Here is a 263,225-nt window from a genome sequence, read left to right as displayed (position 1 = left end):
ATAAGCATCTAGGAATAGCTGGCGTATATTCAGGCCGTCTATAAGTAGTCTCTTCCTCGCGTAGCACCGTGTACTCTCTGTGGATATATCTATATCTTAGGACCTAGCCGCTAGAGATATTTTGCTACCCGGTATAGCGATAAGCTCGAAGAGCAATTAGAGAGCGCCGTACGCCTAGCTTCTACAATGCCAGCAGGAGAAATACAAGGCATCTATAAGTTTAAGGAGCTTGTCCTAGAAAAGCACCTACTAGGGCAGTCGGTGGTAGATATTGCCGGAGGAAAGCGTAGGAGGGACGGCGATATAGGCGAGTATATAGCACTAGCCGCCAAGCGCACGAAGGTTGACGGCGATAGGGAGTGCCTCGCCGCAGCCGCTAGGCGTATAGAGAGCAACGGCGACGGAGAGTGCCCCGCTCTACCTATTAAGCGCAAGAGGGCCGCCAAGCACAATATGGCGTGTAAGAAGGAGCTCTCCCCCGTTGTGATATTCGATACCGATAGCGACCTATATAAGGATATAATTATCTGCGTATCGGCTATCGACAAGCAGTAACTATACTATCTCACGAAGAACTATATAAGCTTAAGTATAGCTCTAGATCCTGATTTTCTAAAGTATATCGACCCTGCCCTTCTCGCTTTATAGCGGCCAGCCGGTGCTGCCTATCCCACTACTACGGTATTCTCAGACCCTCAAACGCAAGAAGCGCTTAGGTGGCCGCAGCGACGCCGTGGCTACTGCTATAGCTAATCGAGAGGACCTTAGAGTTTCGGTCTTATAGCTGGACGACGGGATAGTTATAGAACTATATATGCTTAACGTGCATTATAAGCGAGCCGAACATATAAGCGAGTCGAACACTCTCCACTACACTACCAATAATATCCTCAATTACAAAACAACAACACTAGGAACTAACAATAATTATATCAGAAATAGCTGAATCTGAGGCTTCTGCAACCTCCTGGCAAGTGCGGGCATTATGACTAGGCTTGCCGCACACACCATAGCACCGAACCTTCGTACGACCCCCACCAGCACCACTACCATCCAGCTGTGTTTCTTGCATTGCCTCCCCACCTATAGCCCCCTGGCTTACCACCTGCTGTGCCTCCTGTACAGTAAGTGATCCTCCAAGCCGCACACGTATTTTTTTGGCTCTCCGGCGCTTGCTTAGCGCCTCGTTAGCCTTGCGGAGCGAAGACACCTCTGCCTAAAGGAGGGCCACCTGGTGCATTATAGCCATCGTACCCTTGGTAAGCTGGTCCACAGCAGCCAATATTGAAGTCGGGGAGCTATTTTGATAGTTAGCAATGCGAGTCTTAATAAGCGTTGACTGTGACTCAGCTTCTCGAGGGTTGTGTGGTGTCTGGAAGACCTATGATTATAGGGTGTTGGTGTACGAAGCTTGATATCTAGCTTCGAAAGTACCCTCTCTAGATCGTATAGTATAAGGCCAGCCCCTACAAAACCGCCCTATATATTCCTCTTGGTGATAGAGGCAAAGAAGGCCATGCGAAAGGTATAAAGAAACTCGAGCTTGCTTATATGGTTGATATACGCGCGTACTAAGTCCTCGATCTAGCGACTGTACGCCTACTTCAACGGCCCAAAGTAGCTAATATCAAGTAGCTAGAGGAGGTGGGAGGAATATAGAGGTATATAGAGCGTGATAATATTGTTCTGCTGGCAGTAGAGCTCGAACTCGGTCGAGTAGTGGCTTTCGTGGCCATCGAGGATCAACAACTAGTATTTACCCTTTGTCTAAGGCGCTATATAGTAGTCGAAGTGCTTGATCCAATCAAGGCCTACCATATTGGTAGTCCAGCCATTCTCGGTAGTTGCGATACGCTAGTCGGCTAGGAGGTTGTACTCTTGATACTAGTTGGCGAGGTGGTACTGCGCCGCTAAGATGATAAACGGAGGGATAGCCTAGCCAAGGGCATTGACGCCTTAGATCACCATCGCCCATTCGCGGTTGCCAGGCTAGGCTAGCTTCGCCTTGCTATAGCCATCTAAGGTTATAACCACTATACCTAGGAAGATAATGCCTATTATAAACTCAGTCTTATCGAAGTTATAGATATCATTATCTATAATGCCGTACTTGGCCTTAATATTCCGTATAAGAGCAAACTATTCGCCAATAACCTTCGGATCCTCGCACTTGGCTCTCTGGTAGTCGTATCTATATGTATAACGCGTCCGGAGCTCTAGCTGGCGTTTGATAAAGTTATACGCCCAGAGCTTGCCGATAGGGGGCGCGTCGCGTACGCGTAGCAGTTGGTTGGCTATATCTTCTACACCACGCAGTCTCGGCGGAAAAGCTCGCTCAGATAGCTCAATTATATACTGAACAAGGGCCTTCTCTTCGGAATTGGTGAGCCGGCGCGAGTTGAGCGTAGTGTCGCGTCGTGCAGGTCGGCCAGCGCGCCGGTCGTAGAGGGTCGTAACTGGCACGTTATAGAGCTTAGCTACGCCTCGAGGGCTTAGTTCCTTGTCGTTTTAAAGAGCTTTGAGGGCTAAAATTACCCTGGCTTCCTTTGAAGTAGAAGATATATTGAGTTGTAGAAAAACTAATGTTTAGGTGGAGGGAAGACGCGTTGTGCCAAGAAGTGTTCGACTCGCTTATATATTCGGCTCGCTTATAATGCACGTTATAGATAGTGTTATCTCTAAAAAACAAAGCATATATATACTATAATAGCTAGCTTACATTCGGCTAATAGTGCTATATAATTCTCTTAAGCCCGTTATAAGGGCTGAGAGAGAGAATAGAGAAGTCTACTAGGAGCGGGGTGATCGTGATATCAATACTGTTATTGATATATACAAGAACGCCCTGAGACTTTCGGATAGGCGAGGGTTGAGGGATATAATAGTGGAACAGCGGCGGACCGGCAAACGTATAAAGTCGCTTATAGGCCTATCACCCCTATTTCTCCTTATCTACTTGGACAAAGCTGAGACAGTTATATATAGTCTCCTATATATCGCAGTAGCTTTTCTTTCCTATACTAATTATACTTTAGTAGAGACTTTAGACAGATAGATAACCGGACTTTAGCGCTAGTTGCGGCTAAAATTCTCTAGAGGCATCCTACTCAATTCGTCCGCTTTTATACTCGTCTTGCCGAGGAAGCAGAATAGGTAATTAGATCGAATCGTTCAGCAAATATACACGATATCTGGAATATCGCGCGTCGAAAAGAAAATAGATAGCTTGGAGAGTATTGGGAACTCAGGCACGTTTTTCGGTGGCGGCGATATTGTTGTGGCTTTATAGTAGGGTGATCTTATAGAGGCCTGGATTTCCCTGTGGCTTGGCTTGGCTTGGTTTGGCTTGGAATTTGCTATGGCTTGGCTTGGGCTTGGATTTTCGCTATAGCTTTGCCTGAGCTTGGATATTCTCTATAGCTTAACTTGGGCTTGGGATTTCGCTAGCGCTTGGGATTTCGCTGGCGCTTGGGTTTTCGCTATCGCAATGGTTTTCGCTGGCGTTTAGGTTTTCGCTAGCGCTTAGGTTTTCGCTGGCGCTTAGGTTTTCGCTGTCGCAAGGGTTTTTTACTATCGCAAGGGTTTTCGCTGTCGCAGGGGTTTTCGCTGTCGCAGGGGTTTTCGCAAGGGTTTTTCACTATCGCAAGGGTTTTCGCTGTTGCAAGGGTTTTCGCTGTCGCAAGGGTTTTCGTTATCGCAATGGGTTTTCGCTGCTGCAAGGGTTTTCGCTGTAGCTTAACTAGCTTGCGTTGGGCCTCGTTCGTGTTTCCTTATTCACGTCGCTGCTTCACGTTCCCGCTTCGCGTTTGCGGCAACCCCAATAGCATATATATGCCCTGGAAATCAGACTCTTTGTCTTCTTGAGTTCGTTTTTAGGAGAAGAGTAGATCACAAACACAGTCTTCCGGGGGATCTCGGAGCTAAGTTTTGGGAGTTTGAGGGAGCTGGGCTTGGATCTTGATGTGGCAGCCCAGCATAGAGTCTAGCAGAGCAGCCACAGTGTAGTAATTCTAGTAGTTCGGCAGAGCAGCTCAGCTACAACGGCTGCTCGGCAGCAGTGGCTCGGCAGCGGTACTGCAGCTTAGCAGGGGCACTGTAGCTCCGCAGCGGGCGGTAAGAGGCTGCTTCCTGTCGCTTCTGTGCTGAGCTAAGCTGCAGTGCCGCTGCTGGGCTACCGCTGCTGAGCTACCGAGCTGAACCTGCTGAGCTACCTAGCTGAGCGAACGTGCCGAAACTGCCTGGCTGAGCTACCCTGCCGAGCTGGAATGCCCGCCATACCCAGTTTTGCTTAGTATTGGAGCGCAGTGCGAGTTGGCAGTTCAGTAGATAGGATAACGTATCTTATAAGCGAGCGACGCATATAAGCGAGCGACGCATATAAGCGAGCGACGCATATAAGCGAGCGACGCACTTTCCATTATACTCTGACAATTATCCTCCATTGCAAGACAACAACACTATGAACCTACTATTATTATATCAGAAACAGCTGAATCAGACCCTTCTGCAACCTCCTGGCACGTACAGGCATTATGGCCAGGCTTGCCGCACATACTACAGGACTGAACCCTCGTACGACCCCCCCTGCACTACCACTATCCGGCTGCATCTCTTGCGTTCCCTCTCCACCTACTGCTTCCTGGACCACTAGATCCTTGGCATCTCGTACTGCAAGTGATCCTCCAAGCTGTATGCATGTTCTTTTGGCTCTCCGGCGCTTACTAAGTGCCTCGTTGGCCTTACAGAGAGAGGCGTTCTCTAACTGAAGGAGGGCTACCTGGTGCATTACAGCTATTGTACTTTTGGTAAGCTGGTCCACTGCAGCTAACATCGAGGTTGGGGAGCTGTTTTGATGGTTGTCAATGCGAGTCTTAATGAGCGTTAATTGCGAGGTCGCTTCTCGAGGGTTGTGTGGTGTCCGGAAGACCCAAGGTTGTAGTGTGCCGGCCCGCAAGCTCAGGGGTGTTGGCGTACTAAGCTTGATATCCAGCTTGGATATTACCCTCTCTGGGTCGTACAGCACAAGGCCGGCACCTGCAAAGCCACCTTTGATATTCCTCTCCGTTATCGAGGCAAAGAAGGCCTCGCGGAAGCCGCAGAGGAACTCGAGCTTGCTGATATGGTTAATATGCATCCGCATTAAGTCCTCGATTTGGCGACTATACGCTGTCTTCAGCGACTTAAAGCAGCCGACATCGAGTGGCTGGAGGAGGTGGGAAGAGTGCGGAGGCATGTAGAGTGTAATTATCTTACTCTCCTGGCAATAGAGCTCGAATTTGGTCGAGTGGTAGCTCTCGTGGCCGTCGAGGATCAACAACCGGTACGTGCCCTTTGCCTGGGGCGCCGTATGGTAGTCGAAGTGTTTGATCCAATCCAGGCTAACGGCATTGGTAGTCCAGCCATTGTCGGTAGTTGCGATACGCCAATCGGCCGGGAGGTTGCACTCGGTATACCAGCTGGCGAGGTGGTATTGCGCGGCCAAGACGATGAATGGAGGGATGGCCTAGCCGAGTGCGTTGACGCCTTGGATAACCGTCGCCCATTCGCAGTTGCCGGGTTGAGCCAGCTTTGCCTTGCTACAGCCATCCGAGGTCGTAACTACTATGCTCGCGCAGATGATGCCCATCATGAACCCCGTCTCGTCGAAGTTGTAGATATCGTCATCTACAATGCCGTACTTGGCCTTGACGTTTCGTACAAGGGCAAACCACTCGCCAATGACCTTTGGATCCTCGCACTTGGCCCTCTAGTAGTCGTATCGACGCGACTAACGCGTACGGAGGGCTAGCTGGCGTTTAACGAAGTTGTGTGCCCAGAGCTTACCGACAGGGGACGCGTCGCGTATGCGTAGCAGTTGGTTGGCCATATCTTCCACACCACGCAACCTAGGTGGAAATCCTCGCGTATCTAGCTCGACGGTATATTGAACAATAGCCCTCTCTTCAGAATCGGTAAGCTGTCGCGATTTGGGCGTAGAATCGCGTCGTGCATGCCGGCCAGCGCGTCGATGGCGAAGGGTTGCCTCTGGGATGTTGTACAGTCTAGCTGCCTCCCAAATACTAAGTTTTGTATCGTTTTGAATGGCTTTAAGGGCCAAAAGAAGCCTGGCTTCTTTTAAAGGGCTGCCCATTGCTTGTTGTGACAGGATTTGGTAGGAAAGGTAGAGGAGACGCGTCTGGGTGGGGAATGCGTCGCTCGCTTATAAGATACGTTAGGTAACTACATAATTATTTGCTTTGCTAAGCAAGCTCTTGTGCCTTAGCCCCTAGCTCCAGCAAGTGGCATTCAGGTCGTTCGACAAACAGAAGGTCCATCAGCAGCTGGAGGTGTACAAGACTACTTTAACGTTAAGTACTAATTGCATGGTATTAGCATTGCAAGAGCTAAGGGGTATTCTATTCGCACCAGAGCGAGACATCTCTTGCTTTCTAATCATACTTAATCAAATAGCCTACATCTCAAAAAGGTTGCGCACCTACACATACAATGCTGTTTGGCTGCGCCGCATTAGCCGCTAGCCCACCCTGCTTGGGCGGCTCGATCGAGCAAAAAGCGGCGATGCTCAACTGGCTCATCGGCTCAACCCTCCTCCGTTCCCCACAATCTCAGCATTGGTACCTCTAGTTGTTTGGTTCCCCTTCCATCCGTTCCGCCACCATCTGGCACGGCCTGTTCCAGTTGTCGATGGCCTCCATTGGGGGAATCTATTTGCGCCGGTTTTGGCAGGACTCTAGACAGGAGTCGTTACGTGGAGGGCAATATGCTGCGGGTGAGCCTTCGCCGAAGGAGATAGATACGCATCAGCGTGTCCCTATGGCCCTTGTCGACTGCTCTTGCAGGCACATTTGGCTCGAATAGCTCGCACTGGACCTCGTTGACTGAAGGACACGCGGCCAGCGAGGCAAACAGCCATGACGGATAGTGTCGTGGCATGCTGCTAGTTTGCGTGTCTCCACTTTGCTCTCAGCACTGCGATGCCCGGGAGTGCCTGGGAGGTCTAATGCATGAGAGGACTTTGGAGGCCGTAGATCGGATCAAAGGAATGCGACTGACCACCGGGATCCACGAGTAGAAGCTCCAGGTTTAGGCGCAGGAATTTGATGGACGGAGACGGAGACTGATTGGTACCGTTAGCTGAAGCCAGCTCAACTCAGATCACACAGCCGCCTCACCCAGTAGAGACCGAGAAGCTCCCGCAGACGCCTGCATTCGTACTATAATTTGAGGTGGCGTGCTTGATTGAGTGACAATCCGCGATTGCTCTGTTTTCGGTACTCTGGCAGTGTCACCTTGCACTACCGGAGGCTCTGCAAGTAGCTACGGCGACGACTGTCCTACAAAACGTACTTGAGCATCGCCCTGTCCTCTACGGTAATAGACAGAGAGCGAATGATGGCACTTTCAGCGGCGTATTTCCATGGCGTGAAATTGCTGTGTATGTTGAAGATTGGCTTCGCAACCTCTCGATGTCCGAGACGTCTATGATCGAGTCAGAATTCTCCTGAAGAAGCTTGTTCATTTTGCGGAGCAACTAAGCATACGTGAGACATGCGTAAAAATCCAGCTACTACAACACCAAGATCAGCAGGGTCTCCCATCTCAAGCAGGTATCGGCTTTTATCAGGGGCCATCAAGAGCCATCGTCATATTGCTGTTTCCCAAACAAACGCGAGTCAGCTCGCAAAAGGTAACTGATAGGAACGATACATCCACAAAAGTGAGACCAAACACGGTTATGTTAGGACAACATGTTAGGAGCGCCAGCAAAACCACAAGGGGGTCATCGCGAAATAACCTAGATATGATTGAGTTCCTAGATCCGGGAGGTAACTCCTCCCTGAGGACGTTGCGCTCCAATCCGTGCTAAGTCTGTCTATTCTTAGCAGATGACCTCCATCGCTGCATTGGGCATCACCGGAGGAAGGTGAGAGGCTTACTTGGAAATGGCGTGCTCCTTGCCATGGCAATCACCGAGTGATATTATGGTTCTGGGCACTTCACAGCCAACAGTTGCACCCGCGTTTTTATTCAACGTGATTTGTCAACCGAAAAGCGACAATTGAAGGATTACGTGAATAACTACGGAAGCAGATACATATCTTGAACTGGGTATTTTGTCGGTTGCACCCAGACTGTCGTAGATGAGTGCAGAAAAACATATTGCTGCAATTAAGGTAGTACCTACCACCTTACCTCGGACCTGTGCTAATTTGGACTAGGACAGACACGGCGGGGATAAAGTACCCCGACCCCTTTTCACACCTTCACGCTTCGCGTGGGTTCATGTCAATGCTTGTTCAGCAGACACTCGATTAACGGCAGCATATCCTTCAAGAATTACCCAAGAGATAACGGCTAAGATCCATTGGGGCCAGTTGATCAACACAGCCATGAAGCTCCTCCAACATGCCATGCTGCTGGCAGCAGGCGCTACAAGGCAAAGGCAGAATGGACATATGCAAAGTCAAATGGACATGTGGTGAATTCAACTACCCGAGCTCATTCATCATCCGCCAGCACAACGAATCCAGAACTCCCTAACACACATGAACATGGAACATCCGACGAGGACATATCCTCCCCTCCCATTAGATCACGACCTCAAAGTCGGTGCCCTTCTCAAACCACTCCCACGTCTTGGCCGCAATGTTAGCCGGGTTCCCCACGGCATCAGTAGGCGCCACAGGCCCAGCGACGTTGATGACGCCGACGAAGACGCCCTGCGAGCCGTACGTCATGTTGAGACTTTGCACCAGGTTGCGCTGGGCCGCTTTGGCCAGCGACAGGACAAAGAGCTGTGGGATGGGCTCCATTGGCAGCATCGAGCTGATTACGATGAGGGCGGGGTTGGACGCGGCCTTGTCATCCGACGCCTTGTTGGCGAGCTGGACCAGATGCGGGATATACCGCTGCGCGACTGTGTACAGCGCTGAGACGTTGATCTGGATTGATGCGGTCAACAAGTCTGTTGTTACATCCAAATGAAGAGGGGCTTTCTGTTAGACAGACCTTGAGGTCGTACTCGATGTCCTTGACGCTGTGCTCGAGGAGCACCGAGGGCAGAACCCGCGCTGCGTTGAAGAAGACGCACTCGGGCTTGCCAATGGCTGCGTCTGCTTCGGCTAGGGCTTTGAGGAGGGCGTCGGTGTCGGTGACGTCTACGGCGTAGGTCTTAATGGTGACGTGCTGGCCAACCGCCTGCTCCAGGGCAGCTTGCTCTTCCTTCAGCTGCTCCGCCCGCCGAGCAACGAGCACGACGCTGTTTTAACCCTTGGACGCGAACAGCGTGGCAACTGCGCGGCCAATGCCGGGGCCGGAGCCAACTACAAGCAAAGTCTTGCTCTGGGGTGCCATGGCGGTGTCTGCTTGTGGTTTGACAGGGTGTGATCAGCCGGAGTCAAAGAAAGGGGTTTGGGAAGGAGTAGAATAAAGTTGCTGAAGCCTCGCGTCTGGTGAGGAAGAATCGATAAAGTCAAGCAGTGTTCGAGCACTGGCCTTAAATACCGGATAGTCCCTGGGCAAGTATGGCAGGCTGGGTTGGGAGAAGCTAAGAAGAGGTCCAACTGCTAACCTGGAGCTGATGACTGTGTGAAGACGTGGTCCATTTCCCTTCCCGCTCACCGTAGTACAGCCGCTGCTTGTCCGTTGGTTGATAGGGTTCCATTCTTTGGCTTGTTTGTTGCAGGTGCCACCATGCACAATATCTGCTGCAGTGCCAGTCCCTCGGTGGGCCTGCACGACGTGAAGATATTGTACTACGCCGCCTTCAGAGGACAATATGCAGGGGCTGCATATAACCAACAGCCTTGTTCACCGCTTATTACTACTTCAGCGCGCAGGGTGGCGGCGCGGGGGTTGGGCGCTTAAATCATATATGGCACGGGCCGGGAGGTCGATACGACTGTGATAGGGCCAACAGTTCAACTGCGCCACCCAAGCGTGTAGAATGCATGGGCTCGGTTCGAAATGCCCCATGCACCTGCGAGCTTACCAATATACGCGACGCCATAGCGCAGCTTTCCGGGAATACACTGATTTAGCATACATTATAATAATGGATTGTGCGTCAACAGTACAGAGAGAAGAGCTTCCGGATATGGCAGGTCCAGGTCGGCTCAATGAATTTTGAGCCAACCAGTACGCAGGTACATGCAGAGCGCGCCAAGGAAGAGAAGTGCGACCGGGGTCAAGTCCCTTTGTGCCGACAAGACTACGCCCAGCGCAGAGCAGCTCCGGGTTTCACTTACATGTTTCCTTTCAAGGCTTCTTTTGGAAGTGGCCTGGGTAACAACCCAACGATGAACCCCTGTCACCAACCACGGTATGGAAGCCTAGGTGATATTAGGGGTTGATGCCAACATAAGTCTCTCGCAGGTGCTCCACCTCTAGCATGCAGCATTTTCACAGACGAAATGCCGCCATTTTTTGGCAGTCCTCACCACCTCTTGCCTCTCCCCGGCACTCGCACCCTTCCGTAAGAATGATTCGGAACGCTTTCTTTGCCGCAAATGCTACTTATGGGCAGACGGAAGGGAATCCAATGGATAGAACCGTGTGTCAACGAGCATCCGGGGGAAGTATCGGAATGCTTGGAATAGTCCTCGTCAACCGTGAGGGTGTGTTGTCTATGGAAGCAGCTGAGTGTGCCTGATTGCAGCTGAGTGTGCCTGATTGCAGCTGATCATGCCTGCCCATCCTGTTGCGGGAGACGGTATATCTACCTTCCGTTGCGACAAGGTTCCCTAACGGGAACCGGTTTCCGTTTTGGTTCCTCCAACACGTCCACTAACGCTTACGTGTTTTACCTTACCTGCACGCAGCCCTGAGTTACTGCGTAACCTGACGGTAAGGTACCGAAGAAAGCTGGAAATACGAAGCCGAGGCTACGGCATGGGATGATGACTTCAGTTGCTGCTGCCTGCAGTGAGCGCTCCTCCATGTCTTACCATGCAATCCTTCGTAGTGACTTGTCTGGTCAGCAAAATACCCGATATCCATTTGTGTATCGTATCACCCGCAACGTATTCAGGCTGATAATATCTAGCTAGACACTGGTCATAGAGGTCCATCTGCGCTGAAAGATTCTCCTGCGCGCGCAAAATATCCTCCTAGTCGAAGTACTTGTCAAACTCGCTGCTCGGCAGCAACTTCACCTTGGCAGCCTCGTCCGCGTACTCCCCCTGCGCCGGCTGCTCCTGATCCGGCGCCTGCTACTTCACTTCTCCTCCAGTTACTGAGCCGTCTGCGGCCCGCCGCCGCCAGCAGTAACCTCGGGGGCCACCGGGGGGGTAGCTGGAGCCCGAGGCAGCGCTGAGACTGCGCGTGATCGAGGCCGCCCTGCCTCATCAGTCTTAGGCGCTTCTTCGACAGTCGTCGGGCTACCCTTCCGGCGTCGGCTGAGGCTGGGGAGGCTCAGATGGTGGTGCCAGCGCTTCCAGAGCTGCCGCCCAGTCCACACCCTCCACGATGTCCGGCGCCTTCATCATGTCCGGTGAGATTCTCGGTTCCGACAATGTTGGCATCACCAAGGTTTCCAGAAACTCTTTTAATATCCGCTCTTCTTGTGATCCCCGCGTTTGCGCCGGCTGCACCACTTCCACCACCACCTGGTGTTCCTCCACCACCCCCTCTCCCGCGCGCGACGACCGAAACTTGAACACCCCTGTCGACCGCAGCCACGCCACCACCAGCAACACAGTCGTCAGGAACCGAGGCCGGGTACAGAAAGTGAGAGGCCTCAAACAGCGTCGCGGAAACGGCGAGTATCTACGCCTTGTATTCCTCTTTAGGTTGCCCCGAATACCGAGGCGACTCCGGCGCTGTGGGCCGGGTGCGGCGATGAAAGCATCCAGTTGACGAGGTTGCGGCGGCGGCGATGCTCCTCGGCCCATTGCTGTCTGGAGACTTCTCTCGCGCCCCAGCTCGTCCGGCGTCTTTTTCTTGGGCGCCGCGTTCTTCTTGGCACCGCTGTGAACAGGTTTGCGCCTTGAGGGAGGTCGGCCATCCCTACTGCTGCTGCGCGAATGCCGGCAGGGAAGAGAGGAAGCAGCGGCAGGAAGCCGGGGCTGGGGCCGGTCGATGTCATCGTCAGCTGACAAAGATGGGGAGCCTGCGCAGCGCTGGGGGGAAAGGGGAGAGGTCGTTGCCCTACCCAGCAGGCCGTTGCTGGCAGCGAGGACGGGCGCGGCAAAGGCGGCAGCGGAGCCGGGCCCTGCCAACGGGCAGGAGCGGAGAGGGGACGAGCGGAGGGGGGAACAGCGGAAGGGAGAGCGACGTGGGCCGGTCCTACGAGGGCGGACCAGAGAGCAATGAGCTGGCAATGGGCATGGTCTGTTGGGACATTGCTGCTGCTAGGAGTTGCTCCCTGGGTACCAATTCGGACGAGTGAAATCAAAGGAGACAGGTCTCAGAAGCGTTCAGAGATTACTGGCCGGGCCACGCCTCATTTTTTATCCATCTAAGCGTTGCCACGGCAGCGTCTAGTGTTTCGACTCAGATCCTTTGCTATTGTTGCTTCGGGGAAGTTTTCTCTTTAAACTCGGGGGAAGAGTCATCTCGCATGCAGAGGCGTTCATCCGAACATACCTACAAAAAAACAACCCCCAAATTTACTCTATTAACCAAGAATACTGAAATAAAACTTTGATTAACTTCAGCAGCTAGATAGTCATTCTAGTGATTAAATACTGCAGTTACTAACAGTAACAGATATGAACAGTAACGGGCTAGTCCCGAGGTGGGCGCTGGTGGCCTTCGGCCGATCATGTACAAGGACAGACCACTTGACTCCTGAGCCCCTGGATGAAACTATTCCCAGATTGCACTTTGGTAGGCCCGTCCGCTGAGACCGCCTCAGCGCATTAGCGGCCTACGGGCCGCCAAGTTCGCTCTTCTTCCTTTTCTCGGACGCAACCGTTACGGAAGGTTCTGATGATCAACGAAGCGGCCAAACGGCGCTAGCGTCGTCAACGAGACCGACCGCGTTCTACGGTGACGTAAGATACACGGTAATTTGAACCGGTTGAGCGAAGGGCAAGATCTCAGCGACGCCACCGGATGAGTTGCGACGTCGCCCTTAAGAATACCGACTACTGGGCCGAGTTAAGCCGTACGTTGTACCGTTACGCCCTCATATTATACAAGACTGTCCATCCGACGAGACTAAGGTCGCAAATGGTATACAGCTCTAATATCCGTTTCTTAAGACAGAAGTTGTGTTGCGCGGGCAGGCTGGCAACAAGTTGGTTGTTCGTCGTTGTGTGTAGCTATCTCTCCGGTGGAAGACTGGGGAAAACCCTGCATATGGAATGCAGGTTTGTTGCGTGGGCCTATTGGTCCGAGCACTCCAGGCAGCCCCACCTCCGGCCTGCATTTCCACCTGCAGGGTTTTTCCGAGTGTTCTACTAGATAGCTAGACATCAACAACAACAATACCACCAACTGAACCCTGTTGCTCAGGCTGTCCCCAGCAACAGAGGCCGACAGCTCACCATTCACATTTCACTTTATTATGGCGTGGCCCTTCGAGTCACTCATTCATGTTTCTGAAATGCATTTACCATGTTTTAGCATAGCTCAAGTAATGCCAGACGAGCACCGGCCCCCATAACTCATTCGATTTGTTCAGTTTGCCTCCCTCACTTTGCAACTCAAAATACATGAGCCAACTGGCTCCCGTACATCCTTGTCGTTCAGCAACGCCATCATTTCTCCGCCATGACACCCCTCCCAGGTTTCTCTGACAACCGCTTCCAAACCCGCTTCGATCTTGTCCGGGCCGTGGCCGCCCTCCTCAGGCCTCTCAGGCAGTACCGATCTCCCGGCAAAGCACGCATCCGATTTGCAGCCGGCACGGGCGCCGGTTTCAGCGAGACCGCCGCACAGCTAGAGGGCTTTGCCCGCCCTCTATGGGTAGTCTCAAGCTTATTGCTGGAATCTGAGTCCCGCACGAGCACGGAGTCCAATGCAGACGCTGAAGTTCACGGATTAGAACTCCAAGCGTGGCTGGAGGGGCTCGTGAATGGTACCAACCCCGCGTCGCCCGAGTACTGGTGCGATGTCGGCGATTTTGACCAGCGCATGGTCGAGATGGAGTCTATTTCCTTTGCATTGCTGATAGCGCCGGAAAAATTTGCGCCGCGACAGCCCCTGGCGAGGGACAGGCCGGCCGGGTGGCTGCGACAGGTCAACGGCCGGGACATGCCCGAGAACAACTGGCGCTGGTTTCGTGTGTTTGTAAATCTCGCGCTGGTGAAGGCATTCGGCGTGCCGATGGAAGAGGTGCGCGAGCCGATCGAGCGGGATTTGGCGCTTTTGGACTCGTTCTACCTTGGCAAGGGTTGGTCCAGCGATGGGCCGTGGGGAGACGAGCGGAAGCAGGCTGACTACTACTCTGGGAGTTTTGCTCTGCAATTTGCCCAGATGCTGTATGTTCGGCTGTCGGATGGGTTCGATGACAAAAGGGCAGAACGGTACAAGGCACAAGCCAGCCAGTTTGCCAGCGGCTTTTGGAGATATTTTGACACTAATGGTAAGCGAACGGATGCAATTTGATCTATGAAATATCTGACCTGCTTCAGGTGCCGCAATCCCCTTCGGACGCAGCCTCACATATCGTTACGCCTTTGCTGCCTTCTGGGCAGCTGTCGCCTTCGCCGACGTACCACTCCCACCACCGCTCAGTCACCCCGGCGTAATCAAGGGCCTGCTACTACGACACCTCCGCTGGTGGTCCAAGCATCCCGACATCTTCAACCCAGACGGCACGCACAACATCGGCTACACATACCCCAACATGTACATGTCTGAAAACTACAACTCCCCCCAGTCCGTCTACTGGTGTCTAAAAAGCCTCATCGTACTCCATCTACCAAACCACCACCCCTTCTGGACCGCGCCAGAACTCCCCCACCCCCTAGCCGCCAACCTTTCCCTGCGCAGCAGCACACTTTCCACCGTGGCACCCTTACATCCGCCGCACCACATCCTCTGCAACCCACCAGAGCGTCATTTCCTGCTGTCCGCTGGGCAGTGCACCAAACGCGACCACAAAGCCCGCGAAGCCAAGTACGGCAAGTTCACCTACTCCTGCGCCTTTGCTTTCAGCGTACCGACTGGCCCACTTCTCGAGCAGCTCGCCCCCGACAGCACGATGTGCCTGAGCCGTGATGGCGGGGAGTCGTGGAAGGTTGCTTGGGAACCGTACGACGTCCGTTTTGAGACATTTAGACTTGGAGACGAGCGGCTGCCGGCGTTGGTCAGCAAGTGGAGACCGTGGTGGGACGTCGAGCTAGATGTTGAGACCACGCTCGTGTCCCCGAGTAAGGAGTGGGCTGGGTGGCATTTTCGGGTGCACAACCTACCTGGCGTCCGGGAGCTTTGGCGGTGAACAATGTGCGGTCTGTGGAGTGCATTGATGCGGGGTTCTCTATTTCGGCTCAAGAGGGCGGTCTTTCCATCTTTGAGAGACCGTGCCGTCGGATGGAGTCCCTTCATGCTGAGGGACCATCTCTGTCTGGGTGGTGGGCGGATGGCAATGCCTCCTTGGTTATGTCCGAGGCTGGCGCTAGTGGCACCAGGGCGATGAGTGTTCAAGGCCTTGCGTCGCAGGTAGGGTCGCTCAAGGACGGATGCACACACATGTGCCAGGCTAAAATCCTGCGGCCTGACGCTAACACAAACCTCATCGCACCAAGGACACTCTTGCCCTGCGTCCGGCATAGGTTTGTATTTGCTTATGATACGCAGCAAGGACCGAGAGAAGTTGATCAACCAATGTCGGCAACGTTTGGCCTCGGGGTATTTGCCATTGCTGCGTCTCCCGAATTTGGCAAGGAAAGTCAGCGAGCTGCCTGGACCAGCGGGCCAAGTGAGATAATCTTCCTGGACACGACGACATTGGATATCAAACAGATCAAATAGAGACAGTGATGGCTTTGACGCGCTTTTCCGCAACCCTCCTGTGTTGTGCTGTCCGTACTTTATGCCCATCAGTCCATTTCATACACTTGAGGATAACAGGGGTAGAAGAAGAAAAAATGGGTAGGGGCGCAATGGCAGTTAGCGATCACAGCAGCAAAAAGGACTTGGAAACCTAATCTAGTCTGTCTGTTAGTTGTTTTCATGGCCTGGCCAAATGCCACACTGTGACGAAATGCCAAAACATCCGGGTCATCCCTGCCCACAGGGCATGATCAGCTTGGGGCATCTCCCCTGTCTTTTATCTGCTTCCTCGAGAACTTTAAACATTTAACGTCTTTTGCATTCTTCGGATCTACCACAGGTGACCACCAACCTGACAAGAAGTCGATGGTCAGCAATCTCCTCCACTACTTCCGCCATCAACCTCCTGGTCTCATAGTAGGCGAACGCAGCATCTTGAGCTTTGGCTACTACGCGATATGCATCGTCTTAGCTGAGTGGAACCTCTATACGCACCTGATTAGTCGCTACTTTAAATCTTTACAAACCTTGTCTACACAATAGCGAGAACCCACTGTACAACAGCAACATCATCGACCTCTAAAATTGGCAGTGGTAGAGCCTACAAGCCAGCACAAACTGGTTCTTCTCTCCAAGTTCATTAACTATTGGTTGCACCAAGAAGCCAACAAGCAGCCGTAGGATCTAGTACTAAAAGACATCAAGTATGTGTTGGCGTACGCAAAGGCCACGCAGTTATTGCGGTAAGTCGAATCAATGATGAACGAAGTTATAGTGCTGATGCCATACAACGCTCAGTCAACATGGCCCCTCTCATCACTGCCCACGCAGCTATCTTCTCCACTCTAGGTTGATGGCAGCTCTCAGGCTAGTCATATTCGAATCAGCCTAGCCCAGCTCAGCTCAGGCTGTCCCGGCCCCAAATCTGGCACAATTGGCTCGTATTTACCAACTTGAGACAATTTGGCGACATACTCTCCACTTCGATACAACGCGAAGAGGGGTAGCGACCAGTCCAGTTGGGGCGTGTCAGAAAACGGCCCTAACAAAAGGGTCAAAGTGCGACCAAAAGGGGCAAAACTGGGGCATCTCCTGGGCTGGCCCAGCCGGTTCAAGCACTCTTGGGGACAAGCTTTGAATGTTTTGGGGGGCTGTGCACCTGCTTCCTCAAAAACGGTGAGCAAAGTCTCTCTTCTGCGACTTTTCCCATCGGAGTAGGACCCTTGCAATCTGCCAGGTGGTGACGGCTGGTTTGCGTGCACATCTTATCGAGCAGCCCATTATTAACATTAGCAGCGCCACATTCGGAACAGACTGTGACTGTTGCCGTCGCTTCGGATTACCAGAGTCGGCTAGAGGATGCCATGTCAACTGTCCCATATAAATAGGTCACGCACTGCATGCGCATCTGAGGGCCCGAGACCGCGACTTCTCATCGTACCTGGTCACCACAAAGGACCTTCCCACCTTGCAACTTTCGCGCTTCCCGCGTTCAGGAAGCTATCGCTTTTGGTCCCTTGTAGTGCCTTCCACTAAACAATAATTTAATTAGCCGATACCTAGGCAGGTACTAGGCACCTAAGTTGCAGCTACATTACTGGTTATATCTACAAGCACCCGTCATAAGACCCACTTCTCTTTTTCACGATGTCCGACGGTGGATCTGGTATGTATTGCGGCCTCTTTGTTCCAAGTTGGTGCATGATACAAATGACGGAAAACAGTGCCTGGCAGCGCGTGGTTCTACCAGCCCTCGTTTGCAACACCAATGATGTATGCCGGGAACTATGCATTGATAGGGGCATACCACCTTCACCGATGCATGTCAGTTCTAAGGTTCGAACGTTTTTGTAGCTTCATTTCGCTGACACTACGCTCCAGCCGCTTCAATTGGTCTTGGGTAAACTGCTGCTTTTTCGTGAGCTGCGTCCTCTACTTCCAAGGGTATATGGTCCGTCAAGTAGCCAGGTACCTCCTGTGCTACAACAACGTCTATGCCTACCTTGCGAGCACTCTCCCGATCGACTTGGCTGCGTACGTTCAGTTCCCACCTGCACTCCGCAGACCGACTTGCAAGGCAACCCTCCTCGACTGACTGACTGACTGACTATTCACAGTCCCATCCTCATTGTAGCTAACTGCTGCATCCTCGCCGGCACCTTCTCCTACGTCCCCCACCTCTCCCCGATCCACCCGGACCGCATGGTTCCTGTCCTCGGCACGCTCACCGCCGTTGTCGAGACCATCCGTGTCTACCTGACCCTCCGCGCGCCCTCCAACCCGTCCTACTACGCCCCGCACAGCTTGGAACTCACACGCGCCTCCCTTGCTCTGCAACTCAGCGCCATCACACTCTTTTACCTGCTCGCTGCGCGCTTCCACTACCGTGTTGTCCAAAGCGTCCGTGTCCCGTACTACAATCGGGTGCGCGCTGTGCTGCGTACCCTGTATGTCTCCATGCTGCTAATCCTGGTGCGAACGCTGTACCGCAGCGCCGCGCACTTCGGGGGGGCGGATGCGTATGCGTTGTTAGTCCTCAGCAGCGGGAGTGCGGCGGAGCAGCCAGAGAGTCTGTGGCAGGAGTTATTCCTTTTTCTGTTTGAGGCCGGTGCAATGATGTTTAATGTGATAATGTGGTATCTCAGGCATCCGAAGGACTTTTTGCCGCCGCCTGGGTGTGGGAGGTATCTGGCGCCGGATGGGAAGACGGAGGTGGATGGGTCTGTGGAGGGGGCGGCAGAGAAGCGGAAGATGTGACACGCTAGGTCCCTTCAGGGTAGGCAGGTACCTATGTAGCTATTTGGGGACCGGGAAGGAAGAGAGAGGCGGTATGGGAAAGATAAATCCAGCCTATGGGGGTGAACTTGGAACAAAGCAATTCTCTCAGGGTATGCGTTTCAACGACAGTTGCGAGTGAGGTAAAGTAGGGATATTAGCCTGAGGTTCAGCCTGTACCGTCTCGAGATCCCAACAGCTTTGCCAGCGATCTTGTTCTAGTAGATATATCGGAAGCCCGGGGTTTCCCGATCCGTCAGGTCCGCAAAGGCAGTGGTTGCATCCGTCTCCGCTGTTCCCGGGATGCTCTGCCGCTTGTCTCTCCTGTCGTTCTCCCATTTCAGCAAAAACCGAAGCAGGATGACGACAGCCACCTCGATGAAAAGCACAGTGACCATGCTCCATATGCCCAGAGTGTACGTCGGTGCCTGATCCGCCCTGTAGAAGAACGGCCCGGCAATGTTGCCTGTGCAGTAGCCTACGAATAGGCACGCCGAAGTCACCAGCTTCTTGGTATGGCCGGCCGTGTTGGCCGTTTGGAGAGAGAGGAGGAGGACGAATGATGCGTTAATTGATCCGGTCAACCAATAAGTGGGGAACCAGAGAGTGAGTGACGCATGTGAGAGTAGAGTAGATATATCAGGAAGACAAATATATATCATAACAGATAAGTCGTCCAATTCGTTGATCGTCAGGAATATAATGCAGCCCGAAAGCCCCGATAATATTGGGAATCAGAAATATGACGATTATAAAGCATAGATTATTGGGTGGCAGTCTATCGTTGACGAAGGCGTATAAGAGGATGACGAGGAAGATAAAGACGCCATACGGAACCTAGAGGACGGAGGTAATCACTAGTAGGAAGACTGGTTAGTTGGGGCAAATGTAACCGGTTCTGTGATGATAGGGTGACTGATGCTTACGCGACGAGAAGTTTAGGCCCTTGATGATCAGGGTGCTGAAATTTGAGATTCCGGCATTGACGATGCTCTATATCAAGACGACGGTAAAGAAACAGTAAAGCTTGTAATCCGTGAAGGCCTCTAGGATCTGGTGCCACTTGATATGCTTATTCTCTACTCCAGTCAGATTCTATCGCAACCGGGCTACCAGGAGCACTTTCTCTCTTTGGGTCAACCGCTTGGAATTGATCGGATTGTCGGGCAAGAAGAGGAAGATGACGATACCCTAGGCGCTGCAGAGCGCCCCGATAATGATGAACTCGTATTTCCACGACGGCAGGGCGCCGTGGATACTGCCAATACCGTAGCCCAGCAACCCGCCTAGTGCGATGCCGATGCCATTAGCTGTATACCACAGGCCAATTTTGACGGGTTGCTCCTTTCTCGTATACCATATACTGTATATGTCTAAGTCAGTAGCTACTTAAGTGAGGAGCTGGAATCGATTGCCCAGGTAACAGAGACGACTACCTTACCTAGTGATAAGGATGAAGGCTGGGTCGGCGCAAGCTTCGGCAGCGCCACCCAAGGCCCGAAGTACGGCGAGAGCTGCGAAACTAGGTGCAACGGCCTGCAGGATAAGAAGAGCACCCCAGAGAAAAATATTGATCCCAAGGTACTTGGCAACCGGAAATTTCTGGAGCATCAGGTTGGTCGGCAGCGCCCAGAAGAGAAAGCCAAAGTAAAAGACGGACGACAGCCAGCTGTACTGGTTTCCCTGGAGGTCTAGATCCTGCTGAATCCCAAAAACGGCGGCATAGGACAGCGACGTCTTGTCAGTCTGCGAGAATACTACGGCGGGTACGGCAGAATCAGCCCGTCAATCTTCCTGACCAGCCTCTTCTCTTCTTCAGGATGGACAGATCCATCCAGTACTTCGACATCATGGAACAGGGCGAGAGCGACATCGCCGGCTTCTCCTGCAAAGTTTGCCTTCGTGGGATGCGTGCTCTCGATGTCCACCTCCTCGAGCTACAAAACCTCTGGCTTAGAGTCTACAGCTATTACCGCAGGGGCCGAAGAGGTTGGCTTTTCGATATCTCCGGCAGTGTGCGACGAAGGACTAGTTGGCTCCATTTTTCTCAGTTTTTAGCTGGAAACCAGACTGAGGGTGTACCGGGCAGCTTTGCGCAAGAGAATAAGTACTATGTACACCCCTGGACGCCAAGTTCGGAGTTTGGTGGTGGCCCTCCACAAGGCGTGCTTCTCCGCCTCCGCAAAGCTGGGGAAGCACCATTCGGGGAGCTGGGGGTTCCGAGTTTGACCCAGCTGCTTTTCCGTTGCGAGTACTCTGTCTGGTCTTTCACATGTAAGTAGCTTCCGCCCTTTCTCCGTCGGTTTGCTACTTGGATATCCGTCAACCTGCTCTTCAGCGGTAACGTCTTTGCGCTATTACTACCAAATCAGCGCACGGAAACCAGCAGCGCACTCATCCGCCCGGCAAAACATACTTGACCGGTTTGGCGGGGACAGCCTTGCCAGCACCTAAGCATGGAATACTGAGTACGTATCATCAGCCAGGCTTAGGCCGACAAATATGTCCATGAAGCCCTCAAAATATCGATAGAGCACACAAAGAAATAGATCCAATCGGTGGCATTGGACGTGAGGATTCTCAACGTAGGTAAGCAGGATCGAAAAATGCTGCCTTGTATCTCATCATGAAAGGAGAAAGTATAAATCTATATAAGTGTAAAAACAGTTCAATTTTGTCCAACAGCCATAACCTCCATACAGTTTGCGCATCCCATACGGTTTTCCAGTAGTCAAGTGTCTTTTTGATCAGTCCACTGCCGATCACATCGTAGCCATTCCTCACCACTTTGCTGTCCAGGCTAGTCCTCTGGAGTAGGTACGTGAGGCCGGACCGTCCGGGCTTATCGTTGTCATATTTCTCCGTGAAGAAGTCGAGGAGTTTGATGGCCGGGTTTTTCTGCGGGTCTTGTTCCCTATGGTGGCGTAGCCTGTTGACCTATTCCCGCTGCGGGACAACTTCGTCAACCGGGATCCACGAGGGTGTCTGAAGAACGGTTAGTTCTTGTGAACGGTGTTATCAAAGAATTTCAACCAAACCCGTCCTTTTGCTTCGCGTTGGAAGTAGGAGAGAGCTGTAAGGTAATAGCAAGTGGTGATTTATATGGATTTTTCTTACCTCGTCCAGCGCCGGGAGAGCGCCAATGGTCGTCGCGCTCTAGATCATCAGCGATATAGCCTCGGTCTCGTTCTATATCCCGTACTTAGTATCTGCAACAATCTGACCGAGTCGCAATACTTAGGCGACTATCCCCGTATTCTCAGCGGCAGTCTTGACGATATATTTCGGTCACGTACTTAGATCTCGCGTAGCCAATATATTGTACATGAGACGGAGTCGGCACGTAGGTCTCGGCAATAGTAGCTGGTAGCGGCGTGCTGCCGCGGTCGATGCCGAGAAGCAGAAGAAAAGGCTCGCGGGGTGGACGGTCCGGACGCTGAGGCAGAGGTTCAGGAGATTGTGGGTTCCCTTGATATGATGGGACTCAAAGCTCTTTACCCCGAGATTGAAGTTGACTGCCTAGGCACTGTGAATAACAGTGGTGAGCGTGCACTTGAGCCGATCAAGCACCGCAGGCTCAAGACCTAAATCGACCCTGCTGAAGTCCGAGGGAAGACAAATAAGCTTTGATTTCTCCTGGTCTGTGAATTTATCAATCTTCTTTGCAGAAAGCGTGGAGAGGATTCGAAATTCGGCTTCCTGTCGAGATGATGCCCGTACTAGCCAGTAGATTGACTGGACGTTAGGCAGCTTGACGAGCTGTGCTAAGATGTGGGCACTAAGAGACCCTGTGGTCCTGGTAGCAATCTTGAAGCTCTTAGCTCTCTTACTCTTCTCCTCGCGGCGTATATCGCTGGCAATGGCGTCGCCGTGGCACTAAAAACTATCAAAGGAGCCACGATCGCCAGCAGCGCCGCCCTAGCCGCTTCTATCAACCTAATCCCGCTGCTGCTCGGGGGCCGCACAAGTCGTATTGCCGATATCATCGGGGTATCCCGCCCCGCGTACTACATCGCATACTACTAGATCGGCCGTATAGCAATTATCGAAGGCCTAGTCTATACTGCGATTCGTCTAGATGAGGCGAGACAGAGCCAACGCTTCGGCCCGATCGCTGTATCCGGCTGCATTATGAGGCTATTCTTCTCGTTGCAAGGTCCCTGAGCTGACGCCCTAGGCAGCTTCCTTATTATCCTCTTACTGTCCTTGCCATAGTTGAGATACATACCGGGAGCGGTGTTTCACAGTGTACACCGCATCCTCTATCTCGCAGGTATAGCAGGGCTGATCTAGCATATCCTGCTTACGCAGAGCGTCTTGTATAAGATCCTCGTCTTTATTGCCTATAGGTTATGGCTTTTATCGCACGTCTATCGGGTCGTAACACGCTAGTGGTCAGCCATAGTGACGGAGATATAGAGCGACTCAGAGGCCATCCGACTCCGGCTCAGGACGCAACGACCCGTTGCTACATTCCTAGGCAGCTACTTCTACCTCTATCTGCCCGGCTCCTATCTCAATTATAACCTGCTGCGCAGCAGCCCTATCATAATACTGTAGAGCGATGTGAAGTAGACCGTCACCGGTAAGACGACCGACTTCCATATCCTTGCGGATCGGCAGAGCCAGTACTTATACCAGCTCCGGACTATCGAAATAGGAGATCGGATGCTGCTAGACGGCCCGTATAGATAGGACCTACAGCTATATAGGTACGAGACTGTGATCCTTATAGCCAAAGGAATAGGTATAGTATCTGTCCTCCCGATAGCACTCCACTTAGCGGCGCGTAAAGCCTACGACGATTCCGTCCGCGGCTAGTCCAACTAGGACGAGGATCTGACTGTAGGCCTCGCGGCCCCCCCCGCGGCTACGACCGTCTTCCGCGACGCCACGCGCCGGGTTGATTTGCTGTAGAGGCTGGAGCGCAACGATCAGGACCAATAGGTCGCGGATCAGCTCAAGACCCTCTAGAATCTCGACCCTAAGGGGTTGATATTGCTGGTCTGGTGTATCTACCCGAAGCCCCGAACGAGGGATCCCCCCTTCTAAGAAGCACTATATTAGTCGGCTGTCTATCCTAAAGGAAAACAGTCGATAGCCGAGGCCGAGGCGCCTTACTCGTTCGAGGAGGCCCTGAGCTATAAGGTCCTTATACCAGGCAAGTGCATCGTAGTTGGTATGGACCCTCTCCTCGCTATTATACTCTAGCGCTAATCATCGAAGCCTATAGTGACCGTGCTTTCACAGATGAGAGGAGGGCTTCGGTGATTCGCAACACCTCAAGGGATTGGCCTATTGAGTTTGTAGAGGCCGAGTATCGACCGAAGCACAACGAGGATCGGCTACGGTACGGCCGGGGTCGGCCGAGACACAGCGAGGACCAACCCAGGCATACCTCACGAGCTGTCCCAATGCGCCTTAGGAGGAGAGACCGACCGGCGGATCGGATCCATAGCTGGAGCAGCAACGTTCCTCTCCACATGGTTTGAGAGCCTCGTGGCGTTCACAGCAAAAGACCGGGTATAAAATCGTACGCCTATAAAATGCCTCTGAAGCTTGCCCTTCCAAATATACAACAGACTGTCACATAATATAATTGCCTTTTGCGATGAATCGGTCATTACTTCTTTGCTATGGAGCATTGGACCACTCGTCCATGTCTCAGGGCGGCCCTTCTATAGGGAGGGAGGAGGTGACGGCTTCTAGACAGAGTGTTGTGCATGAACCAGTGCTGCTCGCCAAGAAGCGCGCCAATGGCCATGAACGCCTTTGCGCAAGTCTTTCCCTTCGCTGCCAACGAGGCCCAGCCTATCACAATTCTACCCTACTCTAGCAAGTTATACACCGGCCGCTATCCTATCCACCGAACGCCTATCACTTCAAGTCCTCCCGCTCCTTCCGAAGAATTTCTCTTATTCGAGAGTAGAGCATCTCGTCTTCACGTTTCTATAGCTTGTCTCCAGAGAAGACTACCTTCTGTAGGCTGTTCATCAATGGCGTAAGGGGCTGGTAGTACTGCGTGAAATATTTGGTAGTCGTCTTTATAAATATCTCCTCCTTCGATATAACGATGAGCTTTATCCTAGCCAGGTCCTCTGTACGTTTGTCCGTATCGACGTAGTTCTAGTTATTAAACCGTAGAACGACTCTGTCCTTCTTTAGCCCGTCGAAGTAAATATATATCCAGAACAGCACCTAAAAGAATGACTCAAGGTCGTATATAAATGAGTATAGCTCGCCCTGAAGTGCCCTAACGGCTATGAAAGCCTATATGCCAGTCTTTCCTTTTGCTCCCGAGGTACTGGTATATTGCTTATCGATAGCGAGATCCAAATCAATCAAAAATCCGCGATTGTCCTTATCGATTATGAGGTTATTGAGAGAGATATCCCTATAAAGTAAACCGGCCTTGCGCCGCAACGACTCATGCCCTTCAATATAGTCAGCTAGCGCGCCGAGGAGAGTTTCTCGAGAGCCCGCCTCGTAGATAGGGATTCTATAGTCGCGAAGGATGATACGCCGATGCACTCTATTGGGCAGTGTGTTGGTGCTGGTTTTAGTCGGAGAGGCTGAATGAGATCGCTTGTTGGGCGGCAAGGGAGCATCGGTTTCGTGAGACGGCCGCTTCGCGCCAGTGACGCTGCTGCTTCGACCGGCGTATAATAGACCTGCTATACTTGTGCTTACGCTCGGTGTATATCGCGATCGATTCTGCCGGTAGTTCGTAGCGTTCGTGGTATCCAACCCCTTCCGGACATTGTTTCGGACGTCGTCATCTATATCCCGTACCCGAATAGTTTCGTAGTGATAATGCCGGGCTATATGAACTATACCCTTACTAGTCGCTTCACGGAGCAACTCGCCCTTATTATTGCGCTCCGGGTATTGCTATAAATCTTTGATAATAAACAGGACGCGCGGGTCTTCTTCGCGGTGTGCTTTCCAGCAGGTTATTGCTCGGCCAGCGATATATCGTATACGCTTCATTAGCCCGTCGAGGATAAGCCGCTCAGTCGTACTATCCTGCTAGATCTCGATAAACCATTGGCCCTTTGCTATAATAATCGTCGGGTCGAACCCAAGCTCTTCCTCGCTTATCTAGAAGAATCCGAGGATTATAGACACGAACCGCAGCCTATCCTCGTTAATATCGAATTGCTCCGAGGCGATACCCCCGAGCCGGTCAAACACCTATATCCTTATAAGAGATCCGCAGAGGGTAAAGCCCAGGACGAAGCGACGGGTATCCTAAGCGGCGAGCACTTCCCTAGCGTACCTGCTAAGATCAAGGCGCGCTTCTGAAGATATATCGGCGGATAGGTTACTCTTCAGCTCGCCGGGCACCAGAATCTAGGTCTAGTAGCACCTGGAGCTTTTCCTAGCGCTAGGGTCGTCTATAAAGCCGATATCTATCTTCCGTTTTACGATAGAGCCGTCAATTGGCTTATCGGGCTTCGCTAGTAGTCTACGTATATATACCGGAGCGGAGTTATAGCTCTCTATAAATGCCGCCAGCTTCTTAGTAAAGTCCGCGAACCAGCTTAGTATATTATCCTGCTTCGCTTCTTTCAGCCAACCCCTCTAGCTATCGCCGAAGAGAGGATCGCTGCCTTCTAAACATTTATTAAAGAACGTCTTTGATACGGTGTCACGAATTAAGCCAACAGGACAGCTGCAGGTGGGACAACCCGACGGGTGGCGCAGGGCGCACCCGAACCAATCATTTAGGACCAATGAGAAGGAGCTCTAAGGTGCTCTAGAGAGCAGACGAGAGCTTCAGGAGCTAAGCCAATCAACGCGAGGAAATGGAAGCTCTCGATGGAGTCAACAGAGCACCGAGCTCTAGGGAGCTCTATAGAGCACATGAGAGCACCCAAAGATAGCCAGTATATAGTCACTCGTTCTGGAGGACTCTGGGAGTTCTCCAGTGAGCAATACAAGCAATAGCCCACACCTATTGTGCAGACATTGCGACAAGCATTGTTGTGAACCCTTTGGCTTCACCGAGACCTACAGTCCGACCAGCAGTTACCTTCGACCGGCGAACCCTTTCAGAGGCAGGACTGCCTGTGGTTTCGTCACATACGGTCTCCAGGTTTGATACAGAGCCGAAATACATCTTGTGGAAGTCCTAGAGGTCGATATATATAGGGCCGAGCTCCTCCTTAAGGACACTATCCACATATCTATAGTATTCGGACGAATTGGCGAAGCTGCCAGTATTATATAGCTATGGGGTTTGCTAGAGAGAAGACGCTATCGGTTAGGGGGGGGGGGGGTGGATTCGACGATGGCAGTAACGGTAGTGACGGCATCGTAGACTCGGCTCTAGACGAGCGTATCGTCTGAATCGTAGGCGAGTGCTGCTTTTAGGAGAGGCTTGATGCGGTCGAGGTCGGAGTCGCCAGACTCTAGGGAGAGCTCGAGTCGCAGAAGGTCGCTCTGAAGGGTGCTACGGCTAGCCCTCGCAAGCAGCAGACGGGCGACAGCAAGGTTCTACGCCGCTGATAAAAAGGCAAGTGCGAGGTTCCGGAGATCTATATAACAGTCAGAGGAGGATATACAACGGAGGCAGCTGGCCAGACCTTCGTCGTCGAGCAGATCAAGCGTGTCTGGCGTATACGGAATGCTCTTACTATTGCAGACCGATATATAATAAGTTCGAAAGCCCTCGAGGCCGTTCCCGATCGGATTTTGCTCGATGATTTCTAATTGCAATTGGTTGTCTGCCATTGCGCTTAGCAGGCGCGTCTCAATTGAAGTGGGCGGAAGCGTATTTCTTCCGTGTTTGTTCGATGGCAGTTTGAGCCAGCCCACCCCAGCCGTTAGCTGTTGCAATCATTAGTCAGCATTTGCTTGGCCAAGGCACGTGAAGACCATGTTCAAGTTGGTCGCCCGAGTCACAACCCGTGCACGAGCGATAAGCGAGCCTCTCGATCTACCTGGGAGAAAAGCGCCGGGCCCAAAGGAATAGTCACCAGATATAAAGGCAGTCCGGGCAACGATCAAACTCGCAATGGCAACAGGAAGACTGGAGCTAACGAAGAGGAGAGACTGGATCAATCACAGTAGAAGAACACGACCAACAATATACCACCTCGCAGCCTCAACTGGCAGACTCCGCTTTAGCTGCTGAGGATAGGACTTTGCAGAACGTAACCTCCAAGCCACCTGCTGACAACGCAAGAGGCAAAATCTTGCCTTTCGCACAACTGCAATTGATGACTCAGCGAGGACGGACCAGCGCCTCGCCCGAAGTTTTGCCGGCCAAAAACCCGTTCGCGTTCCCGGAGTGGGGCCGGCTCCGTAACAACTCCAAACGGCGCCGGCGACGGAGGCCGGAAGGCGTCGCCCAATCTACTTGGTTCACACCCCATCCGGTCCCTCAGCTCGCACCCCGTGCAATCGCGATGGCGATGTATTTTAGGCGCCAGGATCCCGTTCCCGGTTCGGGGACGCGAACCAACTGCGCCCAACCCCCGAGCCTCGATGTGCTGGCCTTGCTGGCCTTGCTGGCCTGGCTCGCTTATGCTATCGTTACCTCCCTTTTCTCCCCCCCAACTATAGAACTCCCTTCCTCCCTTATCTTTTCCTTATTCTTCTTGCTCCTAATATACTTCTTAACTTACCCTCTCTAGAGAACTCTCTTCCTCTGTCATGAACCAACTATATATGTGGGCCGGCGGGGCTGCAGCCAGGCATAGGGCACTAATCGGGGACGGGACGTAGTGCGGACCCTGGGCGGCTTATTGCTTGGCAACGTAAGCGGAAGGCTCATTACTTAGCATCATGAGTAGGCTTAGTACGATCAGTAGTAAGCGCAATAAGCAGCTCATCTAGATCATCAATAAGGTAGATAATCCAGGTACAGAGTGTCATGAACTAACCTGCAGAGGCCGATGGGGGCCGACCTGCATGGCCGGCGGGCGGCGCCCGCGACCAATCATTATGAGCCAGGAAGGACCAATGAGGATTGGGGAGATTGGGAACAATGCCAAGAACAATTGTTCCCAATGGAACAACGCCAAGGAACGTTGTTCCAGACGGAACAATGAGAACAACAATTGTTCCAAATGTTCCAGAGATCTAGGTACAAGGATACCTAGGGGAGGAAGCTGTATATAGTTCTACCGTTCTGTCACTCATTCAGATAGCTAGCTTCCTCAGTGAGCAATATTACAAGCAGTAGCCTTCACCTACTGTGTAGACATTGCGGCTTGCAGTGTTGTGAACCTCTTGGCTTCACCGAGACCTACAGTCCAACCAGCAGTACCTTCGACCGGCGAACCCTTTCAGAGGCAGGACTGCCTATGGTTTCATCATACAGAGGTACCTAGGGAGGAAGCTATATATAGTTCTACTATTCTATCACTTATTCAGATAGCTAGTTTCCTCAGTGAGTAATACAAGCAGTAGAGTAGCTACTATCTTACTATATAAATATTGCGGCTTATATTATTATAAACTTTTAGCTTTACCGAACTTTACCCTATTGTTAAAATACCTTTAGTTGTCCCTCTTAGAGGATTGGGGCAAGAGATTCGTCATATGTTACTCACTCCCTTTGATCTCTGTTACGTGTAACGGTGGAACGCACCAACTATGATGATGACATCATTTGCATACATGGTGATTCATTATACCAAGTGATGATTCATTATGCATGTTCCATTACATCATGCATGCAAGCTTAGACCTACTCGCATCCTATATCTAAAGCCTACCTTGCAGTCTCGAGGATTTCTTTCCTCCTACAAGTTCAATATTCTTGCAATGCAGTCAGTTTACCACTAGAGGCTTGACCCTAGCCTTGAACGACGGCGCTCGTGACAGCTAGTAGGTAATAGGAGTATTAACAAGATGGATAAGTGGTTTAGCCTAGCTGCTTTTTGTTAGGATAGCGTAGCTTAGAAAACAGCGTAGCTTTAATTAAATACACTCAACAAAAATATCGTTCATTCCAACCTTCCAATCTCCTCTCCCACTAAGTGTATGAAAGAATCCTAAACATCAACTACCTCCTTTGCATCTCTATCACATTCATAAAATAAAGGCCCCTTAAGACTATTATACCCTATATCATAGATACCAAGCTTGTAGCTAAGTTTCATCAGCATTATACCTAACTGAATATTATTAGGGTCAATACTGACGGGGCTCTTAAGTTTCTCTCTTAGACAAGTCTAGCACTTCTCCTACTTTATCTGTCTGGTCTCCGAGTCAGCCGAATCTTAGATAGTACACTCGATTCGACAAGTACTTCTTACAATAGCAAATATTCTACCTCGGACAATGAAGTAGAATATAACGTACATTATATGCGAGCCGAACATATAAGCGAGCCGAACACTCTCCACTACTCTATAACAACTACCCTCAATTGCAATGCAACAACACTAAAAACCAACTACAATTACATTAGAAACAGATGAATCAGACTCTTCTGCACCCTCCTGGCAAGTGCGGGCATTATGGCCAGGCTTGCCGCATATACCACAGCACCGAACCTTCGTACGACCCCCCCCTAGCACCACTACCATCCAGCTGTATTTCTTGCATTGCCTCCCTACCTATAGCCCCCTGGCTTACTACCTTCTGTGCCTCCTGCACAATAAGTGATCTTCCAAGCCGCACACGTATTTTTTTAGCTCTTCGGCGCTTGCTTAGCGCCTCGTTAGCCTTGCGGAGCGAAGACACCTCTGCCTGAAGGAGGGCTACCTGGTGCATTATAGCCATCGTACCCTTGGTAAGCTGGTCTACAGTAGCCAACATTGAAGTCGGGGAGCTATTTTGATGGTTGGCAATGCGAGTCTTAATAAGCGTTGACTGTGACTTGGCTTCTCGAGGGTTTTATAGTGTCTGGAAGACCCAAGATTATATAGTGCCTGGCCGTGAGGTTAGGGGTGTTGGTGTACGAAGCTTGATATCTAGCTTCGAAAGCACCCTCTCTAGATCGTACGGCACAAGGCCAGCCCCTATAAAACCGCCCTAGATATTCCTCTTGGTGGTAGAGGCAAAGAAGGCCGCGTGAAAGGTACAAAGGAACTCGAGCTTGCTGACGTGGTTGATATACGCGCTGTGACGAAACCATAGGCAGTCCTGCCTCTGAAAGGGTTCGCCGGTCGAAGGTAACTGCTGGTCGGACTGTAGGTCTCGGTGAAGCCAAAAGGTTCACAACAATGCTTGCCGCAATGTCTGCACAATAGGTGTGGGCTATTGCTTGTATTGCTCACTGGAGAACTCCTAGAGTCCTCCAGAACGAGTGACTATATACTGGCAATCTTTGGGTGCTCTCATGTGCTCTATAGAGCTCCCTAGAGCTTGGTGCTCTATTGACTCCATCGGGAGCTTGCATTCCTTCGTGCTGATTGGCTTAGCTCCCTAAGCTCTCGTCTGCTCTCTAGAGCACCTTAGAGCTCCTTCTTATTGGTCCTAAACGATTGGTTCGGGTGCGCCCTGCGCCACCCGTCGGGTTGTCCCACCTGCAGCTGTCCTGTTGGCTTAATTCGTGACACGCGCGCATTAAGTCCTCGATCTGGCGACCGTATACCTGCTTCAACGGCCCAAGCAGCTAACATCAAGTGGCTGGAGGAGGTAGGAGGAATATAGAGGCATACAGAGTATGGTAATATTATTCTGCTGGCAGTAGAGCTCGAACTCGGTTGAGTGGTGGCTTTCGTGGCCATCGAGGATCAACAACCGGTATTTGCCCTTTGTCTGAGGTACTATATGGTAGTCGAAGTGCATCTAGGCCTACCGCATTAGTAGTCCAGCCATTCTCGGTGGTTGTGATACGCCAGTCGGCCGGGAGGTTACACTCTTGATACCAGTTGGTAAGGTAGTACTGCGCCGCTAAGATGATAAACGGAGGGATAGCCCAGCTAAGGGCATTGATACCTTAGATCACCGTCGCCCATTCGCGGTTGCTAGGCTAGGCTAGCTTCGCCTTACTACGGCCATCCGAGGTTGTAACCACCATACCCGGGAAGATAATGCCTATTATAAACCCAGTCTTATTGTGACGAAACCACAGGCAGTCCTGCCTCTGAAAGGGTTCGCCGGTCGAAGGTAACTGCTGGTCGGACTGTAGGTCTCGGTGAAGCCAAAAGGTTCACAACAATGCTTGCCGCAATGTCTGCACAGTAGGTGTGGGCTATTGCTTGTATTGCTCACTGGAGAACTCCCAGAGTCCTCCAGAACGAGTGACTATATACTGGCTATCTTTGGGTGCTCTCATGTGCTCTATAGAGCTCCCTAGAGCTCGGTGCTCTGTTGACTCCATCGAGAGCTTCCATTTCCTCGCGTTGATTGGCTTAGCTCCTGAAGCTCTCGTCTGCTCTCTAGAGCACCTTAGAGCTCCTTCTCATTGGTCCTAAATGATTGGTTCGGGTGCGCCCTGCGCCACCCGTCGGGTTGTCCCACCTGCAGCTGTCCTGTTGGCTTAATTCGTGACACTTATCGAAGTTATAGATATCATCATCTATAATGCCGTACTTGGCCTTAACATTCCGTATAAGGGCAAACCATTCGCCAATAACCTTCGGATCCTCGTACTTGGCCCTCTGGTAGTCGTATCTATACGTATAACGCGTCCGGAGCTCTAGCTGGCGTTTGACAAAGTTATACACCTAGAGCTTGCCGACAGGGGGCGCGTCACGTACGCATAGCAGTTGGTTGGCCATATCTTCTATACCACGTAGTCTCGGCGGAAAAGCTCGCTTAGATAGCTCAATTATATACTGAACAAGAGCCTTCTCTTCGGAATCGGTGAGCCGGCGCGAGTTGGGCGTAGTGTCGCGTCGTGCAGGTCGGCCAGCGCGCCGGTCGTAGAGAGTCGTAACTGGCACGTTATAGAGCTTGGCTACGGCTCGGAGGCTTAGTTCCTTGTCGTTTTGAAGAGCTTTGAGGGCTAAAATTATCCTGGCTTCCTTTGAAGTAGAAGACATGTTGGGTTGTAGAAAAACTAATGTTTAGGTGGAGGGAAGACGCGTTGTGCCAAGAAGTGTTCGACTCGCTTACATGTTCGGCTCGCTTATAATGCACGTTATAGTTCCTCGTATAAGGGCGATACCTTAAGGGACTTTTATCCCGCTAGTAGTGTCGTCTATATACTTTCTTTAGTTGGGCCTCATTTATTATTAATAAATATAGCAGGCTCCGACGTATGCTAGTCGCTATAATCTGAGGTCAGGTGGCAGCCACACTAGGAAAGGCGTCGTCGTTGGTTAGGTCGGCGTTGACAGCAGCTCTCCTAAGCGCGTCTGGATTTTTCTCTGCGCTCTGTGCGGACAGACAAGAGTTTTTAACGGTGGTGACGAGCTCGTTGACGTCTTGATAGGGGTCTAGCGTCTGGAGAAGGATGGTCGTGTCCAATGTGAAAGTCGAGCGCGGCGATTTCAAACGCTCCGACTCCGGATCCGCGTCATTCATCGCCCCGACCACTACCCGATCGCCGAGAGCCTTCTCCACGTCAAGCCTCGGCAGTACCGTATCGATCAGTTCCGCTGTCTGTTCTCCGCCAGGCAGAAGCTGCAGGCTCGGGCGCGGACGAGCGTGAAAGTCGGCTAGCACAGCAAGCTTGAACGCGCGGACGATGCCGTGGAGGCTCTCGGCACCGATTTCATCGACTCCACCACGGTCCTGTAAGCCCTCGTGGTCATCCTCGACGGGCAGCCCGCCACACCGCCCTCACTCTACATCGACCTCGAGGAAGTCAACGTCTCCCGACACGGCACAATCTCCAATTGTGCAATCTACGTTTCTTCCCCTTCACCAAACCTATCTCATCGATATCCACGTCCTCAACGACAAGGCCTTCTCCACCCCCAGCCCAACCACAGGCCACGCCCTCGAGCACGTCCTCGAGTCAGACAGCACCCAAAAAGACTTCGGCGTGCGCAACGACTCCAACGCCCTGTCCAACCTCTTCCACATCCGCCTAACCGGCATCATAAACCTGCAGCGCATGGAGCTCGCCAGGCGCACCTTCCCCCGGGGTGTTGTCTCCGGACTGGCCAGGTGCATCGAGCGCGATTCTCTCCTGAGCAAGACAGAGCAAAGCGTTGGGATGGTTGCCAAGAGGAGGGGACGCAGGCTTCTTCGCGCCAGAGCACGGTGGGAGGAGGTATGGAGTATTTTAGGAGCGGCTGCTTTCTGAGGAGATTTGGAGGTACGTGTCCAGGGTATTCCGTTCCTCCCGCGTCTGTGGGTGTATTATGCCGCGAGGCTCACCGCGGCTTAGAGGATGAGATTGCGCGAGGCGTCGTGGGAGAGGATGGCACGGTCCCAGATGCCGGAGGTTCAATGGTAACGGGCAGCATATGGCGTAGGCGCCGGCTGGTTGGCGTTTGCTGTGATCTGGTTGGGTTGGGTCTGGGTCATAGTATTTGGTGGTCTGGTTAAAAAAAAGCAATGTTTGAGACCTGTAATACTAGACCCGTGATCACCCGTTTATAGCCGCTCAGTGGCAATCATGGCGACATCACAGAAAAGTCATCCTAGTCTTCCGGCAGCGTGAGCACCGCTATATTTCTACCGACTGCGAGTAGAAGGTCAGCCCTATAATCGATATCCTCGTCTTCCCGTGTAGGGATGCCCTCCGACATTGTCAAGTCCGTCTTGAAAACCCTCTGCCATCCGCAAGCAGCCAACTCAATGATTCGGGATTCTTGGTTCATGAAGAGAAGGGCCAAAGTGAAGTGGCATCAGCTCTCTTTTCATCGTCATTTCCTCTCCCGTAGGACATAAGTGGCGCCTTTACTTCTTCCCAGTAGTCCGGGATTTAGTGCCTGCGGCCGCTCCGGCCAACGGACCCATGATCGTAGAGGCACTCCGCACACTGGCCATTGAATTGGCCGGGGTTGGCTGCGTAAGTTCTCGTAAAGCAGTTGGGGGCATAGTTGCAAGCTATAAGGAGCACGTCAGGGCCAACGTGACCTGCAGGGCAAAAAGTATGCTGCCAGTGGCACATCTTCGGTTGACTTTTTAAGTGAAAGCTGAGAGAGTCTTTTGTTAGTTAGTATAAAAGATCATAAGATATAAAGGAGAGGTATCGGGTGATTTGTGATTTCCCCCTATCTCCAGGTTGCTTTGGGCGTCAGTACATACTGTAGTGAGGAGTTGGTTTGTATCCTAGGCTTTGCTTGATTGAATGCGGCTGTTGATAGATATCCTGCCGACTCTTCAATTCGAGATAGGAGGGAGTTGGGGAACTTATATATCTGACTAGCTGTTGTTCTCTACGCCAACCCAACCGACCTCCTGCGTCGGACTTTGTTGTGGGTAGAAAAGAACAGTTTCTATGTTCTCTCTGTCATGATGTATTAGCTCCGCCATGGCTCACGCATGCGCGTGATATATTCGCCACGCGAACGTCATAGATCGGTATCTATAGCTAGATCGAACTTCTGATAACGTTGATTATAAGAGAGTGAGCCATACAAGCGAGTGAGCCACTCTACTACATTTTGGTGAGGGCTGCATGCTAATGCATGCTAATGGCGTTAAAGAAATTGTTAAGGTGCACTAACAATTTCTCGGTACCCTCCTCGCATGTCTAAAGCAAAAAAGTACCTACGTGGCTCACTCGCTTATATGGCTCACTCGCTTATAACATATGTTATAGAGTTTTCTAGATCATTGCCAATTCACCGTGGAGTCACTGGTGCAGCACCTTCTATTTAGATCAAGCATCTTCCTTGGGGACGTCTAAGAGCGGTCCTAAGACCGACGCTCTCGGTTGTGTTCAAGACTAATTATGTGGAAATCATTACGACATAACTATGTGAAGCGCGTGATATAATCGTCACCCGAACGTCATAAATCGGTACCTATAGCTAGATCGGACTTCCGGTATAGATATTATTAGGGAAGGGCTAGACCGCACATCGCCACGGCCATATAGCACCGCGCTATCCCTGATTCCGGAAAGTTCCCGCGTCGCCCTGCAACAGTACAAGAGTGAATTTCCTGAGAGCTGCCAAGCGGGCACACAGCAGCTGCCACAGCTTAATCAACCTGTTCAATGAAGTCAGCGTCGTCCTTATAGGGAGGGCGAGAATGCAAATCTAGACCTGGTCGTTTATATTTTTCTGGTCTAAAATGCTAACTTAGCAGAGTTTGAGCCTCGTGCTAAAATGTATTCTAGGGATTAAACGGTAGAGAACGCGTACTTGCTTAGGTTTTATTATTCCGTTTCCTAACTCCGTTTCCTAACTCCGTTTTCTAAATATTTCCACGTTATGTTCCTAACATCGCCTTGGTAACTACACATGCCACCAATGCGTTATATAACTTATTATTCTTAGCTAACTAAACGCGTTTGCGGCCCTATACTATATGACTTGGCAAGTTGCAAGGCGTAGTAGCTGAGTTGCCACTTGGGTATACGGGGTGAATTCACAACGAGAACGGCCCTACCTTCTTTTATAGGGCAACCCCGTCGAGGCAGAAGTGCTGACCGCCTTCGACCAGCCCAACCCGACGGCCGCAACGGCGGGCGACCTGCCGACCTTGGTGGCCTAGGAGGGTGAGCCCTTCCCTAGACTGACTATTCGTCGCCGACCGCTACGTGCAGGCACAGGGCTGGACATACTCGGCACTCCATCACGTCGATCTAGTCTTCGCGATCCCAGTTGCATGGGCTGCCTATTCTCGCCGTCCACCAGCGATTACTTGGCCTATAGCAACCTCAAACAATTCATCTATACCGCTACCGGCGCGCCACCACCGAGCAGCGGGCGTGATCGCCAACGGCCCGATCTATTCCGCACGGCGTCGGCGGTTACCCCCTGGCGAATTGGTAATTATACCGATCACTTTGGGTATGTGGGTAGCAAGGCAGTGAGCTTGAGTGAAGGTCGTATCCTCAGCAGATAAAGCGGGGTCTGCTAGTTGAGGCTACAAGGTGATGTGTTGTAGGTCGAGTTCTTCTACTATGACTGTTCCGGTCTCTGCTCCTTGTCCAGCTCCAGTCTTCCGTTGCCATTGCGAATTTGATCGTTGCCCGGACTGCCTTCATGTCTGGTGACTACTCCTTTGGGTCCGGCGCTTTCCTCTCAGGTAGATCCAGGGTTTCGCTCGTCGCTAGTGCATGGGTTGTGCCTTGGCCATCATCTATCATCTTGAACATGGTCTTCACGTGCCTTGGCCGACCGATTGCTGCCTAATGACGGCAACGGCTAATGGCTAGGGTCGATTGGCTCAACTGCCAGCGAACAGATACAAAACACGCTTCTATCCACTTCAAATTAGAAGTGTATGCTGAGCGTAATAGCAGACCAATCGCGATCGGAGATCATCAAGCAAAATCCGATCGGGAACGGCCATGAGCGCTTTCGAGCTTTGTATAGATCGATCTGCTATAGCTAGAGTATACCCTACACGCTAGACACGCTTGATTAACTCGACGACGAAGGTCTGGCTAGCTGCCTTTGTTGTATATCCTCCTTTGACTATTATATAGATCTTTGGAAACTCGCGCTTTCCTTCTTATTAGCGGTGTAGAACCTTGCTGCCGCGCGTCTACTACCTACGGGGGCTGGCTATAGCACTCTTAGAGCGATCTTTTATGACTCGAGGTCTGCTAAGAGTCTAATGACTCTAACCTCGACTATATTAAGCCTCTCCTAAAAGTAGCGCTTACCTATGATCCGTGGTGTTCGGATGAATTGGCGAAGCTGCTAGTATTATACAGCTAAGGGGTTTGTTAGAGGGAAGATGCTATTAGTTAAGGCGGCGGTGTAGATTCGATAACGTGCATTATAAGCGAGCCGAACATATAAGCGAGTCGAACACTTCTTGGCACAACGCGTCTTCCCTCCACCTAAACATTAGTTTTTCTACAACCTAACATGTCTTCTACTTCAAAGGAAGCCAGGGTAATTTTAGCCCTTAAAGCTCTTCAAAACGACAAGGAACTAAGCCTCCGAGGCATAGCCAAGCTCTATAACGTGCCAGTTACAACTCTCTATGACCGGCGCGCTGGCCGACCTGCACGACGCGATACTACGCCCAACTCGCGCCGGCTCACCGATTCCGAAGAGAAGGCTCTTGTTCAGTATATAACTGAGCTATCTAAGCGAGCTTTTCCGCCGAGACTGCGTGGTATAGAAGATATGGCCAACCAACTGCTACGCGTACGTGACGCGCCCCCTGTCGGTAAGTTCTGGGTGTATAACTTTGTCAAACGCTAGCCAGAGCTCCGGACGCGTTATACGTATAGATACGACTACCAGAGGGCCAAGTGCGAGGATCCGAAGGTTATTGGCGAATGGTTTGCCCTTGTACGGAATGTTAAGGCCAAGTATGGCATTGTAGATGATGATATCTACAACTTTGATAAGACTGGGTTTATAATGGGCATTATCTTCCCGGGTATGGTGGTTACAACCTCGGATGGCCGTAGCAAGGCGAAGCTAGCCTAGCCTGGCAACCGCAAATGGGCGATGGTGATCCAAGGCGTCAATGCCCTTGGCTGGGCTATCCCTCCGTTCATTATCTTAGCGGCGCAGTACCACCTTACCAACTGGTATCAAGAGTGTAACCTCCCGGCCGACTGGTGTATCGCAACCACCGAGAATGGCTGGACTACTAATGCGGTAGGCCTAGATTGGATCAAGCACTTCGACTACCATATAGTACCTCGGACAAAGGGTAAATACCGGTTGTTGATCCTCGATGGCTACGAAAGCCAGCACTCGACCAAGTTCGAGCTCTACTACCAGTAGAACAATATTATCACGCTCTGCATACCTCCACATTCCTCCCACCTCCTCTAGCCACTTGATGTTGGCTGCTTTAGGCCGTTGAAGCAGGCGTACGGTCGCCAGATCAAGGACTTAGTGCGCGCGTATATCAACCATATAAGCAAGCTCGAGTTTCTTTATGCCTTTCACACGGCCTTCTTTGCCTCTATAACCAAGGGGAATATACAGGGCGGTTTTGCAGGGGCTGGCCTTGTGCCATACGATCTAGAGAGGGTGCTTTCGAAGCTAGATATCAAGCTTCGTATACTAACACCCCCAACCTCACAGCCGGGCACTATATAATCTTGGGTCTTCCAGACACTATACAACCCTTGAGAAGCCGAGTCATAGTCAACGCTTATCAAGACTCGTATTGCCAACCATCAAAATAGCTCCCCGACTTCAATGTTGGCTGCTATGGACCAGCTTACTGTCATGAACTAACCTGCAGAAGCCGGTGGGGGCCGACCTGCATGGTCGACGGGCGGCGCCCGTACCCAATCATTACGAGGCAGAAGGAACCAATGAGGATTAGGGAAAACAGGAACAATGCCAAGAACGATTGTTCCTGGGGAACAACGCCAAGGAACGTTGTTCGAGATGGAACAATGAGAACGACAATTGTTCCAAATGTTCCAAGATCTAGGCACGGGATACCTAGGGGAGGAAGCTGTATATAGTTCTACCATTCTGCCACTCATTCAGATAGCTAGCTTCCTCAGTGAGCAATTACAAGCAGTAGCCCACACCTACTGTGCAGACATTGCGGCAAGCATTGTTGTGAACCTTTTGGCTTCACCGAGACCTACAGTCCGACCAGCAGTTACCTTCGACCGGCGAACCCTTTCAGAGGCAGGACTGCCTGTGGTTTCGTCACACTTACCAAGGGTACGATGGCTATAATGCACCAGGTGGCCCTCCTTCAGGTAGAGGTGTCTTCGCTCCGCAAGGCTAACGAGGCGCTAAGCAAGCGCCGGAGAGCCAAAAAAACACGTGTACGGCTTGGAGGATCACTTACTGTGCAGGAGGCACAGGAGGTGGTAAGCCAGGGGGCTATAGGTGGGGAGGCAATGCAAGAAACACAGCTGGATGGTAGTGGTGCTGGGGGGGGGGGGGTCGTACGACGGTTCGGTGCTATGGTGTGTGCGGCAAGCCTGGTTATAATGCCCGCACTTGCCAGGAGGTTGCGGAAGCCTCAGATTCAGCTGTTTCTGATGTAATTATTGTTAGTTCCTAGTGTTGTTGTTTTGTAATTGAGGATATTGTTGGTAGTGTAGTGGAGAGTGTTCGACTCGCTTATATGTTCGGCTCGCTTACAATGCACGTTAATAGTAGTGACAGCATCGTAGACTCGACTCTAGATGAGTGTATCGTCTAAATATATAGATAACGTCCTTAGGGAGAAACTTGGCCCTATGTATATTGATCTCTGAGATTTTGATAAGATATAACGTATCTTATCAGCGAGCGCCGCATATCACCGAGCGCCGCACCTTTCTACACTACATGTCACCTCTGCACTTAACACCAATTTTTCCATCAACCCAATATACCTCCTACTTCAAATGAAGCCAGGGTAATCTTGGCCATTGAGGCTATTCAGAAGAACCCGGAACTAAGTATATGCGCCATAGCAAAGATCTACAACGTTGCCGACCGAACTATCCGCTGTCGACTTGCCGGCCGTATTGCAAGACGCGATCTTCCAGCCAACTCGTATAAGCTCACCGATCTAGAAGAGAGGGCAATAGTACAGTATGTGATTGACCTCTCTATACGCGTATTCCCACCTAGATTAAGTGGTATAGAAGATATAGCCAACCATCTACTACGCGAACGCGACGTGCCGCCTGTTGGCAAGCTCTGGGCGCATCGGTTTGTCAAACGCCAGCTAGAGCTCCGAACGCGTTATACGCGTAGATACGACTACCAGAGGGCGAAGTACGAGGATCCAAAAGTCATTGGCGAGTGGTTTGCCCTTGTATGGAACGTCAAGGCCAAGTATAGTATTGTAGATGACGATACCTATAACTTCGACGAGACTGGGTTTATAATGGGTATCATCTTTGCGGGCATGGTAGTTACAACCTCGGATGGTCGTAGCAAGGCAAAGCTGGCCTAGCCTGGCAACCGTGAGTAGGCAATGGTGATCTAGGGAGTCAATGCCCTTGGCTGGGCCATCCCTCCATTCATCATCTTGGCCGCGCAATACCACCTCACCAACTAGTATACCAAGTGCAACCTCCCGGCCGACTAGCGTATTGCAACCACCGATAATAGCTGGACTACCAATAAAGTAGGCCTAGATTAGATCAAGCACTTTGACTTCCATATAGCACCTCGTACAAAAGGCAAATACCGGTTGTTAATCCTCGACGGCCACAAAAGCCACCACTCGACCAAATTCGAGCTCTATTGCCAGCAGAACAACATTATCACACTCTACATACCTCTACAATCGTCCTACCTCCTCCAGCCACTTGATACTGGCTGCTTTGGGCCATTGAAGCAGGTATACGGTCGCCAGATCAAGGACTTAATACGCATGCATATCAACCACGTAAGCAAGCTCGAGTTCCTTTATATCTTTCGCAAGGCCTTCTTTGCCTCCATCACCGAGAGGAATATCCAGGGCAGCTTTGCAGGGGCTGGCCTTGTGCCGTACGATCCAGAGAGGGTGCTTTCCAAGCTGGATATAAAGCTTCGTACGCCAACACCCCCAACCTCCCGGCCTGGCACTGCGCAACCTTGGGTGTTCCAGACACTATACAACCCTCGGGAAGCCGAATCGCAGTCAACCCTCATCAAGACTCGCATTGCCAACCATCAAAATAGCTCCCCGACTTCAATGTTGGCTGCTATGGACCAGCTTGCTAAAAGCACAACGGCTATGATGCACCAGGTGGCCCTCCTTCAGGCAGAGAACGCTTCGCTCCGCAAGGCCAACGAGGCACTAAGCAAGCGCCGGAGAGCTAAAAGAACACGCGTGCAGCTTAGAGGATCACTTACTATACAGGAGGCACAAGAGGTGGTAAGTCAGGGGGCTATAGGTGGGGAGGCAATGCAAGAAACACAGCTAGATAGTAGTGGTGCCGGGGTGGGTCGTACGAAGGTTCGGTGCTGTGGTGTGTGCGGCAAGCCTGGCCATAATGCCCGCACTTGCCAGGAGGATGTAGAAGGATATGATTTATCTGTTTCTGATGTAATTATAGTTGGTTGCTAGTGTTGTTGTATTATAATTGAAGATGGTGTTCGTAGGGTAGTAGGGAGTACGGCGCTCGGTGATATGCGGCGCTCGCTGATAAGATACGTTAACATATTTGCATAGCGAGTTGTGCAGCATAGCGAGTTGTGCACTTTTCTCACTTTTACAACTTCCTAACTTCGTCGCTAATTTTTTCCACAAAACAACATAGAACCTCTTCCAAAAGAGAGTCGTCTAATCCTTGCACTTGAAACACTCAAAAAAGACTCAAAACTTTCTATATGAAAAGCTGCTACGATCTACGAGGTCCTGTGACGAAACCTAGGCAGTCCTGCCTCTGAAAGGGTTCTTCTGTCGAAGGTAGTGCTGATCGCACTGTAGGTCTCGGTGAAGCCAAAGGGTTCACAACAAATGCACAAGCAAGTGTCTGCACAATAGGTGGAGGCTATTGCTTGTATTGCTCACCGGAGAACTCCCAGAGTCTTCTAGAACGAGTGACTATATACTTGCTGTTTTCCTGGACGCCTACGCTCGCCAGCGCCCTTGGGCGTCCTTGGCCGCCGGTGCCCGCCAGCGTCCCTTAGCGTCCACACGGTCGCTCCTGGACGCCGTCGTCCACTGGCGTCCACTTGCATCGTCCTGCAGCACCCTGCGTATCCTGATTGGTGTTCCTATCGGCTACGCAGCCCCACCAGGTCGGGCTATATGGTTGGTTCGTGACAGAATGCTATAGGATCGTGACAAGGATTAAGATCTAGGATCAGGACGTTCGTCCAAGCGTCAATAGCTATTTATAAGTAGTAGAGTCTCGATATGCTTTTAGCAGCTAGTTAATCTGCGTCGTAGCGACTATACAATAAGTATAAAACACTAGTTAATGCCTATATAATTTGTAAAATAGCGTGGGGACCACTTGCTTGAACTGAGCGGGGCTATAACGGTCTTAGGAGTGTATTTCAACTAACTGATGACGAATCTACGAGTATATCCAATCTTGAAGAAAAAAGGGAAAAGAAGAGGAGGAAGAGGAAGAGGAGGAAGAGGAAGAGGGTTATCCCCAATCTGATGACGTGGCCTTGCTGCCTAAGCAGAGGAGGCAACAACCCGAAGAGGCAGGCACGATGAGGGTTGCTGCCCATGATGTTGGTGTTGACGTTCAGGGGCAGGAGTGCGCAATGAGGGTTAGGGTTGGCCGAGGGTTGCCGAGGCTACTTCAGCGCTCAGCCCGTTATAGGGGCAGCTGCCCTTGCGGTGTAAGAACGATAATAATAACTTCTCAGGAGGAAAAGGGAATACCAAAGAGGTCGAATTTGAAATGTTATTTTGACGTGAACGCTCATTGGAAAAGGATGTCTAAATCAGATCAGTAACGTACTTGCATAACGAGTCGGACAGAAAAGCTAACCGGACATTTTCCCCAGAACCCATCGCCTTTCAACCTTACTATAGATATCTCCAGCAGAACACAGTGGAGTCTCTTCCGAAAGAGAATCTCATTATCCTTACGATCGAAGCCCGAATGCAGAATCACACAAGCGAGAATGGCTAGACTACGAATGAGATTGGTCTCGACTGGTTAAAACATCTGACCAATCCACCAAATGTCGTATTAGCGAGATATATCGGCTACTCATTCTCGACGGCCACGAAAGCCACCACTCAGTCGATTTCAAGGGTTTCTGCAAGGTCAACAAGATCGTTTCACTTTGCATGTCTCCCCATTCATCCCACTTCCTTCAACTTATCGATATTAGGTGTTTCAGTCCGCTCAAGGTCTCGTATGGCAAGCAAATCGGGCAGATGACGCGGATGCAGATCACCCATATTACAAAGGAAGACTTCTTCGACACGTTGGTCGAGGTATTCCACGTCTCTATTACGGTAACGATATACGAGTAGGCTTCAGACTAGTTGGCCTTGTCCTTTTTGACCCCGAATTTGTGGTGTTCCTCGCCTCGATCCTAAGCCAGTCATGCCATCTCCTCCAATGTCGTGTCCCGGAATAGCCTCGTCCCGGAAGATCGAGAACTGTCAAGGTAGCTCTCCCATTCACATCTTTGACGTCATCGACTTGCAGGCGAAGAGCATTTCGAAATTGGCGCATAAGATAGTGTTGCTTCGTACCGAGGATGAAGAGCTACGTAGGGCAAACGAGCTGTAAAGCAACGTAAGGCGAAAAAACACGTTTGTAGGACGGAGGATCACTTAGTTTGCGAGCTACAACCCCGCTATAACTTCAGTTCATGCGGACTGCGAGGTTTTGAGTCCTTCATAGATTTCTCAGATTCTCCTAATCCTGTTTGCTAGATTCATTCTAAGCATCTCGTTGCAGATCGCCCTCATGCAACATCTCATCTCGTGAGCCGTGAGAATGGTATTTCCGAGCGTGATCAAGATTCGCAATTACTTCAGTCATCTCGGGGCTTCGGACCGCCCGCTTCAGTCACTCTCAAGGTCCAGCTGCAACTGTTGGGATAACCCTTACCCCCTGACCAAGCGGCGGCATGCTTATTAGTTAAATTGATGTACCGTGCCATTCATCAGCTGAAAAGGCTGAGGAGTTCTAAGCGCTTGGAATCGCCCCACCCCCTCCCCCCACCCGGCAGGACGAGGCTGGCCGATCAATGGAGGCCTGCGCCGAGAACAGGGGCCTGGAACGTCTATTGTCAGAGCAACCCCCTGTGGTGATGCGTCGATGGAAGTTCAGTGGCAGCATTTGTTTGGAGTGTGGTACATGTGAGAGACAATGACTGAACTCAGATCATTTGCATTGACACCCGCTTAGTGCATGGTGTGGCTGTGGAGGTCGTTCGCGCAGCCGGAATGCAGGGGCTTTGCCGTTGGCTGAGCACCTACCTAACCCCCTTCTGACCACAAATCGAGACAGTAAACAACCTCTTGCACCCACCTTTTCACTAAAATGTCTCACCATTTTGTCAGGGTTTAGCTTACCCAATTAATCGCATGGTGCAGGACAAGGCTGGAGAAGTGGCAGTACCGAGCTGTGCCACAGTGGTTGGGAGGCCGCTCTCATTCAGCCAATATTTGGAAACTGAGAAGAACAGGTTCAGCAGACACTACAATAAGGAGATAGTTATTAGTAGACTGTGCGTTGGATGATAACAGTACTCAGCCCATCAGACTAACAATCCAGCCCTTTGATCGTATCACGCCAAGTCCCGTCTTCCAAACACACTTCGCCATGGGGGTATGGAATCCAGATGTCATCTTTAATTTGATAAATCCCGAGAGAGAATACGACACCTGCACCGGTCATGCCTCTACCTATGGCCGCCGATGTCGACGCCGTGTAGCAGCCGCCAGTATGGCCGATGCTCGCTCTTTCCTCCGCAAGCTCGCCACAGAAAACCCTATAACGGCATCGAAGTCACCAGATTTCGAAGCGGCGGCAAAACTTACGCTGTGTTACCAACACAAAGACCAAGTCTATGCGCTGGTGAACGAATGGAGAGCGTGCATTCAGCTGTACGCCGCTTCCACTGCCGGCGGATCGACGAACGACAGGGGTGCGTCGAACCAACAGAAGAAAGAGAAGAAGCAGAGGACAGAGGGAGGAGCACAATGGGAACAGCATAAGAAGAGGAGGGCGGAGCAGGCTGGAAGAGGTGAGAAGGCCGAAGCCGACGGGAGTCAAGCGCGGCGAAAAGCGGAGGACCGGAGAGAAGAGCAGCAAAGAGCGAAACAAAGTGCTGGGCAGAAAGAGCAAGAAAAAGTGAAAGCGGAACAAGAACACGAGAAGAAAACGGCACGCCAGCAGCAGAACAGTCGACAGCGGGCTGAAGAACGGGAGGCCGCGGAGAAGCAAGAATGGGCAGATGCGTGGAGCAAATACTGCAGGGGTTGGATGTCGCTTGAGATGGACAAGACAAAGGTATAGTTGCCTTTCCCATCGTTTGGCTAAGATTTAAACCAGAAGAATTCATCAACTGAAGGTCGACACTCGCTGCAGATCACCCCGTCTAAAATACCTTGGCCAGTCAAGTCCGGAAGCTGGCAGGATGTTAGCGAATCAAGCGTCCGGTTGTTCTTTCTCAAAGCTGTCCCAGTCTACTTGGCGGATCATCAAGGGGATGAAATGTACCGAACAATCTGCAATGAGAATAAGAGATGGCATACGGATAAGATTATGAGCAGATTCGGACCTGACATCCTCAAGGTGCCGTACGGAGATGCCCTGAACATGATCGCCAAGCTTATGGTTCAGCTACGGGTTGAGGCTAAGATGGAGAGGAAGAGATAGCGGCTATGAGTGCAATCGGCGGTTCTGGGTTTCGTAACCGAGTTGTTTCTTGGGCGAGGCTTCTGTGGGATAGAATCCTCCCTCCGCCATTTGTACAATACTGTAAGGTTCGACGTAAATAGTAATTAAAACCTTCAACTTACTTGTCTGGCTTGATGGTTTTACTATCTACTATACCCTATCTTTGTTACCTCAAGCTTACGATGCAAGCTCTCCGGGTATACAGTTGGATAATGTACGGCAACGTTCTGCTGATTCACGTCGACGGTGCCTATGTCAGCCTATTCTCCACTGTGCCGACATCCACCGCAGGTGTTTGGACTCTGGAATGGGACGACACCGACGCTTCGGCAATCCCGGTGACTCTGAAGAACGTTCCTCCCTCAGTTCCACCACCTCCTCCTTCTGGAGCAGCCACGGAGACTAGGGCTCAGTGAAGCCAAGATGATGCGGGCATGGACCAGGGTGAAAGAGGCAGCTTTGGGGACAGTGGTTTCGCTCGTTCGTCTGCAACAGATTGCACTTTGACTTTGTGAATATTTCGCACGACACGCTGAGCTCCTGCATTTTTGTTCCATAGATATCGTGCATTCAAGACATATCGAAACTTTTGACCAGTATATAAAGCAAGGTGTTGAACTTGACCGTATACGGGATATTTCCAGGGCCAGTGTTCAGCCCAAGGGCCTGGCGAAGGCTCTAACAAAGGCACAAAACCAAAGCCTTCGTGGCCTACAAGGCCACCCCTACCTGATGCTTGGAGACCGAGATTTTGGGTACCACCCCTGGACCTCTACCTTAAGAAGAGACTAGCCGACTTCGGAGAAAGACTCGACAGGCCAGTACTACAAGCAGGGGTTGGCCCAGGCACTCCAATGACCACGACCCGGATCCTGATTCGGGAAGCCTGCCGCAGGATCTATGTCAGGTTCAGCAGGATAAAGAAGGGCAGGGGCAGACGGCCACATCCACGGCCACAGGACCCTACAACAGTCGAACGCTCGGCCGCTACAGTGGCCCAGTGGATAGCTTGTTCAATCTCTTTATAATGTCTCGGCGTGGTTAGCACGGCATGTCGTGCTGCCAATATGTATATCCATTACGTCTAGACTCGTCTCTGGTTTCTCCGTCAATTGGTATAAAGACGATGGACTCGCTGATGATGCAATCGACTCCTACAATCGATGCTGCACAGTTTGCGCAGCGGAAGTTGCGGGCCATTCGAGGAGTCGCACCTCAGAGAGAGGGAGCTTTCGGCATAGACCATCAACATCCGCTGGTCCTCTAAGCGCACATTCAGGCCTTTTCGTGGTCCCATGACGCTATAGGTGCGCTTGTGACAAGCATTCGGTTGATTGGAGAAGATCGCCAGGTCGCGCGAAGTTTCATTTAGGGTCTGCCACTTGTGCGCTTGCATGCGTGTGATGCACTACATGTATGAATCGCGGAATCGGTCGTAGGGCGTGCTGCAGCCTCGTCGTCACGGATCCCAAACTGTAAAACGGAGGACTCGGGCAGGGAAGCTGCGGGATTTATGGGCTTTCCACAGATAGGGTCGTCAAGTGGTATACGTAGGTAAACATTCTGGTCACTAGCGAGTCAATGAATAGTCGCAAATACCTGCCGAAGTGCCTAGGTACCTAGACTTGCAGAGGTAATTAGGGTTTTAAACCAGTGATAATAAGATGACAGACTGGAGCGGATATTGATGTCTCCGTACCCCTGCCTCACCCACCTCGGTAAATATAAAATGTGAGTCATTTCAGTACCTACTGAATAGAGCAATGGGACTACAAGTGACCATTCACGGTTGATACTGATTGGTAATGATTTGGCTGGCTTCCCTGTCTCATTCGCAAGTCCCCTTCCATACCCAAAGAACGTTAGTACAGAACTCCTGTTTGCTTGAAAGATGCGGAACTCACGACAGGGTTGTGTAAACGGGAGGCAAAGGCTGGCCATTACCTTGATGCTACAGTTGTCGTTTCCGCAGGTTAAGATGGACTTGACGACTGCACGACCAACTTTGGTGGTCGCAGTGACAGCGTCGACGAAGTAATGGTGCCCTGTGCAAACTTGACAGTATGCCCGCGGTACTCACGCCCGACCAGTCCTCTTACTGAAAGCGTCACTGTTGTCGAGATTGCTGAAGCGACCGCCTCATTCACGGAGATCTGACGGATACTATCACAACCAGACACTGCTGGTCCACCGAGACCACGGCTCTCATGGCGAGCCAGATCGATCCCAGCAAGGTCGTAATTATTAATCGTTACCACGACTGACGTGCAGCAATCCGCCACCACTGTCACGACCACTTCGACCAACTAATTATCACGGGTCCGCAACGTTGAAGTCCCGCTGGACAGCGTCCGCCTTGTCCCTTCTAGGCTACACCTTGGGAGCGTGCGCCGACTGGGATCAGTACACCAATGCATGCAAGTGCGCCGGCCACAACCCTCAACCTCTACTTCACTGCCGCCGAGGATTTCGGGGTTAAAGTCCAGCCACGCGCAGCTCCTACGCAGAGCAAGAAGGCCAACGACATTACCATTGCTTACGTTCACCACGCCAGCAACAAGAGAAAAGCGCTGTGCCTTCTGGAGAACAAGCGCGTCGAGTACGAGGGCCAGGGTGCGGTTTGGACGAACGCCAAGCGCCAGCTCACCGAGTATATGATCATGCAACGAAAGACCACCAAACAGGCGGCCGAGCACATCGACGGTGTCGTGACCGTGGGCCGCTACTCTCGCTTTTATGTTCTGCCGGCCGGACGGGACGATGTTGTCTCCCATCCCGGCACCAACGATGCCACAGCTCGTCATCAAAACGCCATTCCCTGAACAATGACTCTGATGTTGATGAAACTGTTTCACATACTCGACTACGCTGCCGGGGGTTTGGGGTTTTAGCTCTTTCAGGGAGGTGTGCAAGTGGAACCGGGGTTGGAGAGATCTCGCAGTTCTTTGGTAGTTACTAATGTATGGTTTTGGGATTGGTGATAGGTTGCATCTTACCAACGCACCTTAGCTAGTTGGCGAATAACCTGAATGAACTCAGCTGGTCTGAGGCTGGCATTAACTCGATTCTCGAAGAGTGATATGGAGTAAGTTGAGTTATGGCACGCTTCTGAGCTTGGTGGCATGGACCTCTGCCATCCAACCGTGCCTCAAATGTCCATCTCAAACGTACTACCAATCCCGCAGGTGCTAAGGGTCTACGGCGGGCACCGTATCCATACAATTGTTGATAGGAAAAGGAGGATTGTCTGTGTGTCTTTGCAATCCTGTTAACATCTAGACTACCTACCTACTTTTCAGTTTCCAGAACCGGCTCAGTTATCACACCGAGTGATATGATACTAGATCCCAGGTGGCGGTACTGTCACAGTTACATATGAGTCCCTGCATTTTCGATCATGAGAAGAAAATGGTTAACGAAAAATTCAACGGGGAAACATCTACACACCTGACAACCGTAAAAGCCGGTGATTGATGGTGCGGAAAGTTCCTTTCGCACGACATGCCGTTTGCGGGATTCGGATTTTAGGCCGACCTCACACATCCGCCCGCGGTTCGTATATATCTGTTCTCCTTCTTAGTAGGGTAGACATTAAGGATGCTTCCACGCGCTCTTGAGAAGATTATGTGGGGGGAGGGGGGAAGGGGGAGGGATGTGTGAAGAGAACAGTAGATACCTTGAGCCAAGTGAGTTGTCCCTCTTTACACAGCCAATCAGCAGCGCCAGATTCCTCCGGGAAAAGCTCTTGGAGGAGTTCGACCCGGTCAAGGACCTCACCGCCAGGTCCATCAATCGGAAACTCAACGACTCCGTCATTATCGTCAATCTCGTCGTCCTCCCAATCCCCCATCCGTCCAAAACTGCGGCATTCGGCTGGAACCTCCTGGATGTCAAAGGAGAACTCTATGCGATCAATGACCCCGATGATGGTAATCTTCACCAGATTTGAAAGGTAAATCCCACCAGGACCGCCAAAGCAACTCCAAAACAATGGCCTATAACCCGACGTGTATTCTTGAGGCTCTACCAGGAAACCTTCATTTAAATCCAGACTCGCATGTGGTACCTCAGGATACCATATTGCTGAACTTCTGAGACTACGGCCAGTCGACATATGTGGTGTCGGCAGTTGAGCTGCTAGACTGACCATCCTGAAACCCTGGATTTCGGGATGAAGCTGATCAGCAAGCAAAGAAGGAGCAAAGACGCAAGGGGAGTTCGCTTACATCAAAGCCGAACTCCAAAACCATATTCTGGCCAATGACGCTCAGCCGCTCTGTCTTGGGCGTATCGTCAGGGCACCCGAGCCAAGAAGACAATTGCCTTGCCGTACTAGTGCCGCTAATGCATTGAAGAGCGTGTATTCCGCCCAGGCCCACCGCAACGTTGAAACCGGTGAATGCCGCTTCGAAGATTTGCACAGGATGCCCGCTGCCTTCGGTTCCGTAACCTAACCGCAAGACTTTCCCATTCGTGGCGGTGAGTGACAAGCCCGCAATGTACACGATGCTACCGAGGCGGATCGTCGAGACGGCTACGCGCGAGACGCCCTCCGCCGGGATGGCCACCCGTTGAATCTTGAGGCGCGCACAACCCGTCTGCAGCGGGCTGAAGTCTTGTCCCCAACCTCTTACATTTCCCGCAGTGAGTACCCATGACGGGCCTGGGCTTGGTTCCTCCAAGAGGGCTGGACGTTGCCAGGGTGATTGTAACTCCGAGGGGAGCTCGGTCCAGCAGGCGTCTAAGATATCCGCTAAATGGTGGATGAGACCCCAGACCCGTTTCCGATTTCGGGCCGCTCGGCCGAGGCGCGCGTCGGCCGTACGATGATACAACCAGCGCCAGTCTCTGTGTCCGACGCCGCCAGTACGTTCAAGGTCTCGCGCTGCTTCAAACAGCCACGAGCGCTCCGAACTCTTCCCCCTGAAACGCGACGCCCAGAACGATTGGCTGTTGAACACACGACAGAAAGAGCGCGACGCGCGGCGGGCGTTCAGGACATCCGAGGTTGGAAGATGCGTGGCGATGATCAAACACAACTCTTCTGGAAGTTTGTTGAATGGATCTTGACCACGGGTGGGTAGTTGCGCGTTCCAAAAGGGCGGTGATTGCGCAGTTTCGGCCAAGATTTCCTCTACCTCGGAAATGGCAAGAGGGTCGGCGCTGTATGAGGTGTCAAACCACCCATCTCGAAATGTCCGGTCGGCAAAGCGTAGATGTTCCCAAGGGTAATAGTAGTTTTTCTCCCTGAGAATGGCAAGCCCTCCGTAATCGTGGCCCCAGTCCACACTACCCCCTGCCCATACCATGGGGAGGGAGTCCAGGACCTCGAGCAATCTCTTAAGAGGGACCGGGGTGGGTTGATATGCCTCTTGAAGAAGGGACCAACACGCGTCGTGGAAGACGAAGCCGTGCCTCCCGTTGACCTCGGCCTGCGACATCGCCCCGAACTGATCTTCACCTGGGTTTCCATAGCTAGGGTCGTCCCACCGGGCGCTCGAGTCCCGGGGTGCGACGAAGGCTCCTGACTGAGGGTCGGCGTAAAGGCCGACTCCGGTCAATATAATTCCTTCCTCTGAATCTGAGTACACTGGAATATCACATCATCAGCCATTGTTGCTCTGCGAGGTGCAATGAGATTTGCCTCATCTCGGACGATAGTACTCACAACCGCGAAACTGGTTCATCCAGGAGACAGACCCGTCTTCATCACAAATCATCCACCCGCATATTGGACACTTGAAAATACACGGACTCATGTTTGGCTGCAGAGCAATTCCCTTTTCTCGTGGAAGTCGTCGCTGGATGAACTGCACGGCCGTGTTGCGAATAAAGGCCCTGGACTCTTTTGGGAAAAGGACTGGGGGAAGATCAACGCTGAGACGTACCGCGCACGAACTGTCCCTGTCATTTATGGCTGGATACAGATGTGTAAGGCACAGCTTGGTGAAGATCTAATCTTGATGCAAGATAGTGCTCCAGGGCATATAGCTGCAGAGACGAAGGAGGATCTCAGGGAGAGAGGCATTGTTGTGATGGAGTAGCCACTTTTCTCACCAGACTTGAACCCAATCGAGTCCTGTTGGAATTGGATGAAGGACTGGATTGAAGACCGGTATGGCCTTGAAGAAAGGCCCTCGTATGACAAGCTTCGCGAATATGTTAAGGAGGCTTGGGAGGCATTGCCGGACGACTACTTGAAGCAGCTGTTGGCCTCAATGCCAGAGCGCTGCAAAGCTGTTATTGCAGCCAACGGGATGCATACAAAATACTAGCTAGTGGTTTGGTATATTTAGTGTAGAAATAAGCGGGTATCATTGCCTGAATCAGCGAGGGTACCCCGCATGGAGGTTTTTATTACCCATCATACCACAGTAAAGGTTTACACATACACACACCCCCGCGTTATTGCATTTGCGCTCCAGAGGGGAAATATCTCTGGTGCACAGCAGCTAAACATTACTAATGACGATGCTTAGGATATGCACAGTTGGCGCCAGCCGTTCAGGCGCCAGCGCCAAGAAAACGTCCAGCAATGCGGGGTTGGTCTAGGCCCTCTGATAACACCATCGAGGAGCTTTCAACATCTTTCATCGAACCCACCGAGATATGCGCCGCGCACCTCGATAAATACTTACGATAGGTGATTCATTTCTGATGGCCATCAACTGACCTCGTTCAGCGACTGATACTTTATGCCCGCAGATCCCGCGAACGCTGGTGAAGTCTGCCCGCGCATCCCGTCGCCTTTACCCGCTCCCGAATACAAGTATAAACAGCTGTCGAGAGCTGAGCTCTGTGGTCTTATGCAATGCGACTCTTGGAACGTGACGATACCGGCGGGATCCGCCTGACAGAGGATTTTCCCAACGACAAGATTCCGCCATATGCGATACTTTCACACACGTGGGGTGCCGAGGAGGTCCTCTTCAGGGATATGACAGACGATACAGGCAAGAGCAAAGCGGGCTACGCCAAAATTCGGTTTTGCGGCGATCAGGCCGGGCGCGATGGGCTCAAATTCTTCTGGGTGGACACATGCTGCATCGACAAGTCCAACAGCACCGAGCTTCAGGAGGCGATCAACTCTATGTTTCGTTGGTACCATAATGCGGCCAAATGCTACGCCTATCTTGCCGATGTGTCTACCCTTTCCCTTGACGTTGGCGATGAGTCTATCTGGGTACCAGCTTTTCGGGCGAGTAGGTGGTTCACCCGCGGATGGACTCTCCAAGAGCTCATTGCTCCAATATCCGTCGAATTCTTCTCAAGGGAGAACGTGCGCCTCGGCGACAGGAAGTCTCTAGAACAGCATATTCACGATGTGACGGGGATCCCCTTGAGAGCCCTCCATAGTAGCCCTCTATCTGAGTTCAGCGTCCCCGACCGGATGGCATGGGTCGAGAAGCGTAATACAACACGCGAAGAAGATAAAGCGTACTCGCTATTCGGCATCTTCGACGTACAGCTACCGCTTCTTTACGGTGAAGGAGAACAGAAGGCATTTAGACGGCTGCGAGAGGAGATCAGGAAAGCCTCAAGTCGCGAGCAGACGTATGATCAATCAGAAGATCGCTGCCTGGCTGACCTACGCTCGACTGACCCGCGCCACGACAAGATACGCATTGAAGACGCAAAGGGCGGCCTATTACGAGACTCGTACCGGTGGGTGCTCGACAACGCCGAATTCCAGCGATGGCGCGACGACGAAAACAGCCGGCTACTTTGGATCAAGGGCGACCCCGGCAAGGGCAAAACGATGCTAGTCTGCGGCATCATCGACGAGCTGAAGACGTTATCTCCGTCCTGCCTTCTGTCTTTCTTTTTGTGCCAAGCCACCGACTCGCGCATCAATAACGCTACGGCCGTCCTACGTGGTATGATCTACCTCCTCGTCAGCCAAGAACCCACGCTCATCTCCTACGTGCGGACAAAGTACGATCATGCAGGCAAAACGCTGTTTGAAGACGCGAATGCATGGGTTGCTTTGTCAGAGGTCTTTACCAACATTCTGCAAGACCCCTGTTTAGGAACAGCCTACTTGATTATTGATGCGCTCGACGAATGCGTGACAGACCTGTCGCGGCTTCTCCGGTTGATCGTCAAGAATTCAACCATATCTCCTCGTATAAAGTGGATCGTGTCGAGTCGCAATTGGCCCGAGATCGAAGAGCAGTTGGAGACAGCTACGTACAAAGCTAGGCTGAGCCTCGAGCTCAACGCCGAGTCTATCGCTACTGCTGTCGACACATATATCCGAAACAAGGTAGATCAACTGGCACAGTTGAAGAACTATGATACTGGCACGAAAGACATGGTTCGGGACTACTTACACTCCCACGCAAATGACACGTTTCTCTGGGTGGCGTTGGTCTGCCAGGAACTCGCCACTACCCCGGGATGGAAGGTTAAAAAGAAGTTGGCGTTATTTCCGCCTGGGCTTGATGCACTCTACAGACGGATGATGGACCAGATCTGCAAGTCTGAAGATGCTGCGCTTTGCAAAGACATACTTGCCGTCGTCTCAGTCGTATACCGGCCTATCACATTGGACGAACTAACGGCCCTCGTCGATACGCTTGACGATGTCTTTGATAATCACGAAGCTCTCGCAGAGATCGTAGGGCTTTGCGGCTCTTTCCTGACACTGCGCGAACGTACGATATCTTTCGTCCATCAATCCGCCAAAGACTTCTTACTTAAGCAGGCACGCGATGAGATCTTTCCTGCTGGGATAGAAGAAGTACACCGTACTATCTTCTCGCGATCGCTTCGAGTTATGCGGGAAACACTGCGACGCGACATCTACAACCTTGGCGCTCCTGGATTTCCCATCGACAAAGTCAGACCACCCAATCCAGATCCGCTAGCCGCAGTACGGTACTCGTGCGTGTATTGGATTGACCATCTACGTGATTGTGATCCCAAGAAGAATGCGAACAAGGATATCCAGAATGGCGGATCAATCGATACCTTTCTGTGCGAGAAGTATCTCCACTGGCTCGAGGCTCTTAGCCTTCAGAAGAGCATCTCAGAGGGAGTAGCTTCAATGCTATGCCTCGAGGGTTTGCTTGAGGTTAGCTTTCAATGCTACGATTAGGAGCTACGCTAACGTTTTGGTTAGGTAGGAAAAGACACATCGCTTCTTATCGATAGAGTCCGAGATGCATATCGGTTTATCCTCTACCACAAGTGGGCGGTTGAGAACAGCCCTCTTCAGGTGTATGCTTCGGCGCTTGTATTCAGCCCGGCCCGTAGCATAACCAGGAGTCAGTTCGAAAATGATGAACCTAAATGGATCATCCGGAATCCAACAATAGCAGACAATTGGGGCGCATGCCTACAAACGCTCGAGGGCCATCGCGACCGGGTCTACTCCGTGGCCTGGTCGCCCGATGCGAGCCGGCTGGCGTCGGCGTCCGACGACGAGACCGTCAAGATCTGGGATCCAACGACTGGCCAGTGCGTGGCGACGCTCGGGGGCCATAGCGACTCGGTCTACTCCGTGGCCTGGTCGCCCGATGCGAGCCGGCTGGCGTCGGCGTCCGGCGACGACACCGTCAAGATCTGGGATCCAGCGACCGGCCAGTGCGTGGCGACGCTCGAGGGCCATCGCGGGCCGGTCATGTCTATAGCCTGGTCGCCCGATGCGAGCCGGCTGGCGTCGGCGTCCTACGACGAGACCGTCAAGATCTGGGATCCGGCGACCGGCCAGTGCGTGTCGACGCTCGAGGGCCATCGCGGCCGGGTCTACTCTGTAGCCTGGTCGCCCGATGCGAGCCGGCTGGCGTCGGCGTCCTACGACGAGACCGTCAAGATCTGGGATCCAGCGACCGGCCAGTGCGTGTCGACGCTCGAGGGCCATAGCGGCCCGGTCTACTCTGTAGCCTGGTCGCCCGATGTGAGCCGGCTGGCGTCGGCGTCATACGATAACACCGTCAAGATCTGGGGTCCAACGACCGGCCAGTGCGTGGCGACGCTCGAGGGCCATCGCGGGCCGGTCTACTCTGTAGCCTGGTCGCACGATGCGAGCCGGCTGGCGTCGGCGTCCTACGACGAGACCGTCAAGATCTGGGATCCAGCGACCGGCCAGTGCGTGTCGACGCTCGAGGGCCATAGCGGCCCGGTCTACTCTGTAGCCTGGTCGCCCGATGCGAGCCGGCTGGCGTCGGCGTCCGGCGACAACACCGTCAAGATCTGGGATCCAGCGACCGGCCAGTGCGTGGTGACGCTCGAGGGCCATAGCGGCCCGGTCACCTCTGTGGCCTGGTCGCCCGATGTGAGCCGGCTGGCATCGGCGTCCGGCGACGAGACCGTCAAGATCTGGGATCCAGCGACCGGCCAGTGCGTGTCGACGCTCGAGGGCCATAGCGGCCAGGTCGACAGTCTCCAGTTTCATGAATATAACCCCGACCTTGTACATACCGAACTTGGCATATTCGACTTGAAAACCGTCGGAATCTGTACGGCCTTTGACCCTACCTCTACTGATCGTTCATCACCAGTCGCTATTGGATACGGCTTGAGCAGCAACGGTACCTGGATTACGTATAAAGGAGAAAACCTGCTATGGCTGCCGCCTGAGTATCGGCCATCATCTTCTGCTATATCTGGAACGGCTGTGTCAATCGGCTGTTCTTTAGGCCGTATCTTGTTCTTCATCTTCACAGACAGCAATCTGATTCAGTAGTGGTGCTCTTTACTTTTGACGTTCTGGCTCCTTGCACTTTCTCTATTTTTCTTTTCACAGCGTGCCACAGGAAGGGTGTGGGAGAACCGGTTAATTTGTAGCTTCCTATGCTAATTTCTGGCACTTTCGAGAAGTTTCCTCAAAGCTAGAAGTCAATTCGGCACCGTAACGGTCAGGGGGTATGGACCCTTTATATATTGCTAATAAAGGTCTTATTTTAAATGGGCAAAGAGGCGGCCGCGGATTATACTATACCAGTTGAACTCGGCCCAGATACTGGAGTTGGAGCCCCGGGTGCTCATCACATTTCATTAGCTTGGCTGCAGGACACTCAGACGACATCATCACCATTTGCTGTTACCCTCAATTGATTGCTAATTAGCTGCCTGTGCGCAGCGACCCTCTGTTCACCTACTCCGTGCCACACTGCAACGATGCGACTTGCGGATGTTGACTTTGCACACCTGCGAGTAGGTCCTCGGTCGAGGAGCTATAAGTTGACTACGGTGAGTGCTGGGGAAGAATGTTTGAATTCAAACGGTATGCGGATATAGGGGTAGAAGGCAGTAGCAGGGCGATAAGCAAGATGGCTAGCCAGGACCTGTGGCAAGTACAGTACCACCTAGAAGAGGTACAAGAAGGGGCCCCGATAGGGGCCCCATGAGTACCAAAAATGGCTTATAGTCCGTGCGCTGAGAATTCAGCAGCGTGCCAGGGGGCGGAAGGCGATTTCGCTAGTGACAGTAGCAGACAAGGCACGACAAGGGAACTGCCTGCCACGGCTTCAAGTGGACGCTCGGTCACCACTCGGTCACCACTCGCCAGTACGACCAACCCCACCATTCTCATCGCGACAAGCCCGTTTTCTCGGCTCCCAACATCCACAGCTATTCTTCATAAACGCTGACACAGCTATCCACTCCCTGCGAGGAGTATGGACAGACCGGCAGCTTGAGAGGATCACACCCAGGGGCTTAGTAGAATGGGGTGTCGAGGCTCTCAACTGGGTCTTTGGAGCCTGAGATCTCATGTACTTCACCTAGCCTGCAAGTCCCGAGCTATACTAAGAAGCCGCTATACACGAGCTATGACCGAAAGGGTCGCGCGACGACTCCAAGGAGCTTGGCGGCATTTTCTCTATATCTACAGACAACGATAGCCTTGGCACGTCCGCACCCGGCCCAGGGGACCGAGAGGACAATGCATTAGAAGAACAGAGCTTACAATAACGATCGCCCTCGGCCACGGTAGTCCTGTTTCCACACGCAAGGTGCGCATGTTCAAATTGTCTTGTATATAACTATGTGCCGAAAGAGATAGTCCGTGAGGGCCTTTCTAAGGCTGATTACAATGATCTTCATCCCCTGGTAGAGAACCACTTGTATCGTCCAACCTCCTTACTCTTCTTCACTGTGCTTGGGAGCTTCGCTTTAGTTAGTGGACTTTAGGGCATTGTCAGTCGTACTCCCTGTAAATGTGATTTAATTCAGGCACTGAGATAAAGGCGCTTATATAGGGGGACGCCGAACAAATAGCCTATAGAGTAACTATATTGAATATATAGCCCTTGATGCCCACCCTATAGTCGACCGGCGCTTTGAAGGGCGTCCTGCTTGCTAGAAGTGCAGTAGGTTAAGCCTTGCAAATAAAAGCCGAGCGTTCAGGTCGTCGCTTTGTACGGTGTCTATATAAAACCCTCCGCTTCCTGTTATAGGTCACTAGTGACGTGTAACGCGGCCAAACCACGACTTTTCTCCTCCTTTTTAGCCAAGCGCGTCCTCTGGTTCGGCCCGGTTACCCGCCTACAATAACACGGTTCCTGCTCCGTACAGCATAGCCCGGTTCTCCGACTGACCTCCAGTAGAAAGAAGTGTGGTCACGGCACACACAACCCTAGCATGTCTGGTTTCGTCGATAACCCAAACTCGGGCTTCTGGCCCACCATCGGCGGCTTGAGAGTTTTACCTGACAGCTCTGGTATAGGCGAGATCCTGAGACCGCCCTACAACGACCCTCAGGTCCGGTACCATACCTCCAGGTCGTGCGATGAAAAAGCGAGCCTGCCCGAGGTAGAAAGCCCAGAAACTGCGTTGCCTGCCCCGGACAGTGGAGTATGTCTTCCCAACTGATAGAGTACGTAGTGCTGATTTTCTTATTCTCGTGCTGCGTAGGGGAACCCACCAAACTAGTCTGGCAGAACCGGCGAGGTTGCCATCGAAGATGCCGAAGTTATTCATCGAGACCCCGAGCCTAGCGGAACCACCTACGTTGATGTCTTTCGCGCCTTCTTTCCGTAACTGACAACTAAAGAGCTTGAGGGCGTCTTGGAAATAGCGTAGGAGCCACACTCTAGCTACGTCATTGTTCCTAGTGCCCCTGGGCACTAGGAGCTGTACGGGGAGCATGCTCCAGAGCGCCCCGAACCGACCACCGCCTACGAACTATTATACGCTGTATATCGTGTTTTCAGAGTAGACGAGCGTAGAACAACGGGTAAGTCGAGACATCCACTTCTTACTTACCCCTTTGCGTTTGTAAATTGGGCAAGCCCAGGTTCTCCAGGCTGACTTCTAGGCGCCTGACAGCCCCGCCTGCCGCCTCCGACATCCGTCCTACCGAGTAGAGCCTGGGGGTTGGCTGTTCGAGAAAGCGCACCGTATCGGAGACGAGCAGCGCTGGCCACAATGCATTCCTCGTACATACGAGCCCACCGGAGAAGCGCTCCCGCTACGAGTATACCTCCCCGAATCCTAGCCCGCTTCGTGACGACGGGCGCGCGATTTGCCTCAGGAACGTTGCGATCGTGTTGGACCTGCCCTCCGGACATCAGCGGTTTCTCGGTCTCCTGCCGACCTGGCCCAGCCGGGCGAGGCACAACGAAGCCGAGGACCTGGTGCCAGAGTGCATCGACGTCGACGCCGTCATCAAGGCGCTCTGGAGGCCACGGTAGACGGCCTGATAGCCACCAGTTCTGCCGCCCAACCCGACGCGGCCGCGGATCCCCACGGCTGGGTGCTTCATGTAAACATCGGTCCCCGTGGCATCAACCAGAGATGCGTGGAAGCCAGCGAGTCGCCGCTTTTCCGCCGGGCTCTCAATAGCGCATGTCAGCTCGGCCTGGATCGGGACGACGAATTCGGCGACTGGATTCTAACCTGTCGCTATTCGCGTGAAACGTTCGAGGGCAACTCCATCTCGGGTGGCGCCGTTGGCGACGCGGCTGGCGCCACAGGCGGCCGTCCTCCCCTGCAACCGCAACCTCCTAAAGTTGACAGAGCATTCGGCATCGGTGCGGACCCGGCGGCCGGAACTCCCAGCCAACCCAGCGATCAAAAGCCGAATGCCGAAGCGTACGACAGCGACACTCTCGCCCCAGAGAAGCCACAATCTGGTTCTCTCAGAGACGGAGAGGCTGCTCCTCCTGTTTCCCTCACCTCAGAGTTGCACCTCACCCGGCACGAGAAGAGAGACGAGGAGTTCCGGCGCATTCTGGCGGGACCGGCAGGCGATACGGGAGAGTTCGCGGGTGGAGGCCTGGAGCTCTGATGTTAAGGTTGCAAACAGTATGCTGGATCTGGGTTGATATCCGTGTCGCCTTGGTCCGTTAAACCCAGGACGAAGGGAGGGTTGGCCGGGGCCAAGTAATCCTCAATCAACGAGACCAGCCCCTCGGTTCTTTCATCCCCCTCTGCTTCTGTGTCACCCATCCCATCATGACCATGGTTTGGAAGAGACTCATGAGGGCTGGTCGCAACGTTGCTCAACCATCTCTTGACCTGAACCAGTGATCGTTTACGCGGGGTACTCGATTTCTCAGGCACTTCGGAGCCTGCGGTTGAGTTCAGGGGTAAGTAAACAATCTCACGTGATAGCGAGTGCCTAGGACGCCGTCGGGTGATGGTGAAATGGCCCGCACTCTGGGTGCCATAATGTGCCGGTACGAGAAGGCTTGTTTCCGCCATATATGAATGGCATTTCTGTCTTCTCAAGAGCTCGCGCCAGTGTTGATAGGCGAGGGCTAGCGATACACAACTTGGTCGTGGGTATAAGAGCACCTCTCGGAACAAGCGGGAACTAACGGCTAGGGTTTTCAGTGTGGCCAAGTGTATGTGAAGTGGATTGCTATGACTCCCAAGCCATGAGGAATCCCATTCTTACTGCTAGACTGCATGGCGAGGCATTTTGGCTAAGCGCATTAGAGATGAACCCCTAGCATGCTGGTCCCGGCTACTCCCAGATTGTCTCAGGCCGCTTAGCACATTATCACCAAAACGCAGCGAAACGCGCTCGACGACAGATTGAAACTCCTCCGTGAAGTCGTCTTCGTCTTTTCCTTGCTTCTGCGCCAACCAACCGGGCTTCCTCTTCCGACCTTGGCCGTTTGGGCTGATCAAGCCAAGAGGTTGGCGACCGCGTAACTCTGCCCGCTCAAAATCGATAGCCATAAGAGCCCCGCTGTGTACGTCGTATAACAGGTTGCGAAGCTCTACATCAACGTGGAGGACTTGCAGCTGATGAAGTTCGGAATAGGCCTTAGTTGCCAAATCTATGGCGGTTGTCTTGTTGGTCCCATCGATGGACCTAGACAAGGGCCGCCCGGCCTACCTAACCAGCAGGAAGTGCTCGAATACACCGCCATCATAGTAGTATGGCAGAACCAGATGTATCAGGCCAAGACACACAGGGACGTAGTTTCCCTGTATATGTTGCAACTGGTTGTACACGTCCTTTTCATACGACAAACGGTCGAGGTGTCCAGTCTCCACGCCTTTGGCAACAAGCGTATATCCGTAAGCCGACAGTCGAAGTTTGAAGAGCGACCCGACAGACCCAGACAGGTACATCAGGGTAGAGTCCGCATCAGGGCCGCGGTCTTTGGCCAGCTAAGCTTGAAGGGAATGCAGGAAATCCGCCTCGCTAATGTATCTTGATCCGTGTTTACTAGCGTTAGGGCAGGCCTAGTCTAATGGCCCTCCTGATACCACCCCTAGGAGGCATTTATGCGTGCAGTACGGCTGGTCTTGTATCCTTTGTTGCATTGCCCCGCCCTGCCGGCCTCCCCCTCTGCCACGCTGGCCCCGTCTGTTGCCGGAACCGGTGCCAGACGTCGTAGCCTTCCTTCCTAGGCGATTTAGCCGGTCCGCACTAGGAGAAGGAGGAGCATCTTCTTTGTCGTCATCATCTCGAGGATGGACTTAGGTGTCGATCTGGGCGCAATGCGAACGGGCCGAATTGGCGAGCGCGTAAATCCCTGCCAACGCTGGGGCTTGTATAGGGAAACGCGACACTTATCTTTGCGGACAGAAGGGGGGATTCTGCTCAGCATGTCATCGTACTCTACGGCCCAGGTATCAAGGCCCGCAGCAGCGTCGTACCAAGCCAACAGAGGAGGCGACGCACGGAACGCTTAGACGATGAAGGGGAAGACTTATGCGACGGCCGTACGGTAAAGGCTGTTCTCGTCGTCATCGAGAACGTCTTAATTGGGCACAAATACGTAGTAGTAGACCATGGCCGGGTCATCGGGGATATGCAGAAAGACGAAGGCCTGCCCTATACAGACGTAGCCGTACTGAATGCCCCTCCCGACCATATAGGAGAAGAGTTGGGTGACGACGGCAGTAGCAAGCGCCTTAGCTGCGAATGCAAAGTCGTCACCGTCTTTGTTAATCACATCTCGCTCCGGTTGGATCTCAGACACTAGACCCGTCACCAACTCGTCCTGGCTGAGCTTGTATGGCGCCTTGTACTCGATCGCTGTCGCTGGTACGTTTGCACCATCGAATGTTCTATAGATGCAGAACTGGTCCGCCCGGTTGCCTTTGCCCTTGCCCTTCCCTTTCGCAACATGGAGGCGTTTGCAGTCCGCTGCAGGCGGTACGAGCGCGGCCTCCTTAGTACTGGTCCCGGAGGGGGGCGCGGAGTCGGAAGGTTCGGAGAGACCGCCATCGATGGGGCCGAGACTGGTGTGACTCTCAAACGTCACGGTTCCATACAGGCCCACGCTGGCTCGAAGGACCGGGTTCTCGTACACCGTATCAACTAGCCTTTTCACCGCATTCTCTACGGTATCGTGCTCGTAGTACCGGAGGCCGTGTTCGCTGCTGATGGGTGTAATGAGAGATCGCACATAGTCCAGCTAGTGTTGGGATGGGAACGTATGCCGGGAGGCAAAGGACAGATCGAGCAGCCGATTCCAGATGTCCTCCTGTCTTGCGGGAAAGTCATCCCACGGAACGATTCGCCGGGGGTATACTCGACCGGCAGGATTGGTGGTGTCGCCTTGTGTGGTCAAGGAGCGGTCGGTGACTACCTTGATGGCAAGATTGAGAGCGTGACAAGCCTCAAGATAAGGCTCCAGTTGCAATGGCGCCACGATCTTTTCCGCTTCTTCGCGTCGGCGTTGCTCCTCCGACGCACGGCTCTCGGCTTCTTCGCGGAGGCGCCGCTCATTTTCAAGAGCCTGTCGCAGTCTCGCAATCTCCTCCTCCATCGCGACCCAGATGTTAAGGCCCTGCGATACGGGCGATGATGATGGAATCTTTGTTGGGTTGGGATTCCAAGGGATTCGGTGCCGGGCGAGGCTCCTTGTTGAGCGAGTCAAAACAACGGCAGCGAGCCAATGTTTGCCGCGTGGTCCACTCCAAGCACCTAGACGCCACTGGTGGACTGCCGCGTTTGCCCGTGGTTACACCGAAACAGGCAATCACCCCTAACCCTGAGCCGACCATCTTGAGGATGCTCGGGGTACAATTGAACGATGATGCGATTGTGTGCAACGGTGGGTCAACTGCAAAAAAAAAAAAAGAAAAAAAAATAATAATAACGTACATGATAAGCGAGCGACGCAGATAAGCGAGCGACGCACTTTCTACCACCCTACAGCAACTATCCTCAATTATAATACAACAACGCTAGCAACCAACTACAATTACATCAGAAATAGATGAATCAGATGATTCTACAGCCTCCTGGCAAGTGCGAGCATTATGGCCAGGCCTGCCGCATACCCCACAGCATTGAACCTTCGTACGAGCCCCCCCTGAACCGCTACCATCCGGCTGCGTTTCCTGCACTGCCTCCCCACCTACGGCGTTCTGATCTAGTAGATCCTTTGCATCTTGCACAGTAAGTGAACCTCCAAGCTGCACACGTGTTTTCTTGGCACGCCGGCGCTTGCTTAGTGCCTCATTGGCCTTGCGAAGCGAAGAGACCTCTGACCGAAGGAGGGCCACCTGGTGCATTACAGCCATCGTACCCTTGGCAAGCTGGTCTACAGCATCCAACATTGAAGTTGGGGAGCTATTTTGATGGTTCGCAATGCGAGTCTTGATGAGCGTTGACTATGCGTCGGCTTCTCGTGGGTTATGTGGTGTCTAGAAGACCCAGGGTTGCGCAGTGCTGGGCCGTGAGGTTGGGGGTGTTGGCGTACGAAGCTTTATATCTAGCTTAGAAAGCACCCGCTCTGGGTCGTATGGCACAAGGCCAGTCCCTGCAAAGCCACCCTATGCGTTCTTCTCTGTCATAGAAGCAAAGAAGGCTTCTCGGAAGGCACAGAGGAACTCAAGCTTGCTGATGTGGTTGATATGCATGCGCATTAAGCCCTCGATCTGGCGACCGTATACCTGCTTGAATGGCCCAAAGCAGCCAACATCGAGAGGCTGGAGCCTATGGGAAGAGTGTGGAGGCATGCAGAGTGTGACGATGTTGTTCTCCTTGCAGTAGAGCTCGAATTCGGTTGAGTGGTGGCTCTCGTGGCCGTCGAGGATCAACAACCGGTATATGCCCTTTGTTCGAGGTGCCGTATGGTAATCGAAGTGCTTGATCCAATCCAGACCTACTACATTGGTAGTCCAGCCATTATCGGTGGTTGCAATGCGCCAGGTAAGTGGTAGATTGCACTCCCGGTACCAGTTACTCTGGTGGTACTGTGCGGCTAGGATGATGAACGGAGGGATAACCCAGCCAAGGGCGTTGACTCCCTGGATCACAGTCGCCCACTCCCGATTACTAGGCTAAGCTAGTTTTGCCTTGCCATGCCCATCCGAGGTCGTAACCACCATACCCGCGAAGATAACACCCATCATAAACCCAGTCTCATCAAAGTTGTAGACATCGTCATCGACAATCCCATATTTAGCCCTAGTATTCCACACAAGTGCAAACCACTCGCTGATGACCTGTAGATCCTCGCATTTAGCCCTCTGGTAGTCGTACTTGCGTGTATACCGCGTACGGAGCTCTAGCTGGCGTTTGACAAAGTTGTGAGCCCAGCGTTTGCCGACAGGGGGCGCGTCGCGTTCGCGTAGTAGGTGGTTGGCCATATCTTCCATACCACTTAATCTAGGTGGGAATGCGCGTGTAGATAGCTCAGTTATATACTGAACTATTGACTTCTCTTCTAGATCCGTGAGCTTACGCGAGTTGGCTAGAACATCGCGTCTTGCAGCACGTCCCTTGCGCCGGTGGCGAATCGTTGCTTCTGGAACGTTGTATAGCTTGGCTACCGCCCGGATACTGAGATTCTCGCTCTGTTTGATAGCTTCGAGGGCTAAAAGAAGCCTGCTTCTTTTGAGGGGCTACGCATGGCTTGTTGCGGTGGTATTTGGTGGAAAAGTTTAGAGGAGGCGCGTCGCACTGAAAGTGCGTCGCTCGCTTATCTGCGTCGCTCGCTTATCATGTAACGTATCTTATAAGCGAGCGGGACATATAAGCGAGCGGGACACTCTCCACTACTCTATAACAACCATCCTCAATTGCAATATAATAAGACCATTAACCAACTACAATTACATCAGAAACAGCTGAATCAGACCCTTCTACAACCTCCTGGCACGTACGGGCATTATGGCCAGGCTTGCCGCACACACCATAGCACCGAACCTTCGTACAAGCCCCCCCTGCACCACCACTATCCGGCTCCTTTTCTTGCACCATCTCCCCAACCACGGCCTTCTGGTCCAGTAGATCCTTTGCATCTTGTACCGCAAGCGATCCTCCAAGCTGTACGCGTGTTCTTTTGGCTCTCCGGCGCTTGCTGAGTGCCTCGTTGGCCTTACGGAGCGAAGAGACCTCGGCGCGAAGAAGAGCCATCTGGTACATTATAGCCATTGTACCCTTGGCCAACTGGTCTACAGCAGCCAACATCGAGGTTAGGGAGCTATTTTGATGGTTGGTAATACAAGTCTTGATGAGTGTGGACTGTGCATTGGCTTCCCGGGAGTTGTGTGGTGTCTGGAAGACCCAAGACTGTATAGTGCTAGGCCGTGAGGTTAGGGGTGTTGGTGTACAAAGCTTGATATCCAGCTTAGAAAGTACCCTCTCTGGATCGTACGGTATAAGGCCAGCACCTATAAAGCCACCCTGTATATTCTTCTCCGTCATAGAGGCGAAGAAGGCCTCGCGGAAGGCATAGAGGAACTCGAGCTTGCTTATGTGGTTGATATGCATGCGTATCAAGTCCTCGACCTGGCGACCGTACGCCTGCTTTAGCGGCCCAAAGCAGCCAACATCGAGTGGCTGGAGGAGGTGGGAGGAATGCGGAGGCATATAGAGTGTGATGATATAATGCTCCTGGCAATAGAGCTCGAATTCGGTCGAGTGGTGGCTCTCGTGGCCGTCGATGATCAATAACTGATATTTGCCCTTTGTACGGGGTGCTATATGGAAGTCAAAGTGCTTGATCCAATCGAGGCCTACGGCATTAGTGGTCCAGCCGTTCTCGGTGGTCGCGATACGCTAGTCGGCCAGGAGGTTGCACTCTTAATACCAGTTGGCGAGGTGGTATTGCGCGGCCAAGATGATGAAGGGTGGGATAGCCCAGCCGAGGGCATTGACTCCCTGGATTACCGTAGCCCACTCGCGGTTACCAGGCTGGGCCAGCTTTGCCTTGCTACGGCCATCAAAGGTCGTAACTACCATGCCTGGGAAGATGATACCCATCATAAACCCAGTCTCGTCGAAGTTATAGATATCGTCATCCACAATGCCGTACTTGGCCTTGACATTCTGTACGAGCGCGAACCACTCGCCAATAACCTCTGGGTCCTCGCACTTGGCCCTCTGGTAGTCGTATCGACGTGACCAACGCATACGGAGAGCAGGCTGGCGTTTAACGAAGTTATGAGCCCAGAGCTTGCCGACAGGGGGCGCATTGCGTACGCGTAGCAGTTGGTTGGCCATATCTTCCACACCACGTAGCCTTGGTGGAAAAGCTCGCTCAGATAGCTCAGTTATATACTGGACTATAGCCTTCTCTTCTAGATCGGTAAGCTTCCGTAAGTTGGCTGGAAGATCGCGTCGTATAGGCCGGCCGGTACATCAGTAGCCGAGGGTTGAAACTGGCACGTTATAGAGCTTGGCCGCGGCTCGGAGGCTTAGTTTCGTATCATTTTCAAGAGCTTTGAGGGCCAAGGTTACCCTAGCTTCCTTTGAAGCGGAAGACATCTTTAGTTGTAGGAAAAACGCGTTGTTGGAGGTGGATAAAGAAGGACGCGTCGTGCCAAGAACTTAGTGTCCCGCTCGCTTATATGTCCCGCTCGCTTATAAGATACGTTACGTTAGTTAATAGAGTCGATCTATATACTGTAGCATTGTGAAGCTCTGTTAAGTTTACATAGCTTATCAATTGCACTAACTTACCATTAGATCTTAGTTTTGATTCGGAGCTTCTTTCTAGTATATAATGACTGGTGCTAATTAAGCTAGGCGATTGAAGCGACGAAGTTATAATGGCTCGGTGATAATTAGTGGGGGTAATGTCGCCCGTGATTGACCTCGTGGTAGAGCTACCTATTTAGCAACGCAATTTGAACATCTTCTTTAGTTTCTTGTATGGTCCCCACCATGCCGGTCAAGCCCCCCGTTCGCTTTCGCTTTTTGGGTCGTTGATCTGTTTCTGGCCTTCGGCACACCACTATAGTCTTTGTCCTGTCCATTGTAACATACTCATAACAAAGCTGAGGGATAAGTGCATAACCTTGTTTATCGTAGATTCCGTATCCGCGCTTAAGACATTGCCGGGCTGTGCGCTCCACCTCTGCACCAAGGACTATTTGCTCGCGTGTTTCGCCTTCCTCCTCAAACCTGAAGGTGATTGGAGAAAGTCCATTGGTCTCCATACTGTCTTCTCCCTCGTCGATCATAGCATCCTGGTTTTTCGCTTCCATTCGCTTCCGCCATTTATCATCGAGAATGCGTTTACGCCACTTTCCAGATTTCAAGGAAGTAGGTTGATCTTCCGGTAGTTCATCGATCTGCGTTGTATCTAGCCTCGGCGTCTTCTCGTTTGGTTGCGGTTCATCCTCTCTGCTATTCTGACTCCGCTTTGTTTCGACAGTTCCTGATTTATCCAATCGCCGCCGCTTCTCTCTTTCAACGCTCTCACGACGTTCGGGTTCTCGCGGAAGAATCGTACCATTTGCCCCAGAGTTAGCACCGGGCGGCGTACTTCCATTCGTGTCCCCAGATATCCCAGAAAAGGTAAACACGTTCCTTTCTCGTAGCAATTCCACAAACTCGCGTCGGATCTGTTCGTTTGCCTCTTCTGCTTCCGCTTTCTCTTTAAGAATCCTCTGTTCCTTCTCATTCAGCTCGTTCCTCTCCTGTGCCATCTTTTGCATATTGTCTCGCAGCTGACTCATCTTCTCTTCAACCTGCCTCTCCTTTTCAGACGCCTCTGTCTCTCTCTGTTCCACCAGCCCCATCTTCTCTTGTTGCTCGAATTGTTGTACAGGTTGCACCTGCTTCTCTTTCTCTCGTTCAAGTTGTTGGAGTCTTTTCTTAAGTTCCTTAACTTCTTCTTTTAATTGTTCCGACTCTTCTTGTTTAGTTTGTTGGATCTCCTCTAGAAGCTCGTATTGCTGTTTGAGTTCATCGTACTCATGTTGTAGTTTCCCCATATTCTTCTGGTGTACCTGGGCCTCGGACTTAGAGCTATCTATCTCCTCGAGCTGTTTCCTTAGCGCCTTGTATTGGTCTTGGAGCGCTGATAAGTCTCTCTGGGAGATCTGATCTTTGCGTTGTAGTGCCTCTAGTTGCTCAGCGTTACCCTGGCTTTTTTCCTTCTCTAATTGTAACTGTTGAACTTCGTTACTTAGCCTTTGCTTATCATTGGAGAGTTGGTTAACCTGTTGCTCCAACTCTTTTGTAGTTTGCTCCTGCTTTTCCTTTTCTCCTTCAAGTTCTTGGAGCTTCTCCTTGAGTTCGCTGATTTCTCCTTTTTGTTGTAGGCATATTTCTTGATCCCTTGTCCTCTCCCGTTCCCATTCTTCTTTGGCTCGTTGGAGCTCCTCCTTCTCTTCTCGGAGGCCGTGTTCAGCATCCTCTCTCTCTTTCTCTTTTCCGAGCTGTTCCTCGAGGGCTAGGCACTTCTCTTGGAGTCCTTTGATTTCTTCTTGTCGGCGGTATTCTGCCTTGTCTCCATCGGCTTGTTGTTGCCGCAATTTAACTTCGCTCCTCTCCTTCTCCCTTTTGAGCTGTTCCTTGAGCGATCGGCATTTCTGTTGGAGCCTTTCGCTCTCCGCTTTCCTACCGGCCTCTTTCTCAAGCAGTTGTCGCTCGTTATTGCGCTGACTCTTCTCATTTTCCACTTGGAGCCGTTCAACTTGTTGATCTAGCCTTTTATTTTCATCCAGGAGTTGTTGGGCCTGTGTTTTCAATTGTTGTTCAGCTTCCCGCTGCTTCTCCGTCCCTTCTTCTAGTCGTCGGAGCTTCTCCTTGAGCTCCCTGATCTCTCCTTCTTGGCGTAGGCGGATTCCCTGTTGCTCTGTCCTCTCTTTTTGTAGTTGCTCCTGTGCAATCCGCTGGACCTCATCCGACTTCTGTTTTATCACCTCTTTAAGTGTTTTATTGTCTTCTTCGAGCTTCCGCTGCTGTTTCGTAAGCAATTTCTCTTTTTCAACATGCTCGCCAAGCCGTTTCTTAAAAAGCAGGTCTTGCTTTTCTTTGTACTTGTCAGCCTCTTTCTTTAGAAGTGCATACGCTTCCTGCACTTGGTCATTGAACTTTAAGTCCAAAATTTCCACTCGTTCCTTACACGCCCGGTTGGTTTGCTCGATAAGCTGCTTCTTCTTCTCCTTTAGTTCCTGAGAGTGCCTTTTCTTCTCAGTTTCAAATATCTGCCATGCTTCTTCCAGCTGCCTCTTTCTATCTTGTAGATGTTCGTCCTCGGCTAGATATGTGTGTCTCTGCCCAGTTTGTCTGATCTCCAACCTCTCCCTCCGCCCAGGTATGATGTTAGCGTGATCGAATTCCGGCATGCCGAAGAATGTGAGATACACCGATTTGCGTATTAGAAAAGGTGTCATGGCATCAAACTCTTCTATCCGCCTGTGCAGTCTGTTCGCGAACAGCAGTGGCTTGGTTTGCTTCCGCTCAGCCTCGGAGGGCTTTCCATATCTTGTGGGAGTCCCCACAAAGTTGTCCAACTCTGCCGCCGAGATTACGTTTTCTGTCGGCAGCTCTCTGGCTGTTATGAAAAGGTCCATCATCTGAATCTTGCATTGAGCAAAGGCATCATAGGTGAAATGATCAGGAGGTCTGGCCTCCAGCAGTGCGTTATGCGCGATAACGCTGTCCGCGGACTGATGTATCGAGTCGAGGATTTGGTCAGACTCAAATCCCAGCCGAAAGAGGAGAGCAGCCATGTCATGCACGGCCTTAGGGCTCTCCTTGTATGTTGGGTTTGCCCGTCGGACACTTTCTTTCTTTTTCCGTAGGGGAGGGATATCCGTGAAATTTCGCATAGCGCACATCCATGCCTGTCGTACCCCGAGTTCTGCTCAATTGGCCTTAGTTCCGGGAACAAACGTCATTATGGATTCGGACTCCTGTATCTTGACCTGATCGGGCTCCTGATTTATATCCTTGTAAGCTCGCAACAGGGCGGCCGAGATTGTCTCCTTCCGAGAGAGTGGCACTAATCTCTTCAGGCTTTGCAGGGGACCCTCTAGATAGTTGAGGTCCTCAAAAAATGTGAACAAGGAAGGGATCAGCCGGGTGGTGCTGGCTGAAAGGACTCGATCCCATATGATCTGTCGTTCTTGCTCCGCAAAGGCCGAGAAAATCTCTCCGCTCTGTAGTTTTTTCCACAGGTCTTCTCTGTCTTTCTTGCAGCACCCTGGAGCAGTGTGCTGTAAAGCTTTTACTGTCGACCGGTCGATCTTCTGCATCGTCTCCGGATTCTTCTCACAGATCTCATCCTTCCAGACCTTCTTGATATGCCCCAGATACTTCAGGGCCAACTCCCAGGTGTTAATGTTGGCTTTAAGGTGTGGGGGTCGGGACTTACCTCGTCACACCGCATGGTGAACATTTTGTGAATTACGCCGAGCTCCATGCCGTCGCCAAGAGCTAGAATATCCATTTGGATATCAAAGGCGGCTTTGTAATACGGATCGTCGAGTATTCCCTTAAGGTTTTTCTTCTTTTGTTTCGAATTGTACTTTAGAAGAGCCCACCACCGGCTCTCGAGAAAGGGATTTGCCGGCCCATGATGTCCCTGGTACGTGCGAATTCTGTAATATACTACACCGTCATTGGGTTCCTTTTCTGCTGAGTACCCTTCTCTCAGCTCTGCGTCCAAGTCGGGGTCGATATCTAGTGGCAGTGATCAGCACTTGGATCTTAGCATCGTTGCTATTCAGTGTCGTACCTGAATCGTACAAGTCGATCGACCAGCATCTCTCTCCTGGCGGTAAGATTCGCGCCGCCGCTCGGGATCGATGAAGTCCTTGGCAACATTTCAAGCGGAAGCCGGCCGGAAACTTCAGCTCGGGATAGCCACGGATGCGGTCCGGAGCCTCTTTCAGTTTCTGGAAGGTGAGTCCCGACAATGCTAAGGCAGCATCCAGTTGATGCTTGTCAATCTTTGCGGGAATGCGGTATCGCGGATTCAGTCCTCTGTAATCATTTTGGAATAGCTCGACCAGCTTGTCAATATTTTCTTCCTCTTCCTCATTGGGAAACTCTAGGATGTCGATGTCGACACTAACAGTACCCCAATACTTGGTGCTTCTCTCCACCGCTACTCTGCGCTCTCTTTCGATGCAATTTGACCGCTGCATCTTGCCTGGTATCTGCTTAAACAATTTCCTGTTGCGATAGAAGGACTTATATCGCTGCGCTTCGCCTCGCTGGTGTTCCGGCCAACAGCGGGATTTCCGCAAATAGTCATCTAGTCCCGTTTCGAGCCCCTGCCTCGTAATATCTAAAATTAGTTAGATCTGCTGCAACTAAAGGTCTTGGGTAGGATTTCGTTCTATGGATAGGGCATTTGGGACGCGACGATGTAGCGAGTGCCCCGTCTTTTCGGTCAAAGGGGATACTGTCGCGTTGATAGGTAATATGCAGTGAGTCTCATTAAAAGCGATACGTTGCGAGCCTTAAAGGGGGATACCTCTCCAAGTATATCTAATTGACGTGTCTGTAATACTCCGACTTGATGAGAGCTGGGGCCGGCAGAAGGAGGGGGTTCCAGCGTGCCCGCGTCTCTCTCCGGCACCTGTTCCTTTCAGCACTCATCCCTGGCGTCTCCAGTACCGTAACGTTAGGTTCTATTGCCAGTCCCCCAATGGTCTCCGCTAGCCAGCATTATTTCGTGCTATCGTTACATTTTGGTTCGGTCATAACTACGTAACAGGAATTTACTAGTCTCTGTGAAATCTATTGAGATACGTGAAGATCCACTTTCAGATTATAATAAGAGTCCGGTTTCCCATCCGCTATCTACGCCATGTTGGCGACTCCCACACGCTCCGCTTAACGCCGTCCATCACGATAGCTAGTGTTTCGTTGCCTGGCTTCGGTCCAGACGCCGCCTCGGGGCGGATCAGCGTGGTTTTTGCCGAGTATATAACCCTCTTCCCATCATGGCTGCGGCGCGAAAGTACGAGTCGGCGACAGCGATCTTGTCAACCCTGAGCGCCTGTAACTCGCTTGTGCCCCGAGAGGACGACTCGAAAGCTAAGGAGGACTATATCAACTCTCATCCGCTTACTCGTTCTCTCAGGTCGGACCCGAACTTCACAGAGTCGCGCGACCACGAGAAAATACCGCCGGCGTGGCGGAGGCAGAACCTGACGGGCGGCCCGCTCATGGGGCCTGGCAGGATAACTATTCCGCCGTTCAGCTGGACCGAACGGGGCGGCAAGAGCTATGTGCAGATAGCCCACATCGGGACAGATCTGTGCGGCCACCTGGGAATAATCCACGGCGGTTTCCTGGCTACTATGCTGGGATGAAGGCCTTGCGAAGTGCTGCTTCCCAGCGCTGCCCTTCAACGTGGGCATGACAGCGAAGCTGGAGATCAACTACATGCAGCCCGCCGTAGCCAACCAGTACCTGGTGCTTCGCGCCACAACCGTCAAGGTTGAGGGCAGAAAAGCGTGGGTTGAGGGCCACATTGAGACCCTGCCGACAGGAGAGGGCCAACAGCCAACCGTCTTGACGACAGCTTCTGCTCTCTTCATCTCGCCCAAGCAAGCATCGGTGCGTGAGTCGTATTCTTATATTACCCTGTCCCTCGTACTTACCGGGGAATCAACAGAGAATGGGAAGGGTCTACCCGGTATAACAGCACGCAAAGGCGGTCTCTCTCGCGGTCGGGCGAAGGTGGCCTTATTGAGTGGCATGCAACGGCTGTAGAGCTTTAACAGGTTGCTGGGCAGCACCACCCCCACCATGCTCAGATAGGCAGTTTAGTTTCAACCTGCAGTCCCCTCGTGCTTCTTTAGGTTGCTCTTGCCTTTGTGGTCCCTAACCTGCACGACATGGCACTCCAAGTCCGCAGAAATCGGCCCATGGTCGTGGGTGGCTGTTATCAGTATGGACCCCGACGAGTCCCGGAAGCGGCTTGTGGGATTGCCTCCCTATTAACCCTATGAAGTGCGCTATATCTTAAAGACTTTGGTTATATTCGTGGCATCTACACCAACCAACACAGAGTCGAAGAGCAGCTTGCTCTGCTCATGCCGAGCGGCCTGCCCTCCTCCACGAGAAGAGTCTTGCACGGCAGTTTCATCCTTGCAACGGGACGGTATGCGTGGACGTCGCCCCGGGCCACCAGCCTCTACGGCAGGGGCATCCGCAGCGACGGCTTTTGTGTTGGCTGCAGACTTATGCTCAGCAGGGCTGACGCAGAAACCAGCACCTCACGAAATATCCGGAACACGTTTTGCCGGTATAGCGTCCCTAGCATGATAATGGCGCTCGCCCATTTACGGGTATGTCTCTGCATCTGCGCAGGAGCCGGCGGAATCTACGGCCAGATCCCGGTATTGACCTAGAACACCCACGCTAAGCAGTACTTCAATCATATCCGTACAATAACTATGCACACTCTCAGGAGCGGTTCGCTTCCACCTCTATGTACGATCTACCTGTCTCTCGCTGCTTTTGACCGCTCTCGCTACGTTTTCTAGGCTGCCCTTCCGGTCTGGGATGTAGGGCGCTTCGCCACAACGCCGTTCAGCCCCTGCAAAACCAAGACGCGTTAGAAGCATCCATCTGCTGTAAAAGTAGCTGTATTCTTTAGCCCTTCGATGATGGGTATCATCTTCCTGATACCCTCGGCATATCTGTAGCTTGCGTCCCGGAAATAGGCTATTTCAAGCGCCTTCTTTTGTATCTCCTGCCTCAATAGGCGGTTCGTTTCATTGACAAGTTCTATCTCACCCTCCAATCTCTCTTTGGTAACCATCGCGGACGCAACGCGTTCCTGGAGCTCAGAGATTTGACTGGCTAATTCGGCGTTCAGCTCTTGAAGTTCGTCGATGCGAGAACTGAGAGATGTCTGCGCACTACTACTAGAGAGCTTACTGTTCGTTAGAAGTAGAACCGGCTGTTTTCCCGATCAACTTACGCGGACTGGCCCACCTTCGATGGATGGTGTGATGCTCATTTCCTCATTTCGAGGCACGGCGTCGAACGTTTTTCCGAGTCCCTGGCAGAGAGCTTTAAACGCTCCAACGTCGTGTTCACTAAGCTGCTTCGAGAAGAGATGGCCCACGGGCGGATGCACCCGCCAACGGTATTGGTCGTCCCTGCCAGTGATCAATCGAACTTGAGATGGCTCGATGGCAATGCCGACACGCTCCACTGGGTTTCCAATTTAGTAACGCCTAGGTGAAACGCAATCTCACTTACTGATGTGGCCTGCTAACTTTCTGCGACACTTGTCTCGCCATTGTGCCTTTTCCTCGCTGCTCGCCCGCATGGCTTTTGGTGGAGGCTTGAAGAGAAGGTAATAGGGTAGGACGACTTGATACTCTAACCGGGAGCCAGGAATGGTTATGGCCGAATGTGGCATCCTTTAATACATAGACAGGGGTTATGTTTATCCCCAGCGAAAGCTTGAAATGGACTGCTAATTATAAAACGGGTCCTCCGTCATAGCCCTGCAACCCCTGCGGACCTTCGCAATACTGAAATTCACCAACCCGACCAGACTCACTTCTCTCCATTCGAATTGTAAGAGGGGATGCTAGGCGACTGCGGGTTAGAAGAGAATGATCTCACTGTATGACTCTGCCATACCTGTAAGACGTCGGCCGTCGAAGTCGCGCGCGCGACCTCCCGTTCAAAATCCAACGACTTGGACCAACCCTCCAGGACTGTTTCGTCATCCTCGCAGTCCCCAGTTATCAGATCTCTTACGATTGGGCCTAGCGACCTGACGTCATCGCGAGCCGATTGCCCAAGGTGCTTTCGGCATTTCTCTTGACCACCTGACCCGTGCATTAGCTGTCGTCATACCTCATTGGCGAGTCTTCTTACCGATCTTTACAATGCCATCGTAGCCTAAGAAGATGTTAGAGCACGTCAGAGAGCCGTGTTCCAGTCCCCACTGTTCCAAGTAAGAAAGACCGTCGAGGACCTATGAGAGAGTGATGTCAGGTATGGAACTCCTATAAGGCACGGCGCACTTGCCTGTCCGACTATTGCGGCAAGTCGTGGTTCAGTCAGGTGGTCGTTAGCGCGAACCTCGTATAGCGAGCAGGGCATATATTCCAAGACGACAAAGCAGATGTTGTCTGTCCAGAATATCTCATGGGTAGGTACAAAGCTGTGGTGCCGAATGTTTTGAAACATGTCCAGGAACGTATCCTGCCCTGTCTTTACATCGGAAGCTGCAAACTGCTTAATAGAATAAACTGTGGCGTGCTTTGAAGGGACCTTCTTCTCCGCTACTATAGCCCGATGATCGATTCCCAGGCGTAGTTTATACATCCACTCGTAATGCTCCCATATCGATTCTCTTTTCACAGCAACTGAGGCGTTAGTCCCGGGTGCCCCGAGTCCCGCGGGTTTTTTACCCGTAAGAAGCCCATAGAAATCGAGATGCGTAAGGCGTTTGCTTCGCTCCGAGGTCATTGTGGATATGAGACGATAATGTAATCTAGCTCGGCTCGGGTTGACAAAGCCTAGGTTTAGCGATACTCGATGGCCCCTGTATAAGAGCTTCCTAGGGCTGGATTCGGCGCCCTCTAATACGTAGTATAATTAGAATTGGGTGCTATAAAAGCTGCATATACGGAGCCTCACTATTAAGCGAAAGCTCACGCATATTATTTTTAGTGTCAAAGGCACCAAAATGACCCAAATATTCCCTTCCCCCCAAAGCGTAGGCAAGCTCGAATTTCTACCCCCGGGCCTGACAGGGCTCCTTGTTTTTGGGACCTCGGTGTCAGTCCGCGGCCTCCCTATGTTCTGGATTGGCAGTTTTGGGATCCCACGACAATGTTTGCTTAGCCAAATACAATCAGGAAGCATGACAGTGCTCCATTGGGGTGCTGCGCACTGCCCAGACGGCGCCCCCACATTCACGTCGGCAACACGTCGCAAGACCGCCGTCATGGTTCAGATGCAACTTAGCAGAGTCACATGGGAGCCACTCTGTGCAGATTACTCCTGCCATTCACGTCTGGCACCCATTCCTGTGTGTGCACTCGTAGGGCTGGGTAATCTGCACCACGTGGCTCTATACGGATTATGACTCCGCAGGTCCACGCAAAACCTATGTAAAGTTGCATCTAGAGCACATCCGGAATAAGGCTATGCGTGGTTTTGGGCAGTCAAGAAAACCTAGGTAATTTTGCAGCGGCACGAGTGCTGCCCATGTGATTTTACAGCAGTCCAAGCAGAACTTAAGGTAATCTTGCAGCAGACTCCAGAGTGCTGCGGAGCAAAAACAACCCATGCGACTTTACAGCAGTCCAATGGGAACCTCGGTACTCTTACAGCTGATCCACGACTGCTCAGGAAAAGGAACATGGGCTGTGACTTAACCGCAGTCCAATCAGAACTTGGGTAACTTTGCAGCGGCACAAATGCTGCGGAAAAATAACAGCCCGTGTGACTTAGCAGGCATGCAAGCGGAACCTAGGCAATTTTGCAGCAGCACGGATGCTGCCCATGTGACTTAACAGCAGCCCAAGCAGAACCTAGGTAATCTTGCAGCGGGCCCACGAATGCTGCAGGAGAATAACAGCCCGTGCGATTTAACAGCAGTCCAAGCCAAGCCTAGGTAATTTTGCAGCAGCACGAGTGCTGCCCATGTGACTTAACAGCAGCCCAAGCAGAACCTAGGTAATCTTGCAGTGGATCCATGAGTGCCGCGGGAAAATAGCAGCAGCCAAGTTAGACTGTGTGCAACAGAGCCGGGATCTCACATTAGAAAGCAAGGGTTTTAACTTCTAGTTACTATGGGTAGAATCTTGGCCAGGCATCGAGCTTCTATGGCAGATGGTCTTTTTATCCCCGGTAGGACCTTATTCCTTCCGTTGAGCCTTCTTGGGCAGCTCCGTCTTCCTTGAGCGTCTGCTCCAGCTCCTTCATCTCACGTAACTTGGCCGGGAACGCTTCGTGGAAGACGGCACCCTTACTGTTTGAGAGCAGCGATGTGGCTGGCCAGCTTGACCATTTCGATGCCGTGGCGCAGTCGAGCACGCATGTGCTAAGCGCGCACCTCAGGCAGTAGGTTGTGCTCCATCGCGGTCTCGCCGCGCAGCCAGGTGTGGGCGAGGGCTTGCTGGAGGGGGAGGGCATGTTAACGGGCGCGTTGCCATATGTGGTAACAACAAGGGGCGGATAGCCGCCTCACCTCGCTGGTCAATCGGTCTTGGGGTTTCGGCCGCAGTAGTTTCAGGATAAAGTCCTTGGCATCGTCGCTGACATCCTTCCAATGCTTTTCGTGGAACACCACGCGGCAGGTACAGCACTCCTCGATTAGGTCTTGGACGTGTTTGGAGCGGAAGGGTAAGTAGCCACAGAGCAGTGTATAAGTGATGATGCCTAGTGACCATATATCAACGGGTTTGCCGTGGCCATAGTTAAGCAGCACTTCGGGCGCTGTATAGCCGAACGATCCGGCCATAGTTGTGAGGACCTCGTCCTCGCTGCCGAGCGTCTTCGCGATGCCGAAGTCGGCTACGACCAGATCTGAATCTTTGTCCGCCGTGAGGTAGAGGAGGTTCTCCGGCTTAAGGTCTGTATGATGACTATCAGAGAGTACGCCGGACAGAGAGGCTCGGAATCCTCACCGCGGTGGACTACGTTGTTCTGGTGCAGGTAGTTGACCGCGCTTAGGATCTGCTTGACCGTCTGAGATGCGTCCTTCTCGGTGAACTGTCCCCGCAGGCAGATTCTATCGAACAGCTCTCCTCCAGTCGCGAGCTCTGTGACGATATAGTATTCGTTCTATACATCGACTATATTAGCCTTAGAAGTCCGTACTCGAGATATGAATGCTGCAATCCACTTTTGATTTGAACCAGTCGATAAGCTTGACGATGTGCGGGTGCTTAAGACGCTGGAGTATCTCCAGCTCCTCTTTCGGTACGACTTTGACGGCAACCAGGCCACTAGGGCCTTCCGCCTCCCAGACAGTGCCATATATGCCGGCGCCTAGAATGCGCCCGAACCGGTACTTGGACCTCAATCACGGCGTGTCAGTGCCGTACGGGGGGCATGTGTGGTTTCGAGGGGTCAGAGTGCACACTTCTTCTCGTGGTTCTCTGGTTGCCTATGTAGACGGTTGAGCAGTCTCGTAACTAGAGAACACCGTCAGCTCCGTATGCCTACAGTGAGACTGGAAGCCACAGACGGAAGCTTGGGACCATCGCGACTCGTCCACGTTAGCCTGGCCGTAGGTAGCAGGGATGGAATAGGCGGTGCAAAATTTCGGGAGCTAAGGGTTGAAGGCCCCAGGGACAACATAGGTGGATAGCTCACGGTTTATAGGTGTATCTTATTTTTTATCAACGCGCCGAAAGTGGGGGCCGAAGCCAGAGGTTTCGACTCATCCCCTAGTTAGGAGACGGAACAATAATTAACTAGTGACTGGGTGGCCGGCTGCAACCATACGTCGCTGCCAGTTGAGGAGCTTCCAGGCCCATTCTGACCCTGACGAGTGAAATTTCACTTTCTCCCGCACGACACAGCCAAAGCCGCCACACGCTTTCTTACGGCATGTTTGGCCTATATCTTTGATTTGCGGAGAGAAATGCACAATAGTGCTTTTTAGTCGTGTGGTCGGACAAGGCTGCAGGCATGTTTCTCAAGCTTTTGAGCTGACTGCACGAGGGTCTGCCATAGGGTGCTGTCATCTTACGAAAGCACTACCCCCCGATATCCTATCTTCTGCGATCCGGTTTTCATGAGTCGCAAATTTGTAGCATCCGCCGCCGAACGACTGAAGAAGACAGTTATTTGGCCGTCCTCGACTGACTAAGGAAACCAACGGCAATGTGACGTGCCTTTACATACGTAGCAGGAACGCACGTGGTGAAACTTTCACTGGCAGGTCTCCCCCGAAACCGGAGCCCATGTACGCCACTGCCCCAACGTGGGACTAATCTCCATTTTTGCCTCAGTCGCGTACCCCGCGATCGCCGCCCTCCTGCTCATCTCCTCGCGCCTACGCACCGCATTTCCCGCCCGAGTCCTACGCGGCTGCACGTCCTCATCCGGGGCCGGCGTAGATGCGGTGGCCGGAGAGCTAAGGCCGCGAGTCTGGATTTGCGGTTGGAGTGGCGGCCCTTGGGGCTGGGGTTGGGCGTTACGTGTACTACTCAAGCCCAAAGACGAGCGTTCGGCCTGGTCCTGCGCCGGGTTCCAGTTATGGCTGAGAGGCTGGCCCCAGTCGTACGCGGCCGGGGCGTAGCCACCTTCTGTTTCTGGGTTGGAGTTGGCGGTTTCCGTGACCTGTGTTTGGATTGGGGCTGGTGTCGGTGCCTTTTTCTTGCACGGTTGGACCCGTTCGGCAGTTTTCCTCTTTGCGGCGCGGGTAGGCTGGATGCGGGTCGGCTGCATACGGTTCTTTAGACCAGTCGAAGATTGTGGTCTGGATGCTCCATTGCCGTGTCCGGGCGCCATTTCGGCAGACTCACTCTGTCACTGACGTTGACCGGTACTTTCCTGATATGTAATGATCACAACGTGCGTTGAGACATTGGTCCGGCCTTTCTCAGTTGCAGTAACCTGCCTCGATCCTCTTATGAGGAAGCGCTTGTATTGCTTGCTTTCTAGATCTCCAGAGTAGACCTAGGGTCACTCACCTGGCAAGAGTTTATGTAACGTTGCTTGATAAGTCTTTGTTGCCCAGTGTGCTCAATTGGTCCCATATCTTGACCACACTAGCACTTCCAGCCCCTCCTGATTGGTTTACTGTTGTTTATAATGACCGGCTCCGGGCGCCCCACGTCCGTGGGACCCATGCGTCTCGTGCATGAACCTTCCTGTCAGCTCGATTCGAGACGAGCGTGCTGTCTTCGGGCCGAGGTATTCTTTTATGTCAGAGAGGACTAATTTCTTCTGCTTCTCGCACAGGACCACTGTCTGTATTGGGCAAATACGGCAGTCGGCAACGATCCCCCAAGAGTTCAAGCCGCGTACAGACTTTGTTAGTATCGGCCGTGATCGCCCAGGCACTAGGTCTACGTATCCTCAACTCGGGAACAATCCCGTATAGTATGGTTATCATTCAGTAGGCCTTGCAAATAAATGCAAGCACACAATCCAAGCTGGTTGAGAGACAGTGCTTTCGAAGCTCGAGCTTGCCGAAGGTTGCTGGCAAGCAAGAAAGAAGTCCTGGTGCTCGTAGAGCGAGGTGCAATATAGAGCAATCGAAGCCCGCCATCAATGGTTGTTGGGCTCGGTGGCAAAGCCGTTTTGCGAACTCTGGTGGTTGTCTATTTCGCTTGCTCTTGAGTATCACAAGACTTGTGCAAATGTCCTTGGCCTTGGCCAAGAGCCGCTCCTGGGAGATGGGCCGGAGCATCTCGCGAGAATTTGCACCTGGATTATGCTGGTACAATGCTCGTTCTCGACACGGAGAAGCGCCCATAGGCCTCGACGGACGACTTCGCAGAGTGAGACTATGAAGGAGACAAGAATGCCGTACTGGGTGTTGTGGGTAAAGATTCCGTAAAAGACCCAGGAGAAGCGTAGGATGGGGTCGGCTAGCATAGTAACATAGTAGATCCAGATTGGGCGGAGCGCCGTGATGTCACGGAGGAGTTTTTGGCTGGGCCTTCCTCGGACGAGGGAGAAGTCAACAAAGACGTCCTAGATAGCTAGATACGTTGTTAGTTACAGTTACAAGTCTGACAAGCGTGGGGTAATTGCAGCAACATACTGCGTTCATAGCAGCGAATGTAACAAAAAAGCTCAGTTTAGTCTGTAAGTCCTCGATACGGTAGAGACTCAGGCTGACAGCTGATAAAAGGGTCATTGTATATTTCCCGAAATTAAAGAGGTGCGGAAATATATTCCGTGTGTCGTAACAACTTCTAATGCATTGTATAGCGCGCAATGTCGGCGGAAGAGCGAAGAATTCAAGAAGCCGTGAATGTGATGAATTGCAATAGTCTGCATCATGCCAAGAAGAGGTGTATAAACAAAAAAGAAGCTCGATATTCTGTAATAGATCAGTATGATGCAAGGTATTGATTAGAAGGAAGATAGTGACTTACACTGGTCGTATATGTTAGCGAACACCAGGCTTCCCTAAGAAAGACATCCCGGAACTCGACTGGCTATAATCCCGATACAAGTAACCTATACCGAGTTAAGGTTAGTAGATCTAAGAGTAATTATAGTTCATCGCAAGCAATAGACGCGTACGTGTGAGTATAAGAACCACCTCCTAGACCTGTAGTGCAAGACTCGTGCGGGCAAAAAGAGAATGACGAGGGTTATACAGAGGAGGACGACTGGATAATGAATATACATCTCTTCCCAGGCCCCGAACTTTAAGAAGTTGAGCCGAATGAGAATTCCAAAAATAGCGAAAAAGAAGCTGAGGAACTCAGCGAGCTGGTTCCAGCCTAAAAGGTTACTCTAGTTAAACTCAAAGATGAAGAAATAGTCGACCTTATACTTTGTCTATATTTTGCAGTCTAGCGTAAACAGGACAAAGAGGAGGAGCGCAAGGAAATATCCTCCGTACAGGCGTTAGATAGCTCGTCTGTTCTGCAAAGTCCGGGTCACGGAGGCTCTCGGAGCCGTAGATCAGTCCCTGAACCGCGAAGATGGCGCCAACTCCAATTAGCAGGCCACTGCGGAACGCCCTGCTAGATATATCCCTCGGGCACTTCCGTAGCCCCAAAAGCTTATCGTTGCACTCCCGCCGTGGTCTGCGAGGTGTCAGCCTCTGCATCTGATGGTGGTGCACGTGAGGGTTGTCGGAGCGCTCCATCGTGAGTTCCGGCTTTTCACAAGTGACCTTGACCTCTACGCGATTCTCCTCTTTAGATCTCGGTGCGGTATACGGTGTTGAGACAATCGAAGCCCCCGGTCTCCGCAGTGAGCAGGACGCTAGAGCAGAGGTATACTTTAGACAACGACCAACGACCATTGCAGTATTATAACCTAATGAATGAACTGTCTAGTTAATATGGGAGGAACAGCACAGTTAGTATTTAACGGCATATAGTAGAGACCGAAATCAGTGTCCAAATTTTCAGTGTTGAAAGATTGTCCGCACAGGCACAATCTCAGAGGTGATTGTGACTCACACAGTGCGCAGCAGCTCACTTTGAAGAGTGACTAACGTACATGATAAGCGAATGACACAGACAAGCGAATGACACACGACATCGGACTCACGTATCTCCCAGCTTCTTCCTTGATTCTCTTTACAGTACAACACAAACATGCATCACAAAAACGATGATGCCCAGTTGATCTTAGCCATTCAGGCGATGCAAAATGACCCGAATCTAAGCGCTCGAGCTGCTGGCAAGATCTACAATATAGATCACCAAAAAATAAGTCGTCGCAAACGCGGCATGAAATCACGACGCGATATTCTAGCTAACTCGCGGAAGTTGACTGATTTGGAAGAATCAACAATTGTTCAATACATCCTCGACCTAGATGCGAAAGGATTTCCTCCCCGCTTGTCTGGTATAGAAGATATAGCCAACCGACTACTTGCCGAACGCGACGCGGGACGCGTCGGGACGCGTTGGGCTTACAACTTCGTCAAACGGCAACCATAACTCACTACGCGTTTTAATCGGCAATACGATTACCAGAGGGCCAAATGCGAAGATCCAGAAACCATTCATGGCTGGTTCGCACTTGTGCGGAACACAATCGCGAAGTACGGCATCCAGGAGGCAGACATCTACAACTTTGACGAGACCGGGTTTCAGATGGGTGTTATCTCAACCGCAATGGTTGTCACAAGCTCCGAACGGCGTGGCAGGGCAAAGTCGAAGCAGCCTGGCAATCGGGAATGGGCAACAGTGATCCAGGGCATCAATGCAACTGGCTGGGCGGTCCCACCATTCATCATCGTCCAGGGCAAATATCACCTCTCCTCTTGGTACGAGAACAGCCCATTGCCAAAGGACTGGGTTATCGCGACATCTGAGAATGGTTGGACGACCAATGAGAGAGGCCTTGAATGGATTCAACACTTCGATAAGCATACTAGAGCTCGAACAGCCGGGGTTTATCGCCTCCTCATCCTCGACGGCCATGACAGCCACCACTCGACCGACTTCGAGGTCTACTGCAAGGAGAATAACATTATTACTCTCTGCATGCCTCCCCACTCATCTCACATCCTCCAGCCAGCTGATATTGGGTGTTTCAGCCCACTTAAAGTGGTATACGGAAAGCAGGTTGAGGAGATGATGCGGGCCAGTATAACCCACATCACTAAGGAGGACTTCTTTCCCGCCTTCTTCGCAGCTTACCAGGCGGCGATAACACGCGAAAACATTCAAGGAGGTTTCCGAGGCGCCGGACTTGTTCCTTTTGACCCCGACAAGGTGATCTCCCAGCTCGACATCCGGCTTAAGACGCCATCACCCTCGAACTCTCGGCCCAGCAGTGCCCACACCTGGGTCTCTAAAACGCCAAACAACCCGACTGAAGCCTTCTCACAGACCAATCTCATCAGAAATCGAATTGCCCGGCATCAGAATAGTTCGCCGACTGAGATTCTAAGAGCTGTTGATGTCCTTGCGAAAGGGACGTCCAAGATAATGCATCAGTTGGCATTGTTGAAGGCAGAGAACCAGAGCCTTCGAGCAGCAAATGAGACGCTAAGCAAGCGCCGGAGGGCAAAGAAACAACGTCTTCGGCAAGGAAGATCACTTAGTGTACAGGATGCACAGGATTTGCAGGGCCAGAGAGAGGTGGAGGTGCAGATCAAGGAGGAAACGCAGGCGGGTAGTGGTCGGAAGCCGAGGACCGAGACGCGCGCGCGGCGTTGTGGCAACTGCGGGGAGCCCGGCCACAATGCGCGCACCTGTCAGATAGTTGTGGAAACATCTGAAGAAGATGAGACTAAGTACAGTCACTAGCGAAATCGGCTTCCGCTTTTCTCTCACACATCTGTCTAGCGCACGGACCATTTATGCATCTAACCATCCACACCGTGTGCCCTCGCACGCGCTTGTGTACCCGGCAGGATATATACCATAGTGCAACAACACAGTATTATGATGACCGTCAGCCGACCTGGACCGTCAGCCAGAAGTAGCTGCCGCAAGAAATGGCTATCCTTACGATGACGGCCGTCAAATGATAAGGCGAATCCGGCTCCATTGCAGATTCCACCAACGGTTAAACATAAGAGAGGACAGGGCTGGTTCTTTCACCAAGTGCCTTGCCATTGCGGATACGGGTAAGGTCTCACAGAATTACGTATAGCTGCCTCAAAATATTATCAACACCGCCGGGCATAAGTGCAGCATAAGGTGTCCACTACAGGGCTCGGTGGGTGTGTAGTCCCGGCATACCGCCTCAAATCGTCTGATATCCCGCAGAGTGGCAAGGTGTATTTGTCAACATTTACATGAGTGGCGAGAACTAAGTAGTATAAAGCAAGCATTTTTCCCAGACCCTTCATTTCAGCAAAGATATCAGATATATATAACACTAGTTACTGCATTACTAAGCGGAAACAATCTGCAAGAACGTCACTTGCCCAGAGGCATGTCCCATGACCAGTGTATGATCGTACACTGATGTGCACGATGCCCGGTAATCGGGAGGAAGCCAGAGAAGATACTTTCCACCTTTGGTGATCCATTCGCCATCGACCCAGAGAATATCACTCTGGTTTTGGGAAGCATCCGAGCCTGAGTTGATACTTAAGAGGCCATGGTTTGTCTTGAGCGTTTTCCCATCCAGCGAGAACACCACCGCCCAGACGTAATCGCTATGCCCCTTGAGCGTCTGTTGGTGCGTACCTGTCGCCGCATCCCAGAGCCGGATAGTGCGATCCCACGAACCTGACGCGAGCGTTTTCCCATCCGGTGAGAACGCCACCGCCCTGACGGAACCGCTATGCCCCTTGAGCGTCTGTTGGTGCGTACCTGTCGCCGCATCCCAGAGCCGGATAGTGTTATCGTCCGAACCTGACGCGAGCGTTTTCCCATCCGGTGAGAACGCTATCGCGATGACGGAATCGCTATGCCCCTTGAGCGTCTGTTGGTGTGTACCTGTCGCCGCATCCCAGAGCCGGATAGTGTTATCGTCCGAACCTGACGCGAGTGTTTTCCCATCCGGTGAGAACGCTACCGCGTTGACGGCATAGCTATGACCCTCGAGCGTCTGTTGGTGCGTACCCCAGTGGGTTTTGACACCTGCGGCCGATTTGATAAATGACAGCCTCCTCTTCCACTGCTGCTTTCTGACCTCACTTAAGGTTGGACTGAAGACAAGTGCAGAACCGTATATCTGTAATGGAGCCCGTTCCATAATCGTTCCATGACTGCGAATAAACTTTTCTGCATCCTTTAGGAATTCAACAAAATTAGAGGCTGTGTCCGGCTGTAGCTAGCAACAATTAGTCTCTTTACAGCATTATAACGGTGCTATTAACTGACCTGGGTAGCGTTCAGAAGCGTTCTTATCAACAATACCCCATCTGAGAGTCTTCCCAGGAGAGACAAAGCCTCAAGCCAGTGGAGGAGATGGCTTGTCAGGAAGGTGTGGACTAGACCGTCGTCCTCTATACTATGTTTGCTTTCTTTTAGGTGGTGGACCCAGTACCGACAGGCGTACTGAACTTCAGGCGGTAGGTGGGCGTTGATAGTCTGCTGGCCGACCTCTGACCGCAGTATTCCCGGCACCCTTAAACCGCAAATATCTCGTTTCAGGTGTTGGCCCATAACTTGGATACATTTTTCCGCAAGCGTCTTGTGATATTTTACCTCGTCGATCCAAAACTCATTCGTAGTACGCTTGGCCGGGTCAACGAGGAAGTCGCGGAAGGACAGATGAAAAAGCCTAACTGGGGCATCGTCCTCCGAGCGGATATCTAGGACGGAGTGGAGAGAGTTGAGCGTTCCATGTATAGTCGTAGGGGGGATGTTGAGAAGCCGTGCAAGCGATAATACTGAGAGGGGCTGAGAGAGGAGAACAATAGGGCCAACGACATCCTGGAACTGAGCTAATATGCGGCTCCTCTGTAGATCAGTTCGTCCTACGGTAAGCTGGTCGAGGATGGGGAGATATGTCGCGTCGAGCTTGTCGAGCTCGGAATCGAACGTTGTCGCCTGGTACTGCAGGACTTTCTTTAGCTGATCGCCGGGATTAAACCATGCCTTATCCTCAACAAATCGACAAACGGTCGCGGCAAAAATGAACAATGGAACGGCCATCTGAGCGAGAGTCCGAATGACATCTTGGCCGGGCCAACCCAGTGGTAGTTTGGAGTACTGGAGAGCTTGTCCGTTGTATTCATCCCTGATTCGCGCGAGCTCATACCCCAAAAATGTCGATATGTCCTGTTCCACGACGGGTTCTGGGATTTGGTGTAGAGCTAGGCCCTGATACTTTCCCTGGACGTTCTTAAAACCGAGGCGAATAGGCAGCTCAGGCCGACTGGTGATGAAGACCCTCAAACGTACGGAGCATACCACATTTGCTTGCGCGAGCAGGGAGATGATGGTCTTTACATCTTTGTCTCCATCACATTCGTCGAGAGCGTCAATGACAATTACAACTGCCGTGGTGCGGTGAATGCTGCCAAGAGGCTGGAGGATGAGCTTTTCGAGCTGGTCTCTCAGTGCCTTCTTGGGAACGTCGGCATCGATGGCCTTTCTGACGGAAGGCTCTAGGGCAGGGATTTGGCGCACAAGCTGACTAGCAATAGTAGGGAAAAGCAAGCTAGCTTTGCCACGGTCGCTTTCTCCCCTCTTGAAGAAGAAGCTCGCGCCAAGCAGGCCGTCTTTGGCGAACGAGGTGGCCACGGTTCGAGAGATGGTGGATTTCCCCGTCCCTGCCATGCCATTCAGCCAGAATATGCTCTCGGCTTGAGGATCGTTTGCCCACTCCTGGATCTGGCGAAGGAGCTCGGTTCGGGTGTCGGGGTGGCATCGTGCGTTGTGCTCCTCGGCGTGCGAGTCGAAGGCTGCGCCGCTTGCGACCGGGAACATTGTTAGGTCGATCTTACGGCCGATATCGAGGATTTCCGCCCTATACATCGAGGTTAGCTGCGGATTGACGCCATGTTTAATAGTCTGCGCATACGCTTGATCGATCTGAAGGGCGGCCGTAAAGGCGTCCTGATCTCGTTGAAGGTTCGCAATGATCTTGTCCACGTCCTTGCTCTCGAACGGCCATTTTAAAGCTCGCAGCCCCACGCGTCTCATTGCCGATGCTGTACGACCCGTATGCAACTTCGCTTCCAGCTTCGTAGCGACATCACCAAGCTGCGAGTGGGTGTTGTTAAGGGTTTCGCGCAGCTTCTGCGAAGTCCCGAGCCGAGCTCCATGTGGACCCTGGAGAAGCTTTTGCGCGCCTTCAGCGGTTGTCTTCAGGCTGTCGGTATGTTTTTTCAGGCGCTCGATGTCGGACCTGGCGCTCTTGACGGCGGACGAGTATTCGAGACAGAGAGAGCCGACCTTGGCGGCCAGCTCGACGACCGCGATGATGCTTGCGGCGGCCCCGAGCCCCTCCATCGTGTCGCCAAACCACAGGACGATTGATGTATGGTACGAGTTGAGGAATTCGTTCGGAAAAGCGACGGAGAATCGTGGTTACAGTATTCTGTCCGAAGATCGCAAGGTTTGGAGAGAGGGGCGTCGAGCTGCCCAACCGCGGGCCGACGCACTGCCTCGACCCAATGGCGCGGGGCTGGCGCATTGCGGGGTTCGCCGAGGCCGCTTCAAGCCACCCATTGTCGACGAACCACCAGCTCATCGACGCGAGAGTGCCATCGTTCACAAGATGGCAGCTTTCGGCTTTCCCTTTGCGGAAGGGAGTCGCCGCATTCCGCCATGGAGCCGATTAGATTGCTTGATCCCGGATCGTGTGGGGTCCGCCAAGTCTGAATGCGCACAAGGGCCGTCCAGGGCCTTGGGTTGCCACCAAGCATGAATTCTGGTGCAAGCTAAATTCAGAAGCGACTGACTCCTCACGTGGCCGCATGGATGCTGAACGTGTTCGACAAACCCAAGGCCCACCCACTCATTTGTCCGCTTCGTCGCAACCCGCGATCGATCCGGTTTCTTTCCATCACGTACGTCCTGGCACTAGCGGCAAGCAACGTCGTCTGTGGATAATACTACAAGGTAAACCCAACTCCCAGTCGTCATGCAAAGGCGAGCAATAGTTCACAATGTCACAGAACCTAGGTCATTGCGTCCTACCGATTGCCCTGCCTGAGCAAGCAGCCATGACACATCCAAACTCTTTCGCATTTGACGACTTTGTCGTTTGGCCGCCGTCCGAGCCTCCCGATTCGCTCGCCAATTACACGACTGACACCCCGACGGACCGTTTATCGTCCGGGACCTCTCCGTCAACGGACGTCGATGTCGACGATGTCGCCTTGGCTAGCCAAAGCACAGCGCGACGCGATCGGGCGCTGTCATTTGTACAGCTGGCTGACTGGCATGCAGCCTTGGCATACGACGAACATCCACCTACCTGTATCCACTATTCAATCGAATGGAAGTTGACAGTCAATAATAGAATGGCCGCGAAAGACACCGAGCAGGACCTGGTTCTTGTGCCTCACGCTTTTTGGGATACATTTCTGCAGCCCAAGCTCGAGAAGCTTCTCGATAAAAAGCTCCCACCGAATAAAGCATACAAGGCCGAAGAAACCAATGTTGTGCTATCCGTCACGGATCGCTCAGAGCGGGACCTCGTCAAGCGGTTTGACGAACTGGACATCGAGTGGCCCATCCTGGAGAGGCAGCTCCAGGCATGGAGTATGCTGTTTCGTGCCGGGAAGAAGCTCAGAATCCAGATGTCGTTCAAATACGTCGAGACGAGCCGATCACGGAACGCGACAGCGCGGCAGGGTACCAAACGAGTGTTTTCGTCCACCTCTGAGCAGATGCTCTCCGAGCGAGCCATGCAGCTTGATGCTGAAGAAGTCTCAGGCCATCCGCCCATCTGGCGTGAAGTGTATAATCTGATGCGATGCCCCGGGCCACCCTGCCACCTAGGACCTTACTGCTGGCGTGACTCCATTGGAAAGAGGCACTACAAGCTGAAGACCCACCACCTGAGAAACCTCATCAAATGCGTAGAACAAGGATGCAGTTTACAAACCCACGACGATATGCCACATGAAATCCGCGAACAACTGTATGCTGAGGAGGCGCAGTATACGGAGCGGCAAAGGAAGCAAGGGGCCTCCCACGCCAACTTTCCGCCCATTAACATCACCAACGTCATGCCCACAGCCCCTCAGGCCTCAATGCTGAGTTCGGTGCCGGCAACACCCGAATCCACAGGGCTAGTATCATGTGATCATTCCACTCGGCTTGAAATACCGGGGCTGCGTGATATCGCAGTCAAGCGGTATTGCGATTGGCAATGCTCGCAGGTTGGTGATGAAGCTTTGAAGATGGAGTACTGGAAGGCTTGTGATTTGACACTGGCCGATGGTCTGGACCTTGAGCAGGTTTATAAGGATCAAGATGCTGCGTTTTATATTGACAACGGCGTGAAGAGAGGCATTGCTCGGCGGTTTGTTAGTGACATTGGTACGTGGGCTCAGCAACAAAGCCTCTAGTCTAGATGCAAGTGTTTGTTTAAAGATAAGGTAGTCTATGAACTGTACGATATGTGTACTACGGTTCTTCAATGCAAAGCCCGGCGTTGCGAAAATGTCCTGCTGCGCTTGACTCCCTTGCTCCCACGGTGTCAACACACCACTCCAGGAATGCTCCAAAGCTTTGATGTGGAAGATCCCCATAAAGCTGCCAGTTACGCTTAATGAATGCCTTCAGCTCCGCAAAGAACTCCTCGATTGGGTTTAAGTCTGGTGAGTAAGGAGGTAGATAGAGAAGTTTCACTCCGGCGGCAGCACAAAGCTGGTCAATTCTATTAGAGCGATGGAATGAAGCGTTGTCCATTATAAGAACCGATTTCGGTTCGGGCCATTTCCCGCAACGGGGCAGCAGCTGCTCAATAAATTGCTCGAACAAGGTACTGTCTGTGGAGCCTTGGAACACCTGAGCGAGAACAATACCGTCCTGCGCGTATGCTGGGAGAATTTGGTATCTTCGGCCACGGTGGAATCGAGCAATTTGTACCGGCGATACTCCCAAGGGAGACCATCCAGTACGCCTGAATCCAACCCTCCTGTCACAACCAGACTCATCAATGTAGACCAGATGGTAAGAGCGAAACTCGGAGAGATTGTGGAGGTAGATGTCTCTTAGATCCGCGTTTCGTTCTTGCGCAACGCGGCGTGCGGCTTTTTTGGACCAACCCACTCCTTTCAGAGCTCTGCCGATGCTGTGCGTTGTTACCAAGATCTCGAACTCGTCCCAGAGGAACACAACCATCTCGTCCTGGTACATGTGCGGCTTCTCGATCAACCGGTCGCATAATGCGCCTAACATAGGCGGCGTGATACTCTTAGGACGTCCAATCCCGTTCGCCGGCGCTTTAGTTGTTCCAAAGCATCGAAGGTTGGTTCGGATCGTGCGGACGGAGCGCGTGCTACAGCCAGCTACGCCGGCAATCTGAACACCGGTCAGCGAATTACTCAGGATCATGTCTTGGATCTGATGATGCTGAGAGAGCGAAAGATTGGGCGCCATGCTGCGGAATGCTGTACAGATCGTTCTCGCAGAGAGCGCACTGCGGGATGCAGCAAGACACCGGGGCAGGAGCTGTTACGCTGGAGTGGAAGTCCTCACCTCGACTGAATGAGTCAAAAGGGTCACATGACTATTAGCGGCGCGTCAAAAATAGCACGATCGGGCGGCTAAATTGGCCAATAGTGAGTGTGCCCTGATTTAGGCGCTGAAGATGGAAAAGCAACGGCGCTCCTGCGTGGCGGCTGGATCAAGGATACCCCACCTTAGAACGCCCCTGACAAATACCGACACGGAGACCGTACCCGCATCGTCCGAAATGCGGCGACAGGCAGACGACCTGACAGACGGACGGGCAGTCGAGCAGCAGCAACCGGAACCACCGCAATCCGGCACTTAATCAAGGAACCAGCCCTGCCCTCTCTTATGTATTAGCCGTTGATGGAATTGCAATGGAGCCGGATTTGGCTTATTGTTTGACCACGGTCATCGTGATGACGGCCATTTCTTGCCGCAGCCATTTCTGGCTGACAGTCCAGGTTGGCTGACGGCCATCGTAATCCTGCGTTGTTGCATTACCGTACAGTATATCTGCCTGGTACACAAGCGCGTGCGAGGGCACACGGTGTGGCTGGTTAAATGCATAAACGGTCCGTGCGCCAGAAAGATGTGTGAAAGAAAAGCGGAAGCCGATTTCGCTAGTGACTGTAGTTTCAATTGTTTTGAGCTATTGTGGTGGGACAGATAGAGATTTGGTTGCGAAGGTTCGATTTTGTGTGTCATTCGCTTGTCTGTGTCATTCGCTTATCATGTACGTTAGTCTGCCGCAAAACTGGCTGCATTGTGTACAAAATGCACTAACCGTTTCCGGCTTCAAAAAGGGTACCCGCAACTACAAAGGCTCACCGACGGCTGACAAAGAATGCCCAGTTAATAGGGTATATGGTTATATACATAATCCTCACTCTCCTAAATCGGGAACTCGCCCTCCATTCTCCACCACCATTGCCCTCGAGCCAAAAATGATCAACGTACTTGAAGTCACTTGGTGAGACTGGCAGTCATACAATCGAAAGCTACGACGACCTCGCAAGCTAGAGCCCCTCTCGCCGCCCTCCCTCATTGGTCTGCAATACCCCCACCTCCCAGCAACCGGGAAGAGGATGGGGAAGAAGAGTTGAGTTTGCAACCTGGTGACAGCCTGAATTTAAGGCAGTGGCCAATTATATCTGGGGGCAAAAGGCATTGACGACCCAGGTGCGAAAGGTGGTATCGATCCAAGCCCCGAGGAAGCCAAGCACGGTAAGCAGCTGGTAGATGTTTGGAAGGTTGTCAGTCATACCAATCTGCATAGGGCCAAAGACCTCGATCTTTTCGAGACGATCGACTGCAAAGTAGAGAGACCACTCATGATCGTGGGCCAGCAGGTATTGCAACTCCTGCAGCTGGCTGACTGGGACTCCTTTGCCTGACCATTTCCTACCAAAAGTCACTAAACATCGCTGATGCCTTCGCGAGCGTATAGTGCCTTCATCAAATGCCCCGGCTGGGGCGTGGAGTACTGATTACACTGCGGGCACTGCACTTGGCGGATGCTGCCCCTGAAATTGGCGAGAGGTACGTTGTCGTGGCAGTGGGGACAGCGCGCCTCGAGCTCAAGGATGCTCGGATACTGGGCGGCGCGGCAGCGCAATTCCTCATCCACTTTAGCGTTGTATGCTTGGCGCTCCGTCACGGTCAACTCGCTCTCCAACCAGTACACGTCGTAGAAGTTCACCGGATACTTCCCGGATGTGCCATCTAGCTCCAATACGGTATGGTCCTCGACGCTGAAGCTGCCCTTGTTGCCCCACTTGTTACCCCACGAGTTGAGGAAAGTGAGCGAGTCAGGATTGCAAGTAGTCAACACGACAGCGTGGCCACCGTCGCTGTGCAGTGAGCGGTGCGCTGCCATCTGAGCACGTCTGAGTGCAGGTAATGGCTCTTCAGGAGGAGAGGATCGCTCCCTGAAGTGCTCGGCGAACACATCCCAGCCGGACTTTGAGAGATGAAACGTTGTAAGCACCGGACGCCTGCGTAGCACTGCCTGGCGCGCACCATCCTCGTCTACCATGCGGAATCGGAGGGGCGGGTACCAGGTAGTAGCTGCCGTCAATACCTCCACGGTGCTGCGTCCGCCTGGCTTAGACGGGAACTCGTCTTCAATCCGTTTCCGGACTTCTTCGATGCTGGGGTAGCCATCTTCACGACCGACGATGCGAAGGAGTGCCATATGGACTACGGCGGCGGTGGCATGTGCGTAGCAGGTGGCTGACTGACCCTGGTCAGAGGGATCTTTGCATCTGAGGATGTGTTCATCATTGATATATGAGTCGTGACTGATGCGGCCAATGACGTCTAGCAATGCGTCTGCGGAACCAAAACGTGCCGACAGTAGCAGCGAGCAGAACTCATCGAGGGCTGCGGAGCTGGACACTGTGGCATGTAACGCGACCTCGCCAGCTGAGGGAACTTCCCAACCCACAGAGGTGAGTACCGGGATCGGATGCGTAACGCCGGCCACTCTAGCCGCCATGCCAAAGAGAATACGTTGGCCGGGATCCCAACTGTCAGCCGGTTGGTAGTACAAGCGGCGAGGAGCTTCTGTTTTATTGCTGGCGAGGTAAACTGTCGCTATGCTCACTTTTGCCTGCTGCAGGTCGAGCGCAAGCGGTAACGGATCGCCGTCGGTGGAGAGGCCGTCCGACACAAGAACGAGGACGCGGTGTTCGGCGCCGAGATGCTCATTAAATACCATCAACGACCGGCTCAACGCGTCTCGCATCGGCGTGCAACCATACATATACCGGCGAAGTGTGTCGAGCAAAGTGGAATCACCCGTGTTCCCATTCTTGCTGCTTTCGTCCACTTCCGAGCGCTTCTGCAGTTGCTTCAGCAAACGAATGACGTCGTCAACTGGTCGCGGTACAAGCGTGGTGAAGTCTTGCAACCATTCCGCGCAGATGCGGCGCGCAAGATGCATCGCTTCCGACCTCTCGACCGCGTTGTCTTCAATCTTGTCCGCGACTTTGTTCCCGACAGCCCCACCACCGATAGCACTGGCAGCACTGGCAGCACCCAGGAGTACAGGGCCTGCTCCACCGGTAGCCACACCAGCGGCAAGAGCCGCGCCAACGGCTGCGCCTGTGATAACCCCGAACCCTCGACTCGCTGTTTTTGCGTTCTCTACCGTCTGCTCAGGCGGGATCGCGTCGACGAATTCCTTGACCCGCTCCGGATGTCGCCCCAGGTGCGCGTCGACGATACGCGCCTCGTCGTCAGTAAGCTTCTCTCGAATATACTTCGTGATGTGTGACACGTTTTCCTCGCTGGCCCGCTTTATGAGAAGATCATGGCCTGACCCGTGATTGCCGGGGTTCCGAAGGAGCGCATCGGCGGCTCCGCAAAGATCCGCTACGGGGGGGCACCCATTGTTTGTATCCAACCCAAAAACGCCCACGAAGACGAGGGCGTTGGGATCATGCCGCTGCTCTGCCTGAGCGAGCTTCAAGGCTGCGCGAAGCACGGCACGGAGGCGTTCAATTGCCCGCTCATCGGAACGGCCGGCCTCGAGGGCCTCGCGCATCGAATCGGACACGTCGAGGAGGCAGCCGACGACTGCAGCAGGCGACGTACTAGACATTGCAAGTACGGATATGGCGAGTCAGTTAAAATATTATAGAATTTGTACAGACAAAAGTTCGAAGGACGACGATCCGAAGTTTGGTCGATTGATGTAGAATGCTGCGATTCCTTAGGCCCCTCCCATAAGAATTGTGCATGATCCCGCTGCCTGACGAATTCGACCCCAACTCACGTGTCAGCGATCGAGTAAAAGCCGCAAATATGCAGTCGAACGAGTAGTATACACGTAGGCCATATAAGATGCTCTGTTATAAGAATAAGTTACGACAATATGTTATCAGCGAGGGGCCATTTTGCCGCGATGTCTCAGCTGCAGCCAGTTTTGCAGCTCACTAGTCACTGTACAAAAGTGGGTTGCCGTGCACTGTGTAAGCTACAACTGGCCCTCGCACTGGTCTGTGCGGACAATATTTCAACATCGGAAATATGGACACTAATTTCAGTCTCTACCAGTATAGGAATGTCGCCTCATCGATTTTACACTAACGCATCCACGGCTCGTGCAGGTATTGAGCATATTGACGTCATTTCGGTAACTTTGTCTGTAATTAATAAAGGGGAGGACCGAAAGCATACTGGGTTGGTGCTTCTCTAATACGTCATTGATACGTAGCCCGGTGTCTGCCATTTTTCTGCTCACTGCTCGCGGTGGAACTCCCTTCGCATTCGGCATTCACCTGACATAACGGAGTACTGATCCTCAACAACTGTAACGGTCGTAGGCAAGGTGTTGCATTGGCTACGGACGGCTCTTTGAGGAGGGGATCTAGGAGGGTTGGTTTTTTCATCTGCCCCGACGAGGGGGGTAAGTCCCAAGGGGATTGATCTTCGGGAGGCGGTTTCCGAATGGGCCGCGGTGGTCGCGGAGTGTCCGCGGGGCCCACGCGGAGGGAGTCAAGGCTCTCTTGCGCGCCTTACCATTGCTTGGTTCGCTTCGCATTCTTGGGCTTGACGCGCTTCCATACTGTCGAATGGCCGAGCAAATTACGCCGCTCCATTAGCCTGTTTCGACTGGCCGGACAGCTATCCGATGTCTTTCCCAACAGGGCGGCCTCCTAGGGTTGGCCAAGGGTTACCGAGTGCCCGCAAGGATCAGCTCGATACAGGAGGCGTTCCAAAACATAGCTAACGATGTGTTATCTATCTGGGACGGCACTGAATGCGGATCCTTTACACTATAAAAACATACGGTAAACTTATTCAGAAGCAAACAAACACTTATAGACTATTACTAATGAACTAGTTAACCTACTGTAGCCTCGCAGCCCTATGGCCGTTACATGTCTAGCTTACCTCAGGCGTCCACCGCCTTGTTATATAAGCTGCAGACGGCTTGCCCATCTCTATGTATCCGAGTCTGGCTGATATTCTAGCTCAACGACGTCAACCCCATCACGTACGTATCGTTGAGAGATCTTCCGCAGCTCAACTCGCAGACCTTCGGTCGCCGATACTAAACGGAGTTAGCATGCTTCATGGCCCCGGCTACACGCTGCTTCGGCTACCTAAGACCAGCATTTCTTCTTTGGCATCTTCTTCTTTCTGTGCCCTCTTGATGTTTTCCTCGGTTCTCTCGTTCTTGAAGATTGCTTCTAAGTTAGGAAAGCCGCTGTGCACTATAGTACGTTTGCCGAACCGATGCTCTGCGCCGCCCGATTCGACGTAGATAGTGATACCCAGTATCTAAATCGTCTTAGCTCCGATACACTCCTACAGCTCCGCAGAGCATCTTACCCGACCGTCGTCCAACGCATCTTCGGCTAGGGCTTCGTTCAACATGTCCTGGAAGAGGTATGGCAAGTCTATGGCGTAAGCAGAAGGATTCCGACAGCAATCCCGTAGACTTACCGAGAGTTTTCACTAGCCACACGAGGCAGATTCGGCGCGTCTGTGTCCGGCGTGCGTTGTAATCGTGTATAAGCCGCTTCAGGTAAGGTATATGTGACACTATGCCGAGACCGGCGGCCACTAGGAGTACGATTCCGTATTTGCGGGTAGGCACGCTAAGTCCGTATGGCCCTGTGAACAGAGCTCGGCAGGGCTCGCCATTGGGTTTGAGTCTCGTATAGCGGAGTAATTTCTTGGTCCAGCCGCGACGAGGGTCCACCAGAACACTTAATCGGTTGGAACACCCATCCGACCACGACGTAACCATAAAGGGGTGGACCTGGAGGAACGACAACCTACTGACGGCAGGGATCCATAGGCCAATGTACTGTCCCTCTTGAATTCGTATAGGGCGCGGAAGGGCTAGCTCTATTTGGATAATATCACGGTCTAGAATCCGCTCGTCTAAGCTCTTCTCATAAGCGGTTTGTTTTAGGCGCGTCTGAACAACGTCCTTGAGATTGGTGATTGTCGCCATCACTATATCGGGGTCTGCCTTCTCACTAATTTTCGACTCCTCGACGGCATTTGTATGCTCACTCTTTCTTGTACGAAGCACAATAGCGTTTCTATAGAACACGTTGCCTAGCTGGGCTAGTAGCATGAGGGGGAACGATCCCAAGAAAATGAAGAAGTAGACGTTTACCTCAGGGGTTAAATGTTGCCAGATCAGAAATGGCAGGGCGACTGACAGCAATTGGTGCGTGCGGGCGAACAGCTCGTATGGTCCCCGGAGCCATGGAAGGGATAAGAATATCAGAGCCACCAGCCATACCACGGCCTTTAGCAAACGATTAGAGGTTATCTAAAGCATAAGCTGCAAAGCAGGCCATTTACTCACAGCCAGAGTCCACACGTTCCTCACTACCTGCAGCGAAAATCCTCGCCGCGCCACGATCGCAGCGATGACATGGACGAGTAATAGAAGCGTGGAGACGACCGCCAGGGAGCGGTGGACTTTCTGAAAGGTCTTGAGGGAGACGCCGAAAAACGTAGAGGCTAGAAAGCTCTGGCTCGGCCCCGCAATAACAGGCACAAGGTTGATTAGCGAGAGGTTCGCGGCCCGGATGCTCGCCTCTTCGACGAAGACCGGCTTAAACAAGCCGTTAAAGAATGTTAGATAGACATTAACGCCCAGAAATAATGCGATGATGAGGATAGTATAGAGGTGCCACGGCCCGATGCGCTTGAATCGGGAAAGCACGCGTATATACGAGAACAACCTGGTCAAGAGAAGACGCGGACCACGGACACACCACCTAAGAGTCGAGAGAAGACGGAGACCACGGACACACCACCTGACAGTCCGGCGGTAGCTAGCGAGGACACACCACCTGACAGCCCGGCGATAGTTAGCGAGTACCAGAGCAAAACAGACGCCGCCAAGGGCGACAGCGTAATTATCTGTGATCCGGTCCATAGGGGGCAGAAATGAGAAAACGCCTGTCTTGAGGTTACGGAGTATAGTACTACTTGTACCTGTTCCTATTACAAGTAATAGGAAAACGAGTTGTATAGGGAGAAATATCCGACTACGGAGCCAAAAATAGAAATAATCAAGGTGGGCCAGATTGGCTCCCAAATTCTGCTGTTCTAAATATATCATAAACTAGCTTCTGATTGTACAAAATGATCCTAGATTTATCTTCATATGGCTATATAAGCTGAAGCTCTATCTAGCCATCAACCGCAGTACCCAAACTAGTTGCCAACTTGAAACTTCAACTATACATATCCCGCTACCTGTTCATTCACCTACGAGACCATCAACGATGTTTAAAACCTGCACTTAGGCATTTCTCACTCAACTAAGAGCCATGGGCCAAGTACTCGCGAACCCCGCTGGGCGCTGTCTCGGGCAGCCAAACAGAAGCGAGATAGAGGCTTAAAAGATTCTACTATCTAAGTCTCTCAAAAAGATCGCTGATAATAGCAAAAGAGAAAAGACCCAACCACTCTAAATCCGAACAGCCAAAAAGAGGTCTCATCTCTGAGGTTTCAACAAGCTCCGATGATGGACTCACTACCGAAGCTCAGCCCGGCTGAGCTCAACGCTGCAGCTCTGGAGCGTTTTGTCGCCCAGCCCGTCGACGAGGAAATGATCAGGTACCTGGCAAAGGCCGCCACCGGTCTGACCGGACACGGTGTCCTTGCCGGTGCAGACGAGACTCTCCCAACAGTAGCAGGACGGGTTGGTAGGGGTCTGCCTACGATCGAGAGGTTCATCATGCAGCTAGTGGTTTCGTCCAACGTGCCAGTACCAACGCTGATGTCCTCCTTGGTGTATCTGCGTCGTCTGAAACCCCGCGTCCAGCCTATGGCGAAGGGTTTGCGCCAGACCCACCGCATTTTCCTGGCCTCGCTCATCCTCGCGGCGAAGTACCTCAACGACAAGAGTCTCAAGAACGCGGATTGGGCCGCGTATAGTGTCATCCGGACACAAGCCTACAGCTTTGGCTTCAGTAAAACTGAAGTCAACGTGATGGAGAGCCAGCTATTGTCGCTTCTCGACTGGGACTTGGGTATTAGTGACGAAGATCTCTACCTCGAGCTGGACTACTTCCTCGCCCCCATCCGCGCAGATATTCAGCCCGGCGCAAAGTAGAGGTCTGCTTCGATAGCGTCGACGCTCTGCTCCGACGGTGAGCTGCGTAGTCGAGCCCCCCTGTCCTGTATCAGGAGCGCCTTGTTTCCCTCTAAGCGGAGATTGTGAGGAGCACTGTGGGGCTAGGGTTGATCAAATAGATAGAGAAGAAGCCGAGAAGGAACTATTCGCTCCGCTTTCTAGGTCCTTTCAGATAGTTATCCGAGGGAGTCATTGGATCCTACAGCAACTCCACTACTATAACTTGGTTCCGGCGGAGATGTGCTTGGTAGCGTCATCAATTCTGTAGCGTAGATTTTTAATGGGGATATAAGTTGCCATATAGACGGTATAGTCCTTAGTTGGGTGTAGCTCAGTACGCATCTCGCAGTCACCATACTCCGGAATTGCGGGCTCTACTAATTCTCATCCTCGCCCGAGTCGAGACCGAAGTCGCTCAGCGAGCCCTCGGATATAGATGCTACCTTGTTAGCAATCAACGGTCTGTAGAGCAGGAGAGCTGAAACTCACTGAAATAGTACTTAATCGCATCGGGCCACAAATGATTCACAATGACCATGGCGATCGCATCCCCCCCGGGGAAGATTTCCAAGTCCTCATCTTGCGCGTATGCGTAGTCCTCGGCCGTATTGTTGTCCTCATCCCCATTCCCAGCAGCCTCCTCGTCAGCTGCCCTCCTCCTCCGCTCCTCTTCCTCCTCAATCACCCTCTTGCTTTCCTCAGCGGACACGTGCTTACCAACGTAGCCAAACCAGGCGAAAAAGCTGACACCGCTAATGTCGGTGCCTTCGATCTTCTTTTTGAGGGCGGTCAACGCCACGTTCCTCGCAACCTTCGTCTGCTGCTCGTTATAGACCGCCTTTACAAGGCTCAGCAGGCCATTCGTTAGATCCTTGCTCTTCTTCCACGCTATCTCCACGGGCTCGCTGACCAGGCCGGCGAAGCCGTCCTTGCTCTGGCGCCACCAGAACTTCTTCTCTAGCACCTTGTCCTCAAAGTGCTCGTTCTCGGCGAACTCGAAACGGATAGCGACACTACGCGGGTCGCCCTTCTGCTCGTCCTCGTCGAGTTCGAAGCGGGTTACGGAGAGCGACCTGAGCGAGTGTAGCAGTAGCGCCGAGTCGGAAGGCTGAATATACTCGTCAATGTCCATAGGCGCCTGCTTGAAGACGAGCGGCCAAAAGTTGGGGATTTTGGCGACCAGCTCGGCGCGCTTGGAGTAGAGCGGCTTGGAGCGCAAGTAATGCTGGCGGACTGTACGCGGCCATTAGTGTCCCTCTGCAATCGATTGGTTTGAAAGAGTTCAAGACTTACTGATTCCCTTCTCAATCTCAGAAAAGTTATCCTCGAGATCGGCCAGCTCCTTGTAGCTGACCGCGGTTTCTTCTAAAGAGGCTGTCATCTTTTCGAGTGTTCACTGTGAACAATGGCTTGTCTGGTGGGAGAGCGAGATCCACGGCGGATATATAGGTAAACAATTAGGATGGGAGGGAGAAAAGTCTCCCCGATGACCACCGACCTATAGTCAACGGGCCACAGAGCCAGCGAACCCGGCATCGACAGAGAGCCCCATTACGCTGCTATGCGAGAAAACATACCCCAGTCCCGCGGGTGGATTGGGATGAGAGGGTTGGGTGGGGGGTGGGGGCGCCTGGAATGCGTTCGGCGTTGATGCCATGGATGCGGATGGGCTATAGCGTAGTAGTGGCGATCTATAAGGAGCTTACTCGATCTGCAATAGAAAACCCGTGATTTGGGCGGGGCGCGGTCACGCAAGACTTGATGATTGGCTTCGAGATGCAAAAGGGGAGGTTCCACAATTTTGGCTGGTGAGGCTGATTCTAGGCACGTGCAGGCGCTGGCGAGCCACCAGCTGGCGCCGCAAGCAGAAGCGCCGCTAGTCCCCGCCAAAAGGCTATACATACCTGGGCGATGAACTATATAGTTCTAGACTTACAGTACCAACGTGGACGCTTGCGTACGTAAAGTTTTAAGGCAACACACTTCTTGAGTAAGTTGCTGTCGTGATATGATCCCACTGACAGTGAGTGTATTTTGGTTTCGAACGAACCGGTGAACGGAGAGTAGAGTTACGCATCGACTTGGCCCGGGGGCAAAATACCATTCTGCCTTGGTATGAGCATAGGAGATATGGCTTACCCGGGTACGGGCTACGTCCCCGTATCGCCCGTAGCTTCCACCTGTAGACTCTCCTCCATCAGAACGCGCGCTCCTCGCTAAGCTACTGTCGCAAGGCCTGTTGGTAATACCCCACAACATAAAACAAGTCAACCCCATAAACAGTAACATACATTCGGGGTTCAAGGGCGTGGAGGACAGTGACTTCAAAGCACGAAGTGCGGGAGACAGCGTATCAGGCTAGCACATCGGTGCTACGCAGTGCCGATGGGGTGGTTACATAGATCCTCGGATCGCCTCCTGCTCTCGGAACGAGAAAGCTGGCAAACTAGGGATGGTAATGCCTGTGGTTTAAGTGGAACTGAAAGGAAGAAGGACATCGAAGAACGGTCCGTGGCCGCTGCAACCTATGGTGGAAAAGTCCTAGGCCTTAAGCTTGTAACGTTAACATATTTTCCCGGCTTAGACCGCCCGTCCCGGGACCGTCTGAGGTCGAAACCCGCCGACTCGGCTGATTTTGAACCCGCCCGGCGCCAGCCGCTGGAACACGCCGGCCGGGTCGTACTTCTCAGCGACGTGCCGGATGAATCGGACGTTGTCCTCGCCGTAGGCCCTGATGGGGTCCTGGAATTGCGCTGCGAGATTGAGGTAGAGGAACTCCTCGTGCGTCCCCAGAAGTCTGGTAGCCTTCGTGACCATGCCCACCCATTTTGCAGCGAGGGCGTACATGTCCCGGTCATACGCCGCGTCCAGCCATCGGGGACTGATGCAGGCGACTGCCGGCAGCCGTCAGCGGTACCATACATGCCAACCGAAACGAATGTCCTCACCAATCTGGTCGTCCCGCGTATGCTGCCGTCCTAGGACGTTGCCCCCGTTGCGGAGACCGTGCAGGTCGATTGCTTTGGGCTGCGGGCTGTAGAGCAAGATCCAGTCCATGTCGGGTACCGTGGCACCCGCCTCTATGTAGATATGGTCGGTGATTCGCTGCACGGTCTGCAGAGTAGCGAGATTGTTCTTAAAAGTCACTGTCGCCCAGAGATTGCTAGGAGGTGCTATTAGGAAAATCCGCTAAACGCTGTAGAGTAATGCGTGGAAACCAACCGGTATCCCCGGGGCTGGGTCGGGATGATCTCCCTAACAAAGCTCGTCAGCGTCCGCGATGACACTGTGCTTGCCATCTGCGGCGACATTCCCGTAAAAGGGTGGAAGATCTCGGGGTTTGTCGCGTTATCGGTCGCCGCCAGCACAAAGTCAATGACGGCGGTGCCGTTACTATAGTAGAAGAAGGCGGTCTGCAGCATCGCATCCACGTTCGCGTTGTTCTGCCTTGTATAGTTGCTAGTTGCTTCGAGCGCCGTCTGCGTCGTGGCTGGTGTCGCTTGGACCACGATCTCGCCACCCCACAGCTGGTTGGAATGATCGAATGCCGCCATGTCGATCCGCGTTACGACGCCAAAGTTGGAGCCGCCGCCTTTCTGGGCGCGGAATAGATCGCTGTTATGCGTCGCGTTAGCGTTGACGATCTTGCCGTCGGCTAGCACCAGCTGAAAGTTTAGCACGTTGTCGACAGCCCAGCCCACCTTAGCGCTGAAGGGAGACTGGCCGCCGCCGATGGTAACACCGCCGACGCCCGTGGTGCCGCATAGGCCGCCGGGGAAACCAACGCCGTGGTTCGCGAAGGCGTGGTAGGCGTTAACCCAGTTGCCGCCGGCGCCCAAGCTGACGAAACTGCGGTCCGGCGCCAGGGTGGTCTGGTTCAGATACCGCAGGTCGATAGACACGCCGTCGTTGATGTCGTTAGCTCCGGGAGTGGGGTTGTGCCCGCCGGACTTGATGGCGAACTGGCAGTTTCCCGCGGAGAGCGCTTTTACCGCCGCTGAAACGTCCTCTACATAAGACGGCAGAAATATGCAGCTGGGCGAGAGGATCGACGTCTTGGACCAGCGGTCTAGATGGACCATCTGGAATTCGGAGACCACATCCCCGTCAGACGTGGTAGGAAAGAGCACCCCATCCGGGAATAATCCGCTGAGTATATTGCACTTCGCGATGGGTTAGAGGACGCTGCTAGCTATGACCAACGAGTAGCTTAGGGCATACACAGCTAATGGGGCCACTATACTATAGCGTGTAACAGGCCGGTGGAGATGCCTCCGTTGATGGAAGCAGGACGCTCCGCGTCCAGTTCTGCAGTCCTAGCATTTTGTCGTAGTACTGTCTGTTTCAGCGTCCTATGGCGAGGGATTTTATCGACCGTGTCCGGCCACTGCTGTAGTGCCCTAGTGGTGAAGGGCTAAAGTAGGCAGTTATGACCGGCCGGTGGGAGCGAGGAGGACCAGCCCTTGATTTTATACATACGATGCCATCTTTTAGAATATATATACCTAAGCCCTTATATGGCGTCACTACCGATTTATTGACCCCACTCCTGCGTTTGCGTAGAATTATAATGCCGGGATCAATGACACTTGAAATGATAATATACAGTCTTCGCGTTTCCATTGACAAGCACTAACTAATCCTACATCGTAGCTAAGCTTAAGTCATCCAAGTCTGTTTCTTCTTGTTGGTCGACTGGCTCGCTGCGAGAGCTGATCCAATGCGATAGAAATGCGGAGGGGGGACTGGCAAATTCCCCTTCCCCTTGCTGGGCTACCGTGATGGGGGTTGGCGCCGCCGCCGCCTGTAGCTCCCGGATTTCTGCCTGCAATTGGACGATCATATCATCCCGCTTCCTAATCTCCATACTCATCTGGGAATTATTAACCATGGCTTTCCTATAATCGTTATAGAGACGATCGTGTATGTCCTTCCAGTACGAGGTGAGTTGCTGGAGTTCGTATAGACGCTTTAGTGCTTCGGCGAAGTCCGATAGCGTGTTGGAGAAGTCTAGGCTCCGTCTCTCTCTCGTCTGTGGAGCTTGTAGCAACACTTGAGGAGGCAAGGTAGCTAGTGCGACTTGCTGCGTACCATCTCTAACGCTGTTGACGGGCTCGGGATATAGCTTGCCCTGTAAAGCGTAAGTACGATTTTCGAACTTAATAGGAGTCACGTACGTTATATACAACATCCCTAGTACTATGGGCAAAGGCTAGATTAGGCATAGACATTGCGATATTGAACGAAATAGACGACTTCTATAGCGATGCTATCTGGTCTTCGTGCTTACGTCGATTAGTCCTTTATACTCTTATGCAATCCTAGTTATATTAAAGATAGAATTGTCGCCAGTTACCTAAGGCAAGCTATAAAAAGCACGTAGTATTTATAGCTAATGGCAGTGCTCGTAGGCTATATAACGTTCGTCTTAGCAGGTTGCACTAAACATAGGAGTCCTAAAAGTCTAAATTTTACACTGCTAACTAGCCCATTCTCCATCCATCGCCCGCTCCCAGGCTATACCCCGAACTTCCCATCTCCCATAGTGCAATGACAGCCGATTTCGTTATTACGCACTTCGCCCGAACTTCTTTGACGGGGCCTATTGGCTTACTAAGGAAGCGGGCAGGGCGCTAATCTATCTGGCGGTGTCTCGCAGACAGATTCGTTTTTTTTTTTTTTTTTTGTTTATAAAAAAAAGAAAACTCGTTCTCGGCCTACTTCGCCTTCTTCCCGCCGCAGAACCTAGCCTTATAGCGCCTTGTTCTTTGTTATCCTCCTTGCTCTTCTTTTTCCGAAGTTTCATTGTATAGATACCTATAAAGCCGTTATCAGATGATTGCGGTATCCTCCTAAAACCGTCCCATGAATCTTGGTGTCTGGTAGCGCGAAGAACAGACTCCCCGTTCGGGAGGCCATATGTGAGATTAATCAGTTGGGTGTGGAGTGGTGAAGCTCGTGACTACTATATGCTTGATGCAGAAAGATCACCAAGTACCTGTTCGAGCAGCAGACTCTCAAGCTCTGGCTTTCTTTGCATAGAAATAGCTTAATACCGAGGTTCCTAAGCATCAGATATGGGCTGCGACGAATCTCGGGACTCAAGTCTGAAAAGGGTTGCTAAAGCTGCTGACAATAGGATAAAACTGGGTGAAGCTACAAAACGTTTACAATAGCTTAGTCAACGGTCTGAATATTCCTGCGATGCTTTAAGAAGGCAAGAATGACTATATTCCATGCAATTCTTCCTGCGCATATAATCGCTCTCTTATGTTACCCTGTGGTAAGTCCGTACCCGCGGCTCACTCTCGGAGTTTGAGTCTCCAATATCTGACGTAGAATGATAGCTAGTCTAGGCGACAACATATCCCGTTATACATAGTTGGTGTCTTATTTACCGACCATGCCTTATCCTCGACCATGCCAATACCTCCTATCTAGGGTTAACCGCGCACAAGACTACCTAGTAAGCTAGTAACTATGCCTGTATGCCCCAAGAGGATGAACACAACTCTGGGCCAAGGATCAAGGCACCGGCAATTTCGCCCCGTATGGTTGATTCCGTCGTGGCAGGAATCGCGCTACTGCTGTCGCACGTGGGGCTTTCCGTGGCCGTGGACTCTAGGACGGACACGGGCAAGCTAGCGCTGCCCTCAACCTTGACGAAGCTAGCGCAGGTAATCCGCGTCTTGTTGGGATAGTGGATCGCGATGCTGCGGTTGCCGAAGAAAGCGCCGATACCCTCGAGAGTCGAGGCGTACAGTTCGACATACGAGGTCTCCCAGGAGTCCTGGTCGGCAGGGATGGCGCCGTGCTTGCCGCTCAGATCGCCCACTTGGCAGGTTGCAGGCACAGCGGCGTTGCACGCCGGGGTCTCGCCGCGGATGAAGGGGTCAAGATGGTCGAGGGTCTCCGTGCAGTTTCCATTCTCGGGGACCGGGCCGACGTGGATATGGTAGGCTTAGGGCCGGGGTGAGCGGATATCTATAAGGGGATGCCAAGTATCTCTACTTATAGAACGGCCCACCGGTCCTCGGCAGATTGCTAAGCTTCACACTAAAGACCACACCTATGCCAAGGGGGTTCGCGACAGCGATGACTTCGCCCTGGATGTTGCCGCCATTGGGGTAGGCAGGGTCGAAGAACGCCGAGTCGGGCAGTGTTGCCCTATATACGACTCCAGGGGGATTATTAGTTACTGCTATAGCGTCACCTAGCTTCTATTTATTATAGTTAGCATAGGGTCTTGCAGGACGGAAGTGCGGATATCATATACGCCAGTGTCCCACCTCCTCTGCGTGCCTGTGCTGGTCGGGGTTGCGATAGTGCAAGGAGAGGCCTGAGAGGAAGCTTGGGCGGCCGCGGCAGCTAAGACAAGCGGTAGACTGTCCGCGACGCGCATGATGGCTGATGATATGTGGAACCTAGCACTGCTCCGAATCTTCTCCGTTTATTTAGGGTACGTGAGTGGTGTATAATAGGTAGAGGCTGATTCCCTTTAATATAGCGTTGGCTAACGGAGTGGTAAAATCAAACTTCGGGAGGTTGCCTGGTCAGTTGCCAACAACGTTTGCCAAGGTATCGTGGATGACATGGACGTCGAGCTTGAGGTGAAAGGCAGGTGATATATATACTTCCTAAGACGTCGGGCTTGGGCGGGGTAGATAGGGGGGCCTAAGCGAGGAAACTAGACAGGTTAGCTGTGCGGTTCTTGTCTCCAACCTTGGGGGGTGCAAGGATCGGGAAGGGGAGGCGGACTCGTGGCTAAGCCAAGGAGGGTTCAGATGACTTGTAGAAAGTGGAACCGCTCTAATATACCTTGCCTACTTGGCCTTCTACTGTACCCCTAGTTATACCTACCGACCGGACCGAGCTAGGGAGCAATCGATATAGTTCCAGACCGCTAATTACAACGCCGCGTTATCCGTCGGACGGTTATCACGCCTGGTATATCCCGTCAGATCGCCTATACCTACGATTGCGGAAGAGCGCGTCAGGAGCTGCTAATCTCTGATTGCTATAATTAATTAAGCGACAGAGGCCTAGTTATGTCGTACTGCTTTCCTAAATCACCCGGACTGCAGGTGGGTGGAAGGTAGGGTCTCTACAGACTTCCAACCTCAACTCGGCTAAGACTATTGACGCCACTAGGCTTAGACGTTTGTTCCTTAGCTTTGCGAGCTTCGACGGCGATCCTCCGGTCATCTCCTTGAATCTTACCACTAGGGTAATGACCTTAAGTCTGGGAAATCGCCGAACAAAGTGGACACCGTCTGCCAGTGTGCTCGAGCACCAATAGGGCCGTAGACCCCAATCCATCCTTAAACGACGGAGATTCTGAAGCTGCTCAAACTGGAACGCCCCTATAAGATCTATAGTAGGTTGTTAGCCTGCTCAAGAAACTCGGCGGGCATCTGGAACATGCATGGTCGACGGATGTATACCTCGTCTTTTATCCAATCCAAGTAGATGGATCCCTCCTCATTCTCTCGTTGACGTACGCTCTGGTATCTCCGCATACCGCAAGAGCGAGCCTCTCGACATACGTGTAAGACGGTAGGAACGGGACGTCGAAGAGCGAAGTCAAACTTAGTATTATTCCAAGTGCGGCAGACGATGGCTACGCCAGCTGACGCATATTCCCAGACTCTTTCACGCAATTCCGGGGCTAGAAAAGGGAAGAGATAGAATTTCGACGATCGGTTATCGTTGGCGTCTTCAACCAATTGTATCTGAAATAAGTCAGGACAAGACGGGTAATCCTCAACCTCGCGGGAAGCCATGATTCCCTCATGACAATAGTCGATACTCGGCCAAGAGGGTGCGCTGAAGGGCGGGCGCTTTTATACGTTTGCACTTCTATGCATGCTATGAAAGAGGCCTGGCCTGACCTGCTTCTCGTCTATAACGCAGGTCTCCTCAACTATCGTCACCGCAACTTATCTTAGGTGACCAGTCACATATTATAGCCGCGCAGTAGGCCGTCTCTTTTCGATTCCTCGTACAACCGCTAGTATATATTATCAGACCGCTGCTTTCAGCCTGCTATCCCGATAAATCTGCTAAGCAGTCAGGAGAAAAGAGGCGTCTGTTTCAGTGAAGCTCGTGCTGGCAAGAGAGGGGCTTTGTACCTCGAGATTTGTTGCTACTTGTGATCCGTCTACCCTAGTTCGTCTGCCAATATATATCCAAGAAGAGAGATCTTAGTCACTAGGGACGTCAACATCTAGGATCTACAGACTCCTTTTCCAATCAACTTTTCCGTGATCAGTCCGCTATATTCGCAGCACTCGGCGTGCTGTAGTAGCTCCGCCTTAAGGCGGAAGACTTCGTCCTGAAGTTTGTCCCGGCGTTCCCGCAACGTAGCCTATGTGTCGCGGAGATGTCGGAATCGAGCTTCAAGCTGTGCGACTTGTTCCCGCTTTTTAATGCGGTATCTTTCGGCCGCGGCTCGATTTCTGGATCTTTTAGCCGCGGTTAGGTCGCGGTGCCTATTGCCCGCGGTGGGAGTGCGATGCCGGCGTGTGGTCTGTCCTGTTTCGTTACACAGAGGTGTATCCTCAGCTGAGCGCGCCGGCAACGGCGCTTGTCCCATGCTGTAGTCGCATATGTCGAGCTTAGGGGCGCTGCGACTCTGTATCGTGGCAGGATAGGTAGGGTCGGAAAAGGTGTATGGTGGGCTGGGATGTGGCATGCTGGGCTCAAAACCCGCATTTTCAGTACCGCCGCTTGCTGAGTCAAGAGGCAGAAAGGCACTGTATAGAAATGATGGGTCAAACGGCCATGTCGCAACAGTGTTTTGGAGAACGCCAATGTCTGAGCTATCAGAACTGAATACTGATGTGAAAGAGGTATAAAAGTCCATTTCAAGCTGTGCGAGTAAAGTCGGTTGGCCTGTCAACCTTCGAACTCCGCCACGAATGCGTCTATATAGGGCCGCGGACGACGCTGATGGTCTGTGCCACGATGTCATGAAGGCCGAAACCCTGACTTCCAACACTTCCGTAGTTCGGCTGGCGAAAGCCTCAGCTCCGCCGGGTAATGATTAAGCACATATTGTATCCGTATTTGACTGCCGTGTACATTTATAAAGTGTATATGCCTTGCGGCCGTCTCCCTAAAGGCCCACGATCCTATAGTAACACCGACATCGACAAAGCCCTCCCTCCTAACACTGGCCGCAACCGCCCGCCCACCAAAGTTCCATTTTCTACCTCCTAGCCAATCGGCTGTCGAAGCCTCCTTCGTGGCCCCTATACAAGCCCAGGGGTAAAAGGGACAGCGTTGCAGTCCACCACCTTGGAAACCTTAATTCTAGCAGCGCGGCTCCCTGAGACGCCGAGTGGCTGGCCTTTAGCACTTACGGAATCGGTTGCGCAGCAAGACCTTGTATACCCGCCCCAGCAAAAACGCGTTAGCGGCCCTGGAGACCAGACAAATTGACAGGTCACCTCCTGCTCCACATATAGCGCTTCCCCGATGTGGGGCACGGGAACCCGACCGGATGTCGTTGCCCACCTCAGCCACCCACCTCCCGCTCGCTTCTGCGCACGGTCCAACTGAGAGTTGGATCCTCCAACTCTCAGTTGGACCGTGCATACTCGCGGGATCCGCTGTGGGCCACACGACTATCCCCAGTTCTGGATTCCTCGCCCATCCTCCCTTCTATCACCAACCAGCTGAAGCCAATTCTGCGTTGGGATCGGAGGCCAAGGCGGCAGCGCAAACGGCAACGAGGCAACGTCGCATACCCAATCTCCAAATGCTCTAGACTTAGGCCAAGTCTACCACAATCAGATTGGTAGTGGCCAAACAACGACAGGGGAGAGCTCTCCCTAAAGGCGTGGGTAAGTTCTTCAAAGGCTATCGGATGTAGACGACGCGCAAAGACAAGGCTTACGGGGTCGGTCACCAGTATGGGAACGCCACCAACACCACCGACAACACCCCGCCTCGGCCAGCAGATCCCACTTTAGCTGCTAAAGGTGGGATGCTGGACACTTAGAAAATGCAACCGCCAAGTCGATCTGTAATAATCAAGCAAGAGGCACGAGGTACTAGAAGCTTAGCGGGAAGGCCAACTCAAAGGACTTGTGCGAGATAATGGGAGAAGCGGTTCATATTGGACGTATTTAGCGTGCCAAGCTCCTTTAGGCTCAGTGCCTCTAGGCGAAATCAAAACTATCAATCTAGCCGCCTAATGCAAGGGTAGCTGCTTGTGTTCAGTTATAGTGTATCGAGCCATACGGAGTGGTAGGTAAGGGGTTATAACAGAAGCAATTTGATTTGTCTTTGTCTTCTGTTTTCGAGAGATATAAACACTGCTAAATCCTCTTTCCGTCAGTTACCTGTCACGTAAGGATCTTTTTCCCTATATAAGCACGGTCCAAATCAGGATCCTCTAGCTTACGAAGCGGGTGCCACACTGCGAAGGCATACAAGCCCTCTTTCCTATCCCGTATCTAAGTTTATGCCTTGCGCAGACGCATAAGAGCCAGTCCCCAGAGATAAGCATCGTGCAAGACTCCCGCTTATTCTTTCTTAGGGAGAGGAGGCAGAGGGCGGTTCGGTGGCGGCCCGGGGCAAGGAGGGAGCGGAGTTGGCTTCGGAGCAGGTGTCATTGTGGATGAACGCCGATGATGCCGGTAGGTACTTAGCTAATACACAGGGTGAGGGATGGAGTCTCGCCAAGTGCAGGTGGAGGGCTAGGCCACCCTATATACGGAGCAGATAACCGGCTTACTCCGCCTCGTCTATCTACCTGCCGAACGCTCGTGTGTCACTGCCTCCCGCTCCATTCCAAGTCGAGGAGGCGCGGGAAGGACTTGGCGATATTGTAAGCTAAGAGGTCTATTTTTGGACTCTTCTAACTGTTCACTAGGTCAGGGTATCGTCATGGATGGCTGTGAGCGCCAGTGCTTGTTTGATGCAAAAGCAGGAGGAGAAGCAGACGGCACGAAGCTGCACCTTGGGGGACCGCCTAAAGAGTCTGGCAGTGCCAGAACCTCCAAAAGCACTCCTTTCATGCCAGCAAAAGGCGTGCAGTGGTGCTTACAGCGGAGCATAACGGCTTGCTACAGGGCTTGCCGGCAGTCAGGACCGTCATGGAACAGGAGTGGGACGGAGGACGGTTGATTCAGGGGTAACTTAGTAGTATATGCGGGGGAGGCTCGAGAGCATGTCCAAGTCATTGGTTATGCCACACTACACTGTGGCTGGAGCACCACTACGGCTGAAGGATCAACCGGCGGGCGACAAGCAACAGCCAAAGGCGAATCGGATGTCGATAAACTTATAGTTACTGTGTGGTCGCGTGCATAAAGAACACCCCCAAGTCAGCGTGTTATGCGACCACTTTGCCAACATACTTCTACGCCCGAGTTTCGCCTCCGGTTCCAAGCTCGTGGAGCGTGCTACAATCGATGTCAGGAGTGCCAAATCCGCTTCTCATTTCCGTTTACGCCCAGCGGGATCCGCACTTCTTGAACTACCTCGGGGTTTGCCAACCGACAGATACTCGCGCGCTGGCGCAGACTTACACCCAGGCATCGGAACCAACAAGCATCGCATCACCACACGCTCTGTCGCACTATGCTCAGCTTCTCGATCACAGATCAGTCATACAGTCGTCCTCGCCCTCCACCCACGAGTCTAAGGATCCAAATGGTGACCAGTCCAGGCTGGACCGACGTTCCTCCAGCTTTGCAACGCACAACGGAAAATATGGTTACCATAGGGTCCAATGCGAAGATCCAGAGATTATTCGCGGCTGGTTTGAGTACGGCATCCAGGAGGCAGACATCTACAACTTTGACAAGACTGGGTTTCAGATGGATGTTATCTGGGCTGCAATAGTTGTCACATTTCCGAACAGTGTGGCAGGGCAAGTCAAAGCAGCCTGGCAATCGGAGTGGGCAATAGTGATCCAGGGCATCAATGCTATTGGCTGGACGACACCAGATCAGTAACTTGACTTGCAGGACATATCCGCGTGCGGGGCTCGTACGGCTGGGGGGAGGCTGCCTTTACTGTAGGCTGTCGCGATATGCTCAGTGGCTACTGCGATGGTAATCAGATGTAAACATCCCAGGAGCTTAAGCATTCCACGTCGCTAGGAGCCTAGACGCTCGATGCCGTTAGCGACGGCGAGGCCTGCAAAGTCCATGAGATGACCCAACTTGTTTTCACGAACCTGCAGCCCCTAGGTCTGATCGATATTTTCCGCTTTGCGGGATTCCCTTTGTCACCAAACAGCTCCTTGCCATTTAACGCTAAAGGGGGAATGTAAACAAACCTGTGATTGGCCTGGAAATGTGCCAAGCAGGAGTCGTTCGGCTTGGCGGCGAATGAGGTACAGTATTTACGTTATGGCGCTCTTTCCAGCCAACCATCGTGCCCAGGCTTGGGCTCTTCCGCACGGTAGCAGCTACCTTCCCACCAGGGAGCTCCTCGTCACTGGGCTTTCCAAAGGCGGCCGGTGAATATATGGGGAGCCTTTCGAACTGTACCCGTGTTGTTCTTAGTTCTCCAGTACCTCTTACGCACTTAGTTAGCCTTGCACAACTCCAAGAGACCTCTGCGAGAAGAGTCACCTGGTACGTCACTGCCGTTGTACCTCATCGCCTTTTCCACAGCAACTAACGTCGAGATTCGCGAACAAGGTGGAACCTCCTTCTCCCTGTTTAGAACACTCTTCCTCAGAGCGCTTGTTAGTAATACCTCCGTGCTTTGTAGAGGTATACTTTGGCCTTAAGTTCCATGTTAGACGCCCTCGTTCCGCAGTAAGGATCTGATGCCCTAGCAGCACCGCCTTCTAAGCCAAATAGATATAGTATAACTGTTGCTAGTAGTGACTAAAGAATGATTCTATAGATCCAGACTAAAGAGTCAAAAAGTAGACCATCAGGCTACAAGCGAACCAATCATCTCGGCTCAGGAATTATTGCGGAACTGTTCCCGCTTGTACCTGGAGGCTGCCTACGAGTGCTGCGAGGAGTCCCCTTATCTCGGCTATATTCGTCTTTATCTCCGTTGTCGTCTCCTCGAACTTGTTCATCCTTGCCGTCGCCTCAGCCATTGTTGTTTTCAGCCCGGTCACCTCTTCATCCATCTTTCCCTGCATCTCGGTCATCTTCACCTCCATCGTTCCCTGCATCGCAGTCACCGTTAGGGTTAACTTCTCCATTCTCGCTTCCACGTCCTTCATCCTCTTATCGTCTTGAGCAGGTGATGGCGAGCGAGATGTAGTATCATTACCAGGCATGGTGGCTCCCGTGTTTGCTGGCAAGACCACAGCCGGGATACCGTGCTTGATACGCCCGTCGTCGTCATCATCATCCGAAGTAGCTGGATTTGTCTTTTTGTATACAGCTAATGGCTCCCTCTTCCATGGCGGCGGGATACCCAACTCCTTGCATTTTTTTCCCACTTTGTTCTTATAATCTGTCTCGCCCAGGACTCTCAACACCTCGCTCGCTTGAGCAACGCGTATACCGCCTTTAAGTCTTACCGTGCACCTCGTCCACGGGGCACGAGAACGTGAGTCCAAGTTTTGCATCTGAACCCTTCCGTCCGAGACACAGAGTAGTTCCTCGAAATCATCACGGTCCTTATATGTCAGAGGGGGCCCTTGTCGTGTCAGGTCTTTGCAGTTGCCTTGCTTGATGTGGCCGCCGACTAGCCAGAGTCCCACTTTTGATGCAGATTCAAACTTCTGATACGGAATCCCATTCTTCCCGCGGCTCATGCTTTCCAATAAGACAAAATTGTTTCTACTCTTGCCTGTCTTATCTTTTCCTCCCGTCGGCACTATACCGACAATTTCCCAGTCGCTGTCTTTTGTCGGTACTGTGCGCCACGGGTAATCCCAGGGTCGCTTCACTGCCGTGCTAGGCGTAGACGGGCTTGCTGCCGCGGCGGGCTTTGGGGCCTGTGCGGTTTGTGCGGGTGTAGGAGCCGTGCTCGGCGGGGCCGGCGGGCTTGCTGCCGTGGCGAGCTTTGGGGCCTCTCGTTTTCGTGCGTTTTCAAGAAGTTCCCAGGCGTCGTGTAGGAAACCTTCTACAGCTGCCGCTGCTGTCCTGACCTTCGCATGAGCTGTTTTTGCAGCAGAGAGTTTTTCGTCACGTACTGCTGCATCTCGACTTATGAGTACCTCCCTACGCGCGTCCTGCACTTCTTCCGCGGCGTCAGCAGCTTCGCGAAGTTCAGCCTTTGCCTGATTTTCAAGCGCAGAAGCGGCCTCTTGTGGCATGTTCTGCTCTTCCTTGTCGTGGAGGTATTTTTTGATCCGCACTTCAAGGTCTGACATCGCCCGAGCAGCATCGTCAGCAACCCAGTTAGCTTCTTTCCGCTGTCGATATTCTTCTAAGAATTCCTCAGCTGTTTGGATAGTCCACTCCGTAGGGAGGTGACGTCGTTTGATCACTTCATCGAGTTGGCTTTTTAGAGAATTTAGCTTGTTTTTTGCCTCCTGATCGTTCGGCTCCTCCTGGAGCTTGGTATAGTATGCTTGTGACATCCCGTAGTGAGGTACAAGCTCGGAACTCGGAATTATCCAAGTATCTTGTGATCTTCCCTCCGCGTCGTTTCGGCTCCGAATTTCATTATTCCAGGACTCTAATCCCCCTCTAACCATAGGGTCTGCTGCGTCGCGCTTGAGTCTATCGATCAGCTCCTCCGCTTGCGCTGCCTTATATATATCTGTAACCCATTCCGGGGGTGTAGGCATAGACACCTCCTCTGGCTTGGGTCGCTCGCCTTCGCCATCGTCATTCGCATCGCCAGTCCATTCTTCTACGAGGCCGATGTAATAGTCATCTACACCCTTGGCCTCGGCGGCGGCTTTGAGTCCTATCAAAAACCCAGGTCAGTAGAATTTCCGAGAAATGGAATGGTGATAGCGTTTACTCTCAAATGCTTTCGAAGCATCCTCCAGCGGCTTCATCCGATCTGGGTTTATCAGACGTCCGCGGGTTTTCCAGGCGTTTATTACGTCTTCCTCGGTAGCCCGCTCAGAGACTCCTAGGATTTTAGCGTGTTCATCTGGCTCGCAGCTGTTAATGGCCTCGATTGCCTCCTTAGCGGCAAGGTAATCCCCTGGCGTGGGTATTCCCCATGCTGATGGATAGTGTTGCCTTCCGATCTCCGCATCGATTAGGGTCTTCAGTGTGTTTAAAGTTTCCATTGCCTTCTCACGCTCTGGACTGTCTTCGGGGCCGCTAATGATCTCGTACATTTTTTTTGCCGCGTCGTACTGAGGATAGAAAAAGGACCGTTTAATGATCCAGTTCCATCTCTCAATTCCCCGCATCTTTTCCTTTCCGTTTCCTTCTATGATTTTAAAATTCAAGGCGTCAATCCTACCCGTTACTATTTCGTCGTCCGGGTTCGATCCTAATTTACGAAGCACATCAGTTGCTTCTTCCGAGTTGTAAATCCCCTTTACTCGGTCAGGTGGTTCGGGAACGTTGGCTTCCTCCAGCATCTCATTGACGTCCTCGCTGTCGTTATCGTACTTGCTCAAGTCTTCCTGTCCGTCCCACCTCATAACCTCTGAAATCGAGAGGATATCAACCTTTAATTTGCTCGCGGCATTATAGAGTCCTAAGTAAATTGAGTTAGTTGGGACATCCTATACAAGAACAAGCTTTCCGTTATTACGCTGCATCGCCTAGTAGGCATTCTTATCCCGGTGCATCCATGGCTGCACCGAGCATCCCAGCTTCCTCCAGGCAAATAAAATGTCCTTCTCTGAGGCATCCTCGGAAACGCCCAAGAGTTTGCGGTAATCATCTGGAGAGCAAGATATGATTTCGTCGATGACTTGCCGCGTGGCCTTGTTAACTGCTGCCTTTTTCGTATTTCTCCTGCTTGTCCATTCCTCGCCGAGTTTTTTGAAAGCGACGTCGAGAGCCTCCTATAGTAGGTCTTTATAAGCAGCTACGTCGCTACTACCAGGCTTTCCGAGAATGTCCTCAGAAGGGGCAGCAATTGCTAGGACCGCCATGGTGCTTGATTAGGGCAGAAGTGCGGACGTTTGGGTGCTTGTGCGTCAATGAATACGTAGTGGTAGATGTTTCAAGTGAGCAATTGCTTTGAGTAGAGCGGTCGGTAGCTAGACGGAGCTTTGGCTTATATAGCTAATGTGACCCTAAATATAGACGGCCGCTTTGCTATTCTTAGACGAAAGGTTCTTGTCCATATTTAGAACAGACTTCGGAGGGCAATTGCAGTGACTAAGATGTATCTAATTTTGGCTCCGCAGTCATACATTGCGTCCCCGGGCGCCTCCCGTTTCCCTACCATCCTCCAAGAGGTATTAGTTGTCCTATATTATGCTCAATGCCCTCCGGGCAAACGCTTTTGCATTATTAGCCGCCATGGAGGTTCCAGAAAAGTTCGCTATCGCCTTTGGGGGCGGATGTTTTAATCTCATCCTTATGAACCCCCCGAAGTTTGTCAGGTCCTTTGTCCGTGGTCTGCGCCTTTTCTTCACTCGCATTTCATACATACGCGTACTTCACCGATACAAGCGCATCGGACCATGGCATCTCGGCACCATCCTCGTCGTCGCGCTGTTCCTAAGCGTCAATGCCTATCTAACCTTTTTTAACCGCCTCTTTAAACCGGCCTCTGCCGAAGAGGCGAGCATTCGCGCGGCGGATCTTTCGCTGGTCAACCTCGTGCCTGTCATCGCTGGGCCGAGTCAGAGCTTTCTGGCATCTACGATTCTTGGCATCTCCCTCAAAGCCTCCCAGAGAGTTCATCGGTCCCTGGCGATTATATCCGCGCTTCTCTTATTCTTCCACATCGTCTTGATCGTGGTGCGGCGATCTTTCCCCTTGCAGGTCACAAGCAACGCATGGGCAACAGCTGTAAGTGGACTACCTGCCATATAGCGTGCGCGCTAATCGCGTCTGATAGTCCCTCTGAAGACTGCAGAGATCCCACCTATTTAGCGGACGGTGTTTCAGTGCCAGCCCAGCAATGGCCCTCGAGCGAGTACCTGCCCAGGGGGGGCAGGGTGGAATCGGGTCAGCTCGACCGTGAAAGCGGAACTAGGCGCGTCCGACGTGGTTACCATCCGCGCAGTTGCCATTCGTTTACTGCTATGTGTCTGAACGACCTGAGATGCAGGGCCTGAAGTACTGGGGACGCGGCAGACGGCGGTCTTTGCTGTTGGGTAACCTTGATGAGGTTCAGATTGCGAGGCCAATTCGACCATTTCGCTATCTTCTTGACTCTTTCTGAAACCGCGGAGACAACCCCGGTTGTACTACTAAGAACCTCATCCGCCTCATGGAGGGCTGCCAAAATGCCGAGCGATCTGTCGTCGAGAGAATGCAGCAAGGGTTGGGGTTGAGATTCGGTGTTGCCAAAAGGTACACAACAAGCAATCAAGCCGTATTAAAAGCTAGCACAGAACTTGAGATCGCATTGCTTACTGAGGAAGCATCCGGAATGCCCATAGGCGTAGAGAGTGTGATCTACATACAAGCTTCCTCCCAAGTCCTGGTTCGCGAGGAACGGTGCCCGTTCTTCCCGTTCCTTGTAGACCGTTGGGAACGTGAAGCGTTTCCCATCGTTCCAACTTACATGCATCTGGCGCCTTCCCGATTGGTCAGGCTGCTGCACTTAACGATTGGCTGCAGGTGCGTCCCGTGCTTGCTCCCCGTATAACTTTCCAAATGGCTCCGAGCGTGCCAGGTTTCAGCGCCTGGTCCCTCTTTGGCATACGTCAATCGTTCGGGCATCGGGTTCAGCAACGACAATACGTAGTTTACTTAGGACTATTGCAATGTCGTATAGCTGCTGCCGACATACCGACCAGGAGTGTTCGATATAACAACAAGAAGCATGGCTATCGGATGCCCTGCGGGACGAGTCTTTTATTTGGAGTCGTCTAGTTTCGCGCTTATCATCTAACTTGCCATCCGCTATGCAGCATTATTCGCTACATTTCATTGTCACGTTATTTTTTTTTTTTCCCTTTAACGTACATTATCAGCGAGTGACCCATATCAGCGGATGACCTACTCTCTACTACCCTACAAACATTGTCCTCAATTACAAAACAACAAAACTATCAACCAACTATAATTACATCAGAAACGGCTGAATCAGATGCTTCTACAACCTCCTGGCAAGTGCGGGCATTATGACCAGGCTTGCCGTATACACCACAGCACCGAACCTTCGTACAAGCCCCCCCTATACCACCACCATCCGGCTGCATTTCTTATGCCACCTCCCCAACCATAGCCTTTTGGTCTAGTAGATCCTTTGCATCTTCTACTGCAAGTGATCCTCTAAGCTGTACACGCGTTCTTTTGGCTCTTCGGCGCTTGCTTAGTGCCTCATTGGCCTTGCGGAGCGAAGCATTCTCTGCCTGCAGGAGAGCCACCTGGTGCATTATAGCCATTGTACTCTTTGTCAGCTGGTCCATAGCAGCCAACATCGAAATCGGGGAGCTATTTTGGTAGGTGGCAATGCGAGTCTTAATGAGCGTTGACTGTGAGTTAGCTTCTCAGGGGTTGTGTGGTGTCTGGAAGACCCAAGATTGTACAGTGCCTGGCTGTGAGGTTGGGGGTATTGGTATACAAAGCTTGATATCTAGCTTCGAAAGTACCCTCTTTAGATTGTACGGTATAAGGCCAGCCCCTATAAAACCGCTCTATATATTCCTCTTAGTAATAGAGGTAAAAAAGTCCGCGCGAAAGGTATAAAGGAACTCGAGCTTGCTTATATAGTGTCACGAATTAAGCCAACAGGGACAGGCTGCGCATGCGGCACGGAGCGCGGGACGCTTCGGACCAGTCATTACTGCAGGGGACGCAGCCAATGGCGCACAAGTACGAAGGCTGCTCAGTGGGGAACGAGCCAAGCCTTCTGAGCAGGTGCTCAAAGTGCTCATCGTGAAGGGGCGCGAGCATCGCGAGCACCCGATAATCATGCTGCTCATGGCAAAGGGCCATGAGCACTCTGAGCAACAGTATGTAGATACTATATAGCCACTCGTTCTGGAGGACTCTGGGAGTTCTCCAGTGAGCAATTCAAACAGTAGCCTTTACCTATTGTGCAGACATTGCGGATTGCATTGTTGTGAACCTTTTGGCTTCACCGAGACCTACAGTCCGACCAGCAGTACCTTCGACCGGCGAACCCTTTCAGAGGCAGGACTGCCTGTGGTTTCGTCACATATAGTTAATATACACGCGTATTAAGTCCTCAATCTGGCGACCATACGCCTGCTTCAATGGCGCAAAGCAGCCAACATCAAGTGGTAGAGGATGTAAGAGGAATATAGAGCGTGATAATGTTGTTCTACTGGCAGTAGAGCTCGAACTTGGTTGAGTAGTGGCTTTTGTAGCCATCCAGAATCAACAATCAATATTTGCCCTTTATCTGAGGCGCTATATAGTAGTCGAAGTGCTTAATCTAATCAAGGCCTACCGTATTAGTAGTCCAGCTATTCTCGGTGGTTGTAATACGCTAGTCGGCTGGGAGGTTATACTTGGTATACTAGTTGGCGAGGTAGTACTACACCGCTAAGATGATGAATGGAGAGATAGCTTAGCCAAGGATATTAACGCCTTGGATCACCGTCGCCTATTTGCGGTTACTAGGCTGAGCTAGCTTCGCCTTACCACGGCTATCCGAGGTTATAACCACTATATCTGAGAAGATAATGCCTATTATAAACCCAGTCTCGTCGAAATTATAGATATCGTCATCTATGATACCGTACTTGGCCTTAACATTCCATACAAGGGCAAACCACTTGCCAATGACCTTCGGATCCTCATACTTTACCCTCTGGTAATCGTATCTTCGCGAATAACGCGTACGGAGCTCTAGCTGGCGTTTGATAAACGGATACGCCTAGAGCTTGCTGATAGGGAGCGCGTCGTATATACGTTGTGATGGTGGAACCTACCGTACCATAGCATAGGCCATTGCTTAGTCATGTGCCCGGCTTCCGGTGCATGCATGCATGATTGGTCGATCTGGTTGGTGCCCCGCCTTCTACATCTAGGCACATGCCCCACATCCTGTATTTAGACTTCTTTGCACCTTGCAGTCTTTGAGGATTTCTTTCCTCCTACAAGTTCAGTATTCTTGCAATACAGTCAGTTGCCTACCAGAGCCTTGAGCCTAGACTGCGACGACAGTCTCTATGACATAGGTCTCCTATATAATACCTATTATCTATATTGTTACCTATTATACAGCTATATATTTCAGCTCTATATATATCGTTAAAAGTATATCCTTCACGCAGATATATAGTAAGATGCTCGACTGGCTTGCTCGAGTCATAGAGAATTTCGAAGATATAGGTAGCATCGTCATTATACCACCAGCTCCGTAGCGGATTAGTAATATATTGACGTCCAACTGCGACAACGCAAAAAGGGTTCTTGGGAGCGCTTAAGAGTGTCATTGCCGAAAAATATAGCTAGTAGCGCGGCGCGGTTGGCAGTCCTTATTTGTAGTTATATACTCTACTGTCACGAGGGCTGTCATTCAAGGTCAGGGTCAAGCCTCTAGTGGTAAACTGACTGTATTGCAAGAATATTGAACTTGTAGGAGGAAAGAATCCTCGAGACTGCAAGGTAGGCTTTAGATATAGGACGAGAGTAGGTCTGAGCTTGCATGTATGATGTAATGAAACATGCATAATGAATCATCACTTGGTACAGTAAAAGGCGAAATGGGTGTCGCTTTTTGAATTAGTTAATATCCTGTAGCGAGATCCACTTGCGGGCCCTTGTGGCTTTTCACAATTGAGGAAAAGTACTCCAGATGTACCGCAGCGAATTGTCATAACGTTATCATATCACAACCAGTTTCTACGCGAGGGCCCCACCGGGCTTAGCCCGTTACAGTACGTAGCTATCCCCGTGCTGGTCCCGAATTCGCTGTTTTATCTCAGCTTGATGAGTCTACGGTACCGAAGTATGAAGCTTCTTTACGCAGTCATCCAAAAACATACTCTATCTTTCCGTTCATCGCGCTCAATACAGAGCTATGCCTTCGTTTTCCTAATTGTACCTTGCATAATTGCAAGTGCAATACCTGTGGCAAATCTCAAAGTGACAACAGAGGAAGACGTAGGTAGCGAAACCTAAATGGCATAAGGCCATCGTCTCTCCCGGGCCCTTCGTTTAAAATAAAGATAACGTACATTATCAGCGAGCGAGACATATCAGCGAGCGGGACACTAAGTTCTTGGCACAACGCGTCCTTCCTTATCTACCTCTAACAACGCGTTTTTCCTACAACTAAAGATGTCTTCCACTTCAAAGGAAGCTAGGGTAACCTTGGCCCTCAAAGCTCTTGAAAATGATATAGAACTAAGCCTTCGAGCCGCGGCCAAGCTCTATAACGTGCCAGTTTCAACCCTCGGCTACTGACGTACCGGCCGGCCTATACGACGCGATCTTCCAGCCAATTCGAAGAAGCTTACCCAATCTGAAGAGGAGGCTATTGTTCAATATATTATTGAGCTATTTGTACGAGCTTTTCCGCCGAGACTATGTAGTATAGAAGATATGGCCAACCAACTGCTATATGTACGCGATACGCCCCCTGTCGGCAAGCTCTGGGTATATCGGTTTGTCAAACGCCAGCTAGAGCTCCGTATATGTTATTTGCGAAGATACGATTACTAGAGGGCAAAGTGCGAGGATCCGAAGGTCATTAGCAAGTGGTTTACCCTTGTACGGAATATTAAGGCCAAGTACAGTATCGTAGATGACAATATCTATAACTTCGACAAGACTGGGTTTATAATGGGCATTATCTTCCCGGGCATGGTGGTTATAACCTCGGATGGCCGTAGCAAGGCGAAGCTAGCCTAGCCTGGCAACTGCGAATGGACGACGGTGATCCAAGGCGTCAATGCCCTTGGCTGGGCTATCTCTCCGTTCATCATCTTAGTAGCATAGTTCTACCTTGCCAACTGGTATACTAAGTGCAACCTCCTAGCCGACTGGCGCATTGCAACTACCGAGAATGGCTGGACTACCAATATAGTAGGCCTTGATTGGATCAAGCACTTCGACTACCATACAGCACCTCGGACAAAGGGCAAATACTGGTTATTGATCCTCGATGGCCACGAAAGCCACCACTCAACCAAGTTCGAGCTCTACTACCAGCAGAACAACATTATCACGCTCTACATGCCTCCACATTCCTCCCACCTCCTCCAGCCACTTGATATTGGCTGCTTTGGGCCGTTGAAGCAGGCGTACAGTCGCCAGATCAAGGACTTGATACGCGTATATATCAACCATATAAGCAAGCTCGAGTTCCTTTGTACCTTTCACGCGGCCTTCTTTGCCTCTATCACCAAGAGGAATATCCAGGGCGGTTTTATAGGGGCTGGCCTTGTACCGTACGATCCAGAGAGGGTACTTTCAAAGCTAGATATCAAGCTTCGTACACTAACACCCCCAACCTCACAGCCAGGCACTATACAATCTTGGGTCTTCCAGACACCATACAACCCCCAAGAAGCCAACTCACAGTCAACGCTCATCAAGACTCGCATTGCCAACCATCAAAATAGCTCCCCGACTTCGATGTTGGCTGCTATAGACCAGCTTACCAAGGGTACAATAGCTATAATGTACCAGGTGGCCCTCCTTCAGGCAGAGGTGTCTTCGCTCCGCAAGGCCAACGAGGCGCTAAGCAAGCGCCAGAGAGCCAAAAAAAACACGTATACGGCTTGGAGGATCACTTACTGTGCAGGAGGTACAGGAGGTGGTAGGCCAGGGGGCTATAGGTGGGGAGGCAATGCAAGAAACACAGCTGGATGGTAGTAGTGCTGGGGGGTTCGTACGAAGGTTCGGTGCTGTGGTATGTGCAGCAAGCCTGGCCATAATGCCCGCACTTGCCAGGAGGGTGCAGAAGGGTCTGATTCATCTGTTTCTGATGTAATTGTAGTTGGTTCTTAGTGTTGTTGCATTGCAATTGAGAGTAGTTGTTATAGAGTAGTGGAGAGTGTCCCGCTCGCTGATATGTCCCGCTCGCTGATAATGTACGTTATTATAACGTAGCGTTTAAAACAAAGATATTTGTACTAATTACTATACAACACCTGTTGCTTACGGAAATCCATTAGTCGGTGAAAGCAAAATGAAAGAAGGTTACTTGACCAGAGGAATGTCCTAGGATGAGTGTATGACCGTGAACCGCCACACATGTTGCCCGATAGTCCGGAGGAAGCCAAAGAATGCGCTTGGTGTTTCTAGTGACCCAATTGTCGTCGACGAAGAGAAAGCCACTGGCTGGCTTCTCATCCCCAGGACTGCTTGAAATCTTAGAGTTTGCATTAACGCGGAGCAGTCCTCGATTTGTCTCGAGCCAGAGACCATTACTGGAGAATGCTATTCTCGTGACCGTACCGCAATACCCCTCGAGCGTCTGCCGGTGTACGTAGGTCGCCGCGTCCCAGAGCCGGACCGTTGCGTCTTCTGACGCCGACGCGAGCGTCTTGTTATCCAGCGAGAACGCTACTGCCGTAACCCAACCGTTATGCCCCTCGAGCGTCTGCCGGTGCACGCCGGTCGCCGCGTCCCAGAGCCGGACCGTCTTGTCGCTTGATGCCGACGCGAGCGTTTTGTTGTCCTGCGAGAACGCTACTGCTAAGACCATATGGCGATGCCCCTCGAGCGTCTGCCGGTACGTGCCGGTTGCTACGTCCCAGAGCCGGACTGTTGTGTCGCTTGACGCCGATGCGAGCATCTTGCTATCCTGTGAGAACGCCACTGCCCAGACTAAATCGCTATGCCCTTCGAGCGTCTGCCGGTGTACGTAGGTCGCCGCGTCCCAGAGCCGGACCGTCGCGTCGCTTGATGCTGACACCAGCGTCTTGCTATCCGGTGAGAACGCTATTACTGTAACCGAATCGCTATGCCCCTCGAGCGTCTGCCGGTACGTGCCGGTCGCCGCGTCCCAGACTCGGACCGTTGTGTCTTCTGACGCCGACGCGAGCGTCTTGTTATCCGGCGAGAACGCTATTGCTTTAACCCTACGGCGATGCCCCTCGAGTATCTGCCGGTATACGCCAGTCGCCGCGTCCCAGAGCCGGACCGTTGTATCGCTTGACGCCGACGCGAGTATCTTATTGTCCGGCGAGAATGCTACTGCCGTGACCGAATCGCTATGCCCCTCGAGCGTCTGCCGGTACGTGCCGGTTGTCGTGTCCCAGAGCCGGACCGTCTCGTCGCTTGACGCCGACGCGAGCGTCTTGCTATCCGGCGAGAACGCCACCGCCGTAACCGTACCGCCATGCCCCTCGAGCGTCTGCTGGTACGTGCCAGTCGCCGCGTCCCAAAGCCGGACCGTCTCGTCGCTTGATGCCGATGCGAACGTCTTACTGTCCGGCGAGAACGCCATTGCCCAGACCGTACCATCATGCCCCTCGAGTGTCTGCCGGTACGTGCCGGTCGCCGCGTCCCAGAGCCGGACCGTTGTGTCGCTTGATGCCGACGCGAGTATCTTATTGTCCGGCGAGAATGCTACTGCCCAGACCGAATCGCTATGCCCCTCGAGCGTCTGCCGGTACGTACCGGTCGCCGTATCCCAGACTCGGACCGTCTCGTCTTCTGACGCCGACGCGAGCATCTTACTATCCCACGAGAACGCTACTGCCGTAACCCAACCGTCATGCCCCTCGAGCGTCTGCCGGTACGTACCGGTCGCCGCGTCCCAGAGCCGGACCGTCTCGTCGCTTGATGCCGACGCAAGCATCTTGTTGTCCCGCGAGAACGCCACTGCCCAGACCTTACCGCGATGCCCCTCGAGTGTCTGCCGGTACGTGCCGGTCGCCGCGTCCCAGAGCCGGACCGTCCCGTCGCTTGACGCCGACGCGAGCGTCTTGCTATCCAGCGAGAACTCCACTGCCGTGACTATACCGCGATGCCCCTCGAGCGTCTGCCGGTACACGCCGGTCGCCGCGTCCCAGAGCCGGACCGTCCCGTCGTTTGACGCCGACGCGAGCATCTTGCTGTCCCACGAGAACGCCACTGCCGTGACTACATCGCTATGCCCCTCGAGCGTCTGCCGGTGCGTGCCCCAGCGTTCTTTAATGCCTGCGGTCATTTCGATAAAAGACAGCCTTTCCTTCCAATGTCGATTTCTAATCTCGCTCAAAGTCGGGCTGAACACAAGCGCAGAGCCATATATCTGTAACGGGGCCCGCTCTATGATAGATCTAAACCTGAAGATAAACTTCTCCGCGTCTTTCAAAAGCTCAATGAGCCGAGAGTTTAAATTCGGTGATGACTAGCAATGTTAGTATACTTCGCGCCATTAGAGGGCTTTTAACATACCTGAGCGACATGCAGAAGTTTTCTGATTGAATGGAGCCCACTAGAAAGGCTCCCTAGGAGAGACAAACTCTCAAGCCAACGGAGGAAGTACTCCTTCAAAAAGCCAAACACTTTGCCGACGTCCATCGGTTCACCCGGGCGGATAGAGTTATCGTCGTCCAGTGAGCAAAGATGTTCGGCCCAGAAAACACAAGAGTATCGTACTGGAGCCAGCGGATCTGGATCAGGCGGTGCCATATTTTCCGGTTTGAAGCCGAGGTCGAGGTTGTACAGGTTTGGCCTCAGTATTGAGGACATCGCATCAATCGAGCGCCTACCAATCTCGGCATGCCCTTGAGCGGGCCCGGCTGGCTGAAGTCTGGACTCGTAATTCTTTTCCAGGTAGTCTTTAGCCGACTGGTGGATCAAGTTGACTATTCCCTTGGCGATCGTGAGAAATGAGCCGCACATCTCGATAGCCGTCTCTGCAACGTCTAGTGGCAAGTCGGAGAGCACGGAAAGCTCAGGGATAGACAGCGGCCGGAAGGCAAGAGACGTAACCACCAAGACTGTCTTACAGTCCTGGGGTTCGATTATTTGGCCTGCCTCAATCCGGTTCATCATATGATTATACAACTCCGACAAGCCAGGAGGCATCTCTGTAATACGTTTGACGGCATACCCTCCGTGTATTGTTTCGAGAACTCTAAAGGCGAGAGCCACCCAGAGGAAAGTGTTCTCTGCTCGTTGGCGGACTTCACGAGACACCTCGGCCAAAACGCTGTCGTTGTATCCTTTCCTGCGCCTGAGGATAGTGAACTTGTGATCGATATATGCATTAACAGGATCTGCCAGACGTTGAGGATCCAGCTCGATAAGGGTTTTAGAAGCGTCCGGGGAGTTGGTGTCTAAGTCACTGAGTTCAGTGAGAAGGTCAACTTCTGGGCGGCTAGAAAGCAGCCATTTCACCTTCCGGGAAAGAGTGAGAGAGGTTGAGATGAGACGGATGAGGTCCGACCGCCCCGGTTGCCCCTGCGCACACTCATCAAGAGCGTCGACCGCGAGATACACAGGCGTCAGCTGAGGATCCCTCAACATATTCCGAAACGCCTCGGATAGAGCGTAAAAGGCATTTTTATCCCTAAAGAGATCGGCGCCTGACTCTTTGTACTTCTGAAGTAGGTGAGATATGAGATATGGCTGCTGAAGAAGAAGAAGCCAGATCAAGGACCGGAGGACGGCGGTGGCGTTGTTCAGGGCGGCATCTGTGCCCTGGCAGAAGAAAAAGGAAAGCGCTGGCGCGAGAATGACCGGTTGATCAGAGAGTTGGCGGATGAGACCAATCATGAGCATCGTCTTCCCCGTACCGGCGTGTCCTTTTACCCAGAGCAATCGACGCGGCGGATAATTAGATTCGCTGTCGTCCCAGTTTGTGAACCCTATATACTCTGGGGTACGTAGGATCCACTGGTACGCGTCGTCGAGCAGCTCATCTTTACCCCTCTCTATCCGCTCCATATCGTGCTGCGGATCAACAACGCGGAGATCTCTGCGGCATGCTGCTTCCATATCATCCTTACGGACATCCTTTTGGAGCGATATGAAATCTTGAAGCGTCTGATGGATGTTGCCGAGCTGTGTCTTCATCCCCTCAGCATGCTTGACGAGTTCCCCAGGGAGGTTTTCGTCTGTTCTTGGAAGTACTGCGCAGCATCGTGCTCAACGGCGGTCTCCGCGTCAGTGACTAATTTCAGATCGCCGTCCCAGTTGTCCAAACTCAGCATGCCGCGAAGAAAGACGAGACCTTGGTTACGATAGTAGGAACAAACGCTCCTCATCTGGTATAGGAGAAGAGCTTTATAAAGCTTGATAATCCTCTCTTCCAGCTGGCGCAAGACTGCTTGAAAGTCGTTGCCGGCAGCAATGTTGTTCTTCTTTAAGAGGTGTTCGGTCAAGGCGCAATACCAGTCCATTCTGGAGATGACGTGGGCAATACCAGCAAGGTTGGATTTTGTTGCTTGTGCTGGATTCCGGAGAATCTGGGTGTATTAGCAGGGTTAGGGAAAGGACCTTGGAAGGACGATTCTTACTTGAAGCCCAAGGCAAACACCCGCCCATGGAAGCGCAGCCGGCGCAGCTTGCGGCACGCTCTGGAGTACCAGGTCGACCATCTTCTTAGCTTTCAGGATGAAATCGGCGACCTCGCCAACTCCAGTCGTTATCCTCGAGGCTCTGGATATTTTCTCCTGCCCCTTCTCAACCAACTCCCTCATATGCTTTTGTCGGTTGGTAGGATTTCCTAGTCTGGCCGAAAGGTCGGTAGTACAGTGTTCAGGGGTCTCGTCTCCGAGACTCCTCTCCAAAGTTTCCACGTACAACCTCACAAGATCTCTATGGTCCGTTGTAAGGCTGTCGTACGCAGCGTTCCACAGTCTCTCAGAGATGGAAATGATAGGGGTCTGTTGCTCGGTGGATTCGGTCGCCGTCGGCTTGGGTGGAAGTTCAACCGGCGGAGGTGGAGGCAACGCTCGCGACGCTGCAGCTGGCTGGTGACGGACTGCCGTTCCCGCGTCTACGCTCGGTCGCGCCGCCTGAGCGTCGGCGGGGGATGGGAATGGAGGAGTGCATGACTCTGTCGCGACAATGGAAGACGCGTCCGGTCGGTGTTCTACGTCTCCCTGCTGAGAAGACTGCACCTCTGCGAGAAATGTCAGTTTTGAAAGGTATACAGCGCCGAGTGGTAACATACCCGTGCACTGCGCGGCAGGTGGAGTCGAAGAGGCTGTATGACGATCCTTGGAGAACTTCGCAAGCAACCTTCCGAACAATTTAGGACAGTCTTTCGTAGGCATGGCTTGAGCGAGAACATCTATCGATAGTAAGAGACTATTAAATGTCAGCGACAACGTACAGATTGACAGCTGTGTTCTGCGCGATCATCATACAACGAAGCTGAAGTTGCGGGCGCGGCTGGCTTGTTGGCCGTTGATCGTCCAGAGGGGGCCGCAGGCAGTCGTGACATCTCCTGCGCCCTACTTTTTCATCCGAGGGCAGCGAGTATGGTTTTCATCGTCAGCTACAAGCACTGCACCCAAAATTTGACGCCAATCATATGGGAACGTCATTGCCCTTGGCACCGCACGCATCGCACTGGCAATTGGGCGGCCGGATGCTGCGATGGTCGTCTTTCACGAGGTTAATGATGTCATTGTTGTATCGTGTCTGCCCCTCCTTGCAGAGGCGTGCCGGAAAACCCGTCGCTGTCGTCATACCCTGCGTGACCTCGTCCCACTTGACCGTCCCAATTCCCACTTTAGCGCCAACAGGGCACGGGGCGCGCCCGGAACCTAACAGCCAGTTCTGCCTTCGTTAGGTATTGTTCCTGAAGTACCTCTTCGCTACAGGTGCATTCCGTAAGCCACACAAGCCACAGGCCTATCCCGCAGCCCTTAGAACAGTTAAATAAACAAATCAGCCACATCCAATTCGCCTTCTACTATATGATGAATCATTATGCATACAAATGATATCATCATTATAGTCGGTGCGTTCCACCGTCACATCTACCTACCGCCTAGCGCCTAGATTTCAGGCCCCTAATTTAGGTTCCCGGGGACCAAACGCTATATAGGGACTGAAACATAGATTGTAAGTCAGGGCCAGCTCTAGCTTGCGCTCTCAGAATTGCTCTTAGGGCTTACCGCTTTTGATTCCCAAATTAGACAGCCTGTATCAACTTCTAAAAATCGCTCCTTTGTCTTAATAGCTTAGGGTTCTAGTTTTGTAGTAGAGGAACTAGGTGATATTATGGATAGGTTATGTTAGAAGTCAATAAAGTGCAAATATAAGTAGTGTACATTTCCCAACGTGGTTAGAATCTTACCTATGTCGAGGCTTTATATAGAAGTCAGAGCATTACCTCTAGTGCTCTAGGAGGTCTACAAATAGTATATTCTAATCTTAGCACTCTATCGTTAAATGGGTTATTCTAATTTTAGCACTCTATAAATAGCGCGTTAAATGGATTTATTTCGCCCGGAGACACGGAGCTTAAAGAGCCTTGGCACGCTAACTACTATACATCCGGTTCGTTGAAGTTCGGTCATCAGCTCGTACAAGCCCTCTACTCTTTCCCTTTTTCTCACGGCACCCTTTGCCTCTTGACTTAGTTTGTAGCAGATCGACTTGGATGCCGCGTTCTCCAAGTATTCAGCAACCCATCTTCAGCAGCTAAAATGGGATCTGCTGGTCAAAGCTGTTTAGCGTCGTTACTCGAGTGCCTCTACTGCGATTGATCCAGTCTTTCCTTCTCGTTCAGCGCCAGTCTCCCTGTTGCCATTGCGTATCTAATTGCTGCCCGGACCGCCTTGATGTCTGGTGGCCAATGAGTTAAGTCCGACGGCGCTTTCCCTCCTAGGTAGAATGAGAGCCTCCCACGTCTTGCCACTAAGCATCGTAGCATATCTTCTCTTAGAGCTGTCCACCTTTCGCATCGCAATTAGGAACCCATTCAGCCTTGCCATTCCTGTTCGGAGTTGGGATAGTACGCCAGCTTCTTTCCGCTTCAGCTTGTCGTATAGGTCCCGCGTGTGTTTGCCAGGCAGAGCGATGTCTAGGGCCTTCGAGAACTTGCCAAGCCCTTCGGGTTCGCTGCTGTTTGGCCATCACTAGCCCTAGTAAGGTTGCCTTGGCCTGGTGCAGTTGGAGGCGTGGCACGTGTCCTTGTTTTGTAGCCCGTTGTGCTGCTGTTTTGGCGTCTGATCCTAGCGCAAAGGCGCTCTCTGCGAGCGCCCATTGGAAGTAGAGCGAGTTCCCTCTTTGGGTGAGCCGTAGTCGTCTCGTATATTTCTTGTATGATAGCTTGGCCCGACTGCTGCCGTGGTTGCCTGATCGCTGCGAGTGCTGACTGATTCTTGGTAACAACAGACCAATGCATTCCCCAAAAGTTGCCCTCAGCGATTTCCGTTGTTGTGCATTGTCCTGAGCTGCGGCTGCTTTAACCTGAGCAAAGGTGAGCCTGGTGGACCTGAGCCAGAGTGAGCCTGGTGGAACTGAGCCAGAGTGAGCCCGGCTAAAATTGCCCTTTGAGACTGCGGACCGCTAAAACCAACAGCCAACCGTACATACAGGGTTACTGCTCGGACCCCACTGCTGGGACCGCTATTGGACACGCCCCGATCCTTCCTTGGTCCCGTATAAACTACCCATGACACGTAATCTGTCGTCACTCAAGTCCCGGTCCCATGAATGTTTAAACTGCGAGAGCCATTGGTTGCATTGGGCTGGAGTATGAACACTTCTCGAGCAGAACCGGATTGCGAAAGACCGAAAGCATTGCCCAAATGTACACGAAATGGTAACTACTTCCATGACTGAATACATTCCGACAACCTCTTGGATTCCGGCACCTCTGGGTCGACCCAAACCGCAAGAAAAATGCCTCGCCACGGCGACGCAGAGCAAGCGCATACGATACGAAAGGATCAAGGGGCTCGAGCATCGTTCACGCGTAGCATCACGGAGGTGCCACACCGGCGGTACAGCCTGTGACGGACATTTACTGCGTGATGGAGGGTCGGCTACGCGGGCTGGTGTCGGAGGCGTATGGGAATGAAGCTCCACGCCCATGCTGTACGCCCCGGGGGATAGGAGGCGAGGTGGCAAGCAGGGAGGGAAAACGAGAAACAGCCCAGACCCGCAGGGCGGCGAGGCCTACGAGAACCAGGTCATCTGCAGATGAATGCTGTCGTCTAGGTCGGTGCCTGGCGAGGCGTCGCCAATCAGATTCGCCGTCACAGCCATGGGGTTCAAGGGAATCGAAGACCCTCCACCGCACGCAGTACAAGCAGGAAGCGCACACCACGGTCGAAAGCTCGTTGCTACCGGCTCAGGGCGCGAGGCAGACAATCACCGGCGCGGCTCGATCACGAAATGCCCTCACCGGTCTCTGCCTCCTGGATACTCCTTTCCAAGTCTGCCTCGTCAGTCACGGCGATCCCGAGGGAGGTCAATATGCTGGTCTGATACTCGACGAGACAAGGCCTGCTAGGGCTCGGCTGCCGTAAGAGGAAACAAGGACCGAGGGGTTCATGCAAAGAAATTGGCCAACACTGCTACCCGTATGACGACCTCGGACGCAAGCTAGTCCCATCCATATGGCGTACGTTCGTTTGAATCTGAGGCGAGGCAGGCACGAACCTAGGAAGACAACGAGGTAGAGCGGCCGCCCGTACGAGATAGCTCGGAGAGAGGTCGTTTCTTACTGGTTGTTCTAGAAGCGAGACGACGGTTGGAAGCGGCGAGCTCATCTGCAGCTTAGCCGCCCTGGTCAACCTTCAGCGACCCCTTGAATCATGCGGCATTAAGTTACGGTCGTAATCTGTGGCGGCACGATGTCTCCTCGGGGCCTCCCTTCTCCGGGCGTTTCCTTTCCGCCTCGGCCATCGCGCGATTGGCGAAAGTTCGAGGAACCCGGTGACCGGATGGTCTTGGCTACAATGCGAGGCGGCACGATAGAAGTACGTTTTCCTTGGCTAGCCGCTGGGATAGGGTAAGGTGAACGAGGCAGTGGAAAACTAGGACCAGGACGTCGATAATGTTGCGGTTGGAGGCTTTCTAGGCACGTAGATATTTTTCGTCTTTCGTCCTGCATTATTGCCTCTTCTCCTGACCCTCCTTGCTCTGCGGAGGATACTATACCGAGCAGTGCCAAGCCTTGACAGCGTCATAAAGGATCGGCAACGCGGGTTGATGTCTGAGGCGTACGGGCCAATGCGTGAAGTGCTACGCTTATACACCCATAGGGGGTGGGGGAGGAGGAGGGCGGGAAGGCGAGAAAGGGGCTCACCACAGGATTGCCCGGCCTACTTCTCGGCTCGTTTGCAAGGAGTCACCGATCCCTGCGCTTCTTCCAAGGATCTCAGAGGTAGGCCGGTTTCATCCATGCCTTGAATTGACGGCGAGGCAGACACGACTCGGGGAAGCCGATGGGCTAGGCGGCTGCCCGTATGCGACAGCTAATGAGATAACCAGGGGAAGAGACATATGGTGGGGGTGGGGGAGGAGATGGTGCCCCTGCATCGCAGCGGCTAGCCGCTCCCTGGACCATGCGGGATTACGATCGGAGTCGTGGTTCGTGGCGACACAATGTCTGCGAGGCCTCCCCTTTCCGGGCGTCTCCTTTCAGTCTCGGTGGTTGCGTGATTAGCAAAGACTTGAGGAAACGGTGGATCGACTCTCTTGGCTACCATGCGAGGAGGCAGGACCGAGGAAGGAAGAGGTGGCAGCGGAGCGTTGGGACAAGCACTTTGGCGCTGTTGCGGTCGGAGGCCTTCCACGCACGCATATATATTTCGCTCATTTCCCCGTGTCCGGGAAAACAAGATGCTCGTCTGCGGACTTCTGCTCTCTTCGATTTCTACTCAAGTATCTTAAAACTCCTGCGAACCAACTGCGCCGTCCACTCACAGCACGATGGCAACCGTCTGTCTTGACCACCCAGCGTTCGCGAACCCTAGTGTCTCGGTTCGAAATACGGACCCCTCTGCAGCTACATCTGAAGCTCCTCTACATCCACCGCCGCTGCAGGAAGCACGCTACCCTCCTCATAGCGATTCTAGGCATACGTTCCCAGTTTGTCGCGTCCCCCACGACGGTCGTCCCAACGTTACCGTCCCGCCATTGGTTGGTATGTGCCTAACTTACCATCACGGGGGGGAAAACCAATCACGCTGACACCCGAGCAGACAAGAATGTCGACGCCCCACCCGGTGTCAGTGCCGAAGATACGAAAAAGTCATCGGCCACCGGTGCACTCGGTCTAGACAGGAAGTTTGCATCAACTCAACAGCATGAGGCACGTAACCCGAACTCTTTACATGCGAAGGACACCTCAGGTTCGGCGAGCTACGCCGGCAGTGAGCCAGGGCAGGCACTCCCTTCTGACAGCACTGTTTATGACAAGGCTTGGTCTGTTCGGGCTGTTCCCGGGAGAGTCCCCGCATCCCCTGCTGGGAATGTGGCCCAAGGGCATGGTCTTGGATTGCGGCCTGATCCTCGCCCCTCCACAGAGGTATGCAGAATGACGTCTAATCGAGATGGCACCCTGAGCCTTCCGAATGACGAGTGGGATAGGAGGTTCCCGTATTCAGTTCAGGCGATACGACGGCGCCTGCAGGCCAGCCGTGCCCGGGAAAGCGCACATAAGGCTGCAAAACTCCATCAGTCCAACATTTCACGCAATCCCTCCTCCAGCTGTGGACCCGAAACGCAGCAGGGAGCCGATAGCAGCTGCTTCTCACAGCACAATGATCACTACGGCGGCAGCAATCGAACGAGCGACCCAAAACACTGTCATCCTCCGCTTCCGGACCACAGACGAGAGCAGACCAATGAAAAGGGTTCTGTCGTGCCACCACAAGGGCAGGAATGTCAGACAAGCATACGCAGACTGTCAGACAATGAGAGCGAAAACGAATGGGGCTGTAACCTGCCCAATGCCGAGCCACCCATACCTTTATCCGCCAGCCAAGACCGGGCCAACCTTCAGCACAATATCGATCGTCGTCGGCATTGCGGTATCGATGGAGAGGACAGCGGTCCTATCGAGAACGGCGCTACAGAGCAGGCTCGGGATGACGCCGCCACCCAACTACCGCGCAAACGCCGCAGGATGAGCCCTTCGACTCCTACAACTCATGAAACGGCGTCCAGGCCGCAGACACGTCTGTATTGCGCCGGCTTACAGCCGCCACGGGCTCAACCCTCAAAGCACCGCCGAAGTCAGCGCGGCCTTTTCATCCCACCATCTTCAGGGACGTCCACTTCGAAAGATGAGACAAAGGCACCCGTCGCGAAGGTCGAGGAGTGGCCACTTGACGGTGCAGTTCTCAGGCGCGTTATAGTGAAGGGCGTCACGACGTTCCAGCTACAGTGGGATGCTTCGGCAAATCGTGAACAAAAGCAGCGCACGCCTGGAATCCCGCGGCGCAAGTCAGCAGCGGAGAGAACGTCCTCAACAGGGCGTATACACCCTTCAAGAGTCGTTCCTATGGCCGTAGTCCAAGACAATTATTTTGAGGTCGAGGACATCCTGGACTCACGACAACGGGGAAAGCAGATAGAATACCTTGTCAGGTGGGAAGGGTACGGGCACGAGCACGATAGTTGGGAACCGGCTAGGCATTTCAACAGATGTCCTGAGATACTACGGGAGTTCCATCAGCGGAAGGGATTGTCCGCACCAGGTCAATGAGAATCTCGGGCTGAACTTAGGTGGAGGAATGGCAAATGTTCGCGGCCCGCACGGACCCGAGTGCTTCTCATGGGGGGTGCTTGCGTGGTACGCCGCAGACATGGTCATCCTGGGCGTGCTTCGGCCGTTGCGAGTAGGGCTTGGGAGAGTTCCTGCTGAAGCGCAGCAGTCCAAGGCGGTCAATCAAAGCCGCGGGTCCAGGTTGTTGCTTTGCACCATGCCTTCATAGAAGCCCTTTGCTCTCTTTCTACGCCCAGTTAACTATCAGACATTTCTTTTCCACCGGCTCTCTTATCAATCTAGCCAAACAACCAGGACCTACAGCCCCTACCAGCTTTCTTTCTCCTTTTCTCAAGTTTAGTATACTCAGAGAGTTTATCACCAGTTAGTTGCAATAGACTTCTAGAGCCATTACAAATTAAGCAGTCCGTGGAACATAATGACTGTTTAGGAAGGTGGTGAGATATACAGCTTGCACCTTACCTAATTTGACCGCATCTAGCTCATTAGCCTTGCTTACCGGATTCTTCACCACCTTGTCTAGACCGCCTTCTCACCGCCTTGCTCACCGCCTTGCTCACCGCCTTCTTACTAATCTACTCACCGCCTTTGCTCACTACCCTTGCTTACCACCTTGCTCACCGCTTTGCTTACTAATCTACTTACCGCCCTTATTCACCGCCTTGTTTACCGCCTTGCTTACTAATCTGCTCACCGCCTTTGCTCACCACCCTTGCTTACCACCTTGCTCACCGCCTTGCTTACTGCCCTTGCCTCCCAAGAGCTTCGGTTTCCACAACTTTGTCCAACAGCATACAGCTTGTGTCCGGCGGTACAGTCTCTAGCGAAATCGCCTTCCGCTCCAAACATCTTGCTGAATTCTTAGCGCAACGGTCTATAACCCATTTTTAGCGTTGCGGGTTATCGCCATGGAAACTCTCTTGTACCTTGCTGACGCGGTACTTGTCATATAGTCAGGTCGGTCTTGATCATCTGTTTAAATTCATACATTCTTCTATCTAGCATTTACTGGAATTATGACTTCCTTAGAATCTGAAAGATTTCCAAGCACAAACCGGGACTACCTTGGAGAAATTCAGAAGCACAAGGTAACATCCGCGTAACTGCTGCAGCTTCACCCGCATTTCATCCGCTAATATTTGATCCCGCCTACGGTACGCAGCTATCCAGTGCTAACCTGGCAATTCCTCCTTCCACTGTCTATTTAACTAGTGAAGGTATAATTTTCCTTAATCATCACAGGGCGTCATTTCGATTACCCACTACGTCGCGCTCATATCAAATCTATTCCATGCCTCCAGCTGGAAAATGCATAGCTGCAATATCACTGTTGCAAAGTTACGGGAAACGCCACCAATGAGAAGCCTGCCGGCTTCGCACAGCCGAGTTTGTGTAGCCGGGCTCGCGTGCCACACTCAGAACAACCCAACATGCGGGGTTGCTGATCCAAATGAGAAGACCGAGCCCAAAGGTTGCCAAAGACGGTATCAACTACCTTTGAACTTCCATACAACAATCAAGCCCCATGGTTTGCACGACATTGATCGTCCGCTTGCAGCTCTCCGTAGCCGCCGGCGGTTTTGTCTAGGACAGCAAGGAGGCTTTCTCCAAATCCGCCATTGGCCCCTCTTCGAGATCTCAAGGCTCTCAACCTACTTCAGGAGACACCTCCAGCGTCTTCCACATCTCTTAGAAGTTGTTTGTAATAGCCAATCCCTATATATCCTATAATCGTAGCTATAGCAGTACCGTCTTCTAACCTATACGTGCCCGCAGATCCCATGACTACCAATCTCCTCTGTCGCGCATCCCGCCCGCCTCTTCTGCTCAACACCAATATATAGCTGTCTCTCAGCGAAACTGCGGAGAGAGCCCGGAGCCCGGCATTCCTGAACGATGCGTCTTCTCGAACGCAACGCCGCCGGCGATATCCGCCTGACCAAGTTCTTTACCAGCAACGTTCCCCGATATGCGATACTTTCGCACACCTGGGGTACGGAGGAGGAGGAGATCAGCTTTCAGGATCTGATGGATGGTATAGGCGAAAACAAAGTCGGCTATAACAAGATCCGATTTTGTGGAGATCAAGCATGGCGTGACGGTTTGCAGTTCTTTTGGGTAGACACATGCTGCATCAACAAGCCGGACAACACGGAGCTCCAGGAAGCTATCAATTCCATGTTTCGCTGGTACCGTGATGCGGCGAAATGTTATGTTTATCTCGCAGATGTCTCGATCCCCTCCCTCAGCGCTGACGACAACTCCAGTTGGGAGGTTGCTTTTCGAAGCAGCAAATGGTTTACCCGCGGATGGACCCTTCAAGAGCTCATCGCTCCATCGTCTGTCGAATTCTTCTCGAAAGAAGGCGTACGTCTAGGGAACAGGAGATCTCTAGAGCAAGATATTTACGATACAACGGGAATCCCTGTCGGAGCCCTTCGAGGTAGCCCTCTATCTCAGTTCAGCGTCTCCGAGCGAATGGCATGGATAGAGAAGCGCAACACCACACGCAAGGAAGACAAGGCATACTCGCTACTGGGCATTTTCGACATCCACATGCCGCTCATCTATGGCGAAGGGGAAAACAATGCATTCAGACGGCTGCGAGAGGAGATCAATAAGGCTTCAAGGGGCGAACGGGTCTACAATCAAGCGGAAGATCGCTGTCCGGCCGACCTGCGCCGTACAGACCCGCGGCACGACAAGACGCGCATCGAGCAGACCAAAGGCGGCTTGCTAGCAGACTCATATCGCTGGGTCCTCAACAACGCCGATTTCCGACAATGGCGCGACGATGGACAGAGCCGGCTGCTCTGGATCAAGGGCGATCCCGGCAAGGGCAAGACTATGCTGCTGTGCGGTATCATCAACGAGCTGAAGGCCACCTGTGACTCCGGCCTTCTCTCATTCTTCTTCTGCCAGGCCATCGATGCGAACATCAACAATGCCGCGGCTGTCCTGCGCGGCCTGATCTACCTTCTTGTGGACCAACAGCCATCGCTTATCTCTCACGTACAGAAGAAGTACGATCCTGCAGGGACTCCACTCTTCAGGGATGTGAATGCGTGGGTAGGCTTGTCGGAGATCTTTACCGGCATTCTGGAGGACCCAAGCCTGCCTCGCACCTACCTGATCATCGATGCGCTTGACGAGTGTACTCAAGGTCGGGAGCTGCTTCTTGACCTTGTAGTCCAGACGTCGGCGGCTTACTCGAGTGTCAAGTGGGTCGTATCCAGTCGCAACTGGCCGAGCATCGAGAAGGATCTTGACGCCGCAGCGCAGAAAGTCAGGCTGTCGCTTGAGTTGAATGAAGCGTCCGTCTCCGCGGCTGTTACTGCATACGTCCGGTTCAAGGTGGATGGGTTGGCGAAGCGAAATGAATACGACAACGATACAAGGAGCGCTATCGAACGCTACTTGTCTACGAACGCACATGGCACCTTCCTCTGGGTGGCTTTGGTCTGCCAACAGCTCGCCAACATCTCGGGATGGGAAGCAGAGGAAATGTTGACAACATTTCCACCTGGACTCGATGCACTCTACAGACGGATGATGGACCAGATCTACAACTCGAGACACGCTAAGCTACTTCAAAGAATACTGGCTGTCGTCTCAGTCGTGTACCGACCTATCACATTGGACGAACTACCGGCACTCGTGGACACGCCCAACCGTGTCTCTGGCAATGGCAAAGCTCTAGCAGAGATTGTAGGGCTTTGCGGCTCTTTTCTGACACTTCGAGAACGCACGATATCTTTTGTCCATCAATCCGCCAAGGACTTCTTGCTCAAACAGGCACGCGATGAGATCTTTCCATCTGGGAGAGAAGAAGTACACCGTACTATATTCTCGCGATCGCTTCGAGTTATGCAGAAAACATTGCGACGCGACATCTACAACCTTGGCGCTCCTGGAGTTTCTATCGACAAAGTCAAACCACCCGGTTCAGATCCGCTAGCCGCAGTTCGATACTCGTGCGTATACTGGATTAACCATCTGCGTGATTGTGATCCTAAGAAGAACGCGAAGAGTGACCTCCAGGAAGGCGGATCGATCGATACCTTTTTGCGTGAGAAGTATCTTCACTGGCTCGAGGCGCTTAGCCTTCAAAAGAGCATATCAGAAGGAGTCGCTTCAATGCTAGGCCTTGGGGGTTTGCTCGAGGTAAGCTATCAGTGGTGCGACATAGAGGCTACACTAACTTTTTGTTAGGCAGGAAAAGAGGCATCACTTCTCCTCCGTCGAGTCCGAGATGCATGTCGGTTTGTCCTCTACCACAAGCGGGCAATTGAGAACAGCCCTCTGCAGGTGTATGCTTCAGCACTTGTATTCAGCCCGGCCCGTAGCATAACGAAGAATCAGTTCAAAAATGAGGAGCCTAAATGGATCATCCGAAAACCGGCCATGGCGGACAATTGGAGTGCATGTCTACAAACACTTGAGGGCCATAGCAACAATGTCAGGTCTGTGGCCTGGTCGCACGACGCGAGGCGGCTGGCGTCGGCGTCATACGACAAGACCGTCAAGATCTGGGATCCGACGACCGGCCAGTGCGTGGCGACGCTCGAGGGCCATAGCGGCTCGGTCAACTCCGTGGCCTGGTCGCCCGATGCGCGCCGGCTGGCGTCGGCGTCCAGCGACGAGACCGTCAAGATCTGGGATCCGACGACCGGCCAGTGCGTGGCGACGCTCGAAGGCCATCGCAACTCGGTCAACTCCGTAGCCTGGTCGCCCGATGCGAGCCGGCTGGCGTCGGCGTCCGGCGACGAGACCGTCAAGATCTGGGATCCGACGACCGGCCAGTGCATGGCGACGCTCGAGGGCCATCGCAACTCGATCAACTCTGTGGCCTGGTCGCCCGATGCGCGCCGGCTGGCGTCGGTGTCATACGACAAGACCGTCAAGATCTGGGATCCGACGACCGGCCAGTGCGTGGCGACGCTCGAAGGCCATCGCAACTGGGTCAACTCTGTAGCCTGGTCGCCCGATGCGCGCCGGCTGGCGTCGGCGTCAAGCGACGAGACCGTCAAGATCTGGGATCCGACGACCGGCCAGTGCGTGGCGACGCTCGAGGGCCATCGCGACTCGGTCAACTCTGTAGCCTGGTCGCCCGATGCGCGCCGGCTGGCGTCGGCGTCCGGCGACGAGACCGTCAAGATCTGGGATCCGACGACCGGCCAGTGCGTGGCGACGCTCGAGGGCCATCGCGGCTGGGTCAACTCCGTAGCCTGGTCGCCCGATGCGAGCCGGCTGGCGTCGGCGTCATACGACGAGACCGTCAAGATCTGGGATCCGGCGACCGGCCAGTGCGTGGCGACGCTCGAGGGCCATCGCGGCTCGGTCAACTCCGTGGCCTGGTCGCCCGATGCGCGCCGGCTGGCGTCGGCGTCATACGACGAGACCGTCAAGATCTGGGATCCGACGACCGGCCAGTGCGTGGCGACGCTCGAGGGCCATCGCGGCTCGGTCAACTCCGTGGCCTGGTCGCCCGATGCGAGCCGGCTGGCGTCGGCGTCATACGACGAGACCGTCAAGATCTGGGATCCGACGACCGGCCAGTGCGTGGCGACGCTCGAGGGCCATCGCGACTGGGTCTACTCTGTAGCCTGGTCGCCCGATGCGCGCCGGCTGGCGTCGGCGTCCGGCGACGAGACCGTCAAGATCTGGGATCCGACGACCGGCCAGTGCGTGGCGACGCTCGAGGGCCATCGCTACTCGGTCAACTCCGTAGCCTGGTCGCCCGATGCGCGCCGGCTGGCGTCGGCGTCATACGACAAGACCGTCAAGATCTGGGATCCGACGACCGGCCAGTGCGTGGCGACGCTCGAGGGCCATCGCTACTCGGTCTACTCCGTGGCCTGGTCGCCCGATGCGAGCCGGCTGGCGTCGGCGTCATACGACGAGACCGTCAAGATCTGGGATCCGGCGACCGGCCAGTGCGTGGCGACGCTCGAGATCGGTCGCATCGACAGTCTCCAGTTCCATGAATATAACCCCGACCTTGTACATACCGACCTTGGCACATTCGACTTGAAAACCGTCGGAATCTGTACGGCCTTTGACCCTACCTCTACTGATCGTTCATCACCAGCCGCTATTGGATACGGCTTGAGCAGCAACGGTACCTGGATTACGTATAAAGGAGAAAACCTGCTATGGCTGCCGCCTGAGTATCGGCCATCATCTTCTGCTATATCTGGAACGGCTGTGTCAATCGGCTGTTCTTCAGGCCGTATCTTGTTCTTCATCTTCACAGACAGCAATCTGATTCAGTAGTTGTGCTCTTTTACTTTTGACGTTCTGGCTCCTTGCACTTTCTCTATTTTTTCTTTTCATAGCGTGCCGCAGGAAGGGTGTGGGAGAACCGGTTAATTTATAGCTTCCTATGCTAATTTCTGGCACTTTCGAGAAGTTCCTCAAAACTAGAAGTCAATTTGGCACCGTAACGGTCAGAGGGTGTGGACCCTTTATGTATTGCTACAGTAATAAAGGTCTTATTTTAAATGGGCAAAGAGGCGGCCGCGGATTATACTGTACCAGTTGAACTCGGCCCAGATACTGGAGTTGGAGGCCCGGGTGCTCATCACATTTCATTAGCTTGGCTGCAGGACACTCAGACGACATCATCACCATTTGCTGTTACCCTCAATTGATTGCGAATTAGCTGCCTGTGCGCAGCGACCCTCTGTTCACCTACTCCGCGATTGCAGTGAGCTTGCGAAGTTATCCCATCTTAAACTCGACGATATTCGTCACGGAATTGAGAACGCCAGATCAAGATCCCTGGACAACGAGGCAGAGAATATAATCCTCTGACTTAGCCCCCAGACCTATCGCCCCCGGCAGCTCGGCATTCTCGAGAACGTTCAGTCGGGGACGGGCACTTGGTTCCTTGGCCACCCGAGCTTCAAGCGATGGCTTTATGGCGACGTGGAAGTGCTTTGGTGCCCGGGAATATGTATGTCCATCCCATTGCTGCCTTGCGAGTACTTGGCATTAGCGCGTGCTGATATTCCACGCCATAGCCGGAGCCGGCAAGACATGTCTGATGTCGGTATCCCGACCGTTATTGCTCTGGCCCCGAGAAGGATGCTGACTTAGACCAATGCCGAATAGGTCACTAGTGATCGATCACCTGGAGCGGCAGAACGCGGCTCCTGGCAATGTCTGGGCTTACATCTACTGCGACTACAGTCGGAGGCAAGAGCAGGCCCCAGCTGCGTTACTCTCGAGCATGCTCCAGCAGGTTGTACAACGCCGTACAACCAAAGCCTTACCTGCTGAAGTGCTTTCACTGCATCAGGGACACAAGAAGCACGGCACCCGCCCGACTCTAGCCCAGGTCACCGCGACACTTCGAGCCCTGACAGCGCCCCTGGCCACATTCCATGTCGTTGTTGATGCCCTGGACGAGTGTACTGAATCCGAGGAAGATGCTCTCCGCTTCATCTCTGCGGTTCGGTCGCTGGGCTCGAGCGTCAAGCTCCTCTGCACTTCCCGCTTCTCTTCTATTTTCGGGAACTATTTCGACAGCGCAGTGAAACTCGAAATATCAGCCCAGAGCGGAGACATCGGGATCTTCCTCGAGTCTCAACTACAGGCTCGCACCGTACTCATGTCAATCGTGACTCCCTCGGCAGCTCAACATCCCTGTTCCGCACATATCTTGCCGCCAATAACCAACACGCACTTTCCTCGGTCCTATCACAGAACCAGAAGTTTGAAAGGTGGGATAAAAAAGGAATTTCGGCATATAAGCGAAGTTCGTCAGAGCGCTTGCGTAAAGGTGCCGAGATTAAACGCCTGAAGCATATATAGGAGCAATCGGACATCCCTCTGTTCCCAAAGCACTCGAAGCATAGAATCCACAAGCCTACCAAAATGTCGCAGTATCCAGGCTTCGAAGCATTCCGAAATCTCAACTACAATGCACCCGGCACCCATTGGCCGACCCAGTCTCCTGCCTACACGAGCGCGCCAACAGCGGTTAGCAAGAACCCTGCAGTTGCTGCCACTTATGAGGGGCATCTGCTTTCCTTTCCGATAGCGCAAACGCAGGCTCAAATGCCGGCTGCGGATCACGAAACCCTGCTCAGACGGCTCCTTGCTTTGGAAATTTCGATGCAGTGGATGATCGAAAACCAGCATAAGTTGCTTGAGAAGATGGAACGGATCATGTCAAGTCAAGCCAACGCCGAGAAAAGAACGGAGAAAAGGATGGTGACCTTGGAGAGCAGTGTTTTGAAGTTTTCGGAAACCTTCAATGATTGGAAAGATATAGCAGGACATGAAGTGGATCTGGATTCTTGTAATGAGTGTGATTGCGAGGAAGATCGGTATACCGGCGCTACCGTCGATGACAGGGACCTGCCTTAGCAACATACCTGTACAAACGCCAAACAAAAGACACTGTTTTATTCCTTTACTTCGAGTCCGCTAGTTGGATAGCGAATCCAACGTTTCTGGCCCAATTCGGCAACTCTTCTTGGACCACGACGTCCAGGAGCGGCTCGGCGTCGTCTTGCTGCACAAACACTTGGACATTGGACCGACCGAGCGTCTGGTCGAGTACGGGTACACTTCGAGCCCGTGGGATGTCGGCGACGCTACCAGTCACGTCATCACCAAGTATGAGGAGAGAATAACTAGTGCGGGTGCATTGGGCAGAAAACACAGACATACCAGGCCGAATGTGGTCTTAAGCTCCGGAGTACTAGTGAACACAGTCCCGAAAGCACGAGATACCTATCTGATACAAAATACAACACAATGGTAGTACTACCGAAAAGACGTCACACAAAACAGCGTAGATATATACACAAGCCAGCTACGTCTCTGCCACATTCTCGCAGAATTCCTATGTCTCCTCTCCCCTTCAGAGTCGCGCAGTCGAGTTTACCGCGGGATACCGGAACGGATTGGCCGTCCTTCGTATGCGACTCGGGGTCACGACGGCTACGCCTTACTCTTGGGCGAGTTAAGAGACGTCGATCAGGTGCTGCCTTCTATCGGTAGGAATCAGCTGTGCAGGCGTCTCAGTACCGTCGACGACGTTTCCGCGGCGGTGCCAGCATTGGTTTTTCCCCGTTCCGTAACTTATAAAAATGAAGTCCCCATTTCTCGAGCTAAAACCCGAGGTGAGTATAGAATAAGCAGATAGGCAAGAGAAGACATACCTTTGCTTGCCTTGACATCTCAACTCGCTGCCGCTGGTTGGTTGTCCGATTCATATCGCTCATGATTAGGTCGGGCAAGCCCTGCAACCACTCGCCACGTTTATGCTCAATATGGCCGACTCTGAAGCTCTTAAGGCGAAAACATTCAAGCACAGATTTATGATATTTGGCGATTGGCCACCTGAAAGTAACAATCTCCAAGCTCTCAAGCGAAACACACCCAACCAGGAGATCAAGCCCGTGTATTAGATTGTCGGTGTCCGAGCAGCGGATTTGCACCCGACGAAGAGAGAGAAATGTGGATTCTTGAAGATTCTGGAGAAAAAGAGGAAGGCTGTTGTATGGGTCCTGATCAAAGCAGAACGTATTCCAGCCGTATAATATGGGGATCGTTGCGTGATAGTTGGTTCGGCAGCTCAACATCAGGCTTTTTGCACCGTAGGTGCGTGGACCTTTCCAGGGCTTAGGGTATGGGTAGCGAACTGTAAGGACTTGATTGGTGGGTATGAGAAGCTGAATGATGTTCTGGAGAATCTCCAGTGGTAGTGCTGTCAGAGTCCGAGTGCTTCCCCTACGGCTCGTCCCCATCGGCGCGACCGGGCGCTCAATACGATCATCGTCTGTCGTGATAATCGCGCTCCGGACAGGTGTCAGAATGTTGGTGTATCCTGCCGCACCTGTCGGAAGTCCCGTCATTGCAGGGGATGTTTGCCGACGTCGCCGCCTTCCCCTATCTCGAGCGAAGGGCAGTTGCTTGATTAATCTAGCAAGACCTGCCTAGTTAGCGGGCCGCAACGCGCCAATAATGCCTTCGCACAAACTTCACCAACCTATCGCGCGAGCCGGAACGTTTTCAGCGACCTTGCTATCGAGAAAGGGCGAAAAATTGAGCTAGGTCAATGCAAATGCCATCTTGGTCAAGATGCGCCGAGGAGGAGAGAGGAAGAGGAGCAGAGGAGAACGAGGAGCAGAGGAGAGGAGCAGAGGGGCCCGGTTGAAAAGCGGGTCGCTCTTTTCTCCCGCTCGGCAGAGTCTACCTAGTGACATAAGTACCTGACTCGCTAGGCCTCCTAAACGGCCAACCCAGCTTCTCACCTACAGTAGCTTTAGACAAGTCTTGGCTTACTGGGAAGGTGGCAGCCAATCAAGAGGGGACTGCGGTGCCATGCGTTGGGGAGCTAGACAATGCCGTTGGTGCGGGCTAGGGCCAGCGCAGGGGGTCTTGGGAGCTGTGATTGCTTGCTGCAGGATCGCAATGTGTTAGTGCAGCCGGAGTTTGGCACTACGAGGGTTAGGGTAGTGGTTAGAGCGCTCGGAGTCGTCGGGCCCTCAGGACCGGCTTGAATGCGGACCAGGAGCCCATGCTGCCGGTGCCCCACATTGCCGTGCGATGGTGGTTCGTGCGCAGGTCGGGGCCGATGCCTTCCGAATAGGCCCCATTGATATATGGAGCTCCTTCCATTGTTGGAAGGTGGGGTAGAAGTGCCTTGCGCCTTGAGGAACGAAAGCTTCTTTGCCCCACCCCGGAAAAGAAACCCCATGCCAAAAACGTCACGTTTTAAATCACGTTGCAACAGACTCCACTCTTCCATTGCATCGGCATCCCCAGAAGTGGCCAATGCGTGTGATACGCGACACCGACCACCGACCATACGGAACCCCTCAACTCAGCCTCGACTTTGACTCTGCCACCTTCCATTCAATCGCCGTGTTGAGGTCTGTTTTCGTTTTTCTGAGATCCATACCGCTGTTACCCGCTAAGCGCGTAGCGTGTTGCACAGGGTCTGGTGCAAGAGGGTCGGGAACTAGGTAAGCCGAGGCACAAGCATCATTCCGCAATCTTCCCCTCAGGATTGCAATTGTACGACATACTAACCGACTCGAATAGTAGTCACACCTTGGCGCGCTCAGTATAAAAGACCCGGCCGATTGTCAGCACTCGGTTCACTTCCTATATGGGCGGCAGTCTTCTTCATTAGCCAACCTGTTGCGCGAGGCAAACGGCGCCGCCAGGTAAGCACCGCGCGTTGAGCTTCCATAAGGTCCTACACAGACGACCGGACGCTTACAGTGATAGTACAGCTTACCGCACGTATACACCCGACCACTGCCACCGTTGGGGACACCTGGCCGCCGACATGGACGATCAACCGCGCGCCGGAGCTGCAAAACGGATGATGCCAGCTCTCTGTCTGGGCACGGCCCACAAGATAGACGAGGACGTGAAGCGCAGACGATTAACGCTCGGAGATTAGTGCTCTCCGGGCCAAGAAAGAACTACCAGGCGCCTCAATTTGCGGGATGTCCAGGTGCTACTGCGAAAGGAAAACCCCGACGGCAGCCGACAGACATTGTTCGCCGACATTTTGGCCCACTGGGTTGTCAATCACGCGGCGGCGGCGACTAGCGACCGGCTACTGCCGGAATACGTCGACTGCGATAAGATGTTTCAGGACCTCGTCGCCCGCAGCGCAGCGCACGGCGATGCCGAGGTTCAGACGCACGTTCTGGCGGCGCACGTGGAGCCGGCGGCCGGCGGTAGTCCTGGGATGGGCAATGGCTATGACGAAGACTCTGACTGCGACGACGGCTTAGGCGACGGCATTGCCTCGGGTCGGTACGACATTGGATCGGCCGGTGATCTGCGGGTTCTCCTTCTCCACCTCGACAAGTGCGCAGCTACCCGATAGGACGGGAGCGCGAGTCTTCCCTTGCTCGAGCTCGTTGTGCGGAATGTCTCCTCGGCCGCAACAGCCGAGCCAAGCTCTGTAGCTGATATCAACGATGCTAACAATACCACCGTACTCGGGCGGGAGGGGGAAGATTATATGACGACCGAGGCGAGCCCTGCAGCTAAGACCAGCCATGCGGACGACAACATTATAGCTGAGCGAGAGGGCCTTGCAGCTGGCATCAGCAATGCAGTCGACGCAGCCATGTCCAAGAAGGCTGGGAAAGATAATGCAATGACTAAGACGAGCTCTACAGCCAAGGCCAGCGATATGGATAACACCATGTTCGAGCGGGAGGGTGCAGGCTATCGCCAGAGCGATGATTGCCCGGATTGCTCCAGAGATGAACCGCTTGCGACTCAACAGGTCGTGCCCATGCACGCCAAGGCTGCCCACAAGGATATCACGAGGGGTGCCGAGAATGAAGACGGCAACCAGGACAACGACGATAGGGACGGGTACCGCCCTGAAGGCGAACAGGAAGACGCGCCGACGGACTCGGGTGACGACGCGGATGTGCAGTTTCTATTCGAGCGGCGTTCTACCCTCAAAGGGCGCGATGAAGCAGAGTCGGGCCCGGACGAAGATGGCCCGGGCAGCGAGGCAGACGATAACGACGCAATCCCCGACGAGATGAACCCGCTACGGGATCTCCGTGCCGTTCTTCATGTTGCGGACGATTCGGAGATTTGGGAGAGGACGTGCAGGTTCTTCTGTCACGACAAAGCACATACGGCATACGACCAGGGCGTCAAGCTGCTCGGAACGACCCTGTGCCTTCACCCTCACCAGATGGAGGCGGTCTACGCGCTGTTGCAGCGGAGCTTTGGCGGGCACTTCAACGGCGGCATCGTGGCGCTCGACACTGGGCTGGGAAAAACCATCGTCAGCCTGGCTGCGGTCGCCGTCATAAGGCTGGTGGAACTCAACCACTACGAGGTTAGACAGGAGTGGAGCACCACCGCGGCCGACAACGCGCGAGTCACTATGCATCGCCGGCATAACCCCCAGGGCGTCACAGGCCCTTGTCCCTCGGGCAACCCATGGAGCATCGAGTGCTGCTGCGTAGCCGACTCATTCAGCTCGGACATCGCCCGGCAGCTGGGACCCGGTCCGTCGCTCGTTTTCACGCCGTCTAGCGTTGCCGGCCAGTTCGCCAAGGAGGCCAAGCGGTATTTGGAGCAGGAGATAGAGCGGCCTGGATCGGATAACGGCCAGCATAGCCGTCAACGGTTTTCGTTCGTAGATACTATCGACCTAAGCACAGGCTCCACCCTTTCACGAGACATCCAAAGCGACATCTTGACGCATTTCCTAGGTGCACGACCGGTTTACGCTCTACCCAAGAAGGGGTACCACGGGATGGCGCCTATGCTTGTCCCGGGTTCGGGTTCCGAGATGGGGTATACAGCAAACCAAGCGCAGCGGCTTTTTCTCAAGCACCGGCTCGTGGTCGTAGGTAGCAGCCCGGCATCGCTCTCGTCAAAGGGCGGTAGCCGCAACTACTTTGCCCGGGCCTACAACTTAGCGCAGCAGCAGAGAAAGTCGCTACGACTATACCTTGCCTCATGGGCGGTGGCGCCTAGGTTCGTCGTCCTAGACGAGTTCCACCTTGTTAAGCATACCTCGACTGTCGTCTACCAGACATTGCAGCAGCTCCGGAGCCAAGCCGGCCCATCTAACCGCTTCAAGCTGGCAGCACTAAGCGCAACGCCGATCTCTGTATCGCTACAGCAAAGCCTGAAGGAGGTACTGTCACTCATCGTATCGCCCGACGACTTGACTGCGTTCTGTACCGCCGCGCAGACGATCGACGCTGCTACGAAGGCCGGCCTACCGAGAGACATGGACAGATACCAGGAGGCAATGAATACGTGCTCCGACCTGCTCGGGCGAGTCATGACGCTCCGCACGACAACCGACCTCTTCCACGGTCAGGTGCTGCTGCCGCTCCCGCCGCTCCGCCACGAACGGGTCCCCTGCAGATCTGCGAGGGCACAGCAGGAGGATTTCAAGCGCAAGATGGGCTTGCTGACGACCGCATGGAGCCAGGAGGCCCGCGCCACGCTTGAGAAACAAACGCCCGCAACTAACGCGGCGATGCGGGATCGCTTCTTTCAGTTCGCCCGCTTCAACCAGTCGTTCATGCGGACGCTCTGGCTCGGGTCGTTTCCGGGTATCGTCGACCTGCCCAACGATATCTCGTCGGACCCAGCCGCATGGTTGAACAGCAACACGATAAACCGTGCCATCACTACGAAGGAGGGCCGTGACAACCACGTTGTCGGCCAATACATCGACGTCATCACCCGCGGCAGCGGAAAAATGGAGCAGCTCCAGCGCTGCCTCGATCGAGCTCTCCATGACATGGATATAGGCGATACGGGAATTGCCGGCCCAGTGCCGCTGAAGAAGCACGCCTGCGTCTTCGCCTCGCGTCCGGGAGTCGCACTCATCATCGCCGCGTACGCGGACAAGCACTGGTCGAGCCAGTGGGAAGTTGTCCTGGTGCTCTCGGCGGCTACCGTAGACGGAAAGAAGGCCATCGAGGGTGCTTTCCGAGACATTCCGATTGGCTGCCCGGCAAAGCCTACGCTCTTCATTGCCACTGTCGGCACCTGCGGCACCGGTCTCGACAGCCTCAAGAAGGCGAACCACGCCATCCTCTTCGACCTGCCGTTCGTCGAGTCCGATTCGAAGCAGGCCTGTGGCCGTGTCTGGAGACCCGGCCAGCGGTTTCCTTGCTACTGGACCGAGCTCTGGGCAGAAGACAGCGAGGCTGAGACACTGATCAACGAGCGCCACGAGAAGCGGACGGACGCTTTTCGGCGCATTCTGGGTCATCGAGGTGGCAACAGCAGTAAGGCAGAAGGTGGCGGCCAGTGATGGAGGGGGTGTGTGTCAGGAAGTGGGCTCGAGGGATATCAAGGGCCACTGCGTCGAGGGTCTAGGTAGTAGCTACGTCACTTTGAGAAATAAACATTGGCTCGCACTGTCCCTCCCAGACACCCACCCCAACTAAGTTATTAGACGGTCGGACCTAAGGTATAGCTGATAACTATCTAACTTTCTCAGTGAACGTATTAGAGCAGCCCAAAGCGTCGCATTTAAACAGCGTTTTAGCAGTGGGTGCTGTCGTTTATGACCCCTATGAGCAGCCCGGCAGCGGTCCTGTACCAGTTTGTCGGAATTAATGGTGCGGAGGATATTTGCGTCGTCGGCACGTTTTCTTCCATCTAGTATCCTATTACCCCATGTTTTCTGCCTCGGGATCCTGTCTATGGATTCCAGGCAGTGTCCGGGACTCTGTTTGCGGGTTTCACCCATTTCCATTGCTCCGGACAGCGCATTTATAGGAGGGCTTCGGGAGACGGCAATGATGGAGTCACTCTAGCAACGGCTCAGGGCTGTCCATCTGTGTCTCTGCAACCTAATATTACAGTAGAGACAGCTCCCTGTTTGCAGGACAACACCGAGAAATCTGGCGAAGTGCTGCCGCGAAGGGAGGTCCACAGGGATCTTCAGCAGATGAGGTCACGTGGCTAGGGGCCGTTTCAGCTCGCTCTGAATTGGGTAAAGGTTGGGTTGCAGAGCGGGGATCCGGAACTTGAATCCTTGCGCTCAACCCCATAGAGCAGTGGATCACGATCTAGCGGACCGAGACACGTTTCCATTCACGGCGGTATGCTACAATTCTTCCGCCGGCGGCCGAAAGCCGGGCCGGTAGCTGAGCACAACATTCCGGATCTCAGATCTCGATCCCCTGGATGTAACAAGATGATATCATAACCCCACTTTAATACAGGTTGGAGAGATTCTCTAAATATAGTAGCAACGGTCACTTTTATCCAAATCTGCGACTGCACAAAGCGCGCGCTTTAGACACAGCGATGATTGGCTCACGGTAGGTTAGTAGTTTGCTACGTTATCGGGATATAATATCTCGTATATGGGAATCTGGCAACAGAAAAGAAGTTTTCCTCTCTCCATCTACCCCTCCCCCCTTATTTTGGTCAACCACATACCCCTGCTTGCCCACTCTTGGTCAGTCAACCACAAACCTCTGCTTGTCTACTCCTAGCCAACCAGAGACCCCTGCTTGCCTACTCCTGGTCAACCAGAGACCCCTGCTCCCTCTTCTAGCCCCACTGTTATTTTCAGTCACTTTTGGCTTCCTTGAGTCCATTTTGGGCTGCAGTGGCTGTTAACAAAAGTCCACCGCCTAAAACGGAACTCACTGCGCCTTGCTAATTGCGGCCACATCTGGCTTCCTCTGTGTTGGCTACTTAAGCTGTCACTTCCTGCTTCCCTGCATGTGGAGTCTATTTCAGGGGTTAAAGGGGCGCCTAATCATCTTATCTCTGTGCACCAGGAATCTGGGTGCTGAAAGCCGAGATCTTGGATCCGGGATCAGAAACCCAAACCTCGGATCGTTAACGGCCTGCAGTTAGTATTAACTTATAGTGCTCGATGTTCGAATGAGACCTGCCGCAAGCAGGCACCTCTCTTTTACAAACACTTAGAGAAACCGATACTAACTATGGACCAATCTGCGCAAGAAATGCTAGAAGGCTCTGGATGTAAAAAGCACTCACTATATAAGCAACCACGGAAAAGGGACAGAAGCGGCGAAAATTTCCGGAAGCGATGGCAGACCCTAGCCAAAACTGGTTATGCTCTTCATCAGGCCTACGGCGCTAGGATCTATTTCTCGATATCTATCCCGAGGACACGAAGAGACTTCGTCTTCCGTTCAGAGAGGGATGTCGTGCCCATCTAGCCGGGTGATTTGGTATGTAGTGTGCCCCTTATGATGCAACAGCTGCTAATAATAAAAGGAAACGATGTATCCCCAGCCAGTTATAGTTACTGGGGATGAGACTGAGGAGGCTTGAAAGCCCGACTTGAAGTCTACAGAGAAGTAGGGAGGAGGGAGATTCTTATTCTATATACGACATCTATAGGGAAAAACTGAACACGACTGTTGAAACAGCCCTGGTACTGTACTTTATAGAGACAGCAAATATAGAAGAGATTGTAAGGAAGTTTACAGCCAACGGCTAGACCGCCTCCCCACAAAGAGGGAGCCTGTAAACGGTGGAACCCACCGTCCTGTGTTGGCCTTATCTTATCAGTGGTGGGGCCCATGTCCCACCTTCCATGGCACAAAGCCCCACTTCCTGTATTTAGACTCCTTCGCATCTTGCAGTCTCCAGAGGATTCCTTTTCCTCCTGCAAGCTCAGTATTCTTACAATACAGTCAGTTGCCTACCAGAGCCATTGAGCCTGGCCTGCAGCTACTGATCCGTGACAGAGCCGGTTCTTGCTGGCGTTCCCTCTATCTTTAGGTCTGAACAGTGTTCCCATGCTTCCAGCGGGTAATTTAAATGTCAATGATGACTTAGAATGAGCAGTATGTAGTCCTAGGGCATTCTGTCCCTAGGACATAGTTAGTCCTAGGGCTAGCTAGCCGTCTTAGGACGTATTTGGTCCTGGGACTAACTAGCTGTCTTAGGACGTGTCCAGTCCTAGGATACGCTATTCCTAGGACGTATTTGGTCCTAAGACACTCTATTCCTAAGACATATTTGGTCTTAGAGCACTCTATTCCTAGGACGTATTTGATCCCGGGACTAACTAGCTGTCTTAGGACGCATCAGGTCCTAGGATACTCTATTCCTAAGACGTATTTGGTCCCAGGACACTTCGTTTCTAGCCAGTCCGCTCAGATCTCCCGCGATTTCGACCGCCGAAAACATCGCGCTCCTCTCGCTTCTCCATCCCATTTCGGTTTTGCCGTCTGCCAATCCCGCCGATCGCCTGCCTGTACACCGGCGAGGCTATGTTATATCCTTCGATAGAGAACGCAGCTTAGCGACCGTGCTCGCGTTCCTCTCTAGTATTACCGACGATCCCAACCACGTCGCTGCGGTATGTGTCGCGGCGGACCATAGGACAACCTCCTTAAAACATGCTACCCGCTGTCAACAAAGCCAAAGCAACAACCCTACGCGAATCGGTTCTTCAGCAGCCCGCCTCATCTTCTGCATAACTGGGCTGTCATCCCCCTCGTCGTATATTCTTTCGGGCTCAGGAAGTCTACTGTTCCTGCTGTATTGGCTCAGTTTCGTCGTCCCTGCGCCAATGCTCCCTAGACAAGCCCGGAGGCCGAAGAGGACTTCTCTAGAGTAGGGTCCTTAGGACTAAATGCGTTGAAAAGGATAAGGAAGGAGAAATATATTGTGAGCAAAGGGACTAAACAGCGAGAGAAATATTGTAAAGGCACCCAATTACGCCCTCCGTACACCATTTTCTAACATATTCCCTTCAAGGAAGTCCCCTGAATCCAAACCAGCTGTTCCAAGTACACTAATCTCTAGCTCTGCCCGAAGGGAGTTGCCGAGAAAGCTGACGTATAAAGTCTTGGCAGCTACAGCATGCCTCCCAGCCATTCCCAAGTACATGCTCTGACCGACGCTCACAAACAGTCCACGCTTTGATCTCCTTGCCATCAGACTCGCAGAGGGACCAGCCATCCTCTTTCCCAGGCTCGGGTTCGGGCTTAAACATCTTCCCCTTCTTCTTCTTCTTATGCTTCCTAGAGACACCGGAGCCCCCGAAGTCATCCTCCTCATTCTTTTCGGGTTCGGGCTCCGTTGCTGGTTCCTTGACAGGCTCGGGTTCGTGCTTAGACTCAGGCTCGGTGTCGAGCTGAGACGTCTGTGCCTTCTTCTTTGCCTTCTTTCCCTTGCTCTTCTTGGAGATGGGGAGCGCCCAGGGGTCATCCTCGTTCTTTTCGGTTTCGGGCTCCAATACTGGTCCCTCGGGCCCGGGCTCGATTGCTGGTTCCTCGGGCTCGGGCTCGTATACCTGTGTCCTAATGGCAAACCGGCCCCAGAAATCATCATCCCTATTCTTGTCAGATTCGAGGCCTGGCTCTGGCTCAGTCTCGGCCTCGCATAGTTTCGGTTCAACTTCTCCCGGCAGGTCCTGCTCACATGTCTCCGGTAGGCCTGGTGATCCGAGCGCAGGCACTGGCATCACGAAAGCAGACTCTTCGAGCGCCTCGGCTTGCGGAGGAGCGTTGAGGCCCCGAGGTAAAATCTTGTGGTCGCGGACCAACTCGACCAGGTTTTTGAAGAGCAAGTCGGCCACCGATATCGTTTTGCGCTTAGCATTCGGTATACCATAATCTGATAGCTCTGATCGATTGCGCAGAAGCGACTCGAGGCCTGACTTCAAATAGCCGCTGAACCATACGTCGTCTGCGCTGGGCTCTGGATATGCATCCCGCACAATCTCAAGGACCACAGAGAAGGGTAGTCCGTTTCCAAGCCTCTCAATCTCGAGTTTGGCAAGTTCCTCGAGCGAGGACAGCTCATATTCTCGAGCCAAGGCGTAGACCTGGATACTTGTCGTAAACTCCGCAGCGGCCTCTTCATGAGGAGACAGCCCTTTTGGTTTGAGGCACTGGTAGGTGTCGGTGAAGAGGTAATGGGCAAGAACATGTCCAACTTCCTGAGTAATCTCGAGCCGCGGGGTTGTGCTCCATATAGAGGTACAGGGCAGCTTTGGGCACCTGCGAAGAAGGGGACTTGGAATGTTGAGTGCTGTCCCGTCCTTTAACAGCAAGCTGACGATGTCGGCTGTATACGGGCTGATATTTTGTTAGCGTAAAACGTGGTGTAGCCCGCTAGAACACACTTACGATGATTCGGGTCGCATGTCGACTTCCTCAGGGAAACGGTCTGCACCGGTGGCCGACTTTTTCTCTTTTGCCATATTGTCAATTGGGCGGCGGGCAGATGTATGAACAATAGGCTCGTAGAATCGTCTGCGTAGTGCGGCCACTGTAGCGGAGGATTGAAGAGCAAAGCCGAGATCAGTGGGCCTGTCGTCTCCTTTATGCTCATTGACCAAAGTGCGGGGTTGAGGGCTACCAGCTGTAGGCTGATGCGCCTCTTGCGTATGCAGCGCCAACTCACGAGCTGCACCATTGGCCACGGACTCGACTGCGTTGGCTTGCCATATGCAAAGCCTTCGTTGCTTTGTCGTGTCGGTTCTCCGGTTCGCACTACGCACCAGGCCAGGAAGCCGCGTTGCACGCAGTTGTGACGAAGTTACAGCCCGACACGGCGTGCGGAGATGATTGAGCGGCCCCACGGCCCCGGCAGAGTCCGCAAGCGGGGCACAGCGGAGCCACGTTGCGGACGTCAGATTCCGGCGGCCGAGGCAATGAATCCGTCAGGTGCCAGCCGCGTTCTATTCCTCGTCGTCGTGGCGACAGGCTTTGCACCATTGACTCCGAAGACCTGGGCATTCTGGGTCTGCCTCGTCCCTCCAGGCGAGGCGCGGTTCCCGCCACGGATGCGGTGCCGGAAACCCCGACGCATGCTCTACGACAGGCCCTCTCAAGTCAAGACAATAGGATTGTTGAAACTCGAACCGGGCTCATCCTTCGCCTTCTTCCCCAGCCTTCTCATGGGCTGTCTTGACACGCGGCCACCGAGCGTACCTGCAAGCGGCCGTCTCGGGACAGAGCCAATGCACTGCTGCCGCAGAGGCTTTATGTTGTGCACGGACCGACTGCGAGTTAGAAAATCCAAACTCTCAGTTGGTCCGTGCCCTGCTACACTGTGGGGCCACGCCGGGCCTCCACGTTTTTCAGGTAGGGAGGGCAGTGCATTGGTAAGGCATTTTCCGGGGGCACTGAATTGGGATGTCCGCGTCCGTGCGTAATGCGTTGCAGGCAGCAGCCGCACGGGTATAAAGGTTGTGACCAAGGACTTGTACGTTCCAGGTTCTCTTTCCCCTACGACCGCTAACAGCACGCTTCTACTGCTGGTCTGGGAGTTCCCCTACACGCACGCACAGTCGCGATGAAGCATCAGGAGGACGACCCGAGGAGGTGGCTGTTCTACCACGGACCGATTCCCTACCAGCCGCAGTCACCTGTGGATGAGCTGCCTTGCAATGTACGACGAGTCTGGATGGAGTTCTGCAACAACTACTCGATTTCTAGCCCGACGACAGAGTTCAAGAACTATTCACGATATGAGGACATGTTCCTACGATATCTGAAGCAAAGCCACTTTTGCGACGATACGACGTTGGGTTGCTGGCAGCGCTTTTTCAGCTGTCTGGCCGAGCAGGGCTTTACCAATGCCAATGTCTGGTGTCCTTTCCACTGCGCTGTGACCCAAAATCCGGTCATCAGGCTTGTCGTTCTGAGTTGCAGCTACCTCTGTCAGGCTTGCTGGGAGGTCGTGGACTCTCTTCTTCGCATGGTTCCTCCTGCACCTGCGAGTCCTTCGTCGTCGTTGTGGACTTAGTGGGTTTCGGGCCCCTCGGAGGGCCCTGGCCCTTTCCCCGACTCCTGATGTTCTTCGTGAGGGGCGTCCCCCTCCAGTTCTTCTTGACCAGCGTCCAGCGCGTCAAGCTGCGGGAGTTCTTCTAGTTTCGTCCGTTGGGTCCACAGTCCATTGCGATGGGCTTCCCTGAGTTTCTGCCCCATATGCATGATGCAGTCTGGGCTTTCGCACATGCCATCTACTGTAGCCCGTACGCAGGCTTCCGGCCATGCTCTCTTGGGCACTGCGTAGATGACGCCGTCGTAGGTGTTCCTGATTTCCCACAGGCGCGAGTCCTCGTTTCGTCCTGCGTCCCAAAGCCACCATACTGGCTGTGGTTTGGCGTCCTTGTCAACTGGGCGTATAGGCCAGTGATCGTTGTCGAACTTCGACCGGAAGTGGTACCGGCATCCATGCGCGATACACTGGAACCAAGGGTGCAGTCGAACAGCGTCTCCTTTCTCGTACTAGAATACCTCCCCATATCCCTGTTGCTCCACCTCATATGTCTTGAGGCCTCTGCTAGTAGTAGGGTGCTTGTTCCAAAACTTCCGCCACGTTGGCTCTTCCTTGTTGCGTTCCCGTGCTTGTCGTAGGGCCAACTAGTATTCCCATTCCGGGTTCCGGACTTCGTCGGGTTTCCCATTGTCAAGGTATTCTTCTAGTCCGTCCCAAGAGTTTTCGTACCCTTCTTCTTCCATTCTCCTCAGCTTAGTTTTGACGAATTCCAACTGGTTCATCAGCCGGGCTTTTTCTGCCCCTAGGTTTCGGATAGTGGTTCGGAGCTCGGCTTGTCCTTCTTCTAGCTCCATGACTTGTTGCGCGAGAAACACAGGGTTGGGTCCAGCTGGTTCGTCAGCCGATTGGCGCGTTCTCCATCGCCCGTCTTCGTCCTGGGTCAACTGGAGCCCCCATGATTCTGCGAGTTGTCGTGCGGCTTCAGTGGCGATGTCGTAACCAGCGACAGGTTCCTTGAACGTATCGTGCTGGTCTGATCCTTCTAACTAAGAGGTGTCATCCGACCCTCCTATAGCCAGGTATCGTTCGATATCGTCGTCGTAGTCGCTCTATATATAGCTTGCTACAGCAACCTCGGTGATTCGCACCTTCGTAGTTGACTCGATCGTAGCATTTTCCTTGCCGGATACTGGTCTCCAGTCCTTTTTCTGGCTGCGACACTCCCGCTTGAAGTGCCCCTTTTTGCCGCAGTTGAAACAGGTGATCTGGGATTTGTCTTTCGATCCCTTCTTTGTTTCGCGTTGGGTGGCATCCACGTCCATAGGTCCTGCATGGGTGCCATACGCCGTGCTGGGGTACTGGCGCTTTTTGCCGTGGTTAGCCTAGTTGCGACCACCATTGTATTGTCCCCCGATGATGAGTCGTCCATAGCCTTTCCGTTGCTGCTTTCTAGCATACAATCGGTCGTCGATCCATACTGCTCTAGCGATATATTCATCGAGAGTCGCAGGTCGGTCTTCCTTATACAGCTCGTCCTTCACATCCTCCTTGAGGCCATTATAGAACAACTGCATCAGGCGCACCTCGTTGATACCGGCCCTAATAGCGTCTTGTCGGAACAGGGTCGCGTATATTGATGCCGACTTCGTCTGCCGTAGGCGTGCGAGCCGATCCTAAGCGTGGGTCGTCTCGTCTTGGTCCCCGAACACCCTAGTGAGTTCCTTCTCAAACTCCTCGTAGTCGCCAAACACCCGCTACGTGAACGACTGCTGCTTCTTGGCTTCGTTCTTAACGTAATCCTTGAGGGTGGGCTCGAACCATCGGGCGGCTCGGCCCCCGAGTCGAGAGGCTGCGTACCGGGTCTTGGTATCTTCGTCAGGGAAACGAACATCGTAGTGCTCGATGTAGGAGGACATCTCCGTGAAGAACCGCGAGAGGTCCTCCTATTCCCCATAAAACTTGTCGGGTGCTTCGATCTTGAGTTTAGCTCTCTCGGCGTCATCGAGCTTACTATAGACTTCATTGATGAGGCTCTGATGGACGGCCGCCTCCTTCTCCAGCTCAGCGATCTTAGCTTGGAGCGTGGCAACAATGCTGGCAGTGTCGTCCGTGGGTGCAGAGCCTATGCTGACGTTGGAGCTGGCGCGACTCATGGCGTCGGATTGGTACCTTCGATCTGAACCGTGACAAAGTCAAAGGGAGTGAGCAACGTGTGACGAAACCCAGGCAGTCCTGCCTCTGAAAGGGTTCTTCTGTCGAAGGTATCGCTGGTCGGGCTGTAGGTCTCGGTGAAGCCAAAAGGTTCACAACAATTGCACAAGCAATTGCCTCAATAGTAGGTAAGGTGAACTGCTTGTATTTCTCACTGGCGAACTCCCAGAGTCCTCCAGAACGAATGACTATATACTGGCTTGTTTTCCCAGAGTCCTCCAGAACGAGTGACTATATACTAACTATTTTCTGTGGACGCTCGTGCTCGCCAGCGTCCCTGGGCGTCCATATGGTCGCTCCTGGGCGCTGTCGTCCCTTGGCGCCCTCATGAATCGTCCGCGACATTCCGTGTGTCCCGATTGGCGTTCCTGTCGGCTGCACAGCCCCACCTGGCTGGCCTATATGGTTGGTTCGTGACAATACTTCTAGTGCTATAATTATAGTCGCCGTGGCTGTCGGGGAGTGTGACCGACCGTACAGGACCCGCGCGAAGGATTCCACGTTTAGTGACAGGCTGCCGATCGAGTAGGTTGTAGATAATGCAGCACCCCACGCAGCTCGCGTAACCAGGGCGTTGCTGACAGTCCATGGGATTGGGTGCATTGTGTGGCTGGCACGGAGCCCAGACTTCGGTCCTATAGAAAATGTGTGGTTTTGGATGAAAAACTGGATCGAGGAACGCTATGATGTTCAACGGTTAACCCGGGCACAGCTTCGCAGGGCTGTTCAGGAGGTTTGGGATGCGGTTCGAACAGAATTCTTACGGCAGTTGGCTCACCCAATACCCCGACGACGGCTTAAGACAGGTCATTGCAAATGAAAGGAGGAGAATTGGGTATTAGGTACTTTGGCTGCAGTAGAAAAGTGTATGTGCTTGACGGTATCTTGACTTGTTCCTGGGCCGTGCAGTGGTTTTTCCAGCTCTGGTTAGTCGGTGGGGCAAGTCGACCACTAACTTCCAATATCCAGTGACGAGGTACTGGCCCGTCCTGTGTCGCAACCGGGCAAAACACATCGCAAGCCTCAGATCCACCACACCCAGTGGTCCCACCAAGCCATCAATGAAGGCATTACAGGCGAGGACGTTGATTGGGAGAGATGATGGCGAGGCCAATGCGTCATACGCATGGTAAATGTTGTATTAAGGCAATCACCTGGTTCCAACCGAACCTACAGTACCTGACGGCCTACCAATACTTCGTCTGCAATATAATGATGCTATCACCAACACAAGCCCCACACACTCTCCCCATCTCTCAGGGGTTGGCCGCCGCCGCTTCCATTAACAGTTGCCCGGCTGGGCTACCCGTTTCTAGCAGTTGAGAGCCATTGCCTCTTGATCCTAGCTGCGCTCTCGCCGTTGCCACCCTACGGACTATCAGCGACGATTTGACGCGAAGCAACCTCGACCAGTTCACCTGTACCGCTACCGGTATGCCACAGCCGGGCAGCGGGTGTGATCGCCAAGGACCCGATCTACTCCGTCCTCTTCACCCTTTCAGCACCCTTTGCCGACATGGACCTGGTGACCCGCCCAACAATCTCTTGGGCCCTTTTCGGTCTCTTCACCCTTTCAGCACCCTTTGCTGACATGGACCTGGTAACCCGCCCAACAATCTCCTGGGCCCTTTTCGGTCTCTTCTCCTGCTCGACTTCCTCCATCTGCTCCTCTTCTTCCTGCAATCTCTTGACCATCCGCTCCTGCCCGTTTTCCTCCAAGATGGGCCATAGACGCTTCTCCTCGTCCTCACGGCCAATATAATCTGCTAGAACCTCTCCGTCACGACACCATGGCGCGAAAACTCGCATTATTTGTTGGGGCCAGCGCTTGAAGTCCTTCTCGTAGCCTTCCCAATCCTCGCCGCTGATTACCAGCATCGGATCGCTGACAAGCTGCACTACACGGACAGGCCGCTCACCGGGCGGGAGCTGAGAGATTTCCGGTGTCCCTACCACACTCATCCAGTCACGGTCGACCGGAAACCCCCAGAGACTATTGCTGCCAATTGGAATGAACCTAATCGTGTAGCTGGGAATCATGCCGTGGATAAAAAACCTCAGCTCCAACGCGTGGTAGAGCATGTCTTTGATCATGTCGCACACTTCATGCTCCTCATCGTCGGGGTCCTCGCACCTAAGATCCCAATTCACGTCGTGATCCCGATCCGGAATCTTGGCATGTCCGTCGTCGACGAGGAGCCTGAGCGACTTCTTGAAGTGAGGAATAAAATCGGCGGCCGTAACATATTCCTTCAGCCCCAGTCCGTCCACCACTAGGGATTCTATGAGGCGCCTCAGCATATGGAACTGGCGGCATAGTGTTTCTGGGAACATTGACTCCTTTTCGCCGGTACGCAATCCTGGGATATGTCGTGTCAGCATGGTTTGGGGCTTGCGAAGAGGGCACGAGGGAGAGGTCCTCACCATCCAGGGCCCGACGAAGCGCTCGAACATGCTCCCAAACTGGAGATGCGCAGGGGACAAGTTCGTCGCCTTGTGCGTCCCCCGAGAACGAGAAGATGTTGTCATCAAGATAATGCCAGATCCAAGCCCGGACCATGGCCTCTTGATGGTCAGGGAAAGGCGAGTCCCAGAGCTGCCTGGCGAGGGGAGACCAACGGCTCATCCTCTCTCGGACTGTAGGATGCAACGTATCCCAGGCCGCAAGGCCGCGCCTCACCATATCCATGGCAACTTCGGGAACGGAACCTCGCAAGGGAAACAAAGCCCCTAGCAACAAACATCACGTCAGGATCCAGGAACAGAAAGGCTTAGGATAAAGGGGCGGGTTAATGATAACGAATTGTTGCTTACAGTCATCCAAGAACTCCTCGGATGGCTCACCCCGGTACTCGTCGAGATCCAGATGGAATCGGACCCAGCCCTCGCCGGACTTGCAACACACAGCGGGGCATGTCGGACTGGCATAGACCACGTTCCAGGGGTCACAGGGGATGCGGGCCAGCCTGCTCCGCAAAGTCTCTTGTGTTTGACTGCCATCGCCGCCTCCGATGGCCGAGGCCGAACGTGCTTTGGCCCAGACCGTGCCCAAGGGGGCCCAGCCCGCACTGGACAGCGAAGTCTCTCGTGTTTGACTGCCAGCGCCGCCTCCGACGGGCGAGGCCGAACGTGCTTTGCCAGCCGAAGCGTCCTCCTCTTTGGATGTCATGTTTTAGCGAGGGTACCGGTAATATGATGAGTCGTTGAGGAGAATCCGAGTGCATGCGTCTCTGCCGTGGCCTCTGCGCTGCCATTTTGAAGGATTATCAGCTCATATTTCAAACAAAACCACCAGGTCGGGGTCACGCCCGGGGGGTTGGGCGCAAGTGAAACCCCGTCAAAGAGGGGTATCTTTTTCTTTCTCCCTCAGCCGGGGCTAAGCCGCCGGAAGCGGAAACACCAGAGCGTTGAGTCTGCCGCTGCCCAGGTGTTGCGGCAAGACAATTGGATCGGCCGCCTGGAATGCCCGGAGCCCCGGACACGGGCTGTTGCGTAGTAACTTGGTAGGTATGCGTGTGGCGTGGAGTGGGCAAACGAGACAAAGATTCAATTGGCTAATATTAGTGTGCTTGGCTGCTTCCGGCATCCGCTTCTCCCTAAACTGGACAAAGGGCAACGGCTGGCTTGGTTGGCATATTGGGTAACTTTCAGATGCAGCCGTAAGATTTAGAGAGCCTGGGCTGCCAGGCTTTGCAATGTGTCTCATGTCGGATGCTTCACCGCCGGCTAGTGTCACCTTTTGCAAACGCACAATCAGATCGTTCAGGGGCTTCAGATGCAGTTATCAGATAACTTACCTTACAGAGAGCGGCAGGCTTTGCAATATGTCTCTCAGCTCTTACAGGACGCTTCACCGCGGGCTAGCAGTCATTTTGCAAACGCATAATCATTTGTTTTAAGGGCTTCAAGTGCAGTCGTCAGATACAGAGAGCGGTAGGATTTGCAATGTGTCTCACAGCAAGATGCCTCACCGCCGGCCTGCAGACACCGTGCAAATCCGCGAGCAAGTGGAAATGACATCTAACATTGGAGCTGATCCATAAAGGTTGACGGCCGGGATTGGATCGTTGGAAAATCTCAAGCAGGTTACCTCTCAGGCTTCTCACTCTGTTACTCAAGCCCTTGTTCAGATTCCACGACGACAAGCGACTGACTGCCACTCTATCAGCATTCAGCAGTCCGCTGCCAGGCAACATGACGACGCCGTACAGGCTCTCTATCGGCATCGATTTCGGCGTGTGGTGAGTCTTGATCTTGCCCTTCGCTCGCGCTTGCGAGATTTCCCCTGGCATCATGATCCCGAGACGCAAAGGGCGGCGTCTAACACGGCGCCTCTTCCAGCACGAGCGGGGTTTCGTACTGCCTGTTGGGCCCAAATGAAGCGGTGTCGTCGGCCGTCGAAATCCTGTTCGGCAACAAACGCAAGAATCTGGTGCCGTCCGCGTTGGGCGTCAATGGCAACTGGGGTAACGACATCGCAGCAGGCGAAGACAAATTCACGCTGTTCAAGCTTCAGCTTCTCCACGCCGACGATCTACTTCAGAGCTATCGCCAAACACCAGAGCAGCTTGCATTCGTCCGGGATGCCCTTGGGAAGATTGAGATAGCGAGTAAGACCGGCGTCGACGTCGTGGCAGAGTACCTGCGCCGCTTGTGGGCCTCTGCGGCCGACTCTCTTTCCCGCATCTTGAGACGCAAGGGCCTGAGCCTTAGTGATGTAGACGTCCGCTTTGTCTTTGGTATCCCTGCTGTCTGGCGTGTGGGTACTCGCTCGCGTATGGAAGAGGCCATCCAGCACTCGGGGCTTCTCGAGTTAGGCGATAGGCCTCCGGCACCACTCGACTTCATTGCCGAACCCGAAGCTGCTGCTATCGCCACGTTTCCTCGACTTGCTCCGAGCTATAATCTGCAGGATGGGCAGACTATTGTGATCTGCGACTGCGGTGGCGGTACAGTGGTAGGGGGAACCCTGGTACTAGCCCCCTTTCTATGCCGCCTCTTGCTAATCCAAGTATCCGCAGGATGTGATTTCGTATAAGATCACCTCACTCGAAACCCTGACCGTCAGGGAGATTGTGTCCGGAGAGGGGCAACTATTGGGCGATATGTTTATGAAGAGCGCCTTGGTAGCACTGATCAAGTCGCGCGTCCAAGAGGACTACCGTGACAATGCAGACCTTGACCTCGCTGACCTTGATAATGAAATTGAGGCGGCCTGGGCCAGAGTGTCTAGAATCCAGGGCAATACTATGAGGAGAGCGGGCTGGTGCCACCGGTTGGACATCACATACGTCGGTGGCCGCCTCGGACGGCAAGTCGTGCTTTCCGGGTAGGCATCCTTTTCAAGCTTCAGAGGTCTTGACCTGCTCCGAGGCAAGCTAACTAGACTATACCTAGACGAGATGTTCTACGCGCTCTCAACACCTGCACTGACAGCATCGTCAGACTTCTTCGGACGTAAATGGACGGGGTGGAGGAGAAGACCGGTAGAGGGCCCGATGTAGGTCTCCCTGTTCGCCTCCCCCCCCCCCCCCCCCCCCCCCCTGGCGCTATACTACAGTCCACCTGGTATAGCTGACTCAATCACTACCTTCTTCTCCAGCTCATTGTGGTTGTCGGCGGCTTTGGCCGCAGCGAATTTCTGCAATCGGAGCTCCGCCGTAATTTAGGTCGTAACAATGTCGCATTTACTGGGCGAGATGGGTATGTCTTCTGGGCCCTATCAAAGTGGTTTCACGGATAGTAACTTAGCTGGTGTCATTTTGCAGGATGATTGCAGTCAAGCATGGCGCAGCGATGCACGGTGCCCTCGGAAATTTCGTCGCCATGAACCAACATGAAGCGGACCAATTCAACCTTCCACAGGTCACCAATGTCCCCCCCACCATTCATATCCGCTCGCGGGTTGCCCGATATAGCTACGGCTATTCCGTTCCTAACGGGGCCTGGAACGCCATCACCTGGTTCGTCACAAAGGTTGGTCCCGCCTCGGCCGCGCCCTTCCCCCCATTTAATCCGCATTCTTCAAGCAGCTATTAGTATGGACAGTTCACTGATCTTCTGCACCCCGAACGCTCCAGGGCCAAGACGTCGACTTCTCTGCCACCTTCACGCTTCCCCGCAACGCATTCATTTTCACGATCCAGAACAGGCCTTGCGCAGTGATCTACCGCTCGCCTCAGTCTGCACCTTCCAATGAAGAAGCCCGGCAGGAGTGCCGAATCAAGTGTGAACGCCCTGATATCCTGGGCCAGTTGCAGTCGGTGCCGGTCAGAATGCGACTGATGGGCTCCGGGATGCAGTTCGAGGTCCATGGCGCAGGAAATGAGCAGGAAACCACATTCACTGTGCTATATCCGTATTGAGGCGTCTTCTGGCACCAGCCGTTTTACCAGATTGCTCACTTGATGTCTCCTCCGGCGTAGAGACCTCCCTGTGCCTAGAGATCTATTTGCTTATAGGAGAACCACTTAGCAGAATGGGCCTATTTCTTGCAACAGGCGAAGCAGAAACGTTACCATTGCGGCGCCCCCGGATCTGCTAAGACGTTTTCCCGGCCGTGTGACCGTAAGAAACACCAACGATTCCATGCTAGCACACTTACTTTTATATTATATGCCCGGAGTGCCGCAAGGGGTTCCGTTCGCTACCACACCTCGCCAGGCACAAAGTAACACACATCCGGAGGGAGTTGAGGGCGCGTTAGGTGTGTAGGCTCAGAAGCTGCACCAACAGCCATCTCCGATAGCGACCCTGATCACTCAACAGCCGGGGGTGCACCGCAGCCTCTCCTTCTACGGCATGCGCAACCCGGCTAGCGACAGCATGAGCTGGCCGCACAATGGACGCCTGAGCGTATGGACTCGATCTTTGTCAGTTATTTTGTTTTTAATCTAGGAGGATGGGTAGGTGGTTTGTAATATCTATATTTGTTTCCGTTTCCCTTGTAATCTACACCATTACCTAGAAACCAACATCGTGTAGCAACTTAAGAACGACGCATCCGGCCGAAAGACGTAGCAAGCAGATTGGTTTAGCAGTGTCAACGAATCTTCCCCTGTCCGTAGCAAAACACCCCTGATGCGACTATCAAGAACTCTACAATCCAAAATTTTCTTCGCGCCATACAATATTCCAGAGTTGTTCCAAGTTACAAATGCCAGTAATAGCTGCCTATTCTGCTCCCTGAGCAAGTCGAACACATAGCCGAATAAACTATGGCGGATAGCTTCTACTGACTTGATCGCCAACCAGCTCCAAACTTGAGTTGCTAACCCTTAAATCATGACTAAAACGATTAGCTGGTATTATCCCTTCGCTTAAAGAAATTAAGACTTACACGATTCTTTGAGTTTAAGTCGAGTAAACAAGAAGCAGGAGGGAAGACAGCTTAGAAAGTAGTCACCATCTTTTACCGATCCGACGGCGTTCGACGATCTTGCGTCGTTGAACCTGGCCTTCCAGCGCGTCTTGGTAGATGTTGATAGCAATGCTATCGGCACCAACGCCTCGTTTCCGCTGAAACATCCCACTTCTTCGTTCCCTTGCGATTATCTCTTTTAAGAAGGCGAAGAGATGTACTAACCGGGCGTATGCCAGCCACTGGATCACGCCATCTGTCGTAGAAATCGTTCGTTCGATCGTCTAGAATGCGAGAATAAAGCGTGAGTCTTGGCTTGATATCGTAGAGGGGAGAGTAGTTTGAGAAAGAATTTGGACCCAGCTATCCCAGATACTGGCACAACTCAAGGCAAAGTCATCAAGGGTCTTGTGTTGAACGAATTCGTTATGAAGGAGTTGTGCCATGGCTATCCTCTGATCATCAATGCTTGTATTCTCGTCCATTTTAGGAGAGAACATTGCGCATACTATAGATCTTAAACGATAAAAAGTCTATACTATTAAATAGCAAGCTTTATGCGGCGCAATGTCGCCTCTACGCCATGGTCAGACATTCGAAATAATTACATTTCTAATACATATTTAGCAATACCTACCTTCTAAGAATAGCGCTTAAGCCATCGCCATTAGACCGAAAGCAAATTCGGACCAACGCTAAATCACTCCGATTCTACGGCAGAGGTCGGGGCGAGTTGCCGGCTTGGCGGGTTCTCCGGCTTGGCATAGGTAGTTAGCTCGGGCGGCACCTCGGCCGCACAACTCGGGCGGCACAGCTCGGGCGGCACGGCCTATGTAGGTTAGGCAATTATAGTAAACGGCGCAACCACGGCAAGCATGGCGGCGCACCGGACAAGCATGGTGGCGCAACCCGGACAAGCATGGCAGCGAGCATAGCAGCACAAGCAGAACCTGATCTGTGAAACAGCAGCTTCAAGTATATACTAAGGCTTCATGCTAGCTTGCTTGCCAGTATTGCTACAGCCTAATTAACATGGCACCCACTTGTACCAATGTTCATCGCTCCCAGGAACAACCCTTGGCGTCCGGTTAGTTGGAGATGATCCCCATCTCGAACGAAGTCTAATCGATTTGACAGGTCATCACAAGGAGATGCAAGCCCTCGAAGAATTACCGGCGGATATCGCGGTATGGATAGCTGAGCAAATAACAGCAATGGCTCGCTGAGATGGCCACGGAGCATGCTCGGCTCCAGCAGAACAAGGAGGTCAGAACGTTGTCGCCAGATTTCAGCAAGCCCTCTTGTTGGGTGAGTGTTCTGAGCTCAGTCAGCCATCGGGCATAGATGCCCTCCGCATGGTATACGTCGAGGAACCAGGTGAGTGGCCTGTGGTCAGTGTGTATGGTAAATGGCTCTAGGGCGAGGAAGTAGTGGGAGCTGTCCAGAGTGCTGTCCAGTCTCGAACCCAGGTTAAATCCATGCTGGCCTAAGGCCCACAGTCAGGTGACCAGGTGGATGACCGACTGCCAGATCTCAGGGAAGTGTGACAGTGGAACCCACCGTACGTACCATGGCACAGGCCATTGCTTAGCCATATGCCCGGCTTCCGGTGGGTGCATGCATGATTGGTCGACCAGGTTGGTGCCCCACCTTCCACATCTGGGCATGTGCCCCACATCCTGTATTTAGACTTCTTCGCATCTTGCAGCCTCGAGGATTCCTTTCCTCCTGCAAGTTCAGTATTCCTGCAATACAGTCAGTTGCCCACCAGAGCCATCGAGCCTAGCCTGCGACGACGGCTCCCGTGACAACCTACCAGGATGTCCTGAAGAAATCCACGACACAACCCCTGACCTGGGACGACCCAAAATCCCGTCTTCGGCCTGAGCATGCGACGAACTGTTACGCGGCTGCTGCCCCGGCGAGACGGGGGCAGTGAAAATCCACTCAGAAAACGACAATTAGTCGAACCTGCGACCTGAGCATGCTTTGAACTGCTCCCCGATGGACAGGTCCTTTCACCGTCAGTGTTACAGGAGGAGATGTCCGAAAGGACCATAGCCAGCCGCATAGGCGGAGAGCTCGACATGGTGTACCTCCGCCTGCACAAGGGGTACCACCTGCCCGGCAAGCCCAGCCGGAAATGGTCGTCCCAGCGGGCTGGTCCCTTCAAGATCGTCCGGAAGGTCTATAACCTCGCATACAAACTGGACTTTCCGAAATCCTGGAAGGTTTGGCCGGTCGTTTCGGCCGCCCAGCTCTACAAGGTGCCCCAAGAACCGGACCCCTTCGAACGCGTGACGCCGCCCCCGCCGCCGGTCATAGTGAACGATGAAGAGCAATGGGAGCTCGAGAGGATTGTTGACCGCCGCATTCGCTAGAGAAACAAGAAACCCGCTGTTGAGTACCTTGTCAAGTACCTCGGCTGGGAGGACATGCACAACCAGTGGGTCCAGAGAGTTTACCTTGTTGACGGCGCCCGAGAAATGGTCGAGGAGTACGAAAAGAAACACCCTATCGACTGAAACAAGGAGTATAAGGAGAAGGGCATCAAGCGCAAAGAATACGAGGCCATCAAGGAAATCCCGAAGCTCGAGAACCAGATCCGAATCGACTTGCCGGTCAGGAAGGATTTGGGCGAGTTCCAGAAAATCGATGTCGAATGACGGCCACGCCATCTGCCAATTCAACACTTAAGAATCGGGGACGATTAGGTCTTTTCCACAAAGAAGGGCAGTTTATATGTTTTCCTTACCTATCGCCTGTTTTCTCCATTGCAACTGTTTCCATTACCTTTCCTACCCTCGTTACCGCGCGCCTCCCTGCGTTCATCACGTTCGTTGCTAAGGCTAAGCATGCCCATGACCCCAGAAACCTTCCCGGCATGAGAAAGAGGGTGTAATACTGATCATTTTGCGCACCTGCCAAACGGTCACGGGCCAGGACCGACTCTGCCTACAAATTCTATTCAAAATTTCGGTGGCTTCCACCATTTCTTCCCTTTCTACGACATCATTTCTTCCACAGCCGGTCGTCAAACCCAACTTCAAGCCCACAACACCTGTTTCTGAGCCCTGTGATAATTTTTCCTTGTCTCTACTTATTTCTTCTATTCGGAAACATACCCGTCATCCTGTCACAAGTGTTATTTTCCCGGCGAGCAAGAAAAAACATGCCCGGCGCTCGTCAAGGTCCAAAGCGTAAGGCGAAACCTACCACGCCTGGCAACGAAAAGCCGGCGCGAGGCGAGAAGAAGAAGGAGTTGGCCACTCCGATTGAGATCTCTGACGACGATGAGGAGCAAGACATCGTCGACCTCAGCCCGATCAATGATTCGGTCCATACTAGCAGCATGGCTCTCCAGCGGGAGGTTAGCGACGCCAACACCGTTTACGACACGCGCAACCACTGGGAGCGCGACGAGTTGGTCTTCACGCGCTTCGGTACCTACGAAGACATCTTCGGGAAGACGGAACAGCCGCTCGTGAAACTGAGCCCTGCTACCGGGGACATAACCTGGAAGCTGACCGAAGGGGTCTCCATTAAGACACCCCACGCGATGGTCAGACAAGTCCGGAACTCCCCTCATCTCCCGGAAGCCCTCTTCGATTTTCGGTTACAGCAGTGGTGTGACGACAACCGACACCGCGGGGAAACGATCCGAGCTGACAACTGGAAGCGTTTCGTCTGGTCTGACGAAGAACTGCGGAGCAGTGGCGTACGGATTCCACGTCTCGAGGTAGAATATGCCTTTATTAAGAGCAAGGAGCAACGTCAAGGCTTCGCATACACCGTGCTCGCTGGAACAAACATTGCCGTTGACGAAGAGGAAGCCATGGCGTACATCGGGGTGAACCCCCAGTACATCACAGTCGGTGCCTATGCCCATGAGTACCACGCTTTCATCAACCCGCACGGTGGGCATTCGGGACGATGGAAGGATCAGAACATGAGTGAGGACATCGGGGGCCACTACCCGATTACCTTTTCGCTTGGAGCGGTCAGCGGAGAGTGGCGAGAATTGGAGGCCCGCGATTACGAGGAGTTTAAGCGCCTGCCCAACCAGGAGAAAGTAGAGAAGCGACGGACCTGGAGCACCCCCCTGCAGCTAGTGCAAAAGGCAGTTGGCAAGGCCATCGCGAGATTTTCCTCGACTTCACGTCTTTCATTGGCCCAGCCTGTCCAGGCCTCGGCGTCTGATCGCCCCAAGATGCGGCAATTTGAGACGAGTCAGTTCGAGCCAATCCATGGCAGCACGCCCACACCGGTCACGCCGCTCGGAAAGAACGTCATTCCAGAGAGCCCTGACGCTGGCCCGGTCACCCAGGCCAAGGAACCCTCCACCGAAGCAAACATGAGCGACGACGACCACGATGACAGCCTGAGCCTCGCATTTCACGACGCCGACCTCTCTGACCCCGAGTCTGAATCGGGCAACGACTTCGAGGTTGAGGCCGAGCCTGAACCCGAGACTGAACCCGCCGCCAAAAAGGTAGAAGGCTTTGAGGGTAAAAGAGGTAAACCCGTGGTGCCCTGCGAGGGCCTCGTGGGGACCGAATACGACCCGTTTAAGTCGGATAAGATGGTGCAAAGCGGTGCGCTGCATGCCATCCCTGACGAGCCCTGGGTGCACAAGAAGGTCATCGCGCCCATCGAGCTGTCACTCGCCCGAGCAAGGTGGGAGTGCCGCCACCTCGAGGATAGGTCAATCCTCTGGAAGATCGCGGCGTTCGTCAAGCAGTTCAACGACGACGTCTCCAAGGATCCGAATCGGACCTGGGGGCACAATGCCGCTGGTCGCCGGCTCAGAGACCGGCTCAAGGGCACGCTTATCCAAAAGGTTGAGACTGGCGTCGTACAGGGTCTGCCGGACCCGGCAGAGATTCTTGCCTATCGATACTGCGCTCCGAATGGCACCTGCAGCGGTATCATCGACACCTACCTCGCGGAACTCGGGATCCTCCACTATGGCCAAATCAACCATGCTGCCCCGGTTGGAGCTAAGGACGTCGATCGCGCCAAGCAGGCACGCGAGCTCGAGGAACTGCGCGCGCAAGTTGCTCAACTTAATGAAGCCATGGCCCAGAGGGTCACCCAGGATGAAGTGCTCACGGCCCTCAAGGCCGTGGCTGACAGGCAGGATCGGGGCAATGCGGAAGCCCTGGATCGTCACGAGGTGCTCAAGAAGGAGGTGGAGCGCTTGGTCAACGCCGAGAAAGACCGGGATGCCAAGATTGCCGAACTCGTCACCAAGGTTGCGGCACTGCAGAAGGAGCTGAAGGACGTCAAGACCCAGCAGAAGGAAACGAAGGAGGTCAAGACCTCGCCCCCCCCCGCAACTCCTGCGGCCAGACGTACCGCAATCAGCCAGCCCGCCGCCGCGGCTAACCAGGGCTCTCAGTCCACGGCCACCAGGAAGAGACCGCGTGAGGCGGAGACTCCAGCCACGGGCACGCGCACCACCAGGGGAGGAACGGGAGCGAATGCAGCTGCCGAAAATGAGCGGCCTGCCACGCGGGCGCGCACGATGCCTGCGCCGGCGCCCCCGCGCACGAATATCATTGACTGGGCTGCGCAGATCGGACGGAAGAAGTGATGGGGACAAGGACTCGGAACATTGGGGCACGGAGTTCACGGGAGACTGATTGTATGTGTATGATGTTTGGTGACGACGAGGACGTCGTCTTTTCTTTAAAGGAGGGGCACTTGTTACAGGAGGAGATGGATGTCCTGGAGGACCATAGCTAGCCGCATGTACGGAGAGCTCCTCATGGTGTATTCGGCCCGACTCCATGGGTCGCGCTCCCATGGCTTTGTCTCCGTCACCGCGGACCAGCGCGCAGTCCTCACGCCCCGCTCACGTATTATAATAATGCTCGCTTCCGTCATCGCAGACCGGTGGCACTTCCAACAAGGGTCGCCAGCCTGCCACCCCATCTGTACTGCACGAAGATATACCTGCACTCAGTTCCCTTACGGAGATCGACAACAGATCTGCTACGTGGTAGTAGATAAAGAAACGATCCAGCTAAACTTAAGAAACTGCTCTATATAGTGAAGGACTGACTAAGAGCGCTGGACGCTTACAATGCCCCGAGAAGCTCCAGGAGTTCCCCCGACGCCCTGACCGCCCACGAGCGCTAGCATCGACAAAGAAGACCCGGGCTCGGCGGATAAACTAAGAAAAGAAGGGTCAACACGGTTACAAAAACTACCGATAGCAATCACAATAGCGACTCGCGACTCCCATGTGATTGTTGGCAAAGCGATGAGTGGGATTTGAACCCACGACCACTCATTCCAAGGAAGGAGTGTCCTGCCAACCGCGCCGCCAGATCTCCGTTGGGAACAGGACAGAAAGACTCACTCTTGTGCCAGGCAGGCGCGCAGGGTGGTCGAAGATGCCGGAGGGTTGCGAGGGTACACAACCCCATTATCCATCTCTGAATTTAACAATTTGGACCAGAGGGCTAACTGGTCGTTATTGAGCTCGGGGATCTCCGCCTGAGCAGGGGTTGGCTGAGCAGTGACCGGTCCAGCTTGGGAGGGAGGAGGAGACGGTCCGGTTGACTGTGAGGGCCTCATAAAGGTCTGAACGATGGTTTTTTGGCGCAGAAAGGTAGCTTCCCACTCCAGAATCAGCGCCGCAATTTTGGACGGCAGTTTGAACGAGGTAGAGTCGAAATCTAGGCCGGTGAGTTGCATCTCAGTAACGATAGCAAGGATTATACGGCCGCTCGCAGCCGTCTCTTGACCGACGCTTGCCATCATCTGTTGCCATTTGTCCTCGTCCATTTTATGGGGCGAGTAGGTTGGAGAGCGGCTGTAGGAGTAGCAGATAGGAGGAGATTTAAAGGCGTTAAGGAAAGGGCGGGAGGGTTAGGAAGATAATTGTGGCCGGGACCTCCAGAAAGAGGGGTTGGCCGCTTATAAAGGCCTAGCGAGCGCCAGGCAAGCACTATGGACAGTGTTACACTGTGTTAATAGTCCAAAGTTGAGCTCTGGCCTGCTGGTCGAATCTTGGCGGGCGACATGATAGGTTTAAGAAAGGTAAGGATACTTTGTCGCGCTGATCCGAACGGCACATCCACATAGAGCGACTTCAAAATATAGCACAGCTGTTGTAACGTGTTAGTGCGGCTTAAGATGGCGAGGTGGTAGAAGAGACAGTCTATCGTTGGAGCTTTTTCGGAGGCCCTAGAGTACCGGTCCCGGCTAACGGCGGCCCAACCCTCCCGGTCCTGAATATCGTTGCCATCGACCGCCATCTGATAACGCCCGACATCGCCGAAAATCACGATCCAGCAGTCTTGGAGCACAGGTACTGTCGCATAGAGCACAGCTACCATTGAGCAGGGTACGTAAAGAAACGTCAGCATGCACTCAAGACTAGAGGGGAGGCGGGCCCTTAGGAGCTCAAGAAAGCTGTCGACTTCACATTATAGTAGACAAAAATCCTTGTCGAAGCTATATCTGCTAAATACAGACAAGCCGAAATCGCGGAAAAAGTGGCGGAAGGAGGTCTTCCGGGGTCGTCATGCAGCCTCCCCGGCTGCGTCTGCCCCGCCGTCCGCCTAGCATCGCAAGGCTTCTTATAGCTAACATTCTCCGGCAGACGTCCACTCATCCGATCATGGAAATGCAGAACACGGATCGAAAGCGTCTTCCATTATCGCGACTGAGCCATGTGTTCCCCCTCCGCGTCCGCTGCCGCCGCAAAAGCATGTGGGCCGACGTGAACTTGGCCCGTGAAGTAGCGCTTCTCCGTCATGGCATAAAGCAGCCCGGTAAGTTGCGAGTCGGTCCCTGGGAGTTCTCAGCACCATGGTCTAATCCCAGGTCCACCAGAGGAGAGAGCTGCCTACTCGCACCGCTCATCAAGGAGGTGGAAACGGGAAGCTCCTGCTGGCCCCTAGTGACCTTTGACGGCTGCGAAATCTGGCCGACTGTTCCGGTTTATCAGGTTTTCGCAATATTTACCTGTTATTCCAAAGGCCGAATACCTATTTTGGAATAACGATGCTTGGGATCGATATGGTCTGTACTAATTATTTCTCTTCGTGTGTTTAGAAGCAGGCTTGAATAGTGAAGAAACAGTGCTATTGCGAGTTTCTTGGCAGTCCCATCTAGTCTCGCACTGCCCGAGGCTCGGCGGCGATTATAGACCCGGGCGGCTCTCCATCGCTCTGTGCAAACCTTGTCCGAACACCATCGCCGTGCTCTAGCTGCAGGCAGGCTTCTTCTGCAGACGGAAAGTGTTGTGTTCATCGCCGTCCTCGCGGCTTCCCCAGGACGTCTGTACTTCGAAGTCAGAACTATCCATTATAGCCTGTATGTGGGGCGGGTCTGGAAGGGCGCTCGTGACTTACTTCATTCAGTGTAAAAAGCGCATAGAGCTTGATCAGGCCGTGGAAGTAGCCGAACAGGATGGACACCGGTAGGAACATGATGTCACCCGGATTCCTGCGGAACAGGCCGACCAGTTTCACTACTTTGGTAAAGCCGAACATGAATGCGATCTCCGCCCCGAGCAGGATGCACCGGTTTCTGGGCTCCCAGTTTTCTGTAGCCCACCAGCACGAGAAGAGCAGAAGCGGGTCGACCACGAAGGCCAGCGAGGTGAAAGTCGCCATATGCAGCGTGTAGGTGCACTACGGCTGTTGACTGCAATGTTTGAAAACAGTTAGCGTGAGGATCGCTTATTGTATGGGGAGGAAAAGCCGGCGTGACATACGTCAGCACGTATCTGTCGCGCACCAGACTGGTCCAGTTGCTCCTCCAGTTGCTCCTTGCCTAGCGCAAGCACTGGTAGAGAAACTTCTTGCTATTCTCGAGCGTCGTCTCAATTTCGCACGCGCGCTCGTACTGTATCCAGGTCTTCCACTGGTGGGCCACTAGCCATCGTGTCACAAAATTGTCGTCGTCGGCATTGAGGATGTACCTTCCCCATTTCTCGTTCTTGAAGTTCTTCAAGAAGTCATAGCTCCTCAGGATCTCGGTGCGATAGGCGCCCGTGCGCCCAGACATGCAGGACGTGCCGCCGTCGATGTTGTGCGTTGCCGAGATCTCGAAGTTGCGTCGCTCGATGTACGCGGCCCCGAGCCAATTGAAGATGCGAGTCGTAAGATCCCCGTCGACGACGCGCTTTACCCTTTGACACGTTCCGACTCCGCCCATCCGGTCGTCCTCGAACGGTGCGAGCAGCCACGGCATCAGGGTGGACGGCCACTCTACGTCGTCGTCAGCCATGACCGTGATGGCCGTCTTGACGTGGTCATCCTCCAGCGCCTTGCAGACTTGTAAACGTTTGTTTGCCTTGTCAACGTGCAGCACGTCGATCTCGACGGGAGACGCAGCATCCGGTATTCGCAGCGTCGTAGCTACTCGGCTCAGTGCCTCATGCTTGTTCCACGTAGTCACGAGAATCAGCTTGGCCGGCTTGCAGGCCAGGATGCTCTCGAGGGAGGGACGCAGCTCCTTGGGGCGGTTGTGGATAGTCGGTATAATCACTGTGACATCTCGGGACGTGTACCTTGGCTTTTCCCAGTTTGGCACTTTGGACTTGTAACGCCAATGGCTGACGCAGTGAATAAGAAGCCGCATATAACGATAAAGCCTGGAAGAGCATTAGCCAACCTGGAAAGCCGCAGACCGAGTCAAAAGATTACGCGGCATGCGGAGACCGAGGCACGCTGGCATCCTCGAGCAGAAAAGCCATACCAGAGGAGCGTGTGAAAAACAGCCCAGGATCCCGTTGAGCGGGAAAAGTCGAGTCTCGGAATCATGATATCCATTAGGTTTCACTAACAGACTAAAGCGATGCAACGAGTAGCTGGAAATTGCTGTGCCGGTTGAAATGCTCTTTCCTTTCTCTGTTTTTAGGGAAGGAAACAAGCCCTGTGATTGTAGGTAAGTTGGGGGAGAAGGGGAGGGAAGGCGTTTCTTATACTTGCCGTGCTGTTCTCGGCGCCCGGGGGTCCGGCAGCTCATTTGTAAGAATGTGCTTGCCAGTCGGATGGTCCATTGGACGGCGTGGATGCACGACTCCGGGTCGGTCTGCGTCTTCGGGCCACTATCGGCCCACCATTCTACGATCTGCCATCTCGCTCGCTTATACCGCTAGAAGGAGGTGGTAGACAAAGACAAGTGATGAAGAGAAAAGGAGGTGGGGAGCGTTAGCAACTGAAGCTGGAACTGCCTTTTATCTGCTTAGTTGATTCATCACCTGGACGGGAATAATTCTGAAGTCTGGGTAAGGGAATAGACCTGTGCTAGCAGCTATATAGCGCGGGCTGCTATATGGTCGGAAGGAAGGTGCAATAGAAAGTGGCTGTTCCTTTAGAAACATTTATATTATCTAATATGTGATTACTTTTATTTGCTGTATTTAAGAGTGAGCGGGAATGGTAAAGAAATATTACCATTGCAAGTCGCCCGGCTCAGAAGTACCGTCAGTCGTGCTCTCGCTCCGGCTCCCGGCCGTTGGGTCATGGATTCTCGGGCCCCACTCCGCCACGGCGGTTCCGATCCGCAAACCTGTCTGCCGACCGACTCCGCGCCAACGCCTCGCCTGACCTTAACCCGACCCGCAATCCCGAGCAAAAATATAGCCTCAGTCTATCAATCCAACCCAACACTCAAAGCACCTCTCCTGTCTACGCTCCGCACACGGTAGCTTGTTAATCACTCGCTGCTCCTTGCACTGATCATAAGATATCCTATTTCCACTGTGTTCCCGAGTACCCTACAACAAACACAACTGTCGCACAACAACCTTCGTTTGCCGAACACCCAAGCAGCGCCTGACAGCGGTACCTATACTGTAGCTCCGGAATTCAACACCAACCTACCCTAGCAGCAGTCCATGCCCCGAGCAATGGCCGTCCAGTTTCTGTGAAACCTGCGGCCTCATCATCCCTGACCCCTTTGCTCACCGCCAAGGGGTTTCGCAGCCTCCAGCCACCTCAAGCAACGCCGGCAGGACGTGCATAGGCTCGGCAAGGGAGGAGAAAATGGGGAGTACACCGTGGCCGGGTGCAAGAATCAGTATAATAGGTGGGATAATTGCAAAAGATAGTGTCGGAAGCGCCATCCGCTTCTTGATATTGGGCTGGTCAGCTTGTGATTTGGCTCTATATTTTCAGCTCGTGGAGGCTGTAGAGTGTATAGGAGTAGGATACTGTGATAATATCTGGTTTGTGATTGTGTCTGTCCGGGTTGAACACCGGGCGCCCTTTCCCCGTTGCTTCGGCAAGCTTGGACAAGGACACAATGACTACCCTTTGACTCGAAATGTCGACAAATCAGACCGACAACATACCATACCCATCACCCAGAGCAACGGCCTCCTCGATTAGGCACTGTGGCGGCAGAGTGGGGCCGGAGAATGCATGTCCCTAGAGCACGGGTAGGAAAGGAGATGTATTGGCAGTCCACCACTGCATGATCTCGGGCGGATGGTCGGTCGCTTTGTGTGGCAAACGCATTGTCAATCAGCCAATCGTCTATGTTAAACTGGTCTAAAGGCAAGTCTTTAAAGAGTGTCAGCGTTATATCGGAGGTCAGAGGCAATACTTACCCATATTCGAAGATCTTCTGGAGGCTCAACCGCCTTTGGATCTGGCAGCCAGCGATGGTGAGGGGTTGAGACTCGTCGAAGCTTCTAAAACCACCGCCAAGGGCGGATTGATGCATCTTCGGCCGCCTGCGGAATCAGATTAATGTCATCAGCCGACTACGACCTTGTCTGGTATAGCGTCGCTTATCCCGGAACGAATGAGACATGTCCTCGCGCGTGTTCGTCGCGCTTCATACGGCGAATTTTCTTTCCTAGCGATCGCTGATTCCCAGCGGTATCGACATCGACCAGCGATAGCGTCGATGTGGCTCAAGATCGCAATGAAGAGTAATGGTCTAGTTAGTCGCTAGACAAATCCTATATCCCGCTCTTTGAGATCCCAAAGGTGCCTCGCGCAATGCTCCCACCTGTTACAACATCTTTCTTCAACAAACTTAAAGTAACTACATAACTAATTGACATATTATAGAACTGCTGACGGTCCGCGCGACTACGCTAACACTACTTCAGTCCTCCGTCTCTCTGCTTGCCACCTCAAAACTGCCCCGACCCTCTTCAGCTTTCGTTCTAGCTGGCCCCATTGCACAGCTGATAAAAGCAATACCAGAAACAGTACTGGCAGTGCAGTAGCAAAATACACCCAGAAATTCCTGTGTCCTGGAGAGTAATCATCTGCACATGCTGAAAAGGCTTGCGACCCAAGACAGCGGCACAAACACCACCGCGATGAAAGTGAGTCGGCTAACGTTGGCAGCCTCTAGCATCGAGCGCCGCGAGTCGAGCAGCTGCACCATCGACGTTGCCATCGGGACCATGTGCTCGAGCGAGCGGCTATATTGCTCCAGCTGTGATAACATATGCTTGATATCCTTCTGCACTGAAACCCACGGCTGTTTGTCGGCTTCCTGTTGCAACCAGTAGTCGATGAACTCGGAGAGAAGGATCAGTTTGTGCCGGCTTTGCAGATACCGCCGCCGCCAACGCTGGAGGTCAATGATGTCGCCATCGTGTAGTCGGTTCTCGATGTCGTGTAGAGAATATTCGTAATACTTAAAGTAGCGACTCGTCACATGTATGTAGAGGATCCACTCAGCTAAAACGATACGTATTGGGTAGTAGCCAAGGCTTAAGGTGCGAGGCTTGGCTACCATGAACCCAGGAGGTTGGTGGCGGAAGTAGTGGAGCAGGTCGCTGAGCATCGACTTCTTGTCAGGTAGGCGGTCACTCGAGACAGATCCGAAGGATGCGAAAGACGTCGAATGCCCAAAGTCTTCAAAGCCTCCATGCAAAAGCATACTTGGATGTGACTTTCGACCGCCCGATCCCAAAGTCTCAACTACCATCTTTATAGGGGGATCGACGAGGACCAGGCCTATGGATGTCAGAAACGTCGTCAATACTATAGTGAATATATCCGAGTAGGACTTACAAATCCACGAGTCCTTGATCTTTTTCACCAGAATGGAACAGCACGCTCGGGCAAGAGCAAGCTGTCGGCCCGATAGATGGGGTAGACGCCGGACATTCCGAGGAACGTTGGAGTCCGATTTCAGGCTGTACGAAGAAGATTTGAACGCGCCTGAGCTTCTCAGGTCTAGCACCTGCTGATAGTGGAGATGGAGGTAGCCCTTCTCAGCGATCTGGGAGGGAAAGAACGCAAGAGAAGGAGGAAGAGGTGCTTTCTCAATGTCTTGGAAGTCGGTGGTGACATGGCCGGCAAAGAAGATTGGATCCACATCCAAGATCTCGCCGAGAAGACTGATCAGATGAGGTTGGATGTTCTCGACGAGCAGAATCCGCCCAGCGGTTGTAGGGGTGGTATCGATTAGCTCGGCCAAATCCACCTGGGCTACCGTTCGAGGATTTGGTGCCGATTGTCCGCTCCGAGGGTAGTCGAGAGTAACAATGGTACTTGCAGCCCCAGGTCTACATCTCAAATATTCGGCTAATCCAGTGACGCAAGGATTGGTTTGGCATCGAGACTGGACAAAATTTCTGTATGATCCTTTGTCGTGGTTCATACTCGTGGGCCGGTTGATAATAGCAATCTAAAGGAGAGGGAAGGAATGAATACAAGAATCAGCTCAACATTTGCGGATCCCTATGTATTACAACTTAACCTAAGAGTGTGAATCTCTGAAACTTCGGATTGCGCTCTGCTGAGAACTTTCGATGCCCGCTGTAGATGCTAGTATGCCTTGTTGAACCGCCTTATGCAGTGCGATGTATATGTAGCCAATTACAGGTGCAGCTTGAGATATTTATGCACCTCATCTATCTCCTGCGCCACGTGAGATTGCTGTGCCACGTGAGGTTGCTGCTGGGTTCTCTGCCCATCCGTGGCCGCCTCGCAAAGTGCCTCTTCCAGGCCGGCCATTGGTGTCGCGAAGCGCGGCAATGAAAACCTAGCACAGCCCCCAAGTTCGTCCTGCTACACTGTGATTGGATCATATAAACTAATAGGCATACGGAACCGCAAGAGCCGCTTGACGCCCAACGCAACCGCCCGCCGGACGTCGTCTCTCCCGGAACAATTGGCTTCTCATCACCTTTGGCCCAGCCCTCTGTTGATGATGCTCACTCACAAGCGCATCGTCTTTTGAGAAATAACCCTATCACAACTTCAACTCGGCTATTCGCACCCTCCAGTCATATTTTCTGCTTCACCTCAATTTTCCACCGTCTGTGCAGGCGGTTATGCCAGCTTCATCACGGCCACGATCGGCACCTTGTTCGGTTGATTGGTGAAAACACCCACCACGCCGGCTGCATACCATGGATTCACACTCGCTAGCTCCAGCCAGAGCATGCGACGGCGATGTTCCAAATCAGCCATTGTGGACGAAACGCGATCAGATGATTCGTGCGTCGATCAATCCAGATTTCAGAGGCGCTTTCTTCCACGACATCTGGCCTGCGTTACAGAGTGAATACAAAGTCATGATGAGAGGATTGAAGGAATTTTGCGAAAATGCCCTCAAGCATGAAGGTATTGCTGGCCAAGTCACTGGCAGAATCAAGACGGTGGATTCCATCCAGAAGTCACTCGATCGGCGCGAAAAGGCACGCGGAGAGCAAAACCAATTCAAGAGTCTCTCCGACATCTTCCATGAGATTCATGACCTTGTCGGGCTCAGGATTGTGCTGGAATTCCCCGACGACATGGAGCGAGCCGTAGGTTTCATCAAGAAGGGTTTTCGGGAGGAGAGGGAGCCAGCTATCTTCCGTCCTGATCGTGAAGTCGGTCGATTCTGGAAAACATGGTTTGGTGCCTACCAAACCCGCAATTACCGTCTCAGCCTGGAAGACGGGAATTGTGGAACCCTCTCTCAGTTCTGCAACGTCATGTTCGAGATACAGCTCACGACTATCGCAGAGAGCCTGTACAACCGAATTGCGCATCCTCTGTTGTACAAGTTTTCCTCCGGGCCTCATACTCGCCAAGATGAGATTGTGATGGATATGTCTCACGGTATCTCTCTCTGCTATACACTCTGCCTGATGTATATGAAGGAGAAACTGGGGACATGCTCCGCCAGGGTGGGCAACAATGATGAGTTGGTGCCGGCAAGCGACATTCTCGAACATCGGGCGGCAAGTTCCGTTGTCAAAGACGGTTCTAGGTTCCACGACAGTTTGATAAGAGGCGCCTACTTCGACACCACTTCCCCACAAGGTCTTACGAAAGCACTGGAGATTCCGCCGGAGGGAGACAACTCCGTTGATGATTTTAAACGGTGGATCAGCGCGAAGATAACGTATGTTCTACCCCTCAATTTCGAATCCGAAGGTCTCTAACTATCAATAGTGGTGTCCTTGACGAGATACGCTCGAGTTCACAGACAATCCGCGATGCCGTCCTTTCCAAGCTCCCCATTGCAAAGGATGCTGCCTTTGACTCCCATGCTGATGAGCACGATGCGCGATGTCACCCCGATACCAGAGTTGACCTCCGGCGGGAGATAATGTCATGGGCGGACGACCCAAAGGGCGAATGCATCTTCTGGCTGAACGGCATGGCAGGGACTGGGAAGTCCACCATATCACGCACAGTCTCCCAGTCGTTCGCCGACAATGGAGTTCTTGGTGCTAGTTTCTTCTTCAAGAGAGGCGAGCGCGACCGGGGTAACGCGGCGCTGCTGTTCCCAACCATTGCCTCTCAGCTTGTCGTTAAGGAGCCTGCTGTGGCAGCACACATCAGAGCTGCCATCAATGCCGACCCACACGTCACAGAGAAGCCCCTGGAAGAGCAGTTCGACAAGCTTGTTTTGGAGCCGCTTGGGAAGCTGAAAGGCGACCTAAACAAATCAAGGACTATTGTACTCGTCATCGATGCTCTTGACGAGTGCGACAGAGATAAGGACATTCGACTTATTATTGGCCTCTTGTCGAAGGCAAAGCCGCTGACCTTGGTGCGGCTGAAAGCTTTCGTGACGAGCAGGCCCGAGCTGCCAGTTCGACTCGGCTTCACCGATATCAAAGGAAAATACCAGGACCTGGTCTTGCACGAGATCCCAAAGCCAATCATCGAACACGATATAGCAGCATTTCTACGATTCAGATTTGCAGAAATTCGAGATGACTATAACGCTCTATCCCCCAACGAGGGACAACTTCCACCAGATTGGCCGGGGTTTGGAGTGGTCGACGCTTTGGTCCAGATGGCCGTCCCTCTCTTTATCTTTGCAGCCACCATTTGTCGTTTCATCCAAGATCCGGCATGGCGCGATCCCGCTGGGCAACTGGCAAAAGTCTTGGAATCTCAGTCAAGGACGCAGCAATCCGAGGTCGACAAGCTAGATGCGACTTACTGCCCGGTCCTTGACCACTTGCTTACGGGTTCACAAGTGACGAAGAGATCCCTTGTCAATGAGTTTCGTACAGTCGTAGGCTCGCTTGTACTCCTCGCCGAACCTCTCTCGAAACGATCTTTGGCCCGTCTCCTTAGTGTTCCCGAGAACGTCGTGGTTCGCCGGCTCGAGCCACTTCATTCTATCCTTAACGTACCGACCTCCCCTGAGTCTCCCGTCAGGATGTTCCACCTGTCTTTCCGCGACTTCCTCGTCAATTCTGATAAGACCGATGAACAAGAGAAGTACCCGTTCTGGGTTGACGAACAAAAAACCCATGAGCGTCTGGCAGTCCGGTGTCTAGAGCTGCTATCGACAGAAGATAGACTCAAGAAAGATGTCTGTGGGCTCCGTCTGCCTGGGATGCGCCGGTCAGAGATTGACCAGAAGAGCATTGACACCAATCTGCCACCTGACGTCCAGTACGCCTGTCGGTATTGGGTGTACCACTGGAAGGAGAGCAGGTGCCTGGTACGGGATGGCGACCTCGTTCATCGTTTTTTGGCCTGTCATCTCCTGCACTGGCTCGAAGCGCTGGGTCTTCTAGGGTGGGTTTCGGAGAGTATCGGTATGGTGGACGATTTGCTGGGCTTACTCGATGTACGTTGCCAAGTATTTCATGGGATGACATACTGACTTCGCTTTCTTAGTCAGAAGGAAGCGGCAAGCTCTTAGCTTTCCTTTTTGATACTAGGCGGGTTATTCTAAGTCATTGCTCTATTATTGATATATCGCCTCTTCAGATCTACTGTTCGGCGATCGTATTCGCGCCAGAGCAAAGCGTCGTCCGAAGGATATTCCGGGATCAATTTCCCACCTGGCTTGTTTTACCGCCGGAAGTTGATTTAGATTGGGATGCACATAGAAAAGCGCTCGAGGGGCATAGCGAGTCAGTCTGTTCGATCACGTTCTCCCACGACTCAAAGATCCTCGCATCGGCATCGGACGACAAGACCATCAAGCTCTGGGACTCGGCAACGGGCACCTGTACAGCGACACTCAAGGAGCATAGCGACTGGGTCACTTCGGTCACGTTCTCCCACGACTCAAAGATCCTTGCATCGGCATCAAACGATACGACCATCAAGCTCTGGGACATAGCAACGGATGCCTGTACGGCGACACTCAAGGAGCATAGCGACTGGGTCACTTCGGTCACGTTCTCCCACGACTCAAAGATCCTCGCATCGGCATCGGACGACAAGACCGTCAAGCTCTGGGACACGGCAACGGGTGCCTGTACGGCGACACTCAAGGAGCATAACGAGTCAGTCTGTTCGATCGCGTTCTCCCACGACTCAAAAATCCTCGCATCGGCATCGGACGACACGACTATCAAGCTTTGGGACACAGCAACGGTTGGCCGTACGGCGACGCTCAAGGAGCATAGCGACTGGGTCACTTCGGTCACGTTCTCCCACGACTCAAAGATCCTCGCATCGGCATCGAACGATACGACCATCAAGCTCTGGGACGCAGCAACAGGTGCCTGTACGGCGACGCTCAAGACCGACAGGGTTATCGGGCACCTCACCTTTGACAGAACCTGTTCCTCTCTCCATACAGACGTAGGCACTTTCACACTGAACAGCACGTCATGGTCGTTAACAGTTTTGCCGGCGACGGCCACGCCGGCACCTGTATTGAGGGCAGAACCTGGCCCCCTTTCACAACGCGGTGATTGGCTCCTTGGGTTTAGCGCGGACAATGCGTGGGTCACTTGGTTCTCGAGGAAGGTGTTGTGGCTGCCACCGACATACCGGCCGGGAGTGTCGCATGTGAATAAAGCGACGTCGACAGTGGCTATCGGATGCCCGTCAGGACGAGTCTTCCTTCTTACATTCTCCCGTGATCATTTGCCATTTTAAGTCTTTCTTTTGCCTTTTGATGGTCCAAGGCGCTACGGTGAATATAAACGCATTCGGTGGCGATGTGGAATGTTCTGGAACCTCCATACTAGACACACTATTTATTCCGCCCGGCGGGCTTAACCCGAAAGGGCAACTAATACCAATTTAACCATACATTTCCCAAGATATGTCCTAGTCTCCTTAAAGCCCGTGCAATGCTCAATCTGGCTCATGCTCTCTCTTCTACCATTTTGTGCGCTCTCAGAGCAGCTTGCAGCTGATGGACGGAGACGGTGAGGCTCTACATTTCCACGTGTCCGGATTCCCCGCAGCCATTTTCGGCTGCAAATCAGGTCGATCAGGTCTGTCTAGCGAAACGAAGGGGTCGCACTGTGTCAGCGCCAGAAGTGGATCTGTAACCCGTGCTCAGAACTTTTCTTTGGTGCATTAGGGGTTAAACTGGTTTTGCATGCGGCTGTATCACGAGTGGTAGTTGCCCTTTCGGGTTAAGCCCGCCGGGCGGAATAAATTGTGTGTGTGTGTGTGCGTATCAAACCACTGCCAGTCTTCCCTCTCCCTCCCTCGGTGGTGGTGGTCTGATACCATGCACCCTTAGATGCCTCTCCATGATAACCACGCGATTGAACCCTCGACCGCAAACCGGACAAGAATACAGGCCGTCACGGCCGGCCAGGTTGCTTTTACTGTTATGATCATAGCCGTTCGTCTTGGGAAGGAGGCGGGGGAGGTTGATTTTGGGAAGTGGACCCCCGAAGGGCTGCAGTGGCGCCTGAGAGAGGGAGTCGAAGCTTGGCAAAGATGTTCCAGAGGCAAGATGTCGCTCACTACATCGTTCCCGGCCAACACCAGTCAACAATGCACCAGGCGACGGTAAGGAGGTCGGTGCGTGAGCTTGGAAACGTGTGGGCCAATCTGGAGCATGCGCGCGCGACGGAGCGGTTATCCTGGTTCCGCTCTCATCCGACGGCCGGCGGGCATTCTGCGTTGAGAGATCTTGCTCGGCGGAGCTCACAAGTCCGATGTGATTGCGATTTCCATCCTCAAGCATCTCCACAGTGTATGGGCTGCGTGGATCGTTGCTGTGTTCGTTCGAGAGCCGGACATGGGAAGGGGGCGATGGAGCGACAACAGAGTTTGTCTCGCCCCGATCTTTCATGCGTTCTCCGGAGCGGTGGCCCCCGAGCGGCCACGACTAGTGCTCCTTGAGCGATGCCGGGCAAATCCAGAAGAGGTAGCCTTGTAGCTGCGCTGCTAGGGTCACCCTGAGTCGTTAATGGCCTGCTGGACCCTTGCTGTGCTTCTTCCGAGCATGCATCTTGAACCACCGAGACCGACGATCCTGGACTCTCTCCGGGAGTGGACGTCACCAGATGTGCGTTAGGCAAGTGCTGGCCGCAAGTCGTGCTCGGAAATGTCCGGGGCCGTAGCTTGAGACCGGTCGGGGCTTCTCCAAGTTCATCTCGCTGGTGTGTATGAACATGGCCATCGTGGCCAGACTCGGTCCTACCATTCCCTGTGTCACGATCAACAGGGCTGCCAACGCCATTATCGTCTGAACCTAATCCTTCAGGCTCGTTGTCAGATGGACTGCCCGATTCCGGCATGGGAGGGACATCAATCAGCTGTGCTTGCGGATTAGGTGTTGCTAGTAGTGTAAGCCCATGCGCGTCTTGCGCCCGAACATTGTACTGTACGTGTTGACCACTAGCGTAGCGAGCCCTGAAAGACGCGTCCGCTGTTCATCACTGCCCGGTCAGCATCAGGACGGCATAGACTTCTCGGTTCGTACGAGCAACAGACCGTGGCTCCCGTGACGCTGTGCGTCCGCCATTTTCTCCATCCTCCAACGGAAAGACCGGGCAGCTCCGAAACCACAAACGCTCCGGCATTCGGGGTCGTCTAAGCTAAAGCGCCTCAAATCCCTGGCGGGTACCCACGAGAACAGATTCCCTTCGGGGATTCCAAACTCTCCATCCAGGGGTACGTCCAGACCGTCGAGATACATCACGGGGAACTTCCGCCGGTGAATGAGGGGTCCGTCGTCTTTGTAGTCGTCCGCCCACCCGTGGATCGTTTTTGATTGCCTGTCAGAACGGTAGCATCTAGGTATGTAACCAGCGAGCCCCGTCTCGGCAATGCTGCCAACCATCCCCACCGACTCGAAACTTCCAGTGGGCAGCATGAGGACGGCGTGATAAGCACTTTCATACAGTACCCGGTAGAGCTCACCCACGGCCGGGTTGGTAATCCCCTCAAATCTCCCCTGCTTTTTTATGGTAGGCCGGTGATCATGGCTGACTTTATTGGGTGCCGATCCCGGCTGCTCGCCCGTCTCAGGGCGACTCAGATGGGCCGGCTTGACTCTGAATGGTTGATATCCGGCATCCAAAGCAAGGTTGAACGCAAGATTGTTGCGTCTCGCCTTCCGTGCATCGCAATCTCGAACACGAATGCCGAGTTTCTCAATGGCAGTGGCGCTATTTTTGGGGAGGTTACCGTGGCGCTTCCCATTCAAGTATTCCATTGCCCCCTGAAGCGGATTGCTCCCGAAATGACAGTGCAGGTCGCAGCGAAGAATGTACCATCTGTCGCTGCCCGATGGGTACTCAATGATGGCGTGCTTATGCTCGGCGTTCCCGTTTTGATAAACGTCGTTAAAGTCAATGGCCCTCTCGTCATTCCTAGCTTTCTTCCGTGGGTGATTGGCAGGCCGTCGATCGCCGCCGTCGCGCTCGTTGGAATCTCGCTTCCTCTGAGTGCGCCGAACATTGGGCACGCCGTCAGAGCTCTGTTGGTTCTGCGAGGCGGATATCAGCTGTGGAGGTTCATAAGGCATTGAAGTTACGTACGGTGGCGGCGAGCACCGGCTCCGGATGCCTTAGTACTCCAGGCTTGCTAGGTGCTAAAGATAGGGACTCAGCGGCACGGGAGGTCCCGATTCGCAGGTCTTGTCGTACCTGACTGTGCGACTCTATCTCGCCCTGCGCGCGACTCGGCGTAGCAGGGGAATCTTGCGGGCCGTTGGCGCCGTGAACTTCGGGCGAGGAGCTGGGTGGGATCCGTTCCTGTGTAGAATGCATGTGTTAGGCCGACGACAAGGCAGCAAGATACCGCAGGTGTATGCGTACCATGGGCGGAACCGCCGCCGATAGTCGGGCTTTCCATTCCTGTTGGGTCTGTTCCCACCTCCTTTTCACGGCATTGTATTCGCTCTGCAATTGTATCGCTTTGTTGTTGTCCATATCATCCTGGCGGTCGAGGTCCTGCAGCTCCTCCTGAAGGCTCTTTATCTTTTCCTGTATGGCTTTTCTCTGTCCTTGTCGCGTTTCTTTCTCGTTCCGAAGGGTGGACATTTGCTGCTCAAATGCTGATCGTTCGGTACACTGTCGATCGGCAATGTGCGATGTAAATTTTTCGAAATCGCTGGTCAGCTGCTGGAGGAGGCCGTCCAGCACGGCATCCGTTGATTCCGATCGCTCTTGGGCGGCCATCTTTCTGTGCTATGAAAACAATTCAGCAGTGCCGTTCACGCATCGGACAGGAATGGCGTCTGCAGGGGTGAAATGGCAGCAATTGAGAGCAATTGAGGCGTGGTCTCCGGTCCGAGTTGCAAGTGAGAGTACGTGACTCTTGAGACCGCTATGCGGCCAGCACAGAATTTGGCGCGTTCGGGTTAAGAGGAATGAATAGATGTACACAGTACAGATTAGTTGGGTACCAAGGCCCTTAGCGCCATGCCTCCTTTCCACCTAGCCACCTTGGTACTATGAAGATTGTGATTCGTGAATGTAGAGGCAGCAATCAAGTCGGGCTCACATGATGCGCATCAACAGCAAAGCCGGCTGCAAGCGCATGGCATATTGCTTGATTGGTTTCTTAGTGACTTAGAAGGAGCCATTGCAGCCCTTTGATTTGATGAGTTACGAGTGATCCTGGCGACAGAAGTAGTTGGTGATAAGTGGGTCATGTGAGGTTGCTCTCCTGCGATCTAGCCATGGGGTGTAACCCCTCATGACCTGTACAACCGCCAACCCCGGACACACTGAAGTGCTAAGTTTTCCGCTCTTTCTTGCGGTGCCGGAGCAGTACCCAGGCCCCAGCATGACCTTTCGCACTCTGCCTCCGGTCGCAATTATCCTCTTTCCAATGCGTGGATGGTGGCAAATTCTGCCAGCCCCTCCAGCTCCCCATTGGGGAACTCAGGCCGCAGCACCTTGCTCCGTACCCCTGCCTGTTAAGGGCGTGACCACGTCCACTTAGTTTAAGCCCTTTGTTCTTGGCAGATTTAATTTCCAGCCATTCAGACGGAGATTCCAAAATATGTTTTGATTGGTTACCGAAACTACGGTTACACTGTGCGACACTGTAATGCCACCACGTTATGCCAGGATTTCGCCCAGGCTCGAGGCCGTGGACCATGCTCAAAATGACAAGCGGGGAAGATGCCCCTTTAATCCGCATACCGGTTTGCTCACACTAAGATACGCGCCTCTTGTTGTTTTGCCCTCCCAGCGTAGATCAATCGCACATGAGTCAGGGGCGTCAGGAAGCCTTAGGCACAGCATCCCCCAACCACCTTTTTGGACAATGATCGGTTGTCATTGCTTCTAATGTGGCCAATTTGGATGGACGTCGATTTTGGACGATTTCGCCTTTTTAATTCCCCACTTAGCCGCATAATGCCGTCCATGAATTGGGGCGTTTTCTACCAACTCCGCTCACGGTTGTGCAAGATTGGGCCGACCCGTCTCCGTATCACCGCATCACCTACAGTTTCGCAGCCCCGCTGGCAAGATCCCCCGGCATGCAGCTCTCTACTTCCACACAACCAATCGAAAGGACTTTTCCACAAGATGCTTGGGCGTCGGCTGGGTTTGATGACTATCCTGTTGATTCACGTGATAATGATGGTCCTCGGTCCGACGCTCCACTCGGCGACGAACATTGGATTCGAGGACAGGGCAGCGAAGACAAAGAACGTCTCGGAAGAAGAAAAGCTGCGTTGGAAAAACATGATCATGCTGATCGTGGACGAGCCCCCGCTGTTACCTCCCTAACAATATCCGGGGCTTCTATCAAACAGCTGCGGATCGATAGGCATATTGCCCATATGAAACCACTTCGTCTTCACATCGCCCTCGGTATCCATAGGCTTGTGTTCAGCAGCAGCCTGCGGATGAGACAAGTAAACTGCGTTTGTCGGGTTGTAGCGGCGACTAGAACATTTGATACAGTGGCGCTTGAGAACGTCGCTACGCGAAAACGTTTTGTGGCAGATCTCGCACTTGTATGGGCGCTCGCCGGTATCTGCGAGAGAAGGTTAACCTACGTACCCGACAGCAAACAAACATGACTTACGTCTTCGGAGGTGGCGCTTCATGTGCTTCGCATGTCGATATGTCCTCGAGCATGTGTTGCAGGAGAATTGTCTTTCGGCATCCTTTTGGGGACTTTGTTCTTTTGCCTCGGCCGACCCGGCCGCTGGCACAGCAGACCTCCCGTGGGGGCTCGGCAGGATACCCCTCCAGCCCTGGGAGCTGACGACATGAGTCGGCGGGTCGCAATCAGGCATCATAGAGGTCTGGGGAACGAGCGCGCTTTGGCTATCTTGAGAGGGCTGGGATATAACTCCACTAGCAGGTATCGAGCAAGGACTGGTGCCGGAGCGATCGTGTACGGAGAAGTGGTGCAAGCTCGCCATCGTGGTCTTATTTCGCAACAGTCGTAGGGCTGAGCGAACCTCAACTCTTAATCGTTTCCGCTTGATCCAGGCGACGGTCGTGTTCGCATAGACGTTTTCAATTGGGTTATACATACGGTAACTGACGTATAAAGAAGAATGGGACGCATATGCGAGAGACGATCAATGATACCTTGGCCATATCCTTTACAGTAACTACGGTCTGGTATATAGAGTGTGTGGGGAAGGTTGCGTAGTGCGGAGCGCGTCTATATACACGAACAGCGTGTTAGCGAGCAACGGCCGCCTTAGGCACTATCGGCTTTCGGATGGTACCTAAGTCCAACCTCCTCAGTTTAGGTTGTGGAAGTATACAACAATGATGACTGCCCCTAGTCCGGAAGGGACATGCTTTCAAGACCAATCATCCCGATGCAGTACCGAGGCGGGTTACCATTCCGTGTACATACCCGAGCTTGATACGATGGAGATCTCCTGCGACTGACGTGGTTGGAGTGAGGTGAACGGTGTTTTGTCTCTAGCACGCAGTAGCCAATGAAGCATAGTCCTCCTGCGCGGCGGAGACGCTCCGCGTTGCCATCGCGGTTTGCCTCGCATTGAAAGTAGATCGTGCTCAGCGTAGGAAGATACAGAGCCGTAAGTAGCTTCGGGAGAGTGGGGGGAGGCGCTGGTGGCTAATCGTCTCGCAACAGGCAAGCGGCTGGAGGGCGAGTTCGTCATTCGGCGATGAGAAAAGACCAGACAGACACCCACGGGGAAGAGACAGTCACCGTTCGTGATAGTAAAGCCGACCGTGCAGGGGCAGTATACGCCCTCTACGCATGGGAACAACGGGTATCTCTTCCAGCCATCATACTACGATGAGCAGAAACGGTCTTTGTTTCCTTCCATGTTCAGTTACCCGATATACCCACCCCCTCCAGAAGACATGATGCTGGCCCCTACAGTGCTGTCTAACCGCCGGCACCAATGCTGACCGTGCAGGGGATCCGCGACATCGATGCCAGCCACCCTGACAAAGTCGGAGACGTAGTACGGCCCAATCATTCCCTCCTTACGAGGGCTAACGATAGGCCGCGGAACAGTTGGTGCGTGTGCGTATCGGGGTTGTCTCCAACGTATGTGAGCTTTATAGCGACCTCCTCGCCCGATTGGATATCGGTCCCTACCCGGTCAGCAACGACCAGAGCAGCGAGGGACAGCCCGTACCAGAATAGACAAGGCCAAAGCCTCCGGCGCCGATCTTGCGAGCGAGATCAGTGCCGAGAAACTTGTTGCGAGAAAGGTTCTAGGGTGGATGTGTAGATGGTGTGCTAGAGATGATGGGAGATGATGGGAGTATGGGAGTGGATGGGAGCGGATGGAAGTGGATGGGAGGGGATGGGAGTGGAATAGAACCTGCGACACGTTGATGGCACGTCCCAGGCGCGACGCTGGCCCAAGGATAACGTGATACACACCGCGAGGCAGCCATTGCAGCTACAGCTTCGCGGACAGACAATCTCATAGGACAGTAGTTAGGCTCCCTCGTGCATAGCATTACAGACCGATTGGCCACCGTGACTCGAGAGCGGTCCCGCGTTTCATCCCAAGCAGGCTGCAGCAAAAGGTTAGGGCGGGATAGGTTGCCGCCCCGTCTTGTCAAACTGAGTACGCATATCCTTCCCCGGCGATCCAGTCCCCCGCCCGGGAGGGCGGCTGGGCCAACATATCCCTCGGTAAAACCGGCTCTTCGAATGGCAGTTGGCAGAAGCCACCTCTCCTCTGTAATCTCTGTGTCTGGGGAGCGCGCCTATGAAGTGGGTACGAGCATCAAATGCTGAATACCGGGGAACTGAGCCTCGCCGAGTGGACGGTGTGAATTGGCAACAGAGCTATGCAAGCGTGCCTGCGGTTGATGGATGAATGATTGGAGGCGGCTGCCACTCTTTCTGACTCCGAGCGGTTTGTATGCAGAATGTTTGGGGGTTGGCTGCGTTGATCGCCGACGGGAGTCACGGATGCCATCAACTGGATCAAATCACTCGGCTCGTCTGGCTGGCAACTACGAGCCAATGGCACGCGCCCTGTGTTACGCGTCCAGGGGACAAGTGAATGAGCGGTAGCTACGTATGCCAGGCGAACCACATCCAAGGCGGGAGGCTGCTCCTGGCGCGTCTATTAGTTGCTGGGTACATCTGAGTCGTTGGCGAAGCACAAAGTCTGCAACTTAGCGGCTAAGAGCTCGCTACGTCGACGGGCTGTACCTCTCCTCCTCACTCAACAAGGTCCGCGACGGCGCGTGGTTTACCTTGACCCTGTCGGCCATCCTGGCCGGGCTCTTCCTGCTCTGACGCATCGGCAAGGAGAACCCGTGGCGCACCGAGTCCGAGGACCGCTTCAAGCCGCACCACCTCGTCCGCAAGGGCGGCGATGGGGGCCGGCAGTTGCGCCTGACCGAGCCCTGGGGCGGCGACTCGCTCAGCGTCATTCGGGGGGTCGGCATTTTCTTCGACAAGTTTGGCGTGCTGACACCCGCAGTGTTGATTCGTTTTGTTAGCAAATTTGTGGCTGTGCCCGAGGTGGCTGTCCTTTTTCATCTGCATCCCGTGGAGTGCCTACCGTTCCCGCCGAAGAGAGGTACCACATCTCGCGCTTCGGTGCCGTGCCGGGGTGTTATCGCCTTGTGATTAGGCATGGCTTTATGGACGAGGTCATCAGCTCAGATTTGGCGGCGCTGGTTTACGGTCAGGTCCGCAAGGCAATTGTTCTGCGGCAGGCTACCGATGGGGCAATAGCTGTGACTAAGGGGACGAGAAGGAGGAGGAGAAGGCGGATAGCAGCAACCAGGAGGGTGGCAGATCCGATCCGGATGAAACTACCACCACGACTCCTGCCGCGGCCGAGAGGCAGGGTAACCCTTGGTTAGACAGATGCCTCGATGTGTCATATGGGCACTAGAGGTACTGTTCCGTGACACCCCCTTAGGCAGCCTCGTTGGGCTGAGCTGGGTATGCGGCATCACCCCTCTCCCTCCTTTAGGTCTGCTACCTCAACCAATCGTCAACACAAAGGAATCTCATGACGTTGCGAGCTTAGGCTAGGGATTGGCTAGGGAACTCCGCCCTACTTGGCCCCTCCGCAGAGCAGTACCGAGGACGTCCGCCTGCTTCCTCGGGACTGCAGCGTGCGATGATGAGACGGTGGCAGCTATGCTGAATAGCAGCAAACCCGCGAGGCGTGAAGTGAAGTAGCGACCTCAACCTTGTGATCGTCCCACCGCGATATTAAACCCGCCGACCCCGGCAGACCTCGTTTTCATGCCAATCCTGGTCCATGTGCCACTCCGGTCAATATCCACCATCTCGGGGTGAGCATCCGTATTTTACGTCTCTTGTCTTCATCGAGTTCCGATAGCCAGCAAGCACCCTTCAGCCAGCGGGACACCGTCATGGTGGACATCGCCTCGCTTCCAGAGGGCTCACATAAGTCTTCCGCGTCTCCCACCCAGCAACTACTATCCACCATAGCCCCAGCAATTGCAGCGGTAAAGGCACCCCCAAGCGCCTGCCGTCAGCTTGCTTTACCGTAGGAACTAGCCCATTGTCTCCCCGTCTCGGTGTTGTTGGTTGAGCCGGATTTAATAGCGCGTTCAGTGTTTCCGGGCGAACACCAAGTTCAAGGACAACTTTGCGTCCTGGGAGCAGTGTTGCGAAGCGCAGCATGTCGCCGCACACGCTCCAGACACCGGCGAGGAAGCAGAGCAAGTGGTCGGCCGAGGAGGATGCTCTGATCATCGAGCTCCGGGGAAGTGGCATGAAATGGGACGACATCTCGAAGCACCTTCCGGGCCGGTCTGTGATTAGCTGCCGGCTGCATTACCAGAACTACTTGGAACGCCGCAGCGAGTGGGATGAAGAACGCAAGAACAAGCTGGCGAGGTTGTACGAGAGGTAAAGAACTTCCTTCCGAGATCTCCTTTCCCGTTCCTAACACATGAGATAGATTAAAACAGGACATGTGGCAAAGGGTAGCAAAAGAGTTGCAGGTGCCCTGGCGCGCCGCTGAAGCGATGCACTGGCAGCTAGGTGAAGCTGACATGGCGATACGCGCGGGCGTAGTTCCGTTCTCGCGGAACATAGCCACGAACGTATCCCAAGGCCCGCGAGGAGTCCCGCCGACGCTACACGCTCACTCCCAATCCCACGACTTCGCCAGCCTGTCACCCCGCTATACTGCAATCCCGACTAGCGGCCAGCCCCAAAGCTCCCGCGGCGAAAGCCTCCCTCCATGCCTGCCCTCGCCGCGCAACCGCTTACTCCCACCTCTAATCCCAACCAGCGACCAACCCCTACCCTTCCGCGGCGAAAGCCTCCCTCGACGACCGCCCTCCGTACCCTGATTATCCGACCAGCCGCCCGACTACGGATACATACCAGGCCCCGCTTCTCTAGTGCAAACCGCCCCATTGGGCGGCGACCCAGGCCAGCCTGGCGCAGGACGCCCTGGCCTACTCCCAAGCGTCGCCGAGCTTACAGCAGGCGTTCGCTGCTATAATCTCCACAACAACTGGGGTGAACATGAGAGACAGAAATAGCCTCTCGGGCTCAGTGCAGACCCCTGTGCACCCGCTCATTCTCACCGCGATCGCTATCATCTTATCGCTATACTCCTTACTGGCGTGTAGCGGGCCCTATTTTTATGTGAGGCTCAGGACTAAGCGAGTCAGTGGATGATGGGACCATATAAGCCTACGATAGGCCACGCTACAGGATCGCCGCTATGTGCGATTTTTCCCTCTTTCCTCACTTCCGACAGATCGATAGTTAGAAATATTGCCCAATCTCTAGCTCAAATCACCGTTGTTTTGATATGGGATCGATCCTAACCATCCGCTATAAGGCAATAGGAGGCTGGGAAAAGTAGTACACGAGGATACACATCGTCTATTGCATACGGCATTACGCTGAGCACCCAGGCAATGTGTGGATGTTGATCCATAGTCTGGCTGCCGCCCGGGCGTGTCGGCTTCGTGTGGGGGGAATGCTCGCTTCAGCTTCTGCCACGGCCGTCGCCACGGTCCGAAAGGCTCCTGTGAATTGCCAGGGCCGCGAGACCGCGTACTTTTCACGCCCCTCCCGACAGCCAACAGCATGCCCCTCGCCAGTCGCCAAGCCCTCCCTGTGGGTGGCTCGGTTGTAACCACCCGATACAGGAGCGAGAGACTCCCCGGTCCCATGTCTCTCCTCGCCCGCCAACTCCGCCGCCGGCGCGAGAGTCGTCGTGCAGCGTCAAAGAGTGCTTTCTACGCATGCAGAGAGACCACGAAGTGTAGGAAAGATACGCGCGACGCGGCAGCCATCTGACTTTAAATCAGTTCGACACTGGCCTGTGATTTGTTGGAGCTGTACTTCAAAACCCAGCAGCAAGCGCCGGCGCACCCACTATCGCCCTATATCTTGGGATTCATCTTCCGGCGAGAATCGTTCTTTCAAGCTACCCCGCCTCGCCAATACCGACTCGTGTTGTTATCAAGTATGCTGTTGGTAGCGGCTCAAACAAGCGAGGCGTCAGGTCTTCTACGGACTTGGCAGGTTGATCGTGGCCAGGCTTACTTACTGTTGAAGGGGCTGGCTTTGTCAACCATCCAGACGACTTATCCTATGGGATATCTGGACGACGTCGCTGCTTGCATACACTTGGGCGCTGTAGAACAGGATGATCGCATCGGCAGATGGTGGTTCGGCACTGCCTGTGTACTAGCTCAGGAGATCGGACTAGGACGCGAGCTACCTCGTAGCACCTCCCCTACACGCCAGAGCATGGATGGCAGCGAAGATGCCCCTGACGCACTAGCGGAGGAGATGCGAGAGGAGAGACGCCGGGTCTGGTGGCTGCTCTATATGGTTGACCGTGTTTTCGCGCTTTACGAGAGACGGTCACCGGTTTTGTGGGACTATGATGTCCTTCAGCCTATGGATGACGGAGAGTATCAGAACGGCGATTTCAAGGCCTGTCAGGGACTCAGGATCCGAGGACCGGCATTCGAGTGTACCGGCCACAGCATTTATGCGCATCTACTGCCGCTCATGACAATTCTCGGAAGGAACGATTGGGTAGTCCAGGGGTGTCCGAAAGGCCACGACTGTAACCATACTACTGCCTGAGCCTGCGACGCCAAAGCGCGCGACTGGACGTGATTGTTCGGTGATGAGTCAGGAGCGAGCACGGTTGCCGAGCAGCCTCGCGCCCTGCTCTACTGCGTTCCGCAGTGATAACGAGGAGCTGCAGCCAACATTGCATAAGCAAACCTTCAGGCTGTGAGATAGTCAGACTTCTGTCTGTTGCCGCCGAAGAATGATGGTGCGCGAACCAGAGGCTCCCAAGCCAGTCCTGACTATTTAATCTTGGCTCGCCTTGACCGTTACGCTGAATGATGTTACAAATTTGCTCTCCTCACATTTGCCTACCATTTCGATTGGAGCTGAGGCTGATATTTCCGTGAATCCCGCATCGGTCGCTCGCAACGTCACTTACGACCGTCACGATTGAGGAGTAACGCTCCCGCCCAGAAGGCGTGAAGATGACGACAGCGGTACGAACCCTGAGCAATCAAGTTGTGTTTGGCAGAGGCTTGGCTGGTCTACGCTACGTTGTCGACGGATTTTGATCGTTAGTCGACGGCGACCGATCAACGTGGGCGCTATGGCGAGCCTGAGCTTTATTGTTGAACTCAAATCAGGAGTGCTCTGCTAACAGATAGCAGGACCTTCGCGTGGGGAACAAGTCCCGGATCGGTCGCAAGATCGGTTCTAGCTCGTTCGGCGACATCTACTTGGGCACTAACATCATCTCTGGCGAGAAGATTGCCATCAAGCTCGAGAGCGTCAAGGCGAAGGACCCGCATCTTGAGGACGAGGCACGCGTATATAAGTCGCTCGCTGGCGGCGTTGGCATCCCATTCGTTCGTTGGTTCGGCACCGAGTGCAACTCCATGGTCCTTGACCTCCTCGGCCCAAGTCTGGAAGATCTGTTCAACTTCTGCAACCGCAAGTTTTCGCTGAAGACTGTGCTGCTGCTCGCCGATCAGCTCATCTCCCGGATCGAGTACATCCACGCCAAGTCCTTTATCCACCGCGACATCAAGCCCGACAACTTCCTCATGGGTATTGGCAAGCGCGGTAACAAGGTCACTGTCATCGACTTCGGTCTAGCCAAGAAGTACCGCGACCCTAAGACCCACTTCTACATTCCCTATAGAAAGAATAAGAACTTGACTGGAACGGCTCGCTATGCTTCGATCAACACTCATCTTGGTATTGAGCAGTCCCGCCGTGACGACATGGAGTCTCTTGGCTACGTCATGCTATACTTCTGCCGCGGCTCGCTCCCCTGGCAGGGCCTAAAGGCTGCTACCAAGAAGCAGAAGTATGACCGCATCCTGGAAAAGAAGATGACAACGCCCACCGACGTCCTCTGCCGCGGCTTCCCCAACGAGTTCGCCATTTATCTGAACTATACTCGGTCTCTCCGCTTCGACGACAAGCCCGACTATAGCTATCTCCGCAAGATCTTCCGTAATCTCTTTGTCCGCGAGGGCTTCCAGTACGATTATGTTTTCGACTGGACTGTGTACAAGTACCAGAAGAACGCGCAGTCCATCCAGCAAGCTGCGGGCAACACGGCTAACCAGGCCGCGCAGGATCCTAAGGACGCCCAGCAGGCCGGTCGCAAGGGCGCTCAGCAGACCTTTCATCGCAGGCCGAGGAAGCAGATTACCGGCGAGACCCCGGGCACCAACCGTGCCGTCGGTGGAAGCGACAGGATGTGAGTGACTACCAAACCTAGACCAAAAGCATTCCTAGTAAGGAATCATATTTCCTTCGAGTTTGGTGTGCTCATAAACGCTGGCCGGAGGTACAATGCTGACGTGGAGTGCTGACGATCAGTTTGCGATAATAGGCTGCGCTCAGCTGCTAAAGTTCAGGGCGCTGGCTCGGGATACGCTTCCAACAAGTACCGACCCATGGACTGATGCATTGAATGGCACTGGGATTGGCGCCTCTTTTCGGGCTGTACGAGTCTTCCTCATCGATTGCTTGAGCATAGATCGTAGTGCCCTTGTGGGCTGACCATCACGCTTTGTTGCAGCTCTGCTGTTGCTGTTGAGATGCTCGGTGGTGGTGGGGCCCGAAATTACTGCGGAAGGAAGGATTCTGGGAGGAGATTGAGCGCTCGGACGGTCTGAGTGAACGACTTACGTCTCGGCACAATCTTGTAAAAGCCGACTTTGCAGAGTCATCTCTGCGTCGCTGAAAACCGATAGCTGGACTCACACTTGGATATCTTCGGGCTGCTTCGTGTGATGGAGGTGTGGTGAATGTTGCTGTTCCGGGGCAGTAAACAGTATGTGCAAGTACTTATCCCGCTCGTAAGCCTCAAGTTTGCAATCCTAGCCGCTTCGCCGCCCCGCTGTTTCCTTGTCGCCGTCTGCTCGAATCTGGTGACGCAGTGCACCGCAGCAAAGAACGAAGGGGCCAGGACACACGACGTGTTCGACACGGAATAAGACGCGGTGGCAACGCGAGCCATCCCGGCCGGTGCCAGGAGGCCCGTGGCTCACTGACTACAACCTGTTCGATATAAAACAACGCCCACCAATCAGGCGGCCTCTCCACCGTTCGATTTGTGTATTCCGATACCTCCTCCAACCGCCCTTCCACCTGCAGAAGTAAGCAAGGGATTCCGGAACACAACGCTGAGGGTGCAGTTTGACCGGGCGCTTGCTAGTCTGTCTGCACAGGCACCTCGATATGCTACCTGGCTCCAGATGTACTATTCCACGGCAACCCCACCCACCACCACCCCCCTTCCCGCAACCGGACAGTCTCGTTGCTCCGATATGGGCCTGCGGTCTTGGTGAGCTCAGCCAGCCTCCGTCATCATGTTACGAGTGTGATGCATTCCAGCGGCGGAAGGGACAAGGAAAGTGGAGGCACCCAGTTCGATCCCTCACGCGCAGCCACGGACAGATTCAAAAGATCCAGTGACCTATACCCATCTCCAAGCGTGGCTGAGAATGCTCCAAGTATGAATCTATCATCTATAGTGACATCTCAATGCAGCAAAACGCCCTGCTATTCTCGAACAGCATGTAGTAATCGCCCTGAGACCTGACCCTCTTGCGCAAGCCCCACTTCGAATACCAGCCGACCGCTGTACACCATGTGCCATGACCGGCTGTTGGCGGAGACGTAGTCGAAAGAAGACGGACACTCGAAGCCGGCCGCCAATAACGATGCGTGCAGTTAGGTCAACACGTATCGTAGCTCACAGAACAATCCAGCTCCTCGCGATGTCCTACAAATTCCGCGTTCTGACTTACACTCCTCCACGTCTCGCCCGACAGGTGACGACGGTGACTGGTTCTTGTCCGCCGGTCAATCTATCCTTGCCGAGAACCTGGCAGCTTCCAGGGGGTAGCTTGCTCGAGGTGAAACAACTGGTTGTAATGTGCCCAGGCAGAGGACTTACCTGGAAGTTCGATATGGTTGCTAATGAGCATCCGATCCCCCGACGCGCCGAGACCTCTGTGGTAAAACCTTGGCACGGTAAGCCCATCCACTTACGGATATGGTTCGGCCAGGACTACATCTTTTCGTTTCATCCGTGTGTTTACGGATCCCATTGGAGTGGCAGAGAGGTCTTGTACCAGTGGGTTGCACAAGCAAAGAGGTAGGACGCAGGGGGTTCTATGCCTCCTGGTAGAACGCACCCTGAGCTGCCGCTGCCGGAAAGTCATTACGTGTTGAAAACAAAGGGCCAGAATACTTAAGCACTAGCTTACTTAGGGCTAAACATGGGAAAGCCTACCTATTTCTGCCGTCGAGCTCTCCTCGACTTCTTACCTTTCCATGCCCAGCACACTCATCTCGCCTCGGGGGACACTCCACAATGGCCCGGGCTACGGCGTGTGACTATTGCCGCAAGCGGAAGGCCGGATGTGATGGCCAACCTTGCAGCCGTTGTACGAGTAAGTTGGTTTTCTTTTCTCAAGGTACCATATGTGTAGGCATTGACAGTGCCAGAACAACGCAAATTGTGCACACGCACCGGTGTCAAGTTGCCCCGCCATCGATTGAATTCAGAACCACCAGCCGGCTTTGCTCGCAATCACCGCGGGCCTGCTGGTAATATAGCCTTTGGCTCCGGTACGTCCGATATGCCTTGCAGAGCAGAGATACTCTCTAACCAGCAGAAGACTCTGGACATAGCGCGTTTAGTACGCAAGCTAATACTACACCTGACAAAGGAAACACACCTGCAGCATTTGGCGAGATGCTGCATATCGAACCTCGCGGCGGCCCGGCACACACAGTCGGCCCAGGACCCGATGCGTCAGACGATACGCATACAGCGGACTATACGCAGGTAGTGGACCCTGCTGCTCCCAGGTACACAGCGCGCGCCTTGTCCGTGACACTACAGAGCGAGGCAGGAATCACCCAGAACCAGAAACTCGGGACTACCGGCGATAACCACGTTACCAACTCTCACCGACCGGATAATGAGGTCTCCTTGCGGCGCCCGGCGGACAGTGGGTCGAGTGCCCCAGGAGTGGGATTCGTGGCCACCCCTGGATCGCAAGTGAGCGACATGCGGCTGCGATACCCGGTTCTTGAGCCTCTACTCCCGCATCTTACCAATGTTCTCGACCATAAACTGGCCTGCGACCTCTTGGAACTCTATTTCGAAACGCAGCCAGCGGCCCCGATGCAGCCCTTGTCACCGTTTGTTCTGAGCTCTATACTCCGAAAGCCGTCGTTTCTGCAAGATATTCCGCCCCGTCAGTGCAAACCGATTCTTCTGGCAAGCATGCTGTTGGTTGCCGCTGAAACCGTCAAGTCGCGTTCTATTATACGCCTTCGGCAGGAATGCAACTCCTTAGTTTGCATAAGACTGAGGGTGTTGACCCAATCCTTCATCACCACCCTTTCTGACGGTACCCTGGACGATGTAATCGCTTACATCCACTTGGCTACTGTGGATCATGATGTTAACCCAGAGATGAGCAATGACTCGTGGAGGATGGCCGATGACCTAGCGCGGCACCTCGAACTCGAACGCGAACTTGAATCCTCGGTTCTAACGGAAGAGCGCGAGGAAGGGCGGCGCGTCTGGTGGCTCCTCTACATGGTTAATACATGTCTCGCGCTTTTTGGGGATCAACAACGTTGGCACTTCGTCACCGACCTTTTTCAGCCTACAGACGAGGCAGACTACCAGTCTAGCGTTCTCCGGCATCCTCAAATCAGAGGAATATCGTTCCAATACACCGGACATGATATTTACGGGTTCCTCCTGCCGCTCACGGCTATTCTCGGCGACATATTGGACCTCCGATCGACTGGGCGACGCGATCCTATTAGCAAGTCTATCGACGATCAAACGAGGAGCATCACTATTCGCCTGGATGAGTATGAGGAGAGTGTAAAAGCCAATGCGCGCGACGTTATAGTCAGGACGGAAAGACAATCTTCGCTTGCTGTCAAATACGGCACGTACATGGTATACGTATTACGGATACTGCTGATTGATGAAAAGTTGGATGCCGACCGTCTTCTTACGCAGGGCGGCTACGCGGTCAAGGCCCTCGAGGACATCCTCGAGGAGGATCGCCGGCTGGAGTTCATGCCATTCTTCTTTGGCATATTTCTTTCCCGAGGCTCGTGGCCACTCGTCCTATTGGCCTCCAATCATCAGTCCAAAATGCCGCCGAAGCTCCCCGAGTTGTGCGAGGTGTTACTCCGCGCGCACGAGGCTTGTATAGCCACAATGGGCGCCCAGTGCCAGGTAAGACGCACCGAATTCGATAACGCGATGTGGCTGACATATAGGCCGCTCCCAAGCGTCACTTACGTGAAGTTTTATGCACCATTGACCTCCGGCACCGTGGAACTCACGTCACCGACGGCGAGTTGCAGCAATGGAGGGAAATAGTGGAGAGTCTACACCGCCGGGTTTCCGTTTGAGATGGATTTTCTCGGTTAACGCCGGACGTAAACTGCTATAGTTCGTCAATATTCCAAATACAAACTATTTTCCTCGGAGATATCTCAGGCCATTCGCCTACCATTGAGTGACTGGACCTCCGGCTCGGACCATGATCTATAATGTCACTCATAAGTCGCGACTTGGAGCATCTAGTGGGAGCAGCGTCGCCGCCATAATACGACCGCGGTCGGCGTGGTGCGGTTTACGTTTATCTCTAGTATTTATGCCGATCAATGGAGATGAGCGAAAAGGGGAAGATCTAGGTTTGAGAACAAGGGCGATGGAGGAATGCCGAGGGTCAACTCGCCGAGAGAGAGGGGGCCAAGGTGGGGGAAGAGCATCTGATGCGGGCAGATCCCCACTACATTCGTCGCTTTCTCGAGATCCGCAAAGCACCCTAGTCATGTCGGCGATGTGCGTCATGGGAATGATAGCGGCTTACACCTCGACCCTGTCGTGAGCCGCTGAAACAGCGCCGCACACGCAGGAACCAACAGGGAACCACACCGACGATCTCGACACAGGAGATCTCACCGACCCGCCTCCTGCCTGGCTTGAGTCGGAGGTTGTCCAAAGAGGTGGTATTACCCCCTAATATTGACGACTTCCCAATACATCAATCAGGTTACCGACGCGGAAGGGGGGTTGAGGAGCGGGTATGAAGCGAGATGGCTGGGTTTTCCGACGTCCACGACATCTTGGAGCGCATCATGCCGCATGCCATCTCGAGGCAGGGAGACTCCCTAAGGGGTGTCGCGGTAGAGTAGTATGAGAGTGTGAAGGGTCAGTGATGAGTGGTGCGGAGAGCACGGTACACTAGTACTGTACTCGGCGCATCGCGAGCCAACACAACAGCCTGTTGGCCCCCGCTCTGGCAACCACGGTCAGTCCAGCACATTACTCTAATGCGCGCGAGGGCGATGACATAAATAGCAGTGCCGTCCTCTAATCTTCAGTGGACTAAGCATACAGAATCAACCGCGACATGATGGCGACTCTAACAGTGATATCGACTACCCCCCCGACGGTGACTACACCGCGTCAGGACGACGCATTCCGCGACTATCAGGAGATGAGCGGCAAAGAAATTGCGCGGTTAATGAAAGAGAACACCGATGCCCGGTCGAAGATCAGAAATCAACTGTGTTGCATGCAGGCCCAACTCCACCAACTGAACACCCTTGTGTCACAGAAGCAGCGTGAGCTCGAGAGCTTGGGGAAGCAATATAACACCCTCGAGGCCGCATTGAAGATTCTGCAACCTAATACTGCACAAAATTCGACACCCACCCAACCATGGGCTATGTGTCGGGAGGCTGCATCCAAGACTCTACAAGATGCTGTCGCACGGAATTCGACACGCTCCCAAGGCACGTGGGTTGCGTCGATAGATCTTACTGGAATGCCTGGTGAACAAAACAGCGGGTCTGAGGGTAAGAAAGCTCAGTCCTATCCTTATTTTATATGGAAGCTAAGACAAGGTATAGATCGGAGTGAGCAACCAGGCCGGAAGAGACAGCGGACCGCGGATTGCGTACAACGATTCCCATCCTCACCAATTTTCGTCGCGGCGAATTCACCCTCTTTTTCACCCGAACCAGAGAGCGGCGACGAGCAGCGGAGCGGCTCGGAGGCAGGAAGCGGCAGAGAGTGACACTTAGCTTGGCAGGATAATAGGGTAGCGTGAGGGAAGGAGGTAGGGAGTGCGGAGGTGTTCACTAGGCAACAAAGGGAACGACTGGCAGGCCAGTCAAGGTTGGGTCCGCCAGCGGACGGGGATACAAGCGCCTTGTTGTGCTTGCGTCCAAGCCAACATTGTTCGACGTCTGACTTCAACATACGTGTTAGGACAAGCTTCGCGGACCACTATGCCCTTTTTTCATGGTACCTCTCCAACCCTGTTTTCACATGTCATGATGAATTATTGCTCGGTGAGAGTATAGTAGCGGGCTCTGGGGCTGGGCGTGTATTGCGGAGCGCGTCTATGTACCTTATGTACACAGCCACCGGGCCACGAACAGCATGTTAGTGAGGGTCCTGCGCTCTATTCACCTTGCTCTCTTCTAAGGGAGCGAGCAGAGTATAAAGGAGGCTGAGAAAAGTGTCTGGTAGAACGAACAGACCTTCTGCGCAGACCTTGTGGATGGTTTGAATCAGTCGTTGACAAAACTGTATAGGGTTGGTATTGCGTCAACTACTCGCTTGGAGTCGCGTTCTCACGACCGTCGCGGATACCCCTAGTCTCCCGTGGTCCCAAGACCCAGCACAGACGTCTAAGATACTTCCCTCTTTACGGCATAAGTACGCGCCATCCGGCTATCCACACAAGTAGCGTAATTGGAGAGATAAAGTCGGCGATTAAGCGCCTGATTCACGTAGAGGCAGCTCATAATACAGCCTCGCGCATCCTACGTCTTTGCCAGCTTTTCATAACTTACAGTTGCAATCTGTAAGAAACTTGTAAGGATATGTTGGAGGTAAAACAGGAGATGAGGAAGACTTGGAGCTCTCCGTTCAGGTTCGAAGCGACAACAAGGCTGAACGTGACGCATCTAATGTGAGGGACCCCGCGTACGCGACGCGTCTGACTGGCAGCACCGCCAGGATATCGGCAAGCCGATTAGGCGCCTGACGCGCACTCTCGCCCCGAGGTGATAGACGCGGAAACACGTCATCCGCTTGTTGCTGTAAGGTTATTGTATGATTCGTGAGTCATACGCGCCGGAACGGCCAACGTGTTGGCGTGGGGGACTCAACACGCCCACGGCCAATGGATTCTCGTGGCTTGCAATATGCCAGACAAAGACACAAGGCTATACGCATACGACGCCTTCATTCTCGCAACGATAGGCTATGGATGCGCTGTGGCTGCCCGCATGGCCGTGGATGTGTGATAATGTACACCGAATTCACCTGCCAGCACAGTGCAAGTACCGCGGCACTGCATGTTGGGTATGTGGTGTGGAATTGAAGCGCGAGGATGCGTGTTCTGAGCGTCCGAAAGGGTGGCATCGGACCGACATCATCAACGATGCCTCTCGAACTCTGGCCTATGGAGAGAAAGGAACGCCTGGTTTGGCTTGAGTGCCATATCGCCGAGAGGAGGGCAAGTGGCTGCGATTGGAACAAGGAAACAGACGCTTTGGGGTGAACCTAGCGGATGAGATGGAACTGGATCTGAAGACTCCCGGGCCTTACGGGTTACAAGGCTAGCAGACAGATCCCACAACTTCCGCTCTGCTGTTCAAGTTGGATAGTACCATTTCCCCTGCCCGCGTGTCCGGTTTTGCAGATGGTCAGCTTCCGGTCTTTGCGTCGCGCAGTTGCCCCTTGCTACCAAAGAGACTTGTCATGTGTGAATCAGCCGACTGTTCTGTGGATTCAAATATAAGCTGTCCTACATGCATCCTGGAATTTTGAAGGAAGCCGTTCATTATTTACCTTTCTTCTACTCTATGCCCTATTTCTTTGAGGGGCCCATATCTCATCTTGCTGCCTTCCTATGGATCCAACGAAGGAAAGAACAAAGAGTAGTTTAACTATAGTGACCCTATAATGCTGTTGTTATCTTATTACTGACGTTAGCGCAGACGCTGCGAAGCGGCCTGTTATTCTTCATCAAGGAAATGAAATGCAAGAGTCGGCTAGACCGAATGGCCGAGTCGAACCTACGCCAGGCTACTGGGCTGCATCTATAAGGCCACCAAGAAACGACCCTGCTCGCTCTAGGGATCCAATGACGAAGGAACGGAAAAAGGTATAGTAGTAGAAGTTGAGACCGCCGTTGCGCTGCCTTCACTAATGCAAATGCTACTGCAAAGTGGCCTGTCGTTATTCATCAGGAAAAGAAAACTTAGAAAGTCGCTGAGGCTGCCGCAGACGTGGAATCAACGGCTGAGATTCTGTCACGGGACGTGACAACCATAGATAGATGACGGGCGCGACTGCCTGGTAAACTGACGCTTGGGTATATCGCCACGCGAGAATGTGATCGGTTGCGCTTAGTTATGCTTATCGGACTCAACTAATTCCTCGCTCACCCCTTGGCTGTCCGTAGGGGAAAGTAAACAAATGTCAGGTGATATGCGCTCTCGCATGGCATGCTGGGGAAGGCCTCTCCGCTCGCAGCCTTCCGTAGGAGCTGACCTGGCCGCTACCATCAGAGCGCTCGGGATAGACGCAGCTGTCTTGCCAACGGCACGTCTGCGCTTACTTTCGATGCCTCACGCAGCTCCGCAAGGCCAACGAATCTTGTAACTGGGGCCACTTATGCGGCGGGAGGTGGCTGTGAGACAGAATCTTGCCGTCCCCCAACCACCCCTTTCCCGCTGCACGGGAGCTGCTTAGCGGGGTTCGACGCACACTGCTGGTCCACTCGCAGCAGCACAGGGCGAGCCGGACCAGGGACATCCAAATAGGCAGCTGCCCTTTGCAGATTGGCTTCGAGGGTCCCTCCGGGTTACGCTTACGCCCTTGAGTACCAGGATTTTTCTACGCGCTTGGGGCGAAGCCAACACTGCAGGGGACAAATATTTCTAGTAGCTGTTTCGTCTCGAGCAGCCTATACGCAATAACCCACCGTTCTTCCAGTATGGATCTTCGGAATCAAGAAGTCTCTACCACACTAGACTCCCGTGTTGGCACCACGTCTGACACCCGGGGCTGTTCACTGCCCTCACTCCCGCTCGATGGCGGTGGCGCAGGGCACCTGCTGTCGCTATCGGAGCTTCTCGACGCTTTCGATGGCGTATCGTCACATAAGGGTCGGCTGCTGGCCTTTCGACCGCTAGGTTGCCGGAGGGCGCGTTGGTAACCCTTGCGAGTGACCGGGCATACTCGCGCACGAGGTCCTGGAGCCGCTTGGGGTCTCAGTCGGCGGGTGGGCGGGCGGAGCCGGGTGGTCCAGCCTTCGCTGGGCGGTGGTCGACCACCCTGGTTAGGTCCATCAGGCCGCGCGTCATGGGCGTGCCCGATAATTAGCGCCAGGAGGACGTCGGCTCGGCGGACCGCTGCAGCCCGCGTCGGAGGGCCGTAAAAACGACCGTGCCGTGGCCCTTGAGGTGCGAACTAGCGCCAGCTCGTGATCCGAATGATGCCGTATGTGGTAATAAGAGGAAGAATCAGTCTTTCCAATTCAGATAACTACCATACTTTACTATCACCACTCAGCGAGCAGTCACTGGCCGTGCAGAATCGATCACGACAGGAGCGCTCACGTTCCCTTCAATACCTGACGCCACCAGCGATTTCAAGGAGTAGTTTCGCAGCCATTTCCTGCTCGCTGTCGGTTGGAGCAACTGCGGCAACTTGGGTGCCAGCTAACACAAAAGCATCTCCCCCTGCGAGATACGGATCAAGGTCCGGTAAGGAGACTTCCGACAGCTGAACCCCAATTGGGCTGTTGTCCGCTAGATCCTGTAAGCTCCACGGCGTAGAGGTTCGAATGGTCGAGGCGTGCGAATTGGACACCTCTTGTCTGAGGATTGCAGCGAGAGAGGATCCACCACCAAGCGGATGGAGCGCGTCCCACACCTCGGAACAACGCCGCGGCGACTCGGGCAGTGCTGGGTGACTGCTCACAGCTTGCCGCTTTGTATATCTACCGCTGGATGACGAGGAATCCTTTGCCCTCTTCCCGGTGGATGGTGCTATAATGCTTTCGGGCCCCGGGCCATTTGACCTGATATGCCTTCTAATCCCAGCCGAATCGTCTTCTACGGAACGGCTCTGCGAGGTTGCAGTCATCGTAGTCATCGTATCTGTATCTTGAAGAAGCACGGTTTGCTGGTCCTCAACGGAGCCCTGGCTCACTGGTTGTTGATGCCCTTGTGCATAAGTAGATGGGGTCGGGGTCAGACAGCGATCTTGGGCCGAATTAGCAAGGAGCAGAACTTGGTTGTAGCAGGCTTGGGCCGTCCATCGCATCTCCGGCTGCAGGATCACCATCGCGTCCCACAAGAACTGTTTCAGACCATCGGGATTGCGACTGAGATCTTGCCGGAGTTTCTTAACAATCTCGTTGCACCAAAGGAGCCCCGTGGCTGTGCGGCATGGAAGATGGCAGGCGCATTCAAAGACTGCCACACCAAGAGACCAGATGTCGACGGCCAGAGTGTAACTCCTTCTGTCGTAATGAGCTGCCTTTCTGTTGTCCATTTCCTCCAACACCTCAGGGGCAGCGTATAGCCAGGAGCCGCACATGGTTGTCGGATCGGGACCTTCTCTTGAGAGACCGAAGTCTCCAAGTTTCACATGGATGTCATCAGCATGTCGATGTTGCACAAGGATATTGCTCGGTTTGATGTCCCGATGAACGATTGGCGGCCTGTGTCCGTGGAGGTACACGAGTGCCGACAGGCACTGACGCAGGATCTGTAGGCATTCGCCCGTGGAGAGATCTGTATAGTCGCGCAGCGTCCCGCCCTGGACGTACTCAAAACGCAGTCGAGGTAGCGAAGTGAAATCAGAGTCAATGAATGCCACGATATGCTCCTAGCAAAGATATTAGAACAGCAGCTCCAGAGGGGTAGGCTGCTTACATGCGAGACACGCCCCATAATGCGAGCTTCCTTTCTCCAGGCATCAACCTCAACCCTTCTCTCTCGGATAGCCTGCCCTGATGGCTCCTTAAGGGCGCATTCGTCTGCGGTGCTAACATTCCAGAGATGCGTCACAACCCCAAAGGTGCCTTCGCCGAGCTTCTTCCTTAGGACGATGGGACCAGTGCCGGGCGTGTGCGCTCCACTGGCACGCTCGGTTTGCGGACGGCTCCGAACCTCGAGCCGGCCGAGCAGATTTTCCGCGTCAGCCGTCCCCTGGCGGAACCGGTTGACGTTGTCGATATATTGTTGTGAAGTAATGTCGTGGTGAGCGACGACGATCTGGAACTTGAGGTTCGGGCTGATAGTAATGACGATTGCCTTCTTCTCTCGAGGGATGTCGTGCCCGCCGATGATCCAGACGAAATTTCTGCGCCGTCCTTTGCCTTGCTTGTCGTACGTGACTTCGGTTCCATTGAATGAGCCCAGATCCTTTATGATCGGGCGGTAGTGGTCGTCGAACGTCAGGGCGAAGTGGTGGGCGCTGAGAGACTGTATGCCGCAGTTGAGGACGACGTCGGAATTTTTGTCCCGCCCGAACACGAAGCCGTGAGAGGTTTGCGGGCCGCGGCTGAACCGAAATTCGAGGCCCGGGTGGTGAAAGTACGCCGGCACCTTCTGGCGCGGCTGTTCGAGCGGCGTCGACTCCCTCGAACAGCGACTGAGCTGCGGCTGCTCGGTTTCGGTCAGCCGCGCAGGGACGCGTCGGTTCTCGTTTTCTTTGATCACTTTCTTCGCCTCCCGACCGTCAACATCCTCATCCACAAAGGGATACAGGCATGCGATGAGATCTGTATCTGCCATGCTGAGATGCCGCGAGATGCATGTGTGTTTACTATGAAGTGGAGATGAAGGAAAAAGGAACGGCGGGAATGTCATAGGTGCGTTGCTCCATTCGCGTCTTTTCGACCGAGTCCTCCGCCGGCGCAGGACGCCCCAGAGTGTCGGCACCGTGGCATCGCAGCCAATGATTCTGGTCATGCACGCCACGTAGCCGGCGGTTGAAACGTTTACTTGATTGGTCTGCCTGAGGTCGTGTGTCAACTCTGAAGTTTCACGGCTGAATGTGGTTGGTTAGAGTTGCTGTTGTTGCCTAATATACACATGATGTTATACAGGCAATAAGCAGGGCATTGGTCTGGACAATGGAGGGGTGGTGGGCAAGTGAGAGGCAGTCGGCAGGCAGGTCAGTCGAAGGAGCGTGTGGAATGCGCACAGACCACCACTTCCACTTTGTTCAAAACTGCCGTGCGCCCAGTTCCCATAGCAGCATTCACGCCATTCCCACCTGCATTGCGCGACGCCGAAATGGCATCCTCCAATCCAATGACCCCCAGGTTGACGGTTAACGATATTCTTAACTTCAGCGACACGGAACTCGTGCAGTACATGAAGCAAAATCGCCATGCTGATGGCGGGTTTGATCTTGGAGAGGTCGACGGCTGGGAGAATCTGGCCAAGGAGCAGCGCGAACAGCTGGCTCGGCGATTGAAGTGATTTCTATACCGTCTCGGCGTCTTGCTCTCTTCTCCAGCTACTAACGGCAACGTAGGGACGGAGCGCTGAAGGCCAATGACGAGACGCAGTCCCGCCCGGTCGACTTTGACGGAGTTGCCGCACGACTACGCGAAATCTCTGACAACCAAGACGCGTTACCGCCACCCGCTTCTCGATCACCGCGCTACGAAAGATCCCCTACCCCTTTTGAGGACGTGGCCGCGGAGACAAGGCAATCCGAGACGGCAGCGTACCACGAGCTGGTCAGTGACGGCGGCCGGCCGCTCTATCACATTAGTTCTCTGGAGGAGGTGCTCGACGACCCCGAAGGCCATCGCCCGATGCTGCTGCCATGGCAGGATTACCCAGATGCAACCATAGACGACGGTAGGGTGTTCCGGAAGCAATTGACGAGGTGGAAGGCTTTCCGCAGTTGGCAGAAATATAACCGAGATATATACAACAAGGAAGAGGAGTTTGCTGCGTTCTCCGGGAAGGAGTTGCGTAAAGAAGCTGAGAGCGAAGCCAACATGAGCAGATCCAGACGGCAAGACGAGGAGTTGGCGGAGAGACTTCATCTTGAAAGGCTTCGGGCGAAGTTCAGGAAGATGCAGGAGGAGAAGGGCGCGGACGACGGCGAGGCGGGATTTTCGGCATTTGTCGAGGAGGAGAAGCGGCGACTTCTGAAGGCCGGATGTACGTGGCCGGGGATGACGGAAGACGAATATCGACAGACACTCAGGGTCGACTTTGATAGGGAGGAGTACTGGCGCTACCGGGAGAACTTTTTGTTTCTGCGGGAGGGCAACGGCCGGGGTGGGTTTCCCGAATATATCGCCGAGGCCAAGCGCCGCCTAGCAAAACACGATTTCACGCGGAATTTCCAGCTCGACAAAGACCCAACACGCCAAGACAAGTTGACGACGTGGATCGAATACCTCAATTACGAGTACTCGTGGCACGATCGGTACGAGCGTTCCATCAACAGTCTGCGGCAGAAGTACGACGAAGCCTGGAAGCAGCTGGTGGACTCCGGGGTGTTGCGGCCGGGGGAGACGGACGAGACTTTGCGCACAACCGAATCCGCGTTTCGACGCCAAGGAGAGAGAGACCAGACCTGGAAAGCTGTAGCATCCGCCGAAGCGGCCGCCAAAGCAGCCTTGTCAGAGACGGTGAGAGCTAAGACCAGGCGCTCAAGGTTCACCAAGCAAGAGCGTACACAGAGATTAGCAGCAGCCCACTCCAGACTCGTCCAGGCAAAGGACGCGCTTAAGACGATCAAGCGGCGAAGCGATCTCATCACAGAGTTCATCCGAGGAACGTGGGACTACCAAGAGGAGAAAAGGAATCTACAACGCCAGCGTCTTTTGCTACAGTGGATTCTTGAGCAGGTGCCCCTGATCGAAGCCGAGTTGAACCAACCCAAGGTAGCCGAAGGCGTGTCACATGCTAGGCGTTGCGGGAAGCGAAGCAGACCTCATCAGGATGACCAAGACATGGATGGCTGGAGGCCTACGAAGCGGATGAGAGGTGAACCGAGTGCGCTCGCGGATGGTATGAGTTCCTCTACGCAGGCGAGACAGCCACCGAAACGCGGCCAGCACGATATCGCGGCCTACGCACGACGGTCGAAGCGGATCCGACATGACTGCCCAGACTCCGCTTCCCATGGCGCAGTGCAGATCAGCGAGATTTCTCAGGAAGCTCCGCCACAATCCAGAGAGCAGTCTCAACCTAGGGTGATCCCGCCGGTGCCTGAAAAGGGCACCGGCACCGATGCGAAGGACCGCACTGCTCAGACGCTATTGTGGACCTCCAGGAACGGGCTCGGGGCTGTCGTCCAGCTTCGACGGAGCGATCGAATTGCGGCTCGCCAAAACCCTTCTAAGACTGCTGCTGCATATCTGCATCCTACCAGCGGTGCCTGCTGACGATCTCCCCGGAAGACCTCACAAGATCGGGCGCCTTCTTCATCAACTGGATCGCGAAAGCAACAGCCAAGGTCTCTTGCGACAAAGATAAGAGGCGCAAGGGGTAGCAGTTGGCTTGACGCATCGATGCAGAAAGGAGTCTCCAAACCAGGACGGGCGTCAAGGATAAAAAGGTAGTAAATAAGCGTGTAGAGGTAGTTGGCCACAGCGCTGTTCACTGCTTCAGACGGAGTAAGCCGAGGTCTCTGTCAGACGGTCGCACTGACGTCAGTGGGGTGCGTAACCGGGAGGGTACGTTGACCTCACCTACGGCGTCTCGTAAGCGCGCGGCTAAAGGAAAGCGAAAACGGCTAGTGCCTCTTGTGCGTGATGCGGCTGCAGCCAATTGGGCGGGTGCAGATGGAAATAGTGGAGAGCAACTGCCTGTTTGGCTGTCGGCCGTCCAAAAGAAAGCCGTGGCGGTGCTCTTGACGAATGGCAGGAAAGTACTTCCCCTCCATTTGCGAGACGAACGACGCAAAGTCGTTCAACGGAACCCGTGAACCCAGCGCACCACGGACCGGGAGCATCAGCGACACGGTCTTCTGATCCTGATTCTACGCACCAAGGCCCGTGGGTGGAGCGACCAGCCAAGGAGCAAGTATGCCTTTTCTACCATGCTCTCCGCTTTGGAGAGCGTCGGCCCGACGCGGCGCGCCCCGTCCCGCGCCTGTTCCTGTCGAGTCTTCAACCCCTGCCCCCAGGGCTTGGAGTATCGTCGCGGATGTCATCGATCCTTTGTAGATGTTGTGAGAGCTCCGTTTCTCTCAGTATGCAGGGGGTCGTTCCCGAAAACGATCAGATGTACGGACGTAGTCGTTCTCGATCATGTCAGCAGGTCGGTCCGATGAAGATCGCGGATCGGATTGATGCGCCGCGCCCCACAGTGGGGCTCCTGCGCCGCTAGGCCGCTGCAAGGGCGGGAAGACCCCGCTAAGCACGCGGAACGCTAAGAAGTAGTCCCCAAAAAAGAACAGACAACACCCGGGATTCGCTAGTCACCGACCTAGCTACTAATCTAGCCCTTACAAAGTTATGTTTTGGGGCAAGAGGGCTCAAAAAACAGGGCGTTTCGGGATACGAAAACGGGTGCCTCTTCGCCTCTGTTAGCGCTGTCCGGTTCAAGAGAACGGCGAAGCCGGCTGTGCCGCAGACCGTTAGCTCCAATATGACATAAACAGCCAATCAAGCACTCGGTTCGAGTCTGGCTCGACGCTGCCCAACCATTCGGTGACCCGAGGTCTGAGATTTGTGCCACGATTGGTCACAATTCGCTTGAACTGGAAGGTGGCATGGGTGACCTCTTATCCGTATAGATCGCCAGGAAGCCTACCACAGTACGCTATCTCCTCTTCCAGCAGATTGCTGCGGTTAACTACGTCGCGGGAAAAAAAGCAGATGACCACGACGCTATCCATCCCTATGCTATTTCCGAGAGTATGCCGAGACTGTCTTAGCTCCTACCCTAATTGGCTGTTGTATAATTAGACGGTGCCCACACTCGCGTTGGCGCTAAGGCGCGTATCGGCGGCAGCGCTTGCGGTGCTGCCGTTCTCGACGCGCCGCGACGACCGCCCTTGCGCGTTTAGCAGCCGTCGCTGCCGTGTCGAGCTCGCATCGTCTCGCACGGTGTACGCCTCCTACCCTGTGAGCGCGCCAACTTCACAATGCATCCTCCCGTGATAGTCCCCTCCTCGCCACAGTTTCGATCTGGTCCCGGCCTTGTGTGGCTTGGTATGTGACAGCGCTGCGCCGTCACATCAACGAAATGCGAACGATGCCACCATCACTCTGGAACCAACATTTTCTTCCACAAACTTTATATTTCCTTTTCTTCAACTTTCCAATTACACAATACCACATCCCCCCGCAACACACATCACTAGAAAGGTTCACCTAGAAGGTAGTTATTCGGAGGAGGACGTGAGACAATTGAGATTCCCTTAATTCAGGGCCTTCCTGCAGACCTGGTTTAACCCGAAGCTCGTGCCCCAGATCAAAGTTCAGAAAACCGAGGCGAAACCGACTTCAAGATGGCTCTTCCTGTAGAGGGGATTGACATCCCCCACACTCTTCCCTCAAACCTGGTCTCAGTGAACATCACTCACCTGGGAGGTCACAGGTACAGACTGCTTCAAGACAAGGCCGCCTCGACCCTGATCAAGGAGGGCAAGGCCTTCTGGGTGGGGGTGTGTCCCTTTACACTGGCCCTGGTGTTTGCGAAAAAGGACACCACTTCCAAGGGCCACAGGGGTCGCTCATACGACCCCGCATCGCTGGGAGGCAAGGCGACTGGACTGAAACTGTTCGAGGTCGACCAACACAAGTTTGCCGGGTCCTTTGTCCTCACCAAGAGCTCCTCCGCGACGGGATGATCGCCCACCACAAGGGCATACTACTGGGGACTGTACAGGGTCCCTGAGCGTCACATTGAGGCCTGGCAAAGGGACAACGAGCGCGACGCAATCCTTGCCTACACTGGCCTCCCGCTGCCGCTGTCCCAGCACACTGGATACTCACCTACGGGAAAAAAGGTTTCACTTGACAACTCACCACCGACCCCAGTCACTGTCAAGTTCGCCATGCCTGTCTTGAAGATGGTTGCAGCAGACATTCCTGTCAGGGCCACAGAGATCATCGAGACCTGGATCGCTGAGCACCCTCAGTGCCTCCTCCCTCTACCCTCAGGTTGTCATCATGAAAACCCTCCAGTACATCTGGGTGTTGGGCGATCGCACCCTTCGACGGGAGGAAGGTCTGGGATATGACGACCCCGTCCCGTTTGTCACGCTTGACGAATTCCTGCAGTGCGCCCACCTGTACGAGACGTTCCACCAGACCTACCAGCTGGTCTTCAATATCCACCCCTTCCGGTTTGTCCGAGAAATCGTGCGACCGAGGAGGTTCTACCCCGGGGACTTTACTCCCAAGCCAAACCTCCTCATGGAGGAGTTGGTGACTGTCCTGACGCCCCTCCTGAACCACATCCTGGGGCTTACCCTCCCCTCGTTCATCCGAGGATCAACCATGGAGGACCTTGCTGCAGGTCAATACAGCCACGGGTTCCTTGCCCGTACACCGGAAGCCCACTCAACCGTCTGTCAGCCAGACTGGAGGTCTTTGTACTTCCCGGTGCTCCCGTTGATGTCTATGATGGACCCCACTGGACATGTCACTAAAAACTTGCCTCGGACACTCTGGGTCCCGTTCTCCTGGATCCCTGAGCCTCAGCGAAAAGCCCTCCGGCTGAAGGAACCAAAGCAGAAGCGTCCAGCGCTTGTCAGGGAATGGGGTCCAAATGAACACCAGATCCAACTGCGTGTTGGCCAGAAGTCCTGTGAGCCTAAGACCAGGCTAGAGCCCGTGGTTGGACCTATCCAGTTCAGAGGACAGGCGCAACTCCCTCCTGACGTCGCTGATCTGGTCGCCAAGCTCAAGATATCGTTCGATCGGGAGTTACCCATTTTGGCAGTGCGCGGCCCTACTGGAAGTGAGCGCACATTGGTGTCAGTCGTCTCGGTTGAAGCCTCCATTGCTCGGGCGACCTCACGGATCTCAGCCTCACCTGACCGTTCTCAACCCTCCCAGGCGTCTGGCTCCACCCCAGGGAGGCATGACGACGGACAGGTCAGAGCCCCCCAGCAGCTGATCCCGCCCATCTTTCCGGTGACCAAGGCCACCCTTCCTGCCGGGATCCTGCAGCTCACTCCACAACAGATGTGGGGCGTCGTTGTCAATTGGTACGCAGCGCAGAACGAGGCTCGACTGCGCTGGGCGAAGGATAACGGAAAAAACTTGGACGAGGCATCCTTCTCACATCCACTGGCTTGATTACATTCCCTGGCCTGTCTGACGCGACCTTCGTCCCCGAGGAGGTCCGTGCGCGCGAGCCCAATGACATGAACTCGGTTGAGTCCACCCTCTGGTCCTCATTTTTGGAACAATTGGACCTTGGAACCCAGCACGACCGCCGCCGGCGGGCGGGGAGCAGAAGGGACTGCCGAGGAAGCGCGCCACAGAGCGAATTACATCAGATGATGGGACTAAGAGCAACGAACTGATGGTATTCGATGTCTTGCTCTCTCAGGTGCTAAGCCGGAAAAACCTGCATGCGAGATGCAGGGCAGACGTGAGGCTGCCTGGACAGCTCGGGCCACCAATAGGTGGGCCCACGCAACAGATGATCTGCCAGCACACCCTTCCTAGCCCTCACGGAGTCGGGTCGCGGCCAAAAATTCGGGGGAAGGGGACCATGTCCTTCACGTGGCCTACGCCACAAAACCATCTTAACATCCTTTCGAAACCCATACCAAACGCCGTGTGCGGAACCATGCCAAAGTCCCGAGATTGTAGCACCCACCCATACATGTCCTGCATCTCTGACTTTCCCTTCTCCTGAAGCCGCAACTCGAGGTCTTGCCTGGAAAAGGACTTCTCAGCCACGCCACATATCTCACCGAAACCCCCCGACGAAATCAAGTCTGCCGTCATTGTCAATTCCTCGTCGTCAGGGCACACGCAGTAAGGAAACGGCTCGAGCCCGCGGGGTTTGTGCGTCAGCCAAACGGGTCCACCAAAGTGGCTGGTCAGGAGATCCTCGGCCGGCTTAGAAATATTTTGGCCAAAAGAAACCTGATGACCTCTGCTGTTGAGCAACTCGAGAGCCTCTCGGTAGGTGATGCGCGCGAAGGGGATCTGTATTCCTGGCTGCTGTGTTCCAAGAAGAGCTGTGACGTCCTTCGTATGCTTGAGCAGGGCCGTGAAAACGTCGTGCAGGAAGATCTCAACCAAATCCATGATATCATCCATATTCCCGGAGCAAAGCTCCGCCTTGACATGCCAGTACTCCATGAGATGACGGTTAGTTCTGCTTTCGTTTCTGAAGCTGGGCCCGAGGTTGTACACCCGTTCGTGGGCATGTGCAGCAGCTTCGAGGTAGAAACCAGCGCACTGGGACAGGAACAGTGTCTTGCTCGTTCTTAAATTCGAGACTTGAATGGCGGAATTCGGCTCGTAGAGTATGGAATGGGTGATCAAAGGTGCGCTAACCTCAACGAAATGGTGGTTCTTGAACCACTCATGTACAGCCGAGAAGCAATTAGATCGGTATCGGTTGAGTGCCAGGATCAAGGGGTTCCGGAGGTAGAGGTGCCTGTTTGAAAGAAGAGCATCGGTCTTTTGTGGATCAAGGATGCTTCGGTCGGCACGACGAATATTGGGATGCAGCATGCCGGTTGCCTTGGAATACAGGTGCCGTGGTCGGGACTGCCGAATTCTGATTGCTCCGCTCTCCCCTGCGCGACCCACCGGGCCAGGCCGGTCAGGTCCAGCGCTCGGACCACCATCTCGTACCCCGACCGGCGAGCCTGGGTACCGGCCCTTCACTACTCAAGTCGCCGGGTCTTCATAAATACACCGCGCCCTCACCCGCTTGCTCATTTCCAACTTCCTCTTTTTATTTTCCTCCTGCATCTCGGGTTCCAAGTCTTACTTTGGTCGGCCAATGGGAAACGCAGCGTATACACACGTGCAACCGACGTGCACCATGCGCCGCCGCCCTGCCCCCGTTACCAACGCGCGCTCCCTCATCGCCCGGCTAAGATCCCTCCTCGGAAGGCGGGAGGCAGGGGGGGGGCTGTTTCCCACCTGTCTCCCCCCTTTCTCCTCCCGTACTCTGGCCAATGGCGAAGTCGCGCCGCGTGCGTGCTTGTCGCGGACGGAGGCGCACCTACCGTAGGCGCCCTCGTCACTCCAGCCGATTATCCACACATTGCAACTCAGGATGGTTACGGTCTCCAAGTGTCCCAGCCGTTTTCGCCTTCCCCATTATGTATCTAAGGCTGTACCCTGTTTTCAACGCAAGACTCTGTATTCCTTAGACGCTTATTCATTGAGCAGGCGCACGAAAGCGAGAGCGAGAGCAGTCCTCACGCCGCGGGGGGACTGCGTGGGCAGGGCTCCGGAGTGTGGCTCTGGCTCCCTGATTGAGAGACAAAGGATCACCAAGCCAAGAGAAGGGCGGTCGTGCGGGCCCCAGGGAAGAACATGATACGGTAACGATAGTAGCCGGCGGTCTGCTGATGCAGGCCCCGACGAAAAACCTGATTCTTGCAGATGACCGGCGGTATGAGGACGCGGCTTCAACCAGTAGAACGCTATCTCTAGGACAGTTGGTCAGCGCGGCGTGCCTCGACCATGCCTAGGCTGGGGCAGCGAAGAGTTACCGAGGAGTCACCGAAGAAAGGGGGGGTTGGGGGGAGGGCCTTGGCAGGTCGCCGACCTGCAGCGACCATGTGTGTGTGTTTGTGTGGTAAGGGAGGCGGGGATAGTAACGCCCGCGATCACCGGCTGCTTCGCGCGCAGTTACTGAGGAGTCACCAAACGGGGGAAAGAGAAAGGGGAGGGAGGGGGGGGGAAGGGGGAAGGGCCTTGGTGGGTCGCCGACCTGCAGCGACCATGTGTGTATGTATGTGTGTGTGTTAGGTGGGGGAAAGGGGGGCTAGTAATGCCTGCGATCACCGGCTGCTTCGCGCGGAGTGTCGACAAATGGCGGAGGAATGGTGTGTCCGCGGAAGTGTGCCTTCAGGGCAAGACCATGCCGGATGCCTGCCTCGTCCATTAGGGATTTGTTTCCTTCTTGCACCCTTGAGGTCTGGCGGCTTGCTTCAATTTGGGTGGCGTAGCATCTTAAAGCCAGACGATACGTACTGACGACGGTGGACTATTGGCGGAGACGGGTAGGAGTCCGAGGCCAGCGGGCCAGACAGATCTAAATATGCCGACAGCGCCATTGGAAGGTCCCTAGCAGATCTCCTCCTTCACATCTTTCCTCCCAGCTCCCAGCGGTCTAGATGTCCTTCCTTGATAGTTTTCGTCTCCAGGTTTTATACAACCACGATAGCAGCAGGCTACGTAACTCAAGCGGCCATGCCAACCCGAGAGGTTTATCAAGACCCGGTCTCCGGCGATGATTTAGACGATAATGAATTCCCATCTCTCGACGTGCTCGGTAGGGTTGCCGACGAGCTGAGGAGGGACAAGACTCTCTCGGAAAATTTCTTCAAGGCTTTAGCCCGGATCCGGGAGAGAAACCGTGCAAGTGCGTGGTAGCCAGCCTCTCTGACCGTAACTAATGGAAGAAGGATCGCCAATACAACGGGAGGAGGCGGCGGAAGGAGCCGCTTCCGGGCAGCCGGCGAACGGCAATGCTTCGACCACCCTCTTACCTGCCGTGCATCACCGGGCCCGTCGGCGGCGACGGTCATCTCGGCTCAAAGAGACCGCTCGGAGAGATCCTGCGAAGGCGCCGAGAGGCTCAAAGAGGTCCAGACGGATCCAGCGTCGGAATAGCGGGTCACGCGGCTATATTCGCCGCTAAGCGAGACGCTTAGCTAACCCAATACCGCGACCCTCGGGGATAGAGGGTCGGGAGTCAATTGGGTAGTTCAGATAGCCAATGTCACTTCGTTCCTAAGGTGGCTCGTTATCTTAATCTTTTGTTATTGCGCCTCCGACCAGTTGCCCGCACCCGTGGCTAGCCAGAGCGTTCATGCCTCTCAGGGTAAGTCTCAAGACTACCAATTCGGGCGTCGGGTCTCGACAAACTGGTAGACAGCGTAGGGAGGGGCGCGCGAGGCTGGGCCACGATACAGAATGCTCTTCACCCGCTCATTTAGCAATTTCCTAAGGCCTTTTCCGCGTATGGCTTCTTACAAAGAATTGACGACTGCGCGGCTGTGTGGAAGCTGAAAGCTGCGGCTGGGCGATTTGCCGCCATCACAGCCAATCACGTACGTTAAAGGGTATCACCTTCAGCTCCAGCGTAGGCCGCCGTGGTCGGTCTGTCGGGAGGGTTATGCCCTTTGAGCTTGGAGTCGCATGGGCGGTGCTGTCCGAGAAAGGAGGATAAGGTCGGAACAATCTTGGTCTCCCATACGGACGCGACGTAGAGAAGAGGCGCTATACCCGATTCAGACAGCCCGTTTATGGGTTTAGCAACAGCATGCCCGAACAAAAGTCAAGGTTAGTAAACATTAGGTCAAGGGCTTCACCCAGGAAGCGAAATGGTACCAAAGCAAAGCCACCTCGAAGAACGTGAATCGTTTATATGTAGCGAAAAAAGATTGTTACTGGATCTGGCATGGCACCCTAGATCTAACTCAAAAGAATAGGATTGCTGAAGCTAGAGCCCGGCTCATCCTCCGCCTTTCTCCTCTGCCTCCCGCGAGGCCGCTTTGCCACGCGGCCGCCGAGAGTAAGAGAAAGCCGCTGTGTCGGAAGAGGACCAAGACCTCTGCTCATCAAGTCCTGGACCCAACTGTCACACTCCCACTCAACCCAATAGTCAAAAACATGCTTCCATCCTTGCCGCGATGCCTTCGTGCGATTGACATAGATCACCTTCCCGCCGTTTGCACCGGCCACCTTGGCGAACCGTTTGACCAGGTCCCACGGTCCGCTAACCTCGAAGCTTGTTCCAAAAATCAGGACCGTGTCGGGGCCCGCTGATACGTCGCGATTAATGAGTTCCGCGATGTCTTCGCCTTGCGGATGCTCTTCTTCCAAATACACTATATTAGGCCGTAACCGGCCGATAGTGCTTGATCGCCTCGGCGGCGCGCCAGGTCGTCGGGGGGCATCTAGGCAGCCAGGACAGGGAATTTCTTGGCCAACTGTGACTCTAGCCTGCAGTTTCTCCGTCCATGCGAGTGTTTTGCAGCAATTGCTGCATCGTAAGCTATCGATAGTTCCGTGCAGAGGAACACACTTCACGTTCTCTACCAGACCGGTCGACAGACCAGCTCGTTCGTGAAGCTGATCGACATTTTGGGTATAGCATCGCAAGAGTTTTCCCACATTGCGCAGCTGAGTCACGAATGTGTGCGCCTCGGTCGGTTTGCTGTCCTTGGCAAGCTTGTAGAGATGAAGGGCAGACCTGAAACTGTCTGCCCTCCTCCGCGGATCTCTCAGCGCCGCTGCGCAAAAGGTGTCGTGCTCTGCGTACAGACCGCCTCTGGACCGGTAATCCTGCGAAAAGTGAGTTCGGGTATCGAACGCATGGGAAAACAGTCCACGAACTGGTATTCCTGCGGCGGTGCTGATACCAGCTCCCGTCAAGACCACCACTTTCCGCGCACAGCGGAGCGCGTGCGCGATCGCGTCGAGATAATCGTAGGACTGAGGCTCGACGTGGATCATCATTGCCCCGTAATGACTAGACGTTGGGAAGAGGAAGATCCCAGAGAAAGAAAGAGGAGGCGCAGGAGGGAAGAGGGTCTGCTGTTATATAGCCAACGTCCGACCTGTTGTGGAACATTTTGCCCATTGACGCTGTTTTGAGCCTATTGTGCCGCGGTGGCATTGACTCTTCATTTGTCGAATAGGGGCCACAGACGGTCGATGGCAAGGCCCGCGAGGGGAGCAGTCGCGAAACTGTGTTGCGGCAGTACGCTCCCAGCCGCCCCCTTTCCCACGACATACAGACCTAGCTTCGCGCGTTACCACCTGCGTTGGAGCTAGCGCCTTACCCATCCGTCCATTGGGATGCTTCTGACGCCCCTTGGATATTTCCCAAGGCGTCGCCGCAACCGGTTTGGCACACAAGCGCCGGTTCGCCCGGTGCGGCGCCGCAACCCTTCGCGTTGATCTGAGGCCTCAGGACGTATCGCAGACTCTGAGGCCCAACGAGTTTAAGGGGCAAGCGTAGGTATGCTGAATTCGACGCATTTGGCGGTGCCTGGGCAACCGCGTCTGTAAGAGGGTGCGCGACTAGACGTGTCTGACTCAGCCAATCGTGTTCAAAGCCAATCGAGGCTACCTGACCGGTGGTATTTAGGCGGTGAGCAACAAATAAAGCGGCTGGCTAAGTTGGTAGGCGGTGTGAGAGGCGGTGGGCAGGAGACAGGTTACAATCATAAGCCAACCAGGAAGGCGGTGCGACAGGCGGTGAGCAAGAAGAGTCAGGATGGCTAATTTAGGTAGGCGGTGCGCCAGGCGGTGGGTAGGAAGACTAGTACTGTTATAGGCCAATTAGGAAGGCGGTGAACTGTCCTTCACTGACACATCTTGCGAATTCGGCGTGAGCCTGCGCCGTAGCGACTGCGGCTGCAGCCTGCTTATCCCACTTGCGCTTGATATGCAAAACCACGTTCTTGTTGACGTGGAAGATGCAGATCTGTGGCTTCGCATTCGGAAAGACCCGGGCAACAGCCGCCCGCATGGCATGGTCGTAGTTGGTAATACTGATCGTGGGAGGGCTGGCGCCAATGCCCCTGCGAATAGTGTCGATTTGGTCCATCAGCCAGTCAAAACCTTCCTAGCGCTCATTGTTGATTAGGCCGAACGCGCAACTGAAGATCTTGCCCAGGCTACCAATGCCGATGACCTGGACTGTTGTTTCGCTGAGATTCGGGCTCGTTTGCAGCGGGACGCAGTTGCATCTTGTGCACTTTTGTCGTCATTATGGAATTGAAAAGCACGGGCAAGAGCCGACCGATGGGTTGTTTAAGCATTTCGCGACATTGGCTGATCTGAACTTATTACCCACTTGGGCAGTTGTCCCGCCAACCAGGCTAGATCGCAACTAAAGGGTAGGGTTCACCGCCTCTGCACGTGGTGTTCCTTCATCCGCTGCTTTCCAACGTCAGTCCATTCTCTCAAGCTTGCACGAGATTATGGGAGAAGCGGTCCGAATTGTATGTATTTAGCGTGCCAAGGCACTAGGGGCTCAGTGCCTCCGGGCGAAATGAAATCCATCCATCCATCCATCCATCCATTCTCTCAACCGGATTACGAGAGCTTCGCGAACTGCTACCCGGCTTCAGAGCGAGCTGCAGCCACACGACGCGCAGTCTCCATGGTAATACGTCGCTCGATCTCAGCGGTGATATGTCTCTCCATCTTAATGCGCTCTTCAGCCAAACGCCGCTCCACCTCGATGCGCTCCTCGTTGCGCGCTTCAGCCACACGTCGCTCGGTCTCCATGCGCTCTTCAGCCAGACGCCGCTCTATCTCCTCGTATGGGCTTTCCTCCTCGTCACCAACCTCTTGGGAGAACTCTTTCAGGGTGTGTAGATAGCGAGCCCAGCGAAAGATGGCCCTCAGTCGCTCGTATGTCAGACTGATCGTCGGGTTTCTGTTGGAGGGTTAGATTTATTATGTCGTCTCAGACAGAAGGACGGCAAACCTCTTGATTCCAGCAGCCAACTCAGCGGTGAAGGGGCGACAATAGGCTGCTGGTAAACTAGCAAGACCGACAAAGTCGGAGAGATAAAGATCAACTTGCCCCCACAGGTTGTTGATCGAGGTCATCGTCATGATAGAGTTCGTGATGCAAGATCCAGTGGCTCGCAGAGTCGTCCGCTGCCTGCAAGCTTACCTATGCCTTCTTCATGCCAGGGTATTGAAGATCAAGGATGAGAATAGCTCGGATCTTGCCGTCCGACGAAACGATGTATTGGCGCGCCTTCCTCTCCACATGTTGGCGTGTCTCGCTCTACGAGACCTCGCAAACCAGAGATGGCAGGGTACCGACCTGACCGAACGAAAAATCAGCTTGCTTACGGAGTTTGTTCTCGTCCTTAATAGAAGCCGTGCCTTGTTCCTTGGCGGACCGTATCAGGTCACGAATCGTGGTATCCTCGGTGGCGACAAGCAACTTCCCAAGAGAAGCCCTGAGTTAGTCGCGGAGACCGGTTTGAACCTGATAATGAAACGGGAACTCGCTCATAATGTCAAGATATACCGTCTCAGTTTCGTAATCGTATTCGAATCGTCGGATTTTCGTTTGGTCGAGTTCGATCAGCCGGGCGTCTAGCTGCTCAGGAAGATCGTCCACTTGGCTCGCCTGCCAGTTGAAGCCGAGAATCAGTCCGGTGCCACTTTATCGAGATCTGATGATGTGGTCGAGGATTTCCTCAACCGTGGAAATGTCTAGCCAAACCTGCGAAGGGTCAGCAATGCCATGTGCACGTACGGAACTGACAAATCTCGAATACCAGCTCGGCCTGACACTCGCCCTCAGAAGAGGCAGGCGTCGCCGGCCTTCCGACGAGTTGGAGGTCGTTGGCGAAGTCATCGCTGGCGCGGCCAAGGTCGCAATGGATGAGGGGCATTCGCGTTAAGATGCAGGTCGAAGGAATGCTTACCTGTGCCAAGCATCATAAGCGAGTGGTTCGAGCGCCAGGATAGACAGATAGACAGTATCATACCATCATCCAGAACCAGATGAACGGGCCGGTGCAGGACGGTTTCAGGAGACAGCAGTGACCGTCGAGCCTTGACGAATTACACTGGCTACAAATACATTCTTTGCATGTTCCATCTCAAGAAGGCGGGGGGTTAACGGAAATGCGGCGATCGCAGATGGGCACGAAGGGGATGTCTAAGGGTAGGGTGGCAACCAGGTTACAGGTGTACAAATAATAAGATCGTGATGGGGCGATTGTTCAAAGGACTCTGTGCATGCGGAGCTAGAGGACATGCTTCTAGTGGCAGATGCCGTCGCCGTCCTCGCGCATTTCGCCTTGGTCGGGGTCGTCCATAGTAGGAACCCAAGCCACCTCTATCTGTCCTCCTGCACTCAGGTTCATACGACAGTTGGTTAAGCCTGCACTCAGCCCATGCGAGGCACAGCGTGTCCAAGAGCGTGCCGCCCCTATCACTGATCTTGCCGCTGACCCAAAGAGCATGTTGATGGACCTGCGTATACCGATCAGCTATACCTTAGGTCCGACCGTCTAGTAACTTAGTTGGGGTGGGTGTCTGGTAGGGACAGTGCGAGACAATGTTTATTTCTCAAAGTGACGTAGCTATTACCTAGACCCTCGACGCAGTGGCCCTTGAATATCCCTCGAACCCACTCCCTGACACACACCCCTTCCATCACTGGCCGCCACCTTCTGCCTTACTGCTGTCGCCACCTCGGTGACCCAGAATGCGCCGAAAAGCGTCCGTCCGCTTCTCGTGGCGCTCGTTGATCAGGGTCTCAGCCTCGCTATCTTCTGCCTAGAGCTCGGTCCAGTAGCAAGGAAACCGCTGGCCGCGTCTCCAGACGCGGCCACAGGCCTGCTTCGAATCGGACTCGACGAACGGCAGGTCAAAGAGGATGGCGTGGTTCGCCTTCTTGAGGCTGTCGAGGCCGGTGCCGCAGGTGCCGACAGTCGCAATGAAGAGCGTGGGCTTTGCCGGGCAGCCAATCGGAATGTCTCGGAAAGCACATTCGATGGCCTTCTTCCCGTCTGCGGTGGCCGCCGAGAGCACCAGGACAACCTCCCACTGGCTCGCCCAGTGCTTGTCCGCGTACGCGGCGATGATGAGTGCGACTCCCGGACGCGAGGCGAAGACGCAGGCGTACTTCTTCAGCGGCGCTTGGCTGGCAATTCCCGTATCGCCTATATCCACGTCATGGAGAGCTCGATCGAGGCAGCGCTGGAGCTGCTCTATTTTTCCGCTGCCGCGGGTGATGACGTCGATGTATTGGCCGACAATATGGTTGTTACGGCCCTCCTTCGTAGTGATGGCACCCTTTATTGTATTGCTGTTCAGCCATGCGGCTGGGTCCGACAAGAGATTGTCGGGCAGGTCGACAATGCCTGGAAACGACCCAAGCCAGAGTGTCCGTATGAACGACTGGTTAAAGCAGGCAAACTGAAAGAAGTGATCCCGCATCGCAGTGTTGATCACGTGCATTTGTTTCTCAAACTTGGCGCGGGCCTCCTGGCTCCATGCGGTCGTTAGCAAGCCCATCTTGCGCTTGAAGTCCTCCTGCTGTGCCCTCGCAGATCTGCAAGGGATTCGTTCGTGGCGGAGCGGCAGGAGCGGCAGCAGCACCTGACTGTGGAAGAGGTCGGTTGTCGTGCGGAGCGTCATGACTCGCCCGAGTAGGTCGGAGCACGTATTTATGGCCTCCTGGTATTTGTCTATGTCTCTCGGTAGGCCGGTCTTTATAGCAGCGTCGATCGTCTGCGCGGCGGTATAGAACACGGTCAAGTCGTCAGGCGGTACGATGAGCGACAGCACCTCCTTGAGGCTTTGCTATAGCGATACGGAGATCGGCGTTGCGCTTAGTGCCCCCAGCTTGAAGCGGTTAGACGGGCCGGCTTGACTCCGGAGCTGCTGCAGTGTCTTATAGACGACAGTCGAGGTACGCTTAACAAGGTGGAACTCGTCTAGGACGACGAACCTAGGTGCCACCGCCTACGAGGCAATGTACAGCCGTAGCGACTTTCTCTGCTGCTGCGCCAAGTCGTAGGCCCGGGCAAAGCAGTTGCGGTTACCGCCCTTTGACGAAAGAGATGCCGGGCTGCTACCTACGACCACGAGCCGGTGCCTGAGAAAGAGCCGCTGCGCTTGGTTTGCTGTATACCCTATCTTGGAACCCGAACCCGGGACAAGCATAGGCGCCGTCGCCTGGTGCCCCTTCTTGGGTAGAGCGTAGACGGGTCGTGCACCTAGGAAATGCGTCAAGATGTCGCTTTGGATGTCTCGTGAAAGGGTGGAGCCTGTGCTTAGGTCGACAGTGTCTACGAACGAAAACCGTTGACGGCTATACTGGCCGTTGTCCGATCCGGGCCGCTCTACCTCCTGCTCGAAATACCGCTCGGCCTCCTGGGCGAACTGGCCGGCAACGCTAGACGGTGTAAAAACGAGCGACGGACCAGGTCCTAGCTGCCGGGCGATGTCCGAGCTGAATGAGTTGGCTACGCAGCAGCACTCGATGCTCCATGGGTTGCCCGAGGGATAAGGGCCTGTGACACCCTGGGGTTATGCCGGCGATGCATAGTGACTCCTGCGTTGTCAGTCGCGGTGGTACTCCACTCCTGTCTAACCTCGTAGTGGTTGAGTTCCACCAGCCTTATGACGGCGACCGCAGCCAGGCTGACGATGGTTTTCCCCAGCCCAGTGTCGAGCGCCACGATGCCGCCGTTGAAGTGCCCGCCAAAGCTCCGCTGCAACAGCGCGTAGACCGCCTCCATCTGGTGAGGGTGAAGGCACAGGGTCGTTCCGAGCAGCTTGACGCCCTGGTCGTATGCCGTACGTGCTTTGTCGTGACAGAAGAACCTGCACGTCCTCTCCCAAATCTCCGAATCGTCCGCAATATGAAGAACGGCACGGAGATCCCGTAGCGGGTTCATCTCGTCGGGGATTGCGTCGTTATCGTCTGCCTCGCTGCCCGGGCCATCTTCGTCCGGGCCCGACTCTGCTTCATCGCGCCCCGTGAGGGTAGAACGCCGCTCGAATAGAAACTGCACATCCGCGTCGTCACCCGAGTCCGTCGGCGCGTCTCCCTGTTCGCCTACAGGGCGGTACCCGTCCCTATCGTCGTTGTCCTAGTTGCCGTCTTCATTCTCGGCACCCCTCGTGATATCCTTGTGGGCAGCCTTGGCGTGCAGGGGCACGGCCTGCTGAGTCGCAAGCGGTTCATCTCTGGAGTAATCCGGGCAATCACCGCTCTGGCGATAGCCTGCACCCTCTCGCTCGAACATGATGGTGTTATCTATATCGCTGGCCTTGGCTGTAGAGCTCGTCTTAGTCATTGCATTATCTTCCCCCGCCTTCTTGGACATGGCTGCGTCGACTGCATTGCTGATGCCAGCTGCAAGGCCCTCTCGCTCGGCCATAATGTTGTCGTCCGCATGGCTGGTCTTAGCTGCAGGGCTCGCCTCGGTCGTCGTATAATCTTCCCCCTCCCGCCCGAGGACGGTGGTATTGTTAGCATCGTTGATATCAGCTACAGAGCTTATCTCGGCTATTGCGGCCGAGGAGACATTCCGCACAACGAGCTCGAGCAAAGGAAGACTCGCGCTCCCGTCCTATCGGGTAGCTACGCACTTGTCAAGGTGGAGAAGGAGAACCCGCAGATCACCGGCCGATCCAATGTCGTACCGACCCGAAGCAATGCCATCGCCTAAGCCGTCGTCGCAATCAGAGTCTTTGTTATAGCCGTTGCCCATCCCAGGACTACCGCCGGCCGCCGGCTCCACGTGCGCCGCTAGAACTTGCGTCTGAACCTCGGCATCGCCGTGCTCTGCGCTACGGGCGACGAGGTCCTGAAACATCTTATCGCAGTCGACGTATTCCGGCAGTAGCCGGTCGCTAGTCGCCGCCGCCGCGTGATTGACAACCCAGTGGGCCAAAATGTCGGCGTACAATGTCTGTCGGCTGCCGTCGGGGTTTTCCTTTCGCAGTAGCACCTGGACATCCCGCAAATTGAGGCGCCTGGTAGTTCTTTCTTGGCCCGGAGAGCACTAATCTCCGAGCGTCAATCGTCTGCGCTTCACGTCCTCGTCTATCTTGTGGGCCGTGCCCAGACAGAGAGCTGGCATCATCCGTTTTGCAGCTCCGGCGCGCGGTTGATCGTCCATGTCGGCGGCCAGGTGTCCCCAACGGTGGCAGTGGTCGGGTGTATACGTGCGGTAAGCTGTACTATCACTGTAAGCGTCCGGTCGTCTGTGTAGGACCTTATGGAAGCTCAACGCGCGGTGCTTACCTGGCACCGCCGCTTGCCTCGCGCAACGGGTTTGGCTAATGAAGAAGACTGCCGCCCATATAGGAAGTGAACCGAGTGCTGACAATCGGCCGGGTCTTTTATACTGAGCGCGCCAAGGTGTGACTCGAGCGGACAGTCCACTTCGGCGGCCTCCTTCTCAAGTACTTCCCTCGCCACAGGTTCTTCTTGAATGACTGAATATGCCGGCTGCCCGCGCTTCATGATGCCGCTATTGTGCCACGTTATGCTTTAAATGGTATCCCCGAGGAGGTCGGCATGGGCCAGACCTATTGTCGTGAAGCCGCATGCTACAGGTTGCTCAAAAAGGTTTGTTGCATCTCTCCGTCCACCAGCGTGAACTTCGTATATTGCCACGTCGAGGGCCCAAGTAAGGTTGAGGGCAAGGGAGGGATGGGGGTAGTCGGCGGTTCTTCCGAGCCTCGAGATCGCAAAACAAAACAAACGGAGGAATACAGTCATATTACGATACGGGAACTGGAGGTGGAAGCAGGGCAGCTGGTGGGCAGTACAGAAGACGAATCCCCTCAACCTCTGTAGAGAGCATGCCGGGGATTGAGTGTTGTCCAAGTGCGCAGCTCTCGCCGTGTCGCGGCAGTTGAGACGAAATGAGTGAAGGCTTCCAGCAGCAGCAAAGACGCACGGATTTGAGCAGCCATCGGAGGAAGAGAAAGCCCGAAGTTATCAGTTTGCCATGAGGCCCACCGCAAACAAAAACAAACGGCCAGTCTGGTCTGCCTTGCGCACGCGTTCCTTTCTTCTTCCCACTGTTTCCATTCTGCCAGATTCATCCATATTCTTCAAAATTTTACACCAGGAACACGTCCTCCTCCCACCACATTCCGACTTTGATTTCTCTCCCTGACCTTGCCTTGTCATCACACCCATCGACCACCTCTTCAGACATCCAACATGGTCCAGTTTGGCCAGTGGCGGGCCTCATTGCAACCAATCCGCGTCGACGTCGTTGGCGACTTTGCGGGCAGAGGCGTGTTTGCCATCCACGGAGAGGCACTTCTCACCTACTGTCTGGAGAGTTCCCGCGTTGACTTTGACTGTGCGTCTCTCCGTCTCTCCGCTCCGATTTGTCGTCGCTCTGCTGACAGCTTCCACTCCCTTGTTCATTAGACGGCTTTCAGATCCTGCACGCCATCCATGCCGTTGAGACCTTTCTCGTAAAGCTGAAGGAGCGGAGATGCATCTTCAACCTCCTTTGGTTTGAGAAAGAGGCCGACGTGTGCATTCCTGGCAACATTCGGATATACAGCGCCAAAGCCAGCAAATACCGTCTTGCACGTGCTGTTCTCATCCAGCACTTCGCTGGCCCAACCGTCTCGGGGGGCGAGCCCAGTCCAGCTGGGTTCAGCTATGTGTTTCCTGGCCTCGAGAGCCGCCTGTTTTGCGACTACCTCGATACCCATCCCCTGCACTTCTTCCTTGGGTCCAAGGACAATTCGCCCGATGGATCCCCGATTGGCAGTGCCGCTTGTTGCAATACCTCCCTTGAAATGTTGCATCTGATGGCTTCTGCTGGATATTGCGTCGCGTTCATCGAAGGAATCGAGTTCAAGAGCTCCAAGGTTCGCCTACCTTCCGATCCCAGCACTCCTCTGTCGTTCTAGCCACTAACCGCTGAGTCGTCCAATACTGACAGGTCTACCTGTCCATGATGACGCCTAAGGGCAACATTAGACCTCTCGTCGCGAGAGAAGACCAGTTCACACTGCCGACTGGTCCTTCACTCCCCATGGTCGATATGATCAAGAGAGTTGCCGAAGTAGGCGCCGCCAAAACGCTGACAGCGAGGGAGTTCCTCTCCATTTGTGCACTCGCCGTTGTGCTGTCTTCCGGCCTCCAAGAAGCCAGCAACGCCGCAATGTCCCAGCAACGCGAGGCCGCCGCTGTCCTTCTTCATCTCGTCCTTTTGCGTCATCTCGGGCTTGGGCAGCGAAGTTTTCCCGCTGGGACAGCGAAGACGCTCGCGACAACTAGCACCTCGTTTCTCACTAGGGTTTTTGAAGCTGCCCGAGATGGCCTCACTGCTTGGTTTGACGCAAGCGTAGCAAACTTGAAGTGGGACGCTTTCGACCTTTTTGACGGGCGCCTCTACCTCAACGTCTGCGCGGCCCTCTCTGATGGCACCCCTTGGCCACCAGAGGTTCCTAAGGAGTTCGCCCAGATGGCACAGCTACTTAGCTGCGTGAGCGGTGTTCGGGTCGATGTGTACACATTGTCCGGTCTCGCCGTGGATCTGGCAGCGACGGCCGCGACGGCCGATGCCACTGACCAGCCGGGGCCCACGCCGTCGGTCCTCCCTTTCAGTCACCCGGTCATGGACAACTATCTAGCAGACGTGCGACTCCGCTCAGACGATGTCTTAGCTCAGTCCTTGACACTAGGCAAGATATTCCAAGAACTGACCCATTGGCACAACTCCAAGGCACCGCTCGATCCCAAACATATGCCGAAAGCCAAAGGATACTATGCTGCCAAGAGACATCAGAAGTTTATGTCCGACACGATCGCCTATTCGGCCAGTCTGATCGGCGCCTCGGGGAAAAATATCGACCCAGAGAGCATCGTCGTTCAAACCCCGCCGGCGAAGCTGAAGACGGCCACTACCAGACTGCTCCCGACCAGGGCCAAGGAGCAGGCGCCGAGGACGACGAAGAAAGTCCCAAAGAGCAACAAACAAAGGGCACTCGAGCACGGACAGGCTCTTCGGCTGGAGAAGCTGGCCGTCAAGTCACAGTCTGTTGCAGCCACTTGGAAGGAGCATTGCCTGGAGTTTGACAAGCAGCCATCGCTGTTTAAGCGGTATCTGGGAGCAGAGAAGTATGCCTCGAATCTGTCCTCTGCTAACTGGCAAATCATTGGCGCGGAGGTGCTTCTGTACATCGGCGACGTGCTGTTGCGGATTCAGAGCAACCCGCTGACGCCAAAACGTCTTGGTGAGTCCCGTCCACTCCATGATGGCTTTGGGCACATTTGAGCTGATACGATGTGTGATGGAATGAACAGGCCTGGCCCTCCTCGCTTTGGTCTGGTCAAAGTACACTGAGGCTAGCAAACTGCCGCTCACCGAGCACGTCGCTTCTCGGCTTCGGGTACTGGAGGCGTCTCTGCAGCTCCGGTTCCCGCTTCAACTCGCTCCGTCTTCCGCTGACCGACCGATCGCCTTCAGGCCGCTCGCCCTGAAGGAAGCTAAGTTGCTGCCCTCGGGCACCACCACCCGCGAGTTTCTGCTTGAACATTGCGGCCCGTATCTGGAGCGGAGTTTCGACTCGGCGCCCGACCCTCGCGTCCCATCGTTTCATCCCGATGCGTGGCAGCGCAAGGTCCTGGACGCCATCGACGCCAACAAGAGCGTGCTCGCCGTGGCACCGACCTCGGCGGGCAAAACCTTCATCTCGTTCTACGCCATGAAGAAAGTCCTGCAGGCAAATGACGACGACATCCTTGTCTACGTGGCACCTACCAAGGCGCTGGTCAACCAGATCGCCGCCGAGGTCCAGGCCCGTTTCTCCAAGCACTACGGCAGCCGTGCGGGCAAGTCCGTCTGGGCCATCCACACGAGGGACTACCGTGTCAACAGCGCCAAAGGCTGCCAGGTTCTAGTGACGGTACCCTCAATCCTGCAGATCATGTTGCTGGCGCCCGTGAACGCCAAGCGGCCCAACGACTGGTCCAACCGCATCAGGCGTATTATCTTTGACGAGGTGCACTGCATCGGCCAGGCAGACGACGGCGTCGTCTGGGAGCAGCTTCTGCTCCTCGCTCCGTGCCCCATCATTGCTCTTTCCGCCACCATCGCGAACCCGGACGAGTTCAAGGCCTGGCTGGAGCAGTCGCAGAACACAAAAGGGTTCGAGCTCGAGATGATCGTGCATTCATCGCGGTACTCGGACCTGCGCAAGTTCATCCACGACCCGACGCCGACCGTGGCAGAGTTCACCGGCCTTGCGCCTGTCGAGCGGCTCCCTCTGCCGGGACTGGACTCGGAGCCCACTGGGGGTGATAATACCTCGCCGTTCCTGTTTGTCCATCCCGTCGCGAGCATCGTGGACAAGAACCGAGATACGCTCAATGACACCAGCCTGGAGCCAAGAGATTGCCTGAGTCTGTGGCAATGCATGAAGAAGCATCAAAACCCCCAGTATCCGCTCTCCCCAACCTTGGACCCGGAGAAGGCTTTGCCGGAGAGAATGCAAAAGTCTGATGTCGTCAAATGGGAGAAGCGGCTTAAGGACCAACTGGGAGAGTGGATGGTCGACACCAAGGGTCCCTTTGACGCGGTACGACAGGAGCTGCGTGGTCACAGGTACTCGCGCCTGGCCGATTCGTACTCTCCAAAGGCTGGCTCGAGCAGCGGCCAGCCTCCAGTGAAAACCTCTGGAAAGTGGCCCGAGGTGTCGAGCCTTTCGGTCTTCTCCCTCGTAACCGATCTCCGGGCGAGCGGCGCGCTGCCGGCCATCTTGTTTAACTACGACCGGGCGAAGTGTGAAGTCATGGTAACCCAGCTTTTCGCCGTCCTGGTCAAGGCGGAGAGCCATTACCAAGAGACAAGCGCATCCTGGAAGGCCAAACTCGCCGAGTTTGAGACCTGGGAAAAGGCCCACGAGGCCGCTGGAGCCAAGTCCGCAAAGAAGGCAGCCAACTCCAAGCACCGCGGGCGCCGTGGAGATGATGATGACCGACAGGGCAAAGCCCACTTAGACAGCGAAGCTGCCAATCTCGAGGCGAGCAAATGGGAGAGTTTTGATCCAGACGCGGCGCTCGCCCAGTTCAGCTTTGCCGATGCGACCAAAATCACGAGTGAGGAACTCGAAGAGCGGCTGCGGACAATCCACCCCGACAGCGTTCGGGAGCCCTTCATTGCCGCGCTGCGTCGTGGTGTGGGCGTGCATCACGCGGGCATGAATCGCCAGTACCGCCAGGTGTAAGTCCCATTGCCCCTGACTGGACTGCACAAACATGTATACTGATGCTCTCTCCAGAGTCGAGATGCTGTTCCGAAAAGGCTTCCTCACCGTCGTCGCCGCCACAGGAACCCTCGCCATGGGCATCAATATGCCATGCAAAACGGTTGTCTTCACAGGCGACTCCATTTACCTCACGGCTCTGAACTACCGGCAAGCCGCCGGCCGCGCAGGTCGGCGTGGTTTTGACGTGCTCGGCAACGTCGTCTTTCACAACATGCCGCCACACCGCGCGCTGGAGATCATGTCAGCCAGGCTGCCCGACCTGCGCGGCCAGTTCCCCACGTCGGCCACCCTGATCCTGCGCCTTTTCATCCTCCTACACGGGACCAACAACTCGAACTTCGCCGCCGACGCTGTCAAGTCCCTCCTCACCCAGAACCGCCTCTACATGGGTGGGCCCGCAGCCAAGATGTCCATCGCACATCATCTGCGCTTTTCAATCGACTATCTGCGGCGCCAACACCTTCTTTCGGCCACCGGTGTCCCCCTCAACTTCGCCGGCCTGGTCGGCCACCTCTACTACACCGAATCCGCAGCCTTCGCCTTCCACGCCCTCCTCAAAGAAGGCTACTTCCACGCCCTCTGCGCGCCCTTCTCCATGGACATGACCGCTGCCGCCTGGCGCGCGCTCTCCATCGAACTCGTTCTTACCCTCAGTCACCTCTTCGTCCGCCGCCCCGTCCTCACCACCACCACTACAAGAACCACGCTCCCGTCCCTCCCCGAGCACGCCCGCGCCATCCTCGCCGCCCATAACGCGGAAACCCTTTCCATCTTCCGCGCCTACGTCCACTCCTACGCAACCCAACACCTTGCCTCCACCCCCGACGCCACCCTCCCGCTCACCAACCACCCACTCCCCTCCTCCCCGTACCCCAGCCCTCTCCCCAACCTACCCCCAACCACCATACGCTCCCCCTTCGTTGCCTTATCAGGCTTCACCGACTCCGACTTCGCCACCCCCTCGGAGCTCTGCGAGACGGCGCGGGCGGGGGTGCCGCTGGAAGCGAGCGTCGTGCCCGGGGTGGAGGTGGGGGGCACGTGGAACTCGTACCTGCTGGATTTCTTCAAGCACGGCGATGCGGCGGCGCTGGCGCGGGAGAATGGGGTGGGCGGGGCGGAGGTGTGGTTTGTGCTACGGGAGTTTGAGCTGGTGCTGGCGACGGTCGGGGCGAGTTTGGAGGGGTTTTTGAGGCCTGGTGAGGTGGGAGGGGAGGAGGAGGAGGGGTTGGAGGAGGGGTGGGACGAGGGGGAGGTCGGGGTGGAGGAGAGCGAGGTGGAGGTGGAGAAGGCGGTGAAGAAGAAGAAGAAGGTTGTCGCGGATTCGTGGGAGGACGAGGTGTCGGAGGACGAGGGAGAGGACACGGAGACCTCGACGGAGAACGTGCCGAGCTGGGGCCGTGACGGGGATGACCAGTCGCTGGTCAAGGTGTACAAGGCGTTTCGGAAGGTTGAGGAGGAGTTCAAGGACGTGTTCAAGAAGATGTGGGCTTGAGGATGCAGCCTTCGGAGCTTCGCGCGTGTGTAAGTAAGGTCTCGACACAACAACCCCAAGAGACCGTCTCCCAATCAATCCTGCGGGCCGCAGGCATGCGACAACCTGCAGGCGCTCACCATCTTCACCGACGCCAATAGATCTTATGTAACGGTGGAAGACCATAACTACAGCACTGCAACGCCCTTTCTGGCATTGGACGCAAGACCCACCGTCTGTGGCGCACTCCGCACGAAAGACGGCATGGCGGTAAGTCTCAACATCTGTGGCGTACTGCCGGGGAGTACGCCACAGTAGGTGGAACAGCACCGCCTCAAAGTAAGCCACCGTATGTAATCCGTAGCCGATGCTTGCTGTCGCCAAACCTTCGCCAAGCGTGGACGGCGGTCATTGGTGGACACTGTGTGGAGCTCCTCCTCCTCCTCCTCCCTACGAAAGCCGACAGCTGAGTTTGCTCAGAAACTCAAAAGTGGTCTGCATACCACTGCGCCTATACCTTCCGTATCTGCATTGAATGCTCGGTACGTGCAATGTGCAGTAGGCTAGCTATAATTGGCTTAGTGCCCTAGCCCATCCTCCCTGAAATTTGCATATCTTCTATAGTGCCATAGCCATAGCTATCTTCTTCTTTCTTTTTTAATATAAGCTATAACATTAATGATAGATAACTTTAATAGCTATTTCCATTAATACTATTAATTATATATATAACCTACATCTATATTCATATTCTTGAGTCTCTTATCTATATCTAGTATTTTTTTTCTGGCCTAAATAGCTCTAGAAATGTATATTCTATAATGTCATGAACTAGCCATATATGTAGGCCGGCGGGGCTGCAGCCAGGCACGAGGCACTAATTGGGAGCGGGACGCAGTGCGGGCCCCAGACGGCTCATTGCTTGGCACTATGAGCGGATGGCTCATTGCTTAGCACCATGAGCGGACGGCTCATTGCTTAGCATCATGAGCAAGCTCAGTGCGATCAATGATGAGCGTAATGAGCGGCTCATCCAGATCACCAATGAGCCAGATGATCTAGGTACGAGGGTACCTAGGGGAGGAAGCTGTATATAGTTCTACCATTCTGTCACTCATTTAGATAGCTAGCTTCCTTAGTGAGCAATTCAAGCAATAGCTTCCACCTATTGTGCAGACATTGTGAATAGTATTATTGTGAACCTTTTGGCTTCACCGAACCTCTCCCCGTTGTTGAGTATGACAGTGTAGCATAAACCTAACCCACTCGGCTATACACACCTTCCGAAAAGGATGTCGGAATCGCAAGTCCCTCAGACTTACGACTCGGTGGATTATATCTTCCCTGACGGCAAGCACGCCGCAAGCCGCACTTGCCGTCACAGAGCACCAGCTCTAGGGAGCTCTATAGAGCACATGAGAGCACCTAGAAGTAGATGGTATATAGGATAGCTAGTCATTCATTCTGGTGGACTCAGGAAGTTCACCAGTGAGCAATTCAAGCAATAGCCTTTATCTATTGTGCAGACATTGCGGCAAGCATTATTGTGAACCTTTTGGCTTCACCGAGACCTACAGTCCGACCAGCAGACACCTTCGACCGGCGAACCCTTTCAGAGGCAGGACTGCCTGTGGTTTCGTCACATTATGCAGTTAATTATTCTACTATTCTCTTTATATAGTATGATCCTATAATTACAGTAGATGCCTGTAGAACCATTATCAAGTGATTGCGGTATCCAACTGGCTTTGTTGCCTGCCTTAGCTACCAGCAAGGTGCTAGTAATATGTGTATAGTTCAGTCCGCACTCTGTTATAAGCCGTCCTAGATCCCTGCCAGCTTTATCGCCCAACTTAGGTCGCCCGCTCTTGGAAGGTGCCATTGACGCACGGTCCAACTGAGAGTTGGAAGATCCAGCTCTCAGTTGGACCGTGCATGCTCGTGGGATCTGCCCTGGTCTACGACTAACGTATTCCTGGCCATCCAGCGACAGTGTCACGAATTAACCAACGGCAGGCTGCAGGGCAGACGGCTGTATGTGGGGACGCAGGGGCGTCCCGAGCCAATCACTTGGGACAATCAGGCGGACCAGTCAGAGTCAGGCGAAGGTGCTAAGGTGCCAATGCCGCTGAGCACTCTGCAGGATGTAAGCGATCAGAGTGATCAGGGACATATCACGATGAGCACCCAGGTGCTCATCCAAATCGAAGCACTGAGCACTCAAGAAGATAGCTACTATATAGTCACTCGCTCTGGAGGACTCTGAGAGTTCTCCAGTGAGCAATACAAGCAATAGCCTCTCGCTATTGTGCAGACACTTGCTTGTGCATTTGTTGTGAACCCTTTGGCTTCACCGAGACCTATAACCCGACTAGCACTACCTTCGACAGAAGAACCCTTTCAGAGGCAGGACTGCCTGGGTTTCGTCACATACTTGGGTGTAATTCCAGTGTTCGGCAAAGCAGGTCGAACAACAGTCCACCTTTTAAGGTGGTGGTACGTAGTGGTCAATTGCACCCACTCTGTGACCGCCATCGTAAGCACTCTCTACGTTGGTACATCGTTTCCGCTATATAAACCTCCACCCTGCCGCTCTTTGCCTTATTTTATCCAACGTTCATCGTTTAAGTTTTCCTAGTTCAATAGTTATTAGTATGAGGTCCATGCCTCCGTGCCAGGTTGCCGCTCCACCGGCCAGAGTCGCTACGCCCACCCAACGATTCCAACAGATTTTGGGTCTGATCAAAGCCCAGACACCTTGTATTAGCCTTGATATATCTCTAGCATCCAGGCCAGTAAAACAGCGAATCACCGCTGTCTATAATACTTATAGGCGTAACTACACTATTCCAGCGACGCCACCACCAAGCCCTACCAAATGAGCTATTCCGGTCGTCCGCTGTTTAGGTAGTGTTAGGGACAAGTCACCTACAAGAAATGCTTCTGCTAATCCGGTTCAGGTAACCTAGGAATGAGCCAGGAAGGTGTCACGGTCGGTAGGGTTGTCGCCCCGGTTGGGAGTTGAACCTACGACCTTCTGGGTGGAACGGATGAAGCGGGGCATATGTCACGTGACCCATAAGTGGGGAATATCTTCGTGTAATTCTGTACCGACCGCCCAGAACCTTTTCCCACTTTTTCTTTTAGGCTTAGTTTCATGGAATTGTATGCCACGAACAGCTGGCTTGACCCTGTGAACTGCATCATACCGTCACAGAAGGGATATACCTACTTTTGGGAACGTATATGACTATTCTTAGGACAAGCTATAAATAGGTCGACTATAGTTAGCAAATCTTTATATAGGTGAGAAAGACAACCTCTACCTATAGTAGAATGGTACACTAGAAGGCGAATTGAGCGTCGCTTAATTTTTAGTTAACTCTTTAGCAGGATCCGTTTCTGGAGACCCGTTGCTGACTCATGTGGCTGTAAACTCTGGTCATTTGTACTTCAAAGATACTGTCATTATTTATTATAACTAACGTTAACAGAGTGGCAAGATTGTTATTTTTAAAACAGAGCAGCCCGGTAAGCCGATTCTTGCCCATTTCTAAATCCTTGCTACAAAAGTGCGCCCCAATCGTCTTGTGCCCTTCGCAAACGCAATTGTAGCTGCTACAACTTTCTGGTATTACAACAGTAGTTCTGTCGTTGGTGAGGATCTCAGTGAACTCTTCCGTCGAAGATTCCAGAAGAGGAATCGAAATTGCGGATCAACAAAATTGCGGCTCCGTACTTGGCTGTCAAAGATGATCCCATCATTCAGCCCCGCATGGAAAGCTGATCGCCAGCCCAGACAAACGGCTGTCTGCATACTGTGACCTGGATTGTCTCTGCTCCTTCGAGGTCGTTTCAATATCATTTCCTGGATGAAGCGAGTTCTTCGCATCCTTAAGAGGGGTGGAGGGAAATCTCGGGCCATCCAGGACGTGACGGTGAGCGACCAAGAACGAGAAGGGAGCAGCGATGCGTCCTCGTCTTACCCGGCGTCAGTCCCGACAGACCAGGCCGGACCTCTAACCCCTGGGAATGTTCCGCCTTTCCCCGATGGAGTCGCAGTATGGCACGATAACCCCGACGCTACGGTCGACATATGCTTTGTCCACGGCCTGACGGGGAACCGAGAAAGCACATGGACAGCGCACGGGCAGTCGGTGCCCTGGCCGAAGACGTTCCTTCCGTCCAAGCTCCGAAATGCTCGCCTCCTCACCTACGGCTACGACGCATACGTCGTCCGGAAGTCGGTTGTATCGACCAACCGGCTGATCGATCATGCCTCGAACCTCCTCAACGACCTCTGTAACGAGTCGTCTCGCCCGCTTATATTCGTCGCCCATAGTCTCGGCGGTCTCGTCTGCAAAGAAGCCATTCTACTCTCCCAACACAATCCAGAACCTCACCTTCGCGGAATCTTTGACCGTGTCATGGGGATTGTCTTTATGGGTACACCTCATAAAGGATCTTGGATGGCAAGCTGGGCGCGCATTCCCGCTTCGACCCTTGGACTTTTCAAGTCTAATAATACATCGCTGCTAGCAATCTTGGAAACAGAAAATCAATTGCTGGAGTCGATCCAGGGTAAGTTCTTGTCGATGGTTCGAGGGATTCAAAAAGGCGATCGATCCTTTGAGATTACATGCTTCTTTGAGGAGCTGCCTCTGTCAGTTGTTGGACATGTCGTTTCCAGGGACTCCGCGACCATTGAAGGATATACCTCAATCAGTGTCCATGCAAATCATCGCGACATGGTTAGGTTTACATCCCCCGAAGATACTGGCTTCCAAAGATTGCTTGGCGAGTTGACGAGATGGGAGGGATTGGTTACATCAGCCTCGAAGAGCCAGCACGTTGTAGGGGAGCACAACGTGGCTACTGACGCTGCCGATGTTGTCGCAGACGATAGCGCCCGACCCTGTCACTACATCCCCTTCCCCAAGAACAAGCGCTTTGTGGGACGAGAGGAGACGTTGCACCAGCTTAGAGATATGTTTTTTGTCCAAGAAGAGACACAGAAGATCGCGGTCGTCGGGCTGGGCGGCGTTGGCAAAACCCAAGTCGCACTCAAGTTTGCATACTGGGTGAAAGACAATAAGCCGGAGTACTCTATCTTTTGGGTGCCTGCTTTGAGCCGTGTGGCCTTCGAACAGGCGTATGTCGAGATGGCCAGCAAGCTCCCGATCAGGAAACGCAGCGAGGATGAGGATTTGAAAGAGTCTGTTCGGCGGTACCTGAGTTCTGAGGCGGCGGGTCCATGGCTTCTTATCGTGGACAATGCGGACGATATAGACCTTTTCTTCGGGCCTTCAGACAAACCAGGCGGTCTCAATGAGTACCTTCCGGAGAGCGAAGACGGCCTAGTCCTATTCACAACACGGTCTCGAGAAGTGGCTGTGGCGGTGGCTAGAAACAGTGTGACTGAGCTGCTTGAGATGGACCCGCAGGAGGCGGCTGACTACCTAAAGAAGTCGCTGATTCGGAGCAGTGGAGCGGGGACGGCCGAGCTACTGAAGGAGCTCACGTACCTTCCATTGGCGATCACACAGGCGGCGGCGTACCTGAACACGACTGGAGTGCCGATTACAGAGTATCTGAGATTGCTGCGGGGGGCAGAGGACACGGCTAGCTTAATGAGTCGAGAGTTCCACGATGACACTCGATACAGGGGCTCGCCGAACGCTGTGGCGACGACATGGCTCGTGTCTTTCGACCAGATCTGCAAATCCGATGGCGCCGCAGCCGACCTGCTGTCGTTCATGTCGTGCATCGAGCCGAAGGGAATTCCGCAGTCGATCCTGCCTCGCTTCGAGTTGGAAGAGCAGATGGTGCATGCCGTCGGCACGCTATGTGGATACGGCTTTCTGACTAGGCGGGGGGACAGCAAAATATTCGACATGCATAGTCTGGTGCACCTGGCAACGCGAATCTGGATCCAAGGTGAGGGCCGGACAGCGACGATAGATGAAAAGGCAACTCGTCATCTTGCGACGGTTTTTCCAGACGACGACTATACGAACTGCAGCTTGTGGAGGGAGTACCTTCCACATGCTTTTAGGGTATTGCAACACAGCGAGGGGCTTGATATGGAGGAGAGATCTAATTTGTGTTTCTGGGTTGGGCGGTGTCTGAGAGTGGACGGGCGGATCAAGGAAGCTGTTAGGTATGTGGAAGAGGCTTGCCAGTGGAGGAATAGCCACTTCGCCGAAGACCACCCTTCCCGGCTCGCGTCGCAGCACACACTCGCAGGAGCCTATAACGCCAACGGGCAGGTTAAAGAGGCTATCACGCTGCTCGAGCAGGTCGTCGCTATTAAGGCCGAAACCTTCGCCGAAGACCACCCTTCCCGGCTCGCGTCGCAGCACGAACTCGCAGGAGCCTATAACGCCAACGGGCAGGTCAAAGAGGCTATCGCGCTGCTCGAGCAGGTCGTCACTATCAAGGCCGAAACCCTCGCCGAAGACCACCCTTCCCGGCTCGCGTCGCAGCACGTACTCGCTATGGCCTATAAAGCCAACGGGCAGGTCAAAGAGGCCGTCGCGCTGCTCGAGCAGGTCGTCGCCATTCGGGCCGAAACCCTCGCCGAAGACCACCCTGACCGGCTCGCGTCGCAACAGTGGCTCACGTATATATTACAACAGGCGGATCTAAGGTAATTCAATCTAACTGATATTCATTTCATATCTCGGCCCTTACATGGGTCGTACGGGCCAGGTCAAATTTATACCTTGGATGGCATTTCGTGAATGTTCTTGAACCGACTTGTGGCTGTCCAAAAAGGCCACATTCACGTGCACTGTGTCAGCCCTACAGTACAGCTGTGTTGCCTTGATGTGTTCCCCCTTTTACGCAGTTGGGGACCTTCTAGGCCAATAGCAACTGAATTATATAGCCCTATCAGGGGCTGCATTGTCGGCAAATAGCGTTGCGTTGGCGAAGCCAAAAACAAAACTAGCCATCCCGCCGCTCGAATGCATCTTGTTCTCGTAGAGGCACATTCTGATCAAGGTGCTTGAAGAAGCTATGGTGTGGTTTTGGCCAGGTTCTAAAACTAGCGGAGAGGCCCAAATGGAAGCCCGTAGAGACCCGTAGAAACTCCGCCACGTGGCCTCTCTTCGTCATCGGCGACGGGCGAGGGGCAATGTGGCAACGATTTGCCTCGACGCATCTCGACTCGAAAGGCATGACACCATGGAACACATCAATTTTGACTGGCTGGATGGCGATTCTGCTTTGAATTATGCAACCCCTGAATTCTTGACTACCGACAGCCCCGGAATCGGCCCAGCAGCCGAACGAGCCAGCCCAGTGGCCGAACAGGCCGAACAGCAAAATGGCGAACGTCCATTACCACTTCTCCGACTGAGTGGTTGGGAAAGTAACAAACAGTATGACAAGAATAGCCCCGAATGTATCCACTATGACTTTCGGTGGAAGGTCTCCCAACGTGAGAATATCAGAGCTAGGCATGTTTGTTCAGACACAGATCCCGACCTCGTCCTGGCTCCGAGCGATTTTTGGAGAGTCAACTTCAAGACACGACTTGAAACCCTTCTGAAAGACAAGGACAAGTTTCCAGGAGATGCATATACGTGCGAAGAAACGATCATCGATATTTCCATCGAGCGAAGCCGTCAGCGCGGTTTAAAAAAACGATTCAACAACATGGAGATCGATTGGAAGGTGGTGGACGGCCACCTTGAAGGCCTTAGTGCCTTGTTTAGTAAGAGGAGGAAGATAACCTTCAGCATTGAGTTTATTTACAAGGAAGTCGCAAGTGACCCCACGATAGCAAAAGGCAAGAAAAAGAAGCAGAGCGCCACTGAGGCTCAAAAACTTCAGAGGGCCGCCGAGGCTGGTCTTTGGGCCCGAGTCTACGAGCGTCATCGTTGCAGAGGCAAGCACTGCAAGCAAGGACCCCACTGCTGGCCAGACGAACGAGGAAATCACCATAGGCTCTTGCCAAGGCACCTTGAAGACCTCGTCCGCCACATCAAAGGGAACATGAAGGAAGGAGAGAAAGAAGAGGATGTCGACGTTAATATCGAGATCCCACCCAGAATCCTCAAGGACGTTTTGGATAACAACCGCAAGCGGAAGCCGGAGGACTCCATCGGCTGTCGTAACTGTAAAACCCATGTCTCGGCCCACAGCGGGCATCACGATGCGGCCGGGGCGAGCCTTGAAGATGTTACGGATGTGGATGGGAATAGAAAGGACAAGCTTGAGGAGTACTGCAATTGGACGCTGCAGCAAGTCAAGAGCGACAGGTGGAGAGAGGCACTGCAGGCTGCGAATCAGTTTGCATTGGATCAATTCCTGGAACTGAACTCCATCCTGCAGCACCCCACCCTCGCCGCTAACTTGATGATCAAGGGCGGGGTGAAGCCAGGCATTGCACTGCAATTCGTGAGCAACATTAAAAAGTTCCAGCTCTTGCGCGTATGCTGGGAGAATATGCCATCTTCTTCCGCGACCGAACTTCGTAATCTGGACAGCGGAGGAACCCTTCGGAGACCAGCCCCAACGCCGGTATCCCGCCCTTCTATCGCAGCCAGACTCATCAACAAAGACAAGTTGGTAGGACTCGTACTGCGATATCCTATGTAGATAGTAGTCTCGAAGGTCGGCATCCCGTTGCTGTGCGACGCGGCGGATCGTTTTCCTCGTCCAGCCACTTGATCGCAGAGCCCGGCCAATCGACCGCTCGGATATCCTCCTCCCGAACCTACGATGGAGGAAGTCTGCCATCTCGCACCGATACATGTACGGCTGCTTGATCAGCATATTGCAGAGGGCTTCCCGCATGGGTGGTGTCATGCAGCTGCGGCGGCCGACGCGGACTATTCTTCGGGTGGGCACCTCGGACTGTTGTCTCTCCCGACGGATTCTCTGGACGGCGCGCACGGTACACGGGGCTTCTGATGCTATTAGCTTGGTCTCAAATCCTTCGGTTAGCAAAGTTCTAATCAGAATGCGCTGTGCAGCATCCAATTGCGGCGCCATGATCGTGGCGGACACGTAAGCGCTGACTCTGGTGGAGATGGAAGGAGAAGGAGAAAAGACGAACCTTTGGACGAGGCGGGGAAGGATTAAGCAGTGGGTAATCAAGTTTCCGCCGGAGGATGAATCAGCCAGCTCTGCCCTTTTGTTAGGTATTGCGCCCTGATGTACCTCCCTGCTACAAGTGGATCCCACAACAGCCACACAGCCACAGGCTTACCCCGCCTTCCTTAAAAAAGTTAAGTAAAAAATTAGCGACTCTCAATTCGCCTTTTAGTGTACTCTCAACTATCAGTAAGCGTTGTCGATATATTGAGCACGGAAGAATTTTCCACGGAGTATTTTTCAAAACATAGATGACCAAGTCATAGTTAATATCGACGAGCTTCTTCAGAGACTAGAGCGCATGGAAAAATGCACTAACTCCAAGAGTTAGAAATCCTTAAGGCCGAACACTCTCAATTACTACAGTATATTGAGGTCAGCTACAGCGCTCTAAACGAGACCGCTAGTTTCATTCTAGAAATAACAGAAACCGTCTTGGCACTCCAAACAGTTGCTCAAGGAGCTAAAAGAAAACAAGCTGCTAGTGACAAAACGTGGCTTGCCTATTGGGGAATCGATTACGAAGATAAGAAGATAACAGAAAATCATAAAAGGTATGGGAGAGTGTTTGTATATATAGGGGAACACATCTGGCCTGAAACGCCGCGACCAAGGGGCACTGATGATGCAAGGGAGCATGAGACCAGGTAGGGTCGTCCGTGCGCAGAAGAGGTTTCGACCGCGACTGTACATCTGCGTTTAGAGCTTCTATTCTAAACTCTAGGCACGATTCTCTATTTCTCTTCACTCGACGAGGAGTTATAGAGCGGCCGCCCAGGCCCTTAGCAACTTGCAGAAGCTGCTACCACACAAGATATTTCACATCCTCAAACCGGTTATATCTCTGGCATCGCATGGTCCCATGTGTAGCCTATTGTGGTCCGGTATCATTCCATCTTGGGTTGGGATCTGAACATAGACACTCTCGGTGCTACCAAGATATGTGCTGATATGTCCGTCGTAGCTGACATCGGCCGTGTCGGCCGCAAATATGACCCCGAATTCGCCCCCTGTCATATAAAAGCCAGCAGACTTATCATGGGGAAGAGTGATATGTCCGAAACCTTTAAGCAAGATCACCCATCTGAACCACATTAGTTATTGGCCAGCCATAGTTGAAGGGACGCGGACTTGCTGATTATAAGGGGCGTTATGTGGGCCAACGTAATGTCCAGGAGGGACGACGGACCACGATAAGGAAGATACGTTGCCTAGGTGAGCAACCTTGGCTCCAACTGTAGCCGAGTCGCGAGATATGTAAAAGGGAGAATCAAGCTCCCAGCACTCTAGAGTTGAGATTCCGTTTTCCGCGCTGATCGCGGTAACATTCAATCGAAGCTGCGCAATCGCGGAAGATGCTAGAAAGGCGAGGGTTAGCACCAGGAGATGCGAAACAGACATTGTACGGCTGTCTACTGAATTGTCAAGGGGGAATTATTTAAAAATAAAGAAGTGTAATGTTAACTAGAAAGCTAGATAAAGCAAAGATCTGAAAAATTGGTGCTATGGTGACGAAAGGTCTCGGCAGGGCATCCGTGAATTGGTCAGAGATCGAGGGAAGCTGGACTACTGGCCTATATACGTCTTGCGAAATATTGTGTAACGTATCTTATCAGCGAGCCGATCATATCAGCGAGCCGATCACTTTTTGCCGCAACGCGTCATTTTCACACCCAACATCAATTTTCTCTACAACCTAACACGCCTTCTCCTTCAAAAGAAGCCAGGGTAATCCTGGCACTTGAAGCTTGTCAAAACAACAAAAAACTAAGCCTCCGAGCCGCAGCTAAGCTCTACGACGTACCCTATACAACCCTCCATGACCGATCTACTGGCCGGCTTACACGACGCGATCTTCCAGCCACCTCGCGTACTGGGCACCATGCCCCACATCCTGTATTTAGACTTCTTCGCACCTTGCAATCTTCGAGGATTCCCTTCCTCCTGCAAGTTCAGTATTCTTGCAATACAGTCAGTTTCCTACCAGAGCCCTGAGCCTGGACTGCGACGACAGCTACCGTGACAGAGGACCTGCATCAAGTTCTAGCACTTTCGAGATGTTTCCTCAAAACTATGGTAGTTAACACATAAGGGTCCTGTTTTAATAATAGGCAAAGATGCCCCGGATTATACCAGTTAAGCTCGGCCCATATATTAGAATCAGGGCCTCGGGCGCTCGCCACATGCCACGGTGATGATACCGAATTTTGGGTATCCTTTCTTACGATTGTCGTTGCACGAGGGAACAGAAGTGGCTGTGCGCGAGGCGCGGGCAAAACCTGTATGTGGGCCCCACGCACAGACCATACCAGTCACGGCTTACGCTGCAGCCCTGCACCCTACCTACCCCTAACCCTCATTGCTATCTAGAAGCATGTTACGAGACGATCCCGTGACACCACAATGCAAGAGCTGGGCTGCAAGACACTGAGACAACTTGATCACCAAATGTTGTTACAGTATTGCAAGAATACTGAACTTGCAGGAGGAAAGGAATCCTCGAAGGCTGCAAGGTGCGAAGAAGTCTAAATGTAGGAAGTAGGGCATGGTGCCCAGATGTAGAAGATGGAGCACCAACCAGGTTGACCAATCATGTATGCATGCACCGGAAGCCGGGCACATGGCTAAGCAATGGCCTGTGCCATGGTACGGTGGGTTCCACCGTCACATCCTCCCACACCCTTCTTGTGGCATGCTATAAAAAAGGAAAATAAGAGACAAAGAGTGACGAATTGAGAGAACCCAGAAAGATAAGATGCGGAAGCATATGCTGTTCTCGCTACATGATCGGGTTCCTATCTGAGAACATGAAGATCAAGACGCGGCCTGAAGAACAGCCGATTGATACAGCCGTTCCAGATATGGCCCAAGATGATGGCCGATACTCGAGCGGCAGCCACAGCAGGTTATCTCCTTCATACGTGACCCAGGTCCCGTTACTACTCAAGCTATAGCCAATAGCGACCGGAATGTCGGTATATAGAAGGCCGTGGTTATATTCATGAAACTCGAGATTGTTAAGGGTACAACCAGTCTCCAGCGTCGATAGGCACTGGCTGGTCGCCGGATCCCAGATCTTGACTGTCTTGTCGCGTGACGCCGACGCCAGCCGCGCCGCATCGTGCGACCAGGCCACGGAGCTGACAGAGCTGCTGTGGCCCTCGAGCGTCGATACGCACCGGCCGGTCGCCGGATCCCAGATCTTGACTGTCTTGTCACTTGACGCCGACGCCAGCCGCGTCGCATCGTGCGACCAGGCTACGGAGATGACATAGCTGCTATGGCCCTCGAGCGTCGATACGCACTGACCGGTCGCCGGATCCCAGATCTTGACGGTGCTGTCGTATGACGCCGACGCCAGCCGCGTCGCATCGTGCGACCAGGCTACGGAGATGACATAGCTGCTATGGCCCTCGAGCGTCGATACGCACTGACCGGTAGCCGGATCCCAGATCTTGACTGTCTTATCGCGTGACGCCGACGCCAGCCGCGCCGCATCGTGCGACCACGCGACAGACCTGACCCAGTCGCTATGGCCCTCGAGCGTTTGTAGGCATGCGCTCCAATTGTCCGCCATCGTTGGTTTTCGGATGATCCATTTAGGCTCCTCATTCTTAAATTGATCCCTCGTTATGCTACCGACTGGGCTGAATACAAGTCCGGAAGCGTATACCTGAAGAGGGCTGTTCTCAATTGCCCACTTGTGGTATAGGATAAACCGACATGCATCTCGGACGCGATCGATGAGAAGTGATGTCTCCTTTCGTGCCTATCAGAATGTTAGTATAGCTCTTACATCGCACTACTAAAAGCTTACCTCAAACAGATCCTCAAGGCTCAGCATTGAAGCCACTCCTTCTGACATGCTCTTTTGAAGGCTGAGAGCCTCTAGCCAGTGGAGATACTTCTTGCGCAGAAAGATATCGATCGATCCGCCACCCTGGAGGTCCTTGTTCGCGTTCTTCTCGGGATCACAGCCACGTAGATGGTGAATCCAGTATACGCACGAGTACTGTACTATAGCTAGCGGATCTGGATCGGGTGGTCTGACTTTATCAATAGGAAATCCAGGAGTGCCAAGGTTATATATATCGCGTCGTAATGTTTTCTGCATAACTCGAAGCAATCGCAAGAATATAGTACGGTGTACTTCTTCTCTCCTAGATGGAAAGATCTTATCGCATGCCTGTTTGAGCAAGAAGTCCTTGGCGGATTGATGGACAAAAGATATCGTGCATTCGCGAAGTATTAGAAAAGAGCTGCAAAGCCCTATAATCTCTGCTAGAGCTTTGCCATTGCTAGAGACATAGTTGGGCATGTCCACGAGTGCCAGTAGTTCGTCTAATATAATAGGTTGGTATACGACTAAGACGACAGCCAGTATTCTTTGAAGTAGCTTAGCGTATCTCGAGTTATAGATCTAGTCTATTATCCGTCTATAGAGTATATCGAGTCCAGGTGGAAATATTGTCAACATTTCCTCTGCTTCCTATCCCGAGATGTTGGCGAGCTATTGGCAGACCAAAGCCACCCAGAGGAAGGTGCCATATACGTTCGTAGATAAGTAGCATTCAATAGCGCTCCTTGTATTATTGTCGTATTCATTTCGCTTTACCAACCTATCTACCTTGAACTAGATGTATACAGTAACAGCCGCGGAGACAGACGCTTTATTCAACTCAAGCAACAGCCTGACTTTCTATGCTACGGCGTCAAGATCCTTCTCGATACTCGGCCAGTTGCAACTGGATACGACCCACTTGACACTCGAGTAAGCCGCCGACGTCTGGACTATAAGGTCAAGAAGCAGCTCCCAACCTTGAGTATACTTGTCAAGTATATCGATGATCAGGTAGGTGCAAGGCAGGCTTAGGTCCTCCAGAATGCCAGTAAAGATCTCCGACAAGCCTACCCATGCATTTATATCCCTAAAGAGTGGAGTTCCTATAGGATCGTACTTCTTCTATACGTAAGAGATAAGCGATGGCTATTGGTCCACAAGAAGGTAGATCAGGCTGTATAGGACAGCCGCGGTATTGTTAATGTTCGCATCGATGGCCTGGCAGAAGAAGAATAAGAGAAGGCCGGAGTCACAGGTGGCCTTCAGCTCGTTAATGATACCGCACAGCAGTATAGTCTTGCCCTTGCCGGGATCGCCCTTGATCCAGAGCAGCCGGCTCTATCCATTGTCGTGCCATTGTCGGAAATCGGCATTGTTAAGGACCTAGCGATATAAGTCTACTAGCAAGCCGCCTTTAGTCTGCTCGATGCACGTCTTGTCGTGCCGTAGGTCTATATAGCATAGGTCGGCCGGACAGCGATCTTCCGCTTGATTATAGACCCGTTCGCCCCTTGAAGCCTTATTGATCTCCTCTCGCAGCCGTCTAAATATATTGTTTTCCCCTTCGCCATAGATAAGCGGCATATAGATGTCGAAAATACCCAGTAGCGAGTATACCTTGTCTTCCTTGCGTATGGTATTACGCTTCTCTATCTATGCCATTCGCTCGGAGACGCTGAACTAAGATAGAGGGCTACTGTCACGATTTGACCACATGCAGTGACCCGGTGGGGCGGACAAGGGTGTATCCGCAGCCAATCATTGTACACAGGGACATGCAAGAGCGCTCGCAGCGCTGATGAGCATATGTAAGAGCGCCCGCTCACCAGGTGAGCGGACGAGCAGAATCACCTAGGCTCACTGGTGAGCCATGGTGAGCGGACCAAAACCAGCTAGTATATAGTCATTCATTCTGGAGGACTCTGGGAGTTCTCCAGTGAGCAATACAAGCAGTAAGGTAGCCCTACATTACTGTGCAGACATTGCGACTTGCATTGTTGTGAACCTTTTGGCTTCACCGAGACCTACAGTCCGACCAGCAGTACCTTCGACCGGCGAACCCTTTTAGAGGCAGGACTGCCTGTGGTTTCGTCACACGTTGCTCACTCCCTTTGACTCTGTCACGGTTCAGATCGAAGGTACCATCAACCATCATGGCGCCTCAGACACCTAGCACCCCAGGATCTCAGGGCCAGACCGCGACCATGCAGCAGATGCAGCAGGTCATCGAAGCCCTCAACACGAGGATTGCCCAACTCGAGGCCCAGAAAGACAATACCACGGCTCTCGACACTCTTAACGCCAAAATCGCCCAGCTCGAGGCCGAAAACGGCAACATGCAGCAACTCGTCAACGAGGCCTACAACGGCAAGCCCAAGGACAAAGCCAAACTCGAAGCACCCCCCAAGTACGGAGGTGACAAGGAAGGACTCACTGGATTCCTTACATCCATGAGGGCCTACCTCAAGTACTACCCGGACAAATTTGCGGACGAATCCGCCAAAGTCATGTTCATCTCCTCACGGCTCGAGGGGAAGGCACTTCGATGGTTTGAACCCACTCTCAAGGATTGGCTAACCAACAGTGCGGACGCTCAGGACGATTTCACCATTGAAATTTTCAAATCGTACGACAAATTTGAGCAGGAAATCCAGAAGGTGTTCGGAGACCATGATGAGAAGCTCCACGCGCAGGAGCGACTCGCACGCCTAAGGCAGACAAAGTCGGCGGCTGCCTACGCCATGCAGTTCCGCCAGGATTCACTTCGGTGCGAGATCAATGACGAAGGTCTTATGCAGTTGTTCTACGATGGCTTGAAGGAAGAAGTCAAGGATGAACTGTACCAGAAAGACCGACCCGATACGCTTGACGAATATATCGCCATGGCTATCCGTATCGACGACCGGATTTACGCCAGACGCCAGCAACGCAAGGGACGCGGAACGCAGCCTACATTCGTCAAGGCCAATGACAAGAAAAAGCGACAATACCCCAGCACGTCGCATGGCACCCACGCTGGACCGATGGACGTGGACGCCACCCAGCGTGAAGAAAAGGGACGGAAGGACAAGTCCCAAGCCACCTGTTTCAACTGCGGCAAGAAAGGACACTTCAAGCGGGAGTGCCGCAGCAAGAAGAACTGGAAGCAGGTGCCCGGCAAGGAAAACGCCACGATCGACAAGTCAACCCGCGTGGTTGAAGTGGCTACGGCAAGCTACACCGAGGATGACTTCGACGACGCAGTCGACCGGGGCATGGCCGAAGGGAGCATCGACGACTCCTCCCGGTCAGGAAGCAACAGCCCCTACGTCACGTTCGAAGAACCCATCACAGGCTACGACATCGCTGCCGCCGCGGCATCGCAACTCGCAGAAGATTGGGGATTCCAGTTGACCCAGAACGAAGAAGGTCAATGGAGGACACGACAATCGGGCGACGAACCTGTTGGCCCGAACCCCATCTTTCTCGCCTAACGCCTCCAGGAGGTTGAGGAAGAACAAGCCGAGCTTCGAACGGTTACCCGAAGACTCGCGGAAGAAAAGGCTCAGGCTATGAGCCAGCTGGAATTCGTCAAGGCCAAGTTAGTCAGGGTCCAGGAGGAACACCACTCGAACTTATGGGATGGGCCGGCACAAGACCAAGGCCAGGATAGGAGGAATGGTGGAATCAAGAACCCCGAGGCTGAATACCAGAAGGCCCAGAACCAGCGAAGACTCAAGGGGCAGGAACCACAAGATTGGGACACTTTTTGGAAAAAGAAGCCGTACAACGGCGTCGGGGACAGCAACGCGGTACGCATCTGGATTGGATTTGGCCCGCGCTACGAACCCCATGAAGAAGACGCACTTCGACTCCAACCCCAGCGATACGACCACGTCTACGTCCCATGGTTCCAGTGCATCGCGCACGAATGCCGATACCATTTTCGATCGAAGTTCGACAACGACTTTTGGCCCGATAGGCCTACCGACCGAAACGGAGAACCCCGACCAGTTTCATGGATTTGGGACGCAGGAACCGGCGCCGACCAGTTCCTATGGAAGGTCGGAAGGACCAGTGCATGCAACAGAATCAGGGTGACACCGCGAAGAACTCAGCCAGAAGACTGCCAGAGATGGCCCAACAACACTCGGCAATGCAAAAGCCAGGATTGCTTAATCCATATGCAAGCAAAGCTCCAGGAACACCACGAACGCAAGACACGCACACGAAGGTGGATGACGCCTCGCGAACGGCGAGAGGAAGAAAAAAGAGCCAACGAAATTCGACAACTGTTCAATGAACTCCCGAGACTTGGACCGCAGGACGGTGACCAAGAGGCACAGGAGGATGGGGACGCCTATCCAGATGCTCAGACGGAGTTGGGAAACGGCTCAGGGCCCTCCGAGGGGCCCGAAGACCACTAAATCCATCACAACGACGACAGATCCGCGGGTGCAGGAAGAACCACGCAAGGAAAAGGATCTACGACCTCCCAGCGAGCGAAAAGGAAGCCGCTGCGATTCAGAACGACAAACCCGATGATAGAATCTGGGTTACGGCATATTAGAAAAGATTCCAAACACTGGCATTGGTAGATGGAGGATCTCAGGTCGACCTCATCTCGCCAGCACTTGTCAACCGACTTAGGATCCCATGGAGGATCAAGAAGAAACAACACATTGTTAAGGGACCATTCGACACCCAATGGGTCCGACGAGAAACAGAACCACTTGACATTACAGTGGAAGGGAAAACTACCAAGGTGGTGTTTGACATTGTTGAAATGGGGCCTAGGAAAGACATGATCCTTGGACGCCCATGGCATCGAGATTACGACCCAGACATCAGTTGGAAGGGAGGTGGCCACCTACGACCTCGAGAACAGAGGCCGTATCCGACCAACCAGATGGGAAGCGCAGACGACGGATCGCAGCAGGGAAGATTGCCCCGGGAGGCGGCCCCTATGGATCCACCGCAGGAGACGGACAGTGCCAGGCAGCGCACTACGGACTCAGGAAGAGGCGGCAGTCACCAGAACAAACAGCGAGAATCGGCAAGACCAGGCCAGAGACGACGCCACTTGCGACGACGCCCTCGCGCGGCTCAGAGAGACACAGACGACATCGAAATCGCTGTCATCTCGATCAACGAGACCGGAGAATTCGAATTCCAGGATTGGGTCACCTGGAGAGAAGCGGCCAGCATCACGGCCGGAGACAAGTTCTCGTACTACCGAAGCACAGAGAAAAACGCGGAGACGGGCAAGATCCCGGCAGAGTACCAGGGACACCCGGCGTTCGAAGCAAAGCATCTTAAAGGGCTACCAGACCACGGACCTTGGGATCACGAAATCAAGCTCAAGGAAGGAGCCCAGTTGAAGTTCTTCAAGGTGTACCACACCAACGAAAAACAAGATGCTGAGTTAAGGAGATATCTTGAGGAGAATCTCAAGATAGGGCACATCAGACCATCAACATCACCGGCGGGCTACCCAGTCCTATTTGTTCCAAAGAAGGATGGGAAGCTTCGGATGTGTGTGGACTACCGACAGCTGAACGGAGAGACAGTAAAGAACCGGTATCCCTTGCCACTCATCTCGCGGCTTCGAGACCAGTTGGCAGGCGCCCGTTACTTTACTCGCCTCGACCTTCCAACAGCGTACGCCCATATTCGCATCAAGGAAGGGGATGAATGGAAGACAGCGTTTCGCACTCCCTACGGCCATTACGAGTATCTTGTAATGCCCTTCGGATTGACGAACGCACCAGCGACCTTCCAGGCGGTCGTTGACCATGCGATCCGCCCATTCCTCGACCGATTCGCGGTCTGCTACCTAGATGATATCCTCATCTTCTCCAAGACACTCGAGGAACATAAGAAACACGTAAAGGCAGTGCTGGATGCACTCCACGAACACAAGTTGTCAGTCAACAAGGACAAGAGCGAATTCCACGTTACGAAAACAGTATTTCTTGGATACGAAATTTCGCCTGGCAGAATCAGGATGGAGCCAGCGAAGATTGAAGCGATCAAAACATGGCCACGACCAACAACGACGACAGAAGTGCGAGGATTCATCGGATTCGCCAACTTCTACCGAATGTTCATCAGGAACTTTGGCGACCTTGCACGACCATTGCACGAACTCACGAAGAAAGACATCGAGTTCCGGTGGGAAGCCGAGCACGAGCAAGCATTTCAGAAGATCCGCGATGCGATCATCGCCGACCCAGTGCTCTGGTTACCAGACCCACGAAAGCCATTTGAGGTGGAGACCGACGCATCCGATTATGCGATCGGGGGACAGCTAGGTCAGCGCGACGAACATGGGAAGTTACACCCAGTTGCATTCTTTTCAAAGAAGCTCGAAGGACCACGGCTCAACTACCCAATCCACGACAAAGAATTGCTAGCCATCATCGAGGCTTTTCAAGAATGGAGACCATACCTCAGCGGCACAACTCACGAAGTTCAGGTCTATACAGACCACAAGAACTTGCGATACTTCACCACCACGAAGGTGTTGAACGGACGACAAACTCGATGGGCAGAGTTCCTTTCAGAATTCAACTTCAAGATCAATTATAAGAAAGGCTCGGAGAACGCGCGAGCAGATGCATTAAGCAGAAGGCCAGATCACTTCAGAAATAGCCAACCAGAAGCCTCGCCACCATTACTTCAACAACAGCCAGACGGTTCTTTACGGCACGCTCCCCAACCGATGGAAGATCCCGACGACGATACGCTTCCACAACAGGGCGAAGATCCCGACTTACAACCTCTGCAACCGTTTGAAGAATGTTGCGCAGTCTTCAGGGAAAAACGGCTAGGAAAAGACTTCCAGGACCGGAAGAGGAACGACGCAGACGATAAGGCAGGCATCTCTTGGAGAGATGGAGCGTTGTGGTACAACGGCAAGGCCTACGTCGCACCACAGGATCAAACAGAACTGATCAAGACACTTCACGAGTCGAAGCTCGGAGGACACATGGGAATTGCCAAAACCATCGCCAAGGTTCGGCAACACTACGACTTCCCAGGACTCAGGACTAGAGTCAAGACTGTTGTGCAGGAATGCGACCTCTGCAATCGAAGCAAGTCGGCACGGCACAAACCATACGGGCTCTTAGAACCATTGCCAGTTGCAGAACGACCATGGAGTTCGGTGACGATGGACTTTATCACCAAACTACCGCTTTCAAAAGATTCGACTACCGGAACGAAGTACGACAGCATCCTCACTGTGGTCGACCGACTTACCAAGTGGAGCTACTTTTTCCCGTACAGAGAATCATGGTCAGCAGAGCAACTTGCGGATACGATCTACCGGCACATCGCAGCAGTTCATGGATGGCCGGAAGAATGGATCACAGACCGAGACACCAAATTCGCATCAAAGTTTTGGCAAGCGCTTACGAAGCGTTTGGGCACGAAGAGCAAGCTTTCAACAGCATACCACCCGCAGACAGATGGCCAGACAGAAAGGCTCAACCAGATCGTCGAACAATACCTTAGAACGTTCGTCAACTTCCAACAGGACGACTGGGTTGACCTATTGCCAGCGGCACAGCTCGCATACAATACAACGCCAACGGAGACAACAAAAGTCACTCCGTTCTTCGCGAATTTTGGTTACGAAGCAGATTTACGCCAGGGACCAGATGTTGCGGTACCCAGGGCAAAAGTCAAGGCAGAAAAGATGCACGCGTTGCACGCGATGCTAAAAGAAGAACTCGAGTTCGTTAGACTCAGGATGAAGAAGTACTACGACAAGCATCGGCTCGAGGGACCTCGCCTTGAGAGAGGAGACATGGTCTACCTCATTTCCCGAAATTTGAAAACGAAACGGCCAAGCCAGAAACTCGACTTCAGGAAGATTGGACCGTTCAAGATTGACGCAAAAATCTCGACATCCAACTACCGACTTTCGTTACCATCAACGATGAAGTTACGCACCAACGTCTTCCACATCTCGCTCCTCGAACCAGCACCCGAGAACGCACGGGCTGCGAAGGACATTGAAGCCAAGGACGAAGAAGAAGAATGGGACGTTGAGGAGATCTTGGATTCACGAATAGCCAACGGAAGGCTAGAATACTTGATCAAATGGCTCGACTTCGGACCGGAAGACAACTCATGGGAACCGGCAGAGCATCTCAACTGCGCAGAAAAACTAAGAGAATTCCACCGGCAGAACCCAGATCGGCCAGGAGGAAGGCGCAAAAATCTCCGTATGAGTCGCCTTACCCCGCGGTAAAGCCACTCACGTGGAGACGAGGCGCAGGCAGGATTCGAACCTACGATCTCCCAGAGCATTCACTCGGGTGTGACAACCAAGCTACACCACTGAGCCATTTCATTTGTTGGGAAACAGGCAACAAGAATCAGATTGAGAACCCCAGGCAGGAAAGAGCGGCTGCAGGCAGCCACGCTACAACACAACACGCACGGCAGGCGCGACCGAGACCTGACCACCACCAACTACGAACCCCCACTACCCTGAGAAGCTGCAGGAGTCCCACCAGAGGGATCCTGACCGACCGAAAGAGGAGGCTCCACGGAGGGAGAGCCAGCACCAGCGCTAAAGAAGGCGGTCAGCACGAAGAACGACGTACGGAGGGGATAGGGGCACCCACTTGGCGGTACCCCCGAGTAGCGAATCCAAGAACGGATCGTGGCCCGCAGAACCATACGGGACAGCACCAATGGCCTCCCAGTCTGACACCCCTACGGCACCCAAGGCCTGTGCCTGACCGACCAAAATCTGTTCATCCGACATCGGGACCACACCATCCTCCTCGTCCAAACCTTGCATGCCACGGCGAAGCAGTTCGGACCCCCGCTCCTCGACAAAGCGGCGTTGGCGACGCATCCGGTTCAGCCGCGACAACAACACCGCAAGCTGATCCTCAATCTCGGCAATCTCAGAATCCATTCGCTTACGCTCGGACGCATTACTCAACACTAGGAATGTTAGCAAAAAAAAAGGGGGGGGGAAAGAACCCATCAGCCACACTCACGAAGGGACGCGACGCTGGTCCCGTCGCAAGGTTTCCCCAGACGAACGCAGCGAGAACACCGGGAAGAGCCCTCCGCCACGACGCATCGCGCGCGTGGGGTAGCAGTCCAACAACGAGTGCAAGGCATCTCGGCCTCCACACCAACAGACTCGATCTCTTCAGCAAGGGCGTGCCGTTCGGCAGTCGAATTACGCAGACGGGACGGCTTCTTCACGCGTCCCGACATCGTGTTAGCATCCTGAAAAGGTAAAGAGGGAGACAGCAGGGACCCGCGTACCTACAGAAGCAAGGGCAGTTGGCGCTATTTGAAACAACCCAAGTCTTTCGGGGCGAAAGACGTTGAGGAGGGGCATCGTGTCACGATTTGACCACATGCAGTGACCCGGTGGGGCGGACAAGGGTGTATCCGCAGCCAATCATTGTACACAGGGACATGCAAGAGCGCTCGCAGCGCTGATGAGCATATGTAAGAGCGCCCGCTCACCAGGTGAGCGGACGAGCAGAATCACCTAGGCTCACTGGTGAGCCATGGTGAGCGGACCAAAACCAGCTAGTATATAGTCATTCATTCTGGAGGACTCTGGGAGTTCTCCAGTGAGCAATACAAGCAGTAAGGTAGCCCTACATTACTGTGCAGACATTGCGACTTGCATTGTTGTGAACCTTTTGGCTTCACCGAGACCTACAGTCCGACCAGCAGTACCTTCGACCGGCGAACCCTTTCAGAGGCAGGACTGCCTGTGGTTTCGTCACAGCTACCTTGAAGGGCTCTGATAGGGATTCCCATTGTATTGTAAATATCTTGCTCTAGAGATCTCCTGTTCCCTAGACGTACACCTTCTTTCGAGAAGAATTCGATAGACAATAGAGCGATAAGCTCTTGAAGGGTCCATCCGCAGGTAAACCATTTGCTGCTTCGAAAAGCAACCTCCCAACTGGAGTTGTCGTCAGTACTAAGGGAGGGGATCGAGACATCTGCGAGATAAACATAACATTTCGCCGTATCATGGTACTAGCGAAACATAGAATTGATAGCTTCCTAGAGCTCCGTGTTGTCTGGCTTGTTGATGTAGCATATGTCTACCCAAAAGAACTATAAACTATTACGCCATGCTTGATCTCTACAAAATCGGATCTTATTATAGCCGACTTTATTTTCGCCTATACCATCCATCAGATCCTGAAAGCTGATCTCCTCCTCCTCTGTACCCTAGGTGTACGAAAGTATTGTATATTGGGGAACGTTGCTGGTAAAGAACTTGGTCAGGCGGATATCGCCGGCGGTATTATGTTCAAGAAGACGCATCGTTCAGGAATGCCGGGCTCCAGGCTCTCTCCGCAGTTTCGCTGAGAGACAGCTATATATTGGTATTGAGCGGAAGAGGCGGGTAGGATACGCGATAGAGGAGATTGGTAGTCATGGGATCTGCAGGCATATATAGGTTAGAAGACGGTACTGCTATAGCTATGATTATAGGATATATAGGGATTGGCAATTATAAATAACTTCTAAGAGATGTAAAAGACACTGGAGGTATCTCCTAAAGTAGGTTAAGAGCCTTAAGATCTCGAAGAGGGGCTAATGGCGGATTTAGAGAAAGCCTCCTTACTGTCCTAGATAAAACCGCCGGCGGCTATGGAGAGCTGCAAGTGGACGATCAATATTGTGCAAACCATGGGGCTTGATTGTTGTATGGAAGTTCAAAGGTAGTTGATACTGTCTTTGGCAACCTTTGGGCTCGGTCTTCTCATTTGGATCAGCAACCCTATATGTTAGGTTGTTCTGAGTTTGGCACGCGAGCCTGGCTATACGAACTCGGCTCTGCAAAGCCGGCAGGCTTCTCATTGGTGGCGTTTGCTATAACTTTGCAGCAGTGATATTGCAGCTATACATTTTCCAGCTGGAGGCATAGAATAGATTTGATATAAGCATGACATAGTAGGTAATCGAAATGATACCCTATAATGATTAAGGAAAATTATACCTTCACTAGTTAAATAGACAGTGGAAGGAGGAATTGCCAGGTTAGCACTAGATAGCTGCATACTATAGGCGGGATCAAATATTAGCGGATGAAATGCAGGTGAAGCTGCAGCAGTTATATAGATATTACCTAGTGCTTCTAAATTTCTCCAAGGTAGTCCCGGTTTATACTTGGAAATCTTTCAGATTCTAAGGAAGTTATAATTCCAGTAATGCTAGATAGAAGAATGTATGAATTTAAACAGATGATCAAGACCAACCTAACTATATGACAAGTACCGTGTCAGCAAGGTACAAGAGAGTTTCCATGGCGATAACCCGCAACACTAAAAATGGGTTATGGACCGTTGCGCTAAGAATTCAGCAAGATGTTTGGAGCAGAAGGCGATTTCGCTAGAGACTATACCGCCGGACATAAGCTATATGCTATTGGACAAAGTTGTAGAAACCGAAGCTCTTGGGAGGCAAGGGCAGTAAGCAAGGCGGTGAGCAAGGTAGTAAGCAAGGGTGGTAAGCAAAGGCGGTGAGCAGATTAGTAAGCAAGGCGGTAAACAAGGCGGTGAACAAGGGCGGTAAGTAGATTAGAAAGCAAAGCGGTGAGCAAGGTGGTAAGCAAGGGTGGTGAGCAAAGGCGGTGAGTAGATTAGTAAGAAGGTGGTAGGCAAGGCGGTAAGAAGGCGGTCTAGACAAGGCGGTGAAGAATCCGGTAAGCAAGGCTAATGAGCTAGATGCGGTCAAATTAGGTAAGGTGCAAGCTATATATCTTACCACCTTCCTAAACAGTCATTATATTCTATAGACTGCTTAATTTATAATGGCTCTAGAAGTCTATTGCAACTAACTGGTAATAAACTCTCTAAGTATACTAAACTTGAGAAAAGGAGAAAGAAAGCTGGTAGGGGCTATAGGTCCTGGTTGTTTAGTGCAGTTGCTCTATATAATGGTGTATTGCAGGTATGAACATCAAGTTCGCAAAGGCGGCAGGGCTGGCTAGATTGATAAGAGAGCTGGTAGAAAAGAAATGTCTGATAGTTAACTGGGCGTAGAAAGAGAGCAAAGGGCTTCTATGAAGACATGGTGCAAAGCGATAACCTGGACCCGCGGCTTTGATTGACTGCCTTGGACTGCTGCGCTTCAGCAGGAACTCTCCCAAACCCTTCTCGCAACGGCCAAAGCACGCCTAGGATGACCATGTCTGCGGCGTACTACGTAAGCACCCCCTATGAGAAGCACTCGGGTCTGTGTAGGCCGCGAATATTTGCCATTCCTCCACCTAAGTTCAGCCCGAGATTCTCATTGACCTGGTGTGGATAATCCCTTCCGCTGATGGAACTCCTGTAGTATCTTAGGATATCTGTTGAAATGCCTAGCCGGTTCCCAACTATTGTGCTTGTGCCTGTACCCTTCCTACCTAATAAGGTATTCTATCTGCTTTCCCTGTTGTTATAAGTCCAGGATATCCTTAACCTTAAAATAATTGTCTTGGACTACGGCTATAGGAACGACTCTTGAAGGGTGTATACACCCTATTGAGGACATTCTCTCTACTGTTGACTTGCACTATAGGATTCCAGGCATACGCTGCTTTTGTTTACGATTTGCCGAAGCATCCTACTATAGCTAGAACGTTATGACACCCTTCACTATAATGCACCTGAGAACTGCACCGTCAAGTGGCCATTCCTCGACCTTCGTGACGGGTACCTTTGTCTTATCTTTCGAAGTGGACGTCCCTGAAGATGGTGGGATAAAAAGGCTGCGCTGACTTTGGCGGTGCTTTGAGGGTTGAGCCCGTGGCGGCTGTAAGCTGGCGCAATATAGACGTGTCTGCGGCCTGGATGCTGTTTCATAAGTTATAGGAGTCGAAGGGCTTATCCTACGGCGTTTGCGTGGTAGTTGGGTGGCGGTATCATCCCGAGCCTGCTCTATAGCGTCGTTCTTGATAGGACCGCTGTCCTCTCCATCGATACCGCAATGCCGACGACGATCGATATTGTGCTAAAGGTTGGCCTGGTCTTGGCTGGCGGATAAAGGTATGGGTGGCTTGGCATTGGGCAGGTTACATCCCTATTCGTTTTCGCTCTCATTGTCTGACAGTCTATGTATGCTTGTCTGATATTCCTGCCCTTATAGTGGCATAATAGAACCCTTTTCATTAGTCTGCTCTTATCTATAGTCTAGAAGCGGAGGATGACAGTATTTTGGGTTGCTCGTTCGATTGCTGCCGCCATAGTGATCATTGTACTGTGAGAAGCAGCTGCTATCGGCTCCCTGCTATGTTTCGGGTCTACAGCTGGAGGAGGGATTGCGTGAAATGTTGGACTGATGGAGTTTTGCAGCCTTATGTGCGCTTTCCCGGGCACGGCTGGCCTATAGGCGCCGTCGTATCGCCTGAACTGAATATGGGAACCTCCTATCCCACTCGTCATTCGGAAGGCTTAGGGTGCCATCTCGATTAGACGTCATTCCGCATGCCTCTGTAGAGGGGCGAGGATCAGGCCGCAATCCAAGACCATGCCCTTGGGCCATATTCCCAGCAGGGGATTCGGGGACTCTCCCGGGAACAGCCCGAACAGCCTTGTTATAAACAGTGCTGTCATAAGGGAGTGCCTGCCCTGGCTCACTGCCGGCATAGCCTGCCAACCTGATTGGGTGTCATTCGCATGCAAAGAGCTCGGGTTACATGCCTCATGCTGTTGAGTTGATGCAAACTTCCTGTCTGGACCAAGTGCACCGGTGGCCAATGACTTTTTCGTATCTTCGGCACTGACGCTGGGTAGGGCGTCGACATTCTTCTCTGCTCGGGTGTTAGCGTGATTGGTTTACCCCCCGGTGATGGTAAGTTAGGCATATACCAACCAATAGCAGGACAGTAACATTAGGACGACCGTCGTCGGGGATGTAACAAACTGGGAACATATGCCTAGAATCACTATAAGAAGGGTAGCGTGCTTCCTACAGCGGCGGTAGATATAGAGGAGCTTCAGATGTAGCTGCAGAGGGGTCCGTATTTCGAACCGAGACACTAGGGTTCGCAAACACTAGGTGGTCAAGACAGACGGTCGCCATTGTGCTATGAGTGGACGGTGCAGTTGGTTCACAGGAGTTTTAAGATACTTGAGGAGAGATTATAGAGAGCAGAAGTCTGTAGACGAGCATCTTGTTTTCCCGGACATAGGGAAATAAGCGAAATATATATATATATGTAGAAGGCCTCTGACCGCAATAGCGCCAAAGTGCTTGTCCTAGCGCTCTGCTGCCACCTCTTCCTTCCTCGGTTCTACCTCCTCGCATTATAGCCAAGAGAGTCGATCCATTGTTCCCTCGAGTCTTTGCTAATCACGCAACCACCAAGACTGAAAGGAGACGCCCGGAAAGGGGAGGCCTTGTAGATATCGTGTCGCCACGAATTACGACTCCGATCATAATCCCGCATGGTCCAGGGAGCGGCTTAGCCGCTGCGATGCAGGGGCACCATCTCCTCCCCCACCCCCACTATGAGTCTCTTCCCCTGGTTGTCTCATTAGCTATCGTATACGGGCAGCCGCCTAGCCCATTGGCTTCCCCGAGTCGTGTCTGCCTCGCCGTCAATTCAAGGCATGGATGAAACCGACCTACCTCTGAGATCCTTGGAAGAAGCACAGGGATCGGTGACTCCTCGCAAACGAGCCGAGAAGCAGGCCGGGCAATCCTATGGCGAGCCCCTTTCTCGCCTTCCCGCCCTCCTCCTCCCTCACCCCCCATAGGTGTATGAGCGTAGTACTTCATGCATTGGCCTATATACCTCAGACATCAACCTGTGTTGCCGATCCGTCATGACGTTGTCAAGGCTTGGCACTGCTCGGTATAGTATCCTCCGTAGAGCAAGGAGGGTTAGGAGAAGAGGCAATACTATAGGACGAAAGACGAAAAATATCTACGTGCCTAGAAAGCCCCTATCCGCAATATTATCGACGTCCCGTTCCTAGTTTTCCACTGCCTCGTTCACCTTACCCTATCCTAGCGGCTAGGCAAGGAAAACGTACTTCTATTATGCCGCCTTGCATTGTAGCCAAGACTATCCGGTCACCGGGTTCCTCGAACTTTCGCCAATTGCGCGATGGCCGAGGCGGAAAGGAAACGCCCGGAGAAGGGAGGCCTCGAGGAGACATCGTGCCGCCACAGATTACGACCGTGACTTAATGCCGCATGATTCAAGGGGTCGCTGAAGGTTGACCAGGGCGGCTAAGCTGCAGATGAGCTCGCTGCTTCCAACCATCGTCTTGCTTCTAGAACAACCACTAAGAAACGACCTCTCTCCGAGCTATCTCGTACGGGCGGCCGCTCTACCTCGTTGTCTTCCCAGGTTTGTGCCTGCCTTGCCTCAGATTCAAACGAACGTACGCCATATGGATGGGACTAGCTTGCGTCCGAGGTCGTTATACGGGTAGCAGTATTGGCCAATTTCTTTATATGAACCCCTCGGTCCTTGTTTCCTCTTA

At 53.4% G+C, this 263,225-nt stretch overlaps 74 protein-coding genes and 1 non-coding gene across 75 annotated transcripts; 32 read left to right on the top strand and 43 right to left on the bottom strand.

Moving 5' to 3' along the window:
- Nucleotides 1-186: 186 nt before the first annotated feature.
- Nucleotides 187-648, top strand: B0T15DRAFT_484835 (uncharacterized protein; the record flags this gene model as incomplete). The annotated part of the gene is made up of 2 exons (XM_062866247.1): nucleotides 187-551; nucleotides 591-648. 2 exons carry the CDS (start codon nucleotides 187-189, stop codon nucleotides 646-648), a joined length of 423 nt encoding a protein of 140 aa, XP_062720893.1.
- Nucleotides 649-8,588: 7,940 nt separating this feature from the next.
- B0T15DRAFT_554980 (uncharacterized protein) lies at nucleotides 8,589-9,814 on the bottom strand (the record flags this gene model as incomplete). The annotated part of the gene is made up of 3 exons (XM_062870375.1): nucleotides 9,270-9,814; nucleotides 9,010-9,218; nucleotides 8,589-8,942 (listed from the first exon to the last, which is right to left on the bottom strand). The coding sequence occupies exons 1-3, from the start codon at nucleotides 9,352-9,354 to the stop codon at nucleotides 8,589-8,591; spliced, it is 648 nt and encodes a 215-aa protein (XP_062720892.1). The 5' UTR covers nucleotides 9,355-9,814.
- A 1,294-nt stretch (nucleotides 9,815-11,108) lies between these two features.
- On the bottom strand, nucleotides 11,109-12,342 carry B0T15DRAFT_493295 (uncharacterized protein; the record flags this gene model as incomplete). Its single annotated transcript, XM_062866935.1, has 4 exons — nucleotides 11,109-11,210; nucleotides 11,235-11,337; nucleotides 11,383-12,211; nucleotides 12,300-12,342. The coding sequence occupies 4 exons, from the start codon at nucleotides 12,340-12,342 to the stop codon at nucleotides 11,109-11,111; spliced, it is 1,077 nt and encodes a 358-aa protein (XP_062720891.1).
- Nucleotides 12,343-13,056: 714 nt separating this feature from the next.
- On the top strand, nucleotides 13,057-15,293 carry B0T15DRAFT_484833 (uncharacterized protein; the record flags this gene model as incomplete). The annotated part of the gene is made up of 4 exons (XM_062866246.1): nucleotides 13,057-13,108; nucleotides 13,733-14,530; nucleotides 14,580-15,212; nucleotides 15,262-15,293. The coding sequence occupies 4 exons, from the start codon at nucleotides 13,057-13,059 to the stop codon at nucleotides 15,291-15,293; spliced, it is 1,515 nt and encodes a 504-aa protein (XP_062720890.1).
- Nucleotides 15,294-17,585: 2,292 nt separating this feature from the next.
- B0T15DRAFT_531359 (uncharacterized protein) lies at nucleotides 17,586-18,982 on the top strand. Its single transcript, XM_062869245.1, has 3 exons — nucleotides 17,586-17,608; nucleotides 17,667-17,976; nucleotides 18,060-18,982. Exons 1-3 carry the CDS (start codon nucleotides 17,590-17,592, stop codon nucleotides 18,697-18,699), a joined length of 969 nt encoding a protein of 322 aa, XP_062720889.1. The 5' UTR covers nucleotides 17,586-17,589; the 3' UTR covers nucleotides 18,700-18,982.
- A 926-nt stretch (nucleotides 18,983-19,908) lies between these two features.
- Nucleotides 19,909-20,590, bottom strand: B0T15DRAFT_493292 (major facilitator superfamily domain-containing protein; the record flags this gene model as incomplete). Its single annotated transcript, XM_062866934.1, has 3 exons — nucleotides 19,909-20,080; nucleotides 20,159-20,474; nucleotides 20,575-20,590. The coding sequence occupies 3 exons, from the start codon at nucleotides 20,588-20,590 to the stop codon at nucleotides 19,909-19,911; spliced, it is 504 nt and encodes a 167-aa protein (XP_062720888.1).
- Nucleotides 20,591-21,429: 839 nt separating this feature from the next.
- B0T15DRAFT_383200 (uncharacterized protein) lies at nucleotides 21,430-21,654 on the bottom strand (the record flags this gene model as incomplete). Its single annotated transcript, XM_062864258.1, has 1 exon — nucleotides 21,430-21,654. A coding segment is annotated over one exon (225 nt), but the record flags the coding sequence as incomplete, so codon positions are not given.
- Nucleotides 21,655-23,496: 1,842 nt separating this feature from the next.
- On the bottom strand, nucleotides 23,497-24,202 carry B0T15DRAFT_511065 (uncharacterized protein; the record flags this gene model as incomplete). Its single annotated transcript, XM_062867891.1, has 3 exons — nucleotides 23,497-23,701; nucleotides 23,839-23,858; nucleotides 24,116-24,202. 3 exons carry the CDS (start codon nucleotides 24,200-24,202, stop codon nucleotides 23,497-23,499), a joined length of 312 nt encoding a protein of 103 aa, XP_062720886.1.
- A 2,525-nt stretch (nucleotides 24,203-26,727) lies between these two features.
- B0T15DRAFT_531357 (uncharacterized protein) lies at nucleotides 26,728-27,858 on the bottom strand. Its single transcript, XM_062869244.1, has 2 exons — nucleotides 27,306-27,858; nucleotides 26,728-27,257 (listed from the first exon to the last, which is right to left on the bottom strand). Exons 1-2 carry the CDS (start codon nucleotides 27,451-27,453, stop codon nucleotides 27,217-27,219), a joined length of 189 nt encoding a protein of 62 aa, XP_062720885.1. The 5' UTR covers nucleotides 27,454-27,858; the 3' UTR covers nucleotides 26,728-27,216.
- Nucleotides 27,859-33,052: 5,194 nt separating this feature from the next.
- Nucleotides 33,053-34,090, top strand: B0T15DRAFT_531349 (uncharacterized protein). Its single transcript, XM_062869243.1, has one exon. It carries the CDS (start codon nucleotides 33,314-33,316, stop codon nucleotides 33,875-33,877), a length of 564 nt encoding a protein of 187 aa, XP_062720884.1. The 5' UTR covers nucleotides 33,053-33,313; the 3' UTR covers nucleotides 33,878-34,090.
- A 10,711-nt stretch (nucleotides 34,091-44,801) lies between these two features.
- On the top strand, nucleotides 44,802-46,067 carry B0T15DRAFT_531334 (uncharacterized protein). The gene is made up of 2 exons (XM_062869242.1): nucleotides 44,802-45,562; nucleotides 45,641-46,067. Exons 1-2 carry the CDS (start codon nucleotides 44,873-44,875, stop codon nucleotides 45,929-45,931), a joined length of 981 nt encoding a protein of 326 aa, XP_062720883.1. The 5' UTR covers nucleotides 44,802-44,872; the 3' UTR covers nucleotides 45,932-46,067.
- A 2,296-nt stretch (nucleotides 46,068-48,363) lies between these two features.
- Nucleotides 48,364-48,774, top strand: B0T15DRAFT_493288 (uncharacterized protein; the record flags this gene model as incomplete). The annotated part of the gene is made up of 1 exon (XM_062866933.1): nucleotides 48,364-48,774. One exon carries the CDS (start codon nucleotides 48,364-48,366, stop codon nucleotides 48,772-48,774), a length of 411 nt encoding a protein of 136 aa, XP_062720882.1.
- A 105-nt stretch (nucleotides 48,775-48,879) lies between these two features.
- On the bottom strand, nucleotides 48,880-51,877 carry B0T15DRAFT_188618 (uncharacterized protein). The gene is made up of 5 exons (XM_062862416.1): nucleotides 51,621-51,877; nucleotides 50,179-51,533; nucleotides 49,629-50,111; nucleotides 49,400-49,516; nucleotides 48,880-49,312 (listed from the first exon to the last, which is right to left on the bottom strand). The coding sequence occupies exons 1-5, from the start codon at nucleotides 51,709-51,711 to the stop codon at nucleotides 49,241-49,243; spliced, it is 2,118 nt and encodes a 705-aa protein (XP_062720881.1). The 5' UTR covers nucleotides 51,712-51,877; the 3' UTR covers nucleotides 48,880-49,240.
- Nucleotides 51,878-52,339: 462 nt separating this feature from the next.
- Nucleotides 52,340-55,640, top strand: B0T15DRAFT_554966 (uncharacterized protein; the record flags this gene model as incomplete). Its single annotated transcript, XM_062870374.1, has 2 exons — nucleotides 52,340-55,028; nucleotides 55,077-55,640. Coding segments are annotated over exons 1-2 (2,829 nt in total), but the record flags the coding sequence as incomplete, so codon positions are not given.
- Nucleotides 55,641-56,028: 388 nt separating this feature from the next.
- Nucleotides 56,029-57,130, top strand: B0T15DRAFT_415319 (WD40-repeat-containing domain protein; the record flags this gene model as incomplete). The annotated part of the gene is made up of 1 exon (XM_062865456.1): nucleotides 56,029-57,130. A coding segment is annotated over one exon (614 nt), but the record flags the coding sequence as incomplete, so codon positions are not given.
- Nucleotides 57,131-59,468: 2,338 nt separating this feature from the next.
- Nucleotides 59,469-63,266, bottom strand: B0T15DRAFT_567163 (uncharacterized protein; the record flags this gene model as incomplete). The annotated part of the gene is made up of 11 exons (XM_062870717.1): nucleotides 62,801-63,266; nucleotides 62,140-62,743; nucleotides 62,088-62,100; nucleotides 61,838-62,048; nucleotides 61,625-61,787; nucleotides 61,253-61,525; nucleotides 61,106-61,201; nucleotides 61,062-61,069; nucleotides 60,997-61,028; nucleotides 60,874-60,963; nucleotides 59,469-59,785 (listed from the first exon to the last, which is right to left on the bottom strand). Exons 1-11 carry the CDS (start codon nucleotides 63,133-63,135, stop codon nucleotides 59,469-59,471), a joined length of 2,142 nt encoding a protein of 713 aa, XP_062720878.1. The 5' UTR covers nucleotides 63,136-63,266.
- A 7,157-nt stretch (nucleotides 63,267-70,423) lies between these two features.
- B0T15DRAFT_554948 (uncharacterized protein) lies at nucleotides 70,424-71,939 on the bottom strand (the record flags this gene model as incomplete). Its single annotated transcript, XM_062870373.1, has 3 exons — nucleotides 71,296-71,939; nucleotides 70,933-71,240; nucleotides 70,424-70,885 (listed from the first exon to the last, which is right to left on the bottom strand). The coding sequence occupies exons 1-3, from the start codon at nucleotides 71,705-71,707 to the stop codon at nucleotides 70,424-70,426; spliced, it is 1,182 nt and encodes a 393-aa protein (XP_062720877.1). The 5' UTR covers nucleotides 71,708-71,939.
- A 521-nt stretch (nucleotides 71,940-72,460) lies between these two features.
- B0T15DRAFT_554944 (HotDog domain-containing protein) lies at nucleotides 72,461-73,286 on the top strand (the record flags this gene model as incomplete). Its single annotated transcript, XM_062870372.1, has 3 exons — nucleotides 72,461-72,857; nucleotides 72,910-73,134; nucleotides 73,189-73,286. The coding sequence occupies exons 1-3, from the start codon at nucleotides 72,512-72,514 to the stop codon at nucleotides 73,284-73,286; spliced, it is 669 nt and encodes a 222-aa protein (XP_062720876.1). The 5' UTR covers nucleotides 72,461-72,511.
- A 767-nt stretch (nucleotides 73,287-74,053) lies between these two features.
- On the bottom strand, nucleotides 74,054-74,856 carry B0T15DRAFT_433663 (uncharacterized protein; the record flags this gene model as incomplete). The annotated part of the gene is made up of 3 exons (XM_062865782.1): nucleotides 74,054-74,454; nucleotides 74,503-74,738; nucleotides 74,787-74,856. 3 exons carry the CDS (start codon nucleotides 74,854-74,856, stop codon nucleotides 74,134-74,136), a joined length of 627 nt encoding a protein of 208 aa, XP_062720875.1. The 3' UTR covers nucleotides 74,054-74,133.
- Nucleotides 74,857-75,396: 540 nt separating this feature from the next.
- Nucleotides 75,397-76,074, bottom strand: B0T15DRAFT_433660 (uncharacterized protein; the record flags this gene model as incomplete). The annotated part of the gene is made up of 2 exons (XM_062865781.1): nucleotides 75,546-76,074; nucleotides 75,397-75,516 (listed from the first exon to the last, which is right to left on the bottom strand). The coding sequence occupies exons 1-2, from the start codon at nucleotides 76,011-76,013 to the stop codon at nucleotides 75,397-75,399; spliced, it is 588 nt and encodes a 195-aa protein (XP_062720874.1). The 5' UTR covers nucleotides 76,014-76,074.
- A 1,051-nt stretch (nucleotides 76,075-77,125) lies between these two features.
- B0T15DRAFT_554930 (kinase-like domain-containing protein) lies at nucleotides 77,126-78,760 on the bottom strand (the record flags this gene model as incomplete). The annotated part of the gene is made up of 7 exons (XM_062870371.1): nucleotides 77,126-77,519; nucleotides 77,608-77,670; nucleotides 77,743-78,128; nucleotides 78,182-78,338; nucleotides 78,400-78,574; nucleotides 78,640-78,684; nucleotides 78,723-78,760. 7 exons carry the CDS (start codon nucleotides 78,758-78,760, stop codon nucleotides 77,394-77,396), a joined length of 990 nt encoding a protein of 329 aa, XP_062720873.1. The 3' UTR covers nucleotides 77,126-77,393.
- A 443-nt stretch (nucleotides 78,761-79,203) lies between these two features.
- Nucleotides 79,204-80,050, bottom strand: B0T15DRAFT_188529 (uncharacterized protein). Its single transcript, XM_062862415.1, has one exon. It carries the CDS (start codon nucleotides 80,013-80,015, stop codon nucleotides 79,434-79,436), a length of 582 nt encoding a protein of 193 aa, XP_062720872.1. The 5' UTR covers nucleotides 80,016-80,050; the 3' UTR covers nucleotides 79,204-79,433.
- Nucleotides 80,051-80,852: 802 nt separating this feature from the next.
- Nucleotides 80,853-81,676, bottom strand: B0T15DRAFT_397817 (EXS family-domain-containing protein; the record flags this gene model as incomplete). Its single annotated transcript, XM_062864924.1, has 3 exons — nucleotides 80,853-81,206; nucleotides 81,250-81,558; nucleotides 81,614-81,676. Coding segments are annotated over 3 exons (726 nt in total), but the record flags the coding sequence as incomplete, so codon positions are not given.
- A 3,243-nt stretch (nucleotides 81,677-84,919) lies between these two features.
- On the bottom strand, nucleotides 84,920-88,398 carry B0T15DRAFT_188479 (uncharacterized protein). The gene is made up of 3 exons (XM_062862414.1): nucleotides 87,639-88,398; nucleotides 85,991-87,584; nucleotides 84,920-85,940 (listed from the first exon to the last, which is right to left on the bottom strand). Exons 1-3 carry the CDS (start codon nucleotides 88,067-88,069, stop codon nucleotides 85,053-85,055), a joined length of 2,913 nt encoding a protein of 970 aa, XP_062720870.1. The 5' UTR covers nucleotides 88,070-88,398; the 3' UTR covers nucleotides 84,920-85,052.
- Nucleotides 88,399-90,167, top strand: B0T15DRAFT_188471 (uncharacterized protein). The gene has a single exon (XM_062862413.1). It carries the CDS (start codon nucleotides 88,729-88,731, stop codon nucleotides 90,136-90,138), a length of 1,410 nt encoding a protein of 469 aa, XP_062720869.1. The 5' UTR covers nucleotides 88,399-88,728; the 3' UTR covers nucleotides 90,139-90,167.
- Nucleotides 90,168-92,356: 2,189 nt separating this feature from the next.
- B0T15DRAFT_188463 (uncharacterized protein) lies at nucleotides 92,357-94,997 on the bottom strand. The gene is made up of 2 exons (XM_062862412.1): nucleotides 92,655-94,997; nucleotides 92,357-92,481 (listed from the first exon to the last, which is right to left on the bottom strand). Exon 1 carries the CDS (start codon nucleotides 94,851-94,853, stop codon nucleotides 92,664-92,666), a length of 2,190 nt encoding a protein of 729 aa, XP_062720868.1. The 5' UTR covers nucleotides 94,854-94,997; the 3' UTR covers nucleotides 92,357-92,481; nucleotides 92,655-92,663.
- A 1,207-nt stretch (nucleotides 94,998-96,204) lies between these two features.
- On the bottom strand, nucleotides 96,205-98,024 carry B0T15DRAFT_554919 (cell surface metalloreductase; the record flags this gene model as incomplete). Its single annotated transcript, XM_062870370.1, has 6 exons — nucleotides 96,205-96,308; nucleotides 96,361-96,538; nucleotides 96,590-96,657; nucleotides 96,704-97,132; nucleotides 97,247-97,523; nucleotides 97,584-98,024. Coding segments are annotated over 6 exons (1,497 nt in total), but the record flags the coding sequence as incomplete, so codon positions are not given.
- Nucleotides 98,025-98,666: 642 nt separating this feature from the next.
- On the top strand, nucleotides 98,667-99,347 carry B0T15DRAFT_554911 (uncharacterized protein; the record flags this gene model as incomplete). Its single annotated transcript, XM_062870369.1, has 1 exon — nucleotides 98,667-99,347. The coding sequence occupies exon 1, from the start codon at nucleotides 98,754-98,756 to the stop codon at nucleotides 99,345-99,347; it is 594 nt and encodes a 197-aa protein (XP_062720866.1). The 5' UTR covers nucleotides 98,667-98,753.
- A 108-nt stretch (nucleotides 99,348-99,455) lies between these two features.
- B0T15DRAFT_574521 (nucleosome assembly protein) lies at nucleotides 99,456-101,070 on the bottom strand. The gene is made up of 3 exons (XM_062870957.1): nucleotides 100,662-101,070; nucleotides 99,858-100,601; nucleotides 99,456-99,807 (listed from the first exon to the last, which is right to left on the bottom strand). Exons 1-3 carry the CDS (start codon nucleotides 100,747-100,749, stop codon nucleotides 99,746-99,748), a joined length of 894 nt encoding a protein of 297 aa, XP_062720865.1. The 5' UTR covers nucleotides 100,750-101,070; the 3' UTR covers nucleotides 99,456-99,745.
- Nucleotides 101,071-101,948: 878 nt separating this feature from the next.
- Nucleotides 101,949-103,463, bottom strand: B0T15DRAFT_554907 (6-hydroxy-D-nicotine oxidase; the record flags this gene model as incomplete). The annotated part of the gene is made up of 3 exons (XM_062870367.1): nucleotides 102,591-103,463; nucleotides 102,317-102,531; nucleotides 101,949-102,262 (listed from the first exon to the last, which is right to left on the bottom strand). Exons 1-3 carry the CDS (start codon nucleotides 103,448-103,450, stop codon nucleotides 101,949-101,951), a joined length of 1,389 nt encoding a protein of 462 aa, XP_062720864.1. The 5' UTR covers nucleotides 103,451-103,463.
- A 547-nt stretch (nucleotides 103,464-104,010) lies between these two features.
- On the bottom strand, nucleotides 104,011-104,599 carry B0T15DRAFT_511046 (uncharacterized protein; the record flags this gene model as incomplete). The annotated part of the gene is made up of 3 exons (XM_062867890.1): nucleotides 104,011-104,420; nucleotides 104,460-104,499; nucleotides 104,546-104,599. 3 exons carry the CDS (start codon nucleotides 104,597-104,599, stop codon nucleotides 104,011-104,013), a joined length of 504 nt encoding a protein of 167 aa, XP_062720863.1.
- Nucleotides 104,600-105,846: 1,247 nt separating this feature from the next.
- On the bottom strand, nucleotides 105,847-106,770 carry B0T15DRAFT_484815 (uncharacterized protein; the record flags this gene model as incomplete). Its single annotated transcript, XM_062866245.1, has 3 exons — nucleotides 105,847-106,328; nucleotides 106,396-106,588; nucleotides 106,645-106,770. The coding sequence occupies 3 exons, from the start codon at nucleotides 106,768-106,770 to the stop codon at nucleotides 105,847-105,849; spliced, it is 801 nt and encodes a 266-aa protein (XP_062720862.1).
- Nucleotides 106,771-113,307: 6,537 nt separating this feature from the next.
- B0T15DRAFT_554905 (uncharacterized protein) lies at nucleotides 113,308-116,373 on the bottom strand (the record flags this gene model as incomplete). Its single annotated transcript, XM_062870366.1, has 5 exons — nucleotides 113,308-114,461; nucleotides 114,528-115,217; nucleotides 115,275-115,697; nucleotides 115,731-115,970; nucleotides 116,322-116,373. The coding sequence occupies 5 exons, from the start codon at nucleotides 116,371-116,373 to the stop codon at nucleotides 113,308-113,310; spliced, it is 2,559 nt and encodes an 852-aa protein (XP_062720861.1).
- Nucleotides 116,374-125,367: 8,994 nt separating this feature from the next.
- B0T15DRAFT_502258 (uncharacterized protein) lies at nucleotides 125,368-128,972 on the bottom strand. The gene is made up of 6 exons (XM_062867425.1): nucleotides 128,635-128,972; nucleotides 128,439-128,575; nucleotides 127,780-128,387; nucleotides 127,519-127,728; nucleotides 125,779-127,324; nucleotides 125,368-125,663 (listed from the first exon to the last, which is right to left on the bottom strand). Exons 1-6 carry the CDS (start codon nucleotides 128,709-128,711, stop codon nucleotides 125,632-125,634), a joined length of 2,610 nt encoding a protein of 869 aa, XP_062720860.1. The 5' UTR covers nucleotides 128,712-128,972; the 3' UTR covers nucleotides 125,368-125,631.
- Nucleotides 128,973-133,134: 4,162 nt separating this feature from the next.
- On the top strand, nucleotides 133,135-135,388 carry B0T15DRAFT_574518 (uncharacterized protein). The gene is made up of 5 exons (XM_062870956.1): nucleotides 133,135-133,376; nucleotides 133,435-133,605; nucleotides 133,637-133,760; nucleotides 133,943-134,712; nucleotides 134,963-135,388. The coding sequence occupies exons 1-5, from the start codon at nucleotides 133,163-133,165 to the stop codon at nucleotides 135,169-135,171; spliced, it is 1,488 nt and encodes a 495-aa protein (XP_062720859.1). The 5' UTR covers nucleotides 133,135-133,162; the 3' UTR covers nucleotides 135,172-135,388.
- Nucleotides 135,389-136,859: 1,471 nt separating this feature from the next.
- On the top strand, nucleotides 136,860-139,739 carry B0T15DRAFT_383696 (uncharacterized protein; the record flags this gene model as incomplete). Its single annotated transcript, XM_062864264.1, has 2 exons — nucleotides 136,860-139,127; nucleotides 139,176-139,739. Coding segments are annotated over 2 exons (2,832 nt in total), but the record flags the coding sequence as incomplete, so codon positions are not given.
- Nucleotides 139,740-140,747: 1,008 nt separating this feature from the next.
- B0T15DRAFT_397004 (WD40-repeat-containing domain protein) lies at nucleotides 140,748-141,239 on the top strand (the record flags this gene model as incomplete). The annotated part of the gene is made up of 1 exon (XM_062864875.1): nucleotides 140,748-141,239. A coding segment is annotated over one exon (492 nt), but the record flags the coding sequence as incomplete, so codon positions are not given.
- Nucleotides 141,240-141,779: 540 nt separating this feature from the next.
- B0T15DRAFT_396946 (uncharacterized protein) lies at nucleotides 141,780-142,770 on the top strand (the record flags this gene model as incomplete). Its single annotated transcript, XM_062864871.1, has 3 exons — nucleotides 141,780-141,921; nucleotides 141,989-142,013; nucleotides 142,080-142,770. Coding segments are annotated over 3 exons (858 nt in total), but the record flags the coding sequence as incomplete, so codon positions are not given.
- An 828-nt stretch (nucleotides 142,771-143,598) lies between these two features.
- On the bottom strand, nucleotides 143,599-145,177 carry B0T15DRAFT_531251 (uncharacterized protein). The gene is made up of 3 exons (XM_062869241.1): nucleotides 144,970-145,177; nucleotides 144,140-144,902; nucleotides 143,599-144,088 (listed from the first exon to the last, which is right to left on the bottom strand). Exons 2-3 carry the CDS (start codon nucleotides 144,833-144,835, stop codon nucleotides 143,999-144,001), a joined length of 786 nt encoding a protein of 261 aa, XP_062720855.1. The 5' UTR covers nucleotides 144,836-144,902; nucleotides 144,970-145,177; the 3' UTR covers nucleotides 143,599-143,998.
- A 1,043-nt stretch (nucleotides 145,178-146,220) lies between these two features.
- Nucleotides 146,221-147,249, top strand: B0T15DRAFT_379477 (uncharacterized protein; the record flags this gene model as incomplete). Its single annotated transcript, XM_062864244.1, has 3 exons — nucleotides 146,221-146,361; nucleotides 146,593-146,776; nucleotides 146,894-147,249. Coding segments are annotated over 3 exons (681 nt in total), but the record flags the coding sequence as incomplete, so codon positions are not given.
- Nucleotides 147,250-147,397: 148 nt separating this feature from the next.
- Nucleotides 147,398-149,910, top strand: B0T15DRAFT_531245 (P-loop containing nucleoside triphosphate hydrolase protein). The gene has a single exon (XM_062869240.1). It carries the CDS (start codon nucleotides 147,505-147,507, stop codon nucleotides 149,755-149,757), a length of 2,253 nt encoding a protein of 750 aa, XP_062720853.1. The 5' UTR covers nucleotides 147,398-147,504; the 3' UTR covers nucleotides 149,758-149,910.
- A 962-nt stretch (nucleotides 149,911-150,872) lies between these two features.
- Nucleotides 150,873-151,940, top strand: B0T15DRAFT_531241 (uncharacterized protein). The gene is made up of 3 exons (XM_062869239.1): nucleotides 150,873-151,317; nucleotides 151,431-151,663; nucleotides 151,710-151,940. The coding sequence occupies exons 1-2, from the start codon at nucleotides 151,185-151,187 to the stop codon at nucleotides 151,649-151,651; spliced, it is 354 nt and encodes a 117-aa protein (XP_062720852.1). The 5' UTR covers nucleotides 150,873-151,184; the 3' UTR covers nucleotides 151,652-151,663; nucleotides 151,710-151,940.
- A 1,300-nt stretch (nucleotides 151,941-153,240) lies between these two features.
- B0T15DRAFT_484814 (uncharacterized protein) lies at nucleotides 153,241-154,653 on the bottom strand (the record flags this gene model as incomplete). Its single annotated transcript, XM_062866244.1, has 3 exons — nucleotides 153,241-153,627; nucleotides 153,847-154,528; nucleotides 154,580-154,653. 3 exons carry the CDS (start codon nucleotides 154,651-154,653, stop codon nucleotides 153,241-153,243), a joined length of 1,143 nt encoding a protein of 380 aa, XP_062720851.1.
- A 3,870-nt stretch (nucleotides 154,654-158,523) lies between these two features.
- B0T15DRAFT_531235 (uncharacterized protein) lies at nucleotides 158,524-159,216 on the bottom strand. The gene has a single exon (XM_062869238.1). It carries the CDS (start codon nucleotides 158,991-158,993, stop codon nucleotides 158,622-158,624), a length of 372 nt encoding a protein of 123 aa, XP_062720850.1. The 5' UTR covers nucleotides 158,994-159,216; the 3' UTR covers nucleotides 158,524-158,621.
- A 293-nt stretch (nucleotides 159,217-159,509) lies between these two features.
- B0T15DRAFT_574513 (uncharacterized protein) lies at nucleotides 159,510-161,879 on the bottom strand. Its single transcript, XM_062870955.1, has 3 exons — nucleotides 161,246-161,879; nucleotides 160,815-161,120; nucleotides 159,510-160,750 (listed from the first exon to the last, which is right to left on the bottom strand). The coding sequence occupies exons 1-3, from the start codon at nucleotides 161,388-161,390 to the stop codon at nucleotides 159,867-159,869; spliced, it is 1,335 nt and encodes a 444-aa protein (XP_062720849.1). The 5' UTR covers nucleotides 161,391-161,879; the 3' UTR covers nucleotides 159,510-159,866.
- Nucleotides 161,880-162,402: 523 nt separating this feature from the next.
- Nucleotides 162,403-164,004, top strand: B0T15DRAFT_188117 (uncharacterized protein). The gene is made up of 5 exons (XM_062862409.1): nucleotides 162,403-162,631; nucleotides 162,732-163,347; nucleotides 163,412-163,719; nucleotides 163,788-163,890; nucleotides 163,993-164,004. The coding sequence occupies exons 1-4, from the start codon at nucleotides 162,585-162,587 to the stop codon at nucleotides 163,849-163,851; spliced, it is 1,035 nt and encodes a 344-aa protein (XP_062720848.1). The 5' UTR covers nucleotides 162,403-162,584; the 3' UTR covers nucleotides 163,852-163,890; nucleotides 163,993-164,004.
- Nucleotides 163,607-164,868, top strand: B0T15DRAFT_188125 (uncharacterized protein). Its single transcript, XM_062862410.1, has 5 exons — nucleotides 163,607-163,719; nucleotides 163,788-163,890; nucleotides 163,993-164,093; nucleotides 164,159-164,366; nucleotides 164,471-164,868. The coding sequence occupies exons 2-5, from the start codon at nucleotides 163,852-163,854 to the stop codon at nucleotides 164,753-164,755; spliced, it is 633 nt and encodes a 210-aa protein (XP_062720847.1). The 5' UTR covers nucleotides 163,607-163,719; nucleotides 163,788-163,851; the 3' UTR covers nucleotides 164,756-164,868.
- An 882-nt stretch (nucleotides 164,869-165,750) lies between these two features.
- On the bottom strand, nucleotides 165,751-166,341 carry B0T15DRAFT_531220 (uncharacterized protein). The gene is made up of 2 exons (XM_062869237.1): nucleotides 166,110-166,341; nucleotides 165,751-166,034 (listed from the first exon to the last, which is right to left on the bottom strand). Exons 1-2 carry the CDS (start codon nucleotides 166,248-166,250, stop codon nucleotides 165,792-165,794), a joined length of 384 nt encoding a protein of 127 aa, XP_062720846.1. The 5' UTR covers nucleotides 166,251-166,341; the 3' UTR covers nucleotides 165,751-165,791.
- A 1,451-nt stretch (nucleotides 166,342-167,792) lies between these two features.
- Nucleotides 167,793-168,416, top strand: B0T15DRAFT_493265 (uncharacterized protein; the record flags this gene model as incomplete). Its single annotated transcript, XM_062866932.1, has 3 exons — nucleotides 167,793-168,074; nucleotides 168,132-168,200; nucleotides 168,282-168,416. 3 exons carry the CDS (start codon nucleotides 167,793-167,795, stop codon nucleotides 168,414-168,416), a joined length of 486 nt encoding a protein of 161 aa, XP_062720845.1.
- Nucleotides 168,417-168,922: 506 nt separating this feature from the next.
- Nucleotides 168,923-171,346, top strand: B0T15DRAFT_511033 (uncharacterized protein; the record flags this gene model as incomplete). The annotated part of the gene is made up of 1 exon (XM_062867889.1): nucleotides 168,923-171,346. One exon carries the CDS (start codon nucleotides 168,923-168,925, stop codon nucleotides 171,344-171,346), a length of 2,424 nt encoding a protein of 807 aa, XP_062720844.1.
- A 1,498-nt stretch (nucleotides 171,347-172,844) lies between these two features.
- B0T15DRAFT_363359 (uncharacterized protein) lies at nucleotides 172,845-173,183 on the bottom strand (the record flags this gene model as incomplete). Its single annotated transcript, XM_062864161.1, has 1 exon — nucleotides 172,845-173,183. A coding segment is annotated over one exon (339 nt), but the record flags the coding sequence as incomplete, so codon positions are not given.
- An 882-nt stretch (nucleotides 173,184-174,065) lies between these two features.
- On the bottom strand, nucleotides 174,066-175,544 carry B0T15DRAFT_554855 (glycosyltransferase family 2 protein; the record flags this gene model as incomplete). The annotated part of the gene is made up of 4 exons (XM_062870365.1): nucleotides 174,066-174,401; nucleotides 174,481-174,526; nucleotides 174,557-175,366; nucleotides 175,471-175,544. 4 exons carry the CDS (start codon nucleotides 175,542-175,544, stop codon nucleotides 174,066-174,068), a joined length of 1,266 nt encoding a protein of 421 aa, XP_062720842.1.
- Nucleotides 175,545-177,837: 2,293 nt separating this feature from the next.
- B0T15DRAFT_188054 (uncharacterized protein) lies at nucleotides 177,838-179,630 on the bottom strand. The gene is made up of 2 exons (XM_062862408.1): nucleotides 178,758-179,630; nucleotides 177,838-178,700 (listed from the first exon to the last, which is right to left on the bottom strand). The coding sequence occupies exons 1-2, from the start codon at nucleotides 179,347-179,349 to the stop codon at nucleotides 177,997-177,999; spliced, it is 1,296 nt and encodes a 431-aa protein (XP_062720841.1). The 5' UTR covers nucleotides 179,350-179,630; the 3' UTR covers nucleotides 177,838-177,996.
- Nucleotides 179,631-180,017: 387 nt separating this feature from the next.
- Nucleotides 180,018-182,918, top strand: B0T15DRAFT_188014 (uncharacterized protein). Its single transcript, XM_062862407.1, has 3 exons — nucleotides 180,018-181,086; nucleotides 181,137-182,778; nucleotides 182,833-182,918. Exons 1-3 carry the CDS (start codon nucleotides 180,104-180,106, stop codon nucleotides 182,851-182,853), a joined length of 2,646 nt encoding a protein of 881 aa, XP_062720840.1. The 5' UTR covers nucleotides 180,018-180,103; the 3' UTR covers nucleotides 182,854-182,918.
- A 726-nt stretch (nucleotides 182,919-183,644) lies between these two features.
- Nucleotides 183,645-184,046, top strand: B0T15DRAFT_396197 (uncharacterized protein; the record flags this gene model as incomplete). The annotated part of the gene is made up of 1 exon (XM_062864821.1): nucleotides 183,645-184,046. A coding segment is annotated over one exon (402 nt), but the record flags the coding sequence as incomplete, so codon positions are not given.
- A 472-nt stretch (nucleotides 184,047-184,518) lies between these two features.
- On the bottom strand, nucleotides 184,519-185,375 carry B0T15DRAFT_531204 (uncharacterized protein). Its single transcript, XM_062869236.1, has one exon. The coding sequence runs from the start codon at nucleotides 185,203-185,205 to the stop codon at nucleotides 184,579-184,581; it is 627 nt and encodes a 208-aa protein (XP_062720838.1). The 5' UTR covers nucleotides 185,206-185,375; the 3' UTR covers nucleotides 184,519-184,578.
- A 326-nt stretch (nucleotides 185,376-185,701) lies between these two features.
- On the bottom strand, nucleotides 185,702-187,754 carry B0T15DRAFT_187976 (uncharacterized protein). The gene is made up of 3 exons (XM_062862406.1): nucleotides 187,178-187,754; nucleotides 186,899-187,114; nucleotides 185,702-186,846 (listed from the first exon to the last, which is right to left on the bottom strand). The coding sequence occupies exons 1-3, from the start codon at nucleotides 187,538-187,540 to the stop codon at nucleotides 185,809-185,811; spliced, it is 1,617 nt and encodes a 538-aa protein (XP_062720837.1). The 5' UTR covers nucleotides 187,541-187,754; the 3' UTR covers nucleotides 185,702-185,808.
- An 851-nt stretch (nucleotides 187,755-188,605) lies between these two features.
- On the bottom strand, nucleotides 188,606-189,947 carry B0T15DRAFT_531201 (uncharacterized protein). Its single transcript, XM_062869235.1, has 2 exons — nucleotides 189,408-189,947; nucleotides 188,606-189,356 (listed from the first exon to the last, which is right to left on the bottom strand). The coding sequence occupies exons 1-2, from the start codon at nucleotides 189,862-189,864 to the stop codon at nucleotides 189,103-189,105; spliced, it is 711 nt and encodes a 236-aa protein (XP_062720836.1). The 5' UTR covers nucleotides 189,865-189,947; the 3' UTR covers nucleotides 188,606-189,102.
- A 3,218-nt stretch (nucleotides 189,948-193,165) lies between these two features.
- On the top strand, nucleotides 193,166-194,326 carry B0T15DRAFT_397702 (uncharacterized protein; the record flags this gene model as incomplete). Its single annotated transcript, XM_062864918.1, has 4 exons — nucleotides 193,166-193,317; nucleotides 193,386-193,673; nucleotides 193,735-194,122; nucleotides 194,144-194,326. Coding segments are annotated over 4 exons (1,011 nt in total), but the record flags the coding sequence as incomplete, so codon positions are not given.
- A 1,735-nt stretch (nucleotides 194,327-196,061) lies between these two features.
- Nucleotides 196,062-197,944, top strand: B0T15DRAFT_187912 (kinase-like domain-containing protein). The gene is made up of 4 exons (XM_062862405.1): nucleotides 196,062-196,324; nucleotides 196,496-197,593; nucleotides 197,679-197,804; nucleotides 197,881-197,944. The coding sequence occupies exons 1-2, from the start codon at nucleotides 196,313-196,315 to the stop codon at nucleotides 197,558-197,560; spliced, it is 1,077 nt and encodes a 358-aa protein (XP_062720834.1). The 5' UTR covers nucleotides 196,062-196,312; the 3' UTR covers nucleotides 197,561-197,593; nucleotides 197,679-197,804; nucleotides 197,881-197,944.
- A 2,049-nt stretch (nucleotides 197,945-199,993) lies between these two features.
- Nucleotides 199,994-201,827, top strand: B0T15DRAFT_554842 (uncharacterized protein). Its single transcript, XM_062870364.1, has 2 exons — nucleotides 199,994-201,582; nucleotides 201,639-201,827. Exons 1-2 carry the CDS (start codon nucleotides 200,068-200,070, stop codon nucleotides 201,759-201,761), a joined length of 1,638 nt encoding a protein of 545 aa, XP_062720833.1. The 5' UTR covers nucleotides 199,994-200,067; the 3' UTR covers nucleotides 201,762-201,827.
- Nucleotides 201,828-207,006: 5,179 nt separating this feature from the next.
- B0T15DRAFT_511023 (protein kinase) lies at nucleotides 207,007-209,186 on the bottom strand (the record flags this gene model as incomplete). Its single annotated transcript, XM_062867888.1, has 2 exons — nucleotides 207,007-208,215; nucleotides 208,323-209,186. The coding sequence occupies 2 exons, from the start codon at nucleotides 209,184-209,186 to the stop codon at nucleotides 207,007-207,009; spliced, it is 2,073 nt and encodes a 690-aa protein (XP_062720832.1).
- Nucleotides 209,187-209,527: 341 nt separating this feature from the next.
- Nucleotides 209,528-211,934, top strand: B0T15DRAFT_187720 (uncharacterized protein). The gene is made up of 2 exons (XM_062862404.1): nucleotides 209,528-209,875; nucleotides 209,935-211,934. Exons 1-2 carry the CDS (start codon nucleotides 209,691-209,693, stop codon nucleotides 211,808-211,810), a joined length of 2,061 nt encoding a protein of 686 aa, XP_062720831.1. The 5' UTR covers nucleotides 209,528-209,690; the 3' UTR covers nucleotides 211,811-211,934.
- Nucleotides 211,935-214,385: 2,451 nt separating this feature from the next.
- B0T15DRAFT_187697 (uncharacterized protein) lies at nucleotides 214,386-215,869 on the top strand. Its single transcript, XM_062862402.1, has one exon. The coding sequence runs from the start codon at nucleotides 214,547-214,549 to the stop codon at nucleotides 215,678-215,680; it is 1,134 nt and encodes a 377-aa protein (XP_062720830.1). The 5' UTR covers nucleotides 214,386-214,546; the 3' UTR covers nucleotides 215,681-215,869.
- On the bottom strand, nucleotides 215,870-217,233 carry B0T15DRAFT_187698 (uncharacterized protein). The gene has a single exon (XM_062862403.1). The coding sequence runs from the start codon at nucleotides 217,076-217,078 to the stop codon at nucleotides 216,059-216,061; it is 1,020 nt and encodes a 339-aa protein (XP_062720829.1). The 5' UTR covers nucleotides 217,079-217,233; the 3' UTR covers nucleotides 215,870-216,058.
- A 2,770-nt stretch (nucleotides 217,234-220,003) lies between these two features.
- Nucleotides 220,004-221,047, bottom strand: B0T15DRAFT_397238 (DHS-like NAD/FAD-binding domain-containing protein; the record flags this gene model as incomplete). Its single annotated transcript, XM_062864887.1, has 2 exons — nucleotides 220,004-220,876; nucleotides 220,928-221,047. The coding sequence occupies 2 exons, from the start codon at nucleotides 221,045-221,047 to the stop codon at nucleotides 220,004-220,006; spliced, it is 993 nt and encodes a 330-aa protein (XP_062720828.1).
- A 1,478-nt stretch (nucleotides 221,048-222,525) lies between these two features.
- Nucleotides 222,526-223,976, bottom strand: B0T15DRAFT_567150 (uncharacterized protein). The gene is made up of 7 exons (XM_062870716.1): nucleotides 223,846-223,976; nucleotides 223,551-223,728; nucleotides 223,353-223,505; nucleotides 223,299-223,319; nucleotides 223,130-223,226; nucleotides 223,035-223,083; nucleotides 222,526-222,983 (listed from the first exon to the last, which is right to left on the bottom strand). Exons 1-7 carry the CDS (start codon nucleotides 223,923-223,925, stop codon nucleotides 222,659-222,661), a joined length of 903 nt encoding a protein of 300 aa, XP_062720827.1. The 5' UTR covers nucleotides 223,926-223,976; the 3' UTR covers nucleotides 222,526-222,658.
- Nucleotides 223,977-224,854: 878 nt separating this feature from the next.
- Nucleotides 224,855-225,718, bottom strand: B0T15DRAFT_574497 (uncharacterized protein; the record flags this gene model as incomplete). The annotated part of the gene is made up of 1 exon (XM_062870954.1): nucleotides 224,855-225,718. The coding sequence occupies one exon, from the start codon at nucleotides 225,716-225,718 to the stop codon at nucleotides 224,855-224,857; it is 864 nt and encodes a 287-aa protein (XP_062720826.1).
- A 679-nt stretch (nucleotides 225,719-226,397) lies between these two features.
- B0T15DRAFT_187560 (uncharacterized protein) lies at nucleotides 226,398-227,080 on the bottom strand. Its single transcript, XM_062862400.1, has one exon. It carries the CDS (start codon nucleotides 226,981-226,983, stop codon nucleotides 226,549-226,551), a length of 435 nt encoding a protein of 144 aa, XP_062720825.1. The 5' UTR covers nucleotides 226,984-227,080; the 3' UTR covers nucleotides 226,398-226,548.
- A 98-nt stretch (nucleotides 227,081-227,178) lies between these two features.
- On the bottom strand, nucleotides 227,179-228,270 carry B0T15DRAFT_396792 (uncharacterized protein; the record flags this gene model as incomplete). Its single annotated transcript, XM_062864859.1, has 3 exons — nucleotides 227,179-227,597; nucleotides 227,715-227,898; nucleotides 228,130-228,270. Coding segments are annotated over 3 exons (744 nt in total), but the record flags the coding sequence as incomplete, so codon positions are not given.
- Nucleotides 228,271-228,964: 694 nt separating this feature from the next.
- B0T15DRAFT_502235 (uncharacterized protein) lies at nucleotides 228,965-235,049 on the top strand (the record flags this gene model as incomplete). Its single annotated transcript, XM_062867424.1, has 6 exons — nucleotides 228,965-229,036; nucleotides 229,260-229,413; nucleotides 229,485-229,936; nucleotides 230,011-231,307; nucleotides 231,378-233,295; nucleotides 233,354-235,049. 6 exons carry the CDS (start codon nucleotides 228,965-228,967, stop codon nucleotides 234,831-234,833), a joined length of 5,373 nt encoding a protein of 1,790 aa, XP_062720823.1. The 3' UTR covers nucleotides 234,834-235,049.
- Nucleotides 235,050-239,560: 4,511 nt separating this feature from the next.
- Nucleotides 239,561-241,465, top strand: B0T15DRAFT_397897 (P-loop containing nucleoside triphosphate hydrolase protein; the record flags this gene model as incomplete). The annotated part of the gene is made up of 1 exon (XM_062864928.1): nucleotides 239,561-241,465. The coding sequence occupies one exon, from the start codon at nucleotides 239,561-239,563 to the stop codon at nucleotides 241,463-241,465; it is 1,905 nt and encodes a 634-aa protein (XP_062720822.1).
- Nucleotides 241,466-241,940: 475 nt separating this feature from the next.
- B0T15DRAFT_531151 (uncharacterized protein) lies at nucleotides 241,941-243,900 on the top strand. The gene is made up of 2 exons (XM_062869234.1): nucleotides 241,941-243,743; nucleotides 243,880-243,900. Exon 1 carries the CDS (start codon nucleotides 242,001-242,003, stop codon nucleotides 243,417-243,419), a length of 1,419 nt encoding a protein of 472 aa, XP_062720821.1. The 5' UTR covers nucleotides 241,941-242,000; the 3' UTR covers nucleotides 243,420-243,743; nucleotides 243,880-243,900.
- A 714-nt stretch (nucleotides 243,901-244,614) lies between these two features.
- On the bottom strand, nucleotides 244,615-245,446 carry B0T15DRAFT_531148 (uncharacterized protein). Its single transcript, XM_062869233.1, has 2 exons — nucleotides 245,053-245,446; nucleotides 244,615-245,001 (listed from the first exon to the last, which is right to left on the bottom strand). The coding sequence occupies exons 1-2, from the start codon at nucleotides 245,316-245,318 to the stop codon at nucleotides 244,737-244,739; spliced, it is 531 nt and encodes a 176-aa protein (XP_062720820.1). The 5' UTR covers nucleotides 245,319-245,446; the 3' UTR covers nucleotides 244,615-244,736.
- A 10,570-nt stretch (nucleotides 245,447-256,016) lies between these two features.
- B0T15DRAFT_t110 lies at nucleotides 256,017-256,093 on the bottom strand. The gene has a single exon. It is a non-coding gene; the product is annotated as a tRNA-Ser (tRNA).
- Nucleotides 256,094-263,225: the final 7,132 nt, after the last annotated feature.

Source organism: Chaetomium strumarium (genome assembly GCF_033439665.1).
Source record: "Chaetomium strumarium strain CBS 333.67 chromosome Unknown B0T15scaffold_4, whole genome shotgun sequence".
Classification (NCBI taxonomy): Eukaryota; Fungi; Ascomycota; class Sordariomycetes; order Sordariales; family Chaetomiaceae; genus Chaetomium; species Chaetomium strumarium.
The sequence above is the reverse complement of the archived record's forward strand: the minus strand, read 5'-3'. Positions and strand labels throughout refer to the sequence as shown.

Coding starts and splice junctions, on each gene's coding strand:
- B0T15DRAFT_574518 (XM_062870956.1), top strand. CDS start 133,163: ATGGCAACCGTCTGTCTTGACCACCCAGCGTTCGCGAACCCTAGTGTC. Junction 133,606..133,636: donor TTCGGCGAGCTACGCCGGCA/GTGAGCCAGGGC, acceptor CCCTTCTGACAG/CACTGTTTATGACAAGGCTT. Junction 133,761..133,942: donor ATCCTCGCCCCTCCACAGAG/GTATGCAGAATG, acceptor TCCCTCCTCCAG/CTGTGGACCCGAAACGCAGC.
- B0T15DRAFT_502258 (XM_062867425.1), bottom strand. CDS start 128,711: ATGTCACGACTGCCTGCGGCCCCCTCTGGACGATCAACGGCCAACAAG. Junction 127,325..127,518: donor TCCTATACCAGATGAGGAGC/GTTTGTTCCTAC, acceptor ATGAAGACACAG/CTCGGCAACATCCATCAGAC. Junction 125,664..125,778: donor CTTCCTCCGTTGGCTTGAGA/GTTTGTCTCTCC, acceptor TAACATTGCTAG/TCATCACCGAATTTAAACTC.
- B0T15DRAFT_531204 (XM_062869236.1), bottom strand. CDS start 185,205: ATGAAAGATCGGGGCGAGACAAACTCTGTTGTCGCTCCATCGCCCCCT.
- B0T15DRAFT_531201 (XM_062869235.1), bottom strand. CDS start 189,864: ATGTATAACCCAATTGAAAACGTCTATGCGAACACGACCGTCGCCTGG. Junction 189,357..189,407: donor GAAGCGCCACCTCCGAAGAC/GTAAGTCATGTT, acceptor CTTCTCTCGCAG/ATACCGGCGAGCGCCCATAC.
- B0T15DRAFT_188479 (XM_062862414.1), bottom strand. CDS start 88,069: ATGGAGGGGCTCGGGGCCGCCGCAAGCATCATCGCGGTCGTCGAGCTG. Junction 87,585..87,638: donor GCCCTTCAGATCGATCAAGC/GTATGCGCAGAC, acceptor CTCGATGTATAG/GGCGGAAATCCTCGATATCG. Junction 85,941..85,990: donor CGCTTCTGAACGCTACCCAG/GTCAGTTAATAG, acceptor AATTGTTGCTAG/CTACAGCCGGACACAGCCTC.
- B0T15DRAFT_187720 (XM_062862404.1), top strand. CDS start 209,691: ATGGCATCCTCCAATCCAATGACCCCCAGGTTGACGGTTAACGATATT. Junction 209,876..209,934: donor CAGCTGGCTCGGCGATTGAA/GTGATTTCTATA, acceptor ACGGCAACGTAG/GGACGGAGCGCTGAAGGCCA.
- B0T15DRAFT_187698 (XM_062862403.1), bottom strand. CDS start 217,078: ATGCTGCATCCCAATATTCGTCGTGCCGACCGAAGCATCCTTGATCCA.
- B0T15DRAFT_531151 (XM_062869234.1), top strand. CDS start 242,001: ATGGAACACATCAATTTTGACTGGCTGGATGGCGATTCTGCTTTGAAT.
- B0T15DRAFT_187697 (XM_062862402.1), top strand. CDS start 214,547: ATGAAAACCCTCCAGTACATCTGGGTGTTGGGCGATCGCACCCTTCGA.
- B0T15DRAFT_188014 (XM_062862407.1), top strand. CDS start 180,104: ATGGATTCACACTCGCTAGCTCCAGCCAGAGCATGCGACGGCGATGTT. Junction 181,087..181,136: donor TGGATCAGCGCGAAGATAAC/GTATGTTCTACC, acceptor AACTATCAATAG/TGGTGTCCTTGACGAGATAC. Junction 182,779..182,832: donor ATTTGCTGGGCTTACTCGAT/GTACGTTGCCAA, acceptor TTTCTTAGTCAG/AAGGAAGCGGCAAGCTCTTA.
- B0T15DRAFT_531235 (XM_062869238.1), bottom strand. CDS start 158,993: ATGCACCCAATCCCATGGACTGTCAGCAACGCCCTGGTTACGCGAGCT.
- B0T15DRAFT_531357 (XM_062869244.1), bottom strand. CDS start 27,453: ATGGCAGACAACCAATTGCAATTAGAAATCATCGAGCAAAATCCGATC. Junction 27,258..27,305: donor TGATCTGCTCGACGACGAAG/GTCTGGCCAGCT, acceptor ACTGTTATATAG/ATCTCCGGAACCTCGCACTT.
- B0T15DRAFT_531245 (XM_062869240.1), top strand. CDS start 147,505: ATGAACCCGCTACGGGATCTCCGTGCCGTTCTTCATGTTGCGGACGAT.
- B0T15DRAFT_187560 (XM_062862400.1), bottom strand. CDS start 226,983: ATGAACCCGCTACGGGATCTCCGTGCCGTTCTTCATATTGCGGACGAT.
- B0T15DRAFT_554842 (XM_062870364.1), top strand. CDS start 200,068: ATGCTGCATATCGAACCTCGCGGCGGCCCGGCACACACAGTCGGCCCA. Junction 201,583..201,638: donor CAATGGGCGCCCAGTGCCAG/GTAAGACGCACC, acceptor GCCGCTCCCAAG/CGTCACTTACGTGAAGTTTT.
- B0T15DRAFT_574513 (XM_062870955.1), bottom strand. CDS start 161,390: ATGGCAGTCAAACACAAGAGACTTTGCGGAGCAGGCTGGCCCGCATCC. Junction 161,121..161,245: donor CGATTCCATCTGGATCTCGA/CGAGTACCGGGG, acceptor GTTTGTTGCTAG/GGGCTTTGTTTCCCTTGCGA. Junction 160,751..160,814: donor GCTTCGTCGGGCCCTGGATG/GTGAGGACCTCT, acceptor GACATATCCCAG/GATTGCGTACCGGCGAAAAG.
- B0T15DRAFT_567150 (XM_062870716.1), bottom strand. CDS start 223,925: ATGACTTCGCCAACGACCTCCAACTCGTCGGAAGGCCGGCGACGCCTG. Junction 223,506..223,550: donor AGTTCCCGTTTCATTATCAG/GTTCAAACCGGT, acceptor TCTCTTGGGAAG/TTGCTTGTCGCCACCGAGGA. Junction 223,227..223,298: donor GGAAGGCGCGCCAATACATC/GTTTCGTCGGAC, acceptor AAGAAGGCATAG/GTAAGCTTGCAGGCAGCGGA.
- B0T15DRAFT_531359 (XM_062869245.1), top strand. Junction 17,977..18,059: donor CTCCCGATCGACTTGGCTGC/GTACGTTCAGTT, acceptor GACTATTCACAG/TCCCATCCTCATTGTAGCTA.
- B0T15DRAFT_188471 (XM_062862413.1), top strand. CDS start 88,729: ATGTCACAGAACCTAGGTCATTGCGTCCTACCGATTGCCCTGCCTGAG.
- B0T15DRAFT_531241 (XM_062869239.1), top strand. CDS start 151,185: ATGTGGAGTCTATTTCAGGGGTTAAAGGGGCGCCTAATCATCTTATCT. Junction 151,318..151,430: donor CGGATCGTTAACGGCCTGCA/GTTAGTATTAAC, acceptor AATCTGCGCAAG/AAATGCTAGAAGGCTCTGGA.
- B0T15DRAFT_187976 (XM_062862406.1), bottom strand. CDS start 187,540: ATGGCCGCCCAAGAGCGATCGGAATCAACGGATGCCGTGCTGGACGGC. Junction 187,115..187,177: donor CGGCGGCGGTTCCGCCCATG/GTACGCATACAC, acceptor CATTCTACACAG/GAACGGATCCCACCCAGCTC. Junction 186,847..186,898: donor AGCCGGTGCTCGCCGCCACC/GTACGTAACTTC, acceptor TCCGCCTCGCAG/AACCAACAGAGCTCTGACGG.
- B0T15DRAFT_188463 (XM_062862412.1), bottom strand. CDS start 94,853: ATGTCTAGTACGTCGCCTGCTGCAGTCGTCGGCTGCCTCCTCGACGTG.
- B0T15DRAFT_188618 (XM_062862416.1), bottom strand. CDS start 51,711: ATGAGTCCGTGTATTTTCAAGTGTCCAATATGCGGGTGGATGATTTGT. Junction 49,517..49,628: donor GACAACTCACTTGGCTCAAG/GTATCTACTGTT, acceptor GAAGGAGAACAG/ATATATACGAACCGCGGGCG. Junction 49,313..49,399: donor CCGGCTTTTACGGTTGTCAG/GTGTGTAGATGT, acceptor TAACTGTGACAG/TACCGCCACCTGGGATCTAG.
- B0T15DRAFT_531349 (XM_062869243.1), top strand. CDS start 33,314: ATGCCGTGGAGGCTCTCGGCACCGATTTCATCGACTCCACCACGGTCC.
- B0T15DRAFT_531148 (XM_062869233.1), bottom strand. CDS start 245,318: ATGTCTGTTTCGCATCTCCTGGTGCTAACCCTCGCCTTTCTAGCATCT. Junction 245,002..245,052: donor CATAACGCCCCTTATAATCA/GCAAGTCCGCGT, acceptor AATGTGGTTCAG/ATGGGTGATCTTGCTTAAAG.
- B0T15DRAFT_531220 (XM_062869237.1), bottom strand. CDS start 166,250: ATGTTCTCTCCTAAAATGGACGAGAATACAAGCATTGATGATCAGAGG. Junction 166,035..166,109: donor CCAGTATCTGGGATAGCTGG/GTCCAAATTCTT, acceptor CTCGCATTCTAG/ACGATCGAACGAACGATTTC.
- B0T15DRAFT_188125 (XM_062862410.1), top strand. CDS start 163,852: ATGGACGGGGTGGAGGAGAAGACCGGTAGAGGGCCCGAT. Junction 164,094..164,158: donor GCATTTACTGGGCGAGATGG/GTATGTCTTCTG, acceptor GTCATTTTGCAG/GATGATTGCAGTCAAGCATG. Junction 164,367..164,470: donor TCACCTGGTTCGTCACAAAG/GTTGGTCCCGCC, acceptor CGAACGCTCCAG/GGCCAAGACGTCGACTTCTC.
- B0T15DRAFT_188529 (XM_062862415.1), bottom strand. CDS start 80,015: ATGGCGCCCGGACACGGCAATGGAGCATCCAGACCACAATCTTCGACT.
- B0T15DRAFT_531334 (XM_062869242.1), top strand. CDS start 44,873: ATGGGGGTATGGAATCCAGATGTCATCTTTAATTTGATAAATCCCGAG. Junction 45,563..45,640: donor TTGAGATGGACAAGACAAAG/GTATAGTTGCCT, acceptor CACTCGCTGCAG/ATCACCCCGTCTAAAATACC.
- B0T15DRAFT_188117 (XM_062862409.1), top strand. CDS start 162,585: ATGACGACGCCGTACAGGCTCTCTATCGGCATCGATTTCGGCGTGTG. Junction 162,632..162,731: donor GGCATCGATTTCGGCGTGTG/GTGAGTCTTGAT, acceptor CGCCTCTTCCAG/CACGAGCGGGGTTTCGTACT. Junction 163,348..163,411: donor ACTGCGGTGGCGGTACAGTG/GTAGGGGGAACC, acceptor AAGTATCCGCAG/GATGTGATTTCGTATAAGAT.
- B0T15DRAFT_574521 (XM_062870957.1), bottom strand. CDS start 100,749: ATGACAGCCTCTTTAGAAGAAACCGCGGTCAGCTACAAGGAGCTGGCC. Junction 100,602..100,661: donor TGAGATTGAGAAGGGAATCA/GTAAGTCTTGAA, acceptor GGCCGCGTACAG/TCCGCCAGCATTACTTGCGC. Junction 99,808..99,857: donor TGCGATTAAGTACTATTTCA/GTGAGTTTCAGC, acceptor CTAACAAGGTAG/CATCTATATCCGAGGGCTCG.
- B0T15DRAFT_531251 (XM_062869241.1), bottom strand. CDS start 144,835: ATGACGGGACTTCCGACAGGTGCGGCAGGATACACCAACATTCTGACA. Junction 144,089..144,139: donor AGATGTCAAGGCAAGCAAAG/GTATGTCTTCTC, acceptor CTCGGGTTTTAG/CTCGAGAAATGGGGACTTCA.
- B0T15DRAFT_188054 (XM_062862408.1), bottom strand. CDS start 179,349: ATGAACCACGACAAAGGATCATACAGAAATTTTGTCCAGTCTCGATGC. Junction 178,701..178,757: donor GATCAAGGACTCGTGGATTT/GTAAGTCCTACT, acceptor TGACATCCATAG/GCCTGGTCCTCGTCGATCCC.